The sequence below is a fragment of the Schistocerca nitens genome, chromosome 9, assembly GCF_023898315.1.
Source record: "Schistocerca nitens isolate TAMUIC-IGC-003100 chromosome 9, iqSchNite1.1, whole genome shotgun sequence".
NCBI classification, from domain to species: domain Eukaryota; kingdom Metazoa; phylum Arthropoda; class Insecta; order Orthoptera; family Acrididae; genus Schistocerca; species Schistocerca nitens.
In genome coordinates this window covers 118600468-118888825 of record NC_064622.1, presented here as the reverse complement: position 1 = coordinate 118888825, position 288358 = coordinate 118600468, and positions in this window count along the sequence as shown.

Below are 288358 nucleotides of genomic sequence, written 5' to 3'. Positions count from 1 at the left end.
GAAATGTCAAAAAGCCTGTAATGACGTACAAAACACAAATTTGTGAGCATTTTCAACCTATTTTTTCGCGGCATGAAAATGCATTACAGAATCATGAAGCAGCCATAAAAGAACTGCAAATTATTGTTCATGAAAATCATGAGACTTTGCAAGCTAAAATTGACTCAGTAGCATCTACCGATTCGGTTACGCAACTTGCAAAAACTCAGGAAAACTTAAAGGACACAGTAGATACTCTGAAAATTGGTTCAGAAAGACACATGGAGGAAATTAGTTCACTATCAGAGAAAGTAGTCGAACTTTCGGATCAGCTAAATAATTTAACTACGAAGGTAGATGATAATCTGAATGACGCAAGACCGGTAGTCTTTAATGACACAGAAGAGTACGAACAAATTAGGAAATTCAAACAAAATCAGAATCAAATTAATACACAACACCAAAGAGAAATCCGGGAAGTACAAGATCAGCTGATACAGGTAATACAAGAATTACGTATTTCAGAGGACACTAGCGCTCCAATACGGGAAGAGGGACATAGAAATACTGAACAGCCACAAAATAGTAACACAGGGCACTTCGGACATTATGACAGAAATTGGCAAGGTCCACCGAATTTTGAGATGGAACCGCCGAAACGACGTAACAATGACCGACATGCGACTCGCCGACATGATGACTTTGACTATAAGCTGTTCATTACTACACGTAAATTCAAAACATTTAAGAATTCTGGCAACGACAATCATCCACAAGCATGGCTCCATCAATTCTCTCATTGTTTTCCTCCCAACTGGTCATTAGAGCACAGATTAGAATTTATGTGTGGCTACTTGGAGAATGAACCAGCTGTAAGAATGCGATCGGTCATTCACGATTGTCACATTGAAGGAGAATTTTATCATGCCTTCCTTTCAGCGTATTGGTCTCAAGCTACACAAGACCGAGTAAAACATAGCATCATAATGATGAAACGTTTCGAACAATCTGGATTTTCCAGTCTTATGAAATATTTTGAAGACATGTTGCATAAGAATCAGTATCTTTTAAACCCATACAGCCCCTCAGAACTCATCCGAATTTGCTTAATCAAACTGCCTGAACATTTACGACATATTATTTTAGCAAGACGTTGCAAAAACGACATTGAAGGTTTTCAGGGACTGTTACAAGAACTGGAAATTGACACTGACAATCGCGGAACGCGAAAACAGGAGCACAGCAATTACAGGTCACATCTGTCACAATTCCGCGATGACAGAAATAATACACGACAAGGCTATTCATACAAAGTAAATCGTGACCAAAACAGACGCCACCCATATGACAACCACTGGCAGAGTGAGAATAGTTACAGAGAAGAATCGCATTTCCGTAGTAGTGAATATGACAGAGATTACCATAGAAACAGACAATATGGGAACAAAAACAATTATTATCAAGGGACACAGAATAACTTTAGACGCAACGGACCAGCGCGCAGTTACGATTCAAGGAGAAGTTCTCCACCACGTGACCGACAAGAAAGAAACTGTGGAATCGACCGACATGACGACAGACGATATAATCATAACGACAGACCTGAATTTTATCAGAACTGGCGGGATTCAAACAGAGCAGGGCACTCTCGACAAGGTGAATTTGTAGAAGTTAGGTCTCCTAATCCCAATAACGACGTGCGCCAACAAAGAGACAGACAATGACTCGCACCGCAGGCAGCCGCGTGCGCCAGCTGGCTCAGAGAAAAATAACATATATGCTAACCTTGAGAAAAGTTCCAGTATTCTTTACCAACATATACCACACGATGATTCCGTTGTAGCTGGAGCTCTGCATAGTAGTAAGAGTAAAGGCTTGCACCAAATTTCACATGTAAAACTGTTTATTGAAAGATAATCTGCTTTTTAACTTTGTCTTTGCCATATAACTTTTCACTTTACATTACTAGTATGCTTTGTCAGACTTAGAATCTGTTAATATGCAACAATGTTTGAAGTTAAATATCCAGTCAAGAACCAAGAGAACTTATTTAAACAGAGATTACGAATGCATTGTTATTGTGAACAGACGACACAGTGTTATTGTGTGTGTACATTCTTGCTTGTTAGTTGCACGATTGCGTAACGACTACAATGCTCACATACTTAGAACATTTACCAGTACTGCTAATGAGATTTTAATGCAACATTTTGGTTTACTTGAAAATACATTATGCATTTAAAGTACTTTCTGTGAGATACCAGATGACACAGTGGTTAGTTTATGTGACAACTACACGGTTTTATCATGACGCTACTAATGAGTGACAATTTACAATGTTGCTTTTGCGGTGTTTCTGTTTTATATCGGCACGTTTCTCTGCATTATTCTGGAAAGTAAAACATGTTTTAGTAGTAACTTTTGTGGTATAGCAACAATGAGACAGCCTTTTTCGTGGCACAATAATACGTTACTGTACAGTACTTTCTTCATCACGCCAATAAGCATAATAACTACGATATCTATACGCAAATCATTTCGCTTTTGTTTATCATGAGGTAAGTACATTGACTTCTGCAGAACTTAGCTTTTGGAGGATGATAACTACGACACTTCCACAGAGATTATGTTGCAACAAGACGCACAGTTTAGCGCTACAGTACACGTATTTGAGTGATTAATTTTATACTTAAAACACTTATTTTTAAAGATTTTTGAATTACAAAGAAAGTTTTCCGTGATACATTTAATTCCATTGCTGTAATCTGTAACACCTGAGGGTATAATTACATTTATCCTCAGGGGGGTACACGCTTACTTTGTGTATCATGTGTTTGGCAAGCGCAAGAAGCCCTAGCTAATATGGTATTTGCTTACACAACTTTACACGTCGGTACCATATTTCTCTAACACACAAATTACACAGCTATCTGATCATTTAACTGAGAGAGACAAACGTGTCTTATTTACTGCATCAGTGACAGATGTTTACGCAATTACACAGTTGGATAATTTCACACTTATGAAATTGTATTTTGTCTGTACTTTGTGAACTGTTCATATTTTTTTTGGAACCATTGTGATACTATGAGAGCTTTGAATGATGTATTTGGTATGGGATCATGATTTTAAAGTACGTTTGAGGTAGATGGCACTATTGAAATGAGCAGAGAATTTTTTTTAGGTTTTGAAATTGTTGGAGGAAGCTACGACGATTTTGAGAATTGACTGAGATGTTATGATATTATTACGACGATGTGTATTATGCTTTTGAGATATGTTTATGATCAAGGTGATGATGCTAATGAGGAATCTGATTATGCTATGTATTTATTATGATGAAATATTGAAGACGTGTTGATGAATATGAATATGTATACGTGTAACAAGGTAAGGAATAATGAGTGGTGGTTAGGGACTCTGACGTGTGAAAAAGGATGTTGGAAACCAAGAATCGTACTTTAATAAGAGTTATGAAATGTGTGTAAATGCGTGAATGTATCACAACGCCAGCGAAAATTTTTTGGACACTGTTATATTTATAGGATTTTGTTTCTACACATTTGTAACGCAAATTCTCGACCATTGAAATTTTTATATGAGACTGCCACTGTAGCGGAAACTGCTGTCGTATATATGTCGGTAAGAAAGGTAAGTGACCTCGATGTAATGTGCCGTTTACGCCCAGCTGTGCGTCGCCTGGGAAAAAAGCCATTGGTGTGTGCCTTTCAGAGCCACAGGTGGAAAAAAAAGGGAGGCCATTATCCTCGCTATTGACATTCCTTTGTAGAAAGCATCGCAAATATGACACGCTCAAACTTGAAAACATATGATTATACTGTGGAGCTCTTAATTTATGGTATTTACTAAAATGCCTAATGAAACGATGACAAACATTTTACGTCTATTGTCTTTCTAGTTGATAGTTTGCTCATTTTGTTTAATATCTAGTTTCTAGCTACACTGCAGCATTGGTTAAAATAAAATTTTATGGATGTACTAATATAGATATTTTATGCCTACAGATCCAGTAAATAATAACTTTAAAAAAAAGATGAAGGAGCACAAAAAGACATTTCCCTTCACAGGACTTGCATACATAATTTTCTTTTCAACTACTTGGTAATATTTTTCGTAGAATAAGTTGTGGTGCACCACTTTAATTGTATAGACATTAAGATGTGAATATACATTTCCCTTATCTGCATTGTTGTCTTTAGTGTACTATTTTTTCTGCTTGAGCTATGTCATGTTTAGATATAAGTTATTGCATTTGCTGCTGCTGTTTGCCAGGCATAGTGCTACTAAATTTCACTTTGCATTACTCCGTTAAGCCAGTTTTACTACTGATTTATTTTTCTTGTTTGCCGCTCATTGCCTTAATCAGTTGTAATATTGCTGCTTGCTTTGACAATTTCCAATTTTTTTCATTGCTGTTTGTGTTAATTGTTTTGTGCTGCAGCATTGCCTCGTCCCTTAGTTTAGCATCTGAGCTCAGTAGATTTAAGTTAGCTTAAGATGGGGTTGGCTATATAAGAGAATGAGTTGTGATGAATTGGAAGAAATGCATTGAGAAGCTATAAGAAAATGGTTTGGCCAAAAAAGTATTTTGAAAGAGGATATGAACAAAAAAAGTAGGGTTTAGGGACAACAGGTTTAGGTAGGATTTTCTTGGAAATAAATGATGAGGTAAGATATTGGAAAATAAATAATGAGGTAAGAAATGTGTGAACATACAAATACTGAAAGCATGCTTGGATTGAATTTATTTGGTGGAAACAAATGTTGAAATAAGACGAAAGGTCTATGGAATGAAGTTTTGGGTTGGACTGCAGTACCAAATGTTATACTGAAAACAAATCCTGTCCTGTATTTTTGTGTTATTACACTATGTGAATTTGTGTTTTTCCTGTCTGTATGTGTTTAGCTAATAAGATTTATGTTGTAGAGTTTTCTGATATGTTATTTTCCTTGTAAAGAAGTTTAGACATTATTTATTCTGTTTTGTTTTAATGCTCATGTGTGAAGTTGATGCTTCAATAGTTATTCTGATCTTTTATGTATTTAATTATGTCATAATTCCTGTAACACTGATGTATAGGTTTATTTCTATTCTTTTGTAAAGCCCCTATTACTACAAATGTTATCTGTACTATTATGTTCTTTAATGATGTATTTTGTACCTTTGTTATTGTATTCTTATGTTATAAAATTGTAATTGACACCAGTTCATCACATTAAGTAACTTGTAAGTTACATTTCACTGCACACGTTTCTGTTGGTCATAGTATATGGACAATATGTGAGAAGTAGGGACTGTTAGTGTTTGCACGTGTGTTGATACTTCAGCAAGAGATTGATTAACAGCATTGCTGGTTCTAAGGACAATTTCCAAAATTTTGTCAGTGCACAAGTGGTGGTTTATGGACTTGCTATATTGTCTGCAAGACTTCTAAGGACAATTCCAAAGACATTGTGCGTGCACAAGTGGTGGTTTATGGACTTGCTATATTCTCCACAAGACTCTTCGATGGTGATTGTGCACCTGCACAGTCGCAACAGATGGCTGCTGGCCGTCTCTACAAGGACTCCAGTGGGTCTGCACCTCTGGTGGCCCACCAATACCATAATCTCTACTAGGACTACAGAGGGTCTGCTCTGTGATGACCTACCTACCAATATTCTTCAAAACTTCGACTGACTCTGCTGTGGGTTTGCTCTGTTGTGGCGCATTACCTGTCTGCATGTCAAGAGTCAGCACTGTCTTTCCGTTGGAAGGACAACACTACTTCTTCAAGACCGCATGGAAATCCACTACTTCCATGTGCATTCTCTTTTACTGCTCAGAATTTGAGAAAAAAAAACACTGCAATTTTACTGTGATGAATGATCAGGACTGTCTTTATGGACTGTGAGAAAATTTTAGCTTTTGACCAACACTGTATCAATAAGTGTGTGCATTTGATATCTTTGTTATTGTATTGTTATTGTAATTATGAAAAATTTTATCAAATCATTATTGGCCACTGCCCAAAACAATTTGTAAAATTTTTTGTGGGGAGCATGGGGGCTATGTAAGTAGGCTGTTTAGGTTTTTTCTTCATTGGTAACACCATGTAGCGCTCTGTATGAAAATCACTGGCTGTGATGTGTGCAGTCTGTGGCTGGTTTGCATTGTTGTCTGCCATTGTAGTGTTGGGGAGCCGGATGTTAACAGCGCGTAGCGTTTTACAGTTGGAGGTGAGCCGCCAGCAGTGGTGGATGTGGGGAGAGAGATGGCGGAATTTTGAAATTTGTAAGACTGGATGTCATGAACTGCTATATACATTATGACTTTTGAACACTATTGAGGTAAATACATTGTTTGTTCTCTATCAAAATCTTTCATGTGCTAACTATGCCTATTAGTAGTTAGTGCCTTCAGTAGTTTGAATCTTTTATTTAGCTGGCAGTAGTGGCGCTCGCTGTATTGCAGTAGTTCGAGTAACGAAGATTTTTGGTGAGGTAAGTGATTTCTGAAAGGTATAGGTTAATGTTAGTCAGGGCCATTCTTTTGTAGGGATTTTTGATAGTCAGATTGCGTTGCGCTAAAAAAATATTGTGTGTCAGTTTAAGCACAGTCATGTAAAATTTTTCAAAAGGGGACGTTTCAAGTATATCTCTCCTAAGAGTCGTCATGTGCATTTTCTCTGGTGTTTCAGCAGATATTTGCAATTGAGTTTTTGCCTTACCACGTCTTTCATACGACGTCCACTTTCGACAGAGAGTATCGGTTTGTTCCCCGAAAAAATTATTTCAAAGCGGAATCCTGAGTACCCATTAGATAGAGCGATCTCAATTTAGTGCGATATTTGTTTTATCGACACGAAGTAACAGAGTTAGAATAACAATACTCCAGCGGGAACTGCTCAGCCCTGGCTCACGCTGAGTGCTACCGCCAATCACGCAGCTCTTCTGTGTCGCTGATGGACTGCTGTTTGTTCTTCGTGTTTTGCTGTCCCTCTTCATACATATCTATAAAACGAATAGCACACTAATCTGAGACTGCTCTATAAAATGGGCACAAAACATTTTGCCCCTCAGGGGGGAAAACCGATGCTTTCCGTCGACATTAACATTCACATGGAAGACTTGACGTCTATGTGTTTGGGCTGACTTCTATTGCACAATACAAAACTAAATAAGAGATATCAGCTTAAACAAAGGAGAAAATGCTCCTGGTGACTCTTAGGAAAGACATCCTGTGTGTCCTACCAGACCTAGTAACAGAACTAAAGACAAACAACACCAATGCACTCTAGTGGCTGTTCTGTCTGTCGCAAAGAATTCCAGCTCTAAACACTCACATAACCACCGATGATGTGTGCGTGTACAAAGTTTCATTGACATTCGATCATGTCATGTGGGTGCTTCAGTTTTTCACTAGTCAAACCATACCACAAATAAGAGAGACTTCAAAGGTGTCGAGCCAGTTTCAGTTGCGATACTAATGACATGCTGTGGTCATCAGCAATGAATCTACCTTATGAAACTTCCTGACAGATCAAAACAGTGTGGCGGACCGAGACTCGTACTCGAGACATTTGCCTTTCGCGCGCAAGTGCTCTACTTTCTTCCAGGAATACTAGTTCTGCAAGGTATTCAGAAGAGTTTCTGTGAAGTCTGGAAGGTAAGAGACGAGTTACTGGCGGAATTAAAGATATGAGAACGGATCGTGAATAATACTTGGGTAGCTCAGATGGTAGACCACTTGCCCGCGAAAGGCAAAATTCCCGAGTCCGAGTCTCGGTTCCGAACATAGTTTTGATCTGCCAGGAAGTTTCGTATCAGCGCATACTCCACTGCAGAGTGAAAATTGTTTGACAGTAAGCGGCTAGAATGGTAAACCCTCTTGGCATAGGCTTCATGGCCAGGATATCAGATGGACAGAAAGAGCCTGCTTCCGTCCACAATACAAACGGTTAGACGTATGTACCATCCCTGATGGCTTGCTCGGTCGCCTGATTTGTCACCTATATACCCATCTTCAACTTCTGTCTCATACATGGCAAGAAATTCCTCAAAATAATGTTCAGAGGCCGTTTGATTTCTTGCTGAACGAGTAATTGAATTTATTTGAGCCTGCGGGTCACGCAACATGCTGATATTGATGATGGAAATCAGTTCCGAGCGGAATGATTGTTCAGTCATTTAATACCCGTTGTGTGAAGATTAACACATTTGTCCTCGGAGTCTTCCGCGGCGCCATGTCTAAATAAAATCGTCTCGGTTTTCAAGCCGCTTTAATTCGCATAAAATTCTCGCGCTTTCGATGGCTATCTCCGCCGTCTTCGTCAGTAGTAAAACTAACCTGAAGATGTTGGCGGAGACAGCCATCGAAAGCTTGAGAATTATATGCGAATTGACGTGGCTTGAAAACCGAGAAGTTTTTGTTAATATTGCTAAATATTGATTGGTTAACATATTTCATTTCCATCAGTGCATATTACCTACCAAGCTTGAATAGTTTCTCTTCTGCAGTGATTTCCTTTAGTAGTGTGAAGCTTTCCTTTGTGCGTTTCTTCTTCTGAATTTTCGATATTCTTTGTTTCGCAACAGTAGTCGTGCTGGTAGTGTAACAGCGTCTTTGGATCATTGGACCAACTTGACTTATTATGAGGAAATAGCATGTTGGTAATTTGTATAATCTGTCAGGCCATGTTAACGTGACTGCTCTTCAACTGCCTGAATAACAAGCTTTACCATACTGCGAGACATGCAGGAGGAGAGTCAGTGAATTTCTGGATGATAGCAGTGCCTTGACCAGCTGCACTAGGTTTCTCGGTTGTGGATCCGTGACCCACAGATTCTCGACTGGGTTTAAATCCAGAGAGTTCGGTGGCCACAAGGAGTACAGTGACCCAAACCCGGAGTTGTTCGAACGACGCAGATACACTGAAAACAGTGGGACACGTTGCATTGTCCTACTGGTAGATCACATCACGCCGAGGATAAACAAACTGTATGTAGCCTCGGATAGGGGCTCACGGATAGATGCATGCCTATGTTGATCCACTGTGCCTCGCAGAATCACGAGTTAACACAACTAATGTCACGGAAAACATTCCCATGACCATAAAGCTCCCTCCTCCGGCCTGAGCCCTTCGGACGATTGTTGCATACTGTTTGCTTTCCTTCCGCCCTGTCATCTATGGCCCATGATGCGCCTCGTTTGCATCGGCGCCTGTTTTGGGTAGGGCCTTTTGCCATGAACGGCCAACTTTAACCACAGAGGCAATCGATAGGTTTACAAACTTAGCCGTTTCGGAAACGCTTGCAGCCTTGGCCCCAAAGCTAATTATCATGGTCTTTTAGACGTCAAATAAGTCATTCTGTTTCCACATTAGGACAACAACTGCACAATTGTTCGCGTTTCCCCGACACGCTTTATACATCCTCCACTGCTAGTGCTGCCATCTGCCGTTTATGAGTGGTTACTGCACGTTGACGTCGAACATAGGCGGTTATCACATTAATATTTGGAAAAGATAATAAATGTTTTAGAATTAATAATTGTTTTGGAAAAGATATCTGAATGTTGCGAAAAAGGGCAGTTGACCCCAAATAACGAAAAGCGTGACGTCATCGACATGAGTGCTAAAACGAATTCGTTAAACTTCGGTTACACGATAAATCAGTCAAATCTAAAGACCGAAAATTCAACTAAATACCTAGGAATTACATTTACGAACAACTTAATTTGGAAGGAACATATAGAAAATGATGTGGTGAAGCCTAACCAAAGACTGCGTTTTATTGGCAGGACACTTAGAAAATGTAATAGCTCTACTAAGGAGACTGCCTACACTAGGCTTGTTCGTCCTCTTTTAGAATACTGCGGTGTGGGATCCTTACCAGACAGGACTGACGGACTACATCGAAAAAGTTCAAATAAGGGCAGCACGTTTTGTATTATCGCGAAATACGGGAGACAGTGTCACTGAAATGATACAGGGGTTGGGCTGGACATCATTTAAAGAAAGACGTTTTCTCGTTGCGACGGAATCTTCTCAGGGAATTCCAATCACCAACTTTCCCCTCCAAATCCGAGAATATTTTGTTGACACCTTACCTACATAGGGAGGAACGATCACCACGATAAAATAAGGGAAATCAGAGCTCGTACAGAAAGATACAGGTGTTCGTTCTTTCCGCGCGCTATACGAGATTGAAATAGTATAGAACTGTGAAGGTGGTTCGATGAACCCTCTGCCAGGCACTTAAATGTGATATGCAGAGTATCCATGTAGATGTAGATGAATGTGAATGGGCCTTGTGTATAGATCATCCTTTCACATTAGAGTATTATCAATTAAATACATATTCAGTATATTGTGACATGAATGGTTGTCTTGCTCGATAACAGCCTATATCCGCACTGCATTTTGTCTTACAAAATACAGTTAGTATAGTTTCATACAGTTCTCCCTGCTTTCACACACTGGGGGAAATCAAGTCATTAACCTACTCTCCTCTCTCACGCGCGATATCGGTAATCAGTAAAGTAGTGATGAACATCTTCATACCAAAAATAATGGTATGTGTAAATATTTTTATAGAGGTCGTTGACGACTTCATGCTGAACGTGACTGTCGTCAGCTAACAGCTATCTCTCATATTATCTTGTTAAATAATACTCCGCATCAGAAATGTATAACCTATCTTTCGCCAGAAGGCGCGGCAAGAGCCCAGAGACGACGTTATAATCGAAGAGGCCGAATCGCCTGACAGTAGCAAGAGGCTGAGACTTCATCGGAAGCCGATACCGTCTCCATTCCTCGGGGCCTCCTGCAAGACGAACGCAAGCCTACCACTGGGAGAGATCATGGGTCAAATATTTAGGAATTGTCTTCTTTCTTTTGTTTCCTATCTTACTTCACCTACAGTTCTCTTGCTAACGCCCGTTTTGTCGCATTACTTATGATTCTCGTGGCCTCCTTCCACATTCTCTATGGAATGTCTTTTTAGTTACACTGCTCTATTCTGAAACCAACATCTAAACAGGATGCATACCTACTCTTGGACTCAGCTCTGTACGGGAACATGTCATTGGTACACATTTTAAGGTGATGCACTTCAGGTTGTTACTAGCTGCACTGGAATTAAGAACCCTTTTGGATGGTCTAGTTAAGAGATTGGGGTGCGTTACAAGGCAACGGGATGGGTACGTTCTCGGACGGATTGTTTCTGAGAATCTATATCCAAAAAAAAGCTTAAAATTCATTAATTATCAAGAAATAGAAATACTTACACGCGGATAACTTCCTCTTGACATTAAGAAGAAACTAAGGGAGAGAGATCAAAATCGCACTGTGATGCTTGACACAGTCACGTCAATTAAATATCTAGTCGTAATGTTGCAAAGCGATCGCAAATACACTGAAGAGCCAAAGAAACTGGTACACCTGCCTAATATCGTGAAGGACACCCGCAAGCACGCAGAAGTGCACCATAGAAGTTCCGGAGAGTGCAAAATGGTTCAAACTGCTGTAAGCACTACGGGACTTAGCATCTGAGGCCATCAGACCCCTAGACTTAGAACTTCTTAAACCCAGCTAACCTAAGGACATCACACACGTCCATGCCCGAGGCAGAATTCGAACCTGCAACCGTGGCAGCCGCGTGGTTTCGGACTGAAACGCCTAGAACCGCTCCGCCACAGCGGCCGGCCTGCTGGAGGGAATTGACACCATGAATCCTTCAGGGCTGCCCATAAATCCGTGAGAGTACACGGAGGTGGAGATCTCTTCTGAACAGCACGTTGCAAGGCATCCCAGATATGCTCAATAATGATAATGCCTGGAGACTTTGGCGACCAGATGAGGTGTTTAAACTCAGAAGAGTATTCATGGAGCCACTCTGTCGCAATTCTGGACGCGTGGGGTGTCGCATTGTCTTGCTGAAATTGCCCAAGTCGGTTGGAATGCACAGTAGATATGAATGGATGAAGGTAATTAGACAGGATGTTTACGTACGTGTCACCTGTCACAGTCGTATCTATTCGTATCAGGAGTCCCATATCAAATGGCTCTGAGTACTACGGGACTTAACTTCCAAGGTCATCAGTCCCCTAGAACTTAGAACTACTTAAACCTAACTAACCTAAGCACATCACACACATCCATGCCCGAGGCAGGATTCGAATCTGCGACCGTATCAGTCACGCGGTTCCGGACTGAAGCGCCTAGCACCGCACGTCCACCGCGGCCGGCGAGGCGTAAAGCTTTGTGTCGTGCATTCATCAACGGTACACGAGTGGGCCTTAAGTTCCGAAAGCTCATATCGATGATGTTTCGTCGAATGGTTCGCACTCTGACACTTGGTGATGGCCCAGCACGGAAATATGCAACAATCTGCGGAAGGGTTGCACTTCTGTCACGTTGTACCCCTCTTCAGCTGTCGTTCGTCCCGTTCTTGCAGGATCTTTTTCCTGTCGCAGCGATGTCGGAGTTTTGATATTTTAGCGGATTCCTGATATCCACGGTACACTCGAGAAATGGTCGTACGGGAAATTCCAACTTCATCGTTACCTCGAAGATGATTTTCCCATCGCTTGTGCGCCGACTACTTCACGTTCGAATTCACTTAAATCTTGATATCCTGCCATTGTAACAACAGTAATCGATCTAACAACTGCGCCACACACTTATCTTGTATAGGCGGTGCCGACCGCAGCGCTTTATAGTGCCTGTCTACATATCTCTGTATTTGAATATACCCGTTTTTTTTTTTTTACCCTTCAAAGTAGGGTACGTGCTTTATTTGCACGAGGAACGAAAAAGGAAACGACTACTGACGGTACAAAGTACCCTACGCCATGCATCAGACGTTTCCTCGTGGAGTACGTACCTGGATTTACATGTAGCTGTATGGCGTATGGACATTTAAGTCGTCAAGTATGGAGTGATGTTTGTGTTGGATAAGGATGTGAGGGGGAAATGGGCTGCGGCTTGGATGAATGGACAGTCACGGTGCAGTTGTTTGAAGTGGTCTAAGGTAACCACGGAAATTCCTGATCAGGAGGGCTGGTCAGTGATGTAGGTCCAACGTATCAGGACGCAGTGACCTCACTACAGTGCCACCTCGCTCCGCCTTCCGCAACGATCCTTTGAGTGGCATCACATGCCTTGTATTAGGTTGTTCATTCTATACTGATCTTGTAGCTTAATGCCGTTTGATTTCTCGGAATATTCACATTTAGGATCTGGAGCAGAAACAGAGTAGTACTGAGTCACGGTTAAAGTATGTCCAATCTCACAGTCTGGTGCAAGTTTTTTTTTTTTTTTTATTACGCTTTGGCGACGTGCGCGCCCCTCACATCATAACGAAGTGAAAGGTAGGTTCAAAACAGATTGAAAATCTCTTGTCTAACACCAATGACAATCTGCCGACGAATTCGTGCCAGTCATAGTTCCTTCGATGAAACTCTCCGTTTCACCATCAAACCCAAATTTTTCTAATCCATTAGTAAATTAGTAAATTTTGTCCTAAGACATTTCGGTTTCCAAGCACTAGTTCTGTCAGTAGACTGTCAAGCCTGACAATCGGCTTGACCGTCTATGCTCACAGGCACAGCGCATGGTACAGCAAAAATAAATTCCCAAATTCGTTTCCCCAAAAATGTCTGTTATGACATGATCTATGATCGGTCACTTACCCTATTATTTTGGGTAATAGGTCTCAGTTCCTAAAATATAGCTTTTTATTGGATGGAGACAGGCACGCACTGGAAGGTGATGGATGCGGGAGAGCATCTGCTGGTCATGTTAAGACACTAATGCCGTCATACGCAAACGTCAAGATGCACTGTCACATCCAATGGAACACATCCTCGAGGTAGTATAAAGGTACAATGTAGCTGTCATGACAACTGAAAATAAGTGTGCTATTTTCAAAATTTATTTTCAACAAGTGAAAAGTATTGCGAATGCCTGCAAATTTACTGCGAAGAATGGAACATTTACTGCTATTATCAGCTGTAATAGATTGTTAAAGCGTTAGACAGATAGTAACAAGTAGCATACGAAAAAAGATTTTAAAATGACTCAGAAACTAAAACGTGTCGGATAAAGACTCAAAAGTTGCAAAACAGGTGAAATATTCAGGGGAACATGTACTAAATAAGAGCACTGTTTTAGGAGATTTAGAATGCCTAGATATTCCCAGACGAATGAAAGTCAGCAGTAATTCAGCCATTGCCCAAAATAATGACAAGACAATCGTCAACTAAAGGGAATTTCACATAAAACATTTACATGTAAGATTTTATCGAAGGTATTACAAAACAGGATTAAAAATCATATAAGAAAAGATCTGACTGATTACTAGGCTTCACTCAGAAAAAAAGTAGGTCATACAGAGAATAAATATTCACTTTAACTTCAGTAATACAACCACGTGCACTGGAGACAGTAAATTTGGTAGTAACATTAATTAATCTCAAGAACATTGTAACTGCTCCATGTAAGCCGCTACATGGCTCGACCCCACAACTAAAGACACCTGAGTGCCCTTCCGACACTCAGGGAAGAGCCTGATGATAATTAGTAAGATAGGGTTATTTAAATATAGACGATCATTTTAATATTAGATATGGTAATTGTCTGCAAAGTGTGAATGCGAACGTATGCGTGAGATGTCGGCGGTGGGTGTGCTATAGGCATAGTGGAAGTGTAGCCAACCTCGAATCTAGTAGAGCGCGATTGCACTGGACCAGAGAGGCATAAGATCCACGCGCGTCATTAGCGCTCGTTAGGTTGGCAAATAACCGTGTGCGGTATCTCTGAGTCCTTGCGGCCACGAGGTGTGGACCCGGACGAGGGAGACCGTATCGGGGTTGTTGCTGGGAAGACCTGGGTGAGTAAGCACGCTCTGCTCTATCGCTCCGATAGTTAGCGAAGATTTAGAATTCCATGTTCACTTTGAACTTGGAAGCAGATTCCCTGCTGAGGAAAGCCACTATGGTATTTCCTAGAATCATCTCGGTTAGGAGAGATAGGGAGATGATTTCTTTTGCCAACTAATTTCATGGGGATTGTGTTCACTGCACTTGGGAGTGAACAGGCGCTCATTGCCGAGTAATACTCAGAATTGCTCAATTTGCATTTCAGTGTGAGTGTGAAGTATATATGCAAAGTGTATTTTATTTAAATGTGTTTATTGACTACTGATTGTGGAAAGATTGGTAACACGTGGTCCGCAGACCACGTGCATTTCTTGGTGAGAAGCTTCAGCTCGACGTAATCACATTTCGTGATCGAGCTGGATCTTCTACGTAAATTCACGCGTGTGATTTAATTGTTCCTTCATAATATCCAGTAAAACTCGCGGAGTTAGTTAAACGTGAAGACGGGACTTGCCCGAATTAAAGTTACAGTTGGAACCATATGCCCTCTCCCAATGTTGTCCCACTTGGTGTATGGGAACCTTCCTCTTTCATCTGTTAGATAAAATGAATAGAGTGAATGTTAGTGTGTGTGTGTGTGTGGCTAAATGATAGAAATGTGCAGGCGGTAGTCATTGTCGATTCACGGCACATGTTAGCCGGATGTTTAACTAAGTTTACTTAGATATGATACTATTTGTATCACGCCATTCCGTGATAAGTGAGAGGGAATATTTGAGATGGTGATGTTTATTGAATAAATGTGTTTGTGTTATTATATAAATATGTTACAGTGACTTCTCCCAGCCACACCATATTCCCTTACCATTTCACAGAATATTTGGTATGCGTATTTCAGTTAATCACCTGTCTATGTCCCACTCATGGGCATATTTCATTTAATAAACTCTGTAGGGTGGTATTAAAACTTCATTAGAATAATATTCTAATTCTAACTTGATCAAAACCACCGAATAAAACCTTAGTTTGAGTATTGATGCTTGTTGCTGCAAATGGCCGCCGGCGTCCTCTATAGTACAGGTCCCATTTATAAAATTGAGGATGCCTGCCGAGGGTGCGGAAAGCAAGTATCATGTAACATATATCATTCTTCTGGTAGACAATATTTAGTAATGGATTAGAAGAATTTGGGTTTGATGGTAAAACGGAGAGTTTCATCAAAGGAACTGTGACTGGCACGAATTCATGGGCAGATTGTTACTGGTGTTAGACAAGAGCACAGGGTATCGCAAGCCTCGTGTAACAGTGTCCTTGAAAAACTCTCCAATGAAAAGAGAAAAAAAAGATGATCTAAAGTGAAATAATAAAGTATGACATTAGGAAGGTTCAAAATAAAAATCAGCTGTCTCGATTTTGTAGATAATATGATAGGACTGGAGGAAAACATATATAAAGCCAAGATATCCGTAAATCACTGAAACGGAAGTATTACCGATATATTACAAAAAATGCAAGTAGGCATACATAGGAAGACAGACCTCTACCACGTTAACATTACATACAAAGTACGGAATAAGAGAGGCCAGAAATTTAAATACCTAGGAAAATGGGTAACATCAACAGAGCCTGTATTGCTTTACAGGAAATGGCACACAAAAGGGAAACAGGATATCAATTATGCCGAACTGTCCACAACAAACTATAGATCTCAACTAATGCCAAGCAGAGTTACTAAGATTTACTAACAAAATAGGGAAATCTAGATGCAGATGAATGTATCTTATTGAACAGAAAACAGCTGATACAGGATCTGAAAATAAATGGGACAGACACTGTTATGAAGATCAAATGGTCTAAGGGATACGGCAAAGAGTAAAGCCACAAGATTTCCTTCAGGTGGCAGAATAGTACCAAACTGATGCTGTAAATCATCAAGACTAATAGTGAATTTTATTTGTGAAGAATAATACATATATGAGTACATAATAAAAGTTCAAGAATAAAAGAATTACAAATTTTAAAATGTAGAATAAAAACCAACAAATGAAGTCGGTGCAAGTAACAAATAACATTATTTAGAACAAAGCGTTGGCAAACGTTAAAATATGTATCTATGAACCGATACAAAAACGCAAGACTTGCCAAGAAACATGAAGGTACAGTATTATTACTGCTGATACAAAAAGTTAAGACATATGAAAATGAGAATAGGATACAATGTCTTCGAAACTGTTGTTTGTAACCGGAGATAAGCTATTCACAGAACGTTAACATGAATCAAATATCCAAAACAGGAAGGTCAGTGGGAGGAGGAGGGAGGGAGGAGCGGGAAGGGAAGAAGGGAAATGCAGTGGACCAAGAAGGTGTTTTACAGTAGAAGTGCCAAATCACATACCTGATACTGCACAGATCTGGTCGCTTCCCAATGCTCTAAGGAATATGATTTGCTACTTATGCTGTAACACCTCCGTTCTCCATTACATTCCCCTACATCCCCTCCCACCTTACTCCCCCAACCCTTCTAGCTATGAACACTTTACACAATTCCGTTACTGTTCCACAAATAGTTGCTATCCAAACAGAAAATCCAGTTTGTACTGACCTTGTATTTTATTCTCATTTGTACATCTCTTAATTTTATATACTGGCAGCAATAAACTGTACCATTATGTGTCTTGGAAAGGTTTGCGTCTTTGTATCATGGTACATTTATTTTGTTTGTTCTCTCTTTAAGGGTGTACAATTTTTCTTAGGAGACTACGTCGACGACATTTTACGTCTCGACTTGTTGCCCTTCATAGCAAGTCATCTAGGGCTCACTTTTCACCAAGATAATGCCCGCCCGCACATGGCGATAGTTTTCCTTGTCTACGTGTTTGCCAAATCCTATCTTGGCCAGCAAAGTAGCCGGATTTCTCCCCAATTCAGAATGTTTCGAGCATTATGGGGAGGTTCCTGCAACCAGCTCGGCATTTTGACGATTTAATGCACCACCAACTGGACAGCATTTGGCACGATATCCCTTAGGAAGACATCTAACGACTCTTTCAATCAGTTCCAAGCCGCATAAGGGCCAGGGGTGAACCAACATTTTACTCACTTTCACATGATTAAGTCATCTGAAACCGTTATCATTTTTTGTCGGGAAAACAAAATCATCACAGCTTGCAGCAAAGCTATGCACAAATGAAACACACTGGAATATGCAGATGACATCATAATCTTAGAAGAAAATGAGCCAGAAATTAATTCATTCGCTACAATATTGTATAACAGCTTACTTGAGACAGGGCTAACAATTAATACCAGTAAAGCCAAACACTTCAACTACATCCACACTCCGCAAGCCACTCGACGGCGTGTGGCGAACGGCACTTTGAGTACCTCTATCGGTCCTCCCTTCTATTCCAGTCTCGTATTGTTCGTGGAAAGAAAGATTGTCTGTACGGCCTCTGTGTGGGCTCTAATCTCTCTGATTTTATCCTCATGGTCTCTTCGCGAGATATAAGTAGGAGGGAGCAATATACTGCTTGACTCCTCGGTGAAGGTATGTTCTCGAAACTTCAACAAAAGCACGTATCGAGCTACTGAGCGTCTCTCTTGCAGAGTCTTCCACCGGAGTTTATCATCTCCGTAACGCTTTCGCGATTACTAAGTGATCCTGTAACTAAGCGCGCTGCTCTCCGTTGGATCTTCTCTCTCTCTTCTATCAACCCTACCTGGTACGGATCCCACACCGGTGAGCAGTATTCCTTTGTTTTCGGATTGCATTTTCTTAGGATTCTTCCTATGAATCTCAGTCTGGCATCTGCTTGCTTTACCGACGATTAATTTTATATGATCATTCCATTTTAAATCACTCCTAATGCCTACTCCGAGATAATTTATGGAATTAACTGCTTCCAGTTGCTGACCTGCTGTATTGTAGCTAAATGATAAGGGATCTTTCTTTCTATGTATTCGCAGCACATTACACTTGTCTACGTTGAGATTCAGTTGCCATTTCCTGCACCATTCGTCAATTCGTTACAGATCCTGCATTTCAGTACAATTTTTCATTGTTACAACCTCTCGATATACTACAGTATCATCCGCAAAAAGCCTTGGTGAACTTCCGATGTTATCCACAAGGTCATTCATGTATATTGTGAATAGCAACGGTCCTACGATATTCCCCTGCGGCACACCTGAAACACACTTACTTCGGAAGACTTCTCTCCATTGAGAATGACATGCTGCGTTCTGTTATCTAGGAACTCTTCAATCCAATCACACAATTGGTCCGATACTCCATATGCTCTTACTTTGTTCATTAAACGACTGTGGGGAACTGTATCAAACACATTCCGGAAGTCAAGAAACACGGCATCTACCTGGGAACCCGTGCCTATGGCCCTCTGAGTCTCGTGGAAGAATAGCGTGAGCTGGGTTTCAAAAGATCGCCTTTTTCGAAACCCATGCTGATTCCTACAGAGTAGATTTCTAGTGTCCAGAAAAGTCATTATACTTCGTCGTGTGATGGCAAATCATACCTTTAAAATTAGTGCAGAGAAAATCTAAATACAAACTCAGTCCGCTCACCTTGGAACATTGCTATTGACAAACAACCACATCAAGGAAGAAATAAACCATAGAATACAAGAAGCCAATAGATGTTATTTCGCTCTACTGCACGTAATAAAAATCAAATTTATGTCAATAAATTCAAAGATTCGAACATATAAAAGTCTTATCATACCTAGTGAGACGTGGTCATTTAAAAAACTAAAGAAGCAAAATTAACAATCTCTGAAATGAAAATTTTGCAGGACATATTTGCCAAGAATTAAGATATGAACACAGTGGAATAGAGAATCTCAAGAAAAGAAAAGGTGTTTTGATGTATACCGAGAGTCAGGTATTGCAGCCATAATTAAAGCTAAAGGACTTTAATGGATGGGACACGCATTTTAAGCTGGAGAGAAACGGATGATCTATAAAATATGGACAGAACATCCTCAAGGAATAAGACCTCTTGATAGACCAATACTTCGCTGCTTCGAAAACATCAGAGAAAATATGAAAATCTTACATGGGACGAAGTGGAAAATTAAATGCATATGTATCTGTAAAAAATTGTTACTTTAGCAGCGAAGAGCTTTCGTAGTCTGTGAGGCTTGCTAATAATAATAATAATAATAATAATAATATTTAATTATACAACTTTGTGATGATAGTAAGGTTTTACAATCGTTGATGACGGGAGCCAGTTGAAATAGAGCTGTGCTGGTGTGAACTCCGTTGCTTCAAAGACGATACTGTCCCGTACTTAACTTCTGGCATTTCCTCGTTGGACGACTGGTATGAGTTCGCTTGAGTTCATATTACACAACCTAACAACGATTTTGACGTATGTCTGGGATGTTAGCTAGTCTGTAGTCCTTTAGCGTGGAGGGCGCACGAAATACTGCGTTTTCCCGCAGAAACACAGGGGCTGCCCTTCCGCAGGAATTTCCCCCCAGAGAGAGTCGGGAGGTGGAGGCAGGTATTAGTCAAGAGCTTTGCCGCGACGACAGCGCACCGCTGTTCGGCTAAGCCCGCCATTTGTATTCGCGGGAGAGTAATTTCTCCAAAAACGCTAATCCCTCTTTCCGGCTTCCCTGGATCCTGCCGTTTTTGAGCGCTCCCGTCTCTGTCATTTTAAGGACTCCCGTTCCACTGCAGCTGAGTTCTGCCCACACCACACCATTTTGAATTCTCTTTTTACAGTTATTCATTATTCAAATGTCATGCTAAGGTAGAAGGCACAAGGCCTTCCATCTGCGTCACGCCACTGTCACGAAGGACGAACCTGAATGTGTCACACTCAGTTTCGATTGATTTCCTTTTGGACCCCCGTGAATCATTATACCCTCACTTACATGGAATGCAGTCTACTCATTGCGAAAAATTATATGTTCTCATCAGCTCCAGAAAATCACGCAACCAAATTCGAAATTAGGATACGAGGGAGAAATATACAAAAAATACCAGAGATGTCTTGCACCTTACTGTTCCGCGAATAAAAACGAAAATCGATTAAATAGTGCAGCCGCACACAACTGAGAATTTAAGAAAGAGAAACTAAAATTTCATAATCCCATTGAACCTCGGAATATAAAATCTTTCCATTAAAGATCTGATTTTTCTTATTTTCTCACGATTGTCATTTCCTCCTATGTAAGTGGGAGTCAACATTGTATTTGGCACTCGGAGAAGAATGTTGGTGTTTGAAATTTCGTGAAAAATATCGCTACAACGAAACCAGCCTTAATATCAATTATTATAGTTATTATTATTAATCATATGACAGTTACATAGCACTTTATGTATACGAATAAAATATGACATAATTTACAATTTTATAGACATAGTATTTACATAATTTATGATATTTGCCTTAGCGTCCAGGGTACGAATTGTGAGGGCACTCTTCAGCAATAAGGCTGACAGTCTGTCTTGGAAAGCACCATGTGTATTCTGCAGAGCTGATCTTCCCCATCTCAAATGGTTACTATGGGTCCTTTGAGTATACTCTATGTCCTACGGGGAAGTTCAAGTGTCCATGGTTTGTTGTTGACGAGGAGAAAGCTATGGAGCTGTGGTGGATATATTCACCAGGTTGACAGCTGTACTAAGCAGGGGATTTTTGCAGCTACCTGTTGTTGCAGACATTCTCACTTCCCTCAGAAGGATATCTTTCTTCTGTGGTTAGGTTGAGAGGTGGCATGAGCCCCCTCTCATATTTCTATCTTACGATTCTCCTCTCTAGTTGCATGCGGTGGAGGGTTGCTTTTCCTTAACACGCGTATTTCCCACGCAGCGTCTCTCGTCACCCGGGTGGGCCGGTGACAGGCGGGCTCTGTGGAACTGGAGAGAGTTAAGCCGACGTGTGTGAGGCAGTCGAGTGAATGCTTTTCAGACGCCGACATTGTCAAGAGACACGCCCGCTGGGGTGTGAAGTAGCGGCTGGGCTAGAGGTTCCGTTACTTCAGAGAAACTTGGCGAAAACACTTTCTGGCGGGCTACCAGCGAGGCGTGGGAATGACTTGTGTACCCACGCAGTTGTGGCGGGAAAATTCCCGCACTTTCTGCAAAACCAGCACAGAAATTGGCGCCAAGAATCTCCATTGGTGGAATGGTAGTGCTCCGGCAATGGAGTGGAATTTCCGCCGGTTTTCGAGTTGCTGATTGGAACGTAACCACGGCCACTGTCGTGGGGGCGGGAATGTTCGGTGTTCGGCCTGTACGGGTGCTCTGAGTAGTCAGTAGTCGCCTTTCGGTCGAGGACGTCGGAGCAACCAGCCCTCGCCTGCGGTACGCCAGATCGTGTTCTGGGAGATAAGAAGACTGTTGGTAATGTACGTCCGCAGCACCGGCAGATAGGGATTTTTCCTAGGTGATAATCAGAGCTCAGCAGAGCGCGCCTGTTCATCCTTTTCTAACTGTGTTCAGTTTCGAGTAACAGCAATTACTATTGGGTTAGCTGTGTGTCTCTCTTGAGATTTGAGTGGAAAGGAATTGGCTCCACATACCACTTCGTCTTAAACCTCAGGATCTAAGTTAGGGACAACTTCACCTTTATAGTGTTTGTATGAATCTCCAATTTTAGCCAATTTGATGATTTATAAATTTCCTGTGTTTCTTTTACTATTCTGGGTTTAAGCTTAATAAATCATATTGTTATTTTGAACAGAACTTTCATTCTGTTAATCGATAGAGCAACCCTATCATTCCTCACTATGCTAATGAAACCTTTGTTTATTTAACTTATGTATCAAATTAAATTATTGCAGGTGCCAAACTCTCTTCTACTCCACTAGCAGGGTTGATTAGAGTCAGTTCGCGTATTTTTTTTATCCTTGTGCAACAGCAAAAGTCGGAGTTAGAATAGGGGGGGCTTAGAGCATGATTTACACATGTGGATTCTAGTAGAATTTAGTGATAAATACACTACTAGCCCCGGCACCTCGCATAAAATGGCGACCCTTAGCCTCGGATCTTTCCTGCGAATCTTCTGATAAGCAAGCAGTAATATTAGTAGGGACACTCAGAATTTTTTTTGCTTAATTAATACGCAAGTTTTTTTCTGGTAGTTCCGCGTTTAGTTTTTAAGTAGCGGCGCATGTTTACTGTTTTTGTTTTCAGCGTATATATTTGTTTGTTTGTTCATTGTTTTATATGTTTCTTTGATGTGGTGTCCGTACCACTTCACACTTTGTCGAATTTGTGTGCGGTTTCTGTACCACAACAAATCGTGCGTATAATTACAGCGTTGGAGCGGCGTTGTTGAAATTTTATGTTTATGTGTAAAAATATATGGAGTAGATTAATTTTATTGTGCATTTTAGATAAATTTGTTTTTCATGAATGATAACGAGAAGTAAGGCACGACTATTATCGAGCGCAGCTAAAACAAAAGAGGATAGCATAATGGATAAGGGGCAGCTTACTGACGGGAATAGGTTCGGAGATGACATGGGCACATTTTTAGCAGGGCAGGACGCCAGGGTCATTGATGAGGAAGGTGATTTGGACGCGATCTCAGAGCAGCGTTGCGGCCGTGATTATGATAGTGAAGTAGAGGATGAAACAGAGACAGGCACACAGGTCGAGACGGTAGCAGAAATTTATAATCAAACGAACGAGAGCAGACAGGGGCTAGCTCGGCCACGTCAGAGCTCTAGCGCCCAGGTGTCCAGAGTTACATCTCCCACGTTTGAAGAGGATCAAAAAGATGACGTAAACCCAATACTGAGCTTCCTACGATCCATGAAAGAAGAAGATGAGAAACAGCGTAAGAAGGACACTCAGACTATAATTTCGCATATAGGGGAAATTCGTGGGGAATTATTAACAATAAAGAAAGAATGTGGAGAAGCAAAACAAATGTCAATGGTAGCACAAAAAGTAGCAGGCCTAGCCAAAATTGTGAATGGACCATCAGTTCAGGGAACATTTTGTAAAGGTTATTCTTGCTGCAGGGAGACAGAATGAATCGGAGGTTGTAACTAGATTCTGAAAACTCACAAAGAGATTGTTAACTTAAATATTATCATGTGTGAGTGAGGTCAGGTTAGTTTAATGATTAAAATTGTTGTAACATCTTGGGCATTTAATTGCGGAGCACTCCAACTCTGATTGTAAAGAATAAACTGCTCCATATTTGGCTCAGATGCCCGGGCCATGTTTAGAGCGTGAATGTCTGCGTGAATCGGTGTTTGGAAGGGGCTCCCTGGGTATGGATGTGTGATGTGAGTGTTAGTGTTCCATATTAAGAAGGTGAAGTTGGCTACATCATAAATAATCCTCCCTCTATGAGTTGCATTTTTCAGTTGCAATGATCTTTTTTATAGAGTGCGGTATGTGGAGTCACTTTGTAAGATTGTTCTTGGGCGATTGACTCACTACCTTGCTCCTAAGTGAGCCAACCGCTCACCAATTACAATCTAAAATGGCGTAGGGGCAATGAGAGGTGGCATGAGCCCCCTCTCATATTTCTATCTTACGATTCTCCTCTCTAGTTGCATGCGGTGGAGGGTTGCTTTTCCTTAACACGCGTATTTCCCACGCAGCGTCTCTCGTCACCCGGGTGGGCCGGTGACAGGCGGGCTCTGTGGAACTGGAGAGAGTTAAGCCGACGTGTGTGAGGCAGTCGAGTGAATGCTTTTCAGACGCCGACATTGTCAAGAGACACGCCCGCTGGGGTGTGAAGTAGCGGCTGGGCTAGAGGTTCCGTTACTTCAGAGAAACTTGGCGAAAACACTTTCTGGCGGGCTACCAGCGAGGCGTGGGAATGACTTGTGTACCCACGCAGTTGTGGCGGGAAAATTCCCGCACTTTCTGCAAAACCAGCACAGAAATTGGCGCCAAGAATCTCCATTGGTGGAATGGTAGTGCTCCGGCAATGGAGTGGAATTTCCGCCGGTTTTCGAGTTGCTGATTGGAACGTAACCACGGCCACTGTCGTGGGGGCGGGAATGTTCGGTGTTCGGCCTGTACGGGTGCTCTGAGTAGTCAGTAGTCGCCTTTCGGTCGAGGACGTCGGAGCAACCAGCCCTCGCCTGCGGTACGCCAGATCGTGTTCTGGGAGATAAGAAGACTGTTGGTAATGTACGTCCGCAGCACCGGCAGATAGGGATTTTTCCTAGGTGATAATCAGAGCTCAGCAGAGCGCGCCTGTTCATCCTTTTCTAACTGTGTTCAGTTTCGAGTAACAGCAATTACTATTGGGTTAGCTGTGTGTCTCTCTTGAGATTTGAGTGGAAAGGAATTGGCTCCACATACCACTTCGTCTTAAACCTCAGGATCTAAGTTAGGGACAACTTCACCTTTATAGTGTTTGTATGAATCTCCAATTTTAGCCAATTTGATGATTTATAAATTTCCTGTGTTTCTTTTACTATTCTGGGTTTAAGCTTAATAAATCATATTGTTATTTTGAACAGAACTTTCATTCTGTTAATCGATAGAGCAACCCTATCATTCCTCACTATGCTAATGAAACCTTTGTTTATTTAACTTATGTATCAAATTAAATTATTGCAGGTGCCAAACTCTCTTCTACTCCACTAGCAGGGTTGATTAGAGTCAGTTCGCGTATTTTTTTTATCCTTGTGCAACAGCAAAAGTCGGAGTTAGAATAGGGGGGGCTTAGAGCATGATTTACACATGTGGATTCTAGTAGAATTTAGTGATAAATACACTACTAGCCCCGGCACCTCGCAAGGTGGCGGAATGCGACTCGGGGGCAGGTAACGATAATACTGGAGTGGACTTAATTGTTTGATTTAGTTACGCATCAGTCAGCTTCGTATAGTTAGCATTATCAAGGTGAGGCTGCAACATTCTGCATCTGAGTGGACAAGGTTGGGGACAGACGATCGTAAGGTCGAAGCTGCAGTGCCCGACGTTGTACCACATAACCTTTGGGGATGTTATTTTTCACCTGCGTTTAGTTGCAATCTTTGTTAGATATTGTTTAAATTACAACGTTTTGTCAAGTATAGCTCCAAATTACCGTATATATTTGTTAAAGGCTAGGCTGTCACCCTCGAAAAATATGCCCAGTTCACGGTTGTCTTGATTGAAGGCATGTGGATTCAGATTTGAGCCGGCCGCGGTGGTCTAGCGGTTCTAGGCGCTCAGTCCGGAACCGCGCGACTACTACGGTCGCAGGTTCGAATCCTGCCTCGGGCATGGATGTGTGTGATGTCCTTAGGTTAGTTAGGTTTAAGTAGTTCTAAGTTCTAGGGGACTGATGACCACAGATGTTAAGTCCCATAGTGCTCAGAACCATTTGAACCATTTTTTTGGATTCAGATTTGTCTCTCAGATTTGTCCACTATAATTAGGTCTGTTCTTAATATTTCCTGGAGTGTCTGATTTTTTTGTGATGTGTTGCTATTACCCGGTCTCCAACACAAATGGAAAACAAGGAGTTTCTTTTTGGCAACTTCTTCTATTCCGTTTAATGTGTAAAAGGTGTACTAACCAACATCTGTAAATTTAAAAAAAACTTTATAAAATCCAACGTGTAGTCATATTAACAAATTAATTTGCGATTAGAATGTGAAATTACTCGTTCCATATCATTACGATTTATCGTGAAAATGATCCATGGAGAAATGAAACTAACTAACTAATCAAACTTTCTGGAATGAGTGTCTGGCATATCTGCAGTATACTAACAAAATAAGAATGGACCTAGGGCTGAGCCTTGAGGTGGACCACGGTTAAAGATCTGCTGGTCACTCGTGACTTGCCTGTGATTACCGTTTTGGTCTCTCATTCAACATATGTTAAGAAGCAGACAGCCTTGTAGGTGAGGCAAACACAGCTATGAGTATTGATCTTGAGTGTGAATAACCGCTTCAGCTGTATTTAGCCCTTTATTACTGGATCACTACTGATTTAGTCCGCCCCGATAGCTGAATGGTCAGCGTGACGGACTGCCGTCCCAAGGGTCCCGGGTTCGATTCCCAGCTGGGTCGGGGATTTTCTCCGCTCAGGGACTGGATGTTGTGTGGTCTCCATCATCATTTCATCCCCATCCGGCGCGCAGGTCGCCCAATGTGGCGTCGAATGTAATAAGACCTGCACCAAGGCGGCCGGACCTGCCCCTTAGCCTCCCCGCCAATGACGCCAAACGCTCATTTCCATTTACTACTGATTTCGTGGCTCTAAGAGCCACATCTTCAGGTGAACATACGGTTAAAACATTAGAGCGGAAAATCCCGAAATCTTTTTGCCCAACGTTCATTGTCCGTCAAAACAAAACAGCGTTAAAAGATGGTATGTTGTAGATTAAAAACTGCCATATTCCAATATAGTGAATGGATCGGAAACAAACTGTACCATATTGATCGCTTCTACGATCTATGCGGAACCGCGTACCTGGGACGTGGCCGCGTGCTCCGTCATATAGGCATACAGTGTGACAGGGCACGCGGCCACGTCCTCCCACGTACGCGGTTCCGCATAGATCGTAGAAGCGATCAATATGGGACAGTTTGTTTCCGATCCATTCACTATATTGGAATCTGGCAGTTTTTGATCTGCAACATCCCATCTTTTAACGCTGTTTTGTTTTGACGGACAATGAACGTTGGGCAAAAAGATTCAGAGCTTTTCCGCTCCAATTTTTTAACCATACTGTCATCTGAAGATGGGGCATTTAGTGCCGCGAAACCGATAGTGATCCAGTATTAAAGGGATAAATAGAGCTAAAGCGGTTATTAACACCCAAGATATTAAGAAGTGCTATTCTTCTACAGTATGGCCAGCCGGAGTGGCCGAGCGGTTCTAGGCGCTTCAGTCTGGAACCGCGCGACCGCTACGGTGGCAGGTTCGAATCTTGCCTCTGGCATGGATGTGTGTGATGTCCTTAGGTTAGTTAGGTTTAAGTAGTTCTAAGTTCTACGGGACTGATGACCTCAGAAGTTAAGTCCCATAGTGCTCAGAGCCATTTGAACCATTTTTTTTTTCTACAGTATGATCCGTAAGTACAGCAGAGGTTTCTAGTTGTCTCCAAAGCGATCTTCTATGTAAGTTGTCAATGAAAGCACTTGACCTACACAGCTTCGGCCTGGTCGAAATCTGACCTGTTCAGCACGAATCTTCTGAACTATCTCCATACATATCAGGGTATTTGTACATCACTCTCAGGAGGGTAGCAGGACAGTGACTTTAAGATCTTTTGTTGTGTTTACCTGGTTTTAGTCCACCAAAGATCTTTATCTGTTTCGTATCTCCTGGAATGGATCTTGTTTGAAAAATAACGAAGAAAAATTGGGCTAACCAAGTTTTAGCATATTTATCACAGTACAGAAGGAATTCTGCGAGTGTATCGTCAGAAAATGGTACTTTATACGGTTTAATGTTTTACAACGGTGCTGATATGACCTCAGGAGTGAATGGGAAAAATATGTGCTATTTTGTAAAACGATGAAACAGCACAACTGTTGCTGACTTGACAATCTTTTACGGTATACTCGACCGTTTCGGAACGTGTAAACTGTAATAACGAAAACTGTCTGTTACAAGTCAGTGTGACGGGATCCACAAGCTTTTTCAAAAATATCAGAAATGTTCCTATGCTGCTAAAATTTATAAAATAAAACAAATGAGAGAACAGGACGTTACTTACAAATAGAATCACTTATGTCTCAGAGAAGAAGATTGGAAGGAAACTAATTCAACCAACAGAGCCCCGGTATTTTTCATACCAAAAAATTTGGGTACCGTGAAGTTTCCAAAAAGGATCCTTCCTACAATCCTGGCATGTATTGTATTGAGTCTGAGAGCGATAAAATTAAATTGTCGTAAGAGTGGGTATATTCTCCAGACAGGAAGGAATTTTCATGCGGGATTTAAAGAGCACATAGACCTGGTTAATTCAGATCAGCTTTGTCAGTGCATTTTGTTTATAACCATCATCAGATGCGGCATGTTAATGATTACGTAACTCTCTCACACATTGCAGAGAAAGGTCGTATATTCAGCATTCTGGAAGAAACTGAAATCATAAGAAGTGTTCATTCCCATTAACTTCTTCCTATTAATTAACGCAATGATTTGTGTCAAAAATATTTTAGTTAATTGTGATATAATTCAGGCAAGGTAAGGTGTGCATGGACTATAATATTTTTCCTTTTTCTTAGACGTGCAAGTTTTCTGCCCTTCTAATGTTGTTCCAGCTCCTCTCTGCTGTCATTTCCCTCTTTCCCGGTTCAAACAGTTTACTCTGATTCGAACCGCGCCTGCGTTTGAGTCGCTTTGGGTCGTGAGCGCCCTCAAAACTCACGGCTAGCAAGTATTTACTGTTACATAGTTTTCCTGTCAGTGTTCAATCATGTAAGTAATTCCACACAATGCGTGCTTTCTATTTTTATTGCGTCCTACATATTTAATTATTCTGGTGACTTTCAGTGCTCGTTCGTGATGTCTGTTTCTTTTCGGATTTTTCTAGGCCCCCCTTTTACTCTTTTGACACACAGGTTGTGAGGACTGTTGAACTAGCAACTGTTCTGCGGTTTCTTCATTTTACAAAGAAGACATGCGCGATTTTGGCAGCCCCACAAGAAAAACTCTTTGTGCAATATGGGCTATGATGTGAACGTTCTGCCACATGGTTCTCAGTCCTCGCTTCACCTTTATGGCTGCTAGACAGACATCGTTATCTCCTAGCACAACACATCACTATGGCTCCTGTCATGACCAATGTTTCTTTAAATCAGCAAAGACCTTGATATTTCGGGCCCAACACTAGAATCTTCATTTCAAAGTTGACCACACGAGCTCACTTATCAAATCCATGATGTCCACTCATGCCCCTTTCCCATGACAACAGAAAACAGGCTGCCCTTTTTTCAGCTGTTCCGATGTTCCTTATTAATCACGAGTCAAATGCCTCTAAGCACTATGGGACGTAACATCTGATGTCATCAGTCCCCTGGACTTAGAACTATTTACGAGGGGCGTTTGAAAATTCCTTGCGAAGTCAGAGAGATGGCACCACCGGCGCGTATCGAGATCATGTTTAGTTAGTAGCATCTTTGGAAAGAACGCACACCAAGTTTCAGCCATATTTGTCTGTTTCTTTGTGTTTGGTGTACGTGTGAATCAAGGAAGTCGAGTGATTGTCAAAAAATGGACGAAAAAGAATTTCGTGTGGTGATAAAACATTACTTTATAAAAGGCAAAACGCCTTAGGAGACTAAAGAGACGCTTGATAAACATTACGGTGACTTTGCACCTTCGATTACAACAGTTTATAAGTGGTTTCAAAATTTTCGGAGTGGCCCTATGGGCACACGTGATACTGAACGTTCTGGACGCCCTGTGAAGGATCGTTGATAAAATCCATGATATGGTGGTGGATGACAGAAAACTTAAGGTGCATGAGATTGCTAGTGCTGTGGGCATCTCGAATGAACGGGTATATAATATTTTGCATAAACATTTGGACACGAGAAAGCTATCCGCAAGGTGGGTTCCTCGATTGCTCACGCTTGACCAAAAACGGAATCGTGTCAAGTGTTGCAAGGATGGTTTGTAGCTGTTCAGGAAGAATCCGCAGGACTTTAAGCGTCGTTTCGTCACTGTGAATGAAACATGGATACATTACTATACTCCTGAGACCAAACACCAATCTAAACAATGGGTTACCAAGGGAGATTCTGCATCAAAAAAGGCGAAGACCATTCCTTCGGTCGGAAAGGTTATGGCGACTGTCTTTTGAGATTCGCAAGGGATAATCCTCATCGACTCTCTGGAAAAGGGTAAAACTATTACAGGTGCATATTATTCATCGTTATTGGACCGTTTGAAAACCGAGCTGCAAGAAAAACGCCGACGATTGGACCACAAAAAGTCCTTTTCCATCACGACAATGCACCAGCACACACCTCAGCAGTTATGATCGCAAAATTAATGGAAATGGGATTCCAACACGTTTCACATCCCCTCCCCCCCCCCCCCCCCCCCCTATTCTCCAGACTTGGCTCTCTCGGACTACTATTTGTTCCCCAGTTTGAAGAAATGGCTAGTGGGACCAAGATTTTATTCAAACGAGGAGGTGACTGAAGCAACTAACAGCTATTTTGCAGACTTGGACAATTCCTATTATTCGGAAAGGATCAACAAGTTCGAACAGCGTTGGACGAAGTGCATAAGTCTAAAAGGAGACTATATCGACAAATAGAAAAGGTTTACCCCAAACACGTAAGTAGTTTTTATTTTTACACGGACTTTTCAAACGCCCCTCGTAAACTTCACTAACCCAAGGACATCACACACATCCATGCCCGAGGCAGGATTCGAACCTGCGACAGTAGCAGCAGCGCGCTTCCGGACTGAAGCGCTTAGAACCGCTCGGCCACAATGGCCGGCGCTTATCAATCATATCTGATATATATCTCATACTGTACTACTCCAGAAGAGGACGGAAAAGCGTAGTGTAGGCAGTCTCTTTAGTAGATTTGTAGCATCTTGTAAGTGTTCTGCCAATAAAACCTTTGATACGACTGGAATCCCCTGGTAACTCTGACATCACAGCGGCTTCTGATACGCAGCATCTGATCAGTCCTTCCTCACCCCAGAGTGGGTGGTAGGCAGTGTTGGGTTCGCGTGTCCCTGGCCGGAAGGTGAAAGAGGTAGCAGGCCTTGCGGATGGCTCCCTACTTCTTAGCAACACGTACGAATTGCTACACAGTGTTGATGATAAATCTGAGCCAGGACGGGATGCCCTTCCTGTTGGGCCAGCGGTCGATTTTCCTGCCCAATCCCGACAAGTACAGAGGCTAGGTACGCTTGTCATCGGAAGCTCCAATGTTAGGTAGGAGATGGAGCCTCTCAGGGAGATACCAGGCAAGGCGGCAAAGAATTCCAGTGTGCATTCGGTAAGTTTGCGGGGAGGTCTCATTCTTGATGTGGAGGAGGCCCTGCCGGCGGATATCGAGAGCACTGGGTGCAACCGGCTGCATGTAGTGACAGATGTCGGCACGAATGACGCCTGCCACTTGGGTTCTGAGGCCATTCTCGGCTCCTTTGTGCAGCTGACTGATTTGGTGAAGGGAACTAACATAGTACCCGGGGTGCAAGCTTAGCTGTCTATTCGTATCGTCGTACCCAGTGTTGATCGCGGTCCTCTGGTTAGGAGCAGAGTGGAAGGTCTAAACCAGAGGCTCAGACGACTCTCCGACAGTATCGGATGCGAATTTCTCAACCTCCGCTATCGGGTACAGAATTATAGGGTTTCCCTTGATAGGTCAGGCGTGCACTATACGCAGGAAGCGTCTACTAAGGTAGCCGAGCACGTGTGGTGTGCACATGGAGTTGTTTTAGGTTAGAGAACCCTTCCCTTGGGATCAAAGACGATTTACCTGTTAAATCAGCCACAGTGACCTCAGAGAATCTTGGTCCTCGCAGATCAGAGATAGAAAGGATTAATATGATTTTAGTGAACTGCAGGAACATCCAAGAAAAGGTTACAGAATTAGTACTGCTTACTGAAGGTTATAATGGACACATAGTATTGGATACAGAAAGCTGGTTGAAACCAGACGTCAATGACAACGAAACCCTGAGTTCAGATTGGAATGTTTCTCTGAAGGATAGGTTACTCGCCAACTGTGGCGGCGTGTTTATAATTCGATAAAATTTAGCAAGGTTATCACGGATTCCTGATTTTGGTTAATCGGAGTGAAATTGAGTCTCAAAGAACGGTCAAAATGGTGACTGGATGCTTTTATAGGCCACCTGGGTCAGGATCTGTAGTTGTAGAGCGCTTCAGACCGAACTTGCAGAATATCATTCGTAATATTCCCGATTGTGTCGTTGTCAAAGGGGGTGACTTCAACATTCCACGTATAGATTGGGAGTGTTATGCCATCAAAATTGGTGCCAGACACAGAGATTCGTGTGGCATTGTTCAGGATATCCTGTCCGAAAATTACCTTCAGCAGATAGTTAGAGAATCAACAAGTGAGGAAAACGTCTTAGACCTCCTAGCAACAAACAGACCGCAACTTACCGAATCAGTTAACGTAGAGGAAGGTGTCAGTGATCATAAGGATGTGACAGCATATATGACGACGGGTCCTACAAGGAATGTTAAGAAAGGTACGAAGATACATTCGATAGCAAGGATAACAGGATACAAATTTCAGAATTCCTCAGCATTCAGCATCAAATATTCGGCGATGAAGATGTAGGGAACAAATAGAAAAAATTCAAAGGCATCGTTCAATATGCCCTAGAGAAGTATGTTCCGAGTAAGGTTTTAAGGGATGGGAAATATCCACATCGGTTTAATAGCCGTGTTAGAAAAGCGCTACGTAAGCCAAGAGCACTTCATCTCAGATTCAAGAGAAGTAAAAACCTAGCTGAAAAACAAAAGCTGAACGAAGTGAAAATGAGAGTAAGGAGAGCAATGAGAGAAGCGTTCAATGATTTTGAAAGTAAGGCGTTATCAACCGACCTGAGTAAAAACTCTAAGAGATTTTGGTCGTATGTAAAATCAGTAAGTGGGTCAAAATCATCTGTTTATTCTCTCAGTGATCACACGGGCACCGAACGGAAGATAATAGAGAGAAGGCCGAAATACTGAATACGGTCTTCCAAAGCTGTTTCACCGCGGAAGATCGTAACACTGTCCCTATTTTCAATCGTCATACGAACGTCGAATTGGTAGATATCGAGGTAACCGATCGCGGAACTGAAAAGCAGCTACAATCGCTTAGTACTGGAAAGGCGTTAGGACTGGATGAGATACCTATAAGATTCTATAAAGAATATGCGAAAGCCGGCCGAAGTGGCCGTGCGGTTAAAGGCGCTGCAGTCTGGAACCGCAAGACCGCTACGGTCGCAGGTTCGAATCCTGCCTCGGGCATGGATGTTTGTGATGTCCTTCGGTTAGTTAGGTTTAACTAGTTCTAAGTTCTAGGGGACTAATGACCTCAGCAGTTGAGTCCCATAGTGCTCAGAGCCATTTGAACCAATATGCGAAAGAACTTGCTCCCCTTCTACCACTAATTTATCGCAGACCGCTTGAGCAACGAAAGGTACCTAATGACTGGAAAAAAGCGCAGGTCATTCCCGATTTTAAGAAAGTCCGTAAGACAGATCCACTCACAAGGGGAGGCCGCCAATTGTGAAATTCAGATTAGATTCATACTGCGCAAAATAAAAGCTCATGGCCAGAGGTGTAATGTGGCAAAGCACCAAGATGCACTTCTAAGCCGTTGTCGAGAAAATCGACAGTTAAAAGAAACCGTTGCGGTGGAATACTCTCTACGATTAATAATTTTCCACAGCGTCGTGGCGCTGCGGTAAGCGCTCGGGTTTGTAATCCGAAGGTCGCCGGATCGAATCTCGCACCATGCAACTTTTTTATAGTATTTGTTTATATATAATAATTACAAAAACAAATACTAAAAACAAATTGCATGGTGCGAGATTCGATCCGGCGACCTTCGGATTACAAACCCGAGCTCATATATATTTCCCGGCAATCAGTTGCAACAATTATGCATATAATAAGTTGTTGAAAGTGGTTTGTCGTGGAAAAACTGGCGACTTCGAACATCATTATGTTTTCCGCAAAAAAAGTTGTATTTCACAAATGTTATTAATTGTCTTCATAATGTTAACCATGTATAGTTAACGGAAGACGTAGAAACGATATTCCGAAACGAATACGTATAGCGTAAGTCAAACGTTCGAATTAGGATAGAGACCCCACGAACACAAATTCGCTGTGGCAGGTATGAAATATAAACTCCGTTACTCGCTCGTTACACTTGAAGGACAGATGTTGAATGGGCCGAAACGAGCCGCCGCATAACAGCGTAGTTGCCTGCTAACTTCGAAAGAAGGCAGATGCGGTCCCTAGCGCAACTTATAACATCGTCGAAAATCAGTGCCGACGGGAGAGCTTCGGTACACCCTGTTAAAAAAAACGGAAAAATGGAGGCGGTACAATTCGAGAGCGATCCGCCTTCACCAACATGCATAAGCAATTCATTAATAGTTTATATATATTTGAATTACAAGAAACTAATAACAAAAAAAAGTTGCATGGCGCGAGATTCGATCCGGCGACCTTCGGGTTACGAACCCGAGCGCTTACCGCTGCGCCACGACGCTGTGGAAAATTATTAATCGTAGAGAGTATTTCACCACAACGGTTTCTTTCAACTGTCGATTTTCTCGACAACGGCTGAGAAGTGCATCTTGGTGCTTTGCCACATTACACCTCTGGCCATGAGCTTTTATTATGCGCAGTATGAATCTAATCCCCTTGTCAGATTTAGACCAATATCGTTGACGTCACATAAAATAGATAGTGAGAACAGCAGATAGCAGTCTGATTCATCGGAAGAATCTTAAGGATATGTAACTCATATACGAAAGAAGTGTCTTATAAGGCGCTTTTTCGCCAGATTCTTGAGTATTGTTCATCTATCTGGGATGGCTATCTGGTAGGACTGGTAGAGGGGATAGAGAGGATCCAACGAACAGCAGCGCGTTTCGTCATGGGATCGTTTAGCTGGCGAGAGAGTGCTACGGAGTTGCTAAACAATCTTCACTAGCGGACGTTACAAGAGAGACGTTGTGCATCACGGAGAGATTTACTATTGAAATTCCGGGACAGAACTTTGCAGGAGGATTCGGACAACATAACTCCCCCGCCCCCCCCGCCCGCCCCATACACATCTCGCGTATTGATCACGAGGGGAAATTTCGAGAAATTAGAGCCAATATAGAGGCTTACCCTGTATTACTCATGAATAGTGCGTGAGAAGAATGATCGTCGGTACCAATACGAGTATACAAGATAGGAAATGCAAGCAATCTGCTGAATCACAGACTTCGATCTGTAGTGGGATTCTGGAAAACACGAGTATACCGTTTTCAAATATTGTGAACTACTTCGAAGACAAAAGTTTATTGACACATTGCTAGCTCGGATTCAGAAACCACCGTTCCAGCAATGATTTCCTGAGATATCTGTGTTAGTAAATCCTGGTATCGCTGTCAGAAATTCTGCTAACAAACCTGCATGAATCTACCAGCTGTTCAATGTTCGCAAGCGATATTATAATGGCTGAGGCCATTCCCGTTTTTCCTTATTTCTTTAATTTATGTATTAAAAATCCAGTGTATTACCTTGTTGCCAGTTCTTTCTGTCTTAAACACTGGACTATTCAGGCTATTTCTGCCATACTGAGCGGTGTGCAATTATCGTCTGCTGTTACTACGGCTATATTGACCGACGAGTTGCTTTTGTGACAATTCTGCTTCAGAATTCCAAGTTGCTTTCCGTGCAGCTGCTCTGGATCTGCTAACGCCTGACCCCTTTTTTGCATAGCATAGACAGCCTTAAAACAGCTAATTTATAATAAACGATACCATTCTTAGCCAAATTCTTTTTATTGCTGTCACTACTGTCTGTCAGCCGTAGTCTGTTTCCAACCAATATTGTTGACAAATTCTCAAAAACCTCAAAGCAGTTACCATGAACGGAGGTTGCGGGCACCTGATACGCAGTAAAAATCGACCACACACTTTAAAGTAACGAATAACTACAGACACCGACACTTTTTATTATTAGTGTTAACAATTCTATCCTGCCAACGACAATCAGTCGTGTCCATTATAGTATATTATGAAATACTTTGAAGTTCTGAAATAAATACTTTTCTTTGGACAGTAAGAACATTTTCCAAGTTTGAAAATATTTGCATGACATTTGATGCTGAATGCAACATAACAATGTTGACAGGAGATAAATTCTCCAAATATTTTGTTGTTTTCCCTTCCAGCACTAAGCTGGCATCACGAATAAAAGGTAATCCTACATTTGCTTCCTCTATACTTCCCCATTTTCTACATCTATATCTACATTCATACTCCACAAGGCACCCAACGGTGTGTGGCGGAGGGCACTTTACGTGCCACTGTCATTACCTCCCTTTTCTGTTCCAGTCGCGTATGGTTCGCGGGAAGAACGACTGTCTGAAAGCCTCCGTGCGCGCTCGAATCTCTCTAATTTTACATTCGTGATCTCCTCGGGATGTATAAGCAGGGGGAAGCAATATATTCGATACCTCATCCAGAAACGCACCCTCTCGAAACCTGGCGAACAAGCTACACCGCGATGCAGAGCGCCTCTCTTGCAGAGTCTGCCACTTGAGTTTGCTAAACATCTCCGTAACGCTATCACGCTTATGAAATAATCCTGTGACGAAACGCGCCGCTCTTCTTTGGTTCTTCTCTATCTCCTCCGTCAACCCGATCTGGTACGGATCCCACACTGATGAGCAATACTCATGTATAGGTCGAACGAGTGTTTTGTAAGCCACCTCCTTTGTTGATGGACTATATTTTCTAAGGACTCTCCCTATGAATCTCAACCTGGTACCTGCCTTACCAACAATTAATTTTATATGATCATTCCACCTCAAATCGTTCCGCACGCACACTCCCAGATATTTTACAGAAGTAACTGCTACCAGTGGGATCCTTCTTCCTATGTATTCGCAATACATTACATTTGTCTATGTTAAGGGTCAGTTGCCACTCCCTGCACCAAGTGCCTATCCGCTGCAGATCTTCCTGCATTTCGCTACAATTTTCTAATGCTGCAACTTCTCTGTATACTACAGCATCATCCGCGAAAAGCCGCATGGAACTTCCGACACTATCTACTAGGTCATTTATATATATTGTGAAAAGCAATGGTCCTGTGGCACTCCAGAGGTTACTTTAACGTCTGTAAACGTCTCTCCATTGATAACAACATGCTGTGTTCTGTTTGCTAAAAACTCTTCAATCCAGCCACACAGCTGGTCTGATATTTCGTAGGCTCTTTTAACTTATCAGGCGACAGTGCGGAACTGAGTCTTTAGTAGCAACATATCACTGGTCATTGGTAAAAGAATCGTATATTCCCAGAGCAGATATCAAAAGAAGTCCTGTCCCAAACAGTCGTTTGATTGCAGATGCCAGAGCCGGCCGAAGTGGCCGTGCGGTTAAAGGCGCAGCAGTCTGGAACCGCAAGACCGCTACGGTCGCAGGTTCGAATCCTGCCTCGGGCATTGATGTTTGTGATGTCCTTGGTTAGTTAGGTTTAACTAGTTCTAAGTTCTAGGGGACTAATGACCTCAGCAGTTGAGTCCCATAGTGCTCAGAGCCATTTGAGCCATTTTGCAGATGCCAGATTACAAAAGTGTGATCTGATGTATACAACTTGATTCTGAATTCTTGTTTCACCTAATGCTTTAATGGAAATCTGGGTGCTATAAGTTTTCTCTGGGTTCAGGACAGCAAAATCCTTGTGTAAATTATCGTTTAATATTGAAAGGCGTATGTACTCGATGGCAGCGATGGTGAGGCATGGTAAAAATCTCTGACCAGAGAGCATGTTCAGCTCTGTTGCGTGCTGTAGCGCGATAGCGCTGTAGCAGTGCAGTAGCGAACAGGAGTCTGTCGGTAGTAGTAGCGAAGAGCAGTCTGTCAGTAGTGGTAGCCCAGTGGTTGCGAGTAGCGCGTCGGAGATGACGCAGTCGCGGTCTAGTTATGAGAGAGTGCAGTTGTGTGTGAGCGGTCGGCGGGCGTCGACATGCCACTGGTCAAGATATAGGATGAGGTATATTATTTTTAAGTAAGCAGCATTGCGCTCAGCTAGTATTGTAAATTAACTGTAACTAATTTGTGTAAGAATCGCCCCCAATAATAATTTTGATTTCAAAGCAATTTTTAACAAAACAAAAAAATCATTTGATTTCCTTCCATTTCCTTTAAAGAAAAATTTCAGTTAGATTTCAAAAAAATACTTGCAATGCATTTCCTCCAAGCTGCGGCCAACAATAAGAGCAGAACTTTGACATGCAGTTATACTGAGGTAAGAAAATAATTCTGATTTTTGCACAGGGCCAAAGACTGACATTTCGGTCTATTTGCATTTTCATTGTCACTGAGATTTTATTATCACTAAATTGACTTTCATTTTGTGAGAAACTTATACTTGGGTCAGATTGCTATTTTCATTTAATTGTCTTTGTCATTAATATTTTTCGGGAAGCTTACACTTAGCTTTGGCTCGATTTCTAATAAATATTGTCTTTGAAATTCTTGTGGGGAGGTTACACTTGGCGACCCTGCCAGGATCGTATTTCGTTGAGAATCTTTTGAAAAACAGTCAGATATCTGCTCTTATTTGCTTAAATATAATTATAATTTGGCGCAACGCTTTTACCAATTTGTGACTTTCTTTCCTCAGATCATCGGCAATTCGTTGCTCTGTTGTATTTGTGTATTGCTTTTGCATTGTGCTTATTTGTTTTGTGATTAATTGTGACTATTGTAAAAATGCCGCGAAAGACTGTGAATAGTGTATCGCGAGGTATTATGAATGAATTTACCGACTTAAACAACGTGACCGATAGTAATTGTGACATGCAGTGTAATGATAACAATCTTGCGTTCACCGACAATCAGTGCGTTCCAACCTCTAATGATGATTATTATCTTACTGACGAGCAAACGAACTCGGTTATGTCCTCTGTTAATTTGACGACAATCGATGACGCGGGGAGCTCTATTGGAATGAGCGCTGCCCAGCTTAACACAACCGGTTTGGAAAATTCAAGTAGCGTACAGACAAATTTGTCTAATGAAAATGGACAGTGTACTGAAAGTACGACGGATCCATTTAATTCAGAAATAGTGACCGGCAGTGTACATTCGACTGGCAAACCTTTTTGTAAATCTCAGAATAACCAAATGGTTACAGAAGACGTGACAATTGCAGGTACGCCATTAGACATCACAAAGAATACAGTAGCGAATTCTGACATGGATCGGATCATAGCATTAATGATACAACTTAACGAGAACAATTCGAAAGAACAGAATGAAAATTTCAGACAACTTAGTGAACAGGTCAAACAACAGAGTGAAGATAACAAACAATTTAAAGACAGTTTCAGACAACAGAGCGAAGATAATAAACAATTTAAGGAAAATTTCAGACAACTTAGTGAACAGGTCAAACAACAGAACGAAAAACAAGACAAGCTTAATGAAAAATTAGACAACACTTCGAGGGAACTTAGTGAACAAATTAGTGCTGTTGCCACGCAGTGTCATGACACCAAGGTACAGTTACGCGAGGATACTGAGGCTTGTTCAAGAAAAAGTAGCGAAGAAATTAAGTCTGTTGCTCAGGAATTAAGGGAATTGCAAACAGCTGCAACAGAAACACTCAGAGACGAAATTAGCGGAGTCGCTAAACAATGCTCTGAAAAGGCTACACAATTACGGGACGAGTTTAAAGCAATGACGGTAGAACTTTCGCGCACAATGGACGCAAAGATTGACGCGAAATTCGACCAACAGAACACTCAAATTAACGAACGTCTTAGTCTCCACATACAAAACAGTGATACGCGTTTCCGCAAATTTATTGAGGATCAAAATAAAGTCAAACGTCAAGTTATGGAAACAATCACTGCACAGAGACAAGAAGACAAACGTAAGATGTTTGCGAAAGCAAAAACATACGTGAACAACAATATTGCTACAGTGTCCGACAAAATTAATACCATCGAACAGTCAAACACAGAATTACGTGACGAAATTTCTGATCTGAAATCGAAAACAGACACATACATAACAGATTTTCAAACAGTGACCGACAGACTCGAACAATTAGAACACAGGATTCCAATGTCGTGAAAGGTGATGTTAAAAAACTGAACGAAACTACACGTAAGTTGCAAAAACAGATTAACGCGTCTGATTCTAAAACCGATGATCAGGTTAAAAAACTGACTGAAAAATGTGATGAATTGGCCAGTCGTATTGACGTCATCGAAAGTACTAATGACAATAAATCAGACGATACTTCACCGGTTTCATTTAGTCAAACACCTGAATTTCAAAATTTACAGCAGACGATTAATGAGATCGATTCGTCTAATAACACCTTGCATAGAAAATTGTCAAGTTTACAGCAAGAGGTAGCAGAGATAAAAAATATTTCGGTTAATAACACATCACAGCAGACGCCATTTTTCGAACATTTGCCAGACTCACGCAGCGCGTGTAATTTGAGTAATCTACAGAGAGTACGGGACTTAGATTCCGAACAACCACAGTTCAACAGATTTTCTTGCAATCCTGATCCTGTTCCATCAAACAGAGGCGATAATTTCGATTACCAACATTTTCTGTCAGTAAGAAAATTTAAAGTGTTCAAAAACGACAGAACACAGATTCACCCGCTAGATTGGATCCAACAATTTAGCTTTGCTTTTCCACCGACTTGGCCTGTAACGCACAAACTGGAATTTATTTGCAGCTTTCTGGAAGGCGAACCGGCAACTCGTATGAGGCCGATCGCGAGACAATGTTATTCAGTAGAGGAATTTCAGAATGCTTTTCTGTCAGCGTACTGGTCGAAGACGACACAGCGCGGAATTAAAGATCAGCTAATTAGTTTGCCAAATTATGAAAACACAAATTTTCCCAGTGTGACGCAATTTTTTGAGCACATGGTCCAGCAAAATCAGTATTTAAGTGAACCGTACAGTGAATCTGCACTTACACAATTATGTATCTCTAAATTACCGCGGTCATTAAGAGTGTCACTTTTAACAGGTCAGCAAAAGGAAAATATTTCAGCATTCAGAGATCTGTTACAGCTCTTGGAAGTACAACAATCTGATTATTCTTTGTAAACAAAAACTTTTCGTATAATAACCAAGGTCAACAAACTTACAGTAATTATGATCAGGGACATAATTTCAATAGGAAAAGTAACAGACGCTTTAGGACTGACAACTACCAGAACTTAAATCACAGACAAAATTCTGATTATCAATATCGTCAAAATTTTCAGCAGAAGGAGCCACATTTTAGTAACAATAGAGGTTTTTCACAACAACAGCATGAAGGTCAGCCGGTTGGAATACATAACCAACAATGTAATGCACAAGGTCAACCCAACTACAATGTTTCGCCGCGTACACGTATAGTCCCAGATCCTACAAATAGTAACGCACGGCAGCAAAGGAACAGCTACGTACAGAAAACACAGTACTTCAATTCCTATCGCAATGCACCGTATAGGAATGACTATTACGACAGACGTAAAAATAATGACAATTTTCAGCGTACATCTAACAACAGTCGGTCATACCAACAGCAAAATTATCCACAAGAACCTATTCTCGTGAATGAACCCGACAGTAGGTATCATCCAGAGCGTAATACGTCTGGAAGAAGTAATAGAACTGTTCAAATTGTAGAAATGCCACAACATCCTGCTGATAATAATAACACATCAGATAGAATCTGACTAGATACTGTACAGGACCCATCTTCCAATAACACAAGCACTAGTTTTGACACGCGAAATGTTGTTCACGAAAATGTAATTACGTTTGACGACATCAGAGACACTCTTTTGCAGGAAAAACCAGTTATTCAGAAAATCATTTCACATCCTGTTATCGAAATTAAAATTGGTTCATCGAAATTTTCGGCAGTAATCGATTCCGGATCACCTATGTCAGTAATAAATGAGGAAACTTTTAATGAGTGCAACAAAGAGAATACTTATCCCACATTACCATTAGGCAAAACGAAAGTAAAAGGAGCAGTATCGAGTAAAGGAGTAGACGTTAAATTACAGACACATTTATCATTTTGTATTGGAGGTCACACATTTCACTCAAATTTTTGGATTGTTCCTTTATTGACAACAGACGTAATTTTAGGTACTAATTTTCTCGTACAACACGACGCAGTGATCGATTTTCAGAATTCCTATTTAATGTTGAAGGACGAAAATGTGCAATTGGCTTTAGAGTTTCAGCATTCTTTATCTGCGGAAGAACAAACAATTAACCGCACAGAGGTCATTTCCGCAACACGTAACGTAGACTGTAATTCCGCATTGTTCACGGATACGTACGTACACAACTATAATACTCCAGACGAAGCTGAGTACGACGTAATGCAGATGATTTCCGACAAAGTTAAACAAAGCAGTGCAAGTACAGACGACGAGCGAACGCAATTACACAAAATTCTTTTGCAGCAAGCTCCAGTTTTCGACAACATTCCTGGTACTATGTCCGGATTTATGTATGAATTTCAAGTCAAACAGCACGATACATTCAAAGCAAAGCATTATCCCATTCAATATATCCACAGAGAACAGGTTAAAAAAGAATTGCAGGATATGCTCGACCAAGGAATTATAGAACCAGCAGTTAGTCCGTACATAAACCCGCTACATATTGTTAAGAAAAAAGATGGCTCACTTCGCCTTGTACTTGATTCACGTCACATTAATGACATTATTATTAATGAAACAGATCGACCACAGACTTTAGAGGAACTTCTACAGAAATTTCACGGTACAGCTATTTATTCCACATTAGATCTGAAATCGGGATTTTGGCAAATTCAACTTCATCCGAATTGCAGAAAATACACAGCTTTTCTCTGTTTTGGTGATTGTTATCAATTTTGTAAATTACCATTCGGCTTAACTATTTCTTCTGCAGCCTTTATTCGCGGTTTGAACACAATACTTCCGACAGAACTTAAAGACAGAATCACGACGTACGTAGACGACATTCTTACCGCAGAAGCTAACTGGACTGAACACAATCTGATTCTAGAACGACTGTTACAAACTTTTCACGCACAAGGACTCACAGTTAACCTCAGTAAATCACATTTTGGCAAAACTTCTATAAAATTTCTTGGACACGTAATTTCAGCAGAAGGCATTGCGCCTGATCCAGAAAAACTTCAAGCTCTACGTGACATTACTGTGCCTACGACAAAGAAACAATTACGCAGTTTTTTGGGATTAATTAACTTTTTTCGTAAATTTATTCATCATTCTGCTTTAGACACACCTAGATTATGTCAATTAACAGGTAAAAACACTATTTGGTCATGGGATAAGCTAGCACACTCTGAATTTATGAACCTGAAACATGCTTTGTTGAATGCTCCACTTTTATCGCACCCAGATCTTACCAGAAATTTTTCCATTGCCACTGACAGTTCCAACACCGCTTTAGGCGTACATATTTTCCAGGAAATTGAAGAAAATGGCTCTACAGTAATTAAAAACATCGCATTTGCAAGTCGCATTTTGTCACCTGCTGAACGAAATTATTCTGTTACAGAACTGGAAACGTTATGTGTTGTATGGGCTTTTACGAGATTTCGACACTTTCTTTATGGCAAACCGTTTACACAGACCACAGAGCGATACAATTCTTACTTTCAGCTAAATTTACTCACGACAGACTAAGCAGATGGAAACTGTATTTACAGGAATTTAATTTTACAATAGTTCACATTCCCGGCACACAAAATGTTATAGCAGACGCACTTTCTCGTTCTCTCAGCAACAATCAGCAAGACGTAGCAACCAACTTCTGCAAAGCAAATTTCAGCGTCATGTACATTCAGCAAGTTGCATTTGAAAATTTTATTTCATCGTCATTACAGGATATAGCAAAAGAGCAAAGTAAAGACAATGTGTGGAAAGAAACTAAACACCTTTGGCAAGATAAGAATAATGTTACAATTAGAAACCACTACACTGTACGCAATGACATTGTTTCGCCGCTCTCATCCAGACAGCAACAATTGGTTATTATGCATTCCTGATGAACTGGTTAATAAATTAATTTGGTATACTCATTTAAGATACGCACATTACGGAGCCAGAAAGTGTTTTCTTATACTGAGACAGAACTGTTATTTTACAAATATGGAAAAACGTATACGACGAGTTTTAGCGTCATGTAAAATTTGCCAGAAAGCTAAGTCAGACACAACTTCACATATTCCTCCATTATATCCTATTATACCTGTTAAATTGAGACATATGGCCGCAGTAGACATTTTTGGTCCAATTCCGAGAACTAACAGAGGTTTTTGCTACATCTTTGTCGCTGTTGAACTCACTTCAAAATTTGTTACTTTCACGCCGTTACGCAAAGCTACTGCCAAAACTGTTTCGAAAGCATTTGTAAAGCATTTCTTATTTCATGTAGGGCATGTGATGAAAGTAATTTCAGATAATGGATCACAATTTCGTTCTGCTATATGGACACGCATGTTACGAGCTAGAAACATTTCTCCGATCTATATATCCAAGTACCATGCTTCTTCGAACCCTTGTGAACGATTAATGAAAGAAATTGGTAAACTGTGTAGAATATACTGCCACAAAAGACACATTAATTGGGACACACACATATTCTCATTCCAAGATGTAATTAATTCCATACCAAATGAATCCACTATGCTATCTCCGTATGTTATACTGAAAAACGTTGAACCACCTAACAAAATCACAGAATTAATAAACTTCCCGACATCTCGTCGACTAAGACACCACGAAATAATTGACATTGCGCTGAACAACATTAAACGTGCCGCAGAGCGCCGGAGAAGACAGCAAAAACAGGTTTGTAGACGCCGCGACTTTCACATTGGACAGAAGATATTAGTACGTACACACTATTTATCCAGCAAATTAAAAGGTAAGTGCAGTAAATTTGAACTTCTATACGCAGGTCCGTATCGGATTCGCAGCATTCCTCACCCCAATGTGGTACACGTCGAAACCCTGAGAACCAGAAAATCGAAAGGAAACCACCACCTATCCAACATAAAACCCTTTATTGAGTGAACATACTTTACGATTTATCACGCTGTAATGCTATTTGATAATTTTTATGAACATTTCTGCAATTATATACACACGACTAATTATTGATGATTATCGTATTTTTTCTTGGCGAGTGCCCGGCAAGGTAAGGTTAGCAGGTAGCTCTTCTTGTCATTACACACTAGACCGTGCATATTTTCCAGATGAACTTACGCATTTTATGAATAATTATGCAATTCTCTGTAGTGACGCATTAATTTTATCAAATTCTCTCTCCATTAAAGTCTTTAATTCTCGCCTCTATTAACTACACTACATACAAGCTGAACACAACGAATGTCACATTTTGTCTTTCTTATGTATGTACGATTGTTTTCATGTTTTGTTCGTATGCACTGTGAACTAGTTAAGGTATAACACACACCAGTTGACTTTGACATTTTTTGCCCTATGATATCTCAACATCGTGACTGTTTTACATTTTCCTTTTTTTTGCTGCTGCATTATGATATCCTCTGTACACTTTTTGCCTTTGAACACTGTCTATGCTTTTGACATATTACGTTTTCTGTCATGTTATGCTGTATGCTTAATTGTATCACCATTAACCAGTCATTATCTAATGGGTATATGATTTAAATACAAGACATTAATCTTTGTTCATCAGTTTCAGAAAGAAATGATGCGTGAAGGAAATAAATTAAACAGAATGGGAATTTCACCTACGGAATAGATGAAAGAAAATACAAAACCTTATGAGGACGAGTAAATGGATCAGAATTAACAAGCATTAACAAGAATATACTATACACATCGCAGAATAGCAGTCTTAACTAATCTTTTCTTTCAGAATACAAGGCGATTGATGCAAGCTGTCAGACAGAACTACACATCTTAGTTTTAAGTGATGAAATATGCTAGAGATAAGGAATAGTTGTGTGATGAATAATGAAGTGATTTTTGCAGATGATAATGAATGCTGATGATGAATAATGATGAAGAATATACTAATATGGATAATGACGTTTTTCTTTACAGGTGATGACGATAATGAAGTTATGATAATATGGATAATGAAGTTTTTTTTTCTTTACAGATGAGGATGATGTTGAAGTTTATGTATTTATGATATGTAGTTATTTAAGTATTTGTTGCAGTTTGCTTTGACAGCAGGTGTTATATTGCGTAGTAGGATGACTGAAGGTTTTGGAAAGGACAGCTATGGAACACATTTTTTATACACATTTCACTACGTGTTAATTCGAAGTTCACTACTTTTCAGCATAGTCTGCGTTTCTTCTTTCAGCTCAATAATCCATTTTGTATTTTTTTCAGGAGAAGCTTTTCATGATACTTACTAAACTTGTTACTTATTAAGCCTATACTAGTACTTGCATTTTATTTTTACCCATTTGTGTCTATAATTTACAAATGTGATCACATATACTGCCTTGTGTCACAACCTTGCTACAGCTGACTCATGACGAATGACGTTACACATTTTTCATTTTACAGGAACAACCCAGAAGCAATTTTTTTTCTTTTTTCTCTTGCTTTCCCTTATAATTACCCAAAGCAATGCATTGCCAGCACAAAAACAAAATGTATTACCAGTCCCAAATAATGATACCAGTTTAAAATAATTTTGAATAATACTGATCAGCTCTGAATAGTATGTCACTTCAGTAATGACTTCTTAATGATACAAAAAAATATATATATATAAAATAATGCTTTGTAACTGGGTAATAATTGCCACTGTTTATTGTAATGAGACTACTTATAATGCCCATGGTTATTAATGCTATGATTGTAATTAACTGATTTTTTTATAATGACTTCTTAATGATCTGAATAATACTGAATGGTGAACAATGTTTTATACTATTCAATACTTGCTGGCCACTGAGTGCCAATAATTAATGTAACTATATAAATTAGGTTATTAATTATGCCATTAATTAGCTCTTGTTTTCAATAATGATTTTAGTAAATGGCCACTGAGTGCCAATAATTAATGTAATTAAGACTTCTGATGAACATTATTCTGTCATACTAAACATGGTTTGTAACTGGCCCAAGACTGCCGCTGTTTATTGTAATACGACTACCCATGATGGCAATAATTTAATTTTATGAACATTATTCTGTAATACTAAAATACATGGTACAGAAATGTTCAATAACTAGACTATGGATGTCGCAAACTACTTATGTAATCACTAATCAAGACTTGTGTGTTAGTTAATGTCCTTCACCTTCTGACCTAACTACCTAAAATTATTGTAACATCCATTGTCTTGTCCATCCTCATTATCATGGAGCACTATATTTGGTTTTTGCACTAATTCTACGTTGGTGTGCCTCTTAAGAGCGTGGTGTTGACACGACATGCTGTCCACCACCGTAAGCGATGAAGACGTTATTATGGGCCCACTGTTTGGTGTACCTAGTGTACTGCCAAATGATAGCATGGAATATTACTACGACGTTTCAGTGTCTTGATACGTTGATAAATGCTTCTGAACTGCAGATTGTATCACTTGGTGTTGTGATTCTGTGGAAAGATATGGACTTTCAGTGCAGCTGTGTGCAAATTAAAGTGCTACAACCATGATGCAATCCTTTCCTTTCCTATCCTAATAGTGAAAATCATTTTAGCTAACATCATTTATGTTCATGGCCTATACATTTCTTTTCGATTTGTTGAACTCCAGTGCAAGTACACTTATGTCACCTGTCGACATGATTTTTTGCAATTATGATTATTTATTGTGAAAATGCTAAAGACATTTTTTTCGATTTGTTCTGAAGTGCAGTATGTGTGCACTCTTGTCATCTATATTGTATATACTTTTTGTGATTTGATGATTTTTTTTAACACTTGCGTTTATTTGTTATGAAAATGTTCAAAAGATTTCAGTGCATGTGCACTTATGTGTTAATATGTTTTCTACTGAACTTCAGTGCCTGTGCACTTTTCTCATTTTTCAATATGATTTGTGCTTATTCTGTATACCTTTTATGATTTCGTGATATGTTTTATGTCATTTGTTACTCATTGTATATACATTTCGCCATATGCTGATATGTTCTGAACTGCAGTGCATGTGCACTCATGTCACTTGTCAACATGCTATTTTGCCATTCTATTTATTTGTTCTGAAAATGCTACAGAATCTTACAGTGCGTGTGCACTTTGTTATCTGTAAAATAATTTGTATATACATTTTTCTGATTTGCTAATATGTTTTGTACTCACATTTTGTACTACAAGTGAATATTTTGTAAATTGTAAAAGTTAATTAGTTAAAAAACAAAAAAAATTGTTACGATGGCAAGTCCAAATGACTCACCATCGCTGCCAAATTTTTGCCCCCCCCCCCTCCCCCCAGTGGAGGGTTATGAAAGGCGTATGTACTCGATGGCAGCGATGGTGAGGCATGGTAAAAATCTCTGACCAGAGAGCATGTTCAGCTCTGTTGCGTGCTGTAGCGCGATAGCGCTGTAGCAGTGCAGTAGCGAACAGGAGTCTGTCGGTAGTAGTAGCGAAGAGCAGTCTGTCAGTAGTGGTAGCCCAGTGGTTGCGAGTAGCGCGTCGGAGATGACGCAGTCGCGGTCTAGTTATGAGAGAGTGCAGTTGTGTGTGAGCGGTCGGCGGGCGTCGACATGCCACTGGTCAAGATATAGGATGATGTATATTATTTTTAAGTAAGCAGCATTGCGCACAGCTAGTATTGTAAATTAACTGTAACTAATTTGTGTAAGAATCGCCCCCAATAATAATTTTGATTTCAAAGCAATTTTTAACAAAACAAAAAAATCATTTGATTTCCTTCCATTTCCTTTAAAGAAAAATTTCAGTTAGATTTCAAAAAAATACTTGCAATGCATTTCCTCCAAGCCGCGGCCAACAATAAGAGCAGAACTTTGACATGCAGTTATACTGAGGTAAGAAAATAATTCTGATTTTTGCACAGGGCCAAAGACTGACATTTCGGTCTATTTGCATTTTCATTGTCACTGAGATTTTATTATCACTAAATTGACTTTCATTTTGTGAGAAACTTATACTTGGGTCAGATTGCTATTTTCATTTAATTGTCTTTGTCATTAATATTTTTCGGGAAGCTTACACTTAGCTTTGGCTCGATTTCTAATAAATATTGTCTTTGAAATTCTTGTGGGGAGGTTACAATATGATTACCTGCTAATAACTTTCTCGAGCTGTTCAGCCCAAGAGTACAGAGACTCTGTCAAAAATTAACACAGTAAGTGCCACAACAGTGTGAGACTTCAAACGCTTTCAGAACGTTAATGAGAGACATCATCAGACATTTCTCTTCTTAAACAACTACTTTTTAAAAAATATTAGTCCAAAGAATAAGATAAAATTGGCAGGTTAAGTATTTTATAGTTTCATAAAAAATTGATTACGTTTCAAACCTAATATGTAGCATTTATGCATACATGTAAAAATCTGCCATCTATTTATGAACAGCTAATTCTTAAAAGAAAACATGGGTTTCAGTCGCATGTGAAGTATCATTAATGTAGTATTCAGTCACTTCAAAAATAAACCCTTTGTACAAATAAGAACTGATAACCGAGATCATTTTAATATTATGTACAACTTTCCAAGTGGTTCAAATGACTCTGAGCGCTATGGGATTTAACTTCTGAGGTCATCAGTCCCGTAGAACTTAGAACTACTTAAACCTAACTAACCTAAGGACATCACACACATCCATACCCGAGGCAGGGTTCGAACCTGCGACCGTAGCGGTCACGCGGTCCCAGACTGTAGCGCCTAGCACCGCTCGGCCACTGCATCTTCCCAGTACGATAGTATTCGGCAGTCACAGATGCACTAGTTGCGATATTAGCACCAATGGATCCCAAATATTTCGCCGGACTGTTTCCATCGAAACGATGTATGTTTCTAACTAGTGCAGATTGTAATTGTTAACGCACTGCAGGTAAATCTTTAGAATTTTCTACATTATTCGAAAATAGGTAAAATTCTCATTCACGGTAATTCGTAGTTATTAATAATTCACCATGATATTATGCATAGTGTGAACTCAGAGGTGTTATGTGCTATGTGTTCAGGCGTTTAGCCTACGTGAATATTCTGTTTTTATATGAGATTGCAAGAAGGCGGAGACGATTCATCATGAGGATAGTGAAACAGTGAAGAAGGTTACGAACTCATGAGATGAAGAAGCAAGGCCGAAAATCCATACATGATATAAAAATGTGTGTGTGTGTGTGTGTGTGTGTGTGTGTGTGTGTGTGTGTGTGTGTGTGTGTGTGTGGTTCAAATGGCTCTGAGCACTATGGGACTTAACATCTTAGGTCATCAGTCCCCTAGAACTTAGAACTACTTAAACCTAACTAACGTAAGGACATCACACACATCCATGCCCGAGGCAGGATTCGAACCTGCGACCGTAGCAGTCCCGCGGTTCCGGACTGCAGCGCCTAGTACTGTGTGTGTGTGTGTGTGTGTGTGTGTGTGTGTGTGTGTGTGTGTGTGTGTGTGTGTGTGTGTATATTCCACATCTCGTTCTAAATCAATGGGTAGATTTTAACGACACTTGGTACATATATCCCTTACCGTCTGGCAACAGTCGCTGTCTGAATCAGAATCACCCAATCTATGGTAGTTCAGGAGATATGACGTAATAAACAAAAATATGAGCGCAGAACTGCTGCATCAACTATGATGTCTAATTTATAACTTCTGTGCTACTTAGTTTATTCGCAATAAACTTCGCAAACACTATCCACATATGCAGCTAAATGCACTTGAAAAAATTCTGTCATGGTACCACACACATTTAAGATAATATGACGTAATAAACAATGAGATGCCTGGAAAACTGCCACATTGTTTACGACGTTTAAATTTAGTAGTTCTTGGCTACTGACACCATTCGCAGCACATTTTGCAGACCGTATCAACATATGCCACTGAAAGTACCTACACGAATATGTCATTGAACGGAACATAGTTGAAGAGATATGACGTCATAAACAATGGAATGCGTGGAAATTTTCTGCATCATGCATGGAGTTTTAAATCATTCATTCTTCACAGCTAATATACTCATACAGTCGAGTCAGTTTAACGAAATCCCATACACTTCGCAGCGCTTTGCCAGCTTCCAACTGCGAAACGCAAACGACCGTGGACGAAAAAGTCGTCATCTATTGATCTATGAAGAGGCATTGCCATAGAGACGTTAATAAAATCGCGTTGGAGATACGCGAAGCAGCTGCGCATAGCGTACAGGAACTGTCCAGGAAATTACAAACACAGTTAATTTTTTTTAGTTTCTATTAGAAAATTGGCTAAATGAATACCCGGCTAATGCCGCCTTGGGCTACGCTGACGTATCTCTTCGATCTGTTAACAAACTTCGAAAAGTGGAAATTTTCATGGGTTTATCCCTTTTGCGTCAGAAGTTTCACAGTGATTACTTGGATATGGATGTAATAAGACAGATTATATTTTCACTTTAAGGTAGAAACAGTCGAGAAACCTCCACGAATCACGTCGTGACGAGACAAACCGTGGCAGTGGTTGAATACAGGGTATCAGCTTTCATAAACTTATTATACAACAGACCACACAAATGGAGAATGTGGTCGGCATTTTTTTGAAAGTCTGAAACCAGCTTACCCATTCATCTATCCTCTGGTTTAGGAGGCAGGGAATCGAATGTGATTCAAATTTTAAGATCCTGTGTAATGTCTCACCTTACACATAGTTTCCTAAATGGAAGATTTTAGTGCGTTTCCAGGTAGTATGATTCATCAATTACTTTCCCATTGCTGAATAGGCCCAGTTCCCTGTTACATTATTTTAGCTGTAGAATGGTTGTTGTCTATGTATTTAGTAATTGATTTTACAAATAACTTGAGTCATACGTATTTATTTCTTCCGAAAGAAAATACCAGTGCTGGTGAGTGAGAGTCGAGCATGGTGGCTGACATCTGTTATTTCCTATTTCACCCACTAGTACATAATTTTAAAAATTTCGTCACATTCGTCTCCAGTTAGTTTATTAAGGACACTGAAGACTCGCTGCTCAGCACCCTACACATACCACCAACACTATCTCCCTTGTAACAGGCCATTCTGCTACACTTGCATCAGCATATTTATAGTGAAAGAATTTCTTTTATTATTCTGCACGGTTAGGGACATTGCGTTCTTCTATCTCTACATGCAAAAGTGTAGGAAGGATATCATTCCAGCTACTGATATCACTTAAATAACTCACAGGGGGAAACAGTGTTTTCTCGCGGGAAAGTATGGCACTTGAAGTTTACTTAGTTAAGTGAAAACTTAGTTATGGAATTCTTAACTGGACTAGGCGGCGATCAGTGGATCTGACCTGGGTTTTTACATAGACTTAAATCGTTAAAGGTTTACTCACTCTAGTTAGATTCCAATATTCTCTTAATGACTGACAACTTATTAGTTTTCTAAAACTGGAATGAAATATGTATATATTCTCCTATCGTTTTATATGTCAAAGTAGGGCGCACAGGATGCGTAAATGTTGGTTAACTGTGCAACGGCCTTGATATGCTAATGTATTTGCTATTCTGAATGACTCTCATGTGAATGTAAGCATGAATCTGAAGAGCAGGACAAATACAGCAGACCACGTTGGAGAGCGTTACATGACAAAACAACGAACCGCCATATTATTCTGACACGGCTGCTACGGGAAGACTGTATGGATGCAATAATCGTATCTTTCATCCCAGCTTCTCTCTTATTCTCTTCCAGTTTCTCCCCAACACTGTTCCTTATCGTGTCTCATATTTTTGTAGTCTTACGAATGTAACAAACGAAGTTCTGGAACAAACATCAAATTTTTTATACGTTACAAAAACACCAATACAGTACACCACGTAGGATGGAGAGAAGGAAAATCTGAGCAGCAAAAAAATTAGAAACAGGCTTCTCAATGCTGAAGTGATTTAAGACACTATAAATACACTCCTGGAAATGGAAAAAAGAACACATTGACACCGGTGTGTCAGACCCACCATACTTGCTCCGGACACTGCGAGAGGGCTGTACAAGCAATGATCACACGCACGGCACAGCAGACACACCAGGAACCGCGGTGTTGGCCGTCGAATGGCGCTAGCTGCGCAGCATTTGTGCACCGCCGCCGTCAGTGTCAGCCAGTTTGCCGTGGCATACGGAGCTCCATCGCAGTCTTTAACACTGGTAGCATGCCGCGACAGCGTGGACGTGAACCATATGTGCAGTTGACGGACTTTGAGCGAGGGCGTATAGTGGGCATGCGGGAGGCCGGGTGGACGTACCGCCGAATTGCTCAACACGTGGGGCGTGAGGTCTCCACAGTACATCGATGTTGTCGCCAGTGGTCGGCGGAAGGTGCACGTGCCCGTCGACCTGGGACCGGACCGCAGCGACGCACGGATGCACGCCAAGACCGTAGGATCCTACGCAGTGCCGTAGGGGACCGCACCGCCACTTCCCAGCAAATTAGGGACACTGTTGCTCCTGGGGTATCGGCGAGGACCATTCGCAACCGTCTCCATGAAGCTGGGCTACGGTCCCGCACACCGTTAGGCCGTCTTCCGCTCACGCCCCAACATCGTGCAGCCCGCCTCCAGTGGTGTCGCGACAGGCGTGAATGGAGGGACGAATGGAGACGTGTCGTCTTCAGCGATGAGAGTCGCTTCTGCCTTGGTGCCAATGATGGTCGTATGCGTGTTTGGCGCCGTGCAGGTGAGCGCCACAATCAGGACTGCATACGACCGAGGCACACAGGGCCAACACCCGGCATCATGGTGTGGGGAGCGATCTCCTACACTGGCCGTATACCACTGGTGATCGTCGAGGGGACACTGAATAGTGCACGGTACATCCAAACCGTCATCGAACCCATCGTTCTACCATTCCTAGACCGGCAAGGGAACTTGCTGTTCCAACAGGACAATGCACGTCCGCATGTATCCCGTGCCACCCAACGTGCTCTAGAAGGTGTAAGTCAACTACCCTGGCCAGCAAGATCTCCGGATCTGTCCCCCATTGAGCATGTTTGGGACTGGATGAAGCGTCGTCTCACGCGGTCTGCACGTCCAGCACGAACGCTGGTCCAACTGAGGCGCCAGGTGGAAATGGCATGGCAAGCCGTTCCACAGGACTACATCCAGCATCTCTACGATCGTCTCCATGGGAGAATAGCAGCCTGCATTGCTGCGAAAGGTGGATAACCACTGTACTAGTGCCGACATTGTGCATGCTCTGATGCTCTGTTGCCTGTGTCTATGTGCCTGTGGTTCTGTCAGTGTGATCATGTGATGTATCTGACCCCAGGAATGTGTCAATAAAGTTTCCCCTTCCTGGGACAATGAATTCACGGTGTTCTTATTTCAGTTTCCAGGAGTGTAGGATCTAAGCATTGGAAAGAAATGTAAATGTTTTCTTGTTTCTCTTTTATTTCACATTCAAGGATCCTGTTCACTGTGCATACTTCCAGACAGGTAAGAGAATTTTAAAAATTGTTCTCTCTGGGTATCCTGCAGTAACATTATGTTGTTGAAAACATTTTAACACATAGGGAATGACTGGCCGAAGGCATAGGGTAAGATTAATTTTTTGATTTTACACTGACAGTGCTACTAGCCATAGGAAGCTTTCATTGCTGGATAACAGCAGGATTTAGACAATTTTACCGAGCTTTTATTAGGTTGCTTCCCTAGCTGTCTATTCAATGCACAATTTGCAGTTGATTTTAAACTAACTTCATGATGAGCTAAATACCTGAATTTTTGAACGTAACTCAGAAGTGGATAGATAGCAGGGCGATATTAATTAGCTTTCCTGTCGATCTCTTCGATAGAGGGCGGGATGAGGGCGAAAAAACAGAAGTAACGCCTGACACATATGTTTCTTTCCACGCCCAGTATGTTGTGTGGGCTTAGTATCATAATGCGTTACAAGCAGTAAGCAAGCGGACGGACGTGGTTGAGCAGAATGGGGGGCGGGGGGGGGGGAGAGGGTATGAATATTGCTTTCTTCCCTGATCATCTGTTCCATACAAAACTGATTTTGAATTAACTTCCCTATGTAGTAAACATCTGATATTTTAAACACAACCCACAACTGGATGACTTTTCTGTCCAGTATGTGGCGGAGGGTACCCTTTTCCTGTTCCAATTGCAAATGGTTTGAGGGAGGAATGATTGCTGGCACGCCTCTGTGTGTGCTCGAATCTATCGAATTTTTTTCCTTCACTGTCATTTCAGGAGGTAAAATTCCGTGGAAGCAATAAATTAGCTGAGTCAGGCGAACAGAAACTGAAATAAAACTGAAGTTGACCACGTGTCTCTGTTGTACTCTTATCAAAATGTTAATAATAAATTGAAAAATTTCGCACACCCAAGACTAAACTTCAGAACATCATTATTTTAATAAAAATGAATTTTTAATGTATCACGTTATTAAATCAAACTAAGAGGCTCCTATCTCATAGGGATAGACCCGAAAATTTGTGATTGTGAATTTTTAATAGTAATGAAAACGCTTGCAAGGTTCAAAACGAAAAACCTGGGACATAGGCAATACGAAATTGATGTAGTAGTAGTTCATATCCTCGCTATTGCACTACTTACTAACTCATGCATGAAAGATACACCTTTTTGTTGTTGTCTCTAGGACGAGCCCTACATTTTTCGTTATAACTCTTACAAGTGGTTTCACAGCTGTTCATAATTCACCATCACATATTTCCACGACTGTCTCTGTTGGGTTAGAATTCTGTATGGGTCTAGGAGAAATTGTTTTATACCCTTTAGTCTAATTTTAAAAAAAGTGGTATATTAAAAATTCATTTTTATTTCAGGGATTATTTACGTTCCATACACTGAATCGCGGCACGCCCTGAATGGTATAAAGACAAAATAATTCCTCCCGCCAAGTAAAAGACTCCCTTAGTATTACACCTTTATATCTACATATATGCGGTTGGTGCATAAGGTCGTAGCGTTTTTGCATAAGTTTATTAAACACAACAAACACACATAATAGGGACTTCAGTCATCAGTTCATCCTTCACTGTTTACAACAGTCTGCACATTCTGGGGTAACTTTTCGAATACATGACTGTAGAAGTCACTTTGTAACCTACCCCTCACTTATCGACCTTAATGACAGTGAAAAATTAAACAGCGTGTACCTAATGGAAATTTGGGAAAAGCAATCGTCACCGAAGTTAATCTGTCGGTAAAGACATTGGTTAAATTAATTTTGAAAAAGGATAAAGTTAATGAAGAAAGTAAATGTGCAGTCGTTACGTTAACAATTACCTGGCGTTAATTAGATATTTGAGATTTGGGGGAAATCACGGTCGCCAGTCCATAGGACAACTACTATAATAACTGAAAAAGTAAGGTTAATGCACATATAATTAGCACTAAAAGCGTGGCAACTGAAGGTTGACACGTGTTGTATGAAAAATGAATGTTTGTCAGAAGTAATAAATTTCGCTACACTCTGACTTAATTCAGCAAAAGAATTAATAAAACCGGAAATTGGAAGTTAATTTAGTGACTGAAATCTGAAGCACTACGAAATTAATTAAAATAAGGTTAGTCTTGGGCTACCTCAACAATCATCTCAAAAGCTACTTGGATCTACGCAATTTAGAAATAAGAGATTTAACTTTGAACTTGAATTAAATGATTTTGAACAGTTAACAATAGTAAAATTTAGTACATACCAAGCTGAGCTGCCGTCACAGGTAAGCTAAAATATGGTAACAATACTCGCACTCCAAATTTGTGCTTGCGTAATCTAAATATTATAGTCAGCTATGAATACTTTAACTCAACTTTGAAATCAAAACAGTGAAATGGAATGATATTACTTTAATGCTGGCGTTTGAATTTCAACGACACTCGAGTTCATTTAGGAAAAGGAAGGGACCCTGCTTGGTAATGCAATTCGGACAATGAGCAACAAGGGTTCATGCTAAGTTGCTGTAATTTAGTGATGCAAATGGAACAGTTTGAAAAGCTGAGGTCTGCCATACAGTTCTAAAACTTAACGTGCTTTCAGTCTTCCTTGTTGGTTGACTGAAGGTTTGAAGTCGTCGATCGAGGAAGTGGCGACAATCACTTACTGTCGGCCATAGCTGTTGCAGAAGCTGGATGTTGGCGCGCCTTCTTCTTGACACGGTCACCAGGCGAAACGGGCTCTTGATGTGCGCCAGGTAATGCTTCCCGTCCGCGACACCGTGCCAGAAACTGTCATAGCAAGTCGAGCGCATTTACATGTTGCCAAACACGGAAAGCGCGGCAACTCACGGGAGCGTCACTCAACACACCTGTTCCGCCGCCCTACTCCAGCCAGACTCTGCTCTGCCCGCGCTCCACGTGGCAGAGTTAACACTACCAAAGATCCTAAACACTTTCGTTCTCCACACGACCTATCGATCTAATAGTTCGATAGCATAGTTTTCCCTAGGCAAGACCCAGCGTAAAAATACAAATAATATTTACAAAACAAACCAATTATACATAGACATAAATGCATAAATATACTGGGTGATCAAAAAGTTAGTATAAATCTGAAAACTTAATAAACCACGGAATAATGTAGATAGAGAGGTAAAAATTGACACACATGCTTGGAATGACATGGGGTTTTATAAGAACAAAAAAAAGTTCACAAAATGTCCGACAGATGCGCGTCGTTTGGTGTGCTCAGCCACCACTTCAGTCATGCTTGGCCTCCTATGTCCCCAGACCTAGGTCTGTGCGATTATTGGCTTTGGGGTTGCCTGAAGTCGCAAGTGTATCATGATCGATCGACATCTCTAGGGATGCTGAAAGACAACATCCGACGCCAATGCCTCACCATAACTCAGACATGCTTCACAGTGCTGTTCACAACATTATTCCTCGACTACAGCTATTGTTGAGGAATGATGGTTGACATATTGAGCATTTCCTGTAAAGAACATCATCTTCGCTTTGTCTTACTTTGTTATGCTAATTATTGCTATTCTGATCAGATCAAGCGCCATCTGCCGGACATTTTTGAACTTTTGGATTTTTTTTTTGTTCTAATAAAACCCCATGTCATTTCAAGCATGTGTGTCAATTTGTACCTCTCTATCTACATTATTCTGTGATTTATTCAGTTTTCAAATTTGTACCGACTTTTTGATCACCCTATGTGTGTATACAAATTGTAAAACAATTACAATATGTAACGACAGAGAAATGTCATATCTTCAGGTAACAAAATAAGGAAAAAATTTATAGTACAATAGATGGAAATAGGAGGATATGCATTTCCGGCGTTAAAACTTGATTTTGAGACGAAAAACTAGTCGAGCAACGTTCGGAGCGCATTTTCGTCTGGAAAGGAAGTTCGTTGAAGGGTGTTCGGTAGAGGGCGTAAAAGGTGAAACTCTGAGGTCTCAAGATCAGTGAATAATGTGTGTAACTTCCGAGCCCAACTCCTATACAGCGCTTTTTTCAGTCTAGCAAAATGCGGGCGGGTATTGTCGTGGACAAGCATCGCTTCGCAGTGTTCCTCGTCGTTGTTCTTGCACTGCGTCTGCAAGACGTCTCATTTGTTGACAATAAATATTATCAGTGATGGATACACCCCGTGAAGGCAGTTCGTAGTACATCACACCGTCACTGTTCCATCTGACGCATTACATTATCTTTTGTGGATGCGCACAGATATTTGTACTAGGAATTGCTGCTTTGCTTGGACTCAACTATTCCTTTTTTTCCTGATGTTAGCTGAAAGACACCAATTCTCGTCACCTATAACGGTATCGGATAGGAATAGTCGGCGTTGTTAACGAGCTAGTTGATGAAGAGCATGCAGAAATGCACATAGGGCCACCCGCGAATTTTTGTAATTTTGGCTTCGAGCATGTGGTACCCATACACTCGATTTTTTAACCTTCCCCATTGCATGCAAATGTCGCACTATGGCGGAGTGATTACAGTTCATCACATTTGCCAGTTCTCGAGTACACTGACATGGATCACTGCGGTTTAATGTGTTTAAAAGATCTTCATGAAATCCTGAAGGTCTTTCTGAACGTGGAGAGTCGCTGATGTCAAAACGATCCTCCGTAAAACGAGATAACAGATTTCTTGCCGTACTCTGTCCAATGTCATTATTTCCACACACCGCGAAAATGTTTCTGATTGCCTCCGCTGCTGTCACCCCTCTATTGAAACTCAAACAGAAGAATATGTCGGAACTGTTCTAATTCCGCCAATTGGCACTCCACTTTCTAGAGTGCACAGCTCCATTCACTATCCCCAAATGAGAATATGTAGACTCAAATAGCAACACTGAACTGTAAATAAAAAATGTTTATCCATAAATAAAACCGTATCATCGGGAATACCAACATGTAAAAGAAAAATTCTACGAACTTAATGCACCAACCTAATGCATTTTCAAAATCAATGTAACGTAAATGGCAGAGGGTAATTTGAATGGTACCAGTTGTTGGTGCATCATACTGTTCCAATCTCGAATGGAGCGCCGGAGGAGACAACACCTGAATGCCTGTATGCCTGGTCTAATTGGTCTAATCTGTGCTCTACAGTTTGCGGATAGGTCAGAGTTTTACATTTCTGGACATTTAACACGAATTGCTAGTCTTTGCATCACTTTCAAGTCTTGTATTGTATTGTATCGAACTGGGGACCTAGAAACGATGGAGAGGCTTCGTCCCCGCCGTAGCCCTCAGTGGTTCACAACCCCACAACAGGCTACAGCAGTCCACTCAGCCCATCGCCACCCCACCCCGAACCCAGGGTTATTGTGCGGTTTGGCCCCTAGTGGACCTCCCCCCCCAACCCCCCCCCCCCCCCCCGAAAATATCACACCAGACGAGTGTAACCCCAATGTTTGCGTGGTTGAGGAATTATGGTGTAGGCGTACATGGAGAAAGTGTTTGCACAGCAATCGCCCACGTAGTGTATCTGAGGCGGAATAAGGCGGATTCGTGCCGGGAACCGGCACGCCTTGCCCCCTCCCCCCTTCCCCGGAAAGCAGGCGGGTGCAAATAGGTTGATATCCCACAGCCATCCATGGCGTCTCAAGACACGTCTTCGCTGCTCATCGTGACTCAGTTCGAAGCGAGACTCATCGCTGTAGACAATTCGGCTCCAGTCGAATGCGCGTGATACAGGCCGAATGTACCTGACACACTGTGAACAGGCTTGATGGGAGTAGTAGTTGGCGCAAGTACCCTTCCTGTAAGCCACCTATAAACGGTACTTGTGGTCACTGAAACACCTGTCGCTCCTCGGAACGATGATAACGATGAATACGGAGCTCTGAGTGCCTCTCTGACGATTTCTCGATCCTCACGTTGTGTCGTCTCTGTACGTCGACCACCTCCTTCTTCACGCTGTGTTCGGCCTTAGTTTACCCAATCGTGCCAACATCGTTCACTCCCTTTCAAATGTCGAGGGTTTCGGTGATTACCCCAACCGGTTTCATTGAACCCAACTACACGACCTCTCTAAAATGCAGAAATCTCCGTATATTGTTCACACACCTCTCTTTGATGCATAGTTACTGGCTCACTGAGTACACCGAACGAAATTCGCAAAGACTTTATGCCCTGTCATCAATATGTATCCTATGAATTATCGGTGCAACCTACGGGGTGAAATTGCGCTGCAGCCTCACAAAATCATCCATCGACGGTCGAAGTTTAGCATTTTTCATGGCGGCATACTCTTCACAGGCTTCATACGACGGATACAAACTTGGCGTAGTATGGTGAGTGCTAATGAAAGAAGATAGACCCTACCTCAATACGTCAAATGAACGCCTGGGAAAACTGGTTAAAGCATTTGGAAAATTGAGACTGAAGTTTAGGGTCTGACGCCCCACGGGTGACAAGATGGTTAAAGACGGCGCAGAAGATTTGGAATGGACATTGAAGGGAATCGATCGTGTTCTCTGCAAACGAACCATTTCAGACAATGCCTTTGGCGCTTCAGAGAAACCATGAATACCGTAACGAAGACCGAACACGCGAATGAACCACTGTGCTCCCGAAAGAGAGTGCAGCTAGCTAAATACTGCACCACGTATCTCTGACTAAGCAAAGGAGTCATAGAGCTGTGGATAGAACGATTACGAAAAAAAAAGACCGTTTAGCTAAGAATAACACAACCCCGTGGGAGAATAATCTTTAATTTTTCGATAATAATCTTCTTTTTTCTGAGGGTGCATACTGATTTCGGCATGTTTATGATATATGTGTATAAGGATGGGTACTACCGGACAACCAGCAAGGGATCTAACCAAGAACGCGAGAAAATTCTTGCCCTATGTAAAATCGCTAATCTGATGGAAGACTTCTATCCAGTCACTCGTTGATCAATCCGGTGTGGCAAAAGAAGATAGCAAAAAGAAAGGTGGAGTTTTAAATTTCGAATTTAAAAAATCATTCACACAGGAAAATCATACGAACACACCGGGGTTTGAGCATCACACGAAGTCCCATACAGAAGACGTAGTAACCCGCCTCCTTGGCGTAGAGAAGCAGCTGAAACAGTTGAAAACAGACAAGTCACCAGATGCAGAAGGAATCTCAACTCAGTTTTACAAATATTGCTCCACGGCATTGGCCCCTTACTTACCTTCCATTTATCACGAATCTCTTGCCCAGATCAGACTCCCAAGCGACTGGAAAAAAAGCGCAAGTTAAAATGGTTCAAATGGCTCTGAGCACTATGGGACTCAACTTCTGAGGTCATTAGTCCCCTAGAACTTAGAACTAGTTAAACCTAACTAACCTAAGGACATCACAAACATCCATGCCCAAGGCAGGATTCGAACCTGCGACCGTAGCGGTCTTGCGGTTCCAGACTGTAGCGCCTTGAACCGCACGGCCACTTAGGCCGGCAAGCGCAGGTGACTCCTGTATACAAGTAAGATAAAAGAACTGACCCATAAACGTGCAGAGGCAATATCCTTAAGCCACTTTGTTGCAAAATTCTTGAACATTTTCCCAGTTTGAATAAAATAAGTTTCCTCGAAGGGCAACAGCTTCTGTCCACAAATAAGTACAGTTTTTAGAAAGTATCGCTGATGCGAAACTCAGCTCTCCCTATTCTCACATGACACCCTGCGAATTATGGAGCAGGCAGACTCCACATTCCTAGATTCCCGAAAGATGTTTGATATGCTCCTCCACTGCAGACTGGTAACGAAAGTACCAAGTCTGTGAATAACCTGAAGATCTCTTAAGTAATAGGACCCAGTACGTGGCCCTCGGCGGCGATTATTCATCTCAAACATGGAGTTTCTCAGAGAAGTGCGATAGGACCGCTTTTGTTCTCTGTATACGTAAATGATCCGACGGACAGGGTGAGCAGCAATTTATGGGTGCTTGCTGATAAAACTATAGTATAAGGAAGAGCGTTATCGTTGAGTGCCTGCAGGAGGATTCAAGATGACCTAGACCAAATTTATAGCTGGTGCGATGAATGGCAGCTTGCTCTAAATGTAGAAAAGTGTAGGTTAGTGCAGGTGAGAAGAAAAAACTGTTCGGTATTGTTCGAATACAGCATCAGTATAGTGCTGCTTGACACAGTCAAGTCGATTAAACATCTAGGCATATCGCTGCAGAGCGATCTGAAACGAAGCGGGCATGCAACGATTGTAGTGGGGAAGATGAATGATCGACTTCGGTTTATTGGGATAAATTATGAAAGTGTTGTACGTCTGTAAAGGAGACCGCGTGTAAGACACTAGTGAGTCAGATTGTTGAGTATTGTTCGAGTGTTTGGAGTCCGCACCAAGTATGATTAAAGGAAGATATCGAAGCAATTCAGAGGCGGGCTGCTAATTTTCTTAGCGACACGTTCGAACAGCATGCAGGTATTACGGAGATGCTTCGGAAACTCAAATGGGAATCCTTGAAGGAAAGGCTACCTTATTTTTCAGTACCACTACTGAGAAAACTTAGAGAACCGGCATTTGAAGCTGACTGCAGAATGATCCTATTGCCGGCAACATATTTTTCGAGTAAAGACCACGAAGACAAGAGTAATTTAATATACTTATATGGATATGGTGTCTGTTCTTTCCGACATGTCATAAAGAACAGACACCGTTGATGACCTGTAGTGACTAGGACGAAATTATAATTAATTTAATACCTTCAGCTGCTGACGGGCGTTTATATATATCAACGGGCACAGGTGAAAATGTGTGCCCCGACCGGGACTCGAACCCGACATCTCCTGCTTACATTGCAGACGCTCTATCCATCTGCGCCACCACGGGCACAGAGGATAGTGCGACTGCAGGGACTATCTCGCGCACACCTCCCGCGCGACCCACCTTGTATGTCCACACAGTACATTCGTAGTGTCCCTCCCGAACACACTCATTACTCGTGAAATACACCATATCCATATAAGTATATAGTTCTGGCAATACCGGCCACGACCTTCTTCTTCTGTGCGGATGCACACATATTCCCTGAACTCTTACGGGACTTGGTAAGTATTTCTTCCACGAGTAATGACTGTGTTGAGGTGGGACACTACGAATGTAATGTGTGGACAATACAAGGTCAGAATGTGGGTCTCGCGGGAGGCGTGCGCGAGATAGTCCCTGCAGTCGCACTATCCTTGCGCCTTCGGTGCTCAGATGGATAGAGCGTCTGCCATGCAAGTAGGAGATCCCCGGTTCGAGTCCCGGTCGGGGCACACATTTTCACCTGCCCCGTTGATATACATCAACGCCCGTCAGCAGCTGAAGGTATTAAATTAATTCTAAAGAGTAATTAAGGCTCATACGAAGACATGTGGACAACCGTATTTCCCTCGTTCTATTTAAGTTAAACAGGAAGGGCAAAGAATTACCTACCACGCACTGTACGGAAGCTTGCGGAGTTTGTATGTGGATACAGATGTTGAACTTCAAATATTTCTCAAACATTTAAATTCTAAGCACAACGATACCAAATTCTCAATGGAGTTTGGGGATAATCCATAAATTATCATCTAGTGCCAATTCTCTGCTGACGGCTACTAATCTTAATTAAATGCGGTTAAACAAATGGTTTCACTCGTTCATCGTTGGACTCCATAATGCTTAAGAAAAACCAAAACAACCGGTAATCTTTCTTGCCAAGTGATCGCCTATACCCCTCTAGTTCTTAGTAAATGATACGCAGTTACATATTTAGGTAAAGTAATTCAGAATGTGGCTCCAAAGCTTAATAAATTCAGGAAGTCTGAAACATCACTACTGGTTACTTTTTGTCCAGTGGGGAAATACTGAAATGTCCAAAATCACGTGTAACTGAGGCGAATTCTCTAAACACCAGTCCAGCGGTGCAATATCAGTGTGGTGTCACCGCCAGACACCACACTTGCTAGGTGGTAGCCTTTAAATCGGCCGCGGTCCGTTAGTATACGTCGGACCCGCGTGTCGCCACTATCAGTGATTGCAGACCGAGCGCCGCCACACGGCAGGTCTAGAGAGACTTCCTAGCACTCGCCCCAGTTGTACAGCCGACTTTGCTAGCGATGGTTCACTGACAAAATACGCTCTCATTTGCCGAGACGATAGTTTAGCATAGCCTTCAGCTACGTCATTTGCTACGACCTAGCAAGGCGCCATTATCAGTTACTATTGATATTGAGAATCATGTACCGTCATGACCGACGTTCTTCATTAACGGATTAAAGTTAAGTATTCCACCAGCTACGTCCGTTTTTCTAAATTCTAATTTCCTGCCAACCAAAACAATCAGCCCGTTTGAAGGGATATCACAGAAATTTGGAGACACAGAAAATGATACTCTACTGCTACAGGCCATCTGCTCAATGAAAGAGACAGTTACAATGTGCAATACGAAGATCTATACAACACCCAAAAATATTGTTTGTAGATGATGCTTCCACATACTGTCAAATAAAATCGTTAGAAGCTCAGAACCAACAGCAAAATGATCTAGACAACAGATCCGTGTGGTGTGAAAAGTAGCGACTGACCCTAAATAGTGATAAGTGGGTAATCCACACATGTACTACAAGATTCCGTTAAATTTCCGTTACACGATAAATCACACAAATCTAAATATTGTGAATTCAGCTAAATACCTAGGGATTACAATTACGAACAAGTTAAATTCTAACAATCACATAGATAATGTTGTCAGCAATGGGAACCAAAAACTGCTTTTCAATGGCAGAACACTTGGCTGATGTAGCAAAGCCGCTAAAGAGACTGCCTACATTACGCTTGTCCGTCCTCTGCTAGAGTACTGCTGTGTTGTATCGCATATTTATCAAATAGGATTGACGGAGGACATTGATAAAGTACAAAGGACAGCTTGTACCGTATTATCGCAAAGCAGGGGAGAAGCTGCAACGCATATGACACACGAATTGGGGCGGTAATCATTAAAGCAAAGCCGTTTTTCCTTGCGGCAAGATATTTTCATGAAATTTCAATCTCAAACTTCTAAGAATGTAAATATACTCTTTGACGCTCACCTGCATAGGAGAAATGATCATCGTAAGAAAATAAGACAAATCATAGCTCGTACGGCCAATTTTAAGTGTTGGTTTTTTTACATATTATTCTGAGTTGCAGGCAGCCAGATGTACACTATTTTATAAGAGGGCTGTAAAAATGTTTTTATTAAAACCACGACTGCTTTCACATCTATTTAGAGGCATCCTCAAGTGATATAAATTATGTCTACAACATTATTTGGTGCTGTCCTGAAGCCTCTCTCCTTCCCTCACGTCAGTGATAAATTAAAACTCACTAAAAGCGTTTGTCAAACGGACAAAAAGGAGGTGTCCCATACTATCACCTGTAGGCGATCACGGCGCACCCGTAAGTTCAGTGTATCTTATGGCCGTGTCTTTATCGCCTCCAGCTGATAACATGTGACACCCCCTTTTTATCAGTTTGAAAAACTTATCATTGACATGAAGGAAGGGGAGAGGCTTCAGAACAGCACAAAATAATGTTGTAGACACAATTTATATCACCTGAAGATGCGCCTGAGTGAAACCGGCAGCGGTTTTAATGAAAACGTTTCTATAGCCAGAACGGTGTTCTTTTGCCAACTTATAAAAAAGGTCATTTTCTTCATGCCCTCATCGAGAGTAGAACGGTACAGAAACAGAGTGAAAGTTGTTCGATGAACCTTCTGCTAATGACTTAAGTGTGAATTGCAGAGTAGTCTCTTAGATGCAAATGTAGATGTAGATGCAGATGCAGATGTAGAAGGAAGGAAGATTAACAAAATTTAAATAATGGAAATTACAAGGTCCTCGTAATAAACATAAGCATATCTGCCCAAATTTCATAGTGAATAAACAGACACAATCTATGGCATCATAACCATATAACCAGTAATACTGTAATAATTATGTATTCTAATTATTCTGTATAATACTGTCCATTGCCTAAACTTTCGTTTAAAATGTTAAAAAAGATGTTAGTTTCATCATCTAATGACAAAAAAATATGAGTATAAACCTTTAACCTGTAATATTGTGTAGTTTAATTATTTATTGTGCCTAACATTCCCCATCGTGTAAAGTGTAATTTCAACGTTAAGAAACAAGTTTGATGCCTAAAATTCTATCCAGGTGGCTGTATCTTCGTCTACAACGTTTGGTTATCTAAGCGCCAGTGTCCATTCCAAACGCTAGTCAGTTGTTTCCTGAACATAGCCTAATAAACCGAAAGCCAGTTCGGAAACAAAAACCGGCAGAACAAAAACAGTATACTTGTTACTCAGTCTTAAATATGCAGTTGTTCCTCCAAGAAGTAACGGAAGAATCCACAAATAACACTTAATTAAGACAATATTACCTTGCTCAAGTCATGCTCTTGAAGACAGTCACCAAACTTATCTGCATTTAGTCGAATTTGTTTTTCTTCCTTGAACAATTCCTGTAATTTGTCATGTAGTTTATTTACCCAATGTGTCATATTTTTTATGTGATCTAAACCGTTTTAATTCAGTTTTATCGAAAAAAGGTAATAATCGTGATTTCTGACAGCCAATTGAGAAAATCCTTATGTATATCTAGTTCAAAATCTTTTTTCACGGCCACACATACTTTTTAGAATATGTCTAGCTAACGTTAACAGATGTGTTACTGCGCATTTTATTGTGTACTGTGTTTTTTATGACGCAACAATCAGCGGTGAGCACTACGTATATGGACATTTGCATAAGGTACCTTTCGGTTTTAAATGTTTTATTGATGACAAACCGTTCTTTTACGTGCAACATTTTATCTATATGACAACTTGGACTCAGGTCCAACTCAAACTGAACACTCTTTATACCATAAATTTTTGAAGGTATGTAAATGTACGGTTCCATTTCTGTTTCTTGTAATGCCAAAAGAAAACTTTTATCTGAAACATTAAGTCATAACTCCTGATATAAGTGTACGAACTATGTTACAAACCTGAAGATGAGAGCAACCGGTTGTCTGTAAATAAAGAGAAATTTTTGCTATATTTTCTTTAGAAAGTTTTTAGTTATTTTTGCGCCTGATGTTGGTCTAACATCCGAAAACCGGTTACTTAAATATTAAATGTTGTAAAATATTACACAAGTTTCGTGTGTTTTCATTCAAAACGTATAAAATTTTCTGCCAAGGGCCAACAGAACAGCCAGTTAGCGCAATTTTATGCGCATCAGTCACCTTATTACAGTAGCTTACATTTTAAGCTCTCATGGCATGGAACAACGTGGCTTCCCCTTCGCATTCTCTCAGTTGCCGAGCTTCTAAATGGGAGCTAATCTTGCTCCGGACACCCTCTGCGGTTGCTGGCTGCACATTCCGTATGAGCGGCAAGAAGCTGGGACGCTCCTGCAGTTGCATCCCGTGCCTGCCTGGTCGGCTCCGCCGCGGGAATCTTTCGCTCCTCTGCGCAAGCCGCTTTGCCATCTCGAGAATGCTGATTAGATGGGCTTTACTTCACACGTACGCACCATACGGATGTCGCTGATGAGAATAGCCGCACGAGTTCAGCACAGGCAAGAGGAACCGCCTCAGGAAATATAAACTTTTACGACCGTTCTAAACAAGTGGCCGCTAACAAAAGGTGTCAACGTACTCTATTCATCACGAACCCTCTTTGCATTCTGATGATTTTCCGCTGAAAACGACTCTTCCTGTATGAGAAACAATCTACAACGTGATTTTCTCTTATAAAGCGGTTTTGTTCAAATATCTCGATGAGATTTTTGGGAGATTAGATGCTCATTTGGAAAAGGGGTTTGATGATATGGACTCTCCGGAAATGTGAAATTAACAAGGACAAAGGTGATCTACAACATATACATAAAGTTGACATCAGTTGAGAAGTGGAAATAGAATAAAATGAATCTTTAGCTGGGAACCTATACACAGCGCCAGCAGTAGCAGAAACGTACTTTGCGAGGAAAGAACTAATACTTTAAGCTTTTACAATGCTATTGCAATTCTGTAAGAAGTTGCAAAAGTGTGTGTAAGATCAGTTGAACGAAGCTCACAGTCAATTGCTAGTGGTTTTACCGTCTTAAGCTTAAAGCAAATAATGAGTATTTCCCTGAAAAAGAGTTTCGCTTTTATATATAAAGCGTCGTCTGTGGTCATCCTGGAACTATGAATACGTAATATGTCTAACATTCGGGTATTTATAGATTAAAAACAATATTTTCATAATATAGCCTTACAATTTACTCACTTTTTCTGCTGGTTTTTCCTTCGTCATTATCGACGGTTAAGGTCGAAAGAAAATTATTTGCGCATTTACTTTTGGCAATTTTTCTCCTATTTTTAAACCCACTTTGTCTTACCCTGTATTTGTGATTATTTCATTTCACCTCACTTTTGTGAGACTTCATAAGACAAATAGTACTGTTGTTTCATGTGGTCACCTCTCAGCACATTGTTCATGTTTATTGATCAGTTTTTTGTGTAGGTTGTGAGTGTTACCAACCTGTGATGCATTTTCTTCGTACTCGTTTGTTCGTCCGTGTGTTTGTGTGTGTGTGTGGGGGGGGGGGGGGGGATGGGAGGTATTCGTAGTGAGAGCGTGACATACATAGAGCCATGATCGTATGTCTGCATTTAATATTTTTCTAAGTGATCTCTTAATTTAAAAAGTGTTTAGTTTATCAGGTTGGTCTAATCAGTTACGAGTTGTTCTTTTCTGTTATGTTTAAGGATCTGGTAATTTCGTTTTAGGTTGAGGTATTTCTTGTACTGTTAGTGGATCCTACTATTTTCATGTCTGTGTCGCTGGTGATAATTTTATGTTATTGTCCCGTACTTGCATGCTCTTACACGCTCTTTGTATCTTCTGTCATACGTCTTCCTAGTATTACCTACGTATTTCTCGTCACATGCAGTAAAAATTAGTTGATGCATTCCTACTTTCTGACAAAGACATATTTTTCTGTTTCTTTTAGAGAGTAGTTTTGAACTGAATTGTTAGTTTCATGAGCTATCTTTGTGCCTAGCTTTCTGAAAATATTAGATACTCTGTGTATATATTTGTGGATGTATGTCATCGTATACCATATTTTCTTTTTCTTTCTAATTGTGTGTTGCTCTTTACTTGTGTCTGGCACGTTTATTTGAGAAAGAGTCTGTCCTTGTTTTGGTGCTAGCGGGATTTTTGTTCTTTCCTGTTTCTTGATTTTATTGCTATTAACGTTCTTAGTATGTATTGTTTCTGTTTATTTCTACTAACACAGGTAATAAATTAATATACAGACTGATTAGCAGACTGAATGCCCAAATAATCACGGGGAAACTGCTTTTATGTGCTCGAAAATCACTGATGAATGCCGGAGTGACTGCTTGCGGTCACTGTCAATAGCACACACACAAAATGCGACCACCAAACCTGCTACTGTTACACCAAAATAATTCAGCGCTAAACAAATGCTTTCACAAAACCCATACATGACTTGACTCACGTATGCTCATGTCAGGTGACATTGTTCCATACACCCATAGGCACTTTCACACCTACATAAAACATGCACAACTATAATAAAAAATACGAATAGTTATAAATCGCTATGTTACTTCTTGATTTTAACTGAAAGGTTGTATCAATGTAACTGCAGCGAATTTCTTGTGTAAAATTAGTGATGCATAATCTGTTATGAAATATTGAATCTACTGAGCAATCTGTATGGAAAAATGAATTACAGATGGAAACAGTAACATGAGGCGTCTATTGTAAGAGAATTTCTGCGTTGTACAGAATTGCATATGCTGAAGTGACTTGGTACAAATCGATGCACTTTTGCAAGGCAAGTGGTAGAGCTACTAACAGCAGTTAAACTGCATAACATTCCCTTCAGTATGTTACTGTCGAGTACGTAACATTTTGCCATATGAGTTTTGTAGTGAGAGCATTGTGCATTTGAATGTAACATCTAACATACTTGGATTTATTGTCCTTGATATCAGATAACTTATTCGGCTTCAACAACATTCAATGTCCCTTATGTTTACGTTAAGATTACTACAAAATGTTTTCTTCTGAGGTAAACAGTACTGATGTCTCGAAATAGTATATGCCAGAAGAGAAATGTTCTTGTTTGCTCCCCTGAGATGTGTCTTCTGCTGCTACTGACTATAAAAAGACATAGCGTCAGATGTTCAGCAGTCTACAGGTATATGATCTTATAAATGCACAAAGTGATTTAGGAATTCGTTATTAATCCCCTCTGTCAGTATGGTGCCCCGTTTTGCGCCGTAGGCTTCACTGATATACCTTTCATAATTTTTTAGAAAAGGAACTGGAACAGGACATTTTGGGATGACATATGAACACAATTTATTAAGCATAACAATGGCTGCCAGCGTAATTGTTACACTGAATGTGTTTTCACGTTAATTGATCTGTTCTCTGGCCACCTCTTCAAATGTGTAAATCAGTAAATAGTCAATTTTCAGAACACAGTTCATTGTACTACTGCAGTTCAGTCTTCCCTCTTGTCATAAAAGTAACGTCCTTATCTCCCTCATACATAGTCTCTATTACTACAGCGATTATGTGCAATTTGTGACGAAAACTGGACCCTTCTCGAATTTTAGATATCTTGATTCTTCTGCGTTCTCCTTCTGCTGAATTTGACGTTCCTGAATCATGTATCCTGCATTATCTTTGTCGTCTGTCTTTTCTCCTCCATTGGCAATTTCTAACAACTTGCTGTCTCCTCTTAATTTCTGGTATTTTACTACAACGCTGCTCCTGTGATAATTTTGTTAGCTCCCTCTTCGTTGCACCTATCTCTACAATCTGCTTCCACTGAGTCCACTTTACATATTACACGTATCGACTAGTACTGTAAAGGAAACTGTATCTGTTCCGCAAACTCATCACATTTTTCCTTTGTCTTAGCTTCAGCTAACTCGTTTCGAATGCCACTTTTATTCAAACAACACAGATAATAGCATTCTTTTCTTCGTGTAAATTACATAAAGTCAACGTTACGAAAGTTGTCGAAATTCTACATCTTTATTTTTCGTGTCTTCATATTTATTTCTTAACGCAGTTACCCTGTCGACGAAGACATTTCATCCAACAAGAGACCTGTTTGTTGATACAGTCATTGTAAAATATCTGACTTTGTTCACAGAGCCACAACCTCACCTGCGCATGCACCACTTCATCACTATCAAAGTGATGTCCTCGAAGATGTTCTTTAAGTTTTGGAAACGGATGAAAATCGGATGGGGCTAAGTCGGGACTCTTTTTTATGACTGTAAAAGTAATAGTAAATCATAACTAACCAAAAAAATTACATTTAAGCCTACTCATCATTTTTAAAAGTTTTTCAATCTATAACCAAAAACCTAGACACTGGAGAATACAACAAAAGGAAACTTACTAATTTATTCTATTTGTATAAGGAATGTGATGTGAATTTTTTCTGTATATTAGAAGATATAGATAAAATATTTAATTTTTACTATCCATAAGACACTCTATCATACTTCTCTAGAAACACTCTTTTATCACCCTGAAATGAGAATTCCTTCTTAGCCACTTTGTTGACTATATTTTTAGTATCATCATCTCTAGTGATCTGGCTGTATTCCAGCTGTATCTTTTCCTTTTTTCACCCTCAATTAATCTTATCATAGATACGCCATTCAGCTTCTGGATATTCTTACAGTTTCAAGCGAACTTCTTTACTTCCATTTCTGTTTTTTATAATTTTTCTCATAATAGTAACTTTTCAAATCAGTTGAAGCCCAATCTGTAATCCAGTTATTTCCTAATTCATCAGTCCCTTCACCTAACATACAATATTTTTCCACTACATGTTCACCACCATCAATATATACTACAAAATCGGCATCAAAATATATAACAGATTATCCTACTTTATCTAATATATCATATAATCTAAGCTTTGCATTTTAAATAGTGAACACAGCCATAAAAATATTTGTAGCTGTATTATTTTCCACATAATAATTCTTGAAATTGAACTTCATCTGAACCATATTGTCATTACGAAAATTTATATCCATATTATCTAATCGATCATCCAGTAGTATATCATAAACATGCTGTAAATTTGTTACATATTCTGTTTGACTAATATTTTGCCTTTCTCCAAATTTCCATCATAAAGAATTAAGACATATCTTAGCAACAGCTCGTTTTCCTGGAATTTCCTTTCTGTTGTCAGGATCTAAGTCAGTATCTAATTTCGTTTCAGCTGTTTTGGCATTCTCTTCACCAATTTCAAAATCATGTGGACTGGTCTCTAATTTTATTATCAGAAAATTTTTCACATACTTTTAAACAGCATATTGCTTTTATTTTTAAAATCCCAAACTTCATACACATTTCTAATTTCATATCCCTTACGTTACTTAATCAGGTGTCCAAGTACCATTAAAACTTCTTTCATCATCACTGTGATTCCATTTATATATTTTTTCTTGAGCACATTTGACATACAAGGGAAACATCAGTTTTTCCTTTTTATGTACAGGCAAAACAGGGTGATAAAATCCTCTAGGCGCCAAAACTTAGCACTTTATTAAACCATACTAATTTTTAGAATAATATCTTGATCTACACATTTTTCTCAGACGCTGTTCAGGATAAATGTCATAAAATTGCACAATAGGGTAAAGACTACATACATAAATATATTTTATTTTTGTGCAAACCCCATCTGCCTTACCTCTTAATTTTATCACATTTGTACTGCCACCATAAAAAAAGCATTTCTTGAATTCAGTGGATCGATAACATCTGGTAACTTTTCAAATTTGCAAGTTCTTTATACTCTTCTGCCTTAAGCGAATCAAATTCCCACATCTCTACTAAATTATATTCTGCATTTCGTATTTCTGCACTTCTTGTTAAGGTCTTTGGTAAAAGTCATCCATTTTTCCTTTATATTGTTAATCATCTCACTTTTAAAACATTTTAGAAAATATTAGTTTCTTAATCAAATCCAATGACCTTTACGCCAGCTATTTTTACTTCACCACTACTTAGGGCATGCAACTGTTTAACCAAGCTATGGATTCTTTACTATAGTTCTCTTTCTGTTCTTTATCCAATACAGCAATTGCATTTTAAGATAAATATTTTGATCTATAAGTAACCATGGGAATTCCGGCGATTGTTAAATAACAGAATGGATCAATATTAGCTATTCCTACGAATTGTTTTCTTAACTCTAAACAACCTCTTCACAAAATATCTAAATCAGAATTACAGTATTCAACAATTTCTTTCTTCATATTGAACACCGAATTTTCTTTAACTCTTCAGCTGTTCCATTTGAAGGAAGCTTCTTTATCTTTAGGCTTCATAGCGTCATCACAATAATATTGTGTATCTGGAATGGGTCCTATGTAATTTTCATTTTCTTGTATATTGAACAAATGAGGGAAGTATCCTTTCTCCAGTTCTTTCAAATCAAATATTTTTGGAAAACTACTAAGAGGACCTTGTACAAAATCACTACTATTTACAATTTTTAAGCCTAACTGTTTGATCACTGATACCATCAGTTTTGTTCCTGTGTAGATGGTATATGGCTTTATTGTATTTTCAACACAGTACTTCAAAATGAATTGGGAATGGTAATCTTTTGCTTAGTGAGCTATAAATGTGTGATAACTGTTTTTTCAGATGTCAGTCACCTACAGAATTCTTCATTTGTCTTAAATTTTTAAACAGTATCTCCATTAAAATTGTGAACAATTATGAGATACCAGTTTCTCATTGAGCTTTGTAATGAAACCATGTAAAGTACGTATGAAAAACTGTAAATGGATCATAGCCAAGGCTGGACATACGTTATGTACCATGAATAACGCAGATGTAACCCTTGTGCACAATTTCTGGTTAAGCCACCTCACAAGGACAATCATAAATTCAAAAACTACAGGGTTACCAACAGCCCAAGTCCTTCCTAACAATTAAGAAAAAGCCCAATCAGGAAATTATCGGTTTAATTAAATTAAGAATTTAATTACAAGAATGTAATTTTTGAAGAAACTAACATGATGAACAGCATTATATGTCGTATCTCAATGAGCTTATTTAAATGTGATAATTTCTTAATTTTGGGACAGTACACCATTCATTTTGATTTCTTTTCCATTTTTGTTCATCACAAGCAAGCAGATTAACTTTAAAAAAATCAGGGAATAGAGAATTAATTTGAAAATTGGTATCAATGAGAAAGATAAAGGGTGCAGAGTTTATCTTTTACATAGCACATTTATTTCATTACTGAATTTGATGCACATCCTATGAATACACATGGCAGGTGCCTGAATAAAAATAGTTTAACTAAATAATTATCAAAAATTGTAGAATCGTGCAATTAAAAAGGAAAAACACACAAAAGGGAAGTGGATCACAATAATTCAATCATCCCATCTTCATACCCGTGACTCTGAAAAGAACAAAGCAACTTCCACATCGCCGATTTTTAAGAAAATAATTATGCCACATTTCGAAAATACATAACTACACACACTTCAGTTAAGCTGAAGTATTTTAATATGCCATGAATTTAACATAGGGGAGCTCTAATTTGACCTACTTCTTATCAGCAGAGACCCTCTATAGGAGCTACAAACTGTACTCGTCAACTGCTAGCTGCAGTGTGTCCTTTCTCCACTGAGCTTCACCTAACTACCAATCCAAGGGAATCTACCAGAGGGGTAGGCTTCCGCCACCAACCTAACAGACAAACCAGCCTCAGAATAAAAGGAGTAAACCTCTCTGTCCAGGTACTGGGATCCTAAGTTGGTCATCCTGTGCTACCCTCCAAACAAGAAGCCAACATCACCTGCTCCTAGCAGCCAACAACAAACTCAGTGTTCCCCACAAAACAAACTCGAAACCACTCATAAAAACACTCATTCAACACATTCGCACACACATAGGGTAGGGTGAAGGGAAACACATAATAAATACAGCTCATGGTTTCCTGTGGAACACAAAAAAAAAAAATCAGACGTAAAATCATTTATTAGGCCTCAGTTTTATTGGTCGGTCTTTCTGGAAGAGTTAATAAATTACACCGCAATCAGGCGGTGGACAGAATAGGATGCACAGAATCCAGTGAGACAAGCGTCTTATGAAACGACTCCTCAGAGACATTTCAGACACATGTAATTTTCTATATAGATACAATTCACTCTCTTAGGAAATCCATCTTCACAGCATTTAAACTGCTTACCAGCAACTATTTTACAGCATATGAAGCATCAGTAAAATAAATTCTTTGAATTCATCATTAACATAGCAACCTTATTTATTACTGTTTGGGCAACCTTGCACTATAAAATCCTCACCAAATTTCCTTTCACAAATACCTCCTTTTTGCATATTGTTTTGCATGTAACATTTATGATTTCCAATTTTCACTGCTTGTTTACAACTTCTGCAAAGTTCAAAGCCATATATATGTTCTTTAGATCTAAAAAAATCTTATTACAGCTTTTACATTTCTAAGCTGTATTACAAACTTCTTGGTGATTGTTTAAGCATTCTTAATCATAACAGTATTTGTGGCACTTTTCACAATAAATCTCATTTTCCACCCCTCCATGGTCTGTACCATTGCATGGCATACAGATTGTTATTTCTATTTTGCAATAACGATTGTCTTTGTGGTTTTATGGCTTTTTACATTTATTACAGAAATATACCAATCACAAGAAACCAATCACACTGTTAATTACATGGAAATGGTTGTGATCTTTGCACAGATATATCATTATTTCTTTCTCAGGATAACTATATATAACTGAACTGAAATTCTCTGTGCATGCAACATTTATTTGGACATCCAACAATTCTTCAGTACTTTTAATGTCATCTAGAGTAAACCCATCTTTATTGTATTCACCCAACTGATTACGTAATGTCAGTTAACTCTGTTTGATATTCGTATTATCTCGTACTCTAATTTTCATAATATTATTTGTAGTTAGTTCTCTGCCCAAAATGTTACTTGTATGGTGTGTTAACACCACAATTACTGCGAAAATTATCATTATCATACAACGAAAATTATCATTGTTATTAATTCTTGTGATACATCTTTTAGCCTTTTTCTCTTCACTAGATTTATAATTTTTTTTACCTCGACCGCCTTGGCCTCTAGGAACTGCTATCATCTGAATGTTAAATGAGGTATTTGGTATATCAATAGACTCATCAGATGTTAAAGATATCTCACATTTTATTGCATAAAACTTGAGTAGATTATTGAGTATTATCTGATGCTTTATATCCTGTGGTAATTGGATACAACATTTTTGTGCTGTTGATTGTTAAATTCACTGTATCTCCTTTGTTAAATTCAACTTATCTCTTTTTTGCTACTTCAATCACAGAATTGACTGCTTTCGTTATATAATCTGTTTTATCGCTAACTGTATAGAGTTTAGCAGTATTATCATCGTTAAAGACAATTTAATAGAAAACTGACCATACTTTAAATGTTTAATTAAATCTCGATATAATTTCTTAAATCTCAAATAAATGCTTTTTGCATGGCTCAGCCTCTCTTTATTGCTCAAATAGTTCGCTACTGAATGGATACATTTGATCTGGTCTCACTATTTTTTTCTCGTCTCAGTGGTCGAGCTTTTTCAATAATATCATCATCGCATCGAAAAAAATGTTTATATTAGGTACTCGTATTGGCTTTGATCTAGTTTTCTGGAATAATTCTGGATGAAATTGAAACTCCTGTAACCAAACAGCATTAACTAACTCTGATTTCTTTAAGTTACAGTAGAATACACACTTTTTCCAAAAGAAAGTGTAATCTATAATGACACACTATTAAGTAAATTGCTGGTGGAATTCGAGGCACCAAAGATCTGTCACCTGAAGAATAAACACTGTATTATAGAATTTTAATTTATTTTTATTCCACATAAATGGAGCTGATTCCATCGACATCAAATACATCCACTACTGTTGTTTGTGCTTCAGAATCAAGACTATATTTGAATTTATTGACCAAAGTAAATATCAGCTAAATTTGGAAGTTTGGTTCAGAAATACTTGGGTTCCTTTAGTCTAATAGAAAAATGTGTTAATTTCAAATAATATTTTAGCTTTCTTGTATGGAATTCCAGGAGATAAAAATGTGACAAAACAAAAAAAAAAAACATTATGTTCAATTTCTGAAAAGCAATGAAATTCCATTTATAGAAATTCAACATAATGGTTCCTTAGATTTAGAATATGAATTTATTCAGAATCAAATAAAAATTTTAAGACCAAATGGGTTTTATTAACTGGAGGAAATTTTAGAGAGTCTGAAATGACATACATCACACAAAATGTACATGGTAGTGCTACTTAACTGTAGAAAAAATATTTGTCTATTTAAAATATACAGCATATCTTAAAGAACAACTCACACTCGGCTTTGAAAGTCAGTTAAAGAGAATGAGTTGGAAGAAAAGAAGAAAGAATGCCTTCATTCAAAAGATGTAATATCTGATATAGTGGAGATGAAGAACAAAGAAATTACACTCCTGGAAATTGAAATAAGAACACCGTGAATTCATTGTCCCAGGAAGGGGAAACTTTATTGACACAGTCCTGGGGTCAGATACATCACATGATCACACTGACAGAACCACAGGCACATAGACACAGGCAACAGAGCATGCACAATGTCGGCACTAGTAGAGTGTATATCCACCTTTCGCAGCAATGCAGGCTGCTATTCTCCCATGGAGACGATCGTAGAGATGCTGGATGTAGTCCTGTGGAACGGCTTGCCATGCCATTTCCACCTGGCACCTCAGTTGGACCAGCGTTCGTGCTGGACGTGCAGACCGCGTGAGACGACGCTTCATCCAGTCCCAAACATGCTCAATGGGGGACAGATCCGGAGATCTTGCTGGCCAGGGTAGTTGACTTACACCTTCTAGAGCACGTTGGGTGGCACGGGATACATGCGGACGTGCATTGTCCTGTTGGAACAGCAAGTTCCCTTGCCGGTCTAGGAATGGTAGAACGATGGGTTCGATGACGGTTTGGATGTACCGTGCACTATTCAGTGTCCCCTCGACGATCACCAGTGGTGTACGGCCAGTGTAGGAGATCGCTCCCCACACCATGATGCCGGGTGTTGGCCCTGTGTGCCTCGGTCGTATGCAGTCCTGATTGTGGCGCTCACCTGCACGGCGCCAAAAACGCATACGACCATCACTGGCACCAAGGCAGAAGCGACTCTCATCGCTGAAGACGACACGTCTCCATTCGTCCCTCCATTCACGCCTGTCGCGACACCACTGGAGGCGGGCTGCACGATGTTGGGGCGTGAGCGGAAGACGGCCTAACGGTGTGCGGGACCGTAGCCCAGCTTCAAGGAGACGGTTGCGAATGGTCCTCGCCGATACCCCAGGAGCAACAGTGTCCCTAAGTTGCTGGGAAGTGGCGGTGCGGTCCCCTACGGCACTGCGTAGGATCCTATGGTCTTGGCGTGCATCCGTGCGTCGCTATGGTCCGGTCCCAGGTCGACGGGCACGTGCACCTTCCGCCGACCACTGGCGACAACATCGATGTACTGTGGACACCTCACGCCCCACATGTTGAGCAATTCGGCGGTACGTCCACCTGGCCTCCTGCATGCCCACTATACGCCCTCGCTCAAAGTCCGTCAACTGCACATACGGTTCACGTCCACGCTGTCGCGGCATGCTACCAGTGTTAAAGACTGCGATGGAGCTCCGTATGCCACGGCAAACTGGCTGACACTGACGGCGGCGGTGCACAAATGCTGCGCAGCTAGCGCCATTCGACGGCCAACACCGCGGTTCCTGGTGTGTCCGCTGTGCCGTGCGTGTGATCATTGCTTGTACAGCACTCTCGCAGTGTCCGGAGCAAGTATGGTGGGTCTCACACACCGGTGTCAATGTGTTCTTTTTTCCATTTCCAGGAGTGTATATACATTGCCTCATCTGTGCAATATGCCAAGAAAAATTATTTTAAAGTTGGTGGCATATTATACTGCTATAATATTGGAAGACCTAAAGAGAATGAAATATTTTATGTCAGAAAATACAAATATACAGATTCAAGATATAAGAGTTTATGGTTAACACTTCTTATGGTATACACAGGGTTGACAATAGAATAGAAGTATTCAATATGCACTTCAACAGTTATTTTGTTGATAAATCATGTGACCAATCCCACTATATTGTTGATAAAATAAATGAGAACAGAGAAAATATTTATGACAAAAATTTTAATGTGTCCACTACAAAAATTTTATTTATCTACCTTATTTTTATTCTATATAAATAGATTCGATTGTAGACACCATCAACAACAATCTTACATATAAAATAAGCAAGTTCTTATGATTATTGATGAAAATAATAATCTGTGGTTTAAAACAAAAGAAATTGCAGAAATTTTAGATGTAAAGACAGTGACAAAGCTATTAGAAGTAGATGTTGAAGATAAGAAAAAATATGCAGATTTTTTGGGGCCATCTCAAAGGTATGTCTAACTTACAATAAAAAACAGACAATATTTATCAATGAATCTGGTATATTTTCAATGATTTTAAAGTATAAAAAAAGAGGCCACACAGTTTAGAAAATGGGTTACACATAACGTTTCACCATCAATTAGAAAATATGGACAATGTAAACTAAAAATAAAATTAATTATTTAGAAAATAAAATTGAATGTATGAGAAATAGTAACAGAATTACGTTAAATGTTGCTAGAGAAATAATTCGATAGAAAAATTAAATTATTGACAAACATGTCATTCCCCCAACCATTAATCGAGATAAACATGGTCAATTTATTTTAATCAAGAAAAATCATATGTGGGAATCTCCATATTATGTTATAAAAATTCAAAATTGTTCTGTAAATTCTAGATTTAATGAATTACTAGCAGATTATACAGAATGGAAATAATTTTGAGAATCAGAAATCCGAACTGGGTAAATCTTTATCCTTTAATGTGAGAAAGATTACCAATAATTTCTCATGGAAATCATTTTGATAGAAGTTTAAATCAAGATATTATTATAAGAAAGATAATGAGGATTGAAACAGATCAATAAATAACTATGGAATTTCATCGGACGTGAGCAGATTTTCTCTCTGAAGATTTTAAAGTTTTTGTTTGAAATTATAGGGTGGGAAAATTCCCCCACTAAGGGAATCTGAATATTCTCGTGAAGGTCTAAATTAAATGTGTGTTACGATTTACAAAATAACATTATTTTTATTTATCCATCTACTATCAAAACCTAGCCATTTAATGTATACTCCATCTTTCTTTCTCAAAATATTTTCAACAAGATACACATCAGGACGATTTGATTTCTGTAGCTCTTACTCATAGAAGTTTCCTTCAATATCTTTCAATTTGTACATGACTCAATTAGAATGAATAACAGATTCAGTTTCAAAAATTTCTGTTGACCAATTGGCAGGACATCCTTTTTAAAGAGTCATTTAAGTTTCCTGATTCTAACTTTATCTTGGTTTTTTATTTTGGAGATGCTAGACCCATCTCCCAGATGGGCCTCAAATTTTTCTCATTGATTTCTATTCATTTCATTTTCATAGTCGAATGTTTTGTGTTATTGTATTGAACAACTAAATTTTTAACCATGTTAGCCAATTTATATTTTCCTTGAAGAGCAAACCTTTCCACATGTTTTCTTTGAGTATGCTGTTAAACCTTTCAACAAAGATACTTTCCATTCTGTAAAAGTTGAATAATGATTAATGTCCCATTTCTTCATGAATTCTGAAAAATCTTTGTTATAGAATTATGTACCATTATCTGTCTGTAAATTTTTAGGTTGTCTCGACTTGAACATTATTTAAAAGCATCAACTCCATTTTAACAGTTTTATCTTTAACTGGGATAGCCCAAGCATATTTAGAGAAGATGTCGATAACAGTAAATATTTATATCCTTGATTAATCTTCGAAAGTCCTTTCAATTTCCCAGAATCCATTTCGACTAGATCAGCTTTCCGTAGATCATCAATACCTAGAGAAATTACATTTCTTCTTTTAAAATGTTTTCTTACTGGTTTATGTAATTAATTAATGATTTCTTCACAAATATTAGACATCAGGTGGATGCCCTTCACCTACAAAATTGTTTTAACAAATTTACTGTTTTTGCTGTTACATACTGTACAAAGACCTGCAATTCTTTGTCTGCTATTTTTAGTTGTTAATCTTTAACGATTATGAGTCTCAGTAAATTTCTTGTCCATTATAATTATCCGGGCTGTTATGCCGTGGTCGGTTGATGAATACCGTATTGTTTCCCAGTGTTTCGTCTCTGACTGCGGGAGACATCTTCAAGGGGGTCCGTAGCTTGATGGAAGGTCCAACACACACATTGGCTCGCTACTGACTGCCGCTAAATTCCGTGTCCGCGCGCCCCCGCGCCGTGGCGTGACGTCACGTGTTTTGAAAACGTCAGTGCAATTGGCCGCTGTCCGTCGCCGTCGATCGCCGTTGCCATCACCCAGTAGTGGACGAGTGGTACACATCTTCTTTAACACATCCATATACCGTTTAATTTGACGCCCTCCTCCTTTCGGTTGAAATTATTGGGTGATTAGCCATTTCGATTGACTCCCTGTAGAGCCTTTCGTAGTATCCGCTCGTGGCCGCTAGTACTTGCGTCTCCTCGAAACGAATATTGTGGTTCCCTGGCTCTACAGGGAGGCAATCGAAATCGCTAAACACCCAAATAATTTAAGGCAGATAATTAACTAGTATAATTGGTATATTACTGGCAAATCAATCAAAAACTAATTTTATATCTTTATTCTTCTAATAACAAATCCGAGAAGAACCAATATGATTAGATGTATCTTACTTACTTTTCCTGATTTGCATTTTCTAGGATGATATGGTAATTCATCTATTATAAAAATGCCAAGAAAGTAATTGATTTTTAATTTTTCTATATCGAAATTACTTAATGCATTAGGACAGAAATAGATTATATTTTGAATTGTTTTAGATCCAGCATCTTTCTTTTCCAGTGATTGATTATGTCTTTTCTGTTCTGCCAATTCTTCATCAGTATTTGTCTTGTTTATTACTGCACTTGCAATTGTTGCAGATCCACCAGCAAGTGAGGCAGTAGTTGCTAGATGGAAGAATTCACCTTCATGTTGTATTAGTCCTTTTCCTTCTTTCTATTTTGTTAGATATTCAATAATCTTTTTCGTAACAGGTATACCTGGTGTAACGAGTAAATTACCACCAGTTTTTTCTCTTTCTTTGTTTTTTAAGCATCTGTCACAAAAAGGTTCAATACCATTTAATTGATCATTATTCAGTTTAAATTAAATAGATTTTGGTTTAGTTTTGCTGCTAGGTAGCAAAGTATAATAGATTGAGAATTTATTCATTTATATGGATTAGTATTCTTTTATATAGATTTAAAGGGATTAATATTTTTTTTACATTCCCCAACCTTTGTCATCTACACTTGAGCCCATACCTAATTTTCGTTTTTTTATACATCATTCCTCTAACTGCAGTGACTGCAACATGTTCTCCTAATGAAGGATCACTTGCATGCATTCATTCTTTCAGAACTAATTGAAGGTCTTTATCCACTTCATGTCTTTTTTCTAAATCTTCATTATCTCTATAGGCAATATGACGTTTTTTGCATCTGTCATCTAATGGATTAATTCCTTGATCTCCTCTAGCTAATCTTTCTTCAAGTTTTGTGAATAGGCCACAGTAATTAAATCCCAGTAGGTGCAACTCAGACAGTGGCACATCATTTAAAACCCAGTTGACTAATCCTATTCCATGTTTTTCACTTTTCCAAATTGTATGAGGAAGAATATTCAAAATTCTGATCAAATATGGAATTCCTTTTGGATTGTTGACGACAAAATCACTAAATTTATCTGTCAACATTTGCTTCATTCCCGCATTTTCATTGTGATAATACCTATTTCCAGCTAATTCTTCTCTATGTTTTACAACTAATCTGTCAATTAATTGACAGACATCATTCATACAGAAATATTCGATTGATTCTTCTGAATATTTTTTTACTAAGCCTTCATCGACATTATCCTCCTTCACTTTGCAATGAATCATCAAAATTTTTGTCTCAATGTTGGCAAAAAGTCCTCAATAATTTCCTTTATCAAATAACTGTATCAACTGCCTCTAGTCGATTTTATTTTGTTTAAATATTTATCAGAATATAATGCCACTGAATTGTATGATATATCTCCGTAATTTCATAAATTACAACATGTAAATAATGCATTCATGTCTTCCACAGTTATCTGTTTTTTAGTTAAAAGATTCGTTAATCCATCTGTACCTTCAAATGTCCTATCACCAATAGTTAATTTATCTCCATCAGATTTTACTGGCAATTTAGCAACGAATTTAAATGAAGCAACAGTTCTTAATCCAAAAACTTTATCATCACAGTGATTAATATATTCTAACATTCTTTCACTTACATTTATTTTTTAACATTTTTATCCTTTTTTCTCTCTTGTCCATACTTCTTTAATAAATGCTGTATTTCTGATTCACTTATAGTCACACTGTGGACTTTCGTATTGTTTAATTGGTGGTATAACATTAAATTATTCTAACTGATAATGAGAACAAGGAAACATTTGCTTTTTAAATTCTCTATTTTTTCCAATAGCTTATAAAAAATTATCACCTAATCCTTAAATACATTGTCTAATTTTTTCCATTGCATTGGTAACCAGTTGATCTTCTTTTTTATATGTTTCATACTCTGTTCTTGGTTGCTTCTTCCTATTTAAACAGTTATTTTAATGGTTCATTCACTCTTCTACATCACTTAGCTTCTTTAACAACTTCTGGATCATATTTTGTGAACATTTATTAGAGATGAAAAAACAGTAATTGAACATTTTTAATCTTTATGTTTCACAGTTATGTTGATAATAAATTTTGTATTTTATTTCTCATTTTCATTTGGATATCTAGTCATGTTTGTCATAAAAAATCCGAATTGATCAATCCAACATTTACTACATATTCCTTCTAATCATCATACCTTAAATTGCCAACAACACACTTATGGTAAATAGGATTTAAAGTTGTGTCATCTTCTCTAAAGATATTTAAAAAACTAAGATTATCTATAATTGTTCTGGTATTTTTAGTAAGTTTGAGCTAAATAAAAGCAATATAGTACTTTACGCCTTCCACTAGTAAAATATTCTGTAACTATGTCTTAATTTTCAAGAATGAAGTCATCAAATACTACTACTGAATTTTCTTCACATTGATATAATTGAATAACTTCTCAATTATTTTCCATTAAAACTAGTAATTTTTTGTTAACTTTATTTTCATTTCTTTCATACCTTTATTCAAATTCTCTATATTTTGGGTGAACTTAACTTTTAGAATAAATGTACAAATTTTCCAAATATTCCAATTCAACCATCCAGGTGCTAGAATATTATTGCAGATTATTACTGTTGTTTTGCCACAACCACATGGTCCTATGATTTATTTATTTATTTATTTATGCATTTATTTTACCTGGCAAGATTAGGGCCTTCAGGCCCTCTCTTACACCTAACCAGGCATACTCAGATTCAACAAATTTCAGTTTCTACAGAACATTAAGGACATATGTTATACAGTATTAATGTTAAAGAAAAAAATAGAGATTATAAACGTAGTACAATGATAATTATAACAAACAAAAAATAATTATAACAATCAATAATAATAATAATAATAATAATAACAATAATAATAATAATAATAATCCCTGTGGAGGCCCGGGAAAAGAATAGGCCTCTGGTATGTTCCGCCAGTCGTAAACGGCGACGAAAAGAACAAACCACTAATAGGGCTAACCCCCCTTTTAGTGTGATTAGTTGGTTCAGGACAGAACTAAAGAAGCCTCGGACAAGCGCTGTCATGTTCGGGGACGATGCTTGAACCCTATGCCCGCCCACAATGGTAACGACACTGCTAGCCAACTGGAAAATGATTTAAATCCAAATAGAGGTGTTTTGCAGGATATGCTTCCTGCAACCACCCTAGAAGGAAAACAAAGACAGAGGATGAGATGGTCAGATGAAGTTAATCGACACCTCATATTCTGTTATTACCAAGCAACAAACCTAGGAACCAACACAACTGGATACAGATCACAAATATACACAACATTTATTACCAGATACGCAGAATTAAAATTTTTAACAGAACAACGACTAGCTGATCAGATCTGTGTAATAATAAAAAATAACAGGATACCCCAGTCAGAATTAGAAAACATCAAACAACAAGTACAACAAATACTGGAACAAAATAATGTGGAATCAGAAGAAGAAGAAAATACACTAATGGACTCAAACATCCCAGAGCAAACAAACAAAGAACAACACGCACCAATTAAACAATCAGAGGAAAACGAAATCTTCAGACACCCACCAGAACAAGCACAAATAGAACACGAAGTGACACACGTTAGATATAGAAGAAAAATTTCAGCTAACATATATAGAATACAAAGACACAAATACAGACATTAGACCAATCTTGCCTAGACCACCAAATAACCCACAAGTCGAAACAACAATAAAAACTATCAAAACAATCATACACAACAAAATAAATGAAAGCACAACTATGAAAGAGTTAAAACTACTGGTTTATATAGGAGCACTCACTACACTAAATATACATACTAGGCAGAGATCAGAACCAACCAACACACAGAAGAAACCCACAAAACCAGCATGGCAACACAGGCTACAGATCAAAATAGAAAAACTGAGAAAAGACATCGGACAGCTAACACAATTTATAAGAAATGAAATCTCGGAAAAAAAACGAAAAAGGTTAGGTAAAATCTCACAACAAGAAGCGACAGAGCAATTATACGAAAAGAAGCAGAAATTACAAGCATTAGCCAAACGACTCAGAAGATACAAAAAAAGTGAAAATAGAAGGAAACAAAGCCAAACATTCAACACAAACCAAAAGAAATTGTACCAGACAATAGATAACACACACATTAAAATAAACAATCCACCAAACGTAACAGACATGGAACACTTCTGGAGCAACATTTGGTCAAACCCAGTACAACATAACAGGCATGCACGGTGGATACAAGCAGAAACAGACATACAAGATGATACCACAAATGCCTGAAGTGATAATTTTGCAACATGAAGTCACCCAAGCAATTAATTCTACTCAGAATTGGTAAGCCCCTGGAAATGATAAAATAGCTAATTTCTGGTTAAAGACTTTCATCTCAACACATTCACATCTAACTAAATTATTTAACAGTTACATTGCAGACCCATACACATTCCCTGATACACTACACATGGAATAACTTATCTGAAACCTAAAGATCAAGCAGACACAGCGAACCCAGCTAAATATCGCCCCATAACATGCCTACCAACAATATACAAAATATTAACTTCAGTCATTAAACAGAAATTAATGACACATACAACACAGAACAAAATTATAAATGAAGAACTAAAAGGCTGTTGCAAAGGAGCACGAGGATGTAAAGAGCAACTGATAATAGATGCAGAGGTGACATATCAAGCTAAAACTAAACTAAGGTCGCTACACTACGCATACATTGATTACCAAAAAGCTTTTGATAGTGTACCCCACTCATGGTTACTACAAATATTGGAAATATACAAAGTAGATCCTAAATTGATACAGTTCCTAAACATAGTAATGAAAAATTGGAAAACCACACTTCATATCCAAACAAATTCAAATATTATCACATCACAGCCAATACAGATTAAGTGTGGAATAAACGAAGGAGACTCATTAAGTCCTTTCTGGTTCTGCCTTGCTCTGAACCCACTATCCAACATGCTAAATAATACAAATTATGGATACAATATTACTGGAACATACCCAGACAAAATCACACATTTGCTATACATGGATGATCTAAAATTACTGGCAGCAACAAATCAACAACTCAACCAATTACTGAAGATAACAGAAGTATTCAGAAATGATATAAGTATGGCTTTTGGAACAGACAAATGTAAGAAAAATAGCATAGTCAATGGAAAACACACTAAACAAGAAGATTACATATTGGATAACCACAGCGACTGCATAGAAGCGATGGAAAAAACGGATGCCTATAAATATCTAGGATACAGACAAAAAATAGGAATAGATAATACAAATATTAAAGAACTAAAAGAAAAATATAGACAAAGACTAACAAAAATACGGAAAACAGAATTGACAGCAAGAAACAAGACAAAAGCTATAAATACTTACGCTATACCAATATTGACCTACTCATTTGGAGTAGTGAAATGGAGTAACACAGACCTAGAAGCACTCAATACACTTACACGATCACAATGCCACAAATATAAAATACATCACATACATTCAGCAACAAAAAGATTCACATTAAGCAGAAAGGAAGGAGGAAGGGGATTTATCGACATAAAAAACCTACATTATGGACAGGTAGAAACTAGCAAAATACACAAAGCAATCCCTCATATAAATACATCGGCTACACCACTGCAATTTCATAACCACTTCTACAACCCTTTAGATCACATAACATCAACAAATACGAAGAAAGTAAATTGGAAAGGGAAGATACTTCATGGCAAGCACCCGTATCATCTAACACAGCCACACATCGATCAAGACGCATCCAACACATGGCTAAGAAAAGGCAATATATACAGTGAGACAGAAGGATTCATGATTGCAATACAGGATCAAACAATAAACACCAGGTATTACAGCAAGCATATTATTAAAGATCCCAATACCACAACAGATAAATGCATACTTTGTAAACAACAAATAGAAACAGTAGATCACATCACAAGCGGATGTACAATACTAGCAAATACAGAATACCTCAGAAGACATGACAATGTCGCAAAAATAATACATCAACAGATTGCCTTACAACATAAACTTTTGAAACAACGAGTTCCTAGATACAAGTATGCACCACAAAATGTACTGGAGAATGATGAATACAAATTATACTGGAACAGAACCATTATAACAGATAAAACGACACCACATAACAAACCTGACATCATACTCACCAATAACAAGAAGAAATTAACACAACTAATCGAAATATCCATACCCAATACAACAAATATACAAAAGAAAACGGGAGAAAAAATTGAAAAATACATCCAACTGGCTGAGTAAGTCAAAGACATGTGGCATCAGGATAAAGTTGACATCATACCAATTATACTATCAACTACAGGAGTCATACCACACAATATCCACCAGTACATCAATGCAATACAGCTAAATACAAACATATACATACAACTACAGAAATCCGTAATTATTGATACATGTTCAATTACCCGAAAGTTCCTAAATGCAATATAACACATACCGTACAGTTAATAGGAAGTGACGCTTGATCAAGGTCCGCGTCACTTTCCATTCTTAACCAGACTTAACGTCTGAGAAAGTAAAGAAATAATAATAATAATAACAATAAAAGCAATCACTCCCGTGTGGGGTTGTTGGTACCCCCATCGGGCGCCTCCCTGGGTGGCAGATAGGGGAAAGCTTCCTAGATATAGGTGGTACTGGGGAAATGAAATAGCCAGGGCGGACCAAAAACCAATAAACCCAGTGGTGTCTGTCCAGCATCTGGCAGCCAGTGGTCAGCGTCTGTTCCTCTAGTTGAGGCGGCTGCACAAAATATTCTCGAACTCAAAAATCGAGTCGTATACCTGTGGTCTCAACAGAGATCACCACAAAAACTAAAATTCAACTTGAACGCATGATGGAAAAGATGACCACAGAGTCACTACCCCAGGCACCAGTCAATAGACTGGATTCACCTGATCATCGGATTCTGGGGGATCAGGGACACCATGCGGAGAAGAATCGGAGCTTCTCAAAAACTCGTCACACTCTCGAAACGAAACGTAAAAATTTTATTGGTACAATTAATGTGAACACCCTCACTAAAACAGGCAAATTAAAGCAACTCACCAACGCAATGGGAAAATTTAACCTGAAAATCACTGCACTGCAAGAGACAAGATTCACAGATGAAGGACACTTTAACACAGAGCATTACAGGATCTACAAGGGAAAACCTGCCATAAAAGTAAGAGACAAACTACCACTTTTCGGAACAGGATTCGCCGTACACACTTCCGTACTCGACTCAGTTACTGACTTCACGTCTCCCAATGAAAGTGTCTCCCTGTTATCAGAAAAATCAGCTAGTAAAGCATACACTCTGATCAATGTGCACGCCCCCACAAATCACCACAATAAAATCTACCCTGAAACAGTGGCCAATTTCTGGGAAACACTAGAAGAAACAACAAATAAAGTACCTAAGCACCATGTAAAAATCTTAGTAGGCGATTTTAATGCACAATTAGGGAAGGAAAAAAAATTCAGAGATACCACTGGACCCCACACCAAACACAAACGTACCAACAAGAATGGTGAAAAACTAATCGACTTCTGCAGAAACTTTGGACTTAAAATAATGAGTACCCAGTTTCAAAAACCTGCACATAAATTAACCACATGGAGATCACCCAGTCTTAGACAGGGTGAATACCAAATAGACCATGTCGCAATTTCCAAAGAAAACATAAAAGAAATTCAAAACATCAGAACCCGCAAAGGTGTCTTTGAATCAGATCATCATCTTCTCCAAATAAAAACAAAATTCCAACCCAACAGAATGCTAAAAAGGCCACCCAAAGTACCAAACCAGATCCGGAATATCTGCAACTGAACAAAGAAAAAATCATCATGCAAATTAATCAGGAAAAATCAACAGACTGGAAGAAACTAACAGAGAAAATTCAGGAAGCCCTCAAATTAGGACAACCCCCTCACAACAGGAAACATCGCTGGTGGAATGCAACCTGTGATGAGGCAGTTGACAACCGAATAACTGCATGGAAAAAATTTAGCAGTCACAAAACTGAAGACAACTGGGAGAACTTTCTTAAAACCCAAAAACAGACCTCAAAAATAATTAGCTAAGAAAAACGGGGATATGACAACAACACACTCTCTGAAATCCAGCAGGAATTCATCAAAAATAATACAAGAAATTTTTATAAGACTTTCAGAGAAAACTTACAGGGATACCAAGCGCCTAGCTTGTGCTTCAAGAAACCCGATGGCTCTTTGGAAACCAACACGAAAAATAACTGCAAAATCTTAGCCCAATATTTCAGTTCCCTCCTAAACTGCGAACCACCCCAAGAAAAACTTGTCTTCTCTTCTCCAGTATTCACACACGCAGACTCACATGCCCCGGATCTTGAAGAAATTATGGAGATAGTCAAGCAGTTGAAAAATAACAAAGCACCAGGCGAAGATGGGATCATTGCTGAGTTCTGGAAACTAAACGATTCTATACTTATGCAGAAATTACACCGTATAATATCAGACATATGGATAACGGAGCAGATACCAGAGGACTCGAAATGCGCTCTAATTCACCCGCTACACAAAAAGGGCGACAAGATAGACATGAACAATTACAGAGGAATTTCCCTGCTCCCAGTCGCTTACAAAATCCTTTCCAAAGCGCTTTTAAACAGGATAGAATCCCAAGCAGATACACTAATTGGTGAATATCAGGCCGGATTCAGAAAAGGACGGTCATGTGCGGAACAGATCTGGTGCTTAAAGACAATATTACAAATGAGGAAATGCAGAAACATAGTAGTTACATTCATCGACTTCAGGAAAGCATATGATTCAGTGGACCGTGGAACCCTGTTTAAAATCATGGAAGAATTTGGGATCGACCGAAAGACACGAAACATCACAGAACAGACACTTACAGGAACAACGGCGAAAGTGAAATTCATGGGCGAAGTATCAGAACCCTTCAAAATCAAATCTGGAATCCGACAGGGGGACGGACTATCCCCAATCCTTTTCAATATTGTTCTAGAAAGGATAATCAGGGAATGGGAACCTCACGTAAAGGGTATCCAAATCGGTATCAAGAAAGAGAACCGAATTAAAGTCACATGCCTTGCTTTCGCTGACGATATTGCAACTATCACCAATAACAGAACAGAAGCGATTCACGCAGTGGAAAAACTACATGAAATTTCACAAAAAACCGGACTAGAGATATCTTACGAAAAAACCCAATATATGGAAAGGCAGCCAGAAAATAAATCCCCTTTAATAACAAAATATGGTAAAATTGCACAAGTCTGCCATTTTAAATACCTTGGTGAAACTATACAGTCCTCAGGATTAAACCGAATTGCCAATGAAGAAAGAATCACCAAGCTCCAGAAAGCCTACAAGCTAACATGGACGCATTACAACAAGAAGTGCATTTCGACAGACGCAAAATTAAGGCACTATACAACAGTGATTCTTCCAGAAGCAATCTATGCAGCTGAAACAATGGTGATTGATGGTCATTCTAAAATTAAGGAAATAGAAAAGCAGGAAAGAAAAATTATCAGGAAGATTTACGGTCCAATCAACAAAAATGGCATTTGGATGAAGAGACCACAAAACGAGCTCTATAGAAAGATCAACATAGTAACAGATGAAATCAGAAAGCGCCGAGCCAAATTTTATACACATATCTACAGGATGGAAGACTCCAGAACAGCAAAGAAATTATTCAATATTATAACAAGGAGTAAACGCGGCACGGAATGGCTGAAAGAAGTCCAAAGGGATCTACAGCAGATCAACATAAAAAATCTCGAAGATCGCACCGAGTGCCGGCATAAAATCACAAGTGTGAAGTTTGGGGAAAGAACATCGCGTCAGCCTGGTAAAAAATGGACAGAGGAACGGAAGAAGGAGCATTCTGAGAGGATGAGGAGGTTTTGGGAAGCAAAGAAGAAAAACACCCGAAGATGAAATTATGAATTCAAGTTCAATCGCTCTCCTAAAGGGGAACAATCGTTATAATAATAATAAAAAAGCAATCACTCATATAAATACATCGGCTACACCACTACAATTTCATAACCACTTCTACAACCCTTTAGATCACATAACATCAACAGATACAAAGAAAGTAAATTGGAAAAAGAAAACACTACATGGCAAGCACCCGTATCATCTAACACAGCCACACATCGATCTAGACGCATCCAACACATGGCTAAGAAAAGGCAATGTATACAGTGAAACAGAAGGATTCATGATTGCAATACAGGATCAAACAATAAACACCAGATATTACAGCAAGCATATTATTAAAGATCCCAGTACCACAACAGATAAATGCAGACTTTGCAAACAACAAATAGAAACAGTAGATCACATCACAAGCGGGTGTACAATACTAGCAAATACAGAATACCCCAGAAGACATGACAATGTAGCAAAAATGATACATCAACAGCTTGCCTTACAACATAAACTTATAAAACAACACGTTCCCACATACAAGTATGCACCACAAAATGTACTGGAGAATGATGAATACAAATTATACTGGAACAGAACCATTATAACAGATAAAACGACACCACATAACAAACCTGACATCATACTCACCAATAAAAAGAAGAAATTAACACAACTAATCGAAATATCCATACCCAATACAACAAATATACAGAAGAAAACAGGAGAAAAAATTGAAAAATACATCCAACTGGCTGAGGAAGTCAAGGATATGTGGCATCAGGTTAACGTTGACATTATACCAATTATACTAACAACTACAGGAGTCATACCACACAATATCCACCAGTACATCAATGCAATACAGCTACACCCAAACCTATATATACAACTACAGAAATCCGTAATTATTGATACATGTTCAATTACCCAAAAGTTCCTAAATGCAATATAACATATACCGTACAGTTAAAAAGAAGTCGCGCTTGATCAAGGTCCGCATCACTTTCCATTTTTGACCAGACATAACATCTGAGAAAAGATAGAAATAATAATAATAATGACTATGTATATGAAAGTAAACATATTTTTCTTTTACGAATGTCAGTCCTATTGCTAGTTGGGAATTTTCTCGTTATATTCTTGCAGCTTGTGAGTTATTCTCATGAAGCAGAGACATAAGAAGATAGAATGGGGTGAAAGAGATATAGAGAGGTAGATAGATTAGAGGAAGAGAAATAGAATGGTAAGATTCGAAGCTATGATGGAGAGGAGAAAGAAAGAGATGAGAGGGGCACAACAATGGTGGCTATACCGTCCCTAATATGTAAGTCTTGAGTTCCCTCTTGAATGTTGAGTGGTTCTGGATAAGACGCAGATCACAGGGGAGCGCGTTCCATAGTCGTATGGCTGAGATGGAGAATGACACGAAGAAAGATTTTCTGTTATGTAAAGGTACAGCCAAGATGCTAGACGTATCCAATCTGGTATTGCGGTTGTGGAATGATGATAGGTGTTTAATGTGAGAAGATAAGTATTGGGGGCACCAGTGGCTAAGAAATCGATGAAGTAAGCACATCGTGTGGAGAGCGCGTGCCTTATGTGGGCGTATCCAACCTAGCTGGGAGTATGAAAGACTGACATGATCATACAACCGTATATTGCATACGTATCTAACGCAAGCATTCATCACTAGCTCAAGGCATCTCGAATTTTCACTATTTGTGCCATGTTGAACTACATCACAGTAGTAAAGAATAGGCAAGACTAGTGTTTGGACTAATTTTTGTTTAACATGGGTTGGAAATATTTTTCTAAATTTTTGAATTGCATGTAGGGAGGAGAGCGATTTCTGGCAAGCTGTGACTGTTTGTTCTTCCCAGTTTATGTGTTCATCCAAGATCATTCCAAGGTCTTTTACTGTTTTTTGGTATGGTAGTTGGGTACCACTGAGGAGTATTTGAGTGACTGTTTCGCGAAAGTACCGACTGATTAACTTTGGATGAGATATAAGTATGACCTGGGATTTCTTGGGGTTTAGTTTCAGACCTAGGTTCTGTGCCCATCGAGAAACAGAGCAAAGATCTGCGTTCATGCTCGCTACTGCGTCAGCAATGTTCTTGGGGCTTGCACTTACGTACAGTTGGATGTCGTCGGCATATAGATGGTAGTTGCAGGAGTGAATCACTGAAGAAATATCATTAATGGATAGTGAGAACAGTAATGGACCAAGGACGGAGCCTTGGGGAACTCCAGAGCGCAGGTTTTTCCATGGTGACTTTTCCGACCCACAATTGACTTGTTGACGTCTGTTTCTAAGGTAGCTGTCGAACCAGTGCATTGCGCTGTTTGAGAAATTCAGCTGCTTCATTTTAATTAGTAATATATCAAAGTCAACTGTATCAAAAGCCTTGCTAAAGTCAAGCAGTGTTAGGATGGTAGCTTCACGTCTGTCCATAGCATGTTTAATGTCATCAGTTACTTTGATTAATGCAGTTGCTGTACTATGGTGCTTTCGAAAGCCTGACTGATATTTGTCATGGATGTTATGAGTTTTGAGGTAATCTGTCAGCTGTTCATGGACGATGTATTCTAGGGCTTTAGATATTGCAGGTAGTATGCTGATCGGCCTGTAGTTACCTGGCGACTTAGGGTTGTCACTCTTGGGTATAGGTTGAATTAAACTTTGCTTCCACTCAGTAGGATATGTGCTACAGACAAGAGACAGGTTGAAGATGTCTGTAATAACTGGAGTAATAGTGTCTACGACGTTCTTAATCATGCCAATGCTCACTCCATCATTTCCTACTGCCTCGGAAGAGATTCTCATAATTGCCTTGTGTACTGTGCCGGTAGTGACATGTTTTAGGAAAAACTTGTCTCTCGAGAGATTGATATCTTGGGGCTGGTAATTTGTCGCTGCGTGGCAGTTTACAGCTGTTGAGAAGAAATCGTTTAATTCTTCTGCAGACGCCTGATAAACAGCGTCAGATCTTCGCTTCCCTATACCGAAACTGTGCAGCTTTTTCCACAGTGCAGCAGGTTTTGATATGCCGCATACGACAGAGCGGGCATGTCTCATTTTGGCATTCCTCACGGTTTGCTTGGTTCTATTTCGGAGTTTCCTATAAGCTTCTTACGCCTCGGGAGTTGGGTTACGCTTGAATGCCCTATGTGCAGCATCACGTTTATTCATTAACTGGCGTAATGCAGTGGTGAGCCACGGAGCGGGAGCTCTCTTTACCTTGACAGTGCGTTGAGGAGCATATTTATCACACAATGCAATAATTTTGCGACATGATTCCCGAATTTTTCCGTCTAAAGTCGGTTCATTGCTTATATCATGCCAAGGGATGTCTGAGCAATCCTTTTGAAGAGCGTCATGGTTAACATTTTTTAGGTTTCTGTAGGTTACCAGGTGAGATTTTTCTTTGGTAGTATGCACTGAGTAATTTAAGAATATCACGTCATGACCAGAGAGTCCCGGAGCGGATGTCTGACTGGCGCGAATTATTTTATCTGCTCGCTTTGTTGCTATTATATCTGTGAGTGGCTGTGTGGCGTGTGATGAGTTGGGTCCAGCGGTGTTAAACTCATATCATTGGAGTGGAACAGTCTCCTTAGTTTTTCTGCAGAGGGAGATTTTAACTGTAAGTCGCCCATAATGATTGTGTGTTCATACAGTGTCACGAGCGAGGACAGGGCAGACTGAAAGGAGGACATAGCACCGACGTTTGGAGGTTTATAGATTACTCCAATTAGCAGTTTCTGATTTGATGTATTTATTTCGAAAAACAAGAACTCTGCTTCTCCTTCGCCCTTTGCATCCGATGTGCATAGGATAGTAGGTCTCAGATCAGAGCGAGCATAGGCACCCACACCACCCCCGCGTCGTGTTTCACGATCTGCCCTTAGGAGAGAGTAACCAGTGATTCGAATAGCGTCTGAAGAAATGTCTGGTTTCAACCAATTTTCGGAGACGAGGATAATATGGAACAGCGATTGGCAGAACAGGTCACAGAACTCGTCGAAGTGAGCCGTTAGCGACCGAGCGTTCGCGTGGGCCACAAAGAGCCCGCCGCCGGAACCGGTCCTCCCATTGTGGCCGCCTGTAGGACCGAGCGCGATCCTTTTACCTGCTGGCCAGAAGAGGGACAAAAGCTGGATTTCACGGGGGAAGACCATATTTACAGGTGTGTCCAAGGTCGTGACTGACTCCAGCGTCTGTGGGCTAAAGGTGAAAGACAAGCTGGAGGTATCGGAGAAGGGAGCGAAAAGAAAGATGGAAAGTGGCAGTAGTGGTTACGAAAAAGATAAGCTACCAGTAGTGGTAGTGACGAGGATGAAAATAACATATATAGAAAGGCGGTTGTAAGGAGATTCCTGTTAATGGAGAATGTTAATTCCCGTTTGACTGACAATATGAATATACATGAGCACTTATAATAGACAAATAAAGAAGCAATATTTATGTGAAACAATTGACTGATTTTAAATAGAGTACTTATGGTACTTATAGAAATAACGAAGCAATATTTACGTAACAAAATGAAATAAAAGAATACTAATTAATTTATATTAGACAGAGTACAATATGAGACTTTGTGTCTCGCGAGATTTCGCTCAGTCTTTCAGTTCGGACATGTTCGTCACCGTTTTCCTCCCTCCTTCCGTCTTGACTACGATCCTGCCATCCTGGGTCCATACATTTTGAAGGTCGAACTGTGTGATCGCCGTGTTCAAAACTTTTAGTCTTTCGCGCGTCAGATCTTCCCTCAGGGTAACCCCACTGTTGGCGAGTTTTCTTTTCTGAGCAAACACTTCAGCTCTTTTCCGGTATGACACAAATTTAATTATTATGGGCCTGGGTTTCATGGCACCTGGTATCCTGCGCCCAACACGGTGGCTTCTGTCAAAATCGGCCACGTCGATCTGCACGCCAAGTTTTTCACGCACGAGGCTAGTGGCCAGGTCGTCGGTGTTTTCACGATCGTTTTCAGCTACCCCGAACAACCGCAAGCTGTTCCTTCGCTGATACTGCTCGATGTCATCGGTGGCCGCAGACAGTTTAGCTTCTAGGTCGGCGGCTTTTCTCTCTTGTGCGGCCAGGGACTTTCTAAGAGACTGGATTTCGGTGCTGTTGCGCCCGACAGACTCTTGCAGTTTGTCCATGACCGCGGCCGTCACAGAGTCCGTGATGGATTGCACGATTACGTCTAGCGTGTCTTTGCTGTGCAGCGCCGCACTCACCTGGGACCGGACGAGCTCCCCGATGTCGGGAAGCGGGGGCTCACCCGCCGTCGGAGACCGGGCGCCCGCGCTGCCTGCGCCCCTGTAGCCTCGCCTGCTGCCGCTTACTCGTGCTCTTCCCATTTCTCACTCACTTATCACTTATGGTAATCAACGGAGAACAACACACCACGGCAAGTAACACTTGTTTAGTCGGATGCACACGTTGTGGACTGCCGCACTTCTCTGTAACACCTTCAATGAGCGGAAAAACTCGCGAGCCAAAGAAACGCGCGTCACTCAGTGGCCGCCATCTTAACAGTTATGATTGAACATTGAATAGAATCTGGTAAACGTTTACCATGTTTATTTCTTGATTTTTTTTTCTCTGGAATTCTTACTTTTGATTCCCCATCAGAATTAATTTAATTAAATAAATTTTAGTAGTAAATGAGCACATTATTTTAACTGAGTGAAAAGGCATCTGTTCTTAAAAAGAGATTGACTATACCTCTATGAGACACCTTTAGTAATGTTACACTGGTTGGTTTTTATTTGACTTATTTAACTCCAAATATTACATCAAAAAATAATAAACTGTATCGTGATGGAGAACAATGGAATTTCCCTCTGGTCAGTATAATTTAAAAACTTGGAAAAATTTATTCATTCGATGAGGCCTAATATACAGATTAAAGCAGATGAAATTTTAAATAGAGTTTTCATTGAGAGTCATTTTAAGTTACATACGCCTATAAAAGATAATATGTGGAAGTGTGCTTGGTCTTAGCAACCAATTTGTTAATGAAAAGACTATTGCTAATGATGTTCCTAAAATAATTTTATTTGAATTAGTTATTTGAATTAATTGGATTAATAAATATAAATATTAACATGGCTAATGAGATGTTTGTAAACCATACAGATCATTTTCATCACGAAAATAATATTATTGCCCCATTCAAGCCAAATGTAGAATTAGGTGGGATGATAATTCACAAAACGTATTATCCTGTATATATTCCGATTTCTGAACCTATTCAAAATTTAGGAATTACTATAACTGATAAAAATTATAATTTTATTTACTTTAATGGTACTTATGTAACAGTCTTTTTAGAAATGTATTAATAAAAAATTTTCCTTAATAAATCATGAATAAACTCGAGAGTTATCAGTTTTACTCATTCCCTGTAAATGAGTAGACAAAAAATAATCTAAACATCCTCAATAAGAACACAGAGATTAATATAAATATTGAAGATGGATGGGTTCATCCAAAACATGCAAAATTATATATGAGTTTTAGTATTATCGAAGCTAATGGTACAGATTTTTAATCACATAATGGAAAATCCAATAAAAAATTTAATTGATAACTATGTGGTAAAGTTGTTCGAGTTCATACTATAAAGAAAAGAAACTATATTTTGTTTAGAATGGAACATCCATTCATTTCTTCATGTGTCCTTATGAGATTAACTTCGACTATAGGCCATGAGTTAACTATGGAATGACATACCATCAATAATGGTAAGGTAAAAAGCAAGTGAAATGAAGTACTTTTTCCACTAGATTTGGATGGTGGATTTTTCAAAGATTGTAAAGAAGATGTGTGAGAATGAGATTTAACAGTAGTTTTTACTTGGAGTTCAGGTGCTGGAGATGCTATTCTTAGATAGGCTGATAAAAACGATGCTGTAATTCAAATAAAAGATACACTTACAAAAGAAGGTTAAATTGTAGTAGAATCTGTGTAATTTCGTATTCCTGTTGTCAGGTATGAACCAGAATATTCACTACAACTAGAAGAAGAAAAATTTTAAGAAATTCTAATTTCTTTCTTTGAATCAGAAACAGTTCAAATGGCCAGATTAGAAGGAAAAAGAAATTTTGGACTAGATATTACTAATTATTATAAGTCTTCAGAATTTTATATGCCTTACTTTATTTTCATTGTTGTCCAAACTGATTGAAAAAATAATCAACTTATTGTTTCTTCTTCATTCGATCATGTTAAATTACAAAATAGCTATATGAAAAAGGGAGGAAATGAAGTTTTTCCTCAGGAATTTTGGAATCTTGATCCACCAAATAATTATCTGAAAGCATATCATGCTTTCCTCTATTATAAGAGTGTCACTGAATTGAATACCGATGTCAATGTAAATCCCTTGAGTTTTATTGAAAATTATCCTATTTTTTATATAAATATATCTAGCAGAATAAATGTGTTAGCCACACAGAAAACTACAAAGAAACTAGTTGCCTCTTTTAATGACAAAATTCCGAAAGATGCAGTTGCCTCCATAATCATGTATGGTAAGAAAATTTTGACATACGTTGCTCAGCATAAAATTTTGAGTGAAAAATTTTTATACACTCCTGGAAATGGAAAAAAGAACACATTGACACTGGTGTGTCAGACCCACCATACTTGCTCCGGACACTGCGAGAGGGCTGCACAAGCAATGATCACACGCACGGCACAGCGGACACACCAGGAACCGCGGTGTTGGCCGTCGAATGGCGCTAGCTGCGCAGCATTTGTGCACCGCCGCCGTCAGTGTCAGCCAGTTTGCCGTGGCATACGGAGCTCCATCGCAGTCTTTAACACTGGTAGCATGCCGCGACAGCGTGGACGTGAATCGTATGTGCAGTTGACGGACTTTGAGCGAGGGCGTATAGTGGGCATGCGGGAGGCCGGGTGGACGTACCGCCGAATTGCTCAACACGTGGGGCGTGAGGTCTCCACAGTACATCGATGTTGTCGCCAGTGGTCGGCGGAAGGTGCACGTGCCCGTCGACCTGGGACCGGACCGCAGCGACGCACGGATGCACGCCAAGACAGTAGGATCCTACGCAGTGCCGTAGGGGACCGCACCGCCACTTCCCAGCAAATTAGGGACACTGTTGCTCCTGGGGTATCGGCGAGGACCATTTGCAACCGTCTCCATGAAGCTGGGCTACGGTCCCGCACACCGTTAGGCCGTCTTCCGCTCACGCCCCAACATCGTGCAGCCCGCCTCCAGTGGTGTCGCGACAGGCGTGAATGGAGGGACGAATGGAGACGTGTCGTCTTCAGCGATGAGAGTCGCTTCTGCCTTGGTGCCAATAATGATCGTATGCGTGTTTGGCGCCGTGCAGGTGAGCGCCACAATCAGGACTGCATACGACCGAGACACACAGGGCCAACACCCGGCATCATGGTGTGGGGAGCGATCTCCTACACTGGCCGTATACCACTGGTGATCGTCGAGGGGACACTGAATAGTGCACGGTACATCCAAACCATCATCGAACCCATCGTTCTACCATTCCTAGACCGATAAGGGAACTTGCTGTTCCAACAGGACAATGCACGTCCGCATGTATCCCGTGCCACCCAACGTGCTCTAGAAGGTGTAAGTCAACTACCCTGGCCAGCAAGATCTCCGGATCTGTCCCCCATTGAGCATGTTTGGGACTGGATGAAGCGTCGTTTCACGCGGTCTGCACGTCCAGCACGAACACTGGTCCAACTGAGGCGCCAGGTGGAAATGGCATGGCAAGCCGTTCCACAGGACTACATCCAGCATCTCTACGATCGTCTCCATGGGAGAATAGCAGCCTGCATTGCTGCGAAAGGTGGATATACACTGTACTAGTGCCGACATTGTGCATGCTCTGTTGCCTGTGTCTATGTGCCTGTGGTTCTGTCAGTGTGATCATGTGATGTATCTGACCCCAGGAATGTGTCAATAAAGTTTCCCCTTCCTGGGACAATGAATTCACGGTGTTCTTATTTCAATTTCCAGGAGTGTATTATTAGTTTTTATGCTATATATATAAATTCTATATGAATGGATCGTCGAAGTAGGGAGAATATAAAATGTAGACTGACAATGGCAAGGAAAGCGTTTCTGAAGAAGAGAAATTTGCTAACATAGAGCATAGATTTAAGTGCCATGAAGTCGTTTCTGGAAGTGGAGTGTAGCCATGTATGGAAGTGAAACATGGACCATTAATTGTTTGGACAAGAAGAGAATAGAAGCTTTCGAAATGTCGTGCTACAGAAGAATGCTGAAGATTAGATGGGTAGATCACACAACTAATGAGGAGGTATTGAATAGATTTGGGGAGAAGAGTAGTTTGTGGCTCAACTTGACGAGAAGAAGGGACCGGTTGGTAGGACATGTTCTGAGGCATCAAGGGATCACAAATTTAGCATTGGAGGGCAGCGTGGAAGGTAAAAATCGTAGAGGGAGACCAAGAGATGAATACACTAGGCAGATTCAGAAGGATGTAGGTTGCAGGAAGTACTAGGAGATGAAGAAGCTAGCACAGGATAGAGTAGCATGGAGAGCTGCATCAAACCAGTCTCAGGACTCAAGACCACAACATAAATAGATTCTCTACTGAAGAGTGTAAATAATGCAAGCAATTCTGATGTGTTTATTTAGATTGGTAAGCTAGCGGAAAATGAATTGTATTACATTAAGGAATGTGAATATTTGACTATTAGATGTGAAAGGAAAATTTGTAGGCATCTTGATAGTAAATTTAAAATTATTTTGCTGGACAGGTTTAATAAAGCAATAAGTTAATCTGAATTTGAATGTTTTGAAAATGATCTAAAGTAGAATGGATTGAAGAGAGCTAATAATAATGAGTATGTATTCCACGATCTAGAGTTCATTTATGATTAATTTTTTATTGATTTAATTTTTTATACCTTATTTTTTTACATCCTATTTTTGTGGGTGGCTTGGGTTTGCTCAGTAAATTATCCCAGAGTTCATCCAACCCACCCACTTACTATTAGCCCTAATTTTTTAAATCTTACCTTCATGGTCATTACGCCCAGTATATGTTGGCGGCATTAGAGCTGTTAGGCAGTCAGCTTCACATGACGGTTCTGTAAATTTTCTTAATAGTATTTCTCGAAATGAACGTCGTCTTTCCTTCAGCGATTCCCATCTGAGTTCCCAAAGCATCTCCGCAACACTTACGAGTTGTTCGAACCAACTGGTAAAAAATCTAGCAACCGTCTCTGAATTGCTTCCATGCCCCCCTTCATTCTGTCCTGGTACGCATCCCAAACACTCGAGCAGTACTCGAGAATAGGTCGCACCGGCGTCATTGCTGCGCGGAGCGGCCGCGCGGTTTGAGTCCTCCCCATCAGAGTTTCGAGTGCTTGCTCTGTCAGGGGTTTGTGTGTTATTCTTAGCGTAAGTTAGTTTAAGTTAGTTTGAGTAGCGTGTAAGTCTAGGGACCTATGACCTCAGCAATTTGGTCCCTTAGGAATTTACAGACACACTGGCATCCTATATGCAGTCTCCTTTACAGGTGAACCAATTTTTCGAAAAATTTAAGTCACTCTGGTTCCCCACCACAGTTCTCATATGCTCGTTCCATCTCATATCGTTTTGCAACGGCCACTCTAGTCGAGCCATGTCGTTATCCTGAAGGAAGTCATTCAAAAGATGTGCACGATGGTAGCGCGAATTGTCGTCCACGAAGAAAAATTCCTCGCGAATATGCTGCCGATATGGTTGCACTATCGGTCGGAAAATGCCATTCACGTATCGTACAGCCGTTACGGCGCCTTCCATGACCACCGGCGGCGTACGTCGGCCCCACATAATCCCACCCTAAAACATCAGGGAGCCTCCACCTTGCTGCAATCGCTGGACAGTGTATCTAAGGCGTTAAGCCTGAACGGGTTACCTCCAAACACGTCTCCGACGATTGTCTGGTTGAAGGCATATGCGACACTATCGGCGAAGAGAACGTGATGCCAATCCTGAGCGGTCCATTCGGCATTTTCTTGGACCCATTTATACAGCGCTGCATGGTGTCGTTGTTGCAAAGATGGACCTCGCCATGGATGTCGGGAGTGAAAAGAATTTATGGAAAGTAGGATGGGACCAAACTGCTGAGGTCATCGCTCCCTAAGATTACACCCCACTTACGCTAAGCAAAACAAACATACCCATGCCCGAGGGAGGACTCGGAACTCCGACGGGTTCAAATGGTTCAAATGCCTCTGAGCACTATGGGACTTAACTTCTGAGGTCATCAGTCCCCTAGAACTTACTAACCTAAGGACATCACACACATCCAGGACCGAGGCAGGATTCGAACCTGCGACCGTAGCGGTAGCGCGGTTCCACACTGTAGCGTCTAGAACCGCTCGGCCATCTCGGCCCGCCCTCCGACGGGGACAGCAGCGCGAACCGTGACAAGGCGCCTGAGCCCGGCTACATCACGCAGCCTTCGGAGTGACGTAGGACATTATGCGGCCTACTGACCATAGTTTGACTCGTAACAAGACGTCCTGTGACTGCACGAAAAGCATTATTCAACATGGTGGCGTTGCTGTCAGTGTTCCTCCGAGCCGTAATCCGTAGGTAGCGGTCATCCAGTGCAGTACTAGCTGTTGGGCGGCCTGTGCGAGGTATGTTATCGATAGTTCCTGTCTCTCAGTATCTCCTCCATGTCCGAACAACATCGCTTTGGTTCACTCAGAGACGCCTGGACACTTCCCTTGTTGAGAGCCTGTAACCTCCCCCTCACATATCGACCTTAATGACAGTGAAAAATTAAACCGCGTGTACCTAATGGAAATTTGGGAAAAGCAATCGTCACCGAAGTTATTCTGTCGGTAAAGAGGGAGGAAAGGGTTACATCTAAATGCTAGGAAAAATGCAAATGAAACTGGTGGAAATTAATTTTGAAAAGGGGTAAAGTTAATAAAGAAAGTAAATGTGCGGCCGTTACGTTAACAATTAACTAGCGGTAATTAGATATTTGAGATTTGGGGGAAATCACGGTCGCCAGTCCATAGGACAATTACTATAGTAACTGAAAAAGAAAGGTTATTACACGTATAATTAGCACTAGAAGCGTGGCAACCGAAGGTTGACACGTGTAGTGTGAAAACTGAAAGTTTGTCAGAAGTAATAAATTTCGCTACACTCTGACTTAATTTAGCAAAATAATTAATAAAACCGGAAAATCGATAGTTAATTTAGTGACTGAAGTTAATAGTGAGCTTTCTTTCTGAAGCACATCGAAATTCAGTAAAATACGGTTAGTCTTGGACTACCTCAACAATCATTTCAAAAGCTACTTGAATCTACGCAATTTAGAAATAAGAGATTTAACTTTGAACTTGAATTAAATGATTTTGAACAATTAACAATAGTAAAATTTAGTACGTACCAAGCTGAGCTGCAGTCACAGGTAAGCTAAAATACGGTAACAAAACTCGCACTCTTAATTTGTGCTTGTGTAATCTAAATATTGTAGCCAGCTATGAATACCTTAACTGAACTTTGAAATTAAAGCAGTGAAATAGAATAGTATTGCTTTCATGCTGGCGTTTGAATTTCAACGACACTCGGGTTCATTCCAGAAAAGGAAGGGACCCTGCTTGGTAATGCAATAGGGACAATGAGCAACAAAGGTTCATGCTACGTTGCTGCAATTTTGTGATTTGAACAGTCTTAAAAGCCGAGGTCTGCCATACAGTTCTAAAACTTTACGTTCTTCCAGTCTTCCTTGTTGGTTGATTGAAGGTTTGAAGCCGTCGATCGAGGAGGTGGCGACAGTCACTCATTGTCGGCCGTCGCTGTTGCAGAAGCTGGATGTTGGCGCGCCTCCTTCTCGACACGGTCACCAGGCGAAACGGGCTTTTGATGTGCGCCAGCTAATGCTTCCCGTCCGCGACACCGTGTCAGAAACTATCATAGCAAGTCGAGTGCAATTACATGCTGCCAAACCTCGAAAGCGCGGCAACTCGCGGGAGCGTCACACAACATACCTGCTCCACTGCACTACCCCAGCTAGACTCTTTCTGCTCGGCCCGCGCTCCACGCGGCAGAGTTAACACTACCAAAGATCCTAAACACTTTAGTTCTCCACACGACCTATCGATGGTTCAAATGGCTCTGAGCACTATGGGACTTAACATCTATGGTCATCAGTCCCCTAGAACTTAGAACTACTTAAACCTAACTAACCTAAGGACAGCACACAACACCCAGCCATCACGAGGCAGAGAAAATTCCTGACCCCGCCGGGAATCGAACCCGGGAACCCGGGCGTGGGAAGCGAGAACGCTACCGCACGACCACGAGATGCGGGCACCTATCGATGTATTCGTTCGATAGCATAGTTTTCCCTAGGCCAGACCCAGCGTATAAATACAAATAATATTCAGAAAACAAACCAATTATACATCGACATAAATGCATATATATATATACAAATAGTAAAACAATTACAATATACAAAGACACAGAAATGTTATATCTTCAGGTAACAAAATAAGGGAAAAAATTGCAGTGCAATAGATGGAAATAGGAGGATACGCATTTCCGGCGTTACAAGCCCTTTCTGGCACAAAGTAACAATGCGGACACGGTCGAACCGCGGTATTGACAGTCTAGGAGTGGTTGAACTACAGACAACACGACCCGTATCTCGTTCCTGGTGGAATGGCTGGAACTGTCGGACCCCTCTCCGTCTAATAGGCGCTGCTCATGCATGGTTGTTTACATCTTTGGGTGGCTGTAGTGGTGTCTGTGATACAATATCCACAGTCAACGTGTATCTTCCCGAGTTCTGGGATCCGGGGTAACGCATAACTTTTTTTTTATGTTTGTGCATAAGTGCAGGCTTGTTTGATTGTGCAACAACGATTTTGCTACAGGAATAACAATTAAGATACTGGATGTTTCTGGACAGGTGAAGAAATTTTCATACCATACTCTGTTTCCTTCATCGATTTAATAGATACCGCTGTCCTGAGTGCCTCACGTCAGATATTACATATGTAACGTCATTCCACAAGTTCAGTACAGTATCGGACCTACGTCTAACACTACACCTCGTGTCAGCCGTACGACTCTGGTGCGACCTGCCTAGTAGTTTAGCAGCTCATCCAAAAGCACTTTACACTGAACAGGAGCTCAAATATTTTACATGAAACCATCGGAGCAACCTCGCTCTCACTATATTCCAGCTATTTTCCTTATGTCCCACTGTCAACCAGTATCTCTGTCACACTCAACATTATCCACGTTGTCTTCATCCTATTTTTCTCTGATTTTTCGCTGGCCGTGGTGGCCGAGTGGTTCTAGGCGCTTCAGTCTAGAACTGCGCGACCGCTACGGTCGCAAGTTCGAATCCTGCCTCGCGCATGGATGTGTGTGATGTTCTTAGGTTAGTTAGGTTTAAGTAGTTCTAAGTTCTAGGCGACTGATGACCTCAGATGTTAAGTCCCATAGTGCTCAGAGCCATTTCATTTTATGTTTTTTCCTTTACCCGCTAATCGTTATCTGTTATTTCCTGCTGTTCTGGTGATCAGTGAACTTCTTCTCCAGAACGGATTTCTTCTGTACTCTTGCAAACCTTTGCTGTTAGTTGTCATTATCGGCATTCGAGACGAATGTTATGACGAACTTTTACAAAAATTTGCGACACAAATTGCAGGACACATTCTTCACTCGCAGACGTAGCAATTATGTTATATGGACATATGTCTTCAAACGCTTTCTTTCCATGTTACAACTCGTTTTCTGCAACTCATTAATCTTGGGAAACACACACGAACAGAACGCACCAGCATACGACACGCAATTCTTTCCCACAAGAGATGTCCAATATGCCTCCGTAGGTATTGACACACGCGCCAACCCGCAGTCGTAATGAATCTCGGATGAGCTAATGTGTCAGTGCGGATGGTTTCGCAGCCTTCCACAATACTGGCACGGAGACTCCGAACATGTTGTACTGGGGTTCGATAAACAAGAGCTTTCAAATGCCCGTCATATAAAAGTCCAGTAGGTTTGGCTTCGGAGAGTGTGAAGGTCAGACAATTTGTCTTTCTCTACCTTTCCATCTGTCAGCTAATCTGTTATTTAGAAGTCCGCAGCTCGTGGTCGTGCGGTAGCGTTCTCGCTTTCCACGCTCGGGTTCCCGGGTTCGATTCCCGGTGGGGTCAGGGATTTTCTTTGCCTCGTGATGACTGGGTGTTGTGTGATGTCCTTAGGTTAGTTAGGCTTAAGTAGTTCTAAGTTCTAGGGTACTGGTGACCCTAGATGTTAAGTCCCATAGTGCTGAGAGCCATTTGAACCATTTTTTTGTTATTTAGAAGGCCACGGACAAAAATGGAAATTTGTGGTAAGGTCTTATGGGACCGACTGCTGAGGTCATCGGTCCCTAGTCTTCCGCACTATCTAATCTAACTTAAACTAACTTACGCTAAGGACAACACACACACACCCATGCCCGAGGTAGGACTCGAACCTACGACGAAGGTAGCCGCGCGGACCGTGATAAGACGCCCTAGAACATGTGGCTATCCCGCGCGGCCGGCGACAGACATTATCACTAAAATGAGGAGGTACTCCAGCGTACATGAAGTAAATGTTTTGTCGTGCAACTGAAGGCACATCTACTAACAGATCGGTTAGAACATTCTCTACGAAATTGTGATAACTTTGTGCATTGAGCCAGGATGGAAGAAAGTGAGGCTCTATCAAAACAGTCACCCACAATGCCGGCAGAGACATTGACAGCAAATCTTTGCTGATGCCTTGCTTCAACAGGTGAATGAGGATTGACGCCTAACCGTACATGCCGATTGTGAAAATTTACGATTTGTTCAGGTTGAAAATACACTTTATTGACTAAATCACTCACACAACAGTACCCACGCAGGAAAATCAGCTCCTGAAGGCGCCTGCACACGCTGTAAATGGTATGGATACAGCTGGTCCTAGTGTGACACTCACCAGGCAGTCACGTGCTCAACATTCAATGTTTGCAGCACACGTCTGATACTAGGGTCTTTGCGACCACATGAAGAATTTCCACCTGTCGTTGCGGTGTCCACGTCCTTTTACGCCTCCCCCGGTCGCAAATATCAGGCTTAAATGCCTCACGTTCCCTACGACGGTGATTGATGGCTTCAAATGTTCCTCTTCCTGGAAATCTCTCCCGCTACAAACGCTGAGCTCAAACGCCATTGCCGTCAGCTAATCCATACATCAAATGGGCGTCTGCCACCTGTATATTTCTGTACGCTGCCATTGCACGAGCCAAGTCTAACCCGAATGTTGCAATGGTATTACTGACCGCTGTAACAGTTGATGTTACCTATAAATAAGCAATGATGTACGCCGCATGGCAGCATGTGAAACAAATCACTGGTGGTGCACAACATAACCTGACGTTACCATGAGTGCATGTTGCCCAAGAGTCTAACGTTCTGCTCTCATGTGTTTCACACGATCAATGAGTTGGGGAAAATGAGCTGTAACATGGAAACAAAGTGTTTCCAGTCCCATGTTCATATAACACAATTTCTTCGTTTATTTTCAAGGAACGTGACTTGCAATTTGTGGAGTACATTCATTTTATACGCTGTGTAGAAGAAGAATAGTCCATAAACTTTTTGCGCAGTTGCCTTCTGAAACCCTGGACATAACCCTGCAATAATAATTATAATAAAAATATGGTAATTATTATTATACACATTACATGAACAGTACAAAACAACAATCATACAAATGTACACTATGCATATTTAAATAATGACTATATTTTTATGATTGTTATTTTGTACTGCTCATTTACGATGCATATTTTAGTAATGACTTTATTTCCATTACAATTATTATTACAGGATTACATCCAGGATTGCAAAAGAGAACTGTGAAAAACGTTTATGGACCATTCTTCTTTACGAAATAACTGCCACATATTACAGGAACGGCTTACGTCATGATTGCAGCAACACAATGGAGAGTTAATTCTGCAAAAAGACGGTGCTCCATCACACTTTCATTCAGACGTTCATGGTTACCACCCTTGAAATCCCAGAAGTACTTATGAATAACCCTGCATCATTATTACGTGTTCCGCATGTACTACGCATATTTTAACGTTGACCCATTAAGGATGCCTTGTTAGATGTAAGTAAAAGCCTAAAGACCACAATATTGCCAGGTTTAATAAAAGCGTAAATAAAAATAAATAAATAAATTGAGAATTTCATGGTCGAGTGCACGATGACTTACCCCAAACTGACCATATCGTTCGGCGACAGTTTCATATTAGATCAGGGAACTAACAGGTAGAAGAAGTGCTGGTCGGGACAACAGACGTGTCGTGGTGTATTAAGTGGCCAATAAACTACATCATTACTGTCTAAACTGAGGTCAATATTTATTTTGCTGAGACTGCCAAGGATATTGTAAAGAGAGGGTCGCGCAGTTGGCTCCCTACGATTCTGCTCCAGTGGACGGACCACGGAACTGCTCTGAATGCAATGGGATTTCCGCTGGGCAGTGATGAATTGTCAGTGTGCTGACTTCTTAGTCAGGTTGACCGGGTGAAAGTTTGGCTGGCCACCGATGTGAAAAACTGCTTTAGTTACATAGCAGTGCGGATCCACTAATTAACTTTTCCGAAAGTGGTGCAGGTACGCCACCTAAGAGCATGGCGGGTATAATATATGCCAGGAATTCGTCGTTGTTTTCGTTGTGTTGCACAGTTACCGTGTAGGAGATTATCGTTTCAAAGTAACCATCCAAACTTCTTAAGCCCCTCCAGTTTAAAAGGTCTTCTTTGAAGTTATAATACCTATAAAAGGCGAGTGGCAGTAACAACAATGGAAGAATTCAAAAGAGAAAAGTGTTTTGTGTGCGAATGTATCTTCCCGGTACAGCCGCTTAACTAGCATATAAATGATACACGCCCCGAAGTGAAATAATTTTTCAGGAGAATAAAAGTTTTCCCTTGTTTTCCTTACGTTTCTTGCCTTAAACATAGCAGTAAGAAACTCTCAGAACTATCAGTGCTGATTCATGTTTGACATTGAGTGTTTTGACTTTGTTCTGAAAGCAGGCAAAGAAGACCATTGATGTTTATGGAACGTATAAAGAATCTTAAGGTGACGTAGGTCATTAAGCAGACTATATACGTCCCGTTATCTCAGAGCTAATGATGGTTGCAGCAGTGCTTTTGGTACAGTGTATACAGCACACAGTGTCTGTCGGTTTTCTTACTTTTAGCAGACAAAATGCTTTCACTGCTATTATTGTTCGACGAAGAGAACATTAGCCTCACCAGGCTAGCAGTGACAACACTAACCAATGTGAATAAATAACTTTACAGTCTACGTCACACTTACACGCTCATAACATTTGCGATTGTGTACAGAAACCTGTTATCCCAGACTTTTAATATACTTTCCTAACCTTCAGAAAAGTATGCAGGAACAGAAATGTGTCAGACAGCATCTACTACAAGCGGTTACTAAGAAGAATCATATACACGGAAGTCACAATTAAACTTACCCTACTTGAGAAGGCCCCCATGGAAAATGAATGTTTGTAAGGCAATGAAACTTTGTGAAAACATTTATAAGGACATGCGGCAGAGAAATAATGAATGAACCCTTGACGAAAACACAATTTTAATATACACATGAGAGGGTAGCATTTGTTAATTGTGTACAGTGCTTACGCTCCACGTTATAAACGTTGCTCAATGTGACGACCATATGTATACAAGACAGCATGGAAGTTTGTACGGATAACATTTCACAAGCGTTCGCAGCATTTTTCTAAGGGTGGAACGTAGAATGTTCAGCTTTCGTGACACAACTCGTGCATTGCTTGAAGATTGGTTCAAATGGCTCTGAGCACTATGGGACTTAACTTCTGAGGTCATCAGTATCCTAAACTTACAAGGGAACCTCCCCATCGCACCCCCCTCAGATTTAGTTATAAGTTGGCACAGTGGATAGACCTTGAAAAACTGAACACAGATCACTCGAGAAAACAGGAAGAAGTTGTGTGGAACTATGAAAAAGAATAGTAAAATATACAAACTGAGTAGTCCATGCGAAGATAGGCAACATCAAGGACACTGGGAGTCAAGGTGCGCCTTGGTCCCGTGGTTAGCGAGAGCAGCTACGGAACGAGAGGTCCTCGGTTCAAGTCTTCCTTCGAGTGAAAATTTTAATTTTTTATTGTCAGTTTATGTGACAAACTCTTATGTTTTCATGACTATTTTGGGGGTGATTGTCACATCCACAAGAAAACCTAAATCGGGCAAGGTAGAAGAATCTTTTTACCCATTCGCTAAGTGTACAAGTTAGGTGGGTCGACAACATATTCCTGTCATGTGACGCACATGCCGTCACCAGTGTCGTATGGAATATATCATACGTTTTTTCCCGTGGAGGAATCGGTTGACCTATGACCTTGCGATCAAATGTTTTCGGTTCCCATTGGAGAGGCACGTCCTTTCGTCGCACGGTTTTGCGGTGCGGTCGCAAAACACAGACACTAAACTTATTGCAGTGAACAGAAACGTCAATGAACGAACGGACAGATCATAACTTTGCGAAAATAAAGAAAGTAAAATTTTCAGTCGAGGGAAGACTTGAACCAAGGTCCTCTCGTTCGGCAGCTACTCACGCTAACCACGGGACCAAGGCGCTGCTGAGCTCGCGTTCTCCTTGATGTTGCATATCTTGCATATAGACTACTAAGTTTGTATATTTTACTAATTTTTTTCATGGTTCCACACAACTTCTTCCTGTTTTCTCGATTGATCTGTGTTCAGTTTTTCAAGGCCTATCCACTGTGCCAACTTAAAACTAAATCTGAGGGGGGTGCGATGAGGAGGTTCCCTTGTTAGAACTACTTAAACCTAACTAACCTAAGGACATCAGACACGTCCATGCCCGAGGCAGGATTCGAACCTGCGATCGTAGCAGTCACGCGGTTCCAGACTGTAGCGCCTAGAAGCGCTCGGCCACCCTGGCCGGCCGCTTGAATATTGCAAAATTTAAGGCGCACTTGGCTCTCTGTCTCTCCCAGGGTGTATTCCCAAATCGTCACTTTATTCGAACTTGCGAATCATGTTCTTTAGCTCCAGTGTAGGAAGAGGACCCACCCGTATTACTTTAATGCGACGATACTCGCGAGAAGCAGCAGTGGTATTACTGATGTTTTAATAAAACACCTTAGCTAGTAACCCCGTGCTCATCTTGATCAGATCCATGTTGACTGTCTGTGACTATAATGCACAACGATGCTTGTGTTCCAACCCCACGTCGCCGTACCCGTACCGGCACCGTACGGCAAGACATGACACTAACACTACTAACAACGCAAATCCTACATCACATAGTCTGACCATAACTCCTATAAAGCTTCCTATCGATACGGTAAATGGTTTTCTGTTTACACTGATTCAAATAGCGAAAGTTTTATTACAAGTACCCTGTACATCAACCCCCACTCATTTAAAATGTTTTCCTACGTGTTTCGCTAACAAGAAGTATCTGCTATAAGAAAGACAGTTCTGCTGCTTCAGACACGATCATATAAGGCTGAAAGTCATTGCACCAAAATTTCAGTTTTCGGAGGGAAACTAAGAATAAAACTGCTTCGGCGAAGTCTTAAGGAATGACAATAGATAAAAATTTCTTAGATGTGCTTCATTTCTGAGGCGTTTCAATTCAGCAGAAGCACTACGTAAAAAAATTAAAGAGGAATTTTTCTGAAATTTTGTCGTTTCGTTCATTTAGACTCAGAATTGGCTCAAAGGTGCTTACAAGCTTTTTTTTAGTGGTGGAAAAGCGTGGTGGCCTGAAACATCACCCTCGGACTCGGTGTTGTTTAAAACAGCATGGTGTCGACACATGTGGGGTCACAACTCACAAGTTATTGTGAGCTGTTGGATGAGTTAATTTGCACGAGATCTCATTATAATCCTGCCAAAAAACCACCTTCGAAGTGTCGCACGATGGGATGGTCGTCTCCCCACGCTTAACGTCATCTCAGCCCTTTCCTTGGCGCCTATGCAATGGCCAGAACCGCGACACCCACCAATGAAGTAATGTAGTTTTATTATACGTGGTCGAGAAAAGCATTTCAGACCCATCATCGCTCAGAATTGACACTAAAAGGCATCAGAAGGTGCCATGAAGTATACTAAACTAACCATATCTTCCGTTGGAGGATTCACTAAGACACATTTGCCATCGAAAGCAACAGTTTGCAGTGCGATGTCCGGCGGACCATCTTTGACACTGCAGACACTCGTGTGACAAACCAATATTCTAAAAGGACATCGTGCGGCTGTAGCCCCATTTAGCGTGATCTGACCCCTTTGCAGTTGTAGTGCGACCGCAGTTATTGCTCTGGTATACAGGCTGCAGACACTAAGGATCTTTGTAAACCATTCGATTAAATGTGAAAGTAAAGGGGCGTACGAAAGTGACACACGTGTGGACAAAACGGGAAAGGCACCCTCTAAGACAGTCCAGTTTGATAGCGCCCTCAGTTAAACCCATGCCTCTTTGTTGATCACTACAAAAATGCAACTGTACAGAGACATACCTTGACTTATCCATAGGCACCTACAGGCAGGCAACCACTTCGACACGTCCCAGATTCCGTATGGCTGCAAACAGGCGCTAGACGAACGTTACAGCACCACATGTACTTCCCCACCGCCTATGCCTACACGTAATTAACCAAGCAGGCATGGTTAGAGGACAAATGTAAGGATGTGGAGGATTATCTCACCAGGGTTAGGATACATACAGCCTACAGGAAAATTAAAGAGACCTTTGGAGAAAAGAGAGCCACTTGTATCAATATCAAGAGCTCAGATGGAAACCCAGTTCTAAGCAAAGAGGGGAAAGCAGAAAGGTGGAATGATATATAGAGGGCCTATACAAGGGCGATGTACTTGAGGACAATATTATGGAAATGGAAGAGAATGTAGACGAAGATGAAATGGGAGATATGATCATGCGTGAAGAGTTTGACAGAGCACTGGAAGACTTGAGTTAAAACAAAGCCCCGGGAGTAGACAACATTCCATTAGAACTACTGACGGCCTTGGGAGAGTCAGTCCTGACAAAACTCTACCATCTGGTGAGCAAGATGTACGAGACAGGCGAAATACCCTCAGACTTCCAGAAGAATATAATAACTCCAATCCCAACGAAAGCAGGTGTTGACATGTGTGAAAATTACCGAACTATCAGTTTAATAAGTCACAGCTGCAAAATACTAACACGAATTATTTACAGACGAATGGAAAAACTTGTAGAAGCCGACCTCGGGGAAGATCAGTTTGGATTCCGTAGAAATGTTGGAACACGTGAGGCAATACTGACCTTACGACTTATCTTAGAAGAAAGATTAAGGAAAGACAAACCTACGTTTCTAGTATTTGTAGACTTAGAGAAAGCTTTTGACAATGTTGATTGGAATACTCTCTTTCGAATTCTAAAGGTGGCATGGGTAAAATACAGGGAGCGAAAGGCTATTTACAATTTGTACAGAAACTAGATGGCAGTTATAAGAGTCGAGGGGCATGAAAGGGTAACAGTGGTTGGGAAGGGAGTGATACAGGGTTGTAGCCTCTAACCGATGTTATTCAATCTGTATACTGATCAAGCAGTAAAGGAAACAAAAGAAAAATTTGGGGTAGGTATTAAAATCCACGGAGAAGAAATAAAAACTTTGAGGTTCGCCGATGACATTGTAATTCTGTCAGACAGCAAAGGACTTGCAAGAGCAGTTGAATGGAACGGGCAGTGTCTTGAAAGGAGGATATAAGATGAACATCAACAAAAGCAAAACGAGGATAATGGAATGTAGTCAAATTAAATCGGGTGATGCTGAGGGAATTAGATTAGGAAATGAGACACTTAAAGTAGTAAAGGAGTTTTGCTATTTGGGGAGCAAAATAACTGATGATGGTCGAAGTAGAGAGGATATAAAATGTAGACTGGCAATGGCAAGGAAAGCGTTTCTGAAGAAGAAAAATTTGTTAACATCGAGTATAGATTGAAGTGTCAGGAAGTCTTTCTGAAAGTATTTGTATGGAAGTGAAACATGGACGATAAATAGTTTGGACAAGAAGAGAATAGAAGATTTCGAAATGTGGTGCTACAGAAGAATGTTGAAGATTAAGTGGGTAGATCACGTAACTAATGAGGAGGTATTGAATAGGATTGGGGAGAAGAGAAGTTTGTGGCACAACTTGACTAGAAGAAGGGATCGGTTGGTAGGTCATGTTCTGAGGCATCAAAGGATCACCAGGTTAGTATTGGAGGGCAGCGTGGAGGATAAAAATCGTAGAGGGAGACCAAGAGATGAATACACTAAGCAGATTCAAAGGATGTAGGTTGCAGTAGGTACTGGGAGATGAAGAAGCTTGCACAGGATAGAGTAGCATGGAGAGCTGCATCAAACCAGTCGCAGGACTGAAGACCACAACAAAAACACTAGGTAGATGCCCAATGAACGCTGTAAACTATCATTTGCTTACGAAGGATTCTTTATTAAGCCCAAATTATGGACCTACAAATTTCAAAAGAATAGTGGAATGGTGACACTATGTTTTAACTTTGTGACCAGGTGGATATGCCTGTAATGAAAGTCAAAGTTATGATAAGTTCTACTGCTTATTGTAAATCCCTACACAAAAAGAGTGCAGTAGTTGCACTGCAATATGACTTGAACATGTTTAATAACATCCTATTCACTGACAAATTATCGCAAGAACATGAAACAGTTAAAATTAACTGAGGTTGGTGGAAATTCAAGACAAGGAACCATAGGCAGATTACTACATTATTAGCACACTTATCCGTTCCCGCGATCTGATGATAGTGATTGCCAAAATTTTAATTCGTAAAATTATGCCAGAACGGCGTCTTCCTCCTCTTCGTTAACACACTAACGTTTACTGAAATTATTTTGGCGAAGCCGATTTCAGATCCTACCATTTTTTAACAACGTCGTTGTGTTGTCCGCCAGTGCTGGTGTCGGTGGCCAAAATATCAGACAATGCCTGTGAATCCCGGAAAGCTACCTAAAGCAAACTTCACATCATGCTCCAGTTGACGCTGCTAAGTGAAATGACTACTTCAAATGGCTCTGAGCACTATGGGACTCAACTGCTGTGGTTATCAGTCCCCTAGAACTTAGAACTACTTAAACCTAACTAACCTAAAGACATCACACACATCCATGCCCGAGGCAGGATTCGAATCTGCGCCCGTAGCAGTCGCACGGTTCCGGACTGCGCGCCTAGAACCGCAAGACCACCGCGGCCGGCGAAATGACTACTTCTCACACCGAATTTTGCGAGCGGAATTCAAAGTGATTCTCTCACTAGCGATGAACGAAAAGACAAAATAGTTGGTCAAGTCTTCCCCCGTAACGTACGCCACTTCTTAAAGAGCCTATACTAGTCTCTGACGAGCAGTAATCCAATGACAAGTGTCAATTCTCCTGGTGCGTCCTTCCACTTCTCAACAATTTTCCAAAACTAAGGCCAGGCTGACCAATGAAATTCCCACGCTCAGAGGCCTACAGCTAAATAAGGAATTAGTTTTGGCTCTGTCCTGACAGTGCCTCAAGGGAGCAAGTCATTGTGTTGCATCATGTTGTTTCCCATGACCTTCCTAAGGTTTATACCTGTTTTATATATATGACGGGCCAGCTAGAGGTATTTTTGGGATTAGAAAGTTGCAGTACCTTGCTTAAGAACCGTACATTTCTCCTGCCGTGTTCTGCCAAGAGCATAGAGCCACAAATACCTCTGGCTTTCACAGAGTCTGCATAGTGTCCACCGGTATATTACTCTCCCATCGGCAGACTGGCGCCGTCTTCTCTGCGTTCTCCACCCCAAGCTCATTTTTGCCTGCCTTACAGGACCTTTACTGCATTTTACAACGCCCTAAACACGGAAAAACGCTTTAGGAACTTGGACACGGCAGTCATCTCATGCAGAATTCCTATGACTCCTCTGTGGTGACGGCGTTACCTGCTCTACGTATTGTGTTGGCTCGCGATGGGCGTCCCTTCGTTCTGTCCGGTACACACAACAGCATTCGCCAAACGCTGTCCTATCCAGCATTCCAGCGTCGGCGTCAACTTTTACAACCTGCGTTAGGTTAATGGTGCCCTGCGGCCCGTTTGGTCTGCTGTCTATCTGTGAAATTACCAACCCAGTCAAACGAAATTCTCAAGAAATAAAACAACTACAAGTACTGCATGTATTGGAAATCACTATCGGCCAATCTTTTATTAAAAGTAAAGGAATACACTACTTTCAAATCAAATTCATTTTATCTACATATCACTCTATATAATTTGCATCTCAAATATCTATAATGTGAAAGTCGAGGAAATCGTCCGTTTCTCCGTCTTTCAAACTTAACTGCAGAGTGTCGAGTGGTTGCCTGACCACAGGCGCCTATGAATCGGTCAAGGGAATCGATCAAGAGACGCCACTGTAGATGTACAGGGTTATTACAAATGATTGAAGCGATTTCACAGCTCTACAATAACTTTATTATTTGAGATATTTTCACAATGCTTTGCACACACATACAAAAACTCAAAAAGTTTTTTTAGGCATTCACAAATGTTCGATATGTGCCCCTTTAGTGATTCGGCAGACATCAAGCCGATAATCAAGTTCCTCCCACACTCGGCGCAGCATGTCCCCATCAATGAGTTCGAAAGCATCGTTGATGCGAGTTCGCAGTTCTGGCACGTTTTTTGGTAGAGGAGGTTTAAACACTGAATCTTTCACATAACCCCACAGAAAGAAATCGCATGGGGTTAAGTCGGGAGAGCGTGGAGGCCATGACATGAATTGCTGATGATGATCTCCACCACGACCGATCCATCGGTTTTCCAATCTCCTGTTTAAGAAATGCCGAACATAATGATGGAAGTGCAGTGGAGCACCATCCTGTTGAAAGATGAAGTCGGCGCTGTCGGTCTCCAGTTGTGGCATAAGCCAATTTTCCAGCATGTCCAGATACACGTGTCCTGTGACGTTTTTTTCGCAGAAGAAAAAGGGGCCGTAAACTTTAAACCGTGAGATTGCAGAAAACGCGTTAACTTTTGGTGAATTGCGAATTTGCTGCACGAATGCGTGAGGATTCTCTACCGCCCAGATTCGCACACTGTGTCTGTTCACTTCACCATTAAGAAAAAATGTTGCTTCATCACTGAGAACAAGTTTCGCACTGAACGCATCCTCTTCCATGAGCTGTTGCAACCGCGCCGAAAATTCAAAGCGTTTGACTTTGTCATCGGGGGTCAGGGCTTGTAGCAATTGTAAACGGTAAGGCTTCTGCTTTAGCCTTTTCCGTAAGATTTTCCAAACCATCGGCTGTGGTACTTAGCTCCCTGCTTGCTTTATTCGTCGACTTCCGCGGGCTACGCGTGAAACTTGCCCGCACGCGTTCAACCGTTTCTTCGCTCACTGCAGGCCGACCCGTTGATTTCCCCTTACAGAGGCATCCAGAAGCTTTAAACTGCGCATACCATCGCCGAATGGAGTTAGCAGTTGGTGGATCTTTGTTGAACTTCGTCCTGAAGTGTCGTTGCACTGTTATGACTGACTGATGTGAGTGCATTTCAAGCACGACATACGCTTTCTCGGTTCCTGTCGCCATTTTGTCTCACTGCGCTCTCGAGCGCTCTGGAGGCAGAAACCTGAAGTGCGACTTCAGCCGAACAAAACTTTATGAGTTTTTCTACGTATCTGTAGTGTGTCGTGACCATATGTCAATGAATGGAGCTACAGGGAATTTATGAAATCGCTTCAATCATTTGTAATAGCCCTGTATAATTTCAAAGTGCTTAACAAACATGCATGCTTGAAGATCTGGATAGTTGGATGATCTTGCCAAATGGAGACCTACAGTGAGGCCACTTTGAAAGTTTACCAGATGCTGATAATGCTGTCTCACACAAGGAATTTCTTTCGCCATAAACTTTACGTCTCGTCTTCAAACTTTGTGCACAGAGGAACACAGTTTGGGAGAATGTCGCATATTAAATGTGTGGATAGATTCAAATTACAAGATAATAGTCATAATAAAAATAATAATAAGAAAACAATAAGAAGGAATGTAGTTCCAGCAGCGAATAACACCAATTTCAGTTTTTGGCAAATCCCTGACATTGCATGGCATTCATTGTATTCAACTGTAACGTAGCTATAAAAGAGTTCAGTAGCACAATCAGTTATATGATTTACCTACTCACAAATAAACTTTACGAAAGAGTTTATTACGTTTAATTTGTTATGTGGTTTATCTACTCCCAAAAAAACTAATTTGTGATCTTATGAATATATTCTATTATTTTCTTGTCTTTCTTTCTTTCACCAATTTTTTTATTTTGACTCTTTTTCTTATATTGCCTCGTACACTATCGGATCCGAAATGTCGGGACACCCTCATGTAATGCGGAATTGGCCGCTAGATGTCAGAGAAAGCAAAATCGTCGATATGAAAGGACGGCGGAGTTATTGTTTTGACAGTAAAATTTAAATTCCGTGTGGCTAGGGCCACCCGTCGGCTAGACCGTTCGCCTGGTGCAGGTCTGTCAAAAATGGTTCAAATGGCTCTGAGCACTATTGGACTTAACTTCTGAGGTCATCAGTCCCCTAGAACTTAGAACCACTTAAACCTAACTAATCTAAGGACATCACACACATCCATGCCCGAGGCTGGATTCGAACCTGCGACCGTAGCGGTCGTGCGGTTCCAGACTGTAGCGCCTAGAACCGCTCGGCCACCCCTGCCGGCTGCAAGTCTGTCGATGGGGATGAAATGATGATGATAAGGACAACACAAAACCCAGTCCCTGGGCGGAGAAAATCTCCACCCAATCCGGGAATCGAACACGGGCCGTTAGGTATCACATTCCGTCGCGCTGACCACTCAGCTACCAGGGGTGGACGTGTTGACAGTGAAGCATCATTAACAGTAGAATGGGTCACAAAGGTGGGCTCAGTGATTTCCAACGTAGTCACTGAATGTCACCTGAGTAACAAAGCCATCAGCGACGTTTCAACTCTTCTACAATTATTCAAGTCGACTGTTGGTGATGTGATCGTGAAGTGGAAACACGAAGGAGTAAGCACTGCTACACCAAGGCTAGACAGACCTCACGCACTGACAGATAGGGACGGTCGAGCACTGCAGAGGGTGCTGTAAGCTTTCGCCTGAAATCACGAGAAGTAGTACTCGTGCTGCCAGCACTCTATCGAGCTCAGTAACTTTGCGTAGCGAGTTAAAAATAATGTTGTGTAATAGTTGAACAGCGCCTCACAAGCCACACCGAGGGAGGACTCGAACCTCCAACGAATAGCCACGCGAGCTGTGACATGGCGCCTGAGACTGCACGGTTCCCCGCGCGGCTACGCATTAATTCAACTCTTGATTAGCGTTATCATAGGTTTGATGGTACTTGCGGTTTTGGCTGAATACTACGTGTAAACAGCTCTCCTTACCTCTTGTTCACTGGTATTCTTTCGGCACTGACTGCGCTTATGTGAGGTGAAGTAACGCACAATGTAAAACGTAAGAGCAAATTGTACTGTACGCAAACCGTCCAGAACATATTCTTTGCAAAGTACGTCTCTTACTTTGTCCTCTTTTATCTCTCTTTTATGAGGCCTTTGTTCTCTTTTCTGTGATTTACAAAATTGTTTTTTCTGACCGTAACAGTCGCTTAAACCCTGAGTCTCTCTGTGGAAATAATGCCTCCCCTGGTCTTTTATCTCGCTATGATCGAAACCAGCGGAGCGTCCGCCTTCCATATTGCGGCTTACGGCCGGAAGCTTCTTTGCCGTTCGTTGTTTGGGGTCAGTCTGCGGACGGCAGCTGAAGAAACGAAAGGATCGCTTTCAGCGCTGCAGAAGCGTGAGGGAGCACTGTTATCATCGGTTTCCTCTGTGACTGTTCACAAAACAAAGAGCGAATACGCGTAACTCCAGGGCATACCGTTATTCAATTTCCGAGAGGATCGCTTTTTTAATGAATAACAGCCAAAAATATTTGCCACAGCATAAGCACTTTTCCGTAGTGGTCGGAGCTGTAAGTTTAAGAAGTTGCAAGCTGACAGTACATCTACACAATAAAGTGGGGGAAACTGCATCCATTCAGAAAGTACGTTCATCTGTGTTGCACAATAAGTGTACCATAGCAACAGTTAATATGCACGTATTATTTGAAAACTGAAAACAAAGTGAGGTCCTCACCATAGCGGGAAATAACGCATAAAGATGGTAAAAATGTAAAACAGTTTAAATACTACAGGAACTTCACAACTTTCGTCCAAAGAACTGGGATACAAGATTTGTTATGATACTCTTAGATAAACTTTTTGTCTAGTGGATTCAGTTTTAAAGGAATCTGCAATAAACGACTGATCTCGTTTGAATGACACATCATAACTGATATACAGCTATTTGGTCTCCGGAAGTGCGGTTCTCGTTAAGACACAATCGAACGACGTTACACGTATCCTACAACACTTCACCAATTACGATGCTCTCTGATTCGGACAACTTGTAAGAAATATGCTTCTGCTTACATGTGAATTTAAGTGTGAATCTTACTGTTCTAGAACATGAGCACATGTACTCTCAACAATAAATTGTGATATTTCAAGTATAACTGCTATAATCTGAATACAGACATTTTATTGAATGTAGATCTACAATCTCTACTACATTATCCAATGGAAATAAAGACATTAGCTGTTACAGAGCACTGAAATACATAAAAGGGAACGTTGAAAATTCGTGTCACGCGAGGGCTCGATATTTCCATCTCTCGCGAACGGTCGCCTTCACTGCCTCAGCCATCCCAAATAGGGCTCTGACTGGTTCAAATTCCCAACCTGTCTACACACTACTAACGTAGTGCCCATTCCCATTACCCGCGTTATTCGCAGCGATACGCTAATTCCCATAAGATTTCAAGGGTCTTTTTGCATCTCCACTGAAGAGATCATTGGCCAGTCTCGCCCTAGTTATATACTCCGTCTTCAGGCCACAAGTGGCCTACCGGGACCATCCGACCGCCGTGTCATCCTCAAGGAGGATGCAGATAGGAGGGGCGTGGGGTCAGCACGCCGCTCTCCCGGTCGTTATGATGGTATTCTTGACCGAATCCGCTACTATTCGGTCGAGTAGCTCCTCAATTGGCATCACGAGGCTGAGTGCACCCCGAAATATGGCAACAGCGTATCAAAAAAAGATTTGCATGACCTCGGTTCCGAGAGATCGGGAACATGCACAGAAAACTGGAATAGAGATCAACATAAACATCTTTTCCGCCCTTTTTATCGTTCTCTCCCTCTCCGCCTCAGCCCTCTCTACCCATATCCTCATCCCTCCTCTTTCTGTCTATCCACTTCTGTCCCAACTGCCATCAGGTCCTTCCCTCTTTGTACACCTCCCCCTCTTCAGTCTAAGTCGATCTCCTCTTCCCCTTCTATCTCCTCTTGACCACCTCTATCACCTCCTTCATCCTCTCTTTGTCTATCTCGTCTTCTTCCCATTCTCGGTCCCACTTTTCCTCCACCCTCTCTCTCTGCATCTCTTCCTCCCCCTGTCTCTGACAATCTACTCCTCTTCCCATTCTCTGCCCATCTTTTCAACTCCAATCTCTCTGTCCATTTCCCCCTCCCCCTAAATCTCCTTCTCTCCCTTTACCTGTGTTCATTTCCTCCATCCCCCTCCGTCTGTACGTCTCCTTGCCCCCTCTTTGCTCTCCACGTTATCACCCCTACCGCAATAGGAGGCTGGTGATTCTTACTCCCCTTCCCCTCACAGTATTTCTTTCCATATTGTGACTAATATGTACACTAAATTTGCTTGAAATGGTTTCAGGGATTTAGGATGAGCTTTTTACCCGTGGCTTTTCTCGTCTACATACTTGTTAAATAATTTACATGTATTTGTACATATACTCCTATTTCACCTGTATCTCTAGCGAAGTTCACCCTGCAGTTTCATTTTCATGCTGTTCAATATTTAACACTTCGTACCTCCTGGAAAATTTGCCGTACAACGATCTCATTTTGCAGGTGCATTCTGTGGTATACGTGTCTACTGTCTGAAAAAATGTTCCAAATAAAATTAGTAAGAACTAATAAATTAAAATGACTAATAAGATACGGCTGCTTTTCACGTACCTCGCTATCTGACGCCACATCGCCTTAACTATGTCTTGGACAATGCCATAGTTTTCGACGTACACTCAGCGGCATATGTGGCTACTGTCCCCGAAACATGTTGCGAACGCAGTGAGTAGCAAATAAGTAATAAATTTTAATGTCAAGCTTGATACGGCAATTTTTCACTCATCTCCTTAACTATGTGTCACACAACGATATAATTTTGATGGTACATATTCAGTGGTATATTTGAATACTGTTTGCTGAATGTGTCGCGAGAACAGTTAGTGGTAAAGAAGTAATAAATTAAAATATCACGCTTCATGCGGCAGTGTTACTGGATGAACAGCGAAATTTGGTAGGTGACAAACTTCCTTCCTTTCATCATTTTGTGGGTTGTTGTCAGAGGCAAATAGTTTCATAAAAGTTTTAAATTATACACACATCCAAACGTTTTGCATCTCCTCGTTTCCCAGACTTCCGTAACCTGTACAGAAAATTGGAATAGAGATCAACATAACCATCATTTCCGCCCTTTCTATTGCTCATGAAAACCACACTTTGCATGTTGTACCACCATACAGTGAGACCTTCAGAGGTAGAGGTCCAGATTGCTGTACACACCGGTATCTTTAATACACAATAGCAAGTCCTTTTGCAATCATGCATGCATGTATTCGTCGTGGTATAATATGCATAAGTTCATAAAGGCACTGTTGGTCCAGATTGTCGAACTCCTCAACGGCGATTAGGCGTAGATCAGTCAGAGTGGTTGGTGGGTCACATCGTCCATAAACAGGCCTTTTCAATCTATCCTAGGCATGGTCGATAGGACTCATGTCTGGAGAACATGCTGGCCACTCTAGTCGAGCCATGTCGTTATCGTGAAGGAAGTCATTCACAAGATGTGCACGATGGTGGCGCGAAATGTCGTCCATGAAGGCGAATGCCTCGCCAATATGGTGCCGATATATTTGCACTACCGGTCGGAGGATGGCATTCACGTATCGTACAGCCATTACGGCGCCTTCCATGACCACCAGCGGCGTACGTCGGCCCCACATAATGCCGCCCCAAAACATGTGGGAACCTCTACCTTGCTGCACTCGCTAGACAGTGTGTCTTAGGCGTTCAGCCTGACCGGGTTGCCTCCAAACACATCGGTGAAGAGAACGAGACGCCAATCCTGAGCAGACGATTCGACATGTTGTTGGGCCCATCTGTACCGCGCTGCATGGTGTCGTGGTTGCAAAGCTGGATCTCACCATGGACGTCGGGACTGAAGTTGCGCATCATGCAGCCTATTGCGCACGGTTTGAGTCGTAACATAACGCTCTGTGGCTGCACGAAAAGCATTATTTAACGAGGTTGCGTTGCTGTCAGGGTTCCTCCGAGCTATAATCCGTAGGTAGCGGTCATCCACGGCATTAGTAGCTCTTAGACGGCCTGAGCGAGGCATGTCATCGACAGTTGCTGTCTATCTGCAACTCCTCCATGTCCGAAAAATGGTTCAAATGGCTCTGAGCACTATGGGACTTAACTGCTGTGGTCATCAGTCCCCTAGAACTTAGAACTACTTAAACCTAACTAACCTAAGGACATGACAAACAACCATGCCCGAGGTAGGATTCGAACCTGCGACCGCAGCGGTCGCGCGGTTCCAGACTGTAGCGCCTAGAACCGCTCGGCCACTCCGGCCGGCTCCATGTCCGAACAACATCGCTTTGGTTCACTCCGAGACGCCTGGCCACTACCCTTGAGAGCCCTTACTCACACGAAGTAACAATGCGGACGCGATCGAACCGCGGTATTGACCGTCTAGGCATGGTTGAACTACAGGCAACACGAACCGTGTATCTCCTTCCTGATGGAATGACTGGAACTGATCTGCTGTCAGACCCCCTCCGTCTAATAGGCGCTGATCATGCATGGTTGTTTACATCTTTGGGTGAGTTCAGTGACATCTGTGAACAGTCAAGGGGACTGTGTCTGTGATACAATATCCACAGTCACCTTCAGGAATTCTGGGCACCGGGGTGATGCTAAAATTTTTTTGATGTCTGTATAAGCCGTGTCTGTTCTTTCAGATACTGCCAAAGCGATCAAAGTGGCCGCTCGCGAGATTAGAAGAAATCCATGTTCGAATCTTCTCCGGCACAATTTTCAACTTTTCTCATTGGTATATTTCAGTGCACAGTAGCAGCTAAAGTCTTTGTTGCCTTTGTATCATAATGATATATGGCTGTAGGATCAGAAATGGTGTCTGTTCTGTGAGACATGTCAGAGAGAAAAGGCAGCGCATCACATGAAGTCTTACTCGAAAGTATCAAAGAAGAAAATCCAAGCTAAACATGTATACGCAACTGTAGTCTGGAAATTTCTTCTGCGTTACTAACACACTGAAAACCACTCCTAAGACATCAGTCACTGGACAGAGTTAACAACACCAGTCAGCCCATAATAATGATCAACGCAATATATCTGCCCTACAGCCCAGATCTGAGACCCGTACATTCTATGGCGAAATAAACCTTGCAAGCTGAACAACAAAACTTCTTTTCTGACTGGTTTAATGCAGCCCGCCTTAAAATGCACTTCTGTGGCCATTTCTTCGTGTCAGAATAGTACTTGCACCTTACGTCCCCTGTGATTTTGTTAAATGTTTCTCAGTCTCTCTCTTCCACTATACTTTCTTACCCTCTACAGCTCCCCCCCCCCCCCTAACCACAGTACCATATAAGTTATTTCCTAGTGATATCTTAACAAATGTCCTATGATCTTATCCCTTCTTCTTGTCAATGTTTTGCACATATTTTGTCCTCGTCGTTACAGTGGAGAACCTCGTCAATTCATATCAGTTCACCGAATTTTCGACACCTTCCGCAGCAACATTTCTCAAATGCTTCAGTCCTCATATTTTCCGATGTTCCCACTGCCCACAATCTACTACCATACGATGTGGGGCAAACATACTTTCTCAGAAATTTCTTCCTCAAATTGAGGCCTATGTTTGATACCAGCAGACTTCTTTTGTATAGAGTGACTGTCACAGAGAAGATAACAGCAACCAGACACTTTTTATAATACTATTTATCTAGCGTCGTTACCGATTTCGAACCGACAGGTTCATATTTAGACGTCTCTTTCACCTTAAGATAATTGTACATTAGCTTTCACTTTTCTTTCCCAAACGATGAACTTTCCTTGGGATGGTGATGTCGTACAACCAGGAAAATGCCTGAACGGCTCCGTTGAAAGTGCACAGCCGATTTCTTTCCCCATCCTTGGAAGATTCTGAGCTTGCGCTCCATCTCTATCTACTTCGACGCCGACGGGACCTTAATTTCTAATTTCTCTCACTCTCGTTCCTTCCTTACTCCTTACTTCTCCCTCTCTTCGATTTACTTTGTCTATATTCATAGTTTATTCAGTTCAATGGATCCAGTAATTCCTCTTCACTTTCACTGATGTCATCAGCCAACCTTGTTATTGATGTCCTTTCAACTTCCTTTTTTTCCCATATTTGCTTGTGGTATGTGCAGATTGAGCAGTAGGATAGAAAGACTACATCCCTGTTTTAAATAATTTTTAGTGTGAGCGATTCCTTGTGGGCTTCCTTGTAGGCTTCCATTCTAATATGTCTTCATTGTTTCTTGTACAAATCGTATATTACCCTTCTTTCCCTACACCTGCATTCCTCAGATTTTCGAACATCTTGCACTATTTTACGTTGGTTTTATAAGTCACAAAACATGCAACGACAGAATTCCTCTCAGGTGTCTTTACCTTTCCTAAGCCCCGTCTGATCTACATCTAACACATCCTCAGTTTTCTTTTCCATTCTTCTGTATATTGTTCTTGTCAGCATGAGATGTTAATCTGATAGTGCCAAAGTCCTCACACTCTCTGCCCTAGACGTCTTCAATATTCTATGGATGATATTTTTCCAAAAGTCTGGTGTTATTTCTCGAGTCTCACAGGTTCTATATACCAACCAAAACGTGCGTTTGCCCGCTACTTACCCAAATGAGTTTAGAAATTCTGGAGGAATGTTATCTACGAGTATTCCTGCGGCCTTATTTGATTGCAAGTCTCCCGAAGCTCGGTTAAACTCCTAGTCTAGTCATGAACGCTCAATGTCTTTTATGTCGGCTTAAGTTTCTTCTTCTGTACGTCGTCAGAGAATTCGTTCCTGCAGAGACCTCCAATGTGCTCGTTCCAGATATCCGATCTCTCTTTTGGGTTTAACAGTGAAATTCCCAATGCATTCTTAATGGTGACATTCTTGCTTTTAAATTTACAGTTCGCTGTATTATGAATCTGACCTTTCGACGACCATTTATTTTTAGATTTCTCTACATTTTCCTACAATCATATCGCCTTGGTTTCTCTGCGACTCTTATGTAGCTCATTACTAAAAGATTTACTTTTCTATATTCTTGACTTTCCTCGTTTCGTCGATTGACAGAAGTATTTCTTTTGTTACCCAAAATTTCTTCGTAATTACTTTCTTTGCATCTTTGTTTGTCTATCCAACATCAGTGACTGCCATTTTTAAAGACATCCATTGCTTTTCAACTGTGGTGTTCACAGTCACAGTATCTACAACCATAGAGAACTTCAAACGCGTTTCATCAGTCATCAGTACTTCAGTTTCCCCAGTAATTCTTCCGAACGATTACCAAATTGTGATCAGGGTCTACATCTGCTCATGGGTACGCCTTGCAACATCCAGTATCTGATTTCGGTACCGCTGTCTGACCAATGATGTGATCCATCTGGAAACTAGCTATGGGTCCTGGGCTTTTCAAGTGCAACTCCTCCTCGTACGGTTTTTCAACTGTGTAGTCGCTATTACTATCTAACATTTATTGGAGAACTCAATTAGCCTTTCTCCTCTCTTATTCCTATTACCAAGCCCACCGTCTCTCGTAGTAGTCTTTGATTTCTTCCCCGACAACCGTGTTCCAGTTCCTCACGATTAGTAAATTATCATCTCTCTTTACAAACTGAATTAACCGTTCATTATCATCATATCCTTTCTCTGTCTCTTCACCCTCTGCTCGTGATTTCGGCATGTGTACCTGAGGTATGGTTGTTTGCTCTGGTTTGTTGTCAGTTCTGATGAGAGCAACCGTACCATTGAACTGTTTGCAGTAAATGATTCTCTGTCCTACCTTCCTGTCTACAACGAGTCCTATTCTCGTAACATCATTTCCTCCTGTTGTTGCCATAACTCTGTATTCGTCTGACCAAAACTCCTATTCTACTTTTCATTTCACTTCAGTGTCGCCTCTATAACCAGATTTATCTTTTGCATTTCCCTTTTCAGATTTTCTGTAGGGCCGCTAAAACAAAACTGGTTCGGAAAAAATTCAGAGTAAGCGCGACGCGGGATTGGCCATTGTCAATGAAGGTCACAGAAACTGCTGGAAATGGCTATCCATGTTGACAAAGATGCAATGCTTTGCTCGAACTACCAAACTGTGAAACGCGTGTAGCAGCTATGCCTGAGGGATATCAGCGAAGGCGTGTTCACTGTTCTACTGTCATTATTAGTGAGAGGATTATTTGAATATGCCCGACGCTTAAGTTTGACCCACAGATAAAAAACATAGGAACAGAAATCAGGCTATCTAAATGGCCAGAAGACTGCACGGCAACTGGCTGACTGTCCTCTCAAAAATGGCTCTGAACACTATGGAACTTAACATCTATGGTCATCAGTCCCCTAGAACTTAGAACTACTTAAACCTAACTAACCTAAGGACATCACACACATCCATGCCCGAGGCAGGATTCGAACCTGCGACCGTAGCAGTCGCGCGGCTCCGGACTGAGCGCCTAGAACCGCTAGACCACCGCGGCCGGCGACTGTCCTCTCCTCACCGAATATCTCACGCACTTGGCACAATGTTGTCAACGTGGTGTGTGCAGTAGATCCGACTTGCAGAAAATATCTGTGTAGCCGGCCATCTTCTGTGAGTTGATCCACATGTGGATGAAACAGTTTCTGGACATACCGCTTAGCATTAACAGTTTGGTGAAAGAATCTCATTATAATGCGAACACGAGACATTGGGCAGCTAACATCATCTCGAGATTATGAAACGGCTCTTCAAAGTATTGATGGAGATTTTCTGATATGTAGTGGGGCATGTTCTGTAAGTTAACACCTCCTAATCAGTTGAACCAAACCTTATCTAAAGAAATGAAAAGTCCTGATTCCACTTCGTTCAGAAACCACCGGCAGAACTCAACATGTGACAGCCCATCTGGCCGCTTTAACTCATACACCATAGTAAATTTTTAAGGATATAGACGAAAGTCCTTTTTAATATCGATTTTGTCCTATTTTTACTTGTTGCTTCACGCTATTCGTGTTTGAACTCTTTCGATAGTTACCGCTTTTGTTCGCTACAGAGCACATTTCACATCATTTTGCCACTAGAGTTTGTGTTCCAAACTTGGATGGAGTTTTTGCGAAAATACTTCCAGTCTTAAATCCTTTTACAAACAGTTAGTACTCTTTTTCCACGAATATTGTGCTTCGCATAACACTCGGCAATGAACACGCACAGTTTTAGCGTGAGCACCATTTTATATTGTATTCAACTGATGACTAAACATGTCCAATCATCTCACTCACTCAGACGTAACAACACTGTGAAGTACTCAGGATTGAGTATGCGCAGGATGCATTTGCGCAGACTTATTACGGCAACTTAGTGGTGTATCGATATCACGGTTTCCCGCATTCACTGTAATTGACAATTCTCCTCTTCGTTAACAAAGGTCAATTCTTCGTCAGTCTTATAAGATTTTCCAAGATAGTTTTATTTTTCTCTCCCTTTTAACTTCCCTACCGCATCCAAACATCTGACGCCTCAAGTTTAGACTCACAGTATGTTACCCTTCAGTTTTTTTGTCATTATTAGCTCCCCCTTCGAGGTCTTCTGCAGGAGATCTGAATGAGGAACTAATCCGGAATCTTTCGCCAATAGCGAGATCATCGTGATACTTTAAATTACAGGCCACGCCTACTGTGGGTATACAGGGTGATTATAATTAAAGTTAAACTTTGAAACCGCTGTAAAATAACACCACTGGTCAGAATGACGTCAAATTGCAACGGAATATTATCGGAGAAGGGGGAAAACACGGCAGAAGAAAAATAAATAGTTACAAAATGTAGCGCTAGATGGCGCTGTAAGCACCATAATTTAATAGGCGTCGTCTACAAATGACAAATGAATCATACAACAATGCCTAAGGTGTACGTTTGACGTTAGACGAACTGTACTACTCAGCGTGCATGGGTGTACACTGTGATACTGTTAGTTATGTAAACCCATTCACCACAGCAAGGTCATATCAAATCGGAAGGGAAAAAATCAGCTTTCAATTGTCCTGAGGCAAAAAACCGCATATAAAGCATCACTCACATCGGTTTTTAATCGTCCTGAGGCCAAAAGCCACATAAAAAACGTCAGTCACGTCGGTTTTTAATTTTTCTGAGGCCAAAAACCGCATAAAAAGCATCAATCAAGATCATATTGTATTATTAATTTCCGTGTGACTGGTGCAAAACATGTTCTGTATGCTATGCACCGTTTTCTGCAACAAGTTGAAATCGAGAAACAGCATGTCCCACAATTGATCGAAGTGTCTCCGAGGTCACGTTCAGAATGTGTTGCACAATGCGTGCCTTCAATGCAGCTAAGATTGCAATCGGAACACTGTACACAACATCTTTCAGATAGCCCCACAGCCAGAAGTCACACGGATTAAGATCTGGTGATCGGGACGGCCAAGCTGTAGGGAAATGGCGGCTGATAATTCTAGCATTCCCGAAATGGTGCTTCAGCAGCTGCTTAATTGGATTTTCAATGTGCAGAGGTGCGCCATCTTTCATAAAAATGATCCCATCCACACATCCACGCTGCAGGAGAGCTGGAACGACGTGGTTGCGCAAAAGACGCTCATAGCGCTTAGCAGTGACGGCACAGGTAACAGGTCCAGAAGCACCCGTCTTTTCCAAAAAATATGGCCCTATGATAAATGATGCCGTAAACCTACACCGCACAGTGATCTTTTCAGGATGATGTGGTACTGGTTGATTTGTCTCTGGATTTTCCATTACCCATATTCGACAATTCTGTGTATTGACATAACCTGTCAGATGGAAGTGGGCTTCGGCTGTCCACAAAATCTTCCACGGCCAATCTTTGTCCACTTCCATGCGAGCAAGAAATTCTAAAGCAAAGATCTCTCTCGCTGGTAGGTCAACAGGAAGTTTCTCGTGCACATGAGTAATTCCAAATGGATAGCAAAGAAGGATGTTTCGTAGAATTTTACGCACCGTGCTCACGGGTATGTCCAATGTTCGAGCAATTCTCCGTGCACTACACGTTTGCACACCACCACTCGAATCCTCTTGCATTGCTGTGGCCATTTCTTCCTCTGACGTCGAATTAAATTCGTTTCCTCCCTCTACCAGATTGCACACCAAAAGAACCCATATTTTCGAATTTCCGAATCATTTTCTCCAGGCTCACTACAGTCATTAGACCAACGCCTATTTTCAAACCCTTCAGTGTCCGTAACTTCTGCAGAGCGATGTGTACATTGTCACCAAACTTGTAATACAGCTTTCCAAGCAGAGCGCGGTCCTGAATTGAGACAGTCATGGTGAAAGTCGCAGACGCGAAAGGGCAAAAGCCGTGTACCTGGCGCATTTATACCAACTTCAAAGGGTCGTGCCCATGACAGATGTTTTCATTTAAGTATTCTGACACATGAAACGCCATCTACTGTTCAGTTTTCACACTGCTTTTTTTTTGTTTTTTTTTTCTTCTGCCATTAGTTTTCCTCCTGCTCCGATAATATTCCGTTGCAGTTTGACGTCATTTTGACCAGTGGGGTTATTTCTACAGTGTTTTGAAAATTTAACTATAATTATAGTCATCCTGTATATTATGAGTCTTTAATGCAGTTGTTTCCATTAACTTCTGCATCCTTATACCTTTGATCATCGTTGTTTCTACCACATTTTAGGCACAGTTTCACACCCAGAGGAAAGAAGTTGCCTCGAAACTCTCTGTCATTCTGCCCCTCTGGTCATTGGCAGAACGAGGGGATTCCTTCAGCCCCAATAGCTCATGAAAATTTATTCAAAATTTCAACACAGACTTCAATCGAAGACGAAACTCAGGATGTTTGATTGTTACTCGTAGACGCTACAGCCAGACCATGGGTGTCATAACATGTACAAATCAAGTTGGAATAAGTTGATCTATTATTAAGTGAGAGGTAGTGAATTGCCAACTTTGGAGAGCTGGAGTGAAAGTTGAGAATATGTACTTGAACGCCATGGCTTTAGTTCATACGAACGTGTATTACCAGAAAACAAGGACAATGGGGCTCCAACGTAGATTATTAATTGTAACACGCCAGGGCAATTGTTGAACTTCGACAATCAAGCGTGCAGCAACGCTTTGCTTATGTGCTATGCGAAACCGAGCTTGTGCATTGGCTGTGGAAACATTCACTACACCAAGACTCAAAGGCATTCAAGTTTCGGAAACATCGATAGTAGAAGAAGTAAATCTCTGCTCAAACGTACAGGGTGTTTCAAAAATGACCGGTATATTTGAAACGGCAATAAAAACTAAACGAGCAGCGATAGAAATCCACCGTTTGTTGCAATATGCTTGGGACAACAGTACATTTTCAGGCAGACAAACTTTCGAAATTACAGTAGTTAAAATTTTCAACAACAGATGGCGCTGTGGTCTGGGAAACTCTATAGTACGATATTTTCCACATATCCACCATGCGTAGCAATAATATGGCGTAGTCTCTGAATGAAATTACCCGAAACCTTTGACAACGTGTCTGGCGGAATGGCTTCACATGCAGATGAGATGTACTGCTTCAGCTGTTCAATTGTTTCTGGATTCTGGCGGTACACCTGGTCCTTCAAGTGTCCCCACAGAAAGAAGTCACAGGGGTTCATGTCTGGCGAATAGGGAGGCCAATCCACGCCGCCTCCTGTATGTTTCGGATAGCCCAAAGCAATCACACGATCATCGAAATATTCATTCAGGAAATTAAAGACGTCGGCCGTGCGATGTGGCCGGGCACCATCTTGCATAAACCACGAGGTGTTCGCAGTGTCGTCTAAGGCAGTTTGTACCGCCACAAATTCACCAAGAATGTCCAGATAGCGTGATGCAGTAATCGTTTCGGATCTGAAAAATGGGCCAATGATTCCTTTGGAAGAAATGGCGGCCCAGACCAGTACTTTTTGAGGATGCAGGGACGATGGGACTGCAACATGGGGCTTTTCGGTTCCCCATATGCGCCAGTTCTGTTTATTGACGAAGCCGTCCAGGTAAAAATAAGCTTCGTCAGTAAACCAAATGCTGCCCACATGCATATCGCCGTCATCAATCCTGTGCACTATATCGTTAGCGAATGTCTCTCGTGCAGCAATGGTAGCGGCGCTGAGGGGTTGCCGCGTTTGAATTTTGTATGGATAGAGGTGTAAACTCTGGCGCATGAGACGATACGTGGACGTTGGCGTCATTTGGACCGCAGCTGCAACACGGCGAACGGAAACCCGAGGCCGCTGTTGGATCACCTGCTGCACTAGCTGCGCGTTGCCCTCTGTGGTTGCCGTTTGCGGTCGCCCTACCTTTCCAGCACGTTCATCCGTCACGTTCCCAGTCCGTTGAAATTTTTCAAACAGATCCTTTATTGTATCGCTTTTCGGTCCTTTGGTTACATTAAACCTCCGTTGAAAACTTCGTCTTGTTGCAACAACACTTTGTTCTAGGCGGTGGAATTCCAACACCAGAAAAATCCTCTGTTCTAAGGAATAAACCATGTTGTCTACAGCACACTTGCACGTTGTGAACAGCACACGCTTACAGCAGAAAGACGACGTACGGAATGGCGCACCCACAGACTGCGTTGTCTTCTATATCTTTCACATCACCTGCAGCGCCATCTGTTGTTGAAAATTGTAACTACTGTAATTTCGAAAGTTTGTCCGCCTGAAAATGTACTGTTGTCCCAAGCATATTGCAACAAACGGTGTATTGCTATCGCTGCTCGTTTAGTTTTTATTGCCGTTTCAAATATACCGGTCATTTTTGAAACACCCTGTACATGTCGATCTGTCAAACTCAGAGGAACAATGATGTGCGCATATAGGTGTTACCAATATTTTATCTCACGGCAAGTACTGAACTTATGGAAAGTTGAAAGCAAAAAGTCACGATTCAAACTATTAGCTCCTAGCGATCAACTACACTACTGAAACAGACCATGGTTTCCACTACTGTCACTGGACATTTGACGCCACCTCAGATATGGCTCACAGTTACGGCTATTGGGATGATGTAATCAAAGCAGCCATTGAAATACAAGTTGCAGGAAACAACCTCTTTAACGGAGAGGGCGGTCTAGAATTTGGCATACGTACCAGCGATCATGAGATTGAAGCAGGTGCAGCGAACATGGAAGCAACTTATGCCTGTTCAAGGCCATATCGTGCGCGCCAGTGGCGTCACAGCACGCAGCTTGAGTATACAAAGGAGGCCAACTACCCAACAGGAAACACTCCCCTCAGATAATCAGCCAGTGGTGCCTGCCGAAAGCTCGTTGCGTTTTAACCAATGGATGCGGCTAGAAGCCCGAGAACACTTAATGCACTGTGGCTTACCTTCAGCTGTTCCAGTTGGCCATCAAGGAACGCTGGATTTAAGACATCAAATCCAGCGCTTTTATATTCAGTGCACAAACAGCCACAGGTCATTTATTATTCGATGTGTTGTGATCACTGTTTTCAGACAGACACGAGTATTGCCAGATGTTCTCTTATCTGGATTGTAAGTTTACAAGTTTACAATTCGCTCCACTACTATCACACTTTGCATTTCACTTGACAAGTGTCTCTTTCTCTCTCGCTCCCTGTCTCTCTCTCTCTCTCTCTCTCTCTCTCTCTGTCTTTTTTTTTTTTTTTTTTTTTTTTTAGCGGTTTCTAATTTATCTTATAAGTGTGTTTCTGCATCAGAAACTTATTATTGGAGACAGATCAAATTGGCAGGCCTAGCGCCCGTTTAAATGAAATATTACAATTCTAGGAGGATTTCTCAATACATTCGTTGTGGATTGGGAATAAAATTCACTGGCCATACACCCCATCAGTCCTCTGCAATATCGTTCACACATTATTTCTTCTCTCAGTTTGTAAGCTGCATGCCGTTAAATGTAGCGTTCGATAGACTGGCATTTGCGTCACTTTAGTCTCTTTGGCGCTCATTCACTGGATCCCCCGTTATAGAGAGACGGCTCGCACATCGGAGCACAGCGCGGAATATGAGGTTCACATGTTTATCGAAGCATTAATAAAGGCTGTTATTTGGCAGTTCCGGATGTATATTTCCGAACCGGGGCAAAAACTTGATAGTGGCGCCCCAACCCCCTCCCACTTGAAATCCCATCGAGCATTTGAAATAGGACGTCGAAAAAGCAAAAAAAGACATTTTTTCAAAAATATATTCTTTTTATAGAGCACATATTTCTGAAGAGTTTGATATATAATACACATACGTTCATGGAAATGTAAGACATATTCGCTCTTCAGTGTGCCAAAGTGAAGTGTCACACCTCTTCACACAGCATTCTTCTATCACACGTCACTGTATTTCGCTATGTGGAATTGAAACGTGTGTATTTTGTAATGGAAGCGATCAAACCTACACTCAGCACAGTGGAAAGTAAAACGTTCTGTGGTGCCTCTCCTGCTCCCAGTCGGCCGGTTTGACCTCCTACCCTTAGAAAAAACTCACAGTTAATATTGTGTACGCTTATTTGGGTTCAAATGGTTCAAATGGCTCTGAGCACTATGGGACTCAACATCTTAGGTCATAAGTCCCCTAGAACTTAGAACTACTTAAACCTAACTAACCTAAGGAAATCACACACACCCATGCCCGAGGCAGGATTCGAACCTGCGACCGTAGCAGTCACGCGGTTCCGGACTGCAGCGCCAGAACCGCTAGACCACCGCGGCCGGCACTTATTTGGGACCAGTAGAGTAAGAACTCTTCAGAAGATTTGCACTCTTTATTGCCTGTTAGCTAATAATTTTCTGTTTTGTGGGACATAAAATAAAACGTAGGAAACACAAAACCGCTAAAGACAAGAGACAAGTAAGACAGTACACATGTCTTCAATCCTCAGGTACCAGCATTTTTTTTCTCTCTAATCTTCCTACAGCTTCCCTTTCTGCGAAAGAATCTGTTACCTCATCAAAGTTCGTCACACGTTTTGCTACACTAAAAATCAAAATGTCGCTGTTTAATATTGGAAAAGCTGTTAATACGAATAGTACCCAAGACTGGTATGTTTTCTCGACTTCATTACATCTGTTTTGTCATGTCCGCTAGATGAAATGAGGTACGACTTACTAATATTACAGCAGTTGTAACACACGCCAAATAAGAGAGACTGTTTTGACACAAATGATCATATTTATGTACTTCATTTACACAAATAACACGACGCAACATAACTCTCGATGTACCGATATCAAATGCCTATTAGGCCTACTATGAACAAAAAGTTTTATGATAGGAAATAGTCTCATATTTCAGTAATATGCTCCTGTTTCTCAAGCATGAGATCGAAAAGTAGTAGTACGAAATTATTATATAAATTTAGGATCATCATATTGTCCCATATAATTTGTGCAATGTCCCCGTTTCTTCTGCTTCCCCGTTCTAACAAACAATCTTAACTATTCCTGCCACTGTCAACATTTATTTGCCGGTTAACTTCACTGGCCCTGCCAGACTCACCGGTAAACTTACCCTGCGTTTGTTCTCCGGTTAGGCGTTATTACGTATTCGTACAACGCGTTTTGCGCGCTATTCCGATAACAGAACTCAAAGTGGCCGCTAATCGGCGTCTGTTCGACTGGTTGTGTAGCGATGTGCCAAAAATTTTCTTTCACAATTTCTTTTTTTTTAATTTAATTTAATTTAATTCTTTTTTTGTACACTGTGAAGAAATTATGTTATTTTTCTACCTGTTATTCCTGTTAGTCTTTCATTTTCACTCTGGCAGTCTGAATCTATGGATTTCGCTAACAGTTCTAACAAAGCTGATCATTCGCACACCCAGTCAATCACATGAAGAAACAGCGGTTGGCATTCACTCGGTCGGGTTTATTCGGCTCGGCTCGTCTTGCCTTGTCCCCTTTCGTCAACAGAATTTTTTTTTTTAGATGCGACGGGGATTCCCCTGGCAGAGACATGACGTACACTACGGTCGCATTCAAAAATCAACTTAAGATTCTCAGAATGTGCTAAAAAAAGTTCAAAACCAATTGGGGTGCGTTTCAAAATCATACGAATAATCGATAGACCAAATGCGCTGCGTGCTAGGTTGTTTGTGAAACAAGGTTTTTTTTTCCCTCAAGAATATTAAATTGCCGCCCGGGGCAGACATCCCGGATTGCCCTACCTCCCCCCCCCCCCTCCTTCATACGGGCATGTTACATGGTAATGCGTGTACGTACCAGGGCTGCAAGTACTATAGTGACAAGAATGACAGATTGCAGTGTTTCATCAACTAACAAGTTCAATGTAGTCACCCGCGAATTATATTACCTTTTGCCAAATGTAGGAAAGCGGTTGGGGGAGGGGGACTGGAAAGTGGTTCACTGCCGATGTCACTTTGAAATTTAGTGAAAAATAAGTTACTAGGTTCGCCATAATATTGAACAACTTCCGTTGTGAAATTTCGTCGTATCTCAGAAAAGCTACTCATGAACCTGACGTTTGTAGTGTTTCTCGATTATTCAAAACAGTACATGGCCAGAATTGAGCCTGAATCGGCTGTCCAGTGAGACGACCTGTTTGTTTGCAGGAGCGTGCGTTGGACAGCTGGAACCATTAGCTTGCGTGCGTTTTATTTCAGGCCCGCCACCTCACACGACGTCCCTACGCGTCCCCGACGTCACGTCACGTCACGTCATGTTAGTCACACGAGCCGAGGCGGTCCTCCCAGCGGCAGCCGCCTAATTGGGGTGGGATTGGGTGTCCTCTGATTGTCGCTGCCGACACAGCACGAGCAACATCTGGCGCAAGGGGTGGGGGACGGTGGGGCCGTGCAAATACAGGAATGCGAAGGCACGTCCAGCAAAGTATGAGAGACTGCTGCTGAGTGACAAAAAAAGGGAAGCATCCATGACCACTGCTAGAAATGAATTTTCACACCACTCCAAAAGTGAGTGATATGCAGGGTGAGCATGAAATCATTCACCGCATACAAAATTTTATTTCTAAGAAATCCTAGGTACAGCTATGTGTTCCGTTTCTAATGGTACCTTAACGCCTGAAGCTCTTTATAGATATAGACATGACCCTCAGACTTCAAGAAGAATATAATAATTCCAGTCCCAAAGAAAGCAGGTGTTGACAGATGTGAAAATTACCGAACTATCAGTTTAATAACTCACAGCTGTAAAATACTAACGCGAATTCTTTACAGACGAATGGAAAAACTGATAGAAGCCGACCTCGGGGAAGATCAATTTGGATTCCGTAGAAATGTTGGAACACGTGAAGCAATACTGACCTTACGAACTATCTTAGAAGAAAGATTAAGGAAAGGCAAACCTACGTTTCTAGCGTTTGTAGACTTAGAGAAAGCTTTTGACAATGTTGATTGGAATTCTCTCTTTCAAATTCTGAAGGTGGCAGGGGTAAAATTCAGGGAACGAAAGGCTATTTACAATTTGTACAGAAAGCAGATGGCAGTCATACGAGTGGAGGGGTATGAAAGGGGAGCAGTGGTTAGGAAGGGAGTGAGACAGGGTTGTAGCCTATCCCCGATGTTATTCAATCTGTGTATTGAGCAAGCAGTAAAGGAAACAAAAGAAAAGTTCGGAGTAGGTATTAAAATCCATGGAGAAGAAATAAAAACTTTGAGGTTCGCCGATGACATTTTAATTCTGTCAGAGACAGCAAAGGACTTGGAAGAGCAGTTGAACGGAATGGACGGTGTCTTGAAAGGAGGATATAAGATGAACATCAACAAAAGCAAAACGAGGATAATGGAATGTAGTCGAATTAAGTCGGGTGATGCTGAGGCAATTACATTAGGAAATGAGACACTTAAAGTAGTAAAAGAGTTTTGCTATTTGGGGAGCAAAATAACTGATGATGGTCGAAGTAGAGAGGGTATAAAATGTAGACTGGCAATGGCAAGGAAAGCGTTTCTGAAGAAGAAAAATTTGTTAACATCGAGTATAGATTTAAATGTCAGGAAGTCGTTCATGAAAGTATTTGTGTGGAGTGTAGCCATGTATGGAAGCGGAACGTGGACGATAAATAGTTTAGACAAGAAGAGAATAGAAGCTTTCGGAATGTGATGCTACAGAAGAATGCTGAACATTAGATGGGTAGATCATGTAACTAATGAGGAGGTACTGAACAGAAATAGAGAGAAGAGGAATTTGTGGAACAACTTGACTTGGAATAGGTTGATAGGACACGTTCGGAGGCATTAAGGGATCACAAATTTAGTATTGGAGGGAAGCGTGCAGGGTAAAAATCGTAAAGGAAGACCGAGAGATGAATAAACTAAATCAGATTCAGAAGGATGTAGGTTGTAGTAGTTACTCGGATATGAAGAAACTTAATAGAATAGCATGGAGAGCTGCATCAAACCTGTCTCTGAACTGAAGACCACAACAACTTCCGTAGGTTGATGCGGTGTTTGAAAATGATAGTTTCACTCATGGCTTTTTTATGGATACACTTCTACGTGAGCTTTTGTAGCAACCTGATTTCTTGTTTTCTCTCTCTCTCTCTCTCTCTCTCTCTCTCTCTCTCTCTCTCTCTCTCTCTCGCTCTTGCTGTAGATAGCGCAATTTGGGAGACCAGCTGTCCCGGCAGCGTGCATGCAGGAGAAAGCACAGCGTGTTTTGTAGTTTCATGACGCATCGCCGCCTTTTGCAGTTCAGCGACAGTTCCGAAGTGCCTACGGTCGAGATCCGTCAGATGGGAAGAGCAATCAAAGGATGGTATGAAAAATTTAAAGAGACTAGCGGTATTGGTGGCAAGGCAATAAACCATAGACCTCGGGTGAGTGACAGCCCTGTTGATACCATTCGTACATCGTTTCAGTACAGTCAGTGGAAATCAAAGTGCCGTGACTCCAGAGGAAAAAGATTACTCCAGAGCAGTGTTGTGAAGATTTTGGACAAACGGTTGCATTTCCGTGCACACAAAGTGCTACTCCTCCAAGCCTTGCAGCCATCTGATAGCCCCAGACGTGCTGAGTTTGTTAGGAGCATGCTGGAACGAATCGAAGTGGACAATGAGTGCCTTGATAAGGTTTGTTTTTACGATGAAGCTACGTTTCACATACCTTGTAAAGTAAAGAGGCATAATGTTCAGATCAACGGGACCAAAACATCGTGATAGAGTAGATAAGGGACAGCACGAAAGTGGAAGTGTGGTGTGTCTTAGATACATCCAGCAGTTGGCCATCGTGTTGGCGGAGGGATAGAACCCCACCACAAGAACTCCTTCACAATCTTGTGGTCAGCATGGGAGCACCTTGAAGCGCAAGCATTCCCTTCTCTGGTGATCACCATCCTGTACAGAACCATGTTCCGCTTTTTGTAATGTTCATGGAAGCCATCATGAACCGCGATGTCTTCAGTATAATCACTGTCTTTGAATAAAGTGTCGCCTTGTTTATCCAGTTGATAATCTAGGAACAAGGTGATGAAATGAAACACTAGAGGTTGTTTGTTCGCCAGTTCTTGGAAGAAACCATCCCGGACAGATGCACTGGTAGTGACAGTTGAACATTGTGTCGACCACGTTCGCAAGACATAAAACAAAACTTTATTGTAGGGTTACACTAAGGATAGATTGTTCAGTTCATCAGTTCTTCGTGTGTAGAATATTGCGGCACGAACACGATATGATGCAGAGGCGGTCACGGTAGAGATGTTGGGAAGACATCAAGATTAACTGATAAGCGCTTAGACGTTCGACAGCAACAAATGAAGAACAAGGGTTCTGTAGATGTTAGTGAAGGTGACATTGAGGAGCAGCTGAAATCACTAACAGGGTCCTAAAATGATAATTTTCGACAATGATGTACGTACCCTCATATGACGAGAAGTGGGAACAAGTAATGCACCCAAGTACATTGTGGAAAATTATCGTTTTGGTAGTCCCAGTGTTGTGCTGTTGGGATGAATGATGCGGCATAGGAGTATTGACCTCAAATCTTTGAACACAATACACTCATCGGACAAAATATTGTGACAGTGAACTTCTTCCCCACGTGCATCTTCTTTTCAAGGGTGCACTAAGCTCTGACTTATCAATGACAGTGCGCGGCCGCATCGAGCAGTGCAAGTGGAGGAATTCCAGCAACGAGATGATATTCGTCGAGCGGATTGGCCTGTCGGGTCCCCCCGCCCCCCCCCCCCCCCCCCCGCCACCACTGGAATCCCATCGAGCGTACCATCCAACAGCTGCCCATCACGTTGGCGGAAGAATGGACGCCCTCCCAAACCAATTTCTTCCCTATGACCAGCACCGGAGCGCCTTGCAGAGCAAGCATTGCCTTCTCTGAGTGATCACACACCCTATTAAGGACCAGGTTCCGTCTTTTGTAATGTCCGGGGAAACATCAGAAATCACGGTAACTTCAGTGTATTATTTTCTTTGAATAAAGTAACCTTTGAGCAGGCAAAAAGGAATACAAACGTCTCAAAAATGAGATCGACAGGAAGTGCAAAATGGCTAAGCAGGGATGGCTAGAGGACAAATGTAAGGATGTAGAGGCTTATCTCACTAGGGGTAAGATATATACTGCCTACAGGAAAATTAAAGAGACCTTTGGAGAAAAGAGAACCACTTGTATGAATATGAAGAGGTCAGATGGCAACCCAGTTCTAAGCAAAGAAGGGAAAGCAGAAAAGTGGAAGGAGTATATAGAGGGTCTATACAGGGGCAATGTTCTTGAGGACAATATTATGGATATGGAAGAGGATGTAGATAAAGATGAAATGGGAGATATGATAATGCGTGAAGAGTTTGACAGAGCACTGAAAGACCTGAGTCGAAACAAGGCACCGGGAGTAGACAACATTCCATTAGAACTACTTACGGCCTTGGGAGAGCCAGTCCTCACAAAACTCTACCATCTGGTGAGCAAGATGTATGAGACAGGCGAAATTCCCTCAGATTTCAAGAAGAATATAATAATTCCAATCCCGAAGAAAGCAGGTGTTGACAGATGTGAAAATTACCGAACTATCAGTTTAATAACTCACAGCTGCAAAATACTAACGCGAATTCTTTACAGACGAATGGAAAAACTGGTAGAAGTGGACCTCGGGGAAGATCTGTTTGGATTCCGTAAAAATGTTGGAACACGTGAGGCAATACTGACCCTACGACCTTTCTTCTAAGAAAGATTAACTAAAGGGAAACATACGTTCCTAGCATTTGTAAACTTAGAGAAAGCTTTTGACAGTGTTGACTGGAATACTCTCTTTCAAATTCTGAAGGTGGCAGGGGTAAAATACAAGGAGCGAAAGGCTATTTACAAATTGTACAGAAAGCAGATAGCAGTTATAAGAGTCGAGGGACATGAAAGGGAAGCAGTGGTTGGGAAGGGAGTGAGACAGGGTTGTAGCCTCTCCCCGATGCTATTCAATATGTGTATTGAGCAAGCAGTAAAGGAAACAAAAGAAAAGTTCGGAATAGGCATTAAATTCCGTGGAGAAGAAATAAAACCTTTGAGGTTCGCCGATGACATTGTAATTCTGTCAGAGACAGCAAAGGACTTGGAAGAGCAGTTGAACGGAATGGACAGTGTCTTGAAAGTAGGGTATAAGATGAACATCAACAAATGCAAAACGAGGATAATGGAACGTAGTCGAATTAAGTCGGGGGATGCTGAGGCAATTAGATTAGGAAATGAGACAATTAAAGTAGTAAATGAGTTTTGCTATTTGGGGAGCAAAATAACTTATGATGGTCGAAGTAGAGAGGACATAAAATGCAGACTGGCAATGGCAAGGAAAGCGTTTCTGAAAAAGAGAAATTTGTTAACATTGAGTATTGATTTAAGTGTCAGGAAGTCGATTCTAAAAGTATTTGTATGGGGTGTAGCCATTTATGGAACTGAAACATGTACGATAAATAGTTTAGACAAGAAGAGGATAGAAGCTTTCGAAATGGGGTACTACAGAAGAATGCTGAAGATTAGATGGGTAGATCACATAACTAATGACGAGGTATTGAATAGAATTGTGGAGGAGTTTGTGGCACATCTTGACTAGAAGTAAGGATCTGTCGGTAGGACATGTTCTGAGGCATCAAGAGATCACCAATGTGGTACTGGAGGGCAGCGTGGAGGGTAAAAATCGTAGAGGGAGACCAAGAGATGAATACACTAAGCAGATTCCGAAGGATGTAGGCTGCAGTAGGTACTGGGAGATGAAGAAGCTTGCACAGAATAGAGTAGCATGGAGAGCTGCATCAAGCCAGTCTCAGGACTGAAGACCACAACAGCAACAACAACCTTTGAGTTCGTCTGATTTCGTATTCCTTTTAGTAATCTTCTCTAGTACACAGTACAGTACTGTAGCAGGTCTTTCTGTTTATGGTCCAAGTTTCATCGAGCTATGTTGTTTGGCAGTAACACATCATCCGAAAGCTACTTTCGTCCTTACATTTTGTGCACCAATATATACGCTAATTAGCACCTACCTAATTATCATCATATATTCCCACCGGAGGTTCGAGTACTCCCTCGGGCATGGGTGTGTGTGTTGTCCTTAGCGTAAGTTAATTTAACCAGTGTGTAAGTCTAGGAACCGATGACCTCATCACTTTGGTCGCTTAGGAATTTACATACATTTGAACATAATCATATAACTTATGGCCTCGAACATATAAACGTGTCCAGTGTTGAGCAGAAGCTGAGTAGCATAATTGATGCACAAAACTAACGGCGGATTTCTTTGACGACCGTCTATTGGGGAATCCTAGCAAATATTCTGAGCACGAACATAATGAGGTATCTCGAACAGATTGATCTCCTTCCAGCTAATGAATATGGATTTCGTAACCATATGTCATGAGATACCAAACTTGCGCTTTCCTGACATAACAATCCTGAAAGCTATGCGCCAAGGAAGGGAAATGGATGCGTTATTTCCTGTTTTGAGGAAAGCATTTGACTCAGTACTACAGCAAAGCTTATTAACGAAAGTGCAATTACATAGCATATCAGTGTGTGACTAGATTGAGAATTTCTTGGTAGAGAGGACGAAGGGTGTTATTCTGGACCGAGAGGCATCGACAAAAGTAGAAGCAACGAACTTCCAGAATGCTGGAGTAGCTATCGGTCAGCAACTTCTGTTCATCAGTAGAACGAGAAACCAGTCCAAAGTTGCAAATTTTACTTTTCTATTAGCTTGATGACTAGTTTCGGGTAGAGGCCAATTCTCAAATCATCGTAACATAACCGAAAATGACATTTGCGAATATGTGAAAACCATGTCAAAGACGTGCAACGAACAGTTACAGCGCATGCAGGTAACTATTTGTATGCGCTGTAACTGTCCGTTGCACGTTTTTGACATGGTTTCTACATCTTCAGAAATGCCATTTTCGACTACGTTACGATCATCTGAAAATGGGTCTCGGCCCTAAACTAGTCATCGAGTGAATGAAAAAGTAAAATTTGCAACTTTGGACTGGTTTCTCGTTCCACTGAAAAGTAGAAGCAGTTTTAGGTGCGTCTTACGGACGTGTGTTCCGACTCCTGCTACCTCAGAAGTTTTGTAGATTGTAAGGTTTCAAAGTGATGAAAGATTGACAACTTTTTTTAATTGTTCTGAATCTAAAATGAAACGAAAGATTTACCTTACAACGATTTGTAAGGATACGAAATGGAGTAATCATATATGCTAAAACGTAGGTAAAGCTGGTGACCTCAGCTCAGAGGTTTGTCGCTCGAAAAATGCAGTCAGTCTTCAAAGTAGATTGCTCATAAAACATTCGTATGATCAGTCTTACACCCATGTTCAAGTGTGTGGGATCCATAACAAATACGTCCCTCCTACGAGTCGTTCCGCGTGTATTCTGTGTTTTTTTTTTTCGGCACATGTTTGCAATTTCGTTTTGGCAATGTGTGATGGAGTCTGCCCAAACGAATTCCGTTCATCATATGTTTCATGAGCCACCCACTGGCTACGGAAAGCGTCGTTTTTTTCCCCGTTACAAACAAAATAATTTTTAAAGTGGGACTTTACGTGCCCATTCGTAAAGTGATCCCAAATTACGATAGTGCGATATTCGTTTTATCGACATGCATTAACAAGGACAGTAGAACACGAAGAACAACCACTACTACAGCTGCGACTGAGTGGCGCTGTTGCATGTTGATAGCGGAAAATACGGGGCGGATGGCTTGCGGATCGCTGCCGCAGTAATGGTTATTCTTCCTGTTGTACTGTCCCTCTTAATACATACCGATAAAACGAATTGTAACGCCGCAAATACATATCCTCCTATTTCCATCTATTGTACTATAATTTTTTTTCCTTGTTACCTGAAGATATTACATATTTGTGTCTTTATATAATGCAATTGTTCTATATATATATATATATATATATATATATATATATATATATATATATATATATATATATATATACTCCTGGAAATTGAAATAAGAACACCGTGAATTCATTGTCCCAGGAAGGGGAAACTTCATTGACACATTCCTGGGGTCAGATACATCACATGATCACACTGACAGAACCACAGGCACATAGACACAGGCAACAGAGCATGCACAATGTCGGCACTAGTACAGTGTATATCCACCTTTCGCAGCAATGCAGGCTGCTATTCTCCCATGGAGACGATCGTAGAGATGCTGGATGTAGTCCTGTGGAACGGCTTGCCATGCCATTTCCACCTGGCGCCTCAGTTGGACCAGCGTTCGTGCTGGACGTGCAGACCGCGTGAGACGACGCTTCATCCAGTCCCAAACATGATCAATGGGGGACAGATCCGGAGATCTTGCTGGCCAGGGTAGTTGACTTACACCTTCTAGAGCACGTTGGGTGGCACGGGATACATGCGGACGTGCATTGTCCTGTTGGAACAGCAAGTTCCCTTGCCGGTCTGGGAATGGTAGAACGATGGGTTCGATGACGGTTTGGATGTACCGTGCACTATTCAGTGTCCCCTCGACGATCACCAGTGGTGTACGGCCAGTGTAGGAGATCGCTCCCCATACCATGATGCCGGGTGTTGGCCCTGTGTGCCTCGGTCGTATGCAGTCCTGATTGTGGCGCTCACCTGCACGGCGCCAAACACGCATACGACCATCATTGGCACCAAGGCAGAAGCGACTCTCATCGCTGAAGACGACACGTCTCCATTCGTCCCTCCATTCACGCCTGTCGCGACACCACTGGAGGCGGGCTGCACGATGTTGGGGCGTGAGCGGAAGACGGCCTAACGGTGTGCGGGACCGTAGCCCAACTTCATGGAGACGGTTGCGAATGGTCCTCGCCGATACCCCAGGAGCAACAGTGTCCCTAATTTGCTGGGAAGTGGCGGTGCGGTCCCCTACGGCACTGCGTAGGATCCTACGGTCTTGGCGTGCATCCGTGCGTCGCTGCGGTCCGGTCCCAGGTCGACGGGCACGTGCACATTCCGCCGACCACTGGCGACAACATCGATGTACTGTGGTGACCTCACGCCCCAAGTGTTGAGCAGTTCGGCGGTACGTCCACCCGGCCTCCCGCATGCCCACTATACGCCCTCGCTCAAAGTCCGTCAACTGCACATACGGTTCACGTCCACGCTGTCGCGGCATGCTACCAGTGTTAAAGACTGCGATGGAGCTCCGTATGCCACGGCAAACTGGCTGACACTGGCGGCGGCGGTGCACAAATGCTGCGCAGCTAGCGCCATTCGACGGCCAACACCGCGGTTCCTGGTGTGTCCGCTGTGCCGTGCGTGTGATCATTGCTTGTACAGCCCTCTCGCAGTGTCCGGAGCAAGTATGGTGGGTCTGACACACCGGTGTCAATGTGTTCTTTTTTCCATTTCCAGGAGTATATATATATATATATATATATATATATATATATATATATATATATATATATGTGTGTGTGTGTGTGTGTGTGTGTGTGTGTGTCGATGTATAATTGGTTTGTTTTGTAAATATTATTTGTATTTTTACGCTGAGTCTGGCCTAGGGAAAACTATGCTATCGAACGACTACATCGGTAGGTCGTGTGGAGAACCAAAGTGTTCAATATATATAGTAGTGTTAACTCGGCCGCATGGAGCGCGGGCAGAGGGTCTGGCTGGAGTAAGGCGGTGGAGCAGGTGTTGTGTGACACTCCCGCAAGTTGCCGCGCTTTCGGGGTTTGGCAGCATGTAATTGCGCTCGACATGCTATGATAGTTTCTGACACGGTGTCGCGGACGGGATGCATTAGCTGGTGCACATCAAGAGCTCGTTTCGCCTGGTGACCGTGTCGAGAAGAAGGCGCGCCAACATCCAGCTTCTGCAACAGCGACGGCCGACAATGAGTGACTCTCCCCACCTTCCCGATCGACGACTGCAAACCTTCAATCAACCAACAAGGAAGTCTAAAAGCACGTAAAGTTTTAGAACTGTATGGCAGACCTCACCTTTTCAAACTGATACATCACAAAAATACAGCAACTTAGTATGAACCTTTGTTGCTCATTGTCCCAATTGCATAACCAAGCAGGGCCCTTCCTTTTCTGGAATGAACCCGAGTGTCGTTGAAATTCATACGCCAGCATTAAAGTAATACCATTCCATTTCACTGCTTTAATTTCAAAGTTCAGTTATAGTATTCATAGCTGGCTACAATATTTAGATTACACAAGCAGAAATTAAGAGTACGAGTTTTGTTATCATATTTTAGCTTGCCTGTGACTGTAGCTCAACTTGGTACGTACTAAATTTTACTATTGTTAATTGTTCAGAACCATTTAATTCAAGTTCAAAGTTAAATCTCTTATTTCTAAATTGCGTAGATTCAAGAAGCTTCTGAAATGATTGTTGAGGTAGTCCAAGACTAACCTTATTTTACTGAATTTCGTAGTGCTTCCGAAACAAAGGTCACTATTAATTTCAGTCATTAAATTAACTTGCAATTTTCCGGTTTTATTAATTCTTTTGCTAAATTAAGTCAGAGTGTAGCGAAATTTATTACTTCTGACAAACATTCAGTTTCCACACAACATGTGTCAACCTTCCGTTGCCACGCTTTTAGTGCTAATTATATGTGCATTAATCTTTCATTTTCAGTTATTATAGTAGTTGTCCATAGGACTGGCGACCGTAATTTTCCCCAAATCTCAAATATCTAATTAACGCCAATTAATTGTTAACGTAACGACAGCACATTTACTTTCTTTATTAATTTTACCCTTTTCTCAAAATTAATTTCCATCAATTTCGTTTGCATTTTTCCTTTCGTTTAGATGTAACCGTTTCCTCCATCTTTACCGACAAATTAACTTCGGTGACGATTGATTTTCCCAAATTTCCATTAGGTGCACGCGGTTCAATTTTCCACTGTCATTAAGGTCGATAAGTGAGGGGGAGGTTACAGAATATCTCACCAAACTAATCTGGAACTGCTCTTTCGAATGGGCACGTAAAATTAAGCTTCAAATACATTTTGTATGCAGTTGTAAACGAGCACACGTTTCTCCCTTGACAGTGAGCGTTACATTAAAGACGAGATGACCAGTATTTCTTTCTGCTGACTCAAGCTACACACAGCAGAAACCAGATTGCAAATACCTGCCGAAATCACAAAGAAAATGCACCTGACGACAATTAAGAGAGATACCATGATAAGGACACATTGGAAATCTATCTTACTAAATCTTATATACAATACTAGCGAACCCGGCAATGTCTCGCATTCTGTAAATATGTACTGGAATTGGATAGAGATATTAATCTCTTTCTCCGCCTTCTCACTGACCACCTCCTGCCCATCCTCCCTTTCTCTTCCCATGACCTGCTCCCCCTTTCTCTGTCCATCTCGTCCTTCACAGCTCTCTCTTCATCCCCCACTCCCCCCCTCTCATAGTCCATCTGCTCCCTCCCTTTCTCTACAACCACTACTCCCCCCAACCTATCCATCTCCTCTTCCCCTTCTCTCGGTTCTTGAACCTTAATTACTATCATTACGAATTCATATTCCATAGATGTATTCTAATCACAAGAAGATAAAAATACACAACTGGCCATTGAAATTGCTACACCAAGAAGAAATGCAGATGATAAACGGGTATTCATTGGACAAATATATTATACTAGAACTGACATATGATTACATTTTCACGCAATTTGGGTGCATAGTTCCTGAGAAATCAGTACCCAGAACAACCACCTCTGGCTGTAATAACGGCCTTGATACGCCTGGGCATTGAGTCAAACAGAGCTTGGATGGAGTCTACAGGTACAGCTGCCCATGCAGCTTCAACACGATACCACAGTTCATCAAGAGTAGTGACTGGCGTATTGTGACGAGCCAGTTGCTCGGCCACCATTGACCAGAAGTTTTCAATTGGTGAGAGATCTGGAGGATGTGCTGGCCAGGGCAGCAGTCGAACATTTTCTGTATCCAGAAAGGCCCATACAGGACCTGCAACATGCGGTCGTGCATTATCCTGCTGAAATGTAGGGTTTCGCAGGGATCGAATGAAGGGTAAAGCCACGGGTCGTAACACATCTGAAATGAAACGTCCACTGTTCAAAGTGACGTCAATGCGAACAAGAGGTGACAGACGTGTAACCAGTGGCACCCCATACCATCATGCCAGGTGATACGCCAGTATGGCGATATGACGATGAAGAATACACGCTTCTAGTGTGCGTTCACCGAGATTTCGCCAAACACGGATGCGACCATCATGAAGCTGTAAACAGAACCTGGATTCATCTGAAAAAATGACGCTTTACCATTCGTGCACCGAGGTTCGTCGTTGAGTGCACCGTCGCAGGCGCTCTTGTCTGTGATGCAGCGTCAAGGGTAACCGCAGCCATGGTCTCCAAGCTGATAGTCCATGCTGCTGCAATCGTCGTCGAACTGTTCGTGCAGATGCTTGTTGTCTTGCAAACGTCCCCATCTGTTGACTCAGGGATCGAGACGTGGCTGTACGACCCGTTACAGCCATGCAGATAAGATGCCTGTCATCTCGACTGCTAGTGATATGAGGCCGTTGGGATCCAGCACGGCGTTCCGTATTACCTTCCTAAACACAGGTGCATAATTGCCTCTGTGATCAAACGGAAGCAGTTTACTTGAGTTATATTCAAGTTATTTTTAAGTTGCCATGTACTGAAGACCTGACAAAGGATATTGTACATGAACAAAGAAGATCGCCGTGAATGGTCACATGATTGTATAATTTCGGAACGAGCTTCATGGAAACACCGAAGCAGACTCTTGGAAAACGTCGCCCAATTCCACTATTAAAAACTTCTTTGTAATGGCGTAGTGGAAAGGTGGAATTGTGCGACATTTAGAAGTAATTTCATCAGTTCTTACTGCTGTTAAATATATAATATAAAAGAATCATTATCGTTACTGTGCTACAAGTACATAAGAAGTGTACATGTGTGTGTTAAACAATGTTCTATTTGCTACGATTCTGTTATGCAAAATCTTTGATTTTAAATACTTTGGCGAAAATTTTTACCTTTTTGCTACAAAAAAAAAAAAAAAATACCGTGCGACTGATCTAGAGTGAGAAACATATGCCAGTTTCAGAGTTATAATGCAGCACAGGTATTAGGCTTCTTGCTCTATAAGTTATGTACGTAACTTTAAACTATCTGCTACGTCTCTTCTACTAGTTCTGTGGCCAGTTCATTTCATTATTAACACTGCAAGTCACAACCCCACCTCTCGGCAACCTCAGTTACTGCTGCCAATGATTACCCTCAAGAACAACCATTTAAAAGAAGCCTTCGGACGAAACAGGACGTCGTAATTGACGCAAAATTACACAATTTTTCATCCTAATTAACAGTCGCAATCCTCACAGCACAGTTCATAATGGATGTAGTTGATACGATAAACGTTATGTGTAGTGGCTATGCACATCAACTGCTCTTCAGTCACTTTATTTACCATAGCGTTTCTTGTCACATATGTTATGGATAAAATTATATTAGAAAGAAAAGAATGAAATTTGATTTTCCTTTTATTTGAGCCAAACATCTTCTTTAGTTAATAAATATGTCACGCTTTTCGTAAAAAGGTTTAAAATGAAGATGTGTTTGAAATCAGTACTTTGTATATAACAGATTACTTGTAGTAACAACGTAGGGTGAGGTTAGTGTGGTAAAGAACGTAAACGTTATGAACAATATGCCTCAGCACACTGCATTGTTGATCAGGAGCTAAGACTTATAGTTTACAATATCGTTATTGTCCATCACGTGAGACACATCAATATTCTTGGAAATAAATACAGTATCTCGGTTTGTGTCATGTTATAAATAGTGAATATTAAAAACTTTTTTGAGGTAAGAAGTCATTTCTATTGGTGTTTCTCGCACGTGAATACTCGTAATGAACGAGTGGTGCAGAGGAATGGAAGTTCACCTGTAAAACAGGCAGAACAACACCATGTCCAAGCGCTGACATTACAGGCGGTGATATTAGGCCCATGTTTGCATTCCTTTAAGATTCTATTGTATTTGAGTAAGAATTATATTCATCCAATACATTTAGATTCCACTTCAAGGAACTGCTTTCTGCACATAAATGGCGAAGATATGTATCGAAGTAGTCCGAAATAACAGAATACGGCAGCAGTAGTAATTATCCATGGCAGTACGTTATCGGGTTATTAAAGCTATTACGGGCGTCCGCGCTATGCGGTAATTTGAACGTATTTGGCAGCTGTCGCGACTTCTCATTTGCAGCTGTGTTCCATTCGAATTAACACGTCAAATCTGACGAAGCAGTCCTCTACGTCACATTTTGCCACCAATGGACAGTTCAATTATGCGTCAGTTTCTGGTTTATTTCGTCCTTCTGCGTATGAGGAATAAATAATAGCCGGCCGCGGTGGTCTCGCGGTTCTAGGCGCTCAGTCCGGAGCCGCGCGACTGCTACGATCGCAGGTTCGAATCCTGCCTCGGGCATGGATGTGTGTGATGTCCTTAGGTTGGTTAGGTTTAAGTAGTTATAAGTTCTAGGGGACTGATGACCACAGATGTTAAGTCCCATAGTGCTCAGAGCCATTTTGAATAAATAATAATTTTGGATGAAAATTTTGAAAACCTTACCGAAAGTCGTAATATCTTTAGCTTTAAAGTAAGATCGAAATCTTATCGATATACGTTAGTGACGTTGTGCTGTAGTTTAAGGGCTCCTACTACATCAACCATTAACTAAGAAAGTAATCATATAAATTTCAACAAATTCACAACGGTAAATTTATAAATTAACAAGGGGAAAATAACACCGTGATGCTGTTAGAGATGGCAAAGGACTTGGAAGGTCAGTTGAACACAATGGATGGTGTCTTAAAAAGGAATTGTAAGATAACGAAACAGAAGTGAAATAAGGGTAACTTCGTGTACCCACATTAAATCAGGTGATGCTGAGGGAATTAAATTAAGAAATGGGAAACCAAAACTAACAGATGACGTTCGCAATTGGGGTAGCAAAATAGCTGACGATAGCCGCAGTAGAGAGAATATAGAAAGCAGACTGTGGATGGCAAGAGAAGTGTTTCGAAGACGAGAAATTAACATCAAACACAAATTTCTCTTTAGACAGTCTTTTCAGATAATGTTTATCTGGATGGCGGAAGTACACCGTGGACGAGTTACAGTACAGACAGAAAGAACAATAGGAGCAAAACTTTATCCATTTTACTGATTGTTGAGCTCCGTGCCAGTTTCAAGAAATACTTTTATGTGCATTTTTCTTTATGCCAATTCGCGTTTCCAGCTTTCACTCATCTTCCGTAGGCGTAGTACATGTCTGAATATTGAATAAGCATATCATTAAAACATCGACAGCAGTTATCATGCTACGGCCGGCATGTGCAAAATTATCGATTTTGCCTAGCTACGACATTTTGCAAGATGCATATTTACGATATCGTAGGTGTACTTACATTCTACTCTGCTTGTTGTTATTCATATTTACGCGTTTACAGATACGGCATGACCAATTTTCCATTTGAACTTACAAAAAAAAGAAAAAAAAAAAACACGCGGTATCCGCCATATTGCTGACTGACATTGTATTTATACAGGCAAAGTTATACTTTACTTACAGGTTCTGAAAGTACTGTTTCTGGTTTAAGCCTCTGCATGACTAAAAGATACACTGAAATTTTATGGCAGGAGTGTTCTGTGTGAGTGTGTGTGGTTTTAAATAAGTGCAAATCTTAGCACAAAGTCCCAAGGGAGTAGACGAAAGCGCAAGTGACTCCAGTATATAAGAGGGGTAAAAGAACGAACCCACAAAATCAGAGATCACCGTCCCTAACTTCTGTTTGATGCAGAATTCTTGAAAATCTTCTCAGTTCGAATATAATAAACGTACTTGAGGCTGAGAAGCTTACGTCCACGAATCCTCATGATTTTGGAAAGCATCGCTCGCTCGAAACTCAGCATGCTTTTTTCTTACATCCTATACTGAGTACTATGTATGAAGGGCAACATGCAGATTCCATACTTCTACATTTCCGGAAAGCATGGCCGATGACCTCGCTGTTTGGTCCCCTCACCCAAATCAACTAACCAACCAACCGGAAAGCATTCGACGCAGTGCCCTGTTGCAGGCTGTGTGTGTTGTCCTCGACGGCGAGTGTTCGTCAGACAAGGGTATCGTCAGCAGTGCACCAGGGGAATGTGATAGGACCGCTGTTGTTCTCCAGATACGTAAATGATTTGACGTATAGGGTGGGCAGCAAGCTGTGATTGTTTCCTGATGATGCTCTCGTGTATGGTGAGCTTTCCAAGTAGAGTGACTGTAGGAAGATACGGGAAGACTTATACAAAATTTCTAGTTGGTGTTGTGAATGAATGGGAGCTAGCTCTAAATGTGGAAAATATGTAAGTTAATAAGGATGAGTAGAAAAGAACAAACCTGTAATGTTCGGATACAGCATCACCAGTATCCTGTTTGACGCAGCCATGTCGTTTAAATATCTAGGCGTAACGTTGCAAAGCGATATGAAATGGAACTAGTACGTGAGAACTGTGTTAGGGAAGGCGAATGGTCTACTTTGGTTTATTGGGAGAATTTTAGAAAAGAATGGTTCACCTGTAAAGGAGAGCGCATATAGGGAGCTGGTGCGACCTATTCTTGAGTACTGCTTGAGTATTTGGGATCCGTACCAGGTCACATTCAAGGAAGATATCGAAGCAATTCACAAGCGGGCTGCTACATTTGTTACTAGTAGGGTCCAACTATACGAAAATGTTACGAAGATTCTTAGGTAACTCAAAAGGGAATATCTCGAGGGAAGGAGGCTTTCTTTTCGAGATACACTACTGAGAAAATTTAAGAACCGGCATTTGAACTTGACTTCCACACGATTCTACTGCCACCAGCGTACTTTGCACGTAAGGACCACGAAGATAAGATACGAGGAATTAGGTTTCATATAAAGGCATAGTGATAGTGGGTTTTCCATCGCTCTGTTTGCGAATGGGACAGGAAAGAAAATAACTAGCAATGTGTAGTGGGACGCGAAATTGAAGCGTCACCCATCCACCAGTGTCAGCCCAGTTTGCAGGTGAATATAAGTTTAATTTAGTTTTGTTTATGTAATTTTTGTAATATTTGTGAATTGTCTAAAGTTTTGTATTTATTTTTTATGTTTCATGTACGGAGAGGGCGGCGCAACGAACGGAGACAGCATCTTCGGTGCCGGGACCAGAGAGAAAATTGCTGACCACTATACGTCGCGGGTCGACAGCCAAAGAGCGACAGAAGATTCTGAAACCGATTTGTTGCGTCGTGCTTCTAAAAATTGAAAATGAATAATTTGTAATGTTTTGTACAACAATGACGTCGTAGAGAGTTTAATCTTATTGATAAAGTTAGTTTTGTCTTGTCAAGGCTCAGGTTCACGTCTGTATGTAGGAAGATAATAAACTAGTGGATGCTACTAAAGTTGAAATACGTGTTCCGAGGATTTATTTATGAAGAATTATGTGAATGAATTAATAATATATTTGACAAGATTATTGGATTTAGACAGCGTTCATCGCGACTTTGAATCTCAAAAAGTTTATTCAATGTGGTTCTATTATCGATTAAATCAGATAACGTGTATCAATATAATTTCTGAGGAGAAACAAACGACATCTAAAATTGAAAAAGTTTATGCAAACCAGTTGGCCCGAGTGACGTAATTCTGTGCATACGACTCAAATGATGTTTTACAGTTTCGTTCAAGAACCATTCTGAGACAGTTTAAAAAGAATATAAATAATTTTGAAGTGGGTTGTAACTGACGTAGGTGACGAAGTCTACACATGGTCATATGTCGAAAGAAAATCATTTAAACAAATCTATACGTCGTTACACTACAAGTGGTAGGGGTTACCCTCTGTAACGCACCTTGCGGAGTATGAATGTAGATTTAGATGTAGATGTACTGACTGTTCAGTTATACCATATTGAATATTATAGAAGTAATATAGTTGGTTTCACGATTATATAAAAGAATTAATATTGCATATTTTACGAACAGATGGAGTGACATTTGCAAACAATGTAGGCGAAACAACAGACTTATATGACGCAAAATTATTATTTTCCGCAGATAGGCCCACACTGGATTATGTTTTTCATAACTATACGTACTATGTGGTTGTCTGATCAAATTATGGAAATTACTCAGAAAAAAAATGTTGCGTGACTCTGGTCATTTAGGATGTCATTTGGGGCTCCACATTTGTGAGAATAAATTACATTTTCTTCAAGTAATTTCATTTTTACCTTTGTTGACCAGCTATAGTATTTGTAAGTTATGAGACATATCTGTCACTTGATGTTCGGATCCAGCTACATGTAGAGCAAAGATGGATTTGCTTAAGTTCTTTAAATGAAGAGAATCCATGCGTTCATGAAAAAGTATGTTGAAATTCCTTACTATTTGGCCAATTTATATCTTGGAACATGAATTGCAACTAAGTTTGTGTATTCCTGATGCAGTGTATGAATTTCGAAAGGAAATGTTACAGAAGAATACAGATATATCGATTATCTAATGAATTGGGTAGAAAAGACCATTTTGGCAAAAGACTAAAAGAAGGCATTGTTTGATAGGACACAGTATGAGGAATGTTGACAAAGTTAATTTGGCAATGGAGAAAAGTGTAGCAGCAAAAATAGCAAAGGAATACAAGTTTCGACGGCAATAAACAGGTTCAAGTAGATGCAGGAGCTACGCGCAGATGAAGAAGCTTTCACCGTATCGGTTAGCGTGGAAAGCTGTATGGAACCACTCTTCGGACTAAACTTCACATCACCAACATAATGATATTTGTTGATATCAAATGATTTCATTGTTTTCACAGCCTATGTTCACAAGGATTCTATCTTTTACTTGATGTGCGAACAGCATACCTGGAAGAATTCTGCAACAATCTCTACTTGTATAGAACAGGTAACACTGCTAGAGCTGCCGTTTATTATTAGCCACGTACTTTAAATATGTTACGTGGACCACTTTCTCCATTTCATTTTTGGTTTTCTGAGTTCTTGAAGGTATCTGAATGATTTTTATCCAGCTTCTTGAAAGTCTGTTGCGGCACGCACGAAATTCTTTCTAGGGGATGGTGGAATGATTTAAGATCATATTTAGATGCTATTAGGCTAATGGAAGAATAATACTTAATAAAAAACCAAAACACATTTACTATACGTGGCTAATGGAGTGTTTTTCTTGCTGCGTGGTGTGTGGCCTTCGCCTTGAACTGCCGCGTCGGCTCGGATTTCCAAACCTTTCCCCTGGGTGTGAGGTTTAATATCGGGCTAAGGAGAGGTTTCCCATAATTTAGCAGCTCCCCTGCGGTAAACATTACAACAGGGGGCGCGCTAAAGTCCGCCTACCTGCGACCTCGAAGTTTCCCGCGTCGGGTCTGTAAACAGTATTTAAAGGCGAAAATTACGGCTATAAGGCAGCGCCCACCCCACAAAGTAAAATTACACCATCAGACACACTTTCTTTATTTCGTTTCCTCAGAAAACTACGCCGTACTGATGAACTTTTAATTCAATTCTCGTAACACAATGTAGGGCGAAAAGAAAAGGAATGTAATTAAGCATGAAACTGCGTTAACTAATGATATCGTTAACAGGTTGAATATTAACATCCACCATCTTATCTATATACCTTCTGCAGCAGCTGCTGATCAAAATGTGCGAAGGTGGTGTTACGGTTGCTCTTGCCGGATGAGAGAGAGACAGTGCTTCCCGGATCTGCTCACTAGGCTATTCTAGACGGTCAAACCGAAGCACCCGAGAATCTCTCCAAGGGGGTATTCATGCTCCAAGACAACTTCCCAGCTCATTCTATACTGGACACGGTCACATATGCTGCTCTTTTGGTCTACCGAATTTCGCCTCACCCCGTGTTCTCCTGATGTGACAACTAATTACTTGTTCCTCTTTCCTCGTATTGTGTGATAGTCTTTCCCAGATTGACGGCGACGTGATAGTAGAATCTGATGTATCCTAAACAGCCACAATGCCGGCTTCAATAAGGGAAGTCTGCCGTAAACATCCGTTCTTGCGAAGAAAGTGTCGCTTTGACGGGAGAATGTATTACGTTATCAAAGTATCCGAACACCCCTACGTAATGCGGAATTGACTATTACACTGAGGTGGCAGAAGTAATGGGATAGCGATTGCACTTATACAAATGGCTGTAGTTTCGCGTACACAAGTTAACCAATGGCAGTGCATTGATGGATAAGTTCAAAAATGGTTCAAATGGCTCTGAGCACTATGGGACTCAACATCTGAGGTCATCAGTTCCCTAGAACGTAGAACTACTTAAACCTAACTAACCTAAGGACATCACACACATCCATGGCCGAGGCAGGATTCGAACCTGCGACCGTAGCGGTCACGCGGTTCCAAACTGAACCGCCTAGAGCCGCACGGCCACACCGGCCGGCGAAGGAGAAGTCTTTTGTATTCAGGTGAAAAGGTTTCTGACGTGATTATGGCACCACGACAGGAATTAACAGACTTTGGAGATGAACGCATGGGGCATTCCATTTCGGAAATCGTTAGGGGCCTTCACTTAACGACCGAGAGCAGCGGCGTTTGAGTAGAGTTGTCAGTGCTAAAGCACAAACAACACTGAGTGAAATAATCGCAAATATCAGTGTGGGGCGGGTCAGCAGACAACGGACAAGTGCCTTTGTTAACAGCACGACATCTTCTGGATCGCCTCTCCTGGGCTCGTGACCTTACCAGTTCGGACCTACATCTACACCTACGTGATTACTCTGCTATTCACAATGAACCACCTTCAAGCTGTCTGTCTACTGTTCCACTCGCGAAGGGCACACGGGAAAAACGAGCACTTAAATTTTTCTGTGGGAGCCCTGATTTCTCTTATTTATCATGATGATCACTTCTCCCTATGTAGGTGGGTGCCAAAAGAATGTTTCGCAATCGGAGGAGAAAACTGGTAATTGAAATTTCATGAGAAGATCCCGTCGCAACGAAAAACGCCTTTGTTTTAATAATTGCCACTCCAATTCACGTATCATGTCTGTGACATTCGTGATAATACAAAACGAGCTGCCCTTTTTTGTACTTTTTCGATGTCATCCGTCAGTCCCACACCGCACAGCAATACTTCAGAACAGGGAGGACAAGCGTGGTGTAAGCAGTCTCTTTAGTAGGCTCTACCCACAATATTACCTATATGATCGTTCCAATTAAGGTTATTTGTAATTGTAATACCTAAGTATTTAGTTGAATATACAGCCTTTAGTTTTGTGTGATTTATCGCGTAATCGAAATTCAGCTGATTTCTTTTAGTACTCATGTGAATAACTTCACACTTTTTTTATCCAAGGTCAATTGCCACTTTTCGCACCATGCAGATTGCTTATCAAAATCATTTTGTTAGTCGTTTTGATGATCTGATGACTTTACAAGGCGGTAAATGACAGCATCATCTGCAAACAATCTAAGACGGCTGCTCAGATTGTCTCCTATGTCGTTAATATAGATCAGGAACAATAGAGGGCCTGTACCACTACCTTGGGGAACGCCGGATATTACTTCTGTTTTACTCGATGACGTTCCGTCTATTACTACGAACTGTGACCTTTCTGACAGGAAATTACGAATCCAGTCGCACAACTGAGGCGATACTCGGTAGGCACGCAGTTTGGTTAGAAGACGCTTGTGAGGAACGGTGTCGATAGCCTTCTGGAAATCTAAAAATATAGAATCAATTTGACATCCCCTGTTGATAGCACTTAATTACTTCATGAGTATAAAGAACTAGTTGTGTTTCACAAGAGCAATATTTTCTGAAAGCGTGTTGACTATGTCCCAATAAATCGTTTTCTTCGAGGTACTTCATAATGTTCGAAGACAGTATATGTTCCAAAACCCTACTGCAAACAGACTTTGGTGATGTAGGCCTGTAATTCAGCGGATTACTCCTACTTCCCTCTTTGGGTATTGGTGTGACTTGAGCAATTTTCTAGTATTTAGGTACGGATCTTTCTGTGAGCGAGTGGTTGTATATAATTGCTAAATATGGAGCTATTTTATCAGCATACTTTGAGAGGAATCTGACGTATATAATCTGGACCGGAGGCCTTGCCTTTATTAAGTGATCTAGACGACTGCAAAACCGTGGCTTTCTCAGATGAATCCCGATTTCAGTTGGTAAGAGCAGATGATAGGGCTCGAGTGTGTCGCAGATCCTATGAAAGCATGGTCCCAAGTTTTCAACAATGCACTGTGCTAGCTGGTGGTAGCTCCATAATGGTGTGGGCCGTGTTTACATGGAATGTACTAGGTCCTCTGATCGAACTGAACCGATCAATGACTGTAAAGGTTTATGTCGGCTACTTGGAGACCTCTTTCAGCCATCCATGTATGTCATGTTCCCAAACATGAGTTTTCTTGGATGACAATGCCCATGTCAGCGGGCTACAGTTGTTCGCGACTGGTTCGAAGAACATTGTGAACAGTTCGCGCGAGTGATTTGGCCATCCAGATCGCCCGACATGAATCCTATCGAACATTTACTGGGCATAATGGAGAGGTTATTTTGCCTACAAACTCCTGCACCTGCAACACTTTCGCTACACTATAGATGCAGAATGGCTCAGTATTTATCTAGGGGACTTCCAACGATTTGTTGAGAGCATGCCGCGTCGACACGCTGCACTACACTGGCGATAGAAGATCCGACATGACATCAGGAGCTATCCCATGATTTTTTCCATCTCAGTGTAGACCCGCCAGTACAGACTATAATGAGACGGGGACTCTTGTATTGTCAGTAGAGAAGCAGTAACAGCCTAATGAGACCGTCAGGAGAGCTCAGTAATTTCGAATGTGGACTAGTCACCTGGCTGACAAATCCACTAAGGACATTTCAACCCTTTTAAAGCTGCCACGTTGACTGTTTATTATATGACTGTGTAGTGGAAACGCGAAGGACAAGAATAGCTAAACCAGGTGCAGGCAGGCCTCATGCACTGACGTACAGTGACCATCGACCATTAAAGAACGTGGTGCTAAGAAATGCTTCAAATTTGCAGAAGCAATCACTCGTGAGTTCTAAAGTAGTAACAGTAGTACGCAGACAGGTACAAAGAATGAGTTACGACGGTCGAGGAGGTCCTCATAAGCAAGGCAGTTGTGTATTCAGTGCAAAACAACGCTTGAGGTGACGTGACGAGCTACACCAATGAGAAGTGGATGACTAGAAGAAACGATTGGTCTGGATTCATGAATCATTTTGTACCCTATGACAATACGATTGAAGGGTTTGAATTTTGCAAATGTCTGAATAATTTTATCTGTCAACACGTGTAGTGCCAACAGTGAAGTATAGAGGAAGTGATGATCCGTACGGCAGTGATTTTCGTGGTTAGAGTGTGTTCCCCCTATTGCTCTTAAGGAAAAGCTAGATGTGAAATGATAGGAACAGATTATGGAGCATTGTGTACTGCAAACACCAGGGGAACAGTTAGGAAATGGTAACTGTGTCAACATGCTAACGCACCCTGTCACAAAGTAGCGTCTGTGAGGCAGCTATTTACAGGAGAAGCTATAAAACGAATTAGAACGTCGACTTCGCTTAAGAGCGCAGAGTCCAGCAACCCTCTGGTTTCGGCTCTTGAGACAGATTAGGCTACCATTCCTCAACAGACATTCAGACACTTCATTGAAAGTGTCCCCAACAGAGTTCAAGCCGTCATAAAGGTGAAGAGTGGACACACCCCATATTAACGTTCTCTAAGAGGTGTCCGGACACTTTTTACCAATAGAGAAGGATTAACATCTTCTAGAATTTTCCTGAAAGCAGCTTGATTACTTGAAGTGATAATGAAAACTTCACCAGTGTCCATCATACACTGAAGCGCCAAAGAAACTGGTATAGGGAAACTTATTCAACTGCAGAGATATGTGAACAGGTAGAATACGGCGCTGCGGTCAACGCCTATATAAGACAATAAGTGGATGCCACAGTTGTTAGATCGGTTGCTGCTGCTACAGTAGCAGGTTATCAACATTTAAGTGAGTTTGAACTTGGTGTTATAATCGGCGCACGAGCCATAGGACACAACATCTCTGAGGTGCCGATGAAGTGGGGATTTTCCCGTATGACAATTTCACGAGTGTACCGCGAATATCACGAATACGGTAAAACATCAAATCTCCGACATCGATGCGGCCGCAAAAAGATCCTTCAAGAATGGCACCAACGACGACCGAAGAGAATCGTTCAGTATGACAAAAGTGTAACCCTTTCGCAGATTGCTTCAGATATCAATGCTCGCCCATCAACAAGTATCTGCGTGCGAACCATTCAATGAAACATCATCGATATTGATTTTCAGAGCCGAAGGCCCACTCGTGTACCTTTGAAGACTGCAGGAAACAAAGCTTTACATCTCGCCTCGGCCTGTCAACACTGACATCAGATTGTTGATGACTGGAAACATGTTGCCTGGTCGGACGAGTCTCGTTTCAGATTGTATCGAGTGGATGGACGTGTACGAGAGACAACCTCATGAATCCATGGACCCTGGATGTCAGCAGGGTACGGTTCAAACTCGTGAAGGCTCTGAAATGGTGTGGGGCGTATGCTGTCGGAGTGGTATAGGGGCCCTGATACGTCTAGATGCGACTGTGACAGGTGACACGTACGCAAGCATCCTCTCTGCTCACCTGCATCCATTCGTGTCCATTGCGCATTCCGACGGACTTGTGCAATTCCAGCATACCCAACACGTACCTAATTGGTACAGAGTGGCTCCAGGAACACTCTTCGGAATCTAAACACTTCCGCTGGCCACCAAACTCCCCAGACATGAACATTATTGAGGATATCTGGGATGCCTTGCGACGTGTTGTTGAGAAGAGATCTCCACCCATTCGTGCTTCTACTGATTTATGGACAGCCCTGCAGAATTCACGTTGTCAGTTCCCTCCAGAAGTACTTCAGACGTCAAGTCCAGCTCACGTCGTTTTGCGTCGTTCTGAGTGATCGCGGGGGTCCTACACAATATTAGGCAAGTGTACCAGTTTCTTTGGCTCTTCAGCGTATGTGCTTTACAATACTCAGCCCGAAGAGTGATTATAAATGTTTCTCTGCTGCCCCAGTTCCCCTGGAAAAAGGGATAAAGTGACAACAAAAACGACGATGTCGCCTGACAAATCTAGCACAAACTAGGAACAGCCTAAGGCAGACTGTTGGTCACTATGCTAAGGCGGTACTGGATGTTTATTCATTAGTACCGAGAACAGTACGTAGGCGTTTTCCGTGAAGAGGCCATTGGGAGTGCGAGCAGGCGTATTGTAAGCGCCCACACCTGGCCATTCGTCACGAGCCGCGGTGAGGCGAGGTGAGGACGCAGGAGTTAATTCGTCGTGTGGCGGTGGAGAGTGCTTAACGTGAGTGGAGTGTGCGCAGCTGCTTCCGGCGCGGGAGGAAGCTGTAGGTCTGGCCAGTTCCCACCCCTCCCCCTCTGCTTTCTTATTCTTTTATTTCCTATTTATAGGTATGGTGCCATGCGGCGTTGGAAACGTGTGAAAGAAACCCATTGGCATGCCGTACACCTGGAACTGCTCGTAAGCTGAGAGGAAGTGCAGCAGCTTGTTGGTGGGTTTTGAAAGGTAAGTAGCTGGGGATTGTTTAATTAATGTTTGCACTTAAACCCTCAATGAGCCAAATGATTCTCAACGGCGGTGAGTTCTATTCTACTACTCGTTTATCCTAGCGTTGTGAATGTCTTTTGTTTCTTTCGTCCACTCCACTTCTACTCTAACTGCAGTTATATGGCTACTTGCGGGAAGTGAACCGGATGTTGTGCTCAGTATCCTGTACCTAACTTTTTTATAGGTCTCCATCGAATTCGAATTTAAAATGTTACAAATGCACTGCCTCACATAAAAAAGACGATGCACCTAGAAGAGGTTGTCGGATGTTTCGTAAACAGCATCGGAGGATATATAACCAATCAGTGTTGCAAATCTCTGTGAGAGGTAGAACAGCCAGCAGACCGCATCAGTGCTTTTCTTGTTTAGTGCTGTTACCAGGCTGGTAGCGACAGATGCGTGATCACCGTGAAGGACACGGATACGCTACGTACTCGTGCGATACAGCGTTATCAGCCACTGACAGGTCGAAATGACACTTTTTTATGGGTCTTCACTTGGCCTGTATGTCAAATTGTGAGAGATCCAGATTTGTGGGACATTCGGATGTGATTGTAGCGCGATGTTGGACTGCATGGGAACGTGAAAGCAGACATACTCGTCATCAAGGTTCCGGTCGACACGTTTCAGCATCACAAGGGAGGATAGCCATTGCTGTGGACCAAGCCCATCGTAACACCTTCACATCTGCGCCTTCGTCAGAAAACAAGTAATGGTCTGAAATTTCCTGGCAGATTAAAACTGTGTTCCGGACTGAGACTCGAACTCGGGACCTTTGCCTTTCGCGGACAAGTGCTCTACCACCTGAGCTACTCAAGCACGACTCACGCCCCGTCCTCACAGCTTCCTACCTTCAAGTAATGGTCTAATTGTAATATTCTATGTCATTCTAAGACTAGCAGCAGCTGGACTAGGGAATTACCGTCCCGCGCGTAGGCTGTTGACACCACAACACAAACGACTGCTACTGGAGTGGTGATGCGGCCGGGAAGCTTATACTGTTGATAAACGTTGCCGCACTGCGATCACTGATGATCGTGTTTTCGCGCTACATCGGACGATCATCGCCGGCTTGAGCGGCTGTGACATGGGAAGGAGTCCCAATCTTCCAATATTTCGGAGAAACACAACTGTGTTTCTTTTGGCGTCAAAGTATGGGGAGCCATCGAGTATGACTACAGGTCACGCCTGCTACTGATTCAGGGTCCTCTGACAGCACAACGGGTGCGTCACGGACTTCCATCGTACCCATTTTGGTTCAATTTTTCATCAGGACAATGCTAGTTCACGCAAGGAACGTGTCTGTATGACCTGTCAACGTGACGTTGAGGTAATCCTGTGGCCAGCAAGATCCCAGATACATCCCAGATAGAGCGTTTGTGGGACCATATCGGACGTCAGCTCCGTTCCGGTAACAACAACCAGGATATCGGAGACGAGTTAACAACAGTTGTGTGTCAGCTTGGATCAGGACGGGGTACAACGGCAATATCACCCTCTCCACAACCGAATCAGAGCGTGCAGTCAGGCCAGAGAACGGCGCAACATTATACAGATAAATGGGCTGTTAGTGTTAAATTCCTTGTAATGGTGACTTGATATTGTAATCACTGAAATTACACCAAACACCTTGTCAACATGTGAATCCCTTCTTTCCGTGTGCTTCTCTTTTTCGTCAGTCAGTGTATTTTAAACTGATATTGATCTCTTAGCCGTCGTTTCTTTCCACCTGGAGACGAAGTCCATAGCTCCAGAACGAATTTCAGAGTGCAGCATAGCGTACAAACCAATCGGATTCGGGGGGAATACTTGTACCTACTGAGATATCCAGGCACGAACCAGGACTGCGCTCACTGCCTTACTTCTGCCAATACCCTTCTTTCCACACTAAGAACACAGTGTTTGCGCGTAAAAGGTAAAAGTACCGGGTTAGGGACCCTGTCCTGCCCAATGTTTTAATCTCCCAGAAATTACCAATATTCATATCAGCCTTCGTATCATGGCTAAGTGGCCAAAAATTATTAGTGTTGATTACACATGCCCTTGATGTGTCAGTGGAAGAACGTGTCCATGCTTCATCCAGCAACTGTAAGAATACTCTTCGTAAAATGTGAGTCTGTATTTGCCCTCAGCGGCCGACTCACCAATCTAGCGTCAACAGTGCTGTCGCCCTGAGATTTTTGTGGATGTTTCTGATTTCATCTGTCGTAAGAAACAGTAATGGCAAAAACCTTATAGCGACAGTGCTCAAGTTGCCTGTGTTGTAAGATATGTTAAATTAAGATATGTAAAATCGAAAATAGATGGATACTGGCTTCAAAAATTTTATATCGACACATTTTTAAGTAACGGTCAAATTTTTTGTCGTTACTAATAAATAAAATATATTAGAGAAGCAATTGATATATATTTGAATGATGCTCGAAGTCATGTTGAGGTACGTCAAATGTTCCTCCTACTTATTTTATTTCTCATTTTTAAACAATTCATCTCACAGATCATCTGACTGTTCTGCTTCTTATCTTTTTTATTTTCAATTTTGTTCAGAATGCATGAAATATTATTTAAATATCAATGTGTTTTTCTATTAGTATTAAGGTCATGATAAAGCTTTGAAGCTTCAATTTATGATGTAATTTGACATTTATTTTATTTTTTTAACGTGAAAGAAATAATTCCACAAATTCTATAGCAGAGCAGCTTGTTATGTGCAAAGAAGCTAGGCCATGAAGACATAAACTTTTTGACACTTTATTTACATACCTCGCACAACCAGTCTGCAAAATGTTTGAATTTTCTCTGAAATAACTAGTTAAGCTTTTATTAATTACTCTGACTAGTTTCAAGCAGTTAAATATTTGAGGCAAAACTAGACATCGCGCTTACTAATTTTTGCCCCGTTTCTCCAGTTCTCACTCTTTTTGATGTATGAAAATTCGGATAAAAGTCCATTGTTTTCGCTCCAATCACACATCGGACCAAAACATTTTGAGTGTAAACCGGGGTACAGGGTACTCAATTCAAGTTACTTTGTGTTATGGTTTATTATATTATTAACAGCTTCATCTTACAAAGCAAGATTATGAAACTTTTTAAAAAATTTGCACCTCCATTGGATACAGTGTAGTTCAAACTTGCACTTCCTTATCTCTAGGTATTTTATTACTAAGGCAGAAACCCGGAATTAGAATGGAAGTATTCAGTGAAGATCCCTCTTACACGAAATGCGTCTGTCATTGTCTAGCAATTTCTCCGCCCGGAGACTGGTTGTTTGTGTTGTCCTCATCATTTCATCACCATCATCATTCATGAAAGTGGCGAGATTGAACTGAGTAAAGATTGGGAATTTGTACGGCCCCTGATAACCGTGCAGTTGAGCGCTCCACAAACCAATCTTCATCGTCATCATTGTCTAGCATATATAATTATTGCATTGTGTGATCCATCATTCCTAAAAGCTACTTGCTGCGTAACGTAAATGCACGAATGGGGATCACATATTTTAATAAAATCATGCAGTAAGAAAGTGGATAAAATTATATAAGTGTCCTGAAAACTCAGAATCCACCAGATTTTTTTATCACAACATCAAAAGCATTTACTAACGTACTCCTGGTGTGGCGTGTCACCCCGCTTCCCTTTGCGATTGGAGCACAACAATAGTAAATTTTCTAGACGCATTCCTTGCAGCCACAAGTCGTAACCGTTTTATTGGGTCTACTCAAATGGTATGAGAATTAACGCTTATGATCTAATTTATACTCTGGATAAGGTCTCATCACGTATATCTTAAGGGGAAATGTCAGGTACAATAAGGTACGTGATTTCATTATCCATGTTTGATGAGGTAAAGTTTCCTGTAAAATTCTTTCAGTTAGTAACAATTGGCCTATCGCATCACGTTTGCGGTATTCCTCGGTAGGAACAATAATGAAAGCGATAACACCACTTTCATATCACAGCAGTGTGTTAACTGATGTTTAGTCTGCTCTCTCTCGTAGACGTTTGATTCTCCCAATATACTATGCAGCAGCTCTTTTTTCCGAAATTAAATTTATACCACCTCCTTCATAAACAGAACCGATCATGTTTCTCACTACCTGCCGATCTTTCAGTTTTAATTTTTTAAGTTGTCCCCTTCGGGTATGTTTAAGCATTTTGAAACATACTAGTTGGAAGATATTTCTAGTGAGGTACCCAAATTTAAGATTCAATAAGAGGGATTTGGGCTTGCACATGCTATCTATGCAGTTAATAGCATTTGTCTTGTTAACGGCCGGCCGCTGTGACCGAGCGATGACGAATACACGCTACCGATGTGCGTTCACCGCGATGTCGCCAAACACGGATGAGACTATCATGATGCTGTTAACAGAACCGGGATTCATCCGAAAAAAATGACGTTTTGCCATTCGTGCACCCAGGTTCGTCGTTGAGTACACCATCGCAGGCGCTCCTGTCTGTGATGCTGCGTCAAGGGAAACAGAAGCCATGGTCTCCTAGCTGATAGTCCATGCTGCTGCAAACGTCGTCGAACTGTTCGTGCACATTGTTGTCTTGCAAACGTCCCCATTTGTTGACTCAGGGATCGAGACCAGGCTGCACGATCCGTTACAGCCATGCGGATAAGATGCCTGTCATCTCGACTGCTAGAGATACGAGGCCGTTGGGATCGAGCACGGCGTTCCGTATTACCCTCCTGAACCCACCGATTCCATATTCTGCTAACAGTCATTGGATCTCGACCAACGCAAGCAGCAATGTCGCGATACGATAAACCGCAATCGCGATAGGCTACAATCCGACCTTTATCAAAGTCGGAAACGTGATGGTACGCATTTCCCCCCCCCCCCCCCCCTTGCACGAGGCATCAAAACAACGTCTCACCAGGCAACGCCGATCAACTGCTGTTTGTGCATGAGAAATCGGTTGGAAACTTTCCTCATGTCAGCACGTTGTAGGTGTCGCCACCGGCACCAACCTTGTGTGAATGCTCTGAAAAGCTAATCATTTGCATATCACAGCATCTTCTTTCTGTCGGTTAAATTTCGCGTCTGTAGCACGTCATCTTTGTGGTGCAGCAATTTTAATGGTCAGTAGCGTACTTATTTCTGTCACAATGCGCATATTCGCCGACTTTTTAATAAATCATCTTAACGATTCTGAGCAGTTCTTGCAGTGTACTAATCTTCTCGGATCTTTAGTTCTTCTTGCCTACAAATAAATTTTCCTTTTAATTTCACAAGATACTTTAATCCCTATCGTAATTCATGTTTTTTTACGTGACATGCTGATCAGTTTACGAAGAATGCAATTTTCAAACAATTATATGAATGTGTCATGGAACAGTTTAAAATTTGTATCATCGTTTGTTGCATTATGAATTTCAGTAGAGGTTATCAGTCGTTAGCTATTCTCAAAAACATTTGGCCTGGGGCCATGAATTATTCTGATTTCTACAGAGGTGTATCTATATTGTAAAGCACTATCTTATTTATTCCAACAAACTGTGCATCATGATCGGAAACTGTATTTCCTACTGGGAATACAGGTATTTTATTGCTTTGGGCTTCATCAAAGAAAACAGTATCAATTACGATCCTGCTGTCTTTATTCATCCATGTTGGGAATTAAATTGTAGGATCAAAATACTGGTTCCAGATTATTTTTCTTATCAGAGTCCTTTTGAAAATCTATACTGAAATCTCCAAAGGGTATTAATGCTTGTTGCTGTCTGACAGCCAGCATCTTAAGGAATCTATATGCCTCATAAACAGTACAAAATTTCCTAGTGACGATGTACACAAAGTTACAAATAAAACTTAAGTATTTTTCAATATTTATTCAAAAGCACACAGCTCTATGGGATAATCTCAATTAAATCAACGTGGCGCTTCAGTCCGGGACAGCGCTGCTGATACGGTCGCAGGTTCGAATCCTGCCTCGGACATGGATGTGTGTGATGTCCTTAGGTTAGTTAGGTTTAAGTAGTTCTAAGTCTAGGGGACTGATTACCTCAGATGTTAAGTTCCATAGTGCTCAGAGCCATTTGAACCATTTTTTTCTGAACATTCTCAAGCATATTGAGGGGCTCTCATTTCACAACAGACTTCCTGTGTCCTGACTCTAACCTAAAAAATGTAACCCTTTGATATTTGCAACCACAGAGTTGTTGCTTGTGTGACACCCACATACCCCCCCCCCCCCTCCGCTCCTTACGTATAGGACCTCCAAAAGACCTATACTTGTGTACTTGTGTGTGAAGTTGCTAAGAAACACCAAAACGACTGGCACTTGTACGAACTGTTTAAAATATGGAAATCACGTGTCGTAAACATGTGAAACATTTAACAATTTTGAAATAGCTTTTTTTGATTAAATGTAAGTCTCAAGACCGTCGATGAGCTATTGAGGCAGCCTTGTTGTCGCCATCATATTACACACGGGTTGAGAGAACCGTACGAGAATATTTTCAGAAATACTGGGACAAAATGCGAATTTAGACTATCTAGCAAATGATCACGAGTTAACTGAAATTTTATTCAAATGTCAACTTTATTCCTGCACCATGTAATTGAAGAAGTATGTGTTATACCAGATCTCATGAAGAATTTTGCTGAAGATAGGAGACAATGCGGTGGATGGAATTGTTAGAAGAAATCACCATACACGTTTTCCATCACGTAACAAAAGATTTTACAGAAATTATTGGCCACCAAATAGCACTGACGAAAGAGAAGATGGACCGCGCAAAAACATAGACTTTAGACAAGATAGGGAAGATTGTAATCGTTATAAGGAGAATTTTCGGCCGAACAAAAATAGATGAACTCAGTACAGACCGCTGGATCGAGAAAGAAAAGAATAAAGGCATGCCAGACCGGCCTTCAGAGCTGAAGTGTATTTCGGGCGGGACTCGGACCGAAACTCTAACTGCAGTTAAAAAGTTATCATTTGCCAGTAATAACATTTATTGCGATAAGAATTGTAAAGTAAGAGGTGTAAGAGGTGACTTGAAGCGATAGCGTGAAGTGGTTACTGATTCTCATTATTGGCAAAATATTTGCGCTGTTGATATTAATGGACTTCCGGACAGTGGTAAACAGGTCTCCACAGTATCGAGTAAATTGTATCTACAGTTTAGTGGTACTGCACAAATGCCATTTTTCCTGTCAGCAGTTGTACACACTTTCATTTCTATTGGGAAATAAGTAAGTAGGTTAAGATTCACATTTCACTGAAGTCCTGCATCGATGACAAAGAATACAAGAAAAATTTCCTGGTTTTCAATCATTATCTGTCAGATCTATTTCAGGGACTGATGACATGAAAACGAATAAATGTAAAGTGGATTTCGCTGGAGGCAATTACGTTTTCAGAAGGGTAATGTAAGAAGAGAAGTTACTTGTAGAGGATGCGTCAGTATGGAAGAAATGAGCGCTGCATGTGTGAATTTATTATGTATTAATGTGAATAAGGAGGAAACTGTGGCCCAAATAAACGTTACCGATTACGGTGTAAATGAAGAAGACACCCAGAAGGAAGAAATTACAGAAGATGTTCTTTGAGAAATTCGTAAAAAAATTCAAGAGATGTTTGATATGTCAGGAGATAAGAGAGAAGAATTAAATGGAGCATTTTGTCATTACCTTCCGATAATTTCTAAGGGATCAGGATTAATTAAATACGGTAAAAATAAAGCTAAAAGTAAAAGATCATAGAAAAAGTTATCCTCTACCTTCCACCGCTAGCCAACTTATTGCTCCTTTATTATAGCTACTGTATTGGGGCTCATAAAATACTAATTTAAGAATCTTATGAATTAACAATTAGGTCAGTACAAATGCGTCCCGAGGTGCTGCCCCTCTGTGTCAATACTGGTTCTTGAGCAAAACACTCTGACAACCACTGGTTGTCTTATCAGCCACGACACAGGGGCAGTTTTCGGAATTTCGAGTCAGAGGAAGAAAGAAGAATATACAGCGCTCTTCTGTACAACTGAAGAAGTTATCAGTTTAAAATTTGTCATATAGGCTGAATGTGTTTGCGGTTGCTTTCATGTGCACTCTCGATGAAGTTGTTGTTGTTGTTGTTGTGGTCTTCAGTCCTGAGACTGGTTTGATGCAGCTCTCCATGCTACTCTATCCTGTGCAAGCTTCTCCATCTCCCAGTACCTACTGCAACCTACATCCTTCTGAATCTGCTTAGTGTATTGATCTCTTGGTCTCCCTCTACGATTTTTGCCCTCCACGCTGCCCTCCAATGCTAAATTTGTGATCCCTTGATGCTCAAAACATGTCCTACCAACCGATCCCTTCTTCTAGTCAAGTTGTGCCACAAACTTTTCTTCTCCCCAATCCTATTCAATACCTCCTCAATAGTTACGTGATCTACCCACCTTATCTTCAGCATTCTTCTGTAGCACCACATTTCGAAAGCTTCTATTCTCTTCTTGTCCAAACTATTTATCGTCCATGTTTCACTTCCATACATGGCTACAATCCATACAAATACTTTCAGAAACGACTTCATGACACTTAAATCTATACTCGATGTTAACAAATTTCTCTTCTTCAGAAACGATTTCCTTACCATTGCCAGTCTACATTTTATATCCACTCTACTTCGACCATCATCAGTTATCTTACTCCCTAAATAGCAAAACTCCTTTACTACTTTAAGTGTCTCATTTCCTAATCTAATCACCTCAGCATCACCCGATTTAATTTGACTACATTCCATTATCCTCGTTTTGCTTTTGTTGATGTTCATCTTATATCCTCCTTTCAAGACACTGTCCATTCCGTTCAACTGCTCTTCCAAGTCCTTTGCTGTCTCTGACAGAATTACAATGTCATCGGCGAACCTCAAAGTTTTTACTTCTTCTCCATGAATTTTAATACCTACTCCGAATTTTTCTTTTGTTTCCTTTACTGCTTGCTCAATATACAGATTGAATAACATCGGGGAGAGGCTACAACCCTGTCTCACTCCTTTCCCAACCACTGCTTCCCTTTCATGCCCCTCCACTCTTATAATTGCCATCTGGTTTCTGTACAAATTGTAAATAGCCTTTCGCTCCCTGTATTTTACCCCTGCCACTTTCAGAATTTGAAAGAGAGTATTCCAGTTAACGTTGTCAAAAGCTTTCTCTAAGTCTACAAATACTAGAAACGTAGGTTTGCCTTTTCTTAATCTTTCTTCTAAGATAAGTCGTAAGGTTAGTATTGCCTCACGTGTTCCAACATTTCTACGGAATCCTAACTGATCTTCCCCGAGGTCCGCTTCTACCAGTTTTTCCATTCGTCTGTAAAGAATTCGCGTTAGTATTTTGCAGCTGTGACTTATTAAACTGATAGTTCGGTAATTTAAACATCTGCCAACACCTGCTTTCTTTGGTATTCGAATTATTATATTGTTCTTGAAGTCTGTGGGTATTTCGCCTGTCTCATATATCTTGCTCACCAGATGGTAGAGTTTTGTCTTGACTGGCTCTCCCAAGGCCATCAGTAGTTCTAATGGAATGTTGTCTACTCCCGGGGCCTTGTTTCGACTCAGGTCTTTCAGTGCTCTGTCAAACCCTTCACGCAGTATCTTATCTCCCATTTCATCTTCATCTTCATCCTCTTCCATTTCCATAATATTGTCCTCAAGTACATCGCCCTTGTATAAACTCTCTATATACTCATTCCACCTTTCTGCCTTCCATTCTTTGCTTAGAACTGGGTTGCCATCTGAGCACTTGATATTCATACAAGTGGTTCTCTTCTCTCCAAAGGTCTCTCCAATTTTCCTGTAGGCAGTATCTATCTTACCCCTAGTGAGACAAGCCTCCACATCCTTACATTTGTCCTCTAGCCATCCTTGCTTAGCCATTTTGCACTTCCTGTCGATCTCATTTTTGAGACGTTTGTATTCCTTTTTGCCTGCTTCATTTACTGCATTTTTATATTTTCTCCTTTCATCAATTAAATTCAATATTTCTTCTGTTACCCAAGGATTTCTACTAGCCCTCGTCTTTTTACCTACTTGATCCTCTGCTGCCTTCACTACTTCATCCCTCAGAGCTACCCATTCTTCTTCTACTGTATTTCTTTCCCCCATTCCGGTCAATTGTTCCCTTACGCTCTCCCTAAAACTCTCTACAACCTCTGGTTCTTTCAGTTTATCCAGGTCCCATCTCCTTAAATTCCCACCTTTTTGCAGTTTCTTCAGTTTCAATCTGCAGTTCATAACCAATAGATTGTGGTCAGAATCCACATCTGCCCCTGGAAATGTCTTACAATTTAAAACCTGGTTCCTAAATCTCTGTCTTACCATTATATAATCTATCTGATACCTTTTAGTATTTCCAGGATTCTTCCAGGTATACAACCTTCTTTTATGATTCTTGAACCAAGTGTTAGCTATGATTAAGTTATGCTCTGTGCAAAATTCTACAAGGCGGCTTCCTCTTTCATTTCTTCCCCCCAATCCATAGTCACCTACTATGTTTCCTTCTCTCCCTTTTCCTACTGACGAATTCCAGTCACCCATGACTATTTAATTTTCGTCTCCCTTCACTACCTGAATAATTTCTTTTATCTCGTCATACATTTCATCAATTTCTTCATCATCTGCAGAGCTAGTTGGCATGTAAACTTGTACTACTGTAGTAGGCATGGGCTTTGTGTCTATCTTGGCCACAATAATGCGTTCACTATGCTGTTTGTAGTAGCTAACCCGCACTCCTATTTTTTTATTCATTATTAAACCTACTCCTGCATTACCCCTATTTGATTTTGTATTTATAACCCTGTAATCACCTGACCAAAAGTCTTGTTCCTCCTGCCACCGAACTTCACTAATTCCCACTATATCTAACTTTAACCTATCCATTTCCCTTTTTAAATTTTCTAACCTACCTGCCCGATTAAGGGATCTGACATTCCACGCTCCGATCCGTAGAATGCAGTTTTCTTTCTCCTGATAACGACGTCCTCTTGAGTAGTCCCCGCCCGGAGATCGGAATGGGGGACTATTTTACCTCCGGAATATTTTACCCAAGAGGACGCCATCATCATTTAATCATACAGTAAAGCTGCATGTCCTCGGGAAAAATTACGGCTGTAGTTTCCCCTTGCTTTCAGCCATTCGCAGTACCAGCACAGCAAGGCCGTTTTGGTTAATGTTACAAGGCCAGATCAGTCAATCATCCAGACTGTTGCCCCTGCAACTACTGAAAAGGCTGCTGCCCCTCTTCAGGAACCACATGTTTGTCTGGCCTCTCAACAGATACCCCTCCGTTGTGGTTGCACCTACGGTACGACCATCTGTATCGCTGAGGCACGCAAGCCTCCCCACCAACGGCAAGGTCCGTGGTTCATGGGGGAAGTCGATGAAGTTACAGAAGACAAATTACTGAATCAGTCATCGTATACCTCAGTGGTATATTACTCGATTCTGAGTCATGGGGAAGAATATTTGGGAACTACGAGGGACGTTCAGTAAGTTATCCAAGACATTTTTTCCTCAGCCAATTTCAGACAGAAAAAAATGCGGAATTTGTTGTGCGACATTGTGTAGTATTCCCGATTCTGGCATTATAGCTTCATGATGATCCAACAGGTGGTAACACTATACGTAGCCTTCAAAATGGCGTCTCTCGTGAAGGTACGATCCAAGCAGAGAACTGTCATTGAGTTTTTTTTTTTTTTTTTTTTTTTTTTTTTTTTTTTTTTTTTTGGGTCAGGAAATTAGAGTATCGCAGATATTCGTAGACGCATGCAGAATGTCTACGGAGACCTGACAGTAAACAAAAGCACGATGAGTCGTTGTGTGAGACGTCTGTCATCATCACCACTAGGTTGCGCACATCTCGAAGATATCTATGCCGACCGCCCGCACATCTGTGGCGCCTGTAATGTTGCAACGTACGGACACTCTAATTCGAGGTGATCGACGGATCACAATCAAACACTTCGCTGCACAACAGGACATCTCTGCTGGTTGTGCTGACACATTCTTCTACCAGTTAGGGTACTCGAAGGTGTGAACCCGCTAGGTTCCTCTCCACCTATGAGAGTACCACAAAGAGTAACGAAGGACCATCTCCGCTGAGTTGGTTGCGCGTTAAGAGTTTGATCGTCACAATTTTTTGTTGAGCATCGTCGCAGGCGATGAAATAAAAGTTCATCGCTTTCGAACCGAAATAAAATGACAATCCGTGGTATGTTGCCACACTACGTTCGAAGCTGCACACTCAAATGGCAAAGGCATGGCGGCTGTGTTCTGGGAGTCGGAAGGAGTTATTCTACACGATGTCCTCCCTCATGGTGCAGTGATCAACTCTGAAATTTATTATGTTACCATCAGGAAATTGAAGAAACGACTTCAGCATGTTTGTCGCCACAGAAATGCAAACGAACTTCTCCTTCGTGATAATGCAAGGCCTCGCACAAGTCTGTGTACCCAAGGGGAGTCCACAAAACGTCGTAGGACTGTTTTTTCTCATACATCCTACAGATCGGATCTCGCTACTTTCGATTTCCATCTGTTTGCCCCCCTTGAAGGATACACTCCAAAGGGAAGCAGTACATGGATGATAGGGAGGTTACTGACGCAGCAAGACGTTGGCTCTGACGTCGACCAGTAGCTTGATACCATGCGGGCACACAGGCCCTCCCAGTAAGGTAGTGCAATGCCGTTGCATTGAATGGAGATTATGTTAAAAACAGGGTTCTGTAGGCAAATGAATGGGAAATAATGTAGTGTGTTCCAATTCTGAATAAAATCAAACTGCCTTCAGAAAAAAATATGCAATCCCTGAAACATGCAGAATAAAACAGATACTGCGACAACCCTCAGATGGGAAAGTACTCTAATGTGAAACTTCCTGGCAGATTAAACCTGTGTGCCGGACAGAAACTCGAACTCGGAACCTTTGCCTTTCGCGAGTTTGTGCTCTACCGACTGAGCTACCCAAGCACGACTGACGACCCGCTCTCACAGTTTTAATTCAACCAGTACCTCGTCTCCTACCTTCCGAATCTGACAGAAGCCCTACTGCGAACCTTGCAGGACTAGTACTGCTGGAGGAAAGATATTACGGAGACATGGCTTTGACACAGACTGGGGAATGTTTCCAGAATGAAATTTTCACCTCGTGAAGGTTGGAGGGTAGGAGACGAGATACTGGCGGAATTAAAACTGGGGAAACGGCTCGTGAATCGTGCTTGGGTAGCTCAATGCGTAGAGCACTTGCCCGCGAAAAGCAAAGGTCTCGAGTTTTAATCTGCCAGGAAGTTTCATATCAGCGCACACTCTGCTGCAGAGTGAAAATTTCATTCTGGATATTCTGACGTGGTTGGCGTCGTTGCGGGGACACCTCAGTACACGGTCGTTGTGCCACTCATCCACTGCATTCCATGTACCCAAACGCGAGATGCATATCGGCAAATTATACATCAGTAAACCTCTCCATACTGCCCTGTATCAATGTTAACGTGAATCGAAAATTGATGTTTTTGAACAGGACACCCAGTGCTCTGTTGGCTATCAACATTTTTCCTTTCAATTTTACTTTTCTATGTATTTCTCTATGTATCAAAATTTGTAAATAAGTGTACTTATATTTGTATGATGATATGAAATCCTTCTTCATTGTAAACTTAGAGAAAAGTTAGTTGTAAACTTGTAAGTGGACACACTGGATTAGTCAGGGCGTTAACATAGCCAAATCCACACAAGCTGGAATCTCCAATGTGACAACGTCGCACAGTTCCCAAATAGACGACCACCTTCCCAGAATGAACGTCTCGTTGCACGTTAAAGACAGAATCGTCTTGTAACAAATGCAACTGTATGATAATAGCATGCACACAAGAACGAATCGTTCATATTCTTCATATTTAAATAGCCACCAATGCTACTTTAACAAACAGAAAATTGTGCAGAATTTATTTATAATGAATGATATGTGGTACAGACGTTAATTAGTGCAGTTCTACCATTAACAGAAGTATACACAAACATATCACTATTATCTTTCCCATTTAAACGTCCAAGAGTGGAATTTTATCACGGAGAAATCTTATTATATACACGGAAACAAAATATCGTGCAGCCCGCATCTCGTGGTCGTGCGGTAGCGTTCTCGCTTCCCACGCCCGGGTTCCCGGGTTCGATTCCCGGCGGGGTCAGGGATTTTCTCTGCCTCGTGATGGCTGGGTGTTGTGTGCTGTCCTTAGGTTAGGTTTAAGTAGTTCTAAGTTCTAGGGGACTGATGACCATAGTGCTCAGAGCCATTTGAACCAAAATATCGTGCAGCTCTACAGTGCAGCGTGATCGATATGTACTTACTCGATAAATAACAAGTTTTCTGCCCAGTACCGGTAAAATATGGCAGTACCTTGCTATTAGGTACAAAATTAAATATGCATCAAGTGGTTTGTAACGTTATTACACTATCGCTTAATTCATTAAAATTTCAGTGAATGTTTCCTCAGTATTTACTGTAGAAAGCATTTACATTTCTATTTTGACAATAAAAAGCAGCATACTTTCGATGAGCTATTTGGACAGATTTCCTGGTATCTGTAAATCCATTTCCAATTACTCAAAACAAAGGCCCAGAAATTAGGAACTACATGGAAACGTGCCACGTGAATACGACTTCCCTTTAAGTAACTTCACTGAAAACATTTTGGTAGAAAAAATTTCACATAGAATAGTTTTACGTTAGTATAACCTTTATGCTTGTCCTCTACCACACTTTCTAAATCAGGAGACTCAATAGCCAAAACCGGAACACAGACGTAAGAGCAAAATATGGAATAGGTTAGATACAGGCTTCAAAAATGGTTCAAATGGCTCTGAGGTGGTCAGTCCCCTAGAACTTTGTACCAATTAAACCTAACTAACCGAAGGACATCACACACATCCATGCCCGAGGCTGGATTCGAACCTGCGACCGTAGCGGTCGCGCGGTTCCAGACTGTAGCGCCTAGAACCGCTCGGCCACCGTGGCTGGCGATACAGGCTTGCAGCAAAAATGAAACATCAGTGAGTAAATGAATTTTTATTTTATTTGAAACACATTAATTTCCTTGTACTTTTATTTGTTACTTAGTTTGACTGTACTCTTTCATTTTCTAGCGTGGTATAATTATTCAGCAGAATACTGGAACGTTTAATGACATCTTCTGCAAGCCTTTCTTCATTTGTCTTAGGAATATTTTCCACTTTCTTTAGTCTTATTTCAGCTCGATCTTTTCTAGACTCAGATTTAGATGGCTTAAAATGATTCGGTAGACTGGCGAAAATTCTTGGTATTCGCCGTCTCTGGATTTTGGTCAAACTGTTGGGCATTTCTTCTCCTTTCCTGGTGTATTTGTAAACGGGTCAAAGTTCATTACATCCCCTTTCTCGAAATGCTGATCACAGATCTCATAAAAGGTCAGCAGTCTTTTCTTGGAATGGGTTTTAACCATTCATGGATAATATCCATATCTGTTGGGAAGCGAAACACCATGGTATAGCTTTCATAGGCACTGGATCGGTAATTGCTTGAGCATCCTGGAACTCAGCACGTGTCTGGCATCTGAATAATATCATTAAATTAATGATAACACATACTCCCTGTACATAACAAAGTATTCTTTACTTGCACGTTTACTGTTGTGTCGATTCCCTAAGGTCTCGACACAATGAGTGGCTAGGTGCACGCGAAACTAACGCAGACGGGCGTAAATTCTGAAACAGGAGACTGGATGAAAAACTATAAAGAAAAGAAGAGAGTGTCATCTACTTAACTTTTAATGATGTTCTTCTTGTTGAAATACATCTCTTGCATAGTAGTAAGCAATTAGCAATGATACACATGGCGCCTTGCTAGGTAGTAGCGATGGACTAGCTGAAGGCTATTTAATCTGTCTCTCGGCAAATGAGAGGAATACTTGGTAGGTCTAGTCGCAAGCTATGTCGTCCGTACAACTGGGGCGAGGTGAAGTCCGTGTCTTGTGACCTGCCCTGTGGTGGCGCTACGTTTGCGAATACACAGTGGCGACACGCGGGTCCGACATGTACTACAGGACCGCGGCCGATTTAAGTTACCACCTAGCAAGTGTGGTGTCTAGCGGTGACACCACATTCCTCCCCCGCAAATCGGCGAACGGTCGTGAGATAAGGCTTCCGCCCGCCGTGGGGAGGACCCCATGTTGACGTATGCGATGAGGTGGGGAGCCTAACAACAGGCGAGGCTGTGCCACCCGCACCCGGCCATTCGGTCCGAGGGGAGCTAGGAAACGCCTGCAAACCTAGTCCAGGGTGCACGTCAACATGAGGTGTTTGCGCACGTAATGATACAGAAGGGTCGACCTCCATGAGGTCGGAGCACCCGACGGGCGAAGACGACATCTGGTCCGGAGCGGGCAAGAGGTCCATGGCGGAGGACGGCTGGTCACGGGAAGCAAGCGGCGGCGCGTGACCCAGGGAGGCGCCATGCGGTTGCAGCGAAGCGTCCGCTGCGGGCGGCGCCGGCGGCGGCTGCGGCGGCGCGACGCCATGAGGCAAAACGGAAGGCATCTTCGGTAACACCTGGGGATGAGGCGAGCCAGTAGATGGGTCCCCAGGGCGCTGACCTGACGGCTCCGTCGCTGAAAGCAGACGGGGAGCGGCAGAACCCAGGCGACGACAGAGGCGCAGCTGATTGAGATGCCGACGCACCTCACCAGAGGCCCCCAAAACCAAATACATCGCGCGGCCGAGGCAGCGAAGAATGCGCCCTGCGAGCCAACGCTGTGAACCGCGATAGTTGCGATAATAGACAACGGCGCCAGGAGCAAAAGCAGGAGTCTGCCGCTGCACAGGAACCTGATGTGGCGGATGCAGCAAAGACATCAGAGTTCGATGAGGACGACCATGGAGCAACTCAGCCGGCGAGCGACCATCGCGGGGCTGAGAGCGATATGAGGACAAAAAGAGCAACAAAGCGTCCTCCCGAGAATGCGACTCTTTCAACTTCAACATCTGTGACTTGAAAGTCCGGACCAATCGTTCCGCGGCACCGTTTGACTGAGGCGAAAACGGCGCGGATGTCAGATGTTGAATACCATTGGCCTTGCAGAACGACTGAAATTCTGCGGACATGAATTGTGGGCCATTGTCGGAAACAATAGTCTGCGGAAGACCTTCAATGCAAAAGATAGCAGACAAGGCTTGGATGGTGGCAGAAGACGTCGTGGAAGACATCCGGACAACAAAAGGAAAATTACTGAAAGCATCGACCACAACCAACCATCGAGCATTCCAGAACGGCCCAGCAAAATCGATGTGCAATCGTTGCCAAGGGGAAGTGGCTTTCGGCCAAGCAAAGAATTTCCGCGGCGGTGCGGATTGTTGTTCGGCACACGCCACGCAAGAGGAGCACATATTCGCAATCGCAGCATCGATTCCGAACCAAGTACAGTGCTGTCGAGCAAGTTGTTTCGTTCGCACTATACCCCAATGTCCTTGGTGAAGAAGCCTTAAGACAGAGGACTGTAACGAACGTGGGACCACGACTCGGGACTGATCATTATCGGAACGCAACAACAAAACACCACGTCGTACAAAAAGTCTCTCCTTGTGAGCAAAAAAACGGCGAACCAAAGGATCCGCGATCCGTGACTTGGACAAGGGCCATTGCGTAGCAACAAAACGCAAAACAGTAGCAAGGACAGGGTCAGCAGCTGTGGCTGTAGCTACACGACGAAAATCAATCGGAAACGATGCGACCACGTCATCGGCTTCCGAATCAATGAACATGCAAGCAAGTTCGGAAGAATCGAATGCTTTATCCTCAGCAACAGGCAAACGGGACAACGCATCAGCGTTTCCGTGCTTAGCAGTGGACCGATACAAGATATCGTAGCGGTACTGCGAGAGAAAAAGAGACCAGCGAATGAATTTCTGCGCTGTACGTGGAGGTACAGGTTTGTTCGGATGAAAAAGCGATGTCAAAGGTTTGTGGTCCGTGATGATTGTAAAGTGACGACCATACAAGAAGTCATGGAACTTGGTAACACCAAACACTAGAGCTAAAGCTTCGTTCTCTATTTGTGAATAATTTCTTTGCGCAGATGAGAGCAATTTGGACGCAAAGGCAATAGGGCGATCATGCGAGCCATCCTTGTGCGCAAGCACAGCACCGATCCCGAAATCCGATGCATCTACCATCAACAAAAGGGGTTTTCGGGGATCGAATGGCGTAAGGCAAGTATTTGAAAGTAACGCCGATTTCAACTGGCGAAAGGCGCGTTCGCATTCCGTCGTCCAGACGAACGGAACACCTGTACGGCGTAAGCGATGAAGCGGAGCTGAAATAGAAGAAGCATTGCGCACAAACCGATGATAATAATTTACCTTACCCAGCACACTCTGTAGCTGTTTTAAGTTCTGCGGTGACGGCAAGTCCTGAATGGCACGAAGGTGCTCTGGACTCGGATGTATACCTTGGGCGTTAATGACATGCCCCAGGTACGGTAAGTCACGAGCAAAAAACACACATTTGTCCTTCCTCAAGCGAAGACCATTCTGACGCAATACCTGAAATAATGTTCGGAGATTCTGCAAATGTTCGGCTTCTGTCTTTCCTGAGAGCACAATATCGTCCAGATAGTTCGCAGCCGTAGGGACCGACGCACAAATAGTTTGTAAATATTGCTGAAATAAAGCAGGGGCGGATGCACACCCGAATGGCAGTCTTTTGAAGCGATACAAGCCAAGATGCGTGTTAACCACTAAGACGCGCTGGGATTCTTCGTCCACAGGTATTTGCAAGTACGCATCTGCTAGGTCCAATTTTGAAAAATATTTTCCCGGGCACAGTTTGTCAAAAAGATCTTCCGGGCGGGGCAAAGGAAAAGTAGCAGTCACAAGTTGTGGATTCACAGTTGCCTTGAAGTCCACGCAAAGTCTCAATTTTCCGGAAGGTTTGGGCAAAATTACTAAGGGTGAGGCCCAGAGAGAAGCCTGCACTCGTTCAATGACACCTTGAGATTCTAATTCGGCTAATGTTCGTGCGACCTCATCACGCAATGCGTGGGGAACATTGCGCGCTCTGAAAAATTTCGGTTGCGCGTTGTCTTTCAGTTCCAAATGCGCTTCATAGTTCTTAGCGCAACCAAGGCCCGGTGCAAAAATGTCTGCAAATTCTTCACAAAGACTAGAAACACTGGCGGAAGGCACAGTCTGATTCACTGATAGGACCTGATTCACTATAGACAAATTAAACAATTGAAACAAATCTAAACCAAACAAGTTCACGGCACTAGAGGAACGAAGAACATAAAATGACACAAGTTTTGTCTGTCCCTTGTATGTTGCAATAAGGCTGCACTGTCCTAACACAGGTATATGCTGTCCTAAGTAACTAGTTAACGTAACATTTGCGGCACGCAATGGCGGTTTGCCCAGTTGTTTGTACGTGTCGTAATTAAGCAATGAAACAGCAGCTCCGGTATCGAGCTGGAATGGTATCACTTTTCCTGCAAAGTCTAAGTCCACAAAAAGTTTATTGTCTTGTTGACGACAAGAGCGACTGTCTCGTGCAATTTGAACTGATACAGGTCCAGAAGCACTTGCAACTTTACGGGATGTCCGGCGACGGCGACGCACACTGTGGGTGGGACGAACACAGTCACTGTTAGCTAAAGTGTCACTGGACGGGTGGGAATGTACTAATGGATGTCCATGGGTGAAGGTCCACGAGCCTGATTGTCCTGGGTTCGATTCCGGCGCGAAGCAAAGGGCCTGGAATTTGTGTGATTGTCGGATCTTAACTTTTTCTGGCAAACACTTTGTACATGTCCTTTCTTGTGACAGTAAAAGCAAATAGCTTGGCGTGACGGGCAATTTTCACGCGAATGTCTAGTTGCACACCGCGGGCAAGATTTCACTGCATTTGCTTGCTTACGCGGCGCACGTGGTTGCAAGCTAGGCGGCCGCTGCGAAGTCGGGCGCGAGGGCCGCTTAGCGTCCCGTGCAGCGGGCCGGGCGGGCCGATTAATGTGACACACTGCTGGCGAAGTTTCAAATGATGCCTGAGCAAAGTCAAGTGTGTCTTGCCTGTCCAATATGTCTATCACTTGTTGCAGGGAGGGATTAACTAGTTTCAAAATCTGTTCCCTTATGCGAACATCAGAAACGTTCTGTGCAATTGCATCACGCACCATAGTATCTGAATATGGGAGGCCACATTCACAGGCAAACGCGCAGTCTCTAGTAAGTCCTTGCAAAGTTGCTACCCACTCCCTGTTAGTCTGACCGGCCGTACGTTTTGTACGAAAAAACGTATACCGTTTGGCAACTACATTTACTGTTTCTTTGAAATAGGCATCTAAAGCAGACAAAATTTCTTCGTAGGACAGAGTTGCTACGTCTCGTCGGGGAAACAATTTCACTATCACACGGTAGGTAGACACACCGACACAAGAAAGCAAAAACGGCTGCCGCTCTTTACCTTGAATTCCATAAGCAGTGAGGTGGAAGTTGAACTGATCAGCCCACTCAGTCCAGCTCTCGGTTGTGGCCTCAAAGGGCCTAAATGGCGGTGCGACAGCGTTGTGTGGCTGCGGTAGCGAAGAAGCGGCTGCCGCCGCATCGGTTTGCAGCGCACGTTGACCCTGGACGAGCTGTCCAAGGGCTTCCAATAACGCCTGCGTCTGCTGATTCTGCAAGCGAAAAAATTCGGACAGTACATCTGGAGAATGCGGCGAAGCCATGACACAAGCAAATTAGAGCAAATATAACACAAAGACTGCAACGTGGGCGCGGCACCACTCCTCGGCGCCAAAATATTGTTGTGTCGATTCCCTAAGGTCTCGACACAATGAGTGGCTAGGTGCACGCGAAACTAACGCAGACGGGCGTAAATTCTGAAACAGGAGACTGGATGAAAAACTATAAAGAAAAGAAGAGAGTGTCATCTACTTAACTTTTAATGATGTTCTTCTTGTTGAAATACATCTCTTGCATAGTAGTAAGCAATTAGCAATGATACACATGGCGCCTTGCTAGGTAGTAGCGATGGACTAGCTGAAGGCTATTTAATCTGTCTCTCGGCAAATGAGAGGAATACTTGGTAGGTCTAGTCGCAAGCTATGTCGTCCGTACAACTGGGGCGAGGTGAAGTCCGTGTCTTGTGACCTGCCCTGTGGTGGCGCTACGTTTGCGAATACACAGTGGCGACACGCGGGTCCGACATGTACTACAGGACCGCGGCCGATTTAAGTTACCACCTAGCAAGTGTGGTGTCTAGCGGTGACACCACATTTACCATGTGGCTTCACACTGCACATTATATTTACATTTAGTTTCTGCAAAAACGTATCATTCAGAAAAATCGTCTTCACAAACAGACCAGCGATCTTTCGCCGTCTAGGAAAAAAGTTTACAGTACCAGAAGTAGCAGATCTCACTGCAAACAAAGCCAAACATTCACAGTGTACACAAGAATTGCATCAGTTCAATGGGCCGTCTTCACAGCGTGGCCAGTTCTCATGACTCCGGCTTGTGTAAAGTGTGTCATGTCAAAACGATATTGTCCGTGAGTATAGTGAACTGGCTGTTGCATTATCGCCGGGCGGGCAAGAGCGCCAGCAGTTCAGTACAGTGCAGAGCAGAAGGTAGCAGAGTGTTGAGAGAGACAGTCGAGTCGACCCACGCTGTTGCGTTGAGAAATGGTCGTATTGCGGTGGTGCGGAAGTATGAAATGGCTCGGCGAGTATTTGATGTGGTTGGGCGAAATCTATGACATTCAGTTGACACCGTACAATTACTGCAAGAGTATTGCTAATTCACATGAAGAGCACTGTGGGCCCAATTGTATTTGTTACTGAGCTACGAGAAGAAGAGCCCGTGCCACACAGGTGTCAACGAACAATGGCTTACATTCCACCGACGACATCTCAGCCTGAAGCAAGATCCAGTTAATCTGACGTCTGTACAGCTAGTTCATTTTGTGTTTGAATAATATGAGTTGTACTAAAGTGCTGACCTTCAGTTTTATCTAAGACGCAATACCTAAGTAGGATCCATCGTATCTACTACTGATGATCCGAGAGAGCCGTGATGATTGAGAAACTATTTGAGTATTTTATACAAGAAGTAATTAAGATTTCAATAATTTGCAAGACTACAATTAACAGCTCAAGTTCAGTAAACAGTAATTTTAAAGACAGTAGTTAACAGAGCAAGATTCAGTTAAAGATGCTTTTTGTGTATTTTTCATGGATAAATAAGTTTTCAATAATACGCAACTGCAATGTCAGAAATGTTTGTTAACATTTTGAACAAACAATAATGGTAACTGCAAAAAGTGATTAGCAGTAATTGTTTCTGAATGTTAATAAAAACTTTTAGATGGACCATTTTTTTCGCTTTGTGATAGATGGCGCTGTAATTGTCACAAACACAATTTTAGACGAACAGTCGGTAACAGGTAGGTTTTTTACATTAAAAACACCACATTAATTCAATAAATGCTCAAAATGATGTCCGTCAACGTCAATGCAATTGGCAATACGTGTAAGGACATTCCTCTCAACAGCGAGTAGTTCGCCTTCCGTAATGTCCGCACATGCATTGACAATGCGCTGACGCATGTTGTCAGGCGTTGTCGGTGGATCACGATAGCAAATATCCTTCAACGTTCCCCACAGAAAGAAATCCGAGGATATCAGATCCGGTGACCGTGCGGGCCATGTCATGAAATGTGCTATTCAATACCGATTCAACCGCACGCGAGCTATGTGCCGGACATCCATCATGTTGGAAGTACATCGCCATTCTGTCATGCAGTGAAACATCTTGTAGTAACATCGGTAGAACATTACGTAGGAAATCAGCATACATTGCACTATTTAGATTGCCATCGATAAAATGGGGGCCAATTATCCTTCCTCACATAATGCCGCACCATACATTAACCCGCCAAGGTCGCTGATGTTCCACTTGTCGCAGCCATCGTGGAACTTCCGTTGCCCAATAGTGCATATTATGCGGGTTTACGTTACCGCTGTTGGTGAATGACGCTTCGTCGCTAAATAGAACGCGTGCAAAAAATCTGTCATCGTCCCGTAATTTCTCTTGTGCCCAGTGACAGAACTGTACAAGACGTTCAAAGTCGTCGCCATGCAATTCCTGGTGCACATAAATATGGTAAGGGTGCAATCGATGTTGTAGCATTCTCAACAACGACGTTTTTGAGATTCCCGATTCTCGCGCAATTTGTCTGCTACTGATATGCGGATTAGCCGCGACAGCAGCTAAAACACCTACTTGGGCATCATAATTTGTTGCAGGTCGTGGTTGACGTTTTACATGTGGTTGAACACTCCCTGTTTTCTTAAAGAACGTAACTATCCGGCGAACGATCCGGACACTTGGATGATGTCGTCCAGGATACCGAGCAGCATACAAAGCACACGCCCGTTGGCCATTTTGATCATAATAGCTATACATCAACACGATATTGACCTTTTCCGCAAGTGGTAAACGGTCCATTTTAACACGGGTAATGTATCACGAAGCAAATACCGTCCGCACTGGCGGAATGTTACGTGATTCCACGTACTTATGCGTTTATGACTGTTACAGCGCCATCTATCACAAAGCGAAAAAAGTGGTCCAACTAAAATTTCATATTTCTTTACGTACGACATAAAAATGTAATAAAAATGGGGGTTCCTATTTTAAAAAACGCAGTTGATATCTGTTTGACCTATGGCAGCGCCATCTAGCGAGCCAACCATAGCGCCATCTTGTTTCCCCCTTCAAGCTAGACAAGTTTCGTTCTTTGTAGTTTTTTCGTTTGATGCTTATTTCGTGAGATATTTGGCCCGGTCACTATCAATGGACCACCGTGTATAAGTTTCACAGTGTTAACGGACAGTCATTATAGAGACAATAATTCTACTTACGTAGTGAGCTGGTGATAGTCAATTTTGATTGATTCATTAACTGAATTTACAATATTTTCCAAATTTAACTCATCAGTATCCAGCTCAATTTTTTATTCATTTCATTTCTTATTCTCATTGCTACAAGTACTGGGCATTGGCGATTCGGCTATAACTGCACCTGCATTTCACGGATTTTATTTATTCTTCGAAGGACCAGCCTTTCCCTCACAACAGGGAACTTTAAGGATACGGTTCGTTTAAGTCATAACTAAACAGAACTGTAGGTGGCGATTATCACAGGGCATAACGCCGATATTTGCGAAACTGTGTAGATATTTCCAGTTAAATACAGACACATAGATCAGTGCGAGTAGGAAATGAAGCCAAATGCAATTTCTCTGTAAAAAGCCATCGGAGACCATGGGTCCCCTGCGCCAAAAGAAAGGAAGTACCCGTTTACAAGAGATAGAATTGGATTTAACTTTTTGGTTGTGCATGTTAGGCAGAAATATCACCTTATTTTTCTGTGATTTTAGCAAAGTCTTATTGGGCTCTTCCTTATGTGAATGACACGTCTTCTTACTGAAATGCATGGGTATATACGTTTGGCAGTTTCATGAATTTGTTTTCCGTTTCTCTTATTTATTTTTCAAGCTATTCTGGCAGTATTTTTTTTTCAAGCTATTCTGGCTGTATTAAACTAATGCATGTATTAAACTACATTAGGCCCTTATAACGCTAAATGGTTAGATAAAGCCATATTAAAAAGGTAACACACTTTGCCTTTTTGCTTATTTATAACTGTTGCCTTCCCATGCTATATTGCATGTACTACTGCACAGATTTCTTAATGTTCCTCAAATACATTTTCAACATAATCACAATTTCTAACGATTTTCGAATGTCAATAGGTTCATTCTGTAGGTTCGTATTCAAACAAACTTTTTACCTTTATTGGTTTAGTTGCGATTTTTTTATGTGACTGTCGGGGATTCTTTTTATTTTGTTTTCGTTTTACATTAATAGTCTCATTTTCATTCAACTACATTTCTCCATGTCTGGGGGATCTGTGTACCTCAGGTGTCACAGCTTTGTATTAATTTAATGAATGATGTACCCGTATGTGTGTGTTTTCTGTATTATATACTATTGCGTGACTATGGCAGTTCACGGCCCTTTGCTTCTGGTTTCAGCAATGAGCTTGGTTCGACGCGCACCAGCATGAAACGAGTGTTATTGGGTACTAAACGTAGGACCAGCTCAGGAACATTTTTCCTTACCAGCAAGATATCATTTGGCATCCCACCCCCCCACCCCCCCCACCCTCCCTATCCCCTCAGACATTATCTGGCATTCCTTGGGCTCTCGGTAACACCATTGAAAATAAATCTAAATATAGTGATCGTGGGCATGGGTTGTTTTATTTTTCTTTTAAAATAAGCGCTGCATAGACAGTCCTTTACAACAGAAATAAATTTCACAAACATATTCCAGCCACTGCCCCGCATCAACATCAATCCCTGCTCTACACCCACCTATCTGTTAAACTGAGTGGAATGAATCAAAATATAAATTTTCTGTTACGTTTTAGTTTAATACTGGAATTTTTAAATTCTATAATTTACAAATTATTTCACTTTCCCCCATAAAAAGTATGACAGAAATAAAAAATTTACACGAACTAACGAGAATCTTATGTTCCGACCTACTATCGGTATAAACCCGTCCAGGCGATAGCAGCGTCGCCTCTCGAGGAATGACTGTCTGTCACACGCATGTACAGTGCATGTACTATCAGCGAGCATGCTGCCCGTGTGTAGAAAGGGGAGGGCGCGCGATCTATCTGAGTTTCAACGAGGACAGTCTGTGACGGCCCGAAGGCTCGGCACGAGCTTTTCGGAAACTACACGACTTGTCCGGTGTTCGAGTAGTGCTGTGGTGAGTTTCTTCAAGAAGCGTCGAAACCATCGTGAAACCACCTCCAGACATCGTGGGATGGGTGGCCACCCCTCATTACAGTTTAAGGACGTCGTAGGCTGCACAGGCTGGAAAAACAGGGCAGGCGGTGAAATGTAGCGGAACTAACATCACGCTTAAATGCCAGGCAGAGTGCAAGTGAGTCTGAAAACACAGTGCCACGAACACTCCCAAAGATGGGCTTCTGCAGCCGACGACCCACGGCATCGGGAACTACTACTGAAACGGGCACTTGACAACCGGCACTGTACCTTGGCACAGTGGCAGACCATTGCATGGTCTGATGAACTCCGATACCTTCTTCATAATGCCGATGGGAAGGCGCGTCGTGTTCGAGCTTCTTGACACGTGTACTGCGGCGAGACGGAGAGAAGTTGGTGGCGGCTCCGTTATGCTCTGGGGAACATTCACGTGGGCATCCTTGAGTCCAGTGGGGCTCGTGCAAGGCACCATGACAGCAAAGGAGTATCGTACACTGGTTGCAAACCACGAACACCCCTTCGTGACGGCTATGTTTCCCGACGGCAGTGGCGTTTTTCAGATGGTTCAAATGGCTCTGAGCACTATGGGACTTAACATCTGAAGTCATCAGTCACCTAGAACTTAGAACTACTTAAACCTGACTAACCTAAGGACATCACACACATCCATGCCCGAGGCAGGATTCGAACCTGCGACCGTAACGGTCTCGTGGTTCCCGACTGAAGCGCCCAGAACCACTCAGCCACAAAAGCCGGCAGTGGCGTTTTTCGACAAGATAATGAGCCATGTCACAAGGCCATGAATGTGATGGAATGGTTAGAGGAACAAATTGGCGAGTTCCATTGGTGTGCTGGCGCCCCCAACTCGCCAGATCTGAACCCGGTCGAATACATCTGGGATGTCACTGAACGTGGCGTCAGAGCTCATCGTCCCCCTCTCCGGAATTTAAGGAATCTACGTGACTTATGAGTGCAAATGTGGTCCGAGTTCTCTCCACCGACCTACCAAAGCCTCAGTGCTTCCATACCACGAGGCGTCATGGCTGTTATCCGTGCCAAAGGTGGACATACCGGCTATTAGGTGTGTGGTCATAATGTTCTGGGTGAACAGTGTATTATCTAACTTTCTATTTACAAGTTAAACATGATATTGTTCAGCTGTATGAGCTGTATATGACGTGAGCAGAAAACTCACCAGCAGATAGTTAAATTTCAGTACATTTGTTTGAAAGAAGTGGTAAATTAACACATATCGTGAAAAATTTTATGCATGCAACTGGAAAACAGAAACACGGATCTGTGTGTGATACGAAAGGATATATGTGAGGACAACACATAGAACACAGATAGTGACATTTAATATGATGACGCAGTACTGGAATTCCTGTTAAGGTAGGTCTTAGGTAAAACTGGAGCCCAAATGCATCGGGAATGAATCGAAAAGTTTACATTTCAAATATACTTGCGGAATGATCCAGACTGAAAGCGGGAGCGTTGACCAAGTGGTCTACACAAGTATACAGAAATTCTTGGGCGACCTTGTCTATCCCTGCATGCAGTTTGTTTTTCCTCGGCACAATGCCATCTACCAGCAGGACCATTCAACGTGCCACACAGCTGTCAGTGTACGTGGGTGATTCGGAGAGCACCAGGCAGCGTTTGCCGTGTTCCCCTGGCCAAAAACTCCCAGAATTTAAGCACAATAGAGAATCTGTGGGGCCACCTCGATTGGGCTGTTCACGCCATTGGTACTCAACCCAGAAATCTAGCGCATGACTCAACATTCCTGTCGGGAACTTTCAGTAACTCATTTATTCTCTTTCTGCACATCTCGCAGCAATCTGCGCTGCAAATGGTGGTTGTTCAGGCTTTCGACAGGTGGTCACATTAATGTGACTGGACTGTGTAATTTGCATTCATCAGACAGTGAATCTTTGAAGTAGCGTGTGAAAAGATTCGGTACTACTATCATGGAAGTTCAAAATATTGGGCTCCACTTAAATCATCTTATTTATACTGAAATCAAAGTTTACGTTATAGATCGCAGAATCAAATTATCACTTATCAGTCAACATAGTAATGTCGCACAATTGTCATCACACATATTTGTCAGTGTGCAGACAATGGTCACGAATGTTCCTGAGGCAGTTTTAGCTTACAATTCTCGTTTGTGCTAAACAATGTAACGTCCTCTGCTCACCGATATTACTTTTCGGAAAACTAGCCAAATTGTATTTACAATCATGTTCCGAGGCTGGTTTTAACGTCAGTTTACTTTACAGTGTATGGAACTACAACCTGTAATGCACACACAGTATCAGCATGAAAGCTAGTCAGTAACTACCTGATGAACTACATTCTCCGCAACCACGTATTGCCTTTCTGAAAGCGGGTTGTAGATTGTCTTAGCGAACTAGCCTAGACCTTCGCGCCCACTCGCTCAGGGCGTGCTCACGACTGGTCGCTTCAGTCTACCAATGATAAACGACATTAAATAAAAGCTTTAAATAAATGTTTTGTGTGATATTAGAACTACTGTCATCATACATAGAAAGCTAGTAGTGTGGATAAAGGCATCAGCTAATTTGGAACTAGTTATAAACTTTTAAACAGCAAATATAAAGTTACAAGCTTGGTGCCAATGCTCAAGGGGGAATCACAGCTTTCTCTCTGTACGCTTCAGCATGACTGGACTTTGTTCTCACGCTGTCCGGCTGTCTGTCATTTGTTGGATGGAGTACTCTACTGACCTTGCATGCTTGATAGCAGGCAGAGTGCAAACCTTTATAAACAGCATGATAAAATGTAAAAAAAGATGTGTGTTGAAATGGGGCGTAAATGCCACAACATGCCACCCTATGCTTAACTGTTCATCGCACGTGACTCTTTTTTTGTACAACTTACGAGGATTATGTTTCCACATCTATTACGCACTTGAGAATGACGAAACGTTGTAACTAGCTAGTTTTTCAGTTGTTTCCAACCTGGAGATAATTACTCCCTGAGTGCTAAAATTAAGTTTCATGAGCGGTGAGAATAAAGGAGTTAAATTGTATTTTGGTTACGCAAGTAAATTATTTTTAATAGGTCACTGTTTCTGAAGACTTTAATACTGACTTCAAAAGTAACCAATAATTAAATTATTGTGTTTCAGATACTGTTACTCATACGTGAGACAGTGTGGTGGAGGTTACAGCTTGTGAAATGAATGAAAGAACGTCTCTTCGCGTAATCCTCCCACCGCACACATACTTTGTACCATTCATCTATGGTTATGCTCAAATATCTCAGTAAAATACCTTTTATGAGCTGTAAGTCTTTCACGTAAAAGGCCAGAAATTGCTTTCATTACCCACTTCTCTATTGTAAATGAACTAGTTGACAGCACTACACGACAATAACCATGTAATGGCTACTACACTATTGTAGAGCTTACACAGTATTACTATTATAATAATAATTATTATTATTATTTAAATCGTTACAGGCCAACTAAGGGCCACGTCAAGATAACTATGTATTTCACTTTTCCTTCATCTTCTTCCAAAAGTCTTTCATTTTTTCGGAGGAGCTCCTTTCCTCTCATCTGATACCTGTTGTTCTTCTGTGTGCTTCAGTTTCCTGAAAACCTCTGAATTTCTTGACTTCTAGTCTGAATTTATCTCTGTGGAGCAAGATCTGCTGTTCAACCTGCATATATTATTGCTATTATCTCTAGTGGTCAGACACAGAGCATAGGCAGCCTGAGGTCTTCCAGTTTCTGCCATTTCAGAAGTACCAACACCAGTAATCATATGGTTTAAAAATAATGAGTATAGTGCAGACTCTTTAACATAATTGATTTTGAAAGGGGTACATGAATGGGTGAAGCAAGTGTCGCTAGGGAGTGGAATAGTGCAGAACAAGCATGTGTCGTAACTCGCGTCTACCATAACATGGATAGTTCACTTTCTTTTCTGAGGAGGGTTTCTAGGTAGCAATCAAGATGCACTTACAATAGCTTCATCATTCAGTAAGAAAAGGTTGTTCGAAATAAGCAGTATCGATTGTCTCATTGGCTCATCACTTCATTGTTCCAATAAAATATTTGCAAAAATTAAATATCATTTACACTTCATCATTTAAAAAATCAAAACGTTTCAATATCTTTTTAGTTCTAAAGTTTAGTTAAGCGCTTAGGTGTTGATGACGGGGAGGGAGGGGGGGAGGGAGAGAGGTTTACCAACTCATGCCTGATTTCACTCAGGGTTATGGTCTGAGGTTGGGAACCATTGGCTTCATCCCCAAGGAGTTCTGTGTCTCATTGTAGAATTTTCTCTTACGCGTATTGTGTGATTAGCTACAGAATCGACATACAATTGATGTAATAACTGTCTAAAGCGTGTAGAAACGAAGTGAGGTAAGTCAGAGTTGAAAAAATTCAGTAGTGTAACTAATGTCCTGAAACTCACATCTGCATGTACCACTTATCGATGTGTTAAAATAACTTTTCAGGAAAAGAACCAGTCAGCGAGGTTCCCCTTTACTCCTGTTTGAAAAAGCAGCTTCATAATCCTCTAGAAAACACGAAGGGCTGGCCCTAAAGTTATCTGAGTGCCAAACTTCTACAAAGAAGGACGTGCGTAAAAAGCAAATTTAAGAACCATGCCTGCGTTAGCAAACTACCAATCTGAAATTAGTGTGCTGAATCTGGCTTCCGGATTTCAAAAGGGAAGAAGACGCGTTCTTAATTTAAGAATAAATTTACATTTATTGTGTAAATAAGGGGAGAAATTTCCGTACGAGAAGAGTTTATTAGTTCGTCGAGGAGATGAAATTTTGGAAGACTCAGATCGCTGTGAAGACTAGGAAATCTAGTTAAAAGACAGGGGTAGGAGGGGCTGTGTTCGTTATTGAATCTGTTCTGGCGACACTTGGACGGAGTCCTTTCATCTTCTCAGGGCGTCGCGTCTTTGACCTTCCTTAGCTCAAACTGGCGAAGACGGCTTCACGTCGTAACAAGTGTTCACAATCCCTATAGGCACAGTGGCGCTGGTTACCTAGATTCTAGAGAAAGAGGTATTAGTTGGAGGCGTTTAACTGGAATCCATAGAGATTACCTCATATGAATGGGAACGTGAATTATATGACGACATAGTAGCCAATCTTTTATATCATTCAGTTGAGAATTTACCTACAAAATAATTATTCATGAACTAAGAGTGTATGTTCTGGGGGTCGCAAAACTTCATGCTCAATAGTATGCACAATATAGGGAGGAAATAGGGATCGGAGATGAATATTTAGTTTGTTATTGACATAAACAAATTAAACGTCATAACAATTCTTTAACTTTACTTCTTTCATTGGGCTATGGAGAAGACTGTTGTTCGATTAATTAGGAAAAAAAGTAATTGCCCCGCACTGTAGTAAAACGCTCTTCACCAATGAAGACAAGAAATATTTCACGAGAGATAAGACCATCTTTGACACTAAATGATAATACATTTCTCTTGGTCACCAATACAATATTTTAATTTTTTTATTTTACATTTTATTTTTATTTCACTTCTTATTTTATTTTAAACTCTTACTCTAAAGTCTTGTCTTCTGTTATATATTCCTTATCACAGATATTACCTTCTTATATATTTTCATGTATTGCATGTGTCATATCACAGCTCTGATGATGGGTTTATCCTGAATGAGTCATGAGATGATAAATAAATAGAAATAAATTGGTGACCAAAACAAGTTTACCATAGTTCAAATGTTATTCATTTTATTATGCCTTTTATTACCTTGAAATCTATCACGGTACAATAAAACGAAGAGCATTTAATTGCAGTTTGGGGCAGTATCTTTCTTTTTCCTAAACACTGTTTTTCGTTGGTTCTTCGGGAGTAATTGGCCGGTTCCAAACATTACGACTTATTACAGGCTATTTATGACCAACTCCTCTGGATAGCCTACATTTTTACGATGGAAACGCACCTTCAGTGACAAGTAGTATCCGGAAAAAGAAGAGCAATGCAATGACAACTGAATCTCATGCTCTGTTTCGTAATCTGCCACCACGTCGACGACTGAAGACGAAAAAGAATTTAATCAAAAAATGGTTCAAATGGCTCTGAGCACTATGGGACTTAACTTCTGTGGTCATCAGTCCCCTAGAACTTAGAACTACTTAAACCTAACTAACCTAAGGACATCACACACATCCATGCCAGAAGCAGGATTCGAACCTGCGACCGTAGCGGTCACGCGGTTCCAGAATTTAATCAAGACGACTGAGGACCTAAAAGCACCACCACAGCAAAGATGACTGCAAACAGCGTCTAGAAATATGTGTGATACATGAAGGAGAGCTTCCTTCGGATTTTTGGAGAACAGACTACGTGGAAGTCACTTAAGGTTTCCTTTCTGACATCACAAATAGCATCAGGTATGGCGTCTCGGAGTCTGTATTCAATGAAAGAGGGTCTCCGTAGATTTCAGCCCACTTTTTGCAGTCCCACTTTTACCAGTCCATGGATCATTTAGCAAAAGCTCCTATCACCGCACTCGACGTCGCCAAATTCATGCATCATATCCACTAACAGAACTGACACGGGTGTTACTGCTGCTTCACCATTATTCTTTGCACAGTAATCTTCAGAATATGTATTTATCAGAGGAGTTGATCGGTGCTTGTTGGTGAGTTTTCTCCCACACTGTCCAAGAAGTGCTCCTCAGATACCGCTGTGCAAGCAATTCATTATGAAAAGTCTTGACCAGCACTCTGTGGGTTGAATGGCCCTACTTCTCTATTCAAGAACATGTAATGAATTTGTTAACTAGCCGTGAATTGTCAACAGCCATAAACTCCCCCTTGGACATGTCACAGACGCCTGTTTTTGCTTTTCAAGGTAATCTACTGTGGCTCATTCAAAATCTCATATCGCCTGAAATCTCCATGTCCATTCATTCATTCCTTTTCTTAATGCACTGATTGACGCTCCTCTACCAGCGGTATTATTTCCCTCTAACGCGTGAGACTCACAATATATATTGTCTTACAGACAAGTTGCTTTAGATCAATGGGTTGTCGTGTGACTAGGGCCTCCCGTCGGGTAGACCGACCGCCGGGTGCAAGTCTTTCGATTTGACGCCACTTCAGCGACTTGCGCGTCGATGGGGATGAAATGATGATGATTAGGACAACACAACACCCAGTTCCTGAGCGGAGAAAATATCCGACCCAGCCGGAAATTGAACCCGGGCCCTTAGGATTGACATTCTATCGCGCTGCCCACTCAGCTACCGGGGACGGACTTTAGATCAATTACAAGCTCTTTTCTGTGATAGATGATTGTCCATCTAGCAACTCTGAACTCCAATTTATAAATTACTTAAGCCCAATAGCTCATTTGGTATAAATATTCTCCTTCTCATCTCAGTGAAATCTTTCTGGGCGTACTGCTGCGTTGTCGTATAAAATATTTAAAATGATGACATGTTAAAATAACCGACGTTTCGGCTGTGTTACACTGGCTACCCTCAATCAGACTATGGGGAGTGGATGGTTCAATATACGGCGTTGTTAACAGTGTCATAAAACCTCCGACGTAATGTTTCTTATATTTTATTGGCCCTGACGTATGACTGCTCAGTGTTAGCAGAGCGGGAAGGGATCCATGGCACGCTATTCGTCAATTACACGGCTTGATTGTAAATAGTAGCACGGTACGAATCGGCAAAAATCTTGATGATGGAGGGGGTTGGAGGATGAGGTGTTTTCCTGCTGCTGCTGCTGATTGCGAAGAAAGGACGGCAGCTGCGCATGCGCCTTCAGCAGGTCCCGGTAGTGTTACCTTGTTAAATAAACGAGGATGGCGTTAGAGCATGGTGTCAATATGTTACTTTTCATTCACGTTATGTTTGTTTTGCAATCCTGGAATTTAACCCCAAACTTATCATTTTATGTAGCAGTCTTTAGCAATATTTATATACCAACGAGAGCGTACGTTCTGCAACGCTCTAAACTCTGAACCCCATAGGGTATGTAGAATCACGTAGCTGTAGAAATTACTGATTTCCAGATCCGTTTTCCACCTTCGTTGTCGTAGTCGGTTTTATCCTCGATGCGCTTAATTCATGTTTAGAATGTACGGAACACGATGCAGTCACGCGGAAGTACTCCCGAATTAAGGTTCAAAATACAATTTCTAACCTAAGAAACGTCCGCAATAGTGCTCAGAGTTCAGTCATCTGAACTTTCGACCACAAGAAGGCATATGGCTAGGCTGACCCACAGTCTCGCTTTCACATCCTACAATGGGAGCCACTAGACCCAGTGACAGTAAAGCTCTTCACAGACACAAAGAACAGAGTAAAAACTGTATGGGAGAATATCGAAGAATTTTGAAATCAAAACCGGTGCTCGCCTAGGAGACAGACTGAGGCCATTATTCTCAGGTTTGAGCTTACATAAAGCCATTGATAGAGCACAGTGGAAACACAGGAAGTGATCGTGAAAAATGAAGTACTGGGAATCTGCAACGCTTTACTGTTAATGTCATTAAATTTATTGGTGACGAGAAGGAGAAAGAGGTAACAGTGATAAGGGAAAAATCAACGAAACATGCAAGTAAAACATGCTAAAATTGAGTGGATAGGTAGAGTGGAAATTACGGCAGGAGGGATACGACACTAATCGGAGTGATTGGGAATGAGGTACTTGTTCCAAAGAAGATGATGTAAGATGCACACAATAAATCACTTTCTACACAGGTAAATCAGTTATTAGACAGTAAGTTGTGCTCTATTATGTACAATGCAGACAAACACGAACTCTGCTAAGACTTCATATAGCTTTAGTAACACGGAACTGGACGTTAAGGCTGTTAAGGAAATTTTACAAAAATTGATTTTGAATGCAATTTGGTTTTAAAACTGTTATGTCTTCCTTTACCCGCTCTGTGATTCTTTAGTGGAGACAGCGACGAGGAAGAGACGCCCTTCATGAATAGAGAATTCAGACATTAAGTTATTCCACATTTAATATAAAATAGTAAGAATGATACATAATTTTGTTTGTCTAACGGCTGCGTCACTTACTAACAGTAGATCTGAGTGTAAAAATACAAATCGATACGAACGATTTATAGTTCAGACAGTCCTCAAATGGTTCCAATGGCTCTGAGCACTATGGGACAACGTCTGAGGTCATCAGTCCCCTAGACTTATAGCTATTTAAAACTAAGGACATCACACGCATCCATGCCCGAGGTAGGATTCGAACTTGTGACCCTAGCAGTCGCGCGGTTCCGGACGGAAGAGCCTAGAACCGCTCGGCCACAGCGGCCGGCATAGTCTTCAATCTATGGCTGTTCAGTAAATGATGAGCCCTGGCACTATGAAAGCCCATAAATTTTATTCAATAGTAAGAATGATACATAATTTTGTTTGTCTAACGGCTGCGTCACTTACTAACAGTAGATCTGAGTGTAAAAATACAAATCGATACGAACGATTTATAGTTCAGACAGTCCTCAAATGGTTCCAATGGCTCTGAGCACTATGGGACAACGTCTGAGGTCATCAGTCCCCTAGACTTATAGCTATTTAAAACTAAGGACATCACACGCATCCATGCCCGAGGTAGGATTCGAACTTGTGACCCTAGCAGTCGCGCGGTTCCGGACGGAAGAGCCTAGAACCGCTCGGCCACAGCGGCCGGCATAGTCTTCAATCTATGGCTGTTCAGTAAATGATGAGCCCTGGCACTATGAAAGCCCATAAATTTTATTCAATTGGCAGACACAAAAAAAGGACCAGTCCATAAATGTTCAAACCTAAGTATACCCGCAGCTGGAGATCCGGAAAGAGGATACTTGCATCTCATTGGCAGCGGTGTAGTCGTCAGTTGCAACGACCTCGTGCCGCGGTGACGGCCTATTTGAAAGTGCGGCCAACTGAACAACGACCGGTACCACAAAACGGTAGTTGTTGTTGTGGTCTTCAGTCCTGAGACTGGTTTGATGCAGCTCTCCATGCTGCTCTATCCTGTGCAAGCTTCTTCATCTCCCAGTACCTACTGCAACCTACATCCTTCTGAATCTGCTTAGTGTATTGATCTCTTGGTCTCCCTCTACGATTTTTACCCTACACGCTGCCCTCCAATGCTAAATTTGTGATCCCTTGATGCCTCAAAACATGTCCTACCAACCGATCCCTTCTTCTAGTCAAGTTGTGCTACAAGCTTCTCTTCTCCCCAATCCTATTCAGTACCTCCTCATTAGTTACGTGATCTACCCACCTTATCTTCAGCATTCTTCTGTAGCACCACATTTCGAAAGCTTCTATTCTCTTCTTGTCCAAACTGGTTATCGTCCATGTTTCACTTCCATACATCGCTACACTCCATACAAATACTTTCAGAAACGACTTCCTGACACTTAAATCTATACTCGATGTTAACAAATTTCTCTTCTTCAGAAACGATTTCCTTGCCATTGCCAGTCTACATTTCATATCCTCTCTACTTCGACCATCATCAGTTATTTTACTCCCTAAATAGCAAAACTCCTTTACTACTTTAAGTGTCTCATTTCGTAATCTAATTCCTGCAGCATCACCCGACTTAATTCGACTACATTCCATTATCCTCGATTTGCTTTTGTTGATGTTAATCTTATATCCTCCTTTCAAGAAACAAAACAGCAGATAAAACCGACTACGACAACGAAGGTGGAAAACGGATCTGGAAATCAGTAATTTCTCCAGCTACGTGATTCTACATACCCTATGGGGTTCAGAGTTTAGAGCGTTGCAGAACGTACGCTCTCGTTGGTATATAAATATTGCTAAAGACTGCTACATAAAATGATAAGTTTGGGGTTAAATTGCAGGATTGCAAAGCAGGAAACAAAACGGTTCTAGAATTTAATTTTGTGAAAAAATTTAAAATAAAATTTAAAGGGGGCAGTGGTTTATTAAGATGAAATGCGTATTCATGTACACTACACAGAGAATAAATATTGTCACATTGATTGTATACGACGAATATTATGAAATAAAAGTGCCGGCCAGTTTTTGTTAGCTGTACTATGCGGGGCATTGTCTTACAGACGTGTGAGCGCTACACATGTGAGGTTACTGCAGTATATGCCGTTACTACCACTCCTCCATGCCTCTCGTGTGTAAATACGATGGTATTGCCACCCTTGTCAGGTCTTCAGGTCACTTTGCTTCTTCTTTTTCTTGTGCTTTTCCCGCATCGGCATAGGGTAGGCATGCTTATTAGCGGATTTGCATGGGTAATTCAAGGGGTGGCCGGATGTCCTTCCTATCACCACCCAGTTACCCCCACCTCCCTCCCCATGGGACGGAATGTGCGTACCCCAAATGTCTGCAGATCTGAAAACGAGCGAAACTTTTCTAAATGTTGGCGAATCGTGTAACTGAGGCAACACTAATGTACCAGCCAGGTATTCATCTAGTGGGATGTGGGATACAGCTTAAAAACCACACCCACACTGTAAGTAGGCTGTTTAGGTTTTTATGTTGGTAACGTCACCTAGCGCTATGTATGAAAATCACCGACTGTGCTGTGTGCAGTCTGTGGCTGGTTTGCATTGTTGGAATTTGCTATTGGAGTGTTGGGCAGTTGGCTGTTAACAGCGCGTAGCATTGCGCAGTTGTAGGTGAGCCGCCAGCAGTGGTGGATGTGGGGAGTGAGATGGCGGAGTTTTGAGAGCGGATGATCTGGACGTGTGTCCATCAGAGACAGTAAATTTGTAAGACTGGATGTCATGAACTGATAAATATATTATGACTTTTGAACACTATTAAGGTAAATACATTGCTTGTTCTCCATCAAAATCTTTCATTTGCTAACTATGCCTATCAGTAGTTAGTGCCTTCAGTAGTTAGAATCTTTTATTTAGCTGGCAGTATTGGCGCTCCCTGTATTGCAGTAGTTCGAGTAACGAACATTTTTGTGAGGTAAGTGATTCATGAAAGGTACACGTTATTGTTAGTCAGGGCCATTCTTTTGTAGGGATTATTGAAAGTCAGATTGCGTTGCGCTAAAAATATTGTATGTCAGTTTAGTGTTGATCAGAATAAGTAAAGAGAGAAATGTCAGAGTACGTTCAGTTTTTCTCAGCTGTTTGAAAATCAAATAACGTAAGGGGTTAACCAGCACTGTAATTCATTAATTTTTCTAAGGGGACGTTTCAGCACCCACACTGGCTCTCGTCGTTAATCCGCCGAGCACCTCACCGTCCTGGAAGCAGTGCTTCAACACTCGCGAATAACAGGCGGGTCTTCAGTCGCTTTTCTGAGTAATAGCTTCGGATTCTGGAAAGTAGAACAGATGCCCGGTGTAAGTGGGTCCTATTAGGCCCAGTCGGTTTACGCATTTCCCGTCACTCGCAGTGGTCACAGTCTAGATTCCAGATCGGCGCTTATGTACGAGGTAACGTCAAAAAGCAAGTTACACATTATTATCTTAGGCCCCCTGAAGAGGGGCAGCAGCCTTTTCAGTAGTTGCAAGGGCAACAGTCTGGATGATTGACTGATCTGGCCTTGTAACAATAACCAAAACGGCCTTGCTGTGCTGGTACTGCGAACGGCTGAAAGCAAGGGGAAACTACGGCCGTAATTTTTGCCGAGGGCAAGCAGCTTTACTGTATGTTTAAATGATGATGGCGTCCTCTTGGGTAAAATATTCCGGAGGTAAAATAGTCCCCCATTCGGATCTCCGGGCGGGGACTACTCGAGAGGATGTCGTTATCAGGAGAAAGAAAACTGGCGTTCTACGGATCGGAGCGTCGAATGTCAGATCCCTTAATCGGGCAGGTAGGTTAGAAAATTTAAAAAAGGAAATGGATAGGTTAAAGTTAGATATAGTGGGAATTAGTGAAGTTCGGTGGCAGGAGGAACAAGACTTCTGGTCAGGTGACTACAGGGTTATCAAAACAAAGTCAAATAGGGGTAATGCAGGAGTAGGTTTAATAATGAATAGGAAAATAGGAATGCGGGTAAGCTACTACAAACAGCATAGTGAACGCATTATTGAGGCCAAGATAGATACGAAGCCCACACCTACTACACTAGTACAAGTTTATATGACAACTAGCTCTGCAGATGACGAAGAAATTGAAGAAATGTATGATGAAATAAAAGAAATTATTCAGATAGCGAAGGGAGACGAAAATTTAATAGTCATAGGTGACTGGAATTCGAATGTAGGAAAAGGGAGAGAAGGAAACGTAGTAGGTGAATATGGATTGGGGCTAAGAAATGAAAGAGGAAGCCGCCTGGTAGAATTTTGCACAGAGTACAACTTAATCATAGCTAACACTTGGTTTAAGAATCATGATAGAAGGTTGTATACATGGAAGAACCCTGGAGACACTAAAAGATATCAGATAGATTATATAATGGTAAGACAGAGATTTAGGAACCAGGTTTTAAATTGTAAGACATTTCCAGGGGCAGATGTGGACTCTGACCACAATCTATTGGTTATGACCTGTAGATTAAAACTGAAGAAACTGCCGAAAGGTGGGAATTTAAGGAGATGGGACCTGGATAAACTGAAAGAACCAGAGGTTGTACAGAGTTTCAGGAAGAGCATAAGGGAACAATTGACAGGAATGGGGGAAAGAAATAAAGTAAAAGAGGAATGGGTAGCTTTGAGGGATGAAGTAGTGAAGGCAGCAGAGGATCAAATAGGTAAAAAGACGAGGGCTAGTAGAAATCCTTGGGTAACAGAAGAAATATTGAATTTAATTGATGAAAGGAGAAAATATAAAAATGCAGTAAATGAAGCAGGCAAAAAGGAATACAAACGTCTCAAAAATGAGATCGACAGGGAGTGCAAAATGGCTAAGCAGGGATGGCTAGAGGACAAATGTAAGGCTGTAGAGGCTTTTCTCACTAGGGGTAAGATAGATACTGCCTACAGGAAAATTAAAGAGACCTTTGGAGATAAGAGAACCACTTGTATGAACGTCAAGAGCTCAGATGGAAACCCAGTGCTAAGCAAAGAAGGGAAAGCAGAAAGGTGGAAGGAGTATATAGAGGATCTATACAAGGGCGATGTACTTGAGGACAATATTATGGAAATGGAAGAGGATGTAGATGAAGATGAAATGGGAGATACGATAGTGCGTGAAGAGTTTGACAGAGCACTGAAAGACCTGAGTCGAAACAAGGCCCCCGGAGTAGACAACATTCCATTGGAACTAGGCCTTGGGAGAGCCAGTCCTGACAAAACTCTACCATCTGGTGAGCAAGATGTATGAAACAGGTGAAATACCCTCAGACTTCAAGAAGAATATAATAATTCCAATCCCAAAGAAAGCAGGTGTTGACAGATGTGAAAATTACCGGACAATCAGTTTATTAAGCCACAGCTGCAAAATACTAACACGAATTCTTTACAGACGAATGGAAAAACTAGTAGAAGCCGGCCTCGGGGAAGATCAGTTTGGATTCCGTAGAAATACTGGAACACGTGAGGCAATACTGACCTTACAACTTACCTTAGAAGAAAGATTAAGAAAAGGCAAACCTACGTTTCTAGCATTTGTAGACTTAGAGAAAGCTTTTGACAATGTTGACTGGAATACTCTCTTTCAAATTCTAAAGGTGGCAGGGGTAAAATACAGGGAGCGAAAGGCTATTTACAATTTGTACAGAAACCAGATGGCAGTTATAAGAGTCGAGGGACATGAAAGGGAAGCAGCGGTTGGGAAGGGAGTAAGACAGGGTTGTAGCCTCTCCGCGATGTTATTCAATCTGTATATTGAGCAAGCAGTAAAGGAAACAAAAGAAAAATTCGGAGTAGGTATTAAAATCCATGGAGAAGAAATAAAAACTTTGAGGTTCGCCGATGACATTGTAATTCTGTCAGAGACAGCAAAGGACTTGGAAGAGCAGTTGAACGGAATGGATGGTGTCTTGAAGGGAGGATATAAGATGAACATCAACAAAAGCAAAACGAGGATAATGGAATGTAATCGAATTAAGTCGGGTGATGTTGAGGGTATTAGATTAGGAAATGAGACACTTAAAGTAGTAAAGGAGTTTTGCTATTTGGGGAGCAAAATAACCGATGATGGTCGAAGTAGAGAGGATATAAAATGTAGACTGGGAATGGCAAGGAAATCCTTTCTGAAGAAGAGAAATTTGTTAACATCGAGTATAGATTTAAGTGTCAGGAAGTCATTTCTGAAAGTATTTGTTTGGAGTGTAGCCATGTATGGAAGTGAAACATGGACGGTAAATAGTTTGGACAAGAAGAGAATAGAAGCTTTTGAAATGTGGTGCTACAGAAGAATGCTGAAGATTAGATGGGTAGATCACATAACTAATGAGGAGGTACTGAATAGGATTGGGGAGAAGAGGAGTTTGTGGCACAACTTGACTAGAAGAAGGGATCGGTTGGTAGGACATGTTCTGAGGCATCAAGGGATCACCAATTTAGTATTGGAGGGCAGCGTGGAGGGTAAAAATCGTAGGGGGAGACCAAGAGATGAATACACTAAGCAGATGCAGAAGGATGTAGGTTGCAGTAGGTACTGGGAGATGAAGAAGCTTGCAGAGGATAGAGTAGCATGGAGAGCTGCATCAAACCAGTCTCAGGACTAAAGACCACAACAACAACAACAGGTAACGTTGATTGGATGCAGCACTGTTCGAAGTGATATAGATACTTCACCATTTTTCAACATGCACCGTCCATGCAGAAAGTTCCCAGACTGATTTTATACACTGAAGAGTCAAAGAAAATGGTTCACATGCCTAATATCGTGTAGGGCCACCGTAAGCACGCAAAGTGCCGCAACAAGACATGGCATGGACTCGATTAATGTCTGAAGTAGTGCTGGAGGAAACTGACACTATGAATAATGCAGGGCTGTCCATAAATCCGTAACAGCACGAGGTGGTGCAGATCTCTTCGGTGCCGAATGTTCAAGAAATCCCAGATATGCTCAATAATGTTCGTGTCTGGGGAGTTTTGTGGCCAGTGGAAAGTGTTTAAATTCAAAAGAGTGTTCCTGGAACCACGCTGTAGCAATTCTGGACGTATGGGGTGCAACACTTTCTGTTGGAACTGCCCAAGTCCGTCGAAATGAGCAATGGACAGTAATGGACGCTGGAGATCAGACAGCATGCTTACGTACGTGTCCCCTGTCAGAGTCATATCGAGAAGTATCAGGGGTCCCATATGAATCCAACTGCACACGCCTTACACCATTATACAGCCTCCACCAGCTTGAACAGTCCCCTGATGACATCGAGGGTCCATGGATTTATGAGATTGTCTCCATACCCGTACACGTCCACCCGCTCGATACAATTTTAAGCGAGACTCGTCCGACCAGGCAACATGTTTCCAGTCATCAACTGTCCAATGTCGCTGTTGACGGGCCCAGACGAGACATAAAGCTTTGTCATCAAGAGTATATGAGTGGGGTTTCGGCCCCGAGGGCTCGTATCGATGATGGTTCGTCGAATGGTTCGCATGCTGACACTTGTCGATGGCCCAGCATTGAAATCTGCAGCAATTTTCGGAAGAGTTGCACTTCTGTTACTTTGAACGATTCTCTTCAGTCTTCGTTGGTCCCGTTCTTGCAGGGTCGTTTTCCAGCAGTAGCAATTTCGGAGATTTAATATTTTACCAGATTCCTCAAATTCACGGTACACTTTTGAAATGTTCGTACGGGAAAATACCCACTTCATCGCTACTTCGGAGATGGTGTGTCCTATTGTTCGTGAGCCGATTACAACACCACGTTCAAACACTTAAATCTCGATAACCTGCCATTGTAGCATCAGTAACCGATCTAGCAAATGCACCAGACGCTTGTTGTCTTATATAGGCGCTGCCGACCGCAGCGCAGTATTCTGTCAGTTTACATATTTCTGTAGTTTAATACGCATGTCTACACCAGTTTCTTTGGCGTTTCAGTATATACAAAAGGGCTGTTCGGAGAGAAAGTTTCGATCGGTCGCGAAGTGGAAACCAGTGTGAAAATCCGATGAAGTTTTGCACAGAATGGTTGGGTAGTGCCTCTAGTATGCCTGTCGATGGCATCACACACTCTTTTCTATTCTGAGCGCACAGTGAGTACGTAAAGATGTCTAGAAGATTGGGTTACCCACCAAGTATGAGGACCTGGTGAGAGGTTTCACCTGATGTCACATAACTGTCATGCGTTTCGTTCTTATTGACAGTTCTCGGTCGCACTCTGCAGGAACAACAAAGATGCTCTGGCAGTGTTTTCGATGGGAAGTGTCGGATCACGCAGATTTCAGCTCGTAACTGGCTCGTTGTGAGCTTCATCTCTGCTCACGTGAATCGCTGGTTATGAAGGCAACTTTTTGGTCCAGACTACGAGGTATAGACGAACATAGAGCACAGGCGGCTGCGGTCTACGACGAGGGTATTGTAAAGTTGGTAAAACTCTAGGAGAAATGTCTAAATCGGAGCTGCGAATATACGACAAATGTCTAAATCGGAGCTGCGACTATACGAGAATGTTTAACTCGGAGCTGCGACTATGTAGCGAAGTACCCGTAAGGTGTAGCTAACTATTGCAAATAAAACATTTTTGATTTTCGCGATGGTTTCCATTTTGCGACTGATCGGGACCTACTTTCCGAATAGCCTTCGTATATATATATTTCATGGTGGCTGCTTGAACTACTATTGTAGACAACACATGTATATTGTACCAATTGAGAGTAGCCAGAGTTAAGCAGTTGATGAACGTTCGTAATGTAACGCTGTTATGGCACAAACCGCAATGGAACAACACCTCTAAATTAACTGTTCAATGATTCTCCACAATGTTTTGAAGAAGAGGAAGTGTGAGCAAAGTTTACCAGAAACGTTCTGACTCCTGAAGAAAAAAAAAAAAAAAGATGGATGTGTGGACGGTTGGTTGGTTGGTTTGGGGAAGGAGACCAGACAGCGAGGTCATCGGTCTCATCGGATTAGGGAAGGACGGGGAAGGAAGTCGGCCGTGCCCTTTTGAAAGGAACCATCCCAGCATTTGCCGATGTGTGGACGGCTTAGTTGAAATTAAACAAGGGGTATAGTTATTTTCTCGAAAAAATCATGATGACAGAAATTTCTTTGAAGAATCAACCCTTTAACAACTTAACCGATATTCAGGCCAATGTGATGCACGAACTGTAGAACATCTCAAAGAATGACTTTTCTGACAGTTTCACACGATTGGATGAACGTTCTGTGCGTTTTATTGTTTTTACTGTACTCAGCTCGTAACTTCCATCGCTGAAGTTGAAACAAACGTTATGTGATGCACGCCATGTGGTGTATTTAATTGTCTTGCAGGAGAACACTGGCTTTCCGTAATTTTCCACGCTGCTAGTTCTTTATGGCATTGTCCAGTGGTAAACAACACAAACATGAAACGGAAAGTAGTAACTAGATATCTTGGGGTACACAGTGACGAATGAGATGGCTTCAACGAACATATGCATCAAGCCGAAAGTGTGCCTCATAAACTAGCGACTTTAAATTCGACACTACACAGACTACCACCCACACACGTAAGAACGTATCATTCTGCACTTTTCGGAGTCGTTACTGCGCTTAGGCACACAGATTCGCTCTGGTCACGAACAGGATCACTGTTGCGCGGGGGCAGAGTCGTGTGCTACTTACAATATCTAGGGCGTTAGGCATCACATCAGTCGATTTGCTAAATGTGGTGCTTGGAAAATGCCCTATCGATATATCCATCAAATATCGGTCTGCAGTATACCGCATGGAGATGGATAGGCCTTAGAGAGTGTTGCAGGTCACTGGGCAGCACACAAAAGATAGGCGTCAACTAGAAAATTGGTGTGTGGACACTTGGCAAAAAGAACGGAACGAGAGCGATCCGCGCCGTCTAGTCTGTTCATTTTCCCCAACTTCAGGGAGCGTTTACAGTTCCGCCATCCCAACCACGGCCGAAGTATGGTTCATTTTGTGACTGGGAAGGCCCTTACCTCTTGCACTAGCAGCGCATGTCGCTTTCAGAAAGCAATCGTCGCATGTCCAGGGAAATTCATTCCTCAGAACCTTACCTTTTAAAATGCATTACATACAGGCACATAACGGAAACTACACTATAACATACATGGACACAGTTGAACGCAATTGGCTAAACTGTCTCAAAAACAGAACACGATGTACACGAACAGACCCGTCAATACAGAAGGTGCAGACTACGAACACAGGCCAACGTAGATAGCTAGAGTAACAGCAGTACTGACGATCGAACGAGCGACAGCGGCAACGCTGACGTAACATAGATGCACAAAACATACGTAAAACATGCACAGCTACTCACGTGAACATAAATAAATAATTGCCATTTATATCTTGCATTGAAGCGCCAAAGAAACTGGTACCAGCATGCGTATTCAACTACAGAAATATATAAACAGCCAGAATACGGCGCTGCGGCCGACAAAGCCTATATAAGACAACAAGTGTCTGATGCAGTTGTTAGATCGGTTACTGCGGCTACAATGGCAGGTTATCAACATTTAAGTGAGTTTGAACGTAGTGTTATAGTCGGCGCACGAACGATGGGACACAGCATCTCTGAGCTAGCGATGAAGTGGGGATTTTCCCGTAAGACCATTTCACGAGTGTACCGTGAATATGAGGAATCCAGTAAAATAGTAAACCTCCGACATCGCTGCGGCCAGAAAAAGATCCTGCAAAAACGGGGCCAACGACGACTGAAGAGAATCGTTCCAAGTGACAGAAGTGCAACACTTCCGCAAAATGGTGCAGATTTCAGTGCTGGGCCGTGAACGAGTGTCAGCGTGCTAACCAATCAACGAAACGTCATCGATATGGGCTTCTGGAGGCGAAGGCCCACTCCTGTACCCTTAATGACTGCACGATGCAAAGTTTTACCCTTCGCCTGGGCCCGTAACACCGACGTTGAAGTATTGATGACTGGAAACATGTTCGGACGAGTCTCGTTTCAAATTGTATCGTGCCGATGAACGTGTACAGGTATGGAGACAACCTCATGAATCCATGGACCCTGCATGTCAACAGGGGACTCTGCAAGCTGGTGGAAGCTCTGTAATGGTGTGGGGCGTGTGCAGTTGGAGTGATATGGGACCCCTGATACGTCTAGATGCTACTCTGACAGGTGAGACGTACGTAAGCCTACTGTTTGGTCACATCAGGGCCGGCCAGAAATTCTGCACGCGTGCGGTGCTCTTGCACATGTGCAACTTCCGGGTCAGAGCGTGCACGTCGCAGCTGTCAGCGTTCATGTAGTGCATGTTTCTACGCACATATGTCACTCCTCTGTTACACAAAGTGCGTTATCGACACCTCGTATGTATACCACAACCTGGGCTGTATCTGTAAGATCTTTTGCTTCATCGAGCGCAACAGAGAAAGCAACAAAGCCTTATTTATTAGCTGCCTGTGCAGATCGCCGGCCATAGCACTGATACGTCTTGTCACTGTTTGTTTGGATAGACTGATTTCTTGAATCCTGCTAACGTTCGTGGTACACACAAGTTCTGCAGCATCAATCAGACATCCTTTCACAAACTACCCTTCGGAAAAGGGTTTCCCAGATTGTACAATTCTTAATGCGATTTTAAAACTTGCTCGCAGTGAAGATTTAGTGAGGTTGTCATTCAGGAAAATTGAAAACAGTACATTGTACAGCGTACAGTAAAAGAGACATAAATGTAACACAAGAAACTAAGAGTTCAAGAAGTATCAGTTACTTTGACGGACAGTAAAATCGAGTTGATGTGTCTCATCCATTTTCTTAAGGACATTTAATTTTGCTTGTCGTTCTTCACTGTTGAGTACACTACACTCGTCTATGTGATATGTATTGTAATGTCTTTCAATTGAAAACTTACGCTGGCCGCCTATTATTCGGCGGCGCAGCAAACACTATGAGTTTTCACCAACGGCTACAAAAAAGAATTGCAGTTCCCAGTCATTTTTAAACGACTGAGAACGTAGATCTCCCGTCCTTTGCTTTTTCACAGTACTTGCCATTTCTCAGTACTTCTCTGTTAAGGTTACGGTCACCAGGGGTAAACGAGACTGGATATGTTGCGCTCTTGCTTGCACCACATGGAAGTGGAGCCGCCGCCGTTCATTTAGGACACATGTCTAATAACAGATGTCGCTGTCGCTCGCTGTCGCACACGTGCGCACATGTGCAGCACTTCCGCACGTCTGCACACTGTGCAGCGTTTGCCCGTCCCTGGGCCACATACATCCATTCATATACACTGTGCATTCCGATGGACTTGGGCAATTGCAGCAGGACAATGCGACACCCCACACGTCTGGAATTGCTACAGAGTTGCTCCAGTAACACTCTTCTGAGTTTAAACACTTCCACTTGTCAACAGACTCCCCACACATGAATATTATTGAGCATATCAGGGATGCATTGCAACGTGCTGTTCCATCCCCTCTTACTCTTACGGATTCATGAACAGCATGCTGGATTCATGGTGTCAGTTCCCCCAGCATTAGTTCAGACATCAGTCGAGTCCATGCTACGTCATGTTGCGGCGCTTCTGAGAGCTGGCGGGGGCCCTACACGGTATTAGGTAGGTGTGCCAGTTTCTTTGGCTCTTTAGTGTATAATTAATGATTCTAATTAAAAAGTACGAATAATTAGAACAGTCCGTGGATACATATTGTTCTAGAGTTCACGTCAAACCTATAGCCAACGTTGTTAAGTAAGTACACAAAAGAACACGTCATTGTAAATGTAATAACATGAATCTAATATAAATTTAATATAAGGTAGACAAGAAAAATCAAACAGTGCAAATACACAACAAAAACAGATCATGCGTATTACATATTATACAAAATTAATGGGTCCACTACTCAAAAAGTCTCGTTTTATTCTAAATAAATGTCTTTACTAGATTAATGATGGATTAGTGCTGCCTTGTAATTTCTCCTACAGCTGTGTTGGAACGGTACATAAATTGATTAGATTGCTTTGAGGCGGAATATTGTTCCAAAGATATGCATAATTTGTTTACTAACTAACCTAGAAGGTGTGGTGGTTATGTGGCCTAACAAACATCAAGTCACACAGCACTCTTACATAGAATATCGACATAGACTGGATCCGCATGGACTGAACAGATCGAGTTGAAGTGGGTAGCACCACATGTGGACAGTGGACTTGAAGTTCAATACCAAGTCCCATTCCACAGGTAGTGTTGGTGAAGAGATATTTATATCTACTCTTTTCTGTTTCCTTTTATTCTGTTCTTAAATTGCTCCATGAATTTGTAATTATCTATGTCTGTATTTTATTGTATAAAAATAAGTGTAATTGCTGTAAGTAAATAAAAGACAACACCGAGGTGCAGATAAGGGAATTCCACGCAGCCCCACCTCCATGTGGTACTGCATGGCCAACAGTGCCGGTGGTCTCAACTGCACAGCACAATTATTTTACACGGTGGTGGCCATGGGTACTGGCTAAGAGGTCTGTGTGGAGCACTGCGGCCTGCATAAAGTAATAAGATGGCAGGCCCTTGCAGTCATAACGCAGCTTGGACAGAAAAAAATTCAGTAATGTCATTGTTAAGCCTGGTCTACACGTAACTTTTTGTCGTCAGTCTTGCATGATCATGCTAGATTTGTGAAAGGAATTGTTATGTGTAGTCGGTAGTTTGAGAGTCTTACATGAAGTCTGACAAAGCCGCAAATGGCTGGTGGGCTTTTGTTTTGTGTACATGCAAATCTGTGGAAAAGCGTGTGCGTGCAGACGCCCGTCAGTCTTATCTCTCAAACTTACCTCCGCCGCCAGTTTACTCTCGGTGACGCTAGAAGTCCCGACTGTCATTTTAACGCATGTAGTGACGAAAGAGAATGGTCGACTTGCTACAATGGACTCACGAATTTCTCACAAAGTTCATTACGCTGCACTAAAATTCTTGTTGCCTCTGACGAACCGGGTATACGACATTTTGTTTAATAAGTACATGGAATTGGACCGTGAAGCAACAGAAGAGATTGTCGCCAAAAAAGTAACTCATTTCTAACAGTTTACAGTAAAGAGAGTGCGAAAATAAAAGCGTCCATGAGATCAGGAACTTGAACGGAAGAAATTTACTCATGTAAACCTTCCCGTGGTACTTCCGAAAAAGAGTCAAGCCACAAAAATCACTTTTAAATTTCGTGGCCAACAACCATTATTTATTGCGTCCCTCATAAAATTTTGGCCATTTCAAGGTCCTTGTAGCTCCTGCCAACGTTAAAAGCCTTAGCGTTGCGGTGAGTCTCCCTTGCGGACTCATAGCCGCCCTAATGCACTATCTTTTTTTTTCAGTTTCTGGAGTTACAAACGTGCATAGCTTTAAACACGTTTCTATGTCCAAAAGTGAGTATTTCGCCAGTTTTCTGGTTCCTTCTGCAGTTCTCGGAGAAAATTCACATGAGAGGAAGTCTCTCTCTTCAATTACCAATCGCGGGAACATCGTGACCGACCTGTGGACTTTGTTTTCTTCTTTATTTTGAATGCACATAGCGCACACGTCGTCATGAACAGTTCATCCACTATGACTATTTCGGAACGATTGAGTGAAAGATTGAGCAAAAAACAGTGAAAGTTCGAATGGTGTAGCTGAGCGATTTGTGTCGGTCTTGTCTCCAGTCTTTTATGATCATACAAGACTGACGACAAAATGTTATGTGTAGGCCAGGCTGTACACAGTACAAGTTAATTGTTATGCCCTTTTTCATAAACTCTTTGTGCACAACTACCTCAGAGTCGAAGGAAACAGTGACCATCACCTTCGCTGCAGACCCTACCGCTTTGCATCCCTTCCACGTAGACGAGGAGGCGTTGTAACACCGAAAATGCAGATAAAATACCTTCAACACCATCCAAAACTTTCGCCGTTTAATATCCGTTGATAACTTGAACTGTACATCTGACTCTGAAGCTGTAACCTTTATAACAGAAACTATATTTAACACGTAATCGATGTAACAGAGCGTTTATTTTTGACTGTATATAATTAATTTTAATTATACTTCCATTGATCGTAACCGGGCCAAATATATCACGAAATAAACGTCAAACGAAAAAACTACAAAGAACGAAACTTGTCTTGCTTGAAGGGGGAAAAGAGACGGCGCTTTGGTTGGCCAGCTAGATGGCGCTGCCATAGGTTTATCGGATATAAACTGCGTTTTTTTAAATAGGAACCCCCATTTTTTATTACTTATTCGTGTAGTACGTAAGGAAATATGAAAGTTTTAGTTGGACCTTTTTTTCGCTCTGAGATACATGGCGCTGTAAGAGTCACAAACATATGGCTCACAATTTTTGAAATTAAGTACAGAACGTATGTACGTTTGAACATTTTATTTCGGTTGTTCCAATGTGATACATGTCCCATTGTAAACTTATCATTTCTGAGAACGCATGCTGTTATAGTGTGATTACCTGTAAATACCACATTAATGCAATAAATGCTCAAAATGATGTCCGTCAACCTCAATGCATTTGGCAATACGTGTACCGACATTCCTCTCAACAGCGAGTAGTTCGCCTTCCGTAATGTTCGCACATGCATTGACAATGCGCTGACGCATTTTATCAGGCGTTGTCGGTGACTCACGATAGCAAATATCCTTCAACTTTTCCCACAGAAAGAAATCCGGGGACGTCAGATCCGGTGAACGTGCGGGCCACGGTATGGTGCTTCGACGACCAATCCACCTGTCATGAAAAATGCTATTCAATACCGATTCAACCGCACGTGAGCTATGTGCCGGACATCCATCATCTTGGAAATACATCGCCATTCTGTCATGCAGTAAAACACGTTGTAGTAACATCGGTGGAACATTACGTAGGAACTCAGCATACATTGCACCATTTAGATTGCCATCGATAAAATGGGAGCCAGCTGTCCTTCCTCCCATAATGCCGCACCATACATTAACCCGTCAAGGTCGCTGATGTTCCACTTGTCGCAGCCATCGTGGATTTTCCGTTGCCCAATAGTGCATATTATGCCGGTTTACGTTACCGCTGTTGGTGTATGACGCTTCGTCGCTAAATAGAACGCGTACAAAAAATTTGTCATCGTCCCGTAATTGATCTTGTGCCCAGTGGCAGAACTGTACACGTCGTTCAAAGTCGTCACCATGCAATTCCTGTTGCATAGCAATATGGTACGGGTGCAATCGATGTTGATGTAGCATTCTCAACACCGACGTTTTTGAGATTCCCGATTCTCGCGCAATTTATCTGCTACTGACGTGCAGATTAGCCGCGACAGCAGCTAAAACACCTACTTGGGCATTATGATTTGTTGCAGGTGGCTGAACACTTCCTGTTTCCTTAAATAACGTAACTATCCGGCAAACCGTCCGGACACTTGGATGATGTCGTCCAGGATACCGAGCAGCATACATAGCACACGCCCGTTGGGCATTTTGATCACAACAGCCATACATCAACACGATATCGACCTTTTCCGCAATTAGTGAACGATCCATTTTAACACGGGTAATGTATCACGAATAAAATACCGTCCGAACTGGCGGAATGTTACGTGATACCACGTACTTACACGTTTGTGACTATTACAGCGCCATCTATCAAAAAGCGAAAAAAGTGATCCAACTAAAACATTCATATTTCTTTACGTACTACACGAATATGTAATAAAGTGGGTTTCCTATGTTAAAAAAACGCAATTGATATCCGTTTGACCTATGGCAGCGCCATCTAGCGGGCCAACCATAGCACCATCTTGTTTCCCCCTTCAAGCTAGACGAGTTTCGTTCTTTGTAGTTTTTTTCGTTTGGTGCTTATTTCGTAAGATATTTGGCCGGGTTACTATCAATGGACCACCCTGTGTATATAAGTGTATCGATAGTGACGACGAAAAAAATGGTTCAAATGGCTCTGAGCACTATGGGACTTAGCTGCTGTGGTCATCAGTCCCCTAGAACTTAGAAATACTTAAACCTAACTAACCAAAGGACATCACACACATCCATGCCCGAGGCAGGATTCGAACCTGCGACCGTAGCGGTCGCGCGGTTCCAGACTGTAGCGCCTAGAGCCGCTCGGCCACTCTGGCTGGCAGTGACGACGAAATGCCGTTATTTACCTTTGCGTATGGAGAGTCTCTGTCGCGTTGCGAGCAGGGAGGAGGCAGAGCAGCTTGAGTTATAAAAGAGTGTGCAAGTGTTTGTGGGGTACTCCCGCCGACGCGGTGCGCAGCTATGCTCGCGCAAGTGTAAACGCGCCTGATTCGTTAACCTGCGAGTATTGAGAGCGCGGTAGGAGTGGACAGGCAGAGGAAGCTGCAATTCCAACTACTGCCTGTGTCATAATTATCCGTGGCTCTGGAGAAGACTCAGGGTTCTCGAACAGCAGCAGTAGCAACAACGGCAGCTCTTCATTGTAGTTAGCTACATTCTTTGTCATCCGCACAGCTACAACATCGCAAGACTGTTAACGAAAAATTGGAAACTTACGTAGGCATTACCCAGCGACATTTCTTTCACAAAGTATGGCTAACCTGAATAGTAACCTGCAATAGTTAAAGCTTTTAGGATACCTGTGTTGTCATTGTCCTCAGACATTATTAACAAGCAGTGTCCCTTTCCATGGAGTCTCCGAATGTCGTAAGAATATTAAAACTGATTAACTATTTACTGCCAGTTTTGTGTGTTTGCTAATGACGAGTTTCAGTCTAACTATTCTGCCTCAGTAACTGTTCATTCTTGTATTTCATAGTGGAGGCTACTTAAAGTAAAGTAAAATTTCACTGACAAAACTGATAACTAATGATACAGCACAAAAAACGAGTGCGCAATTTCATTTACTCAGTATTTAGCTTAGCGAGTGACTTCTGCTGGCTTGGTATGTATTATATTGTTGTTATTTTAAAAGTAAAATGAATTGCTCATTTCCTTAAAGTGAATTCTGTTCAGTCTTTCAATAAACAAAAGTAAATTGCTTACCCTTTTCTAAATTTACATTGCGTTACACTGAAGTTACTGAAAGTTATCTTTTAATTAACAAAGCTTAAATTAAGCCAGTCATTTATCTAACCAGTAATTTCATTTAATTTTACTTTCAAAACTTAGTATTTCAGAATAAGTAACTGCAAACTCAGTGCTTTTTGATAAATTTATTTTCTCTTAAACTGTTGTGCTGTGGAAAACGATGGCAGCCTTCCGTTGCCACGCCAGTGATTATTTGCTTAAATTTCTTTGCTATTGGCTTTCTCAAGATCTGCAGATTTATTGCCCTAGCAGGCTGGTGACCGTTTAATTATCCTTTTTTTAGCTAATCAGTGTTGTGTTATCGCCGGCCGCGGTGGCCATGAGGTTCTAGGCGCTTCAGTCCGGAACCGCGTGACTGCTACGGTCGCAGATTCGAATCCTGCCTCGGGCATGGGTGTGTGTGCTGTCCTTAGGTTAGTTAGGTTTAAGTAGTTCTAAGTTTCTAGGGGACTGATGACCTCAGATGTTAAGTCCCATAGTGCTCAGAACCATTTTTTTTTTGTTGTGTTATCAATGATTTTTGCAGTAAATATTACGTGGTACTCTTTTTGCCCCTGTGCGGTTTGTGAGCGATTGCGTTTTATTCCACCCATTTCAAAATTATCATCAGTATTTAGCTTGAGTTTAGAATAGATTCATCGTTCAGAAGAGTCTGTTGTAAACAACTAACCGGCGTTGTTTTCCTTCCGAAACGAAGGCCTAACTCAATGCAAAATTTCATTAGGCATATGCGATCACGATCAGTTACATCGCAGTCCAGTAGGCCGATTAGGCAGGGAGAGGTTACAGTGTGTCTCCATTCCGTAGGCTCTCTTTGGAGCGGATGTGAAACGCTGCACCCACATAACCCCGCTCTTATTTGTGTGGCTTAGGAAGCCATTGCCTTCCACGGAGTAACGCTCAAGGACGACCAGAAACCTCGCTTCTTTATGTTCACGTGACGGTAGTCACCGAATCCTGCGTGAGAGCGATTTACGGTACTGCAGACGATCTCGGAAGATGGAATGTGCAGTCTCTATTGAGATGTGCACCTGCCGACCAATGGCCGCAGTAGTCACTCTGCAGTGGCTGCGAATCAGTTCCTTGACTGCCTGGACATTGGTCATATGTGGTCGATGTCGTTGGCACCATTTCATTATCGCTGGACGCGGCATTGAATTTGGTCTATGTAACACCAGAAGTTCACGATGGATCTGTGTACAGTTTATAGGTCTCTTCTGACAATACGGCAGTCTTGTTGCAAAATGGTGTTAGCGTGTGACGATATGTCTAGATTACGAGATGTAGTTTTCAATAGATCCGTAGTGAGCATATGGTCCAGGATGAAGAACATGTCAGAAAAACAAGAATACACAATAATTATTTAAAAATGTAAACAAATATACTAATTTTTCATGCACAGATTGCAAATGAAATGGTCCACATCTGGAATAAGTAAAAAAGAATGTTAAACATATATTCATTTAAAAAGTGACAAATAATTTTTCAAAAATACATAAATGTTCGATACTTTGAATGCATAGGATAATTCATCAAATAGAAAAATTAATTTAGAACATTTCTTTACAACGATTGCACGGTACTAATCCTCAAATTATTTTGTATTATTAGTAACATACACACATCGCTTGCTTCAGCTAAGAAATTCAAAAATGGTGTAGAAGGAGTTGGCGACCTCTAAGTCCCCTAGGCTCGTCTTAAATTGAAATTTATTGTTAGCCACTGAAAATGTGTACCCCGGAAAATTTCATTAACTCATGTTTCAAAGAATATACTTCATTTGCTACTTCTTCCTGAACTGTTTGTATCATCTGCAAACAGGCCGGCCGGTGTGACCGAGCGGTTCTAGGCGCTTCATTTTGGAACGACGCGATCGCTACGGTCGTACTTTCGAATACAGCCTCGGGCATGGATGTGTGTGATGTCCTTAGATTAGTTAACTTTAAGTAGTTCAAGTTGTAGAGGACTGATGACCTCAGATGTTAAGTCCCATAGTGCTCAGAGTCATTGGAAGCATCTGCGAACGAAACAAACTGGGCACCTCTAACTTACTTTCTAAAGGCCCTACTCAGGATATTCACAGTGCATGGTTTGCAAAGGAGTGATTCGTTCGGCCCAGAGCCGGCCAGGGTCGCTGAGCGGCTCTAGGCGCTACAGTCTGGAACCGCGCGACCACTACGGTCGCAGGTTCGAATGCTGCCTCGGGCATGGATGTGTGTGATGTCCTTAGTTTAGTTAGGTTTAATCAGTTCTGAGTTCTAGGGGACTGCTGACCTCAGAAGTTAAGTCCCATAGTGCTCAGAGCCATTTGAACCATTTTTTGAACGTTCGGCCCAGATGCGCCGTAAGAATCGACGTGATGGTGGCGCAGTAGGAAAGATACTGAACTAGAGTTGTAAAACTACCATAGGCTAACACAGACATCGTAGTTTTCTTAGTCGCTTTGATCAGTTAAGGTCTTACCCGCGTTACATGAATGTTAGGTGTGTTGCGTACCTGTAGGGTGTTACGTCATGAGGATGCTTTCTTTGCATGTGTGATCTGTATCTTGCTTGATTATCCTAAAAACTGGAAGCAGCGATATGTCTAGAAGCTGGGTGAGGATTTATGAACGGCTGGGTAACCTACGGAACATTTTCATTCTACACAGTTATCCTCCTGTGTGTTACTTAAAACTAAACAGTATTTATAACAAAATTGAAATTCTAAATGTTTCATTATGGTTTTATTAAAAAACAATTTCATTTGCAACGTGAAAACAATACAAATTTATCATATAGTGCTATAAAACGCTTTTCCTCAATTAAGCTAAAATAAAAAAAAATTGTCAAACAATGCTTAATATTTCGTCGAACTTACATGAAACATGTTTCTCTATTCATACACAGCTTTCGCATTTGTCAATAATAACAGGTATCTCTTACCTCTGACTGATGAAGAACGCTCTGTTGAGTACGAAACAACAATAGTAATTTTATATATGTTTGCGCATGCAAACTGCACTTGCAGCAAAAGTAATTGCTTTTGTTTGTTTGGTTAGAACAGCTCAGTGTCAGTTAGATCGTCAGAGACATCGCATCGCTAGTTCCTGCTACTACTAAGGAGAGTTCACCGTTCGCTTTTTACATATTTTTAAGAGCTTCAAACAGGAGCGACTTATTTTCAGTTGTCTGTGTAGTTACCAGTTTATTTTTGTAATTTCATGCGTGTTCGAGTTCTTATTAGGCACAACCTTTTATTTCAGTAACAGTGTAGTGTGCAGTACCGCCGTTTCAATCGACCGTTGTATCGACTCTCGTATCGTGCAGGCTTTTGTTTGTTTGGTTATAACAGCTTAGTGTCAGCGAGAGCGCACCGCTAGTTGCTGCTACTACTAAGTCGAGTACACCGTTCGCTTACACTACGGTTGTCCGCCCTATTCTGGAGTACTGTTGTGCAGTGTGGCATCCGCATCAGGTGGGACTGACGGATGACATCGAAAAAGTACAAAGAAGGGCAGCTCGTTTTGTATTATCGCGAAATAGGGGATGTCACAGACATGATACGTGAATTGGCGTGGCAGTCATTAAAACAAAGGCGTTTTTCGTTGCGACGGGATCTTCTCGTGAAATTTCAATCACCAGTTTTCTCCTCCGATTGCAAATACATTCTGTTGGCACCCCCCTACATAGGGAGAAATGATCATCACGATAAAATAAGAGAAATCAGGGCTCGCACGGAAAAATTTAAGTGCTCGTTTTTCCCGCGTGCCGTTCGAGAATGGAACGGTAGAGCGACAGCATGAAGGTGGTTCATTGAACCCTCTGACAGGTCCTTTATTGTGAATAACAGAGTAATCACGTAGATGTAGATGCAGATGTTGGTCGCACGACAGCGCAGAAGTTACGCGATCAGCTATTTTTATTGCTTGTAAATGACAATTTATATTCTGTAAGGATATAAAATGCAGAATGGACTAACACTGAATAATGTGCGGTTCTAATTTTGTGAAAAACAAACAAAAAGTCAAAGAGAAACCCTCGGCTCCCATTTTCTCTCTTACACATTCATTTATGTATTTTTCCCGGCCGTCTCTACCAATACTACTGGTAATCCTAGAACTTATTACGCTATTTGTAGAATAGAGTACAAAATCAACCGAACCGTAGTTTTGGTAGAGCGCAAGACTACACTGGGCTAAAAAAGAGCAAGAGAAAACGCCCGAGCGTTCATCCTGCTATAGGTTCTTCCTGCGTAATTTGGTACGTCTCTCACATTCTATCAATCGAGACAGTGCTTCGTCTACAGTTGTAACGTCCCCTTAGAAAAATCAGTGAATGACTGTGCTGATAAACCCCTTCCGTTATTTGATTTTCAAACAGCTGACCAAAACTGAAAGTACGCAGACATTTCTCTCTTTACTTATTCTGATCATCATTAAACTGTGGTTGTTGTTGTGGTCTTCAGTCCTGAGACTGGTTTGATGCAGCTCTCCATGCTACTCTATCCTGTGCAAGTTTCTTCATCTCCCAGTACCTACTGCAACCTACATCCTTCTGAATCTGCTTAGTGTATTCATCTCTTGGTCTCCCCCTACGATTTTTACCCTCCACGATGCCCTCCAATACTAAATTGGTGATCCCTTGATGCCTCAGAACATGTCCTACCAACCGATCCCTTCTTCTGGTCAAGTTGTGCCACAAACTCCTCTTCTCCCCAATCCTATTCAGTACCTCCTCATTAGTTATGTGATCTACCCATCTAATCTTCAGCATTCTTCGGTAGCACCACATTTCAAAAGCTTCTATTCTCTTCTTGTCCAAACTATTTACCGTCCATGTTTCACTTCCATACATGGCTACACTCCATACAAATACTTTCAGAAATGACTTCCTGACACTTAAATCTATACTCGATGTTAACAAATTCCTCTTCTTCAGAAACGCTTTCCTTGCCATTGCCAGTCTACATTTTATATCCTCTCTACTTCGACCATCATCGGTTATTTTACTCCCCAAATAGCAAAACTCCTTTACTACTTTAAGTGTCTCATTTCCTAATCTAATACCCTCAACATCACCCGACTTAATTCGACTACATTCCATTATCCTCGTTCTGCTTTTGTTGATGTTCATCTTATATCCTCCCTTCAAGACACCATCCATTCCGTTCAACTGCTCTTCCAAGTCCTTTGCTGTCTCTGACAGAATTACAATGTCATCGGCGAACCTCAAGGTTTTTATTTCTTCTCCATGGATTTTAATACCTACTCCGAATTTTTCTTTTGTTTCCTTTACTGCTTGCTCAATATACAGATTGAATAACATCGGGGAGAGGCTACAACCCTGTCTCACTCCTTTCCCAACCACTGCTTCCCTTTCATGCCCCTCGACTCTTATAACTGCCATCTGGTTTCTGTACAAATTGTAAATAGCCTTTCGCTCCCTGTATTTTACCCCTGCCACCTTTAGAATTTGAAAGAGAGTATTCCAGTCAACATTGTCAAAAGCTTTCTCTAAGTCTACAAATGCTAGAAACGTAGGTTTGCCTTTCCTTAATCTTTCTTCTAAGGTAAGTCGTAAGGTCAGTATTGCCTTACGTGTTCCAGTATTTCTACGGAATCCAAACTGATCTTCCCCGAGGCCGGCTTCTACTAGTTTTTCCATTAAACTGACACACAATATTTTTAGCGCAACGCTATCTGACTTTCAATAATCCCTACAAAAGAATGGCCCTGACTAACAATAACCTATACCTTTCATGAATCACTTACCTCACAAAAATCTTCATTACTCGAACTACTGCAATACAGCGAGCGCCAATACTGCCAGCTAAATAAAAGATTCAAACTACGGAAGGCACTAACTACTGATAGGCATAGTTAGCAAATGAAAGATTTTGATGGAGAACAAGCAATGTATTTACCTTAATAGTGTTCAAAAGTCATAATATATTTATCAGTTCATGACATCCAGTCTTACAAATTTACTGATCGACACACGTCCAGATCATCCGCTCTCAAAACTCCGCCATCTCTCTCCCCACATCCACCACTGCTGGCGGCTCACCTCCAACTGCGCAACGCTACGCGCTGTTCACATCCGACTGCCCAACGCTACAATAGCGACTATCCCAACAATGGCACCCAGCCACAGACTGCACACAGCACAGCCAGTGATTATCATACATAGCGCTACGTGGCGTTACCAACATAAAAACCTAAACAGCCTACTTACACAGTGACCTCGGTGTTTATTGAGTACAGAATTCTAATCACCGCCCTTGCCTGCCAGAAGCCGTTCCCGGCAGCGTTTAGCTGTGGCAGACAGGCTGCTCTCTACACGTAGTAGCTCTGCGCCAGACTCGACGGTGCTCACGCACCCTCTACACTCCACAAGCTGCGCGCCGCGCCGTGCTTATGAACTTATACACATCGCCATCTGAGATGCCGGGCCCGCCCGTCGTGCGCACGGCAGTTGTAATTACGAGCCGCGGCAGCTTTTGATGAAGTTCCGCTCCCAGCAGCCCCCGCCCCCGCCCCCGCCCAGCACCCCCCGGCTCACGGCTAAGCCTTTGACACGGCCGCTGCTAGGGCACAGCCTGCGGTACGAGCCCCGCAAGCTGAAAGCCACCCGGGCCACCCAGGGGCTGCCGCGAGCCGCCCTCGTTCACTCTTATTAACCCTCCGCTCTCGCCAGGCGCGCATACGACAGCATCGGTGGCGAGTTTGGCGTTCTCTCAACACCAGCGTCACTATAACATGGCGCAGTGTTTGTCATGCTCAAGGCGACGAGCATCCTAATCGCTGGCACATCCCTCATCAGAAAACGTAAACACCTTGCGAAATCCTGATTTGATCCGTTGGAAACGTCTTTTTTCCGATTTATTGTTTCTGGATGTGCCTACGAGGAGAACACGTTAAGTGCCATTACCGGATTTCCCATAAACTTTCCTCAATGGAATATAAACGATCAGGCGTCTCGGTTTATCCGTAGATCTACATCTACATTTATACTCCGCAAGCCACCCAACGGTGTGTGGCGGAGGGCACCCTACGTGCCACTGTCATTACCTCCCTTTCCTGTTCCAGTCGTGTATGGTTCGCGGGAAGAACGACTGTCTGAAAGCCTCCGTGCGCGCTCTAATCTCTCTAATTTTACATTCGTGATCTCCTCGGGAGGTATAAGTAGGGGGAAGCAATATATTCGATACCTCATCCAGAAACGCACCCTCTCGAAACCTGGCGAGCAAGCTACACCGCGATGCAGAGCGCCTCTCTTGCAGAGTCTGCCACTTGAGTGTATTAAACATCTCCGTAACGCTATCACGGTTACCAAATAACCCTGTGACGAAACGCGCCGCTCTTCTTTGGACCTTCTCTATCTCCTCCGTCAACCCGATCTGGTACGGATCCCACACTGATGAGCAATACTCAAGTATAGGTCGAACGAGTGTTTTGTAAGCCACCTCCTTTGTTGATGGACTACATTTTCTAAGCACTCTCCCAATGAATCTCAACCTGGTACCCGCCTTACCAACAATTAATTTTATATGATCATTCCACTTCAAATCGTTCCGCACGCATACTCCCAGATATTTTACAGAAGTAACTGCTACCAGTGTTTGTTCCGCTATCATATAATCATACAATAAAGGATCCTTCTTTCTGTGTATTCGCAATACATTACATTTGTCTATGTTAAGGGACAGTTGCCACTCCCTGCACCAAGTGCCTATCCGCTGCAGATCTTCCTGCATTTCGCTACAATTTTCTAATGCTGCAACTTCTCTGTATACTACAGCATCATCCGCGAAAAGCCGCATGGAACTTCCGACACTATCTACTAGGTCATTTATATATATTGTGAAAAGCAATTGAGTGTTTGTGAAAAACCGACAGTCACATTTTTCTAAGTACTTCAGATGCCTTTTAGGGCGCTAAGTCCGCACCCGGAGTGATGGCAGAGTAGGTAGTGCCGCGATTTCTAATTTTTTCGCCCGATTACTTTTATTTTTTTAAATAATTTTTTAATTTATCTACGATGTCTGTAGATGGTTACCTTACGCGAATGTTCCCTTTCAAGTTAGGGGATACAAGGGCGTTATATATATATACAGGGGAGTCACCTAACATTACCGCTGGATGTATTTCGTAAACCACATCAAATACTGACGAATCGATTCCACAGACCGAACGTGAGGAGAGGGGCTAGTGTAATTGGTTAATACAAACCATAAAAAAATGCACGGAAGTATGTATTTTAACACAAACCAACATTTTTTTTAAATGGAACCCCGTTAGTTTTGTTAGCACATCTGAACATATAAACAAATACGTAATCAGTGCCGTTTGTTGCATTGTAAAATGTTAATTACATCCGGAGATATTGTAACCTAAAGTTGACGCTTGAGACCACTCCTCCGCTGTTCGAACGTGTGTATCGGAGAGCACCGAATTACGTAGGGGTCCAAAGGGAACGGTGATGGACCTTAGGTACAGAAGAGACTGGAACAGCACATTACGTCCACATGCTAACACCTTTTTATTGGTCTTTTTCACTGACGCACATGTACGTTACCATGAGGGGTGAGGTACACGTACACACGTGGTTTCCGTTTTCAATTACGGAGTGGAATAGAGTGTGTCCCGACATGTCAGGCCAATAGATGTTCAATGTGGTGGCCATCATTTGCTGCACACAATTGCAATCTCTGGCGTAATGAATGTCGTACACGCCGCAGTACATCTGGTGTAATGTCGCCGCAGGCTGCCACAATACGTTGTTTCATATCCTCTGGGGTTGTAGGCACATCACGGTACACATTCTCCTTTAACGTATCCCACAGAAAGAAGTCCAGAGGTGTAAGATAAGGAGAACGGGCTGGCCAATTTATGCGTCCTCCACGTCCTATGAAACGCCCGTCGAACATCCTGTCAAGGGTCAGCCTAGTGTTAATTGCGGAATGTGCAGGTGCACCTTCATGCTGATACCACCTACGTCGACGCGTTTCGAGCAACGTTGGCAGATCATTCTGTAGAAACGCGATGTATGTTGCAGCTGTTTGGGCCCATGCAATGGAGTGAGAACCAATGAGGTGGTCGCCAATGATTCCGCACCATACATTTACAGTCCACGGGCGCTGTCGCTCTACCTGTCTGAGCCAGCGAGGATTGTCCACGGACCAGTAATGCATGTTCCGTAGATTCAAGTGCCTCTGAGCACTATGGGACTTAACTTCTGAGGTCATCAGTCCCCTAGAACTTAGAACTACTTAAACCTAACTAACCTGTTACGGACCCGTTTGCGTGCTACGACCATACCTGTTGCATACAGTTGGCGGTAGATGTTTTGCAATGTGCGGCACGTTGGATGCTCTCTGTCCGGGTACCGTTCTGCGTACACCCTACAGGCTTCAGCTGCGTTTCGTCGACACTCGCCATAGATGAGTATCATCTCCGCCTTTTCAGAGTTCGAATACACCATGGTCACAGTTCCTACAACACTACACTATCACAGACGTCTGGTAACACGGTGTACTACAGTTGGTCTGCGTGCGGAGACGAATGCAGAATAACAATAGCAGCAAGCGCTACATGCGGACACTGCGACAGCTAGACCAAACCACAACAGTGCACTACAGCCACACTCGTAAACACGATCGTCATCGTAAACATGTCCCTGCAGATGCTGCTCGCCGACCGAGGCCCGTGTTTGTTACAACACGCAACTGAACGTCGGAGCTTTCAAGCGTCAACTTTAGGTTACAATATCTCCGGATGTAATTAACGTTTTACAATGCAACAAACGGCACTGATTACGTATTTGTTTATATGTTCAGATGTGCTAGCAAAACTATCGTGGTTCCATTTGAAAAAACGCAGGTTTGTGTTAAAAAACATACCTCTGTGCATTTTTGTATGGTTTGTATTAAACAATTACACTAGCCCCTCTCCTCACGTTCGGTCTGTGGAATCTGTTCGTCAGTATTTGATGTGGTTTACGAAATATATCCAGCGGTAGCGTTAGGTGACTCACCCTGTATATATATATAAATTTCCTTGAGACAGAGAAGTTGCTATCCATGCATCAGCACGGCTTTAGAAAGCATCGCTCCTGCGAAACGCAACTCGCCCTTTTTCCACGCGATATCTTGCGAATCTTGGATGAAGGGTATCAGACGGATACCACATTCCTTGACTTCCGGAAAGCATTTGACTCGGTGCCCCATTGCAGACTCCTAACTAAGGTACGAGCATATGGGATTGGTTCCCAAATATGTGAGTGGCTCGAAGACTTCTTAAGTAACAGAACCCAGTACGTTGTCCTTGATGGTGAGCTTTCATCGGAGGTGAGGGTATCATCTGGAGTGCCCCAGGGAAGTGTGGTAGGTTAGCTGTTGTTGTCTATCTACATAAATGATCTTTTGGATAGGGTGGATAGCAATGTGCGGTTGTTTGCTGATGATGCTGTGGTGTACGGGAAGGTGCCTTCGTTGAGTGACTGTAGGAGGATACAAGATGACTTGGACAGGATTTGTGATTGGTGTAAAGAATGGCAGCTAACTCTAAATATAGATAAATGTAAATTAATGCAGATGAATAGGAAAAAGAATCCCGTAATGTTTGAATACTCCATTAGTAGTGTAGCGCTTGACACAGCCACGTCGATTAAATATTTGGGAGTAATATTGCAGAGCGATATGAAGTGGGACAAGCATATAATGGCAATTGTGGAGAAGGGGGATAGTCGTCTTCGGTTCATTGGTAGAATTTTGGGAAGATGTGTTTCATCTGTAAAGGAGACCGCTTATAAAACACTAATACGACCTATTCTTGAGTCCTGCTCGAGCGTTTGGGATACCTATCAGGTCGGATTGAGGGAGGCCATAGAAGCAATTCAGAGGCGGGCTGCTAGATTTGTTACTGCTAGGTTTGATCATCACGCGAGTGTTACGGAAATGCTTCAGGAACTCGGGTGGGTGTCTCTGGAGGAAAGGAGGCGTTCCTCTCGTGAAACGCTGCGAGGAAATTTAGAGAAACAGCATTTGAGGCTGACTGCAGTACAATTTTACTGCCGCCAACCTATATTTCGCGGAAAGAACACAAAGATAAGATAAGAAAGATTAGGGCTCGTACAGAGGCATATAGGCAGTCATTTTTCCCTCGTTCTGTTTGGGAGTGAAACAGGGAGAGAAGATGGTAGTAGTGGTACGAGGTACCCTCCGCCACGCACCGTATGGTGGATTGCGGAGTATATATGTAGATGAAGATGTAGATGTATATTTATTGTAAAATTACAACTGGGTTTCACAAAAAGTGTCATACATATACACTATGTGATTAAAAAATATCCGGACACGTGGCTGAATGACAGCTTCCACTCTTGCAGGCATACGTTCAATCGCGTGCTGGAAGGTTTCTTGGGGAATGTGTAACTGCTCCTTCTATTGAAAATGCTCGTTAATGAAGTTCGTGCTCCGACCAGCTAGCGGTAGAATGTCTGTATACTGTCTGATAAGGAACGTTACAAAAGAAGTCTGTCCTGTTGCACTATATTGACGCCGAGTGCGTATTAATTGTACCGGCCAGCTCAAATAACCATATGCTCCCCGACATGTACAGGCTCAGCTACACGCAGATGCACACAAACTGCTATTATTGCACTTATCATGGTTACAGTCTATATACAGCAATAGTTTCTCCACTAAAGTTTTCAGTTTACGTAAGCTAAATAGTCTGAATCAGTACGATAATATTTTTTAGAGCGGCAAAGAACATATGTCTATATGTGCAGCGCTCTGTTATTAATCTGTATCGTTGCACTGATAAAATGTTTCGTAAGCACGTATTTGGTTCGAAATAAATGTCAAACACGGCAAATTCACGTCACGCTGGTTTATTATCCTATCATTGTCTTAAAGAAGTAACTTTTCCCTAAGCTGGGTGGAATTAGTTACCTAAATTTCAGTCAAAGAGTTTTCAATAAATTCCAGATTTCACCAGTTGCTTTAACGAAATCTAAATATTTCCTCACAATTCCATACTAGTACTCACCTCCTTTTTCGTTAAATTACCAACAGCCTATTACTTTGGGACAAAGTTCAGTCTTCCATTGATGATAATCAATTTAAGACACATTTCGGTTCTTTTCCTATCTTCACTTTACGTAATGATATACTCAAAGTTCCTGATCTACCTCTTTCAAGCTTAATGATTTCTATCAGATTGAAAATCTCCAAAATGTAAAAATAATCTCGTATCGCCTACGTACAAGAGCACACGTTAAGTTACGACACGATCAAGCAAGCGCCGCACTAGAGGGTTGGATCCCCTCCTTCGAAAGCGTCAGATTGCAAAGCCTGGGCTACTCTCAGGGTGGAATCTCCGTCTTCGAAGATTGTGTTTGTCTGTCTGTCTGTCTGTCTGTGTGCCCGCCGCTTGCTGCTGTCTTCGTTCGTTCGTCCGTCCGTCCGTCCGTCCGTCCGTCCGCCTGCCTGCGCGCTGTCCATCGCCGTCGTCGCAACCGCTGCCGCCGCCGCCGCCGCCGCCGCCGCCGCCGCCTGCTGTTCGTCCGTCTGTTCGCCGCCGACCATCGCCGCCGCCGACGCCGACGCCGCCGCTGCCGCTGCCTGCTGCACGTCCGTCTGTCCGTCGCCGTTCGTCTGCAATGAGTACTCCCACCTCCACCGTCATCTACACCTCCCCCTCCCCCTCTCCCACAGTCACTTCCTGGAGTGCCGCTCCTGGCCTCCCTCCTAATACCTCCCCTTCCCTTCCCCCACTTAACCATCCCCCTATCTCCTCCCCTGCTGTACACCCACACCTCTACAGCCTTCCTCCAGCCTCCACACCCTCAACAGCTCCCACTCCTACCCCCGCCCTCACGTACGCCTCTGTTGCCGCCTCTGCTGCCGCCCCTCAGGTGGTTGGCTTCCCCTCTCTCACCGACCCCGTCGCTTCGTCTTCTGCATCTCCCGCACGCATCACGTCGCGCCGAGCCACCATCGCCACCACTGAACCAGCTGCTTCTCCCGGTGCCTCCACTACGCCACAGGGATCTGCCTCCCGCCACCTCCCTCTCCTCCCCGTACCTCTCCCCTCCTCACAGCCTCCAGTCTCCAAAAAACCCCAAAAGCGCGTCCTTACCGACTCTGCTCCCGCCACTTCCCACAAAAAATCAACACCACCTCCCCCTCCCCTTGCCGTCACCATGGACACCACCCCTCCTCCTGCCACCCATACCTTTGCCCCCACCCTCCACACCTTTGTCCTGTCAACTACCGATCCTAAGTTCCTCGACACTCGTACCCTCACCAAGGAAATACGAAAGTACTTACCTGGTGCTCCCATTTCCCAACTCATTCCCCGCAGGGACAGTCCTTATCAAGTCCCCGTCCCCATCCTTTCACACAGACCTCCTGCGAAAACTCCCACGAGTTATGTTTGGCCCCAACGCCTCTCTGACACCCTTCCTTTCCGCTTCCACTCCTCGTCAGCCCCAGCCTCCCCGTCGCCCCCCCACCTACACCGCTGTGATCACCAAGCTCAGCCCGGTGATCACAGAGGATGAAGTGTTGGTAGAACTGAACTCCCACCCGGACTTGGAAATCCGCTCTGCCCGCCGTATCCACAATGCCTCTGGTCCCACCTACCTCATGTGGGTATTCTCTGAATCCGCCCCATCCATAGACCATCTCCTCACCCAGGGTGCCCTGATATACCACCATCGCCGCCCTGTTGAATCCTCCAAATCCCCTCCCCAATCCTACCGTCGCCAGTGGTGCCTGATGTACAATGACCACCTGACTCCCAACTGCAAAAACCCCCCCCACCTGTCCCCATTGCAAGGCCTCCCACTTTCTTAAGAACTGCCCCAACCTCGCTGCTCCTCCTTCCTGTAATACCTGCAATGGCCCCCATCCCACATACTCCCACAAGTGTAAAGCTAAACCCCCTCCAGCCACCCCTGAACTTACAGTCCCAGTTCGTCCCGTTGATCCCCCTGTCCACCCCAACAATTCCCTCTGTCCACCCGCCACGGCCGAGGACATCATCCGGTTCATTACCGTTGTACTCCAAAACATTCACCCTTTTCAGCACCCCCACACCTTCCAACAAATATCCCTTGCTGCTCGCTCTGTTTTCCACCTGAACGCCTTCGCCACTTACTCCCACAACCAAGCCCACTTCACCTTCACCCGCCTCGACACCCTAGTTTAAGTCTCTTCCCCTCCCTCTCTTCCCCCCCTCATTCCCGTCATGGCGCGGCACGAGTCTCGCATCCTCTTCCAGAACATTTGCTCCTTCCACTCCAACAAATACCTCCTCCTGCACACCCTCTCCCACCACCAGGTCGACACCTTCCTCTTGAATGAAACCTTTCTCCAGCCCCACCATTCTGTCCGCACCTCCCCCTATATCCTCCACCGCACTGACGCTCCCGGTCCTCGTGCCCAGGGTGGAGTCGCGATTGGCCACCTTAAGCATATCCCTGTCCAGCCACAACCTCTCCTGAATGACCCCACTGAACACCTTATCCTTAGCGTCTTCTTCCCCTCCCTCACCATTACCTGTGCCACCATCTATGTCCGCCCCACTGCTCCTCTTCCTTATGACTTCATCTCACACATTGACCACACCGTCTCCACCTATGTGATTGCCGCCGACCTCAATATCCATAGCCGCACTCCTGCTGCCCTTCGGTGGTGGCATGAGTTCCTCTCCACACTCCAAGGTGACCTTGTTCCTCTTCCCCAGCACACCCGACCGATGTTGTCATTGCCTCCGCCAACCTCCTTGGGCGTATCACTGTCGCCGTCCTTGACCCCACAGGTAGCGATCACCTCCCTGTCCTTCTCACTATAGCGTCTGCAAACCGCCCCCCTCCAGCTCCGCACCCTGCACCCCCTCCCAAGGTCGTCCATGACTATCGCCGTGCCAACTGGGATGCCTACCGGGACTCCATCTCCACCCAGGTCGAAAGCCACCCTCTTACCTATCGCCATCCTGACGACATCAACCACGCCTCGTCCTTCCTTCAGCAGGTACTTACTGACGCCGTGGAGGCCCATGTTCCTACTAAAACCATCCACCCACACCGTCCCACTCTCCCTCTGCGGGCTGTCCTCCTACTCCGTGAATCCCGCCGCCTATATCGCTCCTTCCTGCGCACTCGTGACAGGGATACACTCCAACGCCACCGGCAAATACAGCGACACGTACGGAACCTTATTACAGCAACGAAACGCCGAGACTGGCGCCAGACCTGCACACGACTCAATGCCACCCTCCCTATCAACTCCTCCAAGTACTGGTCCGCCTTCCATCGTCTTACTGGTTCCCTTTCTGCTCCCCACTACCCCCTTCTCCATAACGATCGCCCCCTTCCTGACAACCTCAGTAAGGCCAACCACTTTGCTTCCCACCTTTCCGAGGACTTCTCCATCCCCGATGATCCCAACTTTGATTATTCTTTTCCCCACGGTCATGGAACGTGCCGATACCTCGGTCGCTCCACTTGCTCCTAGTCTCCAGTACTTGGGGCAGTTGCCCCCCTCCGACGTAAACACTCCCATCACAGCACAAGACATTAAACTTGTCCTCTGGTCGAAACGCAACACGGCCCCTGGTCACGACTGTGCCACCTACCGTCACCTTCACGAATGCCCCTATTCCTTCCTGACTGTCCTCGCCCATCTCTATAATGTCGTCCTCTCTACTGGCATCTACCCTGACCTGTGGAAGACCTCCCGCGTCCTCTTATTCCTCAAACCCAACAAACCCCCTTCTGCCGCCTCTTCCTATCATCCCATCTGCCTCACCTCCGTCTTCAGTAAGGTCTTTGAATCCATCCTCTCCCGCCGTATCCATCAGCACCTTGCTAAACACCACCTCCTCCTCCTCACCCAGTGTGGCTTCCGACCCTCCTTCTCTGCTGACGACCAACTCCTCAACCTTGTTCACCTTCTGTCCCTCCAGCTCAACTCCCGTCGCTCCGCCATTTTTGTTTCCCTTGACCTCCAAAATGCCTATGACCGTGTATGGCATCCCGGTCTCCTCTTTAAACTCCAAACCTACGCCCTGCCTATCAATTTTGTCCATCTGGTCGCTTCCTTCCTCTCACACCGTCCTTCCTATGTCACCCTCCACAACACCAACTCCCATATCTTTTATCCCACGGCTGGCGTCCCCCAAGGTTCTGTCCTCTCCCCTCTCCTTTATCTCTTGTATACAGCTGATATGCCCAAGCCACCCCCACCAGTCCACCTTCTCCAGTATGCTGATGACACCGCCTTCCTGGCTCTCTATCCTACCCTTCAACGGTCTCAACGTACCCTCCAAACCCACCTTAACCAGTTCACCATTTGGTGTAACTAGTGGTTCCTCCGTCTCAACCCCTCCAAAACCCAGGCAATCATCATAGGCCACACCTCTCGCTCCTTTCGCCTCCATGATTTCTACCTCACCCTTTATGGTCGTCCTATCCCACTCACCCCCACCCTGAAATACCTTGGCCTCACCCTTGACCGACACGTCACCTGGACCCCTCATCTCCTGACCATCCGGCAGAAAGCCCCTTCTCGCCTCCGCCTTCTGAAACTCCTGTCTGGCCGGACATGGGGATTGCAACCTTCTACCATCCTTCACACCTACAAATCCCTCATCCGTCCTATCCTCTGTTATGCCAGCGTTGCCTGGATCTCCGCCGCCACCCACTTTTACAAGGCCCTCCAAATCCTTGAACGCCATGCGCTCCGCCTTGCCTTCCGTATCCGCCTTCCTTCCCCCACACGGCTCCTGTATCAACTGATCCCCTCCCCCACCTCCTCCTGTTCCTCCAACATCTCCGCATCCTTTACATTGTTCGCAGGCTTGATCCCCCCCACCCTCTGGTTTCCTCCTACCTCTCCACCCCCCGCCCGTTGCCGCGCCTCTATCACTGTATCCCTCCCTCTCTCCACCTCCACACCCTCCATCTCCTTCATCAGGGCAATTTCCAACGCCTCCCCCTCCCGGATGACGAACTTCGCCGTGACATCTACCCTTCCTTCCAACTACACTCCTAGAAATTGAAATAAGAACACCGTGAATTCATTGTCCCAGGAAGGGGAAACTTTATTGACACATTCCTGGGGTCAGATACATCACATGATCACACTGACAGAACCACAGGCACATAGACACAGGCAACAGAGCATGCACAATGTCGGCACTAGTACAGTGTATATCCACCTTTCGCAGCAATGCAGGCTGCTATTCTCCCATGGAGACGATCGTAGAGATGCTGGATGTAGTCCTGTGGAACGGCTTGCCATGCCATTTCCACCTGGCGCCTCAGTTGGACCAGCGTTCGTGCTGGACGTGCAGACCGCGTGAGACGACGCTTCATCCGGTTCCAAACATGCTCAATGGGGGACAGATCCGGAGATCTTGCTGGCCAGGGTAGTTGACTTACACCTTCTAGAGCACGTTGGGTGGCACGGGATACATGCGGACGTGCATTGTCCTGTTGGAATAGCAAGTTCCCTTGCCGGTCTAGGAATGGTAGAACGATGGGTTCGATGACGGTTTGGATGTACCGTGCACTATTCAGTGTCCCCTCGACGATCACCAGTGGTGTACGGCCAGTGTAGGAGATCGCTCCCCACACCATGATACCGGGTGTTGGCCCTGTGTGCCTTGGTCGTATGCAGTCCTGATTGTGGCGCTCACCTGCACGGCGCCAAACACGCATACGACCATCATTGGCACCAAGGCAGAAGCGACTCTCATCGCTGAAGACGACACGTCTCCATTCGTCCCTCCATTCACGCCTGTCGCGACACCACTGGAGGCGGGCTGCACGATGTTGGGGCGTGATCGGAAGACGGCCTAACGGTGTGCGGGACCGTAGCCCAGCTTCATGGAGACGGTTGCGAATGGTCCTCGCCGATACCCCAGGAGCAACAGTGTCCCTAATTTGCTGGGAAGTGGCGGTGCGGTCCCCTATGGCACTGCGTAGGATCCTACGGTCTTGGCGTGCATCCGTGCGTCGCTGTGGTCCGGTCCCAGGTCGACGGGCACGTGCACCTTCCGCCAACCACTGGCGACAACATCGATGTACTGTGGAGACCTCACGCCCCACGTGTTGAGCAATTCGGCGGTACGTCCACCCGGCCTCCCGCATGCCCACTATACGCCCTCGCTCAAAGTCCGTCAACTGCACATACGGTTCACATCCACGCTGTCGCGGCATGCTACCAGTGTTAAAGACTGCGATGGAGCTCCGTATGCCACGGCAAACTGGCTGACACTGTCGGCGGCGGTGCACAAATGCTGCGCAGCTAGCGCCATTCGACGGCCAACACCGCGGTTCCTGGTGTGTCAGCTGTGCCGTGCGTGTGATCATTGCTTGTACAGCCCTCTCGCAGTGTCCGGAGCAAGTATGGTGGGTCTGACACACCGGTGTCAATGTGTTCTTTTTTCCATTTCCAGGAGTGTATAACCTGGCTTTGTTCCCCCCCAACTCTCTCTTCCCAGGGTCCCCCTTTCCTCTTTCCTCCTTCTCCCAGAGCGGATTTTCCTCCGTCCCCCCCTCCCCTGCGACCCTGCACCCCATACTTGCCTCTCTCCTTCCCACATCCCTCCCTACCTGTCCCTCTTCCGCGCACCCCCAGCTCACCTCCCCCATCTCTTCCCCTCCCTCCCTCCCTTCTTCAGGTCTCCCTCATCTCCTAGCGCCTGGCAGATCCTCTGTATTGCTCTTCATCAGTGTGCCACATCAGTGTTGTTTAGTGCTGTTTCTCGTGTGCGTGAAGAGGTGTGCTTTTAATTGTGTCCTGCCTTGAGGACCACCGTCAGTGTTACGTTATGTGCTATGCCATCCGTTGCTACATTTATGCTCCAGTCATACTGTGCCTTGTGTTCTTTTAACCGTCGCAGTGTGTGGCTTTTTGTGTGTGCTACTTTTAAACAGTTTTTTATCTCCATTTTACAGTCACCCCGTTTTTCGTCTATTGCCTTCCATTATGTTCCCCTTTTTTATATCTATGTTCACCTTATTCTCTCCTTTGCTGTTTTTAAATGTCTTCTATTGTTTTGTTCTATGTCTTTCGGCTGAAGAGCAGCGCCTATGCTGCTGCCAGCCTGCCCCGAAGGGGAATTGAAATACAATAAAGGAAAAAAAAAAAAAGCAAGCGCTTAAAGCACAGTGACAATATATAACTTTATCTTCTGTATTCCGCAGTGTCCTCAAAGAGTACTCAAAAGGAGTAGTGTTTGAGGTCACTTGTTCTACTCCGTGATCTATAAGTACACCACTTTGCGATCTACTGTTACTTTTATTTGATACTAAAGGAATTCTATTTTACTTCCTTCTGCAAAAATACTAAGTTACTTTATACTGGATTTCTTTTCTATTACATTTGCATTGTTTCCCTTCAGTATACTTGCTACTACGCAAGTGATGCTGTCACAGTGGGACTTTGTTTTCTTTTTTTATGAAATCTGGGTCTTGGGTTTGGGGCTTGTATTGGGTTTTGGGTACTATTTTTATATATTCATCTTTGCGTCCAAAGGAAGAAGCGTTACAAATGGCAGCCCATTCTTCACGGAGAGCTGCAGTGAGGAGAGGTATCGATGTCGGTAGGTGAGGCCTGGCACGAAGTCGGCGTTCCAAAACATCCCGAAGGTATTCGATAAGATTCAGGTCAGGACTCTGTGCAGGCCAGCCCACTTCAGGGATGTTATTGTCGTGTAACCACACTGCCACAGGCCGTGCATTATGAACAGCTGCTCGACTGTATTGAAAGATGCAGTCGCTATCCCCGAATTGCTCTTCAACAGTGGGAAGCAAGAAGGTGCTTAAAGCATCAATATAGGCCTGTGATAGTGCCACGCAAAACTACAAGGGGTGCAAACCCCCCTCCATGAAAAACACGACCAAACCATAACACCACCGCCTCCGAATTTTAGTGTTAGCACTACACACGCTGGCAGATGACATTCACAGGGCATTCGCCATATCCACACATTGCCATCGGATCGCCACATTGTGTACCGACTTCACACAACGTTTTTCCACTGTTCAGTTGTCCAATGTTTACCCTCCTTACATCAAGCGAGGCGTTGTTTGGCATTTACCAGCGGGATGTGTGGCTTATGAGCAGCCGCTCGACCGTGAAATCAAAGTTCTCTCACCTCCCGCCCAACTGTCGTAGTACTTGCAGTGGATCCTGATGCAGTTTGGAATTCCTGTGTGATCGTCTGGATGGATGTCTGCCTATTACACATTACGACCGCCTTCAACTGTCGGAGGTCTCTGTCAGATAACAGACGAGGTCGACCTGTACGCATTCGTACTATACGTGTCCCTTCCCGTTTGCACTTCAGTATCTCATCGGAAACAGTGGACCTAGGGATGTTTCGGTGCTTCGAAATCTCGCATACAGACGTATGATACTAGTGACACCCATTTACCTGACTACGTTCAAAGACCATGAGTTCCGCGGAACGCCCCATTCTGCTCTCTCACGATGTCTGATGAGTACTGAGGTCGTTCATATGGAGTACCTGGCAGAAGGTGGCAGCACAATGCACTTAATATGAAAAACGTATGTTTATGTGGGTGTTCGGACACTTTTGATCACATACTGTATTATACACTATATGTATGTATGGTATTTTCAGAGTTTAAAATCTTTCTAAATCCTCATATTCTTACATTTCATTCTTATATCAATTCTTATATTAATTATTACGTTTCATTGGGATGTTTATTCTTCAGGAGCATTTCGTACATTGTTTTCGATTAGAACGATGTAAAGAAACATTCGAAATATGGAAATTCAGAACAGCGCAAACATTGCGCGAAGGAAAGTTTGCCACAGTGAGATTTCTTGATACGAATATCACTCGAAAAAGAAAAGTTGTTAACACTGCTGAACAGCTCTAACGTAATTAAATTTTTACTGGGATACGTTTCCACTAGAAGCCGTAGTTTTGAAATTATTCAAGAAAAACATATAACGTGATTTTCAAACGCGTTTTCCTTGAATAACTCGAAAACCATGGTCTCCAGCGAAAACTATGCCGCAACGAAATTTAACTATATTAAATTTCCTACAAAAAACTCCTGTTCATTTTTTCTATACGACTAATATTTTGCGCTTAGCGACCGAGACAATACGAAAATCTCGTGCGTGGTTTTCGAAAATGCTGCGGGTTCAGAACCATGCAAATGGCAACTGAATTACAATTGACGGGGTGAATCACCTGAAACTTGCAATACAAATACTGCGCAAATGGAAAGTGCTAATAATGTGCGGTTTTAGCCTAGTTAGTCCAGTAAAGGCGTCACAAGGAAGGCCGTTTGCATAGATGGACCTCGCCATGGAAGTCGAGAGTGAAGTTGCGCATCATGCAGCCTGTTGCGCACAGTTTGAGTCGTAACACGACGTCCTGTGGCTGCACGAAAAGCATTATTCAACATGGTGGCGTTGCTGTCAGGGTTCCTCCGAGCCATAATACGTAGGTGACGGTCATCCACTGCAGTAGTAGCCCTTGGGCGGCCTGAGCGAGGCATGACATCGACAGTTCCTGTCTCTCTGTATCTCCTCCATATCCGAACAACATAGCTTTGGTTCACTCCGAGACGCCTGGCCACTTCCCTTGAGAGCCCTTCCTGGCACGAAGTAACAATGCGGACGCGATCGAATTGCGGTATTGACTGTCTAGGCATGGATGAACTACAGACAACACGAGCCGTGTACCTCCTTCCTGGTGGAATGACTGGAACTGATCGGCTATCTGACCCCTCCATCTAATAGGCGCTGCTCATGCATGGTTGTTTACATCTTTGGGCGTGTTTAGCGACATCTCTTAACAGTCAAAGGGACTGTGTCTGTTATACAATATCCACAGTCAACGTCTGTCTTCAGGAGTTCTGGGAACCGGGTTGATGCAAAACTTTATTTTTTTTAATGTGTGTATAATACACCTAAGTATGAAACTGACAAATGAGGGAAACGAAAATTTCAAAGCTACTAACGTAATACGTTGTAACCCCTTCAATAATATGAAGCACTGACATGCTTTGTAAGGGTAGTTGCATGTGGTGGTGTGAATTTATCTGTTATTCCACACACTAGACACGTTAGAAAGCTGGTGAAGTAATAATATAAGAAGTTAAGTTTTAATCTCGTGTAGCGGGCGTGGTAAATTGATCACAAAAGCGGCGAAGATGTAAACATACAAAGAGTATGAGCTATTGAGGACAAAAATGTTAAGATATGAAGTCGATATCATGTGGTTTGTGAAATTTTTGCGTAGAAAGAAGGAAAATGATGGAAATGTGTGTTGAATAAAAACGTAATCCACGAATGCTACTATGAATGTAGATTAAAAGTATGTAAAAATATGAAGAGATTATCAAGTGGAGCGCTACTTTCATCTACATCTGAGATTTTTGAAGCTTGTATTTTTTGGGTATTGTTTTATTGTGACTTGATACTCACTTCACATTTTTACCAACTTTTAATCTAAATGTTGAGTATCATTAGTGGATTCTGCTTTTATTGAACATATTTCTATCACATTTCTCTTTTCTGCGCGCACATTTCTCAAAACACTCGATATCGACTCCATATATTAGGATCTGGGCACTCCCTAGCTTTTGTGATCCATTTACGAAGCCTGCTACACGAGACTTTAACTTAAGTGTTTACATCGCTATTTCGTCAACTTTCTAACGTGTAAGGTACATGGAACAGCAGATCAATTCCAACCACCACATGCCATTCCTCTTACACCGAATTCCACAGCTTTCTATTACCACGTAAACAACTTAGAAATTTTATTTTCAACGTTTGTCAATTTATATTTACTTTTATTATATTTGACGATGACTGTTTTCTGAATGCTTGGAAATGACCACGTGTTGAAACTTTAGTCAAAGTGTTTTAACAGCCTAAAGTGGAATCATTTCATTTAAAAACTACATTTACCGTTGGCCTCACTCGATATTGGACAGAACTGACTGCATTGATGAGTGTTCTTCTTAAAAACTAAGGGACAGTTGATATGCTAAGACCAAATTAATATATCATTAAAAAGTTATTGGTAGTTTCTTCTGATGCTGGCAACCTAAGTGGATTCATTCCAACATTTGTGTCATCTGTAAAAATCAAAAATTCTGCTTGAGATATTTTAAGGTCATTCACATGTACAAGGTAGAACAGTGGTCGGAAAATCTCCATTGAAGGTTTTTCCCCCAAACAGTGAAAGTTTCTCAGCTTCTTGCTTTGCTTGTATTATTTACTATCACTTTTTGCCTTACTCTGGTTTAGTATCATTCATATCATTCGTTTTTACTACCATTTATTCTTGTAAAATGCAAATATTCGGAAGAGAATTCTTGATCAGCACAAAGCAATGTTTGGGTAGAGATTAAGAAACACCAACTGGAGAATAAAAGATAAGAGGAGGAATACTGATGTACCGCCAAACGAGGAGAGTGACACTGCGTTTTTCTGGTGCCTGCGCCCAGTTAAAAAGTCAGAAGGGCCAGTGGGCGTGAATAATTCTCTGTACTCTGGAGACGCGCTGCGGCCCCAGACAGCTCTCTAAATCACGGTCGCTGCCTCTACCCTATCCCCCCCCCCCCCAGCCGCACCACCAGCCACTGCTGTAATTGAAACACAGCCCATCCCCTCCCCACGCGTCCCCCCACTCCCCCCTCCCTTTGCAACCACTACAGAACATTCGGGCAGCAGTCCCGAGCGGTTCCATTCTCGCCAGTTGGGCCAAAATTTATCGTCCGCCACTTTTTCGAACAGGCCACCACCACTCCGACGTCAGCTGTCTCCCCTAAAGTATTTATAGCTGCCTCCCGCTTTGGAGTCTGACTGTAACGAGCAGACAATGGCACGAGTCACTATTTTTCTTTCATTTCTGTCACAGGCTACGGAACCATCTTATCCGCCGAATGTAGCGTCCATTTAAACCTATACATGGGTATTGTAAGCGGCAGAAATGTCACAGAAGACTTACGACAGCGGGAAAATTCGTCTTTATTAGGGTAACTATTCAGATACGTTTATTTACTTCTAAAAATTGTGGTTGCATTACAGCTATAAATCCCTGACAGACAAGAGGTACTCTTGGACACTTGTATCGCAGTCAACTACACGCCAAAATACGGTGCATCAGTATCAGAAAAGACCTGCTTTGTGCTTACCTGTCAAATTTTAAACGGCGGGACAGTGCGATAGCTGTGGAGTTGAGAGGCTAGGATCATATTTCGAAATGCAAATTATCATCAAGATAAAAACAAGACAAGGCCATTGTGATACTACCGGTATTTTATTACATCTAACAGACATCATTAGATGAAACAGCATATACATATACTGACATGTGTATTTATAATTCTTCAACATATAAAAAAAATGAAAGACCTGTCCCAGTTTCACACAGGTAGTCCTAATACGAATATCTACGACCGGGAGACTCGCCTTGTTTGCCGACATTATTGCTTATGGGTGGTCAGCGCGGCTGAATGCCACGCCAAGATGCCCGGGTTCGATTCCCGCCTGGGGCAGGAGATTTTCTCCGCTCAGGGAGTGGGTGTTGTGTTGTCCTCATCCCCATCTCTGACGCGCAAGTCGCCCAATGTGGCGTCGAATGCAATAAGTACTTGCCCTCGGCCGCCGAACTTCCCCGATTGGGATACTCCCGGTCCACAATGTCGTACGCTCACTTCCACGGCTTATGGGACAGTGTGTAGCGTTGTGATTAAAATTCGGAGAAGAGCATTAGGTACCTGAGTATTACAAATTTCACATACCTTAAACAATTTAAGCATCACTCGCTACAGAATATCTCAGGTGACACGAAATACGTTTTCCGTGTGACTATGTATTGGTGGAAATCGTATCAAACTTCTTGAAGTTAGCCCCAACATATAGATAGAATCCGCCGTGAAGAACTTTAATTGATATATGCAGTAGTGAATCCGGTAGAGCTTCGCAATTGTCCTGTTCTCCTTGTACTCCTCTCTGTGTGCACCTTCTCCTCTCCCTCTCTTCGTACATCTCTTCCTGCTACGCTCTACCTGTGTCCTTCCCCTCTTATTCCTCTCTTTCCATTTCCTCCTCCCACTCTTTTTGCCCATCTCCTTCTTTCCCCTCTCTGTGTCCATTTCATCCCCCCTCTGTGTCTACCTCTCTTCCCCTCTCTCTCCGACCTTGAGCCTTGTTTACTGGTACTGCAAAAGAGAATTTGATTTGGAATTGAAGTCGCTCAAAATGAGTGACTAAAGCGGCTCGGATGATTTGTATGTGGGGTATGAGAGAATCATTGTGCCTGCTGGATCTGTGAGGTAGTGGCTTCCATCACCATATTTCGCATAGTTTTAACCCGGATTACATAGAGTGGATTCAGATCCTGAGTAGCACTCTTATCATAAGAGAATAAGCCACAAATACAGGGTGATTCAAAAAGAGTACCACAACTTTAAAAATGTGTATTTAATGAAAGAAACATAATATAACCTTCTGTTATACATCATTACATAGAGTATTTAAAAAGGTTTTTTTTCACTCAAAAATAAGTTCAGAGATGTTCAATATGGCCCCCTCCAGACACACGAGCAATATCAACCCGATACTCCAACTCGTTCCACACTCTCTGTAGCATATCAGGCGTAACAGTTTGGATAGCTGCTGTTATTTCTCGTTTCAAATCATCAATGGTGGCTGGGAGAGGTGGCCGAAACACCATATCCTTAACATACCCCCATAAGAAAAAATCGCAGGGGGTAAGATCAGGGCTTCTTGGAGGCCAGTGATGAAGTGCTCTGTCACGGGCTGCCTGGCGGCCGATCCATCGCCTCGGGTAGTTGACGTTCAGGTTTCATAACTAACCTTTTTCGTAGGACTCTCCATAAAGTTGATTGTGGAATTTGCAGCTCTCTGCTAGCTCTGCGAGTCGATTTTCCTGGGCTGCGAAAAAATACTTGCTGGATGCGTGCTACATATTCATCACTCGTTCTCGGCCGTCCAGAACTTTTCCCTTTGCACAAACACCCATTCTCTGTAAACTGTTTATACCAACGGTTAATACACCACCTATCAGGAGGTTTAACACCATACTTCGTTCGAAATGCAGCTGAAAAACTGTCGTCGATTCACTTCTGCCGTACTCAATAACACAAAAAGCTTTCTGTTGAGCGGTCGCCATCTTAGCATCAACTGACGCTGACGCCTAGTCAACAGCGCCTCAAGCGAATAAATGTACAACTAAATGAAACTTTATAGCTCCCTTAATTCGCCGACAGATAGTGCTTAGCTCTGCCTTTTGTCGTTGCAGAGTTTTAAATTCCTAAAGTTGTGGTATTCTTTTTGAATCACCCTGTATAACTTTCCTGCTTTTTGTTAAAACCGATTGCAAGGAAATGAACAAAACAGCTCGTTGTGTACACAATTTTTTTAAAAAATTTATATGCAGGGTGTTAGGGTATAAGTGAAGATATTTCTGTTGATGACTGAAGACAGTGTGCTGAACAACACCACATTTTACTTCACTTCATTTGCAAACTAGTAATTATAGCTATTACGAGTAGTACGTTTTTAGGTTGATTAGTACTTCCAGGTATGTGTATACCTGGGCAGCAGGTTAGGTATCGAAGTGTGAATGCGTGGCAGCAAAATGGACAGCTGTACTGATAGTTGTAATCCTTTTCGTAGCTCAGTTACGACCATGCAGAAAACACCAGGTGGTAAACTATGTGATGTGGTTGCCGGAGTACTGTTAGACGCAGAGAATAAATAAGAAACACTGACGTGGGTTCACGTTAATGTACCAATGACCACAATATCCTACATTCGGTACATGCTCTGTAAATAACAAAAAAAAAAAACCTGCAACAGATAAATTGTCTAACGTTTAAATGCCCTGATAGTTAAAAATTGACTGTGAGAAAGAAAACTGTTGTTGTTGTTCTTGTTGTTATGGTCTTCAGTCCTGAGACTGGTTTCACGCAGCTTTCCATGCTACTCTATCCTGTGCAAGCTTCTTCATCTCCCAGTACCTAATGCAGCAGACATACTTCTGAATCTGCTTAGTGTATTCATCTCTTGGTCTCCCTCTACGATTTTTACCCTCCACGCTGCCTTCCAGTACTAAATTGGTGATCCCTTGATGCCTCAGAACATGTCCTACCAACCGATCCCTTCTTCTAGTCAAGTTCTGCCACAAACTCCTCTTCTCCGCAATTATATTCAATACCTCCTCATTAGTTATGTGATCTGCCCATCTAATCTTCAGCATTCTTCTGTAGCACCACATTTCAAAAGCTTCTATTCTCTTCTTATCTAAACTATTTATCGTCCATGTTTCACTCCCATACATGGCTACACTCCATACAAATACTTTCAGAAACGACTTCCTGACACTTAAATCTATACTCGATGTTAACAAATTTCTCTTCTTCAGAAACGCTTTCCTTGCCATTGCCAGTCTACATTTTATATCCTCCCTACTTCGATCATCATCAGTTATTTTGCTCCCCAAATAGCAAAACTCCTTTACTACTTTAAGTGTCTCATTTCCTAATCTAATTCCCTCAGCATCACCCGATTTAATTCGTCTACATTCCATTTTTCTCGTCTTGCTTTTGTTGATGTTCATCTTATATCCTCCTTTCAAGACACTGTCCATTCCGTTCAACTGCTCTTCCAAGTCCTTTGCTGTCTCTGACAGAATTACAATGTCATCGGCGTACCTCAAAGCTTTTATTTCTTCTACATGGATTTTAATACCTACTCCGAATTTTTCTTTAGCTTCCTTTACTGCTTGCTCAGTATACAGATTGAATAACAACAGGGATAGGCTACAACCCTGTCACACTCCATTCCCAACCACTGCTTCCCTTTCATGCCCCTCGAGTCTTATAACTGCCATCTGCTTTCTGTACAGATTGTAAATAGACTTTCGCTCCCTGTATTTTACTCCTGCCACCTTCAGAATCGCACATTTTCACAGCACAGCATTTCTTTGCCATAGTCACTTTTAACATTAAACCTGTATAGCAGCGTTTAAAACTGTAAAAATTTGTAGTAAATCGGCCCATAACATATCGAGAATTTTGCTAACAATGTAAAATTTTATCTTAATATATTAGTATTGATAGATAAAAGAACAGGTATATAATACGAGGTTGCGCTTATCGCGCATGAAAAGTTTTTAAGTACTTTGAAAGCATTTCCATTAATTAGACGTGTAATTTAACAAGCCCCAGAGAAATGCTAACATCTAAAAGCACCACCTAAACCAACGAATAAGCGATTCAGTACTGTTCGCACTTTTTACCTTGTGCTCGAGGATGCTCTGGATGTACTTCCGGCTGCTTCCCGAACCGCCGGTCATGCGCGCACATTTGTTCCTCTTCCATGAGTCGCCTCCTCCACCTGCTACATAAAATTCTGTATAGTGAAAGAATGCCCATTCTTTTCCACATCGCTTGCTACTGTAATTCATGACTGACTTGGATCGCGAGCCCGAGATAATTTCCGCCGTATTGAACCTTTCCGTTCGTTGTATAACGTGGTAACTGTTGTGTGTTTTCATAAATTTCGTGTCGAATACTGCCACAGTGCTGCGATTTCGGACGTATTTTTCAAGCCAAGAAAGGAGGAAAGGAGCTACCTTGTGAAGGGAGAGAAACAGCAAGAAAAAGAATCTGGCTGGCGAGAATCATTCGAGCTAACTGGTAGCCTACAACAGAAACTTGATTGTATGCATGCAGTAAGCACAATTTTCATGCTATTGCAGTAAATTGCAAAGACCTACTGTGTTTTATCTTGACAAATTTGTGATGAAAATTACTGCATAACCTCGCAGACGAAGATTTACGGCCGGCTCGGGTGGCCGAGCGGTTCTAGGCGCTACAGTCTGGTGGTGGTGGTGGTGGTGGTGGTGGTGGTGGTGGTGGTGGTGGTGGTGGTGGTGGTGGATAGTGTTTAACGTACCGTCGACAACGAGGTCATTAGAGACGGAGCTCATGCTCGGGTTAGGGAAGGATTGGGAAGGAAATCGGCCGTGCCCTTTCAAATGAACCATCCCGGCATTTGCCTGAAGCGATTTAGGGAAATCACGGAAAACCTAAATCAGGATGGCTGGAGACGGGATTGAACCGTCGTCGTCCCGACTGCGAGTCCAGTGTGCTAACCACTGTGCCACCTTGCTCGGTTACAGTCTGGAACCGCGCGACCGCTACGGTCTCAGGTTCGAATCCTGCATTCTTTAGGTTAGTTAGGTTTAAGTAGTTCTAAGTTCTAGGGGACTGATGACCTCAGAAGTTAAGTCCCATAGTGCTCAGAGCCATTTGAACCATTTTTTGAAGATTTACGAAATTTGTTTTTGCTAAATTCTTCTAAAATGTTACGGCAACTCCTTCAGAATTCCGGTGTCTGTCCTGCAGTTTTTAATTCGCTTTGTGAGAACTATATCACGTAACTTGATACTGTTTAACGTTTCCTGACTCTGAGAATGTGAGAAGCTCGTCAGAAACCTACAGACACGTAAGACAATAACAAACGTTTTATCTTGTTGGTGCAACGGGAACTATGAATCTGTCGCTGCAGCTGTTAATTCATGTCAGCAGGATTAAAACTTAAATTTTACTTTGACATAAAATACATTTTTTCGACCTTTTATACTTCCAGTTTTTATCGCTGAAAATTGGAGACATAAAGTTTGAATTTTATGCTCTGCCTTAGCAACGCGTGAAGTACCGCAACTCGCTTCTTTAATAAAAACGGATGAATATGCTGTAGCGGTCCACGTCTGGCCATTAATTCACAACTGTCTGGTATCTTTGTCATTATATGCATCGTTGCATGTCTGACCATATGGACGTCATTGAATTACTGAGCAAAGTTGTTGACCAGGCAGGGAGAGAGTGTCGTGTCACGGCAGAGTCAGGAGATTATACGCCAGACGTGCCGTACACAGAACGCAATTTTACTTGAGGTGCTGCCTCACGTGTAATTGACGATAGAGGATGATTTCATAGAGAGAGACAACATTTTTGGAAGAAGGTAACATGCACGAAATTTTATTTGCTGCAAGAGCTAATCGGGAGGTACACGTATTGTAGTGTAAAGATTTCATTGCATTTGACAATAGCTACGTACTGATATCCAGGGTGAAATATCATTTATGTGCTCAGAACTCTAATCATCTTCCTTCCACAGCCATTAGTTCAAAGTATTCCATTCAAAAGGGCAAAGAGTAAATTTTACTTAGTTGAAATATTCTTTATAAAAGTGTATTTATATGTGACAATACTCAGGAAAAGTTATTTTTCATGCTAGTTCAAGTTCCTTTCCTGTCTCGTTAAAAGGATTCAATATACAAGCGAAGTTTAATAAGTAATGCAATATATTTCTCTTTTTTTCTGAAAGCAGGTTGCAGTTTTGTCAGCTCCCTTCGGTTGCGCAGACTTGCGTGAAGCTTTGCGTTGTCAAGGAGAAGGACAAATTAGTTCGCATTTTTGTGGCGACGAACATGCTGCAGTCGTTACTTAAGTTTCCTGAGGATAAAAATTCAAATGGCTCTGAGCACTATGGGACTTAACATCTGTGGTCATCAGGCCCCTACAGCTTAGAACTACTTAAACCTAACTAACCTAAGGACATCACACACATCCATGCCCGAGGCAGGATTCGAACCTGCGACCGTAGCAGTCCCGCGATTCCGGACTGCAGCGCCGCCTAGAACCGCACGGCCACCGCGGCCGGCTCCTGAGGATAGCAAGGTACATTTTCCGAGTTGATTGTTACACCAGAGAAACGACATCAAACAGAATAGCTCCTTCAGAGTCCCAGAAGACGGTCACCACGACTTGTAGGCTGAGAGTGCAGTTTTGAACTATTTTTCGGAGGTGGTGTGGCGCCACTGCATGGGTTGCCGTTTCGTTGCCGGTTCGAAGTGATTAACCCATGTTTCATCGCGTGTGACGCTGTTCAACACAAAAGTGTTACGATCAATGAATTTCGCACATATGGCCCGTAGTTGCCCTTTATGATCCTGTGCTAGGCAGTGAGAAACCCAGCGGATACACACCTTTGAGTACCCTAGCTGGGTGGACGAGTTCGTCAGCTTGAGATGATGACAGACGCGTCCCGCGACTCACCTACCGGGTCTCCATAGACGTTCTACAAGAGCGTATCAATTTCTGCGATGGTCTGATTTTCAGTAAAAAAAAACTTAATATCTCTCTGCTTGGAACTTACATCCCCACAGTCGCCATGTTGAAGGCTACGCATAACATTGCCACCTGTCGGAACTTCATGAAACTATAGGGGTTGAATTGGGAATATTCAACAACGAACCACAAACAATTCTTCATTTTTTCCACCTTAACTGGCCGAGAAAAAAAGTGTAGCACTGATTACTGAACTCTTCTTGTAGTTGTAGAACACTTTACTTTTGTCATTTACGAATCTTTCATACGGCTCTCCTCATATTAAGTGAAAGGTAGATTTGATAAAACCTGACCGGCTGGTGTGGCCGAGCGGTTCTAAGCGCTTCAATCTGGAACCGCGCGACCGCTACGGTCGCAGGTTCGAATCCTGCCTCGGGCATGGATGTGTGTGATGTCCTTAGGTTAGTTAGGTTTAAGTAGTTCTAAGTTCTAAGGGACTGATGACCTCAGCTGTTAAGTCCCATAGTGCTCAGAGCCATTTGATAAAACCTGCAGTGTCACGCCTTGCGCTATTGCATGGACAGTAAGGCGTACTTTTAGAAAAGAAACAAAAGTTTCATTTATAAAAGCGAAATAAAATAAGGCAATTTGTTGTGTACATAGTTCCGTGTAGTCAGCGCGTACACAAATTTCCCACTAGAGCGCGCCCCGCTAAGCACAACAGCGCAGGCGCAGCGCTCGTCCGTCTCCGCTCTACGAGATGGCGCTGCCATAAAGACGGACCAAATTCTGCTTCCGCCGATCCGCGTATTAATATGTAACGCAGCCAATGAGATTGCTGCTAACGTCGAACCTTTTCTCCTCGCGGATCACACTCGCGCAGTGATACATGAACGCGCGAGGTATTATAACGAGTGCACAGACCTACGATTAATCAGTCTGCATTTGTCTATACCAGTCTGTACGAGTTCTACAGTTGTCTGTACCAGTCTATAGTCAAGTTTCAGTCTGCGCCCAATAAGATTACCGTATTCCTGTACATATCCATGAAGATAAATGTATAGACACTTTTGGCAAGTAACAGAGATATATGTGAGAATAAGATTAACGTACAAATACCAAAGGAACTTCAGATGGTCAATTGTAAATAGCATGCAGAACCAAGTTAAGTAATTTTTATGCTTGTTATTATTTTCAATAAATGTGTGTGAAAATTAATCAAGTTCTGTTTAAAGTTGGTCACCGTCAATCTGCTACTCTAAGCGTGGAAGTGGCATTTCTATCGTCTGACCTAACGGCAGAAGATAAACACGTCACGATAAGACCACGAGACATATTGCTGACACTCGTCTACTTCGTTAGAGCGACAAGTCAAATAATCTGATGGTGTGTGTACTGAAGGTCTTACAGTACGCACACCACACAATTAGCCACAGACTGATTTATTTCAGGAACATACAGTTCAACACATCACGTTCTTTCAGTGTGCAGATATAGCAGAAAAGGAAGTTAGAATTATACATTAATACCTTCAGCTGCTGACGGGAATTGATATATGTCAATGGGAACAGGTGAAAATGTGTGCCCCGATCGAGACTCGAACCCGGTATCTCCTGCTTACATGGTAGACGCTCTATCCATCTGAGCCACCGAGGGCACAAAGGATAGTGTGACTGCAGAGACTATCTCGTGCACCCCTCCCACGAGACCCACATTCTCACCTTATATGTCAACACACTGCATTCATAGTGTCCCTACCCAACACACTAATTACTCGTGGAAGACATTATTACCAAGTCTCGTAAGAGTTCTGGTAATATGTATGCATCCGCACAGAAGAAGAAGGTCATGGCCGGTATTGCCAGAACTATATTCTTATATGGATATGATATCTGTTCTTTCGGACATATAGTGTGTAGACGTATGCGCAGTGCCGATGGTACTGTTACCGACGACTGTGCCGCTAAAGCGGAGTTATTGAAAGCAGTTTTCCGAAATTCCTTCACCAGGGAAGACGAATGGAATATTCCAGAATTTGAAACACGAACAGCTGCTAGCATGAGTTTCTTAGAAGCAACTCAAATCGCTTGATACGGGCAAGTCTTCAGGTCCAGATTGTATACCGATTAGGTTCCTTTCATATTACGCTGATACAATAGCTCCCTACTTAGCACTCATATACAACCGCTCGCTCACCGATAGATCTGTACCTACAGATTGGAAAATTGCGCAGGTCGCACCAGTGTTTAAGAAGGGTAGTAGGAGTAATCCATCGAACTACAGACCTATATCATTGACGTCGGTTTGCAGTAGGGTTTTGGAGCATATACTGTATTCAAACATTATGAATCACCTCGAAGGGAACGATCTGTTGATACGTAATCAGCATGGTTTCAGAAAACATCGTTCTTGTGCAACGCAGCTAGCTCTTTATTCGCACGAAGTAATGACCGCTATCGACAGGGAATCTCAAGTTGATTCCGTATTTCTAGATTTCCCGAAAGCTTTTGACACCGTTCCTCACAAGCGACTTCTAATCAAGCTACGGGCCTATGGGGTATCGTCTCAGTTGTGTGACTGGATTCGTGATTTCCTATCAGGATGGTTCGCAGTTCGTAGTAATAGACGGCAAATCATCGAGTAAAGCTGAAGTGATATCAGGTGTTCCCCATGGAAGCGTCCTGGGATCTATGCTGTTCCTGATCTATATAAATGACCTGGGTGACAATCTGAGCAGTTCTCTTAGGTTGTTCGCAGATGATGCTGTAATTTACCGTCTAGTAAGGTCATCCAAAGACCAGTATCAGTTGCAAAGCGGTTTAGAAAAGATTGCTGTATGGTGTGGCAGGTGGCAGTTGACGCTAAATAACGAAAAGTGTGAGGTGATCCACATGAGTTCAAAAAGAAATCCGTTGGAATTCGATTACTCGATAAATAGTACAATTCTCAAGGCTGTCAATTCAACTAAGTACCTGGGTGTTAAAATTACGAACAACGTCAGTGGGAAAGACCACATAGATAATATTGTGGGGAAGGCTAGCCAAAGGTTGCGTTTCATTGGCAGGACACTTAGAAGATGCAACAAGTCCACTAAAGAGACAGCTTACACTACACTCGTTCGTCCTCTGTTAGAATATTGCTGCACGGTGTGGGGTCCTTACCAGGTGGGATTGACGGAGGACATCGAAAGGATGCAAAAAAGGGCATCTCGTTTTGTATTATCACGTAATAGGGGAGAGAGTGTGACAGATATGATACGCGAGTTGGGATGGAAGTCATTAAAGCAAAGACGTTTTTCGTCGCGACGAGATCTATTTACGGGATTTCAATCACCAACTATCTCTTCCGTATGCGAAAATATTTTGTTGAGCCCAACCTACATAGGTAGGAATGATCATCAAAATAAAATAAATCAGAGCTCGAACAGAATGGTTTAGGTGTTCGTTTTTCCCGCGCGTTGTTCGGGAGTGGAATGGTAGAGAGATAGTATGATTGTGGTTCGATGAACCCTCTGCCAAGCACTTAAATGTGAATTGCAGAGTAATCATGTATATGTAGATGTAGATAAAGTGAGAATGTGGGTCTCGAGGGTGGTGTGCGCGAGATAGTCCCTGCAGTCGCACTACCCTCTGTGCCCTCGTTGGCTCAGCTGGATGCCGTCACGGAAGCTCAGCGAGTTCGGTCAGAGAGCTGGTTGGCCTCTGTAACAAAAAAAACTGAGCGGAAGGATCAACAAACGAACTTGATCGGATGTCATGTGACGTCCGCAACGACCAAACACAACGATTACACACAAAAAAAATGGATAGAGCGTCTGCCATGTAAGCAGGAGATCCCACGTTCGAGTCCCGGTTGGGGCACACATTTTCACGTATCCCCGTTGATATCAACGCCCGTCAGCAGCTGAAGGTATTAATATATAATTCTAATTTCATTCTAGATGGCTGCAGGTCCGAAAGAACAGACACCACATTCATATAAGTGTATAGTAGAGAATAACTATCCATTTTAAAGTAAAAAAAAAAAACTATTGTAGGGCCTCGATGAATCTTTTGAGAAAATTATGAACTGTTTTCATTTGCAAAAATTTATTGTAATTTGGCAGATGTCTTTTATACTGGGCACAGTCTTCGTTACGCTTCAGTTAGCCATTGCGTGGGACTGTTTCATAAGAAAGCCATTCTGAGCATTACTGACGAGAGTTGTTCAGAAAGTAAGCTCCGATCGGTCGCGAAATGGAAACCACAGTGAAAATCAGAAACGTTTTATTTGCAACAGTTAGGTACACCTTCCACCTACTTCTCTACATAGTCGCCGCTCCAACTTCGAGTGTTGTTGTAATGTTGTATCAACTTTCCAATATCCTCGTCATAGAAAGCAGCCGCCTGTGTTTTCGGCCAGTTATCTGCACCGATCTGCAGCTCGTTGTCTGTGGAAAAATTATGCCTTCATAGCCAGCGGTTCTTGTGAGCAGAGATGAGAGTCAAGGGGAGCCAATTACTGACTGTATTGTGGGTGATCAAACACTTCTCATCGGAAATGCTGCAGGAGCGTCTTCATTGCCTCTGCAGTCAGCGACCTAGAATTGGCATGAAGAAGCAACTGCTTGACAGTTGTGTTATGTGAGTGAGCAGGACACAGGCGAAATCTCTAACCAGACCCTCAGACTTGACGTGAGACGCTATTCCCTAAGCATCTTTACGTGCTCACTGTTGACTCAAAACCGAAAATAGCGACGCAACACTATCGACGGGCATACTAATGACACTGCCCAACACATCTGTGCAAAGTCTTACCGGATTTTCCCAGTGGTTTCCATTTCGCGACCGATCGGAACATACTTTCTGGACAATCCTCGTATAACCATTCTTTCCACTCAGTTTCATTTGCAGATAGATGCAGTTTAGATTAATTGGTATCTCACACAAAGAAACTATTTTGCATCGTTATGTTCATGTTCGAAAGTGGGGTAGCAAAGGCTGTTGCCAATTAGAACCTATAATCGGAATTTAAAAGTTTTACAATTTCCCAGTAAAATGAAGTTGTTACATCACGTTCATTCAGTTACAATATTCGAATCGTCTTTAGCAAGTGCCAGGCTTTACTACGAGAGCGTCTGCTGGGTCTCTTTGTGGAATGCTTTTAAGCAAGACGTTTCCACAATAACAGCTCAAAATTTACAGAGCAGTCCCAACTATAAGAGAGTAAAAGTTACAAACTTCGTACTTACGGAGTCATATGGGAAGACAGAAAGAACATATGCTCCATGTTTTTCTTTCGAAAGACTCCCTTCTTGTCCCTAAGCCCAACGTCTTTCTCCTCAACCGAAAATGTGCCATTCGAGAAACAGTATTATACGATAGATGTGTCTAACGTAAGAAAGATCTAACTGTACAAGACAATAAGGTTCTTGCGTGTTTACAGTGAGTCAATATGATCAACAGGTGCCATAAATTGATTTTACATTAGAGTGCTTCATCGCTGTATGTTTTACCAGTTACGACTCGCTTCCTGGAGGGGCACCAAGCCGCTAGTGACCGCCCCCCATATCACTCAGCTTGGCCACGTTCTTTCTCTATGTCTGTTGTGCCTCCGGACATGAGAACACGTAAGCATGACCCACCAGCGCTGACGCGTCACTGCAAAATGCACCCTCCTCCCCAAGCCCTCATTCTCTTACTTTCTATCTCTCTCTCTCTCTCTCTCTCTCTCTCTCTCACACACACACACACACACACACACACACACACACACAGAGAGAGAGAGAGAGAGAGAGAGAGAGAGAGAGAGAGAGAGAGACAGCACACTTAACGTCATACAGCACGTAGAAAATAGTTCGCTTTTTCAGTACATTCACAGAAAAAAGGTAAGACTCACTTCCAAACAAAAGCGTTATTCTGTCTGTCACTAACAGGGTACTACGAAAATTTGAAATGAATATTATCTCTGAAATTCATGAGATGAGTGTGTGTGTGTGTTTTTTTTTCGACAACATTATGTATTTACAGGTATAACTTTTCAATTTTTCATTTATTTATAAGTGAAGAAAATTCATAGCTACTCTTGATCAGCAGTAAATCACTCACAAGTTTTGGATTTAATTCGCTGCAGAGATTTGTTAATAACATTACAGTTTTACTGAAGTACCATTCACTAGGCGCTAGTTGCTGGGATACATAAGATACGTCTTTCAACTGCAACCATTCCTAGTAATTCCTTTTCAGGGCCTCTCCAATACTTAAAATGTCATCTTTTCACCGGGGTGCATTAACTAGAAAAATCCACTTAACCTACTGGGCTGCGTAGGGCCTTTTTCCAGTCCTTAAAACAATCATTCATCCTGGGTGCGATCACACTTCACTTGAGGGCTCTGCGTTAATAAACTAGAGAGAGAGAGAGAGAGAGAGAGAGAGAGAGAGAGAGAGAGAGAGAGAGGTAATAGAGAACGGATCTGGAAAGTGTGAAGGCGATTCTGGAAAGCCATATTTCACGTGAGGACATATTACACGAATTACAATGCTTTCTTCTGGAAATGAGAGCCAAAGTACTAATTATGCGAAAATGATTACGTTAACGATTCTGTGTTGCACCTGAATAATTTGAAAGCATTTATCGCACACAGCTAAGAATTTCCTGCTTTTCATTTATGCCAAGCGTACAGAGATCACCGGAATAGGGCCAAAGGTACGTAACAAAGTTATGTTTGGAAGTAATTACAGCCTTCTCACATACAGAAATCTGGGCTAGATTTTTAATAGCTTGTACCGCTTGTTAAAAATTCTAATCTACTAGCATACATCAATTTTGGTAGTTAATTACAGACGTATCCTTTCTTGGTATCACAATGAGACACTGCTTGTAATCGCAATAATGAAATTCAACTCATACCTATTGACACTGAAATTGCAGCTTTGTTGAAGTTTGTGAAACCAAAGAAGATTCTAGGTTCTTTTTCACCTTCTCATTCAACCACGTCCTCTTTAAATGCTGTAACGAGATCCATAATTCTTTCTGTAAGTTCATTATCCCAGCCTTGAAATTTGTAAGCACAATTTCTTTCCTTCAGTAAAGCAGCAACTTTTCTGTACTGCGTGTGTGCAGACATAAACAAAGTGTACAAGCTGTTCCAGCGTACTCTTTTCCAGATAATTTCAAAGATCTGCAGAGGCCACTTTATTTGTTGCTGCGACGTTCGGGGTATGATTTGACAAGAAGCTGTCTTCAACAAAAGCGTAGCCGAGTGCTGCGTTTATGCAACGAGTAGCACAAGGAATCCTTTCGTGACCTTACAGAGCTTTCATTACTTTGTCACCCAGGTCGTAGACGAAAACAAATCTATGAGGTATGTCCAGCTAAATGTTTCAGTTAGCCACCCTCTCTTCTATTTGTTATATAACATTTACTCCACTCTTCTTTACGTCCGAAATTTCAGTAGCAAATAAAGAATTACTCTCAGAGACCAGTCTGTCTTCATGTAATATGCTGTAAACGTCATATAACGCAGCTGACTGTGTGAATCAGTTCACATATCATCTGTCGCAGTACGTGTGTTACTAATAGTTTCCAGAAACACAGAAGGCATTGTGCTGTTTCCAGTTGCGTCGACCTTTTCTTTGACACACCAACATACATCGTAGTATCCACGAGGAGCCGCCAGCATCAGCCATAGCGGGTCAAACAGTTCTAAAGATGGCTTTACCATAAGCCGAAACCAGTAAATAAACAAATATTATTGCGATCTCGACTTCTGATTTTAGTCTAAATATAGCATCAGGTCACTGTACTCCGTACACAATGTTGCCTAAATTTATAAACCATTTCTTACAATGATGGACTTTATTTAATCATGTTAATGGCTGTTTTGGGGTAAATACTGTCTGTTTATGAATTTAGGAACAAATTGAATGCTTTTTTATTACCCGCAATATTAAAATTTTTTCTCATATATGTTGTGAATATTCAACAATCAAAGTTGTCAGAGTTTCAAGACCAGAAACAAACTCAATATACACTATAGAGCCAAAGGAATTGTTACACCTGGCTAATATAGTGTAGGGCCCCTGCGAGCACGCAGAAGCGCCGCAACGCGACGTGGCACGGACTCGACTTTTGTCTGATGTAGAGCTAGAAGGAACTGACACCATGAATCCTGCAGGGCTGCCCATAAATCCCTAAGAATAGTGACTGATGACCCTGTAGTTTGGTCCCTTTACACCCCAAACCAACCAACGGAACCAACCAACCCTACGAGTACGAGGGGTTTGAGATCTCTTCTGATCACCACGTTGCAAGGCATCCCAGGTATGCTCAATAATGTTCATGTCTGGGGAGTCTGGTGGCTAGCGAAGCGTTTAAATTCAAAAGAGTGTTCCTCGAGCCATTCTGTAGCAATTATGAATGTGTGGGGAGTCGCATTGTCATGCTGGAATTGCCCCAGTCCGTCGGAATCCACAATGGACAGAAACGGATGCAAGTGATCAGCCAGGATGCTTACGTTTGTGTCACCTGTCAGAGCCATATCTAGACGTACCATGGATCCCATATCACTCCAACAGCATACGCTCCTTACCATTACATAGCCTCCAAAAGCTTGAACAGTTTCCAGCTGACATGCAGAACCCACGGATTCATGAGGTTGTCTCCACACCCGTACACGTCCATCAGTTCGATACAATTTGAAAGGGGACTCGTCCGACCAGTCAACATGTTTCCAGTCATCAACAGTCCAATGTCGGTGTTGACGGGCTCAGGCGAGCAGTACAGCTTTGCGTCGTACAATCATCAAGAGTACACGAGTGGCCGTCGGCCCTGAAAGCCCACATCGATTATGTTTAGTTGACTGGCTCGCACGCTGACAATTGTTGATGGCCCAGCATTGAAATCTGTAGCAATTTGCGGAAGGGTCGAACTTCTGTCACGTTAAACGATTCTTTTCAGTCGTTGTCGGTCCCGTTCTCGCAGGATCTTTTTATGGCCGCAGCGATTGCGTGGATTTGATGTTTTACCGAATTCCTGATATTCACGGTTTTCTCGTGAAACGGTCGTACGGTAAAATCCCTACTTCATCGCTACCTCGGAGATGCTGTGTACCATCGCTCGTGCGCCGACAATAACACCATGTTCAGACTCACTTAAATACTGATAACCTGCCGTTGTAGCAGCAGTGACCGATCTAACTGCGTCAGACACTTGTCTTATAAAGGCGTTGGCGATAGCAGTGCCGTACTCTGCCTGTTTACGTATCTCTGTATTTGAATACGCGTGCCTATACCAGTGTCTTTACCGCTTCAGTGTATATCTTGTAAAATTTTTTCTCGTATGTAAATTGCTAACTTTCAAAGAATTTTACTAATCATTGTACAAACACAATTACATTTGTTATCGTCACATTATACAATATTCATATCAAAGAAAAGAAATGACCGATATAAAATATTGAAATGTGCTTCTGTGTACAATGCTTTGTTTAGAGACAGCCATTGTCAAAGTTAGCTAGGAGTCAGCTAGTTGTGAACTGTGAGTCAGCTAAAAGTTGAAATCTGTTTATTGCTATAAAATATGTATGATTTACTTTATAACGAAATGGTGTGTGGTGACATGGCAGATAACTATAATGGACGTTGTAGCTTCAAGTGAATAAAAAGAGTGTATAGCACAGTGCAACTTCTTTTCGAGTCAAATTCTTATTTAAATTATGATATAAGTTTTGTGGTAGTTAAACGAAATACCAGATTGCAGCGGTACATATAATGAGGACAGCATCTTATTCAGCGGCAAACAGTATAAATAATGTCCGTTTGTGAATCGATTCAGCGAAACGTGATAAATAATTTTATTTTTTGACGTTACTTTACAGTAAGTCCAGATTTTGTGCTGGACGTGTAAAGGGCAAATAACCCACGCTGACAGCGATGAAATGCCGTGGAGTTGTAGAATGCTGCAACACAACTTCACAACAATTTTTTTTATGAATTACCTAGCGGTTGAAAAGTTACAGCTTATGTCCTTACATAAACGAGATCCGAGGATAGCAGAATGTTTATTGCATAATTAAATATTCGTTTTCGGTTGGTCAACAACATTTCGTGTCACTACTGTTATTCCCGTATGCACGCATCATTTCCCATAAAACACGAGTCGATATCATGATTAGCGCTAAAATTATTACTGAAAATTTTAATTTCCTAGCTGCAGTGGTGTGCTTGCAAAACAAACAAAAAGCACGCGAACTGGATGGAGTGAATTGGTTGTGAGGAAACATTTGCGTAGTGCTTGACTGCAACATGATACTACATCCAGCGCCGTATATACTTGAACTGTATGGCGGACTTAATTAGGAAACTCATCTCGCGGGTTTAACGGCCAGTGTTACGGTTGCAGTTTACGGCGCCTGCTCCCTAGCCCATCCTTAGCAGCGTCTGTACAACTGCACACCAAGCAGCGGCTGTGTGCCTCGCACACGTCTCGGAGGAATATTCACGTTACGTTCACTGAGTACTGTAAACACTGCAACACCAAGAAGGATATAAACAGCTATAACAAGTTTTATACTGTCAGTCAGATGCGTGCCAGTGCAACCGTCATAGACTTATCGGCCTACTATCACCAATGTTCGAGATATCCACCACCTTTACGAAACTCCCCTCGCTATTCTAGATAGTGAGAAATGATGCTGTTTGGTTATCTATCTTAACCGGACACGGACCTTATCCCACGCACTTAAACCGCGTGAGCCTGAGGTAGACACCTACATGCACATGCGGGGAAGAAGGTTCCCCAGAACACACTGTCTTTCTCTGCGGGAAATACGCGAACGATAGACATACACTTCACTTAGACTACACAGATACAGACATAGATATATACACAGCAATAAGAGACGAAGAACAATGGGCACAATTAAACGCAATAACAAACAGTATTTCAAAAACAACCCATGAAGAGTACATGCGGACACGACATTACAGACATGCCTGTGTGCAGCGTAACATCAATCTCCAGAGGATGGACAGCGATACCCACAAAGACAGCGGAAATAGTGACAATGAGGAGGAACAGAAGGAGGAAGCTGAGATGTGACAGTAAATAAGCAAAAGTGCTGGCGATCTCGCCAAGAAAACACCAAATGCTGTACATGGATCGGCACCAAAAAAATGGTTCAAATGGCTCTGAGCACTATGGGACTCAACTGCTGAGGTCATTAGTCCCCTAGAACTTAGAACTAGTTAAACCTAACTAACCTAAGGACATCACAAACATCCATGCCCGAGGCAGGATTCGAACCTGCGACCGTAGCGGTCTTGCGGTTCCAGACTGCAGCGCCTTTAACCGCACGGCTACTTCGGCCGGCTTCGGCACCTAAAATAGTTAATACATACGATTAGTAATAAATAGGATAAGCAACATTATTTCTCTACTAATAACCATTTGTGTGTGTGTGTGTGTGTGTGTGTGTGTGTGTGTGTGTGTGTGACTGGCGGTCAACGGCTCGAAGAAACCATTCCGAGGTATTCACCGTCAGTCACATTCGGTGATGGTACTAACAAATCGCTCCTCTATCCTATCTTCTTTTTATATTCTTCTTAAAAAAACAAATTTTTATTTATATTTACACCTTAAATTATTGTTATTTTGAAAAGTATCTGTTGTGTCGATTCCCTAAGGTCTCGACACAATGAGTGGCTAGGTGCACGCGAAACTAACGCAGACGGGCGTAAATTCTGAAACAGGAGACTGGATGAAAACTATAAAGAAAAGAAGAGAGATGTTAATATACTTAACTTTAATGTAGTCTTGTTCTTGTTGAAATACATCTCTTGCATAGTAGTAAGCAATTAGCAATGATACACATGGCGCCTTGCTAGGTAGTAGCGATGGACTAGCTGAAGGCTATTTAATCTGTCTCTCGGCAAATGAGAGGAAGACGTGATACGTCTTGTCGCAAGCTATGTCGTCCGTACAACTGGGGCGAGGTCAAGTCCGTGTCTTGTGACCTGCCATGTGGTGGCGCTAGGATTGCGATTACACAGTGGCGACACGCGGGTCCGACATGTACTACAGGACCGCGGCCGATTTAAGTTACCACCTAGCAAGTGTGGTGTCTAGCAGTGACACCACATTCCTCCCCCGCAAATCGGCGAACGGTCGTGAGATAAGGCTTCCGCCCGCCGTGGGGAGGACCCCATGTTGACGTATGCGATGAGGTGGGGAGCCTAACAACAGGCGAGGTTGTGCCACCCGCACCCGGCCATTCGGTCCGAGGGGAGCTAGGAAACGCCTGCAAACCTAGTCCAGGGTGCACGTCAACATGAGGTGTATGCGCACGTAATGAGACAGAAGGGTCGACCTCCATGTGGTCGGAGCACCCGACGGGCGAAGACGACATCTGGTCCGGAGCGGGCAAGAAGTCCATGGCGGAGGACGGCTGGTCACGGGAAGCAAGCGGCGGCGCGTGACCCAGGGAGGCGCCATGCGGTTGCAGCGAAGCGTCCGCTGCGGGCGGCGCCGGCGGCGGCTGCGGCGGCGCGACGCCATGAGGCAAAATGGAAGGCATCGTCGGTAACACCTGGGGATGAGGCGAGCCAGTAGATGGGTCCCCAAGGCGCTGACCGGACGGCTCCGTCGCTGAAAGCAGACGGGGAGCGGCAGAACCCAGGCGACGACAGAGGCGCAGCTGATTGAGATGCCGACGCACCTCACCAGAGGCCCCCAAAACCAAATACATCGCGCGGCCGAGGCAGCGAAGAATGCGCCCTGCGAGCCAACGCCGTGAACCGCGATAGTTGCGATAATAGACAACGTCGCCAGGAGCAAAAGCAGGAGACTGCCGCAGCACAGGAACCTGATGTGGCGGATGCAGCAAAGACATCAAAGTTCGATGAGAACGACCATGAAGCAACTCAGCCGGCGAGCGACCATCGCGAGGCTGAGAGCGATATGAAGACAAAAAGAGCAACAAAGCGGCCTCCCGAGAATGCGACTCTTTCAACTTCAACATCTGTGACTTGAAAGTCCGGACCAATCGTTCAGCGGCACCGTTTGACTGAGGCGAAAACGGCGCGGATGTCAGATGTTGAATACCATTGGCCTGGCAGAATGACTGAAATTCTGCGGACATGAATTGTGGGCCATTGTCGGAAACAATAGTCTGCGGAAGACCTTCAATGCAAAAGATAGCAGACAAGGCTTGGATTGTGGCAGAAGACGTCGTGGAAGACATCCGGACAACAAAAGGAAAATTACTGAAAGCATCGACCACAACCAACCATCGAGCATTCCAGAATGGACCAGCAAAATCGATGTGCAAGCGTTGCCAAGGGGAAGTGGCTTTCGGCCATGCAAAGAATTTCCGCGGCGGTGCGGATTGTTGTTCGGCACACGCCACGCAAGAGGAGCACATATTCGTAATCGCAGCATCGATTCCGAACCAAGTACAGTGCTGACGAGCAAGCTGTTTCGTTCGCACTATACCCCAATGTCCTTGGTGAAGAAGCTTTAAGACAGAGGACTGTAACGAACGTGGGACCACGACTCGGGATTGATCATTATCGGAACGCAACAACAAAACACCACGTCGGACAAAAAGTCTCTCCTTGTGAGCAAAAAAACGGCGAACCAAAGGATCCTCGATCCGTGACTTTGACAAGGGCCATTGCGTAGCAACAAAACGCAAAACGGAAGCAAGGACAGGGTCAGCAGCTGTGGCAGTAGCTACACGACGAAAATCAATCGGAAACGATGCGACCACGTCATCGGCTTCCGAATCAATGAACATGCAAGCAAGTTCGGAAGAATCGAATGCTTTATCCTCAGCAACAGGCAAACGGGACAACGCATCCGCGTTGCCGTGCTTAGCAGTGGACCGATACAAGATATCGTAGCGGTACTGCGAGAGAAAAAGTGACCAGCGAATGAATTTCTGCGCTGTACGTGGAGGTACAGGCTTGTTCGGATGAAAAAGCGATGTCAAAGGCTTGTGGTCTGTGATGATTGTAAAGTGACGACCATACAAGAAGTCATGGAACTTGGTAACACCAAACACGAGAGCTAAAGCTTCTTTCTCTATTTGTGAATAATTTCTTTGCGCAGATGAGAGCAATTTTGACGCAAAGGCAATAGGGCGATCATGCGAGCCATCTTTGTGCGCAAGCACAGCACCGATCCCGAAATCCGAGGCATCTACCATCAACAAAAGGGGTTTTCGGGGATCGAATGGCGTAAGGCAAGTATTTGAAAGTAACGCCGATTTCAACTGGCGAAAGGCGCGTTCGCATTCCGTCGTCCAGACGAACGGAACACCTTTACGGCGTAAGCGATGAAGCGGAGCTGAAATGGAAGAAGCATTGCGCACAAATCGATGATAATAATTTACCTTACCCAGCACACTCTGTAGCTGTTTTAAGTTCTGCGGTGACGGCAAGTCCTGAACGGCACGAAGGTGCTCTGGACTCGGATGTATACCTTGGGCGTTAAGGACATGGCCCAGGTACGGTAAGTCACGAGCAAAAAACACACATTTGTCCTTCCTCAAGCGAAGCCCATTCTGACGCAAGACCTGAAATAATGTCCGGAGATTCTGCAAATGTTCGGCTTCTGTCTTTCCTGAGATCACAATATCGTCCAGATAGTTCGCAGCAGTAGGGACCGACGCACAAATAGTTTGTAAATATTGCTGAAATAAAGCAGGGGCGGATGCACACCCGAATGGCAGTCTTTTGAAGCGATACAAGCCAAGATGCGTGTTGACCACTAAGACGCGCTGGGATTCTTCGTCCACAGGTATCTGCAAGTACGCATCTGCTAGGTCCAATTTTGAAAAATACTTTCCCGGGCACAGTTTGTCAAAAAGATCTTCCGGGCGGGGCAAAGGAAAAGTAGCAGTCACAAGTTGTGGATTCACAGTTGCCTTGAAGTCCACGCAAAGTCTCAATTTTCCGGAAGGTTTAGGCAAAATGACTAAGGGTGAGGCCCAGAGAGAAGCCTGCACACGTTCAATTACACCTTGAGATTCTAAATCGTGCAATGTTCTTGCGACCTCATCACGCAATGCGTGGGGAACATTGCGCGCTCTGAAAAATTTCGGTTGCGCGTTGTCTTTCAGTTCCAAATGCGCTTCATAGTTCTTAGCGCAACCAAGGCCCGGTGCAAAAATGTCTGCAAATTCTTCACAAAGACTAGAAACACTGGCGGACGGCACAGTCTGATTCACTGATAGGACCTGATTTACTATAGACAAATTAAACAATTGAAACAAATCTAATCCAAACAAGTTCACTGCACTAGAGGAACGAAGAACATAAAATGACACAAGTTTTGTCTGTCCCTTGTATGTTGCAATAAGGCTGCACTGTCCTAACACAGGTATATGCTGTCCTGAGTAACTAGTTAACGTAACATTTGCGGCACGCAATGGCGGGGCGCCCAGTTGTTTGTACGTGTCGTGATTGAGCAATGAAACTGCAGCTCCGGTATCGAGCTGGAATGGTATCACTTTTCCTGCAAAGTCTAAGTCCACAAAAAGTTTATTGTCTTGTTGACGACAAGAGCGACTGTCTCGTGCAATTTGAACTGATACAGGTCCAGAAGCACTTGCAACTTTACGGGATTTCCGGCGACGTCGACGCACACTTTGGGTGGGACGAACACAGTCATTGTTAGCTAAAGTGTCACTGGACGGGTGGGAATGAACTACATGAATGTCCATGGGCGAAGGTCCACGAGCCTGATTGTCCTGGGTTCGATTCCGGCGCGAAGCAAAGGGCCTGGAATTTGTGTGATTGTCTGATCTTAACTTTTTCTGGCAAACACTTTGTACATGTCCTTTCTTTTGACAGTAAAAGCAAATAGCTTGGCGTGACGGGCAATTTTCACGCGAATGTCTAGTTGCACACCGCGGGCAAGATTTCACTGCATTTGCTTGCTTACGCGGCGCACGTGGTTGCAAGCTAGGCGGCCGCAGCGAAGTCGGGCGCGAGGGCCGCTTAGCGTCCCGTGCAGCGGGCCCGGCGGGCCGATTAATGTGACACACTGCTGGCGAAGTTTCAAATGATTCCTGAGCAAAGTCAAGTGTGTCTTGCCTGTCCAAAATGTCTATCACTTGTTGAAGGGAGGGATTAACTAATTTCAAAATCTGTTCCCTTATGCGAACATCAGAAACGTTCTGTGCAATTGCATCACGCACCATAGTATCTGAATATGGGAGGCCACATTCACAGGCAAACGCGCAGTCTCTAGTAAGGCCTTGCAAAGTTGCTACCCACTCCCTGTTAGTCTGACCGGCCGTACGTTTTGTACGAAAAAACGTATACCGTTTGGCAACTACATTTACTGTTTCTTTGAAATAGGCATCTAAAGCAGACAAAATTTCTTCGTAGGACAGAGTTGCGACGTCGCGTCGGGGAAACAATTTCACTATCACACGGTAGGTAGACACACCGACACAAGAAAGCAAAAACGGCTGCCGCTCTTTACCTTGAATTCCATAAGCTGTGAGGTGGAACCGGAACTGATCGGCCCACTCAGTCCAGCTCTCGTTATGGGCCTCAAAGGGCCTAAATGGCGGTGCGACAGCGTTGTGTGGCTGCGGTAGCGATGAAGCGGCGGGTGCCGCATCGGTTTGCAGCGCACGTTGACCCTGGACGAGCTGTCCAAGGGCTTCCAATAACGCCTGCGTCTGCTGATTCTGCAAGCGAAAAAATTCGGACAGTACATCTGGAGAATGCGGCGAAGCCATGACACAAGCAAATTAGAGCAAATAGAACACAAGAACTGCAACGTGGGCGCGGCATCCCATCCTCGTCGCCAAAATATTGTTGTGTCGATTCCCTAAGGTCTCGACACAATGAGTGGCTAGGTGCACGCGAAACTAACGCAGACGGGCGTAAATTCTGAAACAGGAGACTGGATGAAAACTATAAAGAAAAGAAGAGAGATGTTAATATACTTAACTTTAATGTAGTCTTGTTCTTGTTGAAATACATCTCTTGCATAGTAGTAAGCAATTAGCAATGATACACATGGCGCCTTGCTAGGTAGTAGCGATGGACTAGCTGAAGGCTATTTAATCTGTCTCTCGGCAAATGAGAGGAAGACGTGATACGTCTTGTCGCAAGCTATGTCGTCCGTACAACTGGGGCGAGGTCAAGTCCGTGTCTTGTGACCTGCCATGTGGTGGCGCTAGGATTGCGATTACACAGTGGCGACACGCGGGTCCGACATGTACTACAGGACCGCGGCCGATTTAAGTTACCACCTAGCAAGTGTGGTGTCTAGCAGTGACACCACAGTATCATTCTTTGTAAATGTTGTAGGTAAAACAAAAGAAAAGAAAACTGTAAAAAGATGAAAAACGAAATTTGTAAGATGTACGACCTGTTTCAAACATCAGGTAACAGGTCTATAATTTGGCAATAAATAAATAAATAAATATCTAGATCTCTCCCTCAATGCATCACGCTAACTGAACTGTGCGCACTGGAGCTAATGAAAGCTAATTTTAAGGCCCAGCAATGAATGAATGAATGGGTCGGCGCAGTCATATAATTTCGTTAAAAACGCACAGAGATGAGGCGCTAGAAATGAAATTCAAGAATACAATAAATTCATTAGTTTATTAGCAAAAGTATACGTCGTTAAAAGCACTGTCAGGTAATTGAGTAAAATTTAGTCCAGTTGGAATGACAATAATGAGAAACACAAAACAAGGTAAAATATAAGCAAAGTTCAGGAAGGGAAGCGCGCGAGGGTAAGTACAGCTCTCTAAAATATTAATTTCAACTGACCCAAATCCACGTCAGACAACAGTGACTGCGTGCATGCTCGGAATATAAGTGACGTTTTTGTGCAGCTGTGCCAACTCAGGTGACCAGGCAGAATCTAACTGTGAAGTTATTGGCGGTTATTGAATTCATAGCGATCCATACCGCCGGTGCTGCTCGTAAATCTCGCCATCGTGAATGCGCCGCCTGCGGTAGGTGCCGACCGCTCGCTGAGCGCGGCTGCGTGGACGCCCCTGCTGCATCGCCCTCGGACGAGGACTGCTGGCGAGTTCTCCGCCCGGTGCGTCGTGAGCGCGCAGTGTCCCTGCTGCGCGCGAAACCCGTGGTGTCTCTACCGACTGTACAACCCGAAGTGACCCTACTGCAAACGGAGGCCGAAGTGTCCCCTCTGCAAACAGACCATGAAGGTTTTTCACTCACAGCAAAATGCGAAGTGAAGTTAGAAGCGCAGAGGGCGTCTGTTCTGCGGACGGTTCTCGGGTCTCATGCAGCCGTTGAGAAACAGAAAAGTGACATTTTTGTTCGACCAGTGAAAAAACTGAGCAAACGCCGCTGTATTCCCACCATCGTAGGAAAAATGCGGCCCAATCAAGTTTACCGAAACCTCTCCTCCAGAAACTTGCGTCTAACCGATTTATTATGTCACGGTACTCCAGCTAATGCAGATGTATTATGTTTGGTGTCTTTTTATGCGCTATTTTCTAGCGTGGCAAAGAGAAAAAAAGAAAAGAAAAAACTTTCGGCTATATGCAGAAGAGGAAACCGAAGCGTGTGATTACCATTCCCATTAACTGCCGAGGCTTTTGGTATGCTTTCTAGATCGGTATCTTCCATAGAAAGATTTCTCTTAACAATAGCTCAAAAAACTAGCCATCTTATACAGGCAGGAAAAAATCTCAACACAAGGAAGGAGTTCTGCGACATAAAAACGAAAATGGTAGGAGTCTTCTACATCTGAAACATAATGTCTATTCTAATTACGCACCAGTCACATAAGAGTGGTGCTAATAGAACAACTGTGATGATACATCTATATCTATATCTACATCTCTATAGATACTCCGCAAGCCACTGTAACGTGCGTGGTGGGGGGTACCCTGTACAACTACTAGTCATCTCCTTTCTGGTTCCACTCGCAAACAGAGTGAGGAAAAAATGGCCGTCTCTTCCGTACGTGCCCTGATTTCTCGTATCTTATCTTCGTGGTCCTTACTAGTAAAGTATGTTAGGAGCAACAGAAACATTCAGCAGTCAGCTTCAGATGCCGGGTCTCTAAATCTTCTCAATTGTGTTCCTCGAAAAGAACGTCGGCTTCCCTCTAGGGTTTCCCATTTGACTTCCTGAATCAGCTCCTTAACATTTACGTGTTGTTCGAATCTACCGGTCACAAATCTAGTAGCCCGGCTCTGACTTGCTTCCATATCTTCCTTCAGTCAGACCTGGTACGTATCCCAAACAGTCGAGCAGTACTCAAGAATAGGTAGCCCTATTTTCGGTCTCCTTTACAGGCGAGCCACTCTTTCCAAAAATTCTCCGCATAAACCGAAGTCGACCATTCACCTTCCCTACCACAGTTCTGCATGCTCATTCCATCTCTATCGCTTCGCAACGCTAAGCCCAGATATTTAAGCGACTTGAGTGTGTCAAGCACGACACTAGCAATACTGTATACAAACACTAAAAGTTTGATCTGCCTACTCATCCACATTAACTTACATTTTTCCACATTTAGGGCTGGCTGCCATTCATCATTCCAACTGGAAATTTCCTCTAAGTCGTCTTGTATCTTCTTACAGTCACTCAACTTCGACGCCTTACCGTACACCACACCATTATCAGCAAACAACTGCAGATTGCTACCCGCCCTGTCCGCCAGATTATTTATGTATACAGAGAACAACAGCGGTCCTATCACACTTCCCTGGAGCGCTTCTGACGATACCTGAAATCCTGAAATCATGTTTGCTTCAAATACGCGCTGTAACGGTCGTCAGCATTAGTTCCTATCAGACTGGACGTGGTGAGCTGGTGTCAGTCAAGAATACCTTTAAAGTGACAAAGACGTCATTATGGACACCTCGCTGAGTTTGAACGGGGTCATGTAACACTGCTACGAGAACCTAGATGTTCCTTCTGCGATACTGCAGAGAGATTTAGCAGGAACGTAGCCAGTGTAAATCTTTGCTGGCAGCGGTGGTCACGGGAACGTGCGGTCGCAAGATGACCGGGCTCTAGACTGCCACATGGCTTTACCAAGAGGGAAGACCAGGGAAAGCTCCAGATGGCTTTTTCAAAAGTTGGCTGCTTGGAAAACGGAAGCCTACCCTCTAAAGCGAACGCAGACCACACCACAGTGTCTTCAGCGCAGTGCATCCCCATCTACATGTTGCTGTACAGTCCGTGTTATCAACGATGGCAACACCTACATTTACAATAAAGCGCGATGCTGCCATCCCTCAGAACTAAACCAGGACACATGAAGGCTATCCTGAACGCAGGTTGTTGGTCTAAAAGGACAGTCGCGACCATCTACGAAACTCTGCCACCACGCCTCAAGTAGTCCAGCAGTTCTGAACATTATAACATTTCTATTTGACAGCAATGCCTCTCCTACAATCAAGCATGTATTAAAAAAGGAAAACATAATTGTGACGATAGTAAATGTCTTCTTTCCACAAAAATAGGGACCGTCCATTTTCTTTTAGTTTTATGAGCAAAATGAGTATAGCTTTTACGTACAACTGCAGGTTACAATTCGCATTCCATTGTTTTGCGACGTCCAGCGAATTGAACAGCCCCCGAATGCAGATGATCAGCAGAGACACGTCCACCCTACGAAAAATCGGGGAAAAAATACACTATTTAGGTGCGAAAATTACCGATCACCGCAGAATGCCCTCGTTATTTTGAAACCTTCATCAGAGTAAAGGAAAAGCGAGATTTTATACTCTGAAGAAAAAAACATCTATGTCAAGCAGTTTCTTTCAGCTTGATGGACAAATTACACTACCCGAGAGCGTCTATGTTGTTCAAAGCAGTGCTGTAAAGAAACTGTCATTACACGTGTGTATTACGAACATTTCAGACACGTGAAATAACATTAGAGAATACAATCTTTCACGCCATTGGCACACATGTTGGAAAAAACACTAACATTTTACGTTCGACAACAACAAGCTATAATTCAAGAGGACTTAGCTGTTTTGTACACTACGGCAGGTCTCGTTTCGCCAATGCGAAGCTATATCATACTGGCATATATCAAACAAATCGTGAGGGTCTGTCGTGTAATAGAACCTCCTATATGATTTTACCACGTTACATCGAAACCAGTTACAGTCTGCGTGTTCACATTTGACATTTTTTATGCATAACCCACGTCTGCCGACATGTCTGTAAAGTTTCTGTCATGTAGCATCAGATTCTCGAGTTCTAGTTTTGAAAGCAATTTGATCATCACAGCAAGGTTCACGCAATCCACTCACATGCCGGGGAAAAAAAGAAACATTATTATTTCTAGGTTTCACAATGAGCTATAATTCAAGTGGTGTTCACTTTATAATTAGAGGTTACGAAATATGAAATAACACAGGAAGTGCGGTAACACCTGCTTTTTTTCAACAAGCAATCGTGACGATAATAATAAAAACAGTCATGATTCCACGAGAATAGATACAACCAATTCCTATTAGTTTTATGAGCAAAAACCGTGGAGTTTTGAGAGAAATATCTCAGCTGTAGCACTCCTTGTAATAGAACCTCCTATAAGATTCTGCAGTGTCTCTGATATATCAAAAAATAATTACCGTCTGCGTGTTGTCATCGAGCATATTACATATACACGTATTGCGCCAGTGATAGTCGTTTGAACAGATCTGCACAAAGTTTTATCATCTGTACTGGAGAAAGACCATATCCAACGCACTATCAATCACACGACAGGGTTCCCGTATTGTTCTTTCATAAGCTGTTCAGTACATTGTTTTTTCAGTTGCAATACATCCAATCAGTGTACACTGCCATACATGTTGTTTTTTTCTACCATGACTTGGAGGTCTGTGTCAGCTGATGCAAAACAAACACGTTTCAATCCTTTGGCTCTCACAGGATGGTAGAAATACACACAGGATGGTAGAAATAAAATACAGAGGCGATGTTTCTCATTGACAAAAATGTGGAAGACATGGCAACATATGGAAAGTTGAAGAGTTTGCGGTATTGTGGAGCGGTCCCAACAGAAACTGAAGAGCATTGTTCCCTCATTTTGCAGTTATCCCCTTATCTGCTAGAGGGCCCGTACAAGAGCGAAGAAAGATGAGCTGCCAACCTCCCTACCAGAGTTCAGATCAAAACTTCGCTATTGGATGTAAACACCAACACACTTTCCGCATAAATACGGAACTACTTCATGAAAAGCCGTGTGGCAGAGATCCACCAATTGGAACTAATGTGACTATGTGTAGCACACTGCAGAATCTGCGTTATAAGTACGCCAGCAGAGTCAGACCGGCAGTGTGTACCTACAGCTAGGCAGCTGTGGCCAATACCTACACCGGCTCCAGCATATTAGACACTCGCCATAGCCTACAGTAGAAAGTCGTATCATTGTTATTGTGCAGAGTAATATTTTGGTTATTATTTTCTGTTCATAGTCCTCTACACTTCCCTGGGTTGCGCCACCACAAGAAATGTTCTGCTTTTGTTGTTGTTCTTTTTTTTTTTTTTGTTACAATAAAGTGTGTTCAAACTTGTTGCTTTCCTGCAGAACGCATGACATTACAGTTATTGGCGACGAGGATAAAACTTTTATTCTCTGACCAAATGGTCACCGTAGAGGAATTTCTTCATTCCTTGCCGGAAACTCTACGGAAGATTCAGGCAGCACTCACAGGGTCAGACCACCGCCCTCACTCCCCAGCGTTGCAAGAGGTAGCTTGTTGTTGTTGTTGTTGTGGTCTTCAGTCCTGAGACTGGTTTGATGCAGCTCTCCATGCTACTCTATCCTGTGCAAGCTTCTTCATCTCCCAGTACCTACTGCAGCCTACATCCTTCTGAATCTGTTTAGTGTATTCATCTCTTGGTCTCCCTCTACGATTTTTACCCTCCACGCTGCCCTCCAATACTAAACTGGTGATCCCTTGATGCCTCAGAACATGTCCTACCAACCGATCCCTTCCTCTAGTCAAGTTGTGCCACAGACTTTTCTTCTCCCCAATCCTATTCAATACCTCCTCATTAGTTATGTGATCTACCCATCTAATCTTCAGTATTCTTCTGCAGCATCACATTTCAAAGGCTTTTATTCTCTTCTTGTCCAAACTATTTATCGTCCATGTTTCGCTTCCATACATGGCTACACTCCAAACAAATACTTTCAGAAACGACTTCCTGACACCTAAATCTATACTCGATGTTAACAAATTCCCCTTCTTCAGAAACGCTTTTCTTGCCATTGCCAGTCTACATTTTATATCCCCTCTACCTCGACCATCATCAGTTACTTTGCTCCCCAAATAGCTAAACTCCTTTACTACTTATGTGTCTCATTTCCTAATCTAATTCCCTCAGCATCACCCGATTTAATTCGACTACATTCCATTATCCTTGTTTTGCTTTTGTTGATGTTCATCTTATATCCTCCCATCAAGACACTGTCCATTCCGTTCAACTGCTCTTCCAAGTCCTTTGCTGTCTCTGATAGAATTACAATGTCATCGGTGAACCTCAAAGTTTTTATTTCTTCTCCATGGATTTTAATAGCTACTCCGAATTTTTCCATTACTGCTTGCTCAATATACAGATTGAATAACATCGGGAAGAAGCTACTCCCTGTCGCACTCCCTTCCCAACCACTGCTTCCCCTTCATGTCCTTCGACTCTTATAACTGCCTTCTGATTTCTATACAAACTGTAAATAGCCTTTCGCTCCTTCTATTTTACCCCTGTCACCTTCAGAATTTGAAAGAGATTATTCCAGCCAACATTGTCAAAAGCTTTCTCCAAGTCTACAAATGCTAGAAAGGTAGGTTTGCCTTTTCTTAATATAGCTTCTAAGATAAGTCGTAGGGTCAGTATTGCCTCACGTGTTCCCATATTTCTACGGAATCCCAACTGATCTTCCCCGCGGTCCACTTCTACCAGATTTTCCATTCGTCTGTACAGAATTCGCGTTAGTATTTTGCAGCCGTGACTTATTAAACTGATAGTTCGGTAATTTTCACATCTGTCAACACCTTCTTTCTTTGGGATCGGAATTATTATATTCTTCTTGAAGTCTCAGGGTATTTCGCCTGTCTCATACATTTTGCTCACCAGATGGTATAGTTTTGTTAGGACTGGCTCTGCCAAGGCTATCAGTAGTTCTAATCGAATGTTGTCTACTCCCGGGGCCTTGTGTCGACTTAGTTCTTTCAGTGCTCTATCAAATTCTTCACGCAGTATCATATCTCCCATTTTATCTTCATCTACATCCTCTTCCATTTCCATAATATTGTCCTCAAGTACATCACCCTTGTATAGTCCCTCTATATACACCTTCCACCTTTCTGCTTTCCCTTCTTTGCTTAGAACTGGGTTCCCATCTGAGCCCTTGATATTCATACAAGTGGCTCTCTATTCTCCTAAGGTCTCTTTAATTTTCCTGTAGGCAGTATCTATCTTACCCCTAGTGGGATAAGCCTCTACATCCTTACATCTGTCCGCTAGCCATGCCTGCTTAGCCATTTTGCAGTTCCTGACGATCTCGTTTTTGAGACGTTTGTATTCCTTTTTGCCTGCTTCATTTACTGCATTTTTATATTTTCTCCTTTCATCAATTAAATTCAATATTTCTTCTGTTACCCAAGGATTTCTATTAGCCCTCGTCTTTTTACCTACTTGATCCTCTGCTGCCTTCACTACTTCATCCCTCAGAGCTACCCATTCTTCTTCTACTGTATTTCTTTCCCCCATTCCTGTCAATTGTTCCCTTATGCTCTCCCTGAAACTCTCTACAACCTCTGGTTCTTTCAGTTTATCCAGGTCCCATCTCCTTAAATTCCCACCTTTTTGCAGTTTCTTCAGTTTCAATCTGCAGTTCATAACCAATAGATTATGGTCAGAATCCACATCTGCCCCTGGAAATGTCTTACAATTTAAAACCTGGTTCCTAAATCTCTGTCTTACCATTATATAATCTATCTGATACCTTTTAGTATCTCCAGGATTCTTCCAGGTATACAACCTTCTTTTATGATTCTTGAACCAAGTGTTAGCTATGATTAAGTTATGCTCTGTGCAAAATTCTACAAGGCGGCTTCCTCTTTCATTTCTTCCCCCCAATCCATAGTCACCTACTGTGTTTCCTTCTCCCCCTTTTCCTACTACCGAATTCCAGTCACCCATGACTATTAAATTTTCGTCTCCCTTCACTATCTGAATCATTTCTTTTATTTCATTATACATTTCTTCAATTTCTTCGTCATCTGCAGAGCTAGTTGGCATATAGACTTGTACTACTGTTGTGGGCATGGGCTTCGTGTCTATCTTGGCCAGAATAATGCGTTCACTATGCTGTTTGTAGTAGCTTACCCGAACTCCTATTTTTTATTCATTATTAAACCTACTCCTGCATTACCCCTATTTGATTTTGTATTTATAACCCTGTATTCACCTGACCAAAAGCCTTGTTCCTCCTGCCACCGAACTTCACTAATTCCCACTATATCTAACTTTAACCTATCCATTTCCCTTTTTAAATTTTTTAACCTACCTGCCCGATTAAGGGATCTGACATTCCACGCTCCGATCCGTAGAACGCGTTTTCTTTCTCCTGATAACGACGTCCTCTTGAGTAGTCCCCGCCCGGAGATCCGAATGGGGGACTATTTTACCTCCGGAATATTTTACCCAAGAGGACGCCATCATCATTTAACCATACAGTAAAGCTGCATGCACTCGGGAAAAATTACGGCTGTAGTTTGCCCTTGCTTTCAGCCGTTCGCAGTACCAGCACAGCAAGGCCGTTTTGGTTAATATTACAAGGCCAGATCAGTCAATCATCCAGACTGTTGCCCCTGCAACTACTGAAACGGCTGCTGCCCCTCTTCAGGAACCATACGTTTGTCTGGCCTCTCAACAGATACCCCTCCGTTGTGGTTGCACCTACGGTACGTCTATCTTTGTCGCTGAGGCACGCAAGCCTCCCCACCAACGGCAAGGTCTATGGTTATATAGAGTTAATTCCATCGCTGGTAAATTGAACACTTTGCTCATGGCTCCACTGTTTCTAGCTTTCGATAGGTCCGTCGAACCGCAGTCAAATTACGTGGAACAGTTGGAATAACATTGACAGGCACATGGGATCCATGACGAAAATCGTAGTCGGGCTTTCTTTTTAGCAACAGTCGGTCCACAGGAGTATCGTTTAATTCAACAATTGAACCCTGAGCAGTTCCCTCGAGATCTCTCATTTAACCATATTAAAGGCTGCCTTTTTGAGTACTTTGACGCACAATTACACGTCACCTCCGCCCGTCAGACTTTCTTTTCTTGTCGAAAATCTTCAGATCAGATATATGGGGAATGGTCTACGACACTCCCACGATTGCAAATTCCGGTGCACCAACGTCTCCTGCAAGCAATCTTATGCCTCTATGTTGGTTCGTGATATGGTGATGTTTCAAGCATCAGATGAGGGTCTTCAGGCTGATATTTTGAAGTTACAGGATCCGTCCCTCGACACCTGTTTGCCGATCATTCGTGCGTTTGAAGAGTCTCATTGGCTACAACAGCCGAGTCTACATCTGGTTGTTTTTGCGGCTCGCCAGTTGCCTAGCGCCGAGCGGGGTCTCGTCGGTCCGTTGGTACATCCCATGACAGAAAGTCTTTCACCCTTTTCCCATCATGTCCGGACTGTTTCCGGACTCACCAACTGTCGGAGCCATATCGCCGTTGTGTTTTCCGTGGACGCACAGGGTCATCAAAAAAAAAAAAAAAAAAAAGGTTCAAATGGCTCTGAGCACTATGCGACTTAACTTCTGAGGTCATCAGTCGCCTAGAACTTAGAACTAATTAAACCTAACTAACCTAAGGACATCAAACACATCCATGCCCGAGGCAGGATTCGAACCTGCGATCGGAGCGGTCGCTCGGTTCCAGACTGTAGCGCCCAGAACCGCACGGCCACTCCGGCCGGCACACAGGGTCATCACGAATCGTCATCGCCGGACCTGGAAGCCTCGCATTCCATTGATGGAGAAGTATTCTCCATCAGTCCTCAGTCGAGAGCTCGTTTCCTCCTTACTTTGGAGGTCGCACATATTCCTGTGGTCTTCAAAATTCACACGGCATCTTCCGTTTCTATTGTGGATGGTGCCACATAACAATGCCTGGGTTGGTCAGATATGTCTCCGTACACTCGCACCGTCTGTAGTTTCAGTAATCACCACCATTCCAGTAGATGGCGTTTTATCAACACAAATCTTCTACAATGGTCATTCCTTCACAGCTCAGATTTTGGTGGTCGGCTCGTCCGGCGCTAATAACTTTCTTGGTTTTGAAATTTTTGGTCGTCTGGGTTTGTCAGTGCAGGACGAGGCAAAGGTGGTTTCAATCCCCTCCTCGGATACCCTCCTCGCCCCGTTGCTCAGCAAATACGAAACATTGTTTTCATCCTCCACACCAGAGATGAAGGGCTACACCTTCTTCCCTCTGCCGTCCCTGGTTTTTTTAAGGCCCGCGCGGTCCCCTTTGGTCTCCGAGACAGGCTCCAAGTGAAACTTCGCCGCTTACAAGACGTAGGCATCCTTTCTCCCGTCGCGCACAGTCGCTGCGCGACGCCTATCGTGTTAATCGAGACGCCAAACGGTGCTTTACATATCTGTGGCGATTTTAAGGTCACGGTAAATTCTCAGTCCGTCATTGATGCATATCCTGTCCCATTAGTGGATGACATACTCACACCTTTTGCGAACTCCAGCGGTTTCTCCAAAATTTATTTGTGTGATGCTTATTTGCAGCTGCCATTGGACGACGAATCGCAGCAGTTCCTAGTCATCAAAACCCCGTGTGGCCTTTTCCGGTACAACTGCCTTCCGTTTGGCATTGCCAGCGCACCGCCATTTTCTAACGTTATTTGAAGCACCTTGCAAGTCAGGTGCCCGGTGGGGCAAATTATCTGGACAATGTCATCGTCAGTGGCTCGTCCGCGGTGGAAATCGCAGACAAGCTGGATAGGCTGCGTCATGTTTTTTTTTGTTTTTTTTTATGAGTCTAACCTGCATTGCCAGAAACAAAAGTGTGACTTTCTTTGGGCGTGAGAACAGTTATCTCGGGTTCACAATTGATGCCCGTGGCCTACATGCCTCTGAAAAGTATGTCGAGGTGATTCAAAACCTGCCTCCTCCCACCAACATGAAGCAACTGCAATCCATCCTCAGTCAAATTAACTATTATCGGCGTTTTATATCCCAAGCCACAGAGATTTCGGCTCCCCTGACCGGACTGTTGTGCAAAGGTGTGCTTTGGGTTTGGGACAGGGTGTGTGAGCAGGCTTTCACATGTCTCAAGTCAGCTCTCTCCCGCCCTCTTTGTCTGGCCACTTACGATCCTTCCCTTCACCTCATAGTCGCCGCTGATGCCTCAGACTATGGCCTGGATGTGGTCCTCTCATAAGTGGTCGAAGGCGTTGAGAGGCTTGTGGCTTCTGCATCCAAAAAATTGACCAACGCTCAAACCAAATACAGTCAATTTGAGAAGAAAGCTTTGTCGCTGGTTTTCGACCTGACGAAATTCTAAGATTTCGGGTATTGTCGTCATTTCAGTCCATATGCCGACCACAAATCTTTGATTTCTTTGTTTCCACTGGGTGCCACAGTGCCCACCCAGACAGCGCGGCGCCTCCATAGTTATGCACTGTTCTTGGCGGCGTTTGACATTGATATTGTCTATCGCACCTCTGAAAGGCACGCAAACGTTGATTTCCGCCTGTCGGATCGGACCGTAAGTTCGACACCACCCCCTTAGTTTGTTTCCATGTGGAACCAAACGTGGACGCAGCGCTGGACGCGCTTCCATTAGAAGCCGATACGGTCTGGTAGGCCACCACTCACGATCAGGCATTGCAAGCTCTCCACCGGCAAATCGCTGCGGGGTGGCCTACCACCCGTCGTAACATCTGCGATACGAAAGTCCAGCACTTTTGGGATCATCGGCATGGTGTCTTTTTCCACAGAGGCGTCATCCTTTTGCATAGTGATTTGGACGTTCCCAGGGTGGTCACATCGCATACATTGCGCTTCCGTCTCCCTGACCTCCTCCACACAGGCCATTGCGGAATCATCCACACCAAACAGCTGGAAAACTGATACCTTTGGTGCTGCGTATTGGATAAAGACATTGGCTCCCTCGTGTCAGCCTGAACCATATGCAAACACATCAGGCAGCACCCCACAGAAGTATTTTTCATGGCCTAATGCAGCTACCCTGTGGGAACGTCTCCACTCGTACTTCGAAGGGCAGTTTCATGGTTCCAAGTGATTCACCCTGATCTAATTTGGATTGGGATACCTTTACGTACCCCACATGATGAACACCAGTTCTTCTGAGACTATCAAAATTGTGCTGTGCCTCTTTGCTGACAAGGGACTCCCCAAAACGATCGTTACGGATAATGGTCCACAGTTTACTTCGAGCGAGTTTAAGCAATTCTGTGGTGCCAATGGGTTTTCTATCATTCACACCGCCCTGTTTCACCCTGCGTCAAACAGGCAGGCAAAACGTTTTGTGCGGATGTTCAATACCAAGCTCGATAAGTTGCTGATCCATTGGAGGAGGTGTGCTTCTTCTTTGGCTACATACTGCACCATCCCCCCACGCCAGTGAAAGTCTAGCAGATATACTTCACGGTCTAACATTCCTCTCTCCCTTATCTGTCCTTGTTCCCGTGATTTCTCACCCTCCCGCCTGCACTCTGACACACTCCTTCCACGTTGGGCAGGAGGTCTGGGTACGGATCTTCTCTCATCCACAGGTGTGCTGAGCACCCGCCGCCATCACGAAGCTCTGCGTCCAGGTGATGTCTTCTCTCCAGTGGGATGACAGTTCTGCTACCCACTGGCACCTCAGCCAGCTCAGCCCACGACACGACGGGGAAGCTGGCATTGCCTGTCGCTGGCCACCCTGTGACGAAACCTCCGCTTCCGCCTCGGCCACTGCCTCCACTGCCAGCTGCCCCTGCTGCGTCGCTGCCTCCCACACCTGCTGGCCACAAACCAATGGATGTCGACCAGGACGCTGCTACTGTTATGGATGTTTGTTGTGCTGTGCATTCTTTTTGCAGAGAGAGAAATGTCGTAGCAGCCCCTTATCAGTTAAAGGGCCCACACAACACACAAGCAAGGTGGGCTGCTCAGATCAAAACATCGCCAGTGGATGTAAACATCAACAGACTTTCCGCACGGAACTACTTCTTGAAAACCCATGTGACAGAGATCCACCAATTGGAACAAATGTGACTACGTGTAGCATTCTGCCGAATCGGCGTTACAAGCACACCAGCAGAATCAGACCTGCAGTGTGTACCTACAGCTACGACGGCTCCGGTCAACACCTACGCAGGCTCCAGCATAGTAGACACTCGCCGTAGCCTGCAGTAGAAACTTGTATCTTTGTGTTATTATTTTGGTTATTATTTTCTTTTCATTGCCTTGTACTCTTAGCTGGCCTGTGCCACCACAAGAATTGTTATGCTTCTTGTTGTTCTTGTGTTTGGAAATTAGTACACACCAAGAAGGCATGCTTTTGTTAAAATAAAGTGTGTTCAAACTTGATAGTCAGTTCTTTCCTGCCAACTTCAGGATACTACATTCTCAACAGGTGCTAGGTAGTACGAATAAAAATGGGTACTGGTAACTTCCTGGTGAAAAAAATAATAAAATAAAAATAAAAACATGTGCGGGGCATTGCAGCATATGGAAATAGGACAAGTCTGCAGCATTTAGGAATGCTTCGTAACAACTGTCTGAAGGTGATGACCACTACATTTAATCCCATGCTCCACAGCGACAAGTAGCAGATATCCATTGTTCCACCAAGACTCCCTCCATCTCAACCAAGTGGTGTCAGTCAATCATTACACAGTAATCAACAGCATAGCCAATGGACGGACGGGATAGGAAAGACACCGTTGATATGGGACGATGTACTGTAATACACACTGCAATTGATAGCGAGATCAATTTTAGCAATTTTACCAGTTGTTTCGTAATTTCAACGCCAGTCAGTGGCATGGTAGAATGCTTCGCAATTTCTGCATCATCGTTAAATCACCCCTCCATTACTTTGCAAGTACAATATACTAGTTTTCGAATGCAGATAGATGACTGTGCAGTACATCCATTTGATCATATACATCGAAGTATACCAGCTGTTCCGTAATTTCAACGCCAGCCTCTGACATGGCAGATTGCTTCGCAATTTCTTCAGCATCGCTAAATCACTCCTCCACTGGTTTGTGAATATCCTATAGATGGCGAATGCAGCTAGATGACTGTGCAGTACATCCATTCGACTACCTACACCAAAATATACCAGACAGCGTCCTAAACCGGTGCAAAGAGGTTATCTACATATTTCCAGAGCATCGATCGTGGTGAAGAATTCACGATTACGACTGGCTGTCTTTCCCTGTATGGATGGGAGCCACAGAGTACAGTCGCAATTGTAGGATAAATTCGGAGATTCACAGATCCATCCGACATTGTCCTTGACCAATCCTGTCTGCAGCACCAATCTTACCCACGGCACCTATCCAGATCACAACATCTCAGACTGGAGCCTGTTGAGGAAGTTCACCCTCCTTCTTAATGGTGTATGGTAGACATGAAAGAGTTGCGTTGCTATAACAGACGGTTAAGAAGAAACGTGTGTTTTATATATGATGGAGCTCCATACGGATGGAGTTTGAAATATTTCACGTACATCAATTGTGCAACCAATTCTGAATCATTATTCCACTGTCCAGAGTCAGTAGCAGGAAGGTACCGGCATGAGAGAAATGATCTTAGAGAATAAAAGCACCACATTCCGATGATTACACGGTTCTGCACCTAAAAATGCTATATTGTTAAAACCACACGGTTTCCAAAGTATTAGTCGTGAGGAATGCAACGCTCTTAATACTCTAATGTAGGATGTATTTGTTCAACATCAGACATACAACCACCCTCAAGTGTCTTGCGCCAATCACTATGGTGGTAAACTTTCAAATGATAAAACTGCAGTACTTTCTTCTACAATATTCTTGTGTCCTAGGAAGGCACCGTCAGTGTGTATCCACCGCCCGAGCTACTTATAACCCAACGAGAACGAAGTCTTGAGACTGATGTTCTGACTACTAGGAAATTAATGGATTTTTGTAGGAAACGTACGTACCCTCAATCACACTTCCTATGTCAGTCGTACATATCGTTGGTAGTAGCAGTAGTAGTAGTAGTAGTAGTAGTAGTAGTAGAAGAAGAAGAAGAAGATGAAGAAGTACGAGTAGTAGTACCGTTTTGACGGATGTGGCTACGTGTTACTAGGAAACAGAGCGAAGAAAAACCGACTTCAATATTTTCGATAGCTTATACAGTGAGGTATACACACTGGCGCAGGAAAATGTACACGAAGCACAGCAACTTCTTACGAGGGAGTAAGCACCACGATCAGTAGACAAAGGAGATGTAACAGTCCTATTGCTGTTAACAGTAACATCACCACATCTCTGGTAGCATTCCTCTTGACAAAGAAGTCCTGGCCTCATATTAGGTAGTTTTGCTCATGTATAGGATAATATAGCAATTTCATCCTAACACCACATCTCTCAAGTACACCTCCGCCCTCACACTATTTCCGCGGTCCACTCTTCTACAGAACACTCTACGGCATGGCTTAAGTCTGGTAAACGCAGCCATCCTTCTCTTTAACACTTAAGTAATAGCATTGTTTGTGAGAACCAGTCGTAATTCGGAAGTATACAGGGTGTTACAAAAAGGTACGGCCAAACTTTCAGGAAACATTCCTCACACACAAATAAAGAAAAGATGTTATGTGGACATGTGTCCGGAAACGCTTCATTTCCATGTTAGAGCTCATTTTAGTTTCTTCAGTATGTACTGTACTTCCTCGATTCACCGCCAGTTGGCCCACTTGAAGGAAGGTAATGTTGACTTGGTGCTTGTGTTGACATGCGACTCATTGCTCTACAGTACTAGCATCAAGCACATCAGTACGTAGCATCAACAGGTTAGTGTTCATCACGAACGTGGTTTTGCAGTCAGTGCAATGTTTACAAATGCGGAGTTGGCAGATGCCCATTTGATGTATGGATTAGAACGGGGCAATAGCCGTGGCGCGGTACGTTTGTATCGAGACAGATTTCCAGAAGGAAGGTGTCCCGACAGGAAGACGTTCGAAGCAATTGATCGGCGTCTTAGGGAGCACGAAACATTCCAGCCTATGACTCGCGACTGGGGAAGACCTAGAACGACGAGGACACCTGCAATGGACGAGGCAATTCTTCGTGCAGTTGACGATAACCCTAATGTCAGCGTCAGAGAAGTTGCTGCTTTACAAGTTAACGTTGACCACGTCACTGTCTGGAGAATGCTACGGGAGAACCAGCTGTTTACGTACCATGTACAGCGTGTGCAGGCACTACCAGCAGCTGATTGGCCTCCACGGGTACACTTCTGCGAATGGTTCGTCCAACAATGTGTCAATCCTCATTTCAGTGCAAATGTTCTCTTTACGGATGAGTCTTCATTCCAACGTGATCAAATTGTAAATTTTCACAATCAACATGTGTGGGCTGACGAGAATCCGCACGCAATTGTGCAATCACGTCATCAACACAGATTTTCTGTGAACGTTTGGGCAGGCATTGTTGGTGATGTCTTGATTGGGCCCCATGTTCTTCCACCTACGCTCAATGGAGCACGTTATCATGATTTCATACGGGATACTCTACCTGTGCTGCTAGAACATGTGCCTTTACAACATGTGATTCATGCACGATGGAGCTCCTGCATATTTCAGTCGAAGTGTTCGTACGCTTCTCAAAAACAGATTCGGTGACCGATGGATTGGTAGAGGCGGACCAATTCCATGGCCTCCACGCTCTCCTGACCTCAACCCTCTTTACTTTCATTTATGGGGGCATTTGAAAGCTCTTGTCTACGCAACCCCGGTACCAAATGTAGAGACTCTTCGTGCTCGTATTATGGACGGCTGTGATACAACACGCCATCCTCCAGGGCTGCATCAGTGCATCAGGGATTCCATGCGACGGAGGGTGGATGTATGTATCCTCGCTAACGGAGGACATTTTGAACATTTCCTGTAACAAAGTGTTTGGAGTCACGCTGGTACGTTCTGTTTCTGTGTGTTTCCATTCCATGATTAATGTGATTTGAAGAGAAGTAATAAAATGAGCTCTAACATGGAAAGTAAGCGCTTCCGGACACATGTCCACATAACATATTTTCTTTCTTTGTGTGTAAGGAATGTTTCCTGAAAGTTTGGCCGTACCTTTTTGTAACACCCTGTATATATTCGACTGCATGTGTGAGAACACAGTTATGCTTCTGGATCCATATTTTTGCCTGCTTTAAAATGGAGCCTCTGTATAATAGTTATGTAGCCTTTGTTGGAGTATGTTTTAAGAAAACCCGCGTAGTTTACAGGGGGAGGGAGGAGTTAAAAGTGAATGCAGCCAGAGCATAATTTTTTAGCTTTTCTCTGTCTTGAATGAACGGGTACCCTCCAACCCACCTCAATTCCCGACATTTCGTGGTACCTTTCCTCTAATTTCATGTATTCTCAGTCAATTTATGTAATTTTGCAAGTTTTTTTTTCTCAGTTGTACATAATTCGTCATACTTCCCTCAAGTTTACGTATTTCTCATCAATTTGTCGTAATTATACCAGGTTTTCGTCGATTTTTATCGACTTTATGTATTTCATATTTTTTCAATTTTTCATTAGGTATTTGTCCATATTGCCGGCATACCCATGCGTTGTTTGATTTTATACGAGGATATTTGCGTGTCCTATACACCTGCCTTCTAAAAACTCCTAAGAATTCCCCTCTTCCAGACGATCTATATGAACGCATTTCGGACAGAAAGGTCATGAAAAGTATAGTAACAGTCACATCGTACGTAGACGAGATTCAGCAAGTGGTGCAGATTGGAAACTCGTAGTCGATAAACAAATCCATGTACTCCTATGGCATGTCAGAGGACTAGTCTGCAGACTCATGCAGTGACGCACTTGATAGACATAGTCTGGCACAGTTCTACACCTTCCTCTGACTGTATCGTATATGGATCTGCAACAGGGAGTTGATTTGTGTACAGACGTGATTTCCGCTGCTCTGATATTCGTTTTTCCCCAATAGTATATGTTGTTATTGCTTACCAGATGAGCTTCGCTACTTTCGTGAAAGCCATCCAACTCAGAAACGCCCTCAGAACCACCTCAGGACATCTACAAACTGTATATTTCGGGTATTCTTTTATCCTAGTAACAACCGATTCGCTACTTGAAAAGGTGTCGACTGCACTTAGTATCTTGGACCGTGAGAGTTTCCCCTCCCCATTTTGGAAATTTGTTCCTATGGGACCAAACTGCTGAACTCATCGGTCCCTAGGCTTACACACTACCTAATCTAACTTAAACCTACTTTCGCTAAGGACAACACACACACCCATGCCCGAGGGAGGACTCGAACCTCAGACGGGGGGAGCCGCGTGATCCGTGACAAGGCGCCTAATACCGCGCGGCTACCCGGCGTGGACCCCTCTCAGTAGCTACAGAGTGCGCACCCTTGGCAGCGTAATTTATAGACGAACTGTTAGCAAGTTATGCATTCGAACCGCAACAGTCCACCGCTGACAGTACTACACACATACACATAGAAACTATGCATGCATATTACCAATCGCGAAGTCTCAATTTCAACTCTTGTACGTTATTTTCGACAGTGCTACAGCTTCGTAAATAGCGTAAAACTCTTCGCAAAGCGATTCTGTAGGGCTGTAGGGAATGTAAGCACATTTAAAAATCCTGCTAAAGAGCATAACATCTTCGATGTATGTTATACCACCCATATTTCGTAACAATATTGACGAGATGCTCCAGTAGTAACAACAAACCATGGCATCCTGCTGTGCCTATCACGCCTACTTTTGTATTCGTAATTACCACATTCCAATTATGGCAGTGGTACTTTGAGTGTTGATGCTAAAACTATTGAAAAACTTTGGGCGGCTAAGCGAGTAATGGAATGATGCATATTGGGGAAAATTATGGTAGACAGGAGAACAGAAAATGATTAAGGTTGCAGACTAGAGTGGAAGGCGTGATTGTGACCATAACGAAATGTAGTGCGGCCAGGAGAAATAACTGTCTGCCTCTAAGCACGGGATGAGTCTCCTTCTCGTCCACTGCCACAGCCCTCCTGTTCCCACACTGACTGACGATGGCGCACCGCCGGCCCCACCACGGACGCGCTACTCTCTTCATGAAGATGTCCGATCCACTTCAGTCCAGTTGACTCCTTGCCGTCGTCCGCGCGCCTGTCCCAAAACGGTCACGCCGGCGCTCCCGTCAGTCACATGTCTTGCAGTCACTACACTCTGGCGGCACCAGTACCACACAACAAAGAGCAAGATGGGTGTCGTTCCATACGGCATCTCCTGGATGCATTTGTCTGCAGTGTAGCCTTGTTTGAAAATAAAACGTTTACGCCAAGCGGGCCACACGAGAAGAGAAAAGGTTTTGAAAAGAAGTGCTACAGAAATGCTGAAGACTAGATTGATGGATCGAGCAACTAGCGATGAGGTACTGAAAAGTCGTAGGTAAAAAATTATGGCACAACTTGACTAAAAGAAGGCATAAATCCTGAGGCCAAAGGTAGCTTCAGTTTGGTAATGGAGGGAAATGTGGGAGGTAAAATTTGTAGAGGGAGACCAAGCAATGAATGCAGTAAGAAGATGAAATTGATGTAGATTGCAGTAGATATTCGGAAACGAGCAAAAGTGCACAGAATAGACCAGCGGGGGAGAGCTGCATCATACCAGACCACAACAACAACAACAACAACATGCATGGTGAGTATAGCTGAGTATCTCGCTATCCTATGGAGTTTACTATATCGCTGTAATAACTACTATAGTTATCGGGAATTGGTAGAGAGGTATGCATATCCATGGCATAAATATAGTTCAGTTTAGTCCACCTTGTGAGCGACTCTTCTCGCTCAATACAACTGAAGAACCTAAGTCTTTACACTGTGAACGAGACGAGTGATGGTGTATAAAGTAAAATTTTTTCGCAGAGTTGATGATCACACAGAGCAAGAAACCTCCAGCGTGTTATACAAGATGTTTGTTTTAACTTGAGACAACTAAATATTTCGAAAAGTAAACATCATGCGAAAAAAGTGTTCTAGGTGAAAGGTTATTATTAGTATTTGTCATCCAACCTGTAAATAGTTCGCATTGTCATATGTTTTTAAGAGGGGAACGGACACGTCTACTTTCATAGACTGCTAACAGCTTTATCTTTAGCGCCCTAAACTTTGAAACACAAAATCTGACTGGATGAATAAGTCTAAGTCCTTGTTATCACGCGCTATACAAGGTGCAGCTGACAATCAAAGCTTTTTTTCATATATCACTGAAGCGAATCATTGACATTAACAGCTGAATGACCTACCGTAGCTGGCCAGGGTGGCCGGGCGGTTCTAGGCGCTACAGTCTGGAACCGCGTGACCGCTACGGTCTCAGGTTCGAATCCCGCCTCGGGCATGGATGTGTGTGATGTCCTTAGATTAGTTAGGTTTAAGTAGTTATAAGTTCTAGGGGACTGATGACCTCAGAAGTTAAGTCCCATACTGCTCAGAGCCATTTGAACCATTTGATTTGACCTACCATATAACTACATATGTAGCATTACAATGGATCTAATTTTTTCCGAATTCCCAACATTATCCTTTTAGCAGTTTGTTGGGCAAACGAGCAACAAGCTATGTTTGAGACATTGCATTTACGGTTCTCGCTGTACATAACTTTTTACAAGTGCCAGAACGTTACTTTCTTCAGTCATTTCTCCCTTGGAGCTTGTAACGGAACATATTAAAGGCTTTACTTTAATGAAGTATGCGATACCCTCCAAATTCAACTAGTTTAATGAGTATTTATGATTATAGAAAAGTTATTGTGTATGTTAACAATGATTGCACAACATGTCTCCATAAACAGTCAACCCATTAAATTATACTGAATAGCTGACCCACACAAAAGTTAATATCACTTGATCACTGATACAGCAAATGTCATCATGTAAAAACACTAAGTTTATCTTAAATAATTAATATGAAGTACGAAAAATGGTGGCCAACTTCGGTATTTTGGATCTCCTTAAAAAAAAATCACCCAGTGAAACCTATTTGTTCACTAGGAGCGTTTTCACTAAGTATTCACGTAATCAATCCTATTTTAGACGAAAACCAATGTAATTCTTAATAATTCATGTTACTTACTTATTTATGCAAATTAGAGAAGTCAATTGACAAACTTCTAAAAAACGGCCTTTTTGTAACAAAGAATTATTCTGTCAAGTCAACAAATCTGTCTGTCATTTTAATAACATGTTAAATTATGTCACTCGATGCAAATTAATAACTTATCTGCACAAATTATGATAACAGGTGTACATGTGACTTATAAACTATATCTCTTTTTAGTAGTTCTTTGACAATGTTATAAATACAAGCAGCAAGAAGGGTCGGGGGCGCAGTCGGAATGTCACTTTGGTAAAGTGTGTTTGTGTGTTATTGTTTGAGGTGGATAAACAATGTAAAGAACATGTAAAGGAAGTACTACTTTGTGTTGTGTCATGGTCTTTGGTGGACAGTGGAATTAAGATGACCACCAGAGTAATAAATATTTGATGTTTACATATTTGATGTTTACATATTTGTTGGTTTCGCTCGTTCTTTATCATCAAAAGCACATAAAAAACACGGGACCTCATGTTTTTAACCCTAGACAACCAGATTTAGAGCCAGCATCAGTATCGAGACACAGCATCGATCCAGCAAACAGCAGCGATTACCACAATGCATTTTAATGGTGCCAACCTAACATCAAGTGCTAACAAGCTCCGTAAATGGGAGTGAAATAGTGGGATTATAGCAATTAGCAATATCTACGACTAGGCGACCATTACAAGCTACACTGTTGAATATTAGGAGCCATTTACCTTTCATACGTTTTCTCAAACTACGTGTGAGATATTTTTATTTCAGTTATCAGAAAAACATCCGCTTTTACCTACGAGAGCAGTTTTTATACCAAATATACGTATTAGTTTTAAGACTTTTACTACAACCAGTACAGATACTAAAAAGAATGGAATGAACTTCCGTTTAAGTTAAACAACAAATTCCGTTATAGTCATATCGATAATGAGTCTTCTGTTCCACT